This window comes from Hermetia illucens, chromosome 7, assembly GCF_905115235.1.
Source record: "Hermetia illucens chromosome 7, iHerIll2.2.curated.20191125, whole genome shotgun sequence".
NCBI classification, from domain to species: domain Eukaryota; kingdom Metazoa; phylum Arthropoda; class Insecta; order Diptera; family Stratiomyidae; genus Hermetia; species Hermetia illucens.
The window spans coordinates 7941554-8226852 of NC_051855.1; the positions used below are offsets into that span (position 1 = coordinate 7941554).

At 44.5% G+C, this 285299-nt stretch overlaps 6 protein-coding genes and 1 long non-coding RNA gene across 12 annotated transcripts; 4 read left to right on the forward strand and 3 right to left on the reverse strand.

The window, feature by feature from the left end:
• Nucleotides 1-1309: 1309 nt before the first annotated feature.
• On the reverse strand, nt 1310-4687 carry LOC119660882 (vacuolar protein sorting-associated protein 53 homolog). The gene is made up of 8 exons (XM_038069797.1): nt 4460-4687; nt 3877-4383; nt 3625-3814; nt 2951-3542; nt 2719-2891; nt 2552-2651; nt 2261-2498; nt 1310-2188 (listed from the first exon to the last, which is right to left on the reverse strand). The coding sequence occupies exons 1-8, from the start codon at nt 4541-4543 to the stop codon at nt 1430-1432; spliced, it is 2643 nt and encodes an 880-aa protein (XP_037925725.1). The 5' UTR covers nt 4544-4687; the 3' UTR covers nt 1310-1429.
• A 750-nt stretch (nt 4688-5437) lies between these two features.
• On the forward strand, nt 5438-18819 carry LOC119660990 (RUN domain-containing protein 1). The gene is made up of 3 exons (XM_038070078.1): nt 5438-6310; nt 10839-12277; nt 17560-18819. The coding sequence occupies exons 1-3, from the start codon at nt 5933-5935 to the stop codon at nt 17762-17764; spliced, it is 2022 nt and encodes a 673-aa protein (XP_037926006.1). The 5' UTR covers nt 5438-5932; the 3' UTR covers nt 17765-18819.
• An 8661-nt stretch (nt 18820-27480) lies between these two features.
• LOC119660933 (intracellular protein transport protein USO1) lies at nt 27481-101368 on the forward strand. 3 transcript variants are annotated; one of them, XM_038069924.1, is made up of 19 exons: nt 27481-27513; nt 58275-58349; nt 64805-65696; nt 65867-65971; nt 76663-76737; nt 77713-77790; nt 77862-77933; nt 81454-81546; nt 85790-85923; nt 85988-86082; nt 86529-86600; nt 86678-86852; nt 89582-89931; nt 89986-90141; nt 90200-90339; nt 91134-91655; nt 96002-96165; nt 100660-100738; nt 100805-101368. In XM_038069924.1, the coding sequence occupies exons 3-19, from the start codon at nt 64833-64835 to the stop codon at nt 100805-100807; spliced, it is 3177 nt and encodes a 1058-aa protein (XP_037925852.1). In that variant the 5' UTR covers nt 27481-27513; nt 58275-58349; nt 64805-64832; the 3' UTR covers nt 100808-101368. The 3 variants fall into 3 exon arrangements, with proteins under 3 accessions (XP_037925852.1, XP_037925850.1, XP_037925851.1); XM_038069922.1 differs by lacking the exon at nt 27481-27513 and having other exon boundaries at nt 90200-90309; XM_038069923.1 differs by lacking the exons at nt 27481-27513; nt 58275-58349 and adding an exon at nt 58794-58912.
• Nucleotides 101369-111628: 10260 nt separating this feature from the next.
• LOC119660958 (ATP-dependent RNA helicase p62-like) lies at nt 111629-132496 on the forward strand. 3 transcript variants are annotated; one of them, XM_038070000.1, is made up of 5 exons: nt 111629-111993; nt 115860-116933; nt 121736-121974; nt 126035-126213; nt 132024-132496. In XM_038070000.1, exons 1-5 carry the CDS (start codon nt 111644-111646, stop codon nt 132288-132290), a joined length of 2109 nt encoding a protein of 702 aa, XP_037925928.1. In that variant the 5' UTR covers nt 111629-111643; the 3' UTR covers nt 132291-132496. The 3 variants fall into 3 exon arrangements, with proteins under 3 accessions (XP_037925928.1, XP_037925930.1, XP_037925929.1); XM_038070002.1 differs by lacking the exon at nt 126035-126213 and having other exon boundaries at nt 132024-132166; XM_038070001.1 differs by lacking the exons at nt 126035-126213; nt 132024-132496 and adding an exon at nt 124518-126026.
• Nucleotides 111995-112637, reverse strand: LOC119660959. The gene is made up of 2 exons (XR_005250499.1): nt 112479-112637; nt 111995-112420 (listed from the first exon to the last, which is right to left on the reverse strand). It is a non-coding gene; the product is annotated as an uncharacterized LOC119660959 (long non-coding RNA).
• Nucleotides 132497-173060: 40564 nt separating the features above from the next.
• On the reverse strand, nt 173061-245584 carry LOC119660800 (follistatin-related protein 5-like). Of its 2 annotated transcripts, none has more exons than XM_038069627.1 (11): nt 244915-245584; nt 227537-227989; nt 226615-227478; nt 226218-226502; nt 200531-200743; nt 200366-200449; nt 183711-184343; nt 183389-183589; nt 183183-183329; nt 173746-173835; nt 173061-173674 (listed from the first exon to the last, which is right to left on the reverse strand). In XM_038069627.1, the coding sequence occupies exons 2-11, from the start codon at nt 227862-227864 to the stop codon at nt 173391-173393; spliced, it is 3129 nt and encodes a 1042-aa protein (XP_037925555.1). In that variant the 5' UTR covers nt 227865-227989; nt 244915-245584; the 3' UTR covers nt 173061-173390. The 2 variants fall into 2 exon arrangements, with proteins under 2 accessions (XP_037925555.1, XP_037925556.1); XM_038069628.1 differs by lacking the exon at nt 244915-245584 and adding an exon at nt 244681-244821.
• On the forward strand, nt 181598-182323 carry LOC119660801 (elongation factor 1-beta'-like). The gene is given in 2 exon segments (XM_038069630.1): nt 181598-182112; nt 182114-182323. Coding segments are annotated over 2 exon segments (651 nt in total). The 5' UTR covers nt 181598-181666; the 3' UTR covers nt 182319-182323.
• Nucleotides 245585-285299: the final 39715 nt, after the last annotated feature.

The following is a 285299-nucleotide window of genomic DNA, read 5'->3' on the forward strand; positions in this document are numbered from 1 at the left end:
ATTGTTATGTGGCCATGCCTCCTGCTTCCTCTACAATTGGGAACTGCCTGTTGCATATAATGCACTCCAGTAAATTTCCCATAGTGTCCAGTAAACAAATGGGACAATAAGACGAGGGCTCTCCAGGTGGTTTACCATTCTTTGGTAGCAGCACCAGCATTTGCCTTTTCCACTGAGTCGGGAAGGTGTCCTCTTCCAAGCAGGTATTAAATATGGAAATGGACCATTCCGGTTTTGCTTTTATCGCCCCCTTCAAAGACATGGTCAGTATTCCGTCCAGCTCGGGTGCTGTTTTAGCCCCTACCTTTTCGCAGGAAATGGTAAGTTCAACTTCTGTTATACTTGGGATATCATTTGGGGGATGCTCTCTTTCGACTGCAATAGTCCGATCCGGTTACTTTCCCATACCATGAAGATTTTTGGAACGCACGCGAAATCGTTGAAGTAACCGTGAATCAAGCCGGATTGGTCGAGAACTGCAGAACTACTGACGTAATACACGCTGCGCGGTTACTCATGGAGAAACACCGTGAGAAGCATCGCCCTCTTTACATTGCATTTCTGGATCTAGAGAAAGCGTCTGATCGTGAGCCACACGAACTCATCTGGTACGCTCTACGACAACACTTAGTGCCAGAAGAACTCGTGCCCTTGGTTCAATTGCTCTACCACGATCCGAAAAGTAAAGTTCGAAGGGTGACGGGTGTATTAAAACCGCTTCATGTCTCTGTGGAACATGGAACACGATCTCAGACTGAATCTCAATAAAACTGAATTTATAACGACCGATCCCCATGAAACAGGCACAATCACTGTCAGTGGCAGTGAACTGCCCAGAACTGAGCTATTTAAATATCTCGGGTCAACGCTACCAGCCAATGGAGAACTCTCGCCGCAGCATCAAAAATATCAGCCAGAGGGAGGACCTTCATAGCCTGCAGAAACGCCTGTCTAAACTTCATCCACGTCCAACTGCCCATCGCAGCAGGAGAACCCCGTTCGTGCATTCGCATATTTTCGTGCGATTCGACACCGTTAAAAAATCTTTGACCCAGCCATATACCGGTCCGCATTATGCCGTTAAAAGATAGTCAACCAGTTTTTACGATCGAAATTGGAGAACGGAAAGCAAGCGGTCGACTGATAAGCTAAAACCAGCGTCTTTCCCGGCTGATTTGAATGATTCAACCACGACATCGTTCAAATCGACCTCATCTGTCGTCGGGCAGACACAAGCCTGCTGGATTATTCCAAGGTGGTTTGTTGTCGCCGAATGTCTCACAATAGGACGTGACAAAATGAAACGAAATTTCGAATTAAATAAAATTAAACGAGTTTATTATTTGTGAATAATAAATAACTGAAGAGAATAAACACAATCTTGGACTACGTTGATATTTAAGATTTCATAGGCATCTTTCTTGTCTGTTTAGCTCGGAAGCCGCTTCTTAATCAGATTCTCCAGCTTCTTAATTCGTCCTCGATCCGATCCTGCATTTGAAGATTCCACATCATTATCACCACCTGTAGAACCGATGCTTTTGCGGCCATGATCCCTTGATGATCCTCCTACGCCGCCCGGAGCATTTGTCCCACCTCCTCCCCCACCGCCCCCGTCTCTACTCGGTCCGCTGGTTATAGAGGACATTGTTGCACTTTTAAATAGCTCCACTAGCTGAATTTGATCTATACGCTTCAATCCCTTCATGTCGAGGATTTTTTGATAATCAATCAGCGGAATGTCTGGTAGTAGCTTGAGAACCTGCTCAATGAATGTCATTGCCGGATTTATCGGAGCCATGACGACTTTGATGATCATTTCAGCTCTAGTCATCCCTTTGACGACAACTTTTGTATAGCTGGTGGGCGCCTTTCTATTCACTGTGGATGCAATCGAGGGCAAATCAAGGAGAACTGTTTTTAAACTGTGCGTATCGAGCAGTAATTGTTCGCAGCCTAAAATATTGTGCGTATTATCGGACGAGGCATTTGTTAGTCGACACTTGAAGAGAGTGTTAATATATTTTGGAATGAAGGAGTTGACAAACTTCAAGCAAAACTGCGTATAGTATTTTCGCGATGCGGATAGATTGTCACGGATTATAGGCACGGTGTGTTTAAAGTGTGAGATTATTGAATTTACAAAGGAGCTCTGATCGCCGACATTGTTGATGGTTTGCCATTGGATCTGGGAAAGTGAATTGAATACGATGGATCAATGTTACCCGAATTAGAACTAGGTAAACATCGGTAATCTTACCTTGTTGATCACATGAAGTGCCGGTTCACAACCATTTTCTAGGTCCTGGACTAGCAATTGAATACAATTCGAGATGATTTTGTGGAAAACATCCTTTTCCTCGGATAAATCGATTTTATCAGCAAAACTGGCATCAATTTTTTCGGCTAATTTGTCCTCTAGCTGCTGTACAGTCTCCAAGCAATATTCGGCCGAAGTAAGAATGCAGCATATTTTAATGAGCTCGTCTTTTGTGAAACTAAATAAAGGAGGCAATGAAATGTTAGATTGAGGGTTTACGCGATTACATACCGTGGGGTTTCCCCTTCTTTGAGAAAGTTGTGGATCACTTGGCCGGCTGCATTCGATAGATTTTGCAGATTTTCGCGGGTTAATAAAGACATACTGGTGCCTAGGATGGAGAGGAAACCGGGATTGTAAAATAGGATATAAAGTTAGATAACTGACGTGGGGCCTACCAATACTCGATTGCACTGTAGTTATCTTCGGTATGCTAGCCTCGAGAACTTTGACAGCATACTCCCTTAAGTACTTCTTGAATATCATGGCCAAATCGTGTAGAGGCTTCCCGTTGCTAAGCTGTGTGCACTGTACCATGCACTTCTTGTAGAAAACGAAGAGATCCGCACAGCTGTGCCAAGCAGATTGAAGTAAGCGTTAGGCAAATTCATAAAAGCTGAAATTCTATACCTTGGAAAGACGGTAGATTTGGCTTCCAGTGGATTGAATGGTTGCTTGCTAGCTTGAACAAATCTTTCAATCAACTCGGACAGATTGCGGTCTATGCTCTCCGTGTAGATATCTAAATGTGTCTTGAAGCAGACGCCAATTAGGTCCATAAAGTCAGAGCGTTTTTCCTCGCTGGTGACTCCCTCGTTTAAGCTTTGGGGCGCGGAGACATCGTCCCTTGATTCGTCCGCGCTAGCCATTTGCTTCGTTTCAAATGTGCTTCTACCACCGGAGTTTAATGTGACACCGGTAAATCGTTTGGCCAACAGCTGTTCGAATGCTTGTGTTTTGGAAATAGCAAACAAAAGCAATTTCACGTCGATCTCGTTACGTCTCCGGGCCATAATCTTGGTCAGTTCATCGCGCGTTAAAATGCAAAATTGAACAGTAACGCGCTCGGAAACTTCCCAATCGACCGGAAAGATGCGACCAAACTTCTCTTCAAAGTCCAGCAGGTGGCGTTTGAGCCAAGCGTAACGCTTGTCGATTTTATCGAGCCAGGCAATGTCCTGATTCTCATGGAACAACTGAACGTACTCCTCCAATTGTAAAGCTACGAGAGAAACATATAGCAGATGAGCGTACGCGAGGGCCAAGGGGGTCGGGAGGGGACCTAGCAAGTCGGGAGGAATTACCTATGAACCACTTAAGAAGGTCGCGGCGCACTTTGGGATCGAGTACAGACACAACCTTGCACGCATCTGTGAGTTGCGCCAACGACATTTTCGCACTTCCAGTCGAGGACGGCGAGAAGGTATTGTGGAAATCCTCGGTTATCTGCCCGGCGAGTTGTTGCTGAATTTGGTGCACCTTGTCCGAGAGATTCTGAAAGGTAAAGGGCATAGTTTTGAGCTGGCAAGGAATGGGGGAAAGGCGAGGCAATTCACTCTAATCTGGGGAATGTCGATGTATTGCTGAAAGTGCTGGTTGACTTCCGTGATTGCTTGCAACGGGTTGAGGATTTCCCCATACAAACGCTTCTCGATCAGTTTTGTGAGGCTGTCGATGCCGCCCACCAGCATGTGCAAATGATTCAGGGCCGTGATCGCGGTCGTCAGGTTCCTCTTGGCCGAGTCCAGCTGTTTGATGTCGCGGGTGATCTCCTTGACCATGTCCTCTGTTTTCTCGGCGCGGGTTTTGATTTCCGTGATTTGTGCAAAAAGTTGATTGATCACCTTCTGCGCCCCTTCCAGGGCAATTCTTCCGTCCTGGCTAGTGTTCGTCTGGCCGCGTATTACGCTACGAATATTGTCATCAATTACGCTCACTTCGCATTCCATCTTGGAGATCACGTCGTCGATATTCGACAATGACTGCTCGTTGGGGAACATCTGATTGATGTAGTCGATGGAATTGAAGTCGGAACTGTCCAGAGGATCGGTGCTTTGAAGGACCTTCCGGAATAGGTAGAAATCCCATTGAAAATTGGATCGAACATGAAAGCAACATATGTGACGAGCCCTTCCTCACCTGTTCAATTGCATTTTGCACTTCATCCGAGAATACAATTTTACCTAGTCGTGTTTCATCCGATGCCCCAAGGGGTTCTTCCATCGTGTGCGTCTGAAAAGCTCCCTTGCCGGCTACAAAACCACTTGGGAAACCTCCTCAAATTATTGATGACCACAGAAAAGGCGACAAAAACATTGAATTTACTTTTGACAGTTGTCAAAGTCGGTGTTGACGTTGGTAACGTCACTTTCCTTCGACCGCTCTCGGCTAGCCACGACCTATCTCTACGAAATGTCAGTTTGACAGTTCTCTTGTCAATTGAAGAGAGTTTTGAATGAAAATTCGCCGCCAAGTAGCTCTGGAACAGACGAAATCTTAGAAATTCATTTTGAAATCATCGCTGACCACCACGCTGTGCCCAAAACCGAATAAAACCTCAAATATCGCGATTCGCGGCTATAATATTTTACACACTAGGTCGCGTCCAGAAATTTTGTCCTGCGAATGATACGAGAATCTAATGCGGAGGGAAAAATACCAAATGTTCTCAAACTGTTAAAACGTCCTTTAGACCAAAATGTACGTTCCTTTCGGCCATATTGAATCAGGAAAAGATGTAAATTTAACGTGGATTTTCTCAGTAAACAAGAATGGTACTACTTTCGCTGTGGATTTGCAAACAATCTCCCATGCTTTCTGAACTTTATTCCCATTACTAATCGAAAAATCGTCCCTGAAAAATCAAATAAAACTAGGTTTTTCCCAACCACTTTTCGTGTCTGAGAGCATCCATTAGAGCTACTAAACTTGGGGATTTAGCTTCAGTAATACATTTAAAAAAGGAAGTACGCATTTTGGGACCTAACCAAGGGCAACAAATAGTTCCAGTCACTGCCAGAACTACCTCCATTGCCCATCGGCGACCGCGATAAACGGGGTTACTTCCGAAATCTGAGCATGCGTGGTTCTAAGCTAGAGTACAGATTGTGGAAAATCAATAAATTTTCGTCAACCATATGCCAAGGAGAAACAATAGAACAGTCGTTGATACCTAACACAGTACGTCTAACAAATACTTCATACGTCCAGCGCGAAATAACACCACACGCTCCCTTTTTCTCTCTGTCGCCGCAACCATATTATATTTTTTTGCTATATTAACTGCTTTTTTCTTGATTTTTCAATTCGTCCGTTGCTTTTCGGAATCTGGACTGGAAAACATATCTTGGATACGCTGTCCGCAGATCGATTGTTAACAACAGTCCTCATAGTTTCGCGTTGTGTTTGGGAGAAATTTGTTATTTTTGTTTTGATAACGTTTCCCGCTGTGTTGTGTCCTTCCGGTTTGCGTCCAATGGCCCTTGCGTGGCGCGTGTGAATTTCCATGAAGTTAAATACTGTGCTCCGTGTTCAACGTTTGGATAGCTTCCCACAACCATAGAACTGTTGCGATCGCCTATCCAGCTTGCGTAGTTAGTGAGTAGAAGGACCATGATCGCCAACGAGAACGATATTGAGAAATTATCCGAAGATGATGATGAAGAGGAGTTCACTCAAGGTCCTGGTGAACGATGGGACCCACTAGGAGCAGATGATGAAGAGAATGTTATTGCGGATACTCCTTCACGATTGCTGGCCGCCTACGATAATGTCGGGGATTTGCAATGTGGTGGCAGCGCAATAATGGACCCAAATCGGATACGCAGCCTTGAAGAGGAGCAAGAGATCCTTACCACTTCGTTAATGGCATTGACTTCACATTTCGCACAAGTTCAGTTCCGCTTGCGACAAATTGTTGATGCACCCATCACTCAACGGGATCAGTTGTTGAAAAATCTGGAGGAGTTTGCATTCCGTGGAATTCCGGAGGTAAGTTGGTAACTGTGGAAGTTTTTGGTGATTCAGTTATCGCGCCTTCCATTGCCAATAAAGAACCTCATCATTCCCAAGGTTAATTTGTTTGGTCCTGCTAAGTATGGAGGGCGCTTGTAGTGCCTCAATGTCTGTCCAGTCTGGTCATCTAAGGGAATTTCTCGAATCAGCCCCTCATCTCTGGTTGGGGCTTTTCCTAGGAATTTGGCCCACTTGAAAACAATATTTATTCCACTTTCATGCAGTCCTTGATGAGCCCTAGAGAACTTGGAAGGATCTTGCTCGTTTGGTGTAAAACAAAACCATATTAAAATCGATTCAGTGTCTGTCTACCTGTCTGTCAGTCACACCCGATTTACTCGAAAACAGTTGTCATGAAATTTGGTGAGAAGGGTCCGTTCTGTGAATTCGCTTTCATATAGCAAGTGGCGCCATTTGTTGTTGAATTTGAATGGGAGCTCCTCATACATGCGAACCGGTGATGGACTATTTTATCACACTGAATATGAATGAATGAAACAGCTCGATTAGCACTATTCGAAACTGATACTATCTGAAGCACAGGGGAGTGAGGACTCAAAAAATGTATGCCACAAAAAGTGAAACAGGTCTCACTCTCAGAACATATCCAATCGAAAAATCTGAGAAATAAATCAAAGCGATACATTTATACAAAATCTTGGTTTCAAAATACATCCCGTTCCCCGTTCTGCACAAATAAAGTTGGAAATTTATCCGAAAACCGCCCCCTCTTTTGGGAGTAGGGTAGGTGATTGCGTTTATGCACCGATTGTTTGACTCCCGCAACAGTACGCTGATGAACTACCAGCTAACTACCAACCTCTCTGTCATCAGAGAATTTGCCTAGGAGTCGTTTGACACATTACTTCGGGCTAGCCCTGCCGCTCTCCCTGCTTTGGGGAGCTTTCAAGTCAGGGAATCCTTTTTACTAACGGGACGGGAGGGAAGGAAGGGAGTTGTTAGTTCAGGGAACCCCTTGCCATCCGATCCCTTTCATCCGGTCCAGTTCCATTTTCATCGCAATAAGAAAACCTCGAACATAATACGGAAGCCGACTCCAGTTGCCAGTGTTCTTCAGCATCTCTCTGACAACGTCAGCGCTCCTCAGCATTTCCGCGACAATGTTGTCTGGAGACTTTATCAAAGTAGTTTTCAATGCCCGAAAAAGAAGGCGGAGAAGGAAAAGGGAAATAACTGACTACGCCGCCAGAAACCCGTCTGTTTAAAGACTGCAAAACAAAAGCAAGTAGCAGAAAAGACGAGGAAACGAAGAAGGACTTGACCGTAAGCTCTGCTTATTAAGCCGACGCAAGGCAAGACATTTGCGGAAGTCCTTAGTAAAACGGATGAAATCCGAAGACAACGGAGTAAAGGTCCATACGACAAACGAGGAGTGACGGAGTCCTCGTCGAAATGGGCCCGAAGACGACCAGCAAGAGTACATTCTGCGAAGCGGTTATTGGGGGGAAGGCTCTTGTTGCTAGCCTAGACCTCATGTGCTCGCTAGAAATCCGTAATCTTGACTGCCTTACAGAAAAGGTCGAAGTGGAGGAGGCGATATCACGCTTTATCGCCTCCAGAGTCCAGAGGTAACCAATGCCCGGATAGGTATCACCTCAGTAAATGCTCGAGGCCAAAGACTCGCTGTGGTGGACTTCCAATATGCGAGGAAACTCCTTAGCAGCGGGAGAATCAAAATTGGATGGGCAGTATGCAGGGCGTGAATGCGGATCGTCCCCACCAAATGCTACCGGTGTCTGGACTATGGACATACGTCAGCAACTTGCAAGGGATCGAACAGGAGAACAGCATGCAGGAGATGCGGTCAAGAAGGTTGCGTTCTCTGTAGGGATCGTGCCGCGTTTGGTGAGAGCGTCGTACACACTGTGGGCTAGGGACGGTGTCCAATCTTTAGGACGCAATTGGAAAGTGCTAGGATGCGAATGGCATGATCTGCATTTTACCAACCTAGCGCAGTTCGATGCGGAAGTGAATGCTGTTCTAGCGCTAATTAGCGAGCAATACCCAAACAGGGACCCGGTCTCATTGCATCTCGACTTATCGGGCACCTGCACCTGGGTTCGGGACGACGTCCGACTTCGTGTTCTTGCTGATGGCCGAGGAAATGGGTTTTCTGGATCCGGTGTTTAGGGATAACGTTTTTTAGCGTTTACCTGACGCCGAATGAGACGATGCCGGACTTTCGGCGCCGGCTTGATGTTCTGGAGGACACCGTTTCAAGCAAGGAGGGACAAATCCTGGTAGGCGGTGATTTTAATTCCAGGGCCCTTAAATTGGACATGCCTCAGTCAGACTCCAAATGGAAACGGATTCTGGGAATGGCGAAAACCGAGCTCGTAGTTTTAAACACCGGATCCACGACACCGTTTCGGCGCCCAGACTGTGAAGGAAGCATTCCTGACATCACTTTTATATCGGAATCTCTGGCATTATCGGTGGACGGGTGGCGAGTCCTGGAAGACTTCTCGGCAAGTGATAACCAGTACATCGCCTTCGAAATGGTTGACGCTACTTGCCGGCAAGCACCAACTCGAAGCTCCCCCTGCGTGTGGAATGTCGCAAGGGTGGACATCGGGAAGTTCGTTGAAGCTCTTCGAGCAAGCAGAGCCGCACTGGAGGACGCCCCGGGGGGGTGGTAGCGTCGCAGTTGACACGGTCGTAAATTCAGTGAGGAACCTGATAAGGGCGGCATGTGAGTCTTCCATGCCCCGGACGGGCCCCAGCTGCGACAAACTTTCTATGGGTTGGTGGACGGCAGAAATTGCCGGCCTACGGAGGGAATATCATAAGCTCCGCCGTTTGGCACGTTCTTTGTACACCAACGAGGAAGCATGCGCCATAAAGGCACATGAGACTCCGCAGCGTTATAAATGAAAGCAAAGCGACTGGCAGAACCTTCTCAACGAGGTGAATGAGGATCCGTGGGGACTTGGCTATAAGCTTATCACCCGAAAAATCGGGGCTTTGTGGAGGCGGTGAATACTAAGTACCGACCAGGTGGACCGCATTGTACGGGCATTGTTCCCCAGACACCCTGTACGGGTTGACGTCAATAGCGCGGAAAGTGTCGAGGATTGCTCCCTTTTCACAATGAGAGAGCTCGAAGAAGCGGTTCTCACTATGAAAAACAAGAAGGCGCTAAGTCCTGATGATGTCCCGCCGAATTTGGCTTGGGGACACTTTGTCGGGCTTTTGTTTAAGCGCGAAAGGGAGAAGCAGGAGTATTTTATGAAGAGGTACGCGGTCGTAGGCGCTGTAGTTACGTTGAGGTGGGTTGAGCTGCTTCGAAAAGAAGCTCAACGGTTACCAGATTTGGTTCACCCGTTGGTGAAGCGCAGCGCCTACCGCTGTGTCTGAGACATCGACGAACACAGCTACGTATGCATCTGACCGAGGAAATACCAACAGTCTTGCATCAACAAGTTGTTGTTTGAATCTTTGGGTTTAGGCTCAGACAAGTAAGCGCTAAGGATCGCTTGGCGATGAGCGGCTTAGGGCAAGAAACGACAGTAGAAGTTTAACATGCGCAAGAACCTTCACAGATCCTTCACCGTGGTTGGCTGGGGAAAGCGTTTTATAGCTTCAACCATGTCTGAGTCAGGTTGGATTCCGCACAACGGAGTGGATGAATCTCTGCAAAGTCTGCGCAGCGTTGCACAAGTGGGATGTCATCCTGGTGAATTTCAAGAGTCCGAAGGGTGCGCAGATAACCGTTTTCGGAATTTCTTGGGTGCGACAGGGATTTGATGATACACCTTGGTTAGATCCAAGATACGGTAAGCGAATGCGCGAAATCATGGAAGAGTGGAATAGAGTATCGGTCGGGAATTGTCTTAGCATTCAGGTGCCTGTAATCTATGCATGGCCTCCATTTGCCGTTCGGCTTAGAAACCAAATGAAGTGGAGATGACCAACAGCTATTGGAAGGTCTGTTGTTGAACTCCTTCGTTGCAACAGCAAGCTTCTGGGGTGAAAGAGGACGCACCTTTGAGAAGACTGGGAGAACCGAAACCTCTGCGCCCGTGTCGACCAGGAAGCAACGCCTGCTCAGCGAGTCGAAAATTGTAAGGCGACGTGGTACTGCGGTACTGCCGAGGCATCCAGCGAGCCTAGTCTTTTGTTGCATTAAAAGTGCATCCGGTGGTAAATTTAGGCGCTTGAGCTCCAAATGTACGGTGGTACCAGCAAATCTTCGAGCCCGATGAGGGTCCCGGGCATGCGACTACCCGAACGCTCTTTTCGGAAAGCAGACCTCGACCGTGACTGCGATTGAGAGCTACCTCCGAACACCATTTCCTGGAGGTCTTCCACCTCTCGACGTGTGTCCCCAGAGACTTTCGCGACTACGATTCGTGTGTATACCTCGTGGGCTTTATCGGTCGTGGCAAACAACACCTTCAGCCATTTCTCCCATTCGTTTCACTTGGAGTGTATCCTCGCCTTTTTCTTTCCTGGCTCCTCAAAGTAATCGTTCTTATTTCAGGTAACAGGAAACGTTAACATTCCCGAATCGGATGAAGTCATTGCGAATCTGGAACGTGCTCGTAGTCGTCAATTTGAGCTGATCGACCGTCTTAAAAAACAACTAACCGAACTAGAAAAATTCGCCTATGAATCCGGTGCACCGGTCCTACCGCAATCAATTATTGTAGAAAAACAAAAAATCATCATCGATGAACTGAAAAATAAATTGAATTTAAATGTAAATGACGTCGATCTACCCCAACTATCCTCGGAGGACATTAAATCCCAAGTGGACACGGCCATTGGGGAGTTCGTAGGTCCGCTTAAAATGAAGGAGCAACTTGTTGCACAATTAAAGACACAAATCACTGATTTGGAGCGCTTCATTGCGTTCCTTCAGCATAGTGACACCCAAGCGGTCGTTGGAGATGGGAATCCTTCCTCTGGACTCGGGAGTATAAAAGAGACAAACGCCTATAATACCTACTCAGCGAAAAAGAAGCATATACGCGTTGTGAAAGTGGACACTGAGTCAAGTCAACCGGGACTATCGAAACCTTCGTCAAACTCCAGCAGAAGTTCGGTGAAAACCATACCCGATAACTCAAATGAGACGGCTAGCTTCACCAGTAAAACGCACACGTTACTCAGCAAAGCATCAACCCTTCTGCAGATGTTTGCCGTAACGCAATTTGGATGTGGTTCATCCCAGAATGGCAACCACTTCCGAAAAAACACCCTGAAAAAATCATCTCGCGTAAACCACTGGGGTGATACCAGAGCTCAGCTTGAGGTTGATATTCAAGAGGTTGCCGCCCTTGCTATGACTCTTCAACGGGATCGGGAGAAACAAACGCAACAGGGCGCTGATACCAACATTCCAGAACAATTCGAATCGTATGTGAGTGACTCAGATGACGAAGAAGGCCGCTTTATGTGTTCTCAAAAACAAAAACCCGCTACAAGTGATCTGTACCTACAAAACTTCTCATTGACGAATGTCGAACTGACCACTGTCGTTCGGAAGAATTTGGCCGTAACGCTACAGAAGCTAATCCAGCATGGCCTACGATCGGATACCACCATTCCTGGAAGTAGTTTGGTCCCATTTATAGGTTGCTTCCAGGCATCATCCCAATTCAGGAGGAATTATTCAAGGAATATTCGTGGAACCACTGATGATGAGGATTGTCATGCAAATGTTGATGAATATAGTGGACAGATGCATGCCTGGGAGCTCATATTGCAGTACTATGCTATTAAAAATGGCGAACACTATAATGAAACACCATCTAGGAAGCTTTCGCAAAGTTTTAATCTGGATATTGTTGGAACCACTACATCCGTTTCGAATAAACAAAGCCTACTCAGTGCAATTGGGACTGTCATAGCCATCCATAAGCCATACAAAAGGAGCTACAATTCGCATTTTAAGGCATTCGTGTGCGCGGCATTGAAGTGAGTATCTTTATTGTTGTTCATTTTGACAATTTTCAGTTTTCTCTGTAAATATATATTTCGGGAGCAACTTACATCCTTCATTCAAAAATTATATTCAGTACATTTGACATTCTTAGGCGAACGACAGTAAAGTTGGTTGCAAATGCGTGTGGAATGTAGAATCGATAATATTTTAGCTGGGTTCCGTTTGGCATCCACAAGGCTCGCGAACCTCGTAAAGTGTCCCGTTTGACGTTTGTATCTAACCGTCAAGCAACACATTCAATTTATTTTTCAAAATTCAGGATTCATGCTATAGAGGGGGAAGTCAGCAAAACCCCCTCTTATCTTGTTCTTTGTAGGGAGGAATAATTAGTATGTATGACCGGCTGGAGGAAGGATACATATAGGGGACAGTGGTATTATTGGGCGATGGAATAAATGGGGCCAGGGCGGTGTCGTTCGTAGGGGCGTCATCGTCGCAATAACTGCAGTTCCGAGTAGAAAGGGTTAGGAGATCTGGAAGGAGGGGATGGTAACGGTAGGAGGGGCTCGTGCTGTCGCTGTATAGGTGGGAGTAAAACTGGATGAGGTCGTTGTCGTAGGATTGGCATTTGGTGGTGAATTGGGTTAGTGAGTTAAGGAGGAGCCGGTCTATGCGTGTGCAGTTTATCTCATCATAGACGACTTAGTTGGAGTGAGGATTGGGCTGGTGGAAGAGAGAGGCGGAAGAACCTGCTTTCACGTACCCGTAGACGTTCCATTTGGGCTGAAGAGACGTCACACCATGCGCCGAATCCATACGTGAGGACGAATAAGCTGCTTATAGCAGAAGAGTTTGACTTTGGAAAGGATGGGACTTACTTGAGGTACGGGTGATAGGCGGGTATTAAGAGTTATCCCAAGGTATCTAGTTGATTGGACGGATGGAATTGGGGATGTCCCGATTTTAATAACGACGTCTTGTGGGCAAAAGTGGCTCTACCGCGGAAGACGATGGGTTCACATTTGCTGGGGTTGAGGAGAAGTTTCTAGAAATGGAGGAATTTGTTGACGATTCCGTGGCCTACATAACGATGAAATCTATGAGCGCTGCCATGACCGTCCGGTTGTGGATAAAATCCGGCTCAACAGGTTGCGGTCTGCGGGTTACTTAATCCGTATGGATGAGGATGATCCCACCCGAAAAGTCTACAAGGGCAATATCTATGGTAGAAAAAGAAAACGAGGCAAACCCTGCCTGAGATGGGGCGATGGCGTAGGCCAGGACGCCAGACAGCGCCAGTGCAAAACCGGGGATGTCGAGAGTTTCTTATTAAGGTAGGCCTAGACCGGATACCGGTTGTTGCGCCGTTGATGATGATAATGAGGTATACTTCGGAAGAAGTCGTCAGCGTATTGAATGGTTTTGACAGCTTGGAGGAAGTAGTAGAGTGCTTGAGTAGGATATCGGCGGTATAATAAGGAAAATAGGGTCACTGACAGAACTGATCCTTGAAGGATGCATGTAGGAGGATTGTATGGGTCGGTTAGGGTTTCATGGTTGCAGACTAGAGATTGGCGATCGGAAAGATAATTCAGTCTGTATAGTTTTGGGTGAACTTTGAATGTGTGGGAGGGTTTGAAGATGAGACCTTCGTGCCAGACAACGTCAAAGGCTTTCTGGATACCAAGGAGGCAAGCGGTGGTGGGGATGTTGTCAGTCAGTTTTGTGGACTAGGACAGCGTATGAGGTGTCGTGGGAAACTGGAATGGTTCGATGTCGAATTGAGCAGGGATATAGGGCGGTAGCTGCCCGGGGAAGCTTCCAGTTGTTGCTTTTTTAGCATGGGAACGATGTGGGATTCTTTCCATGGAGTGGGAAAATGCGCGGATAGGAGGTTGAAGAGCTGGGACCGGAACATTCGAAATAAATTTCGAATGCCGCGGATCCTGCCGCGCCACATCACTCCGCCCCCAGACGAAACCTAGGGGGTTTCGGCGACCGATCCCGGAACTCCGTTCCCCGTTAATCCATAAAGCGGACACGACGCTGCTTCGGGGCGCATACGGGTTTCAGTCTGGACAAAGAGACCGCCTTTTTGTGTCCACCGATCTCGAGCTGGAAGAAATGTTCTCCCCTCTCGAGAACGCGGTACGGGCCCTCATATGGAGGCTGCAGCGGCTTCCGGACGGCATCCGTCCTGACCAGAACGTGCGTGCATGTGTCCAGTTCCTTGGGCGAACAGGCAGGTGTGGGCGAGTGTCGAGTGGGTGGTGGCGCTTTGATGCGTCGGAGATTGTCCCTCAGCAGACGCACTAACCCCGACTCTGTGAGACCCGATCTCTTGTCGAAGACCGGATCGCTTGGGAGTCTTGGGTTCTCCCCGTATACCAGCTCCGCGGGGCTGGCAGCAAATTCCTCAGGGCGGGTTGTACGTAGGCCGAGTAGGACGAGAGGCAAGACTTGCGTCCAGGACGGATCGTCGCGTGCCATAATGGCGGCTTTCAGCGTCCGATGCCAACGTTCTAGCATCCCATTGGATTGCGGGTGGTATGCAGTAGTCCGCTGGCGTTCAAAACCCAGGAGTTTGCCTAACTCCGAGAAAAGGGTGGATTCAAATTGCATTCCCTGGTCAGTGATGACCACTGCAGGGACGGCAAAGCGAGGTATCCACTCTCGGCAGAGGGCTTCGGCACAAGATTGCGCCGTAATGTCTTTCAGAGGTATTGCTTCAGGCCACCGCGTGAACCTGTCGATGATTGTGAGGCAATACTTGTAACCGTGCGAGTCTCGCAAAGGCCTTACTATGTCGAGGTGTATCGTGTAGAAACGCTTGGTCTTTCCTTACATGCCTGGAGACTTTACACTTCTGGCATGCGATGCACTCTCTGGCCCAGGAATTGATATCCTTGTTCATGGAGGGCCAGAAGTATTTTCCGGTGACTAACCGATTTGTTGTCCTGATGCCGGGATGTGCCAAGTCGTGAACTGCGTGGAACACTTCCTTGGGAAATGTGGCCGGAATGTATGGCCGAGGTCCCTTTTCCGAGTCTTCACAGCAGAGAGAGAGGTTTGAGCCGAAGATGGGAAACTCCCGAAATTTGTATTTGGGGTTGGATTTGAGGCTCTGAAGTGTTGCGTCATCCTCCTGCGCCTTGGCAATAGCCGAGAAATCGAGGGAGGCGGGGATGTTAACCTCGGAGACACGAGACAAAGCGTCAGCAACTATGTTGTCCTTGCCGGACACGTGCTGGATGTCTGACGTAAACTGGCTTATGAAGCTCAGGTGTCGAAGCTGACGAGGGGACGCTTTGTCGGGCTTTTGTTTCAAAGCATACGTGGGAGGCTTATGGTCCGTGAACACTGTGAACGCCCTGCTTTCTAGGGAGAAATGGAAGTATTTGATGCTCAAGTACGCGGCGAGCAGTTCACGATCGTAGGTACTGTAATTCCGTTGAGCGGGATTCAACTGTTTCGAGAAGAAACTCAACGGCTGCCAAACTTGATCCACCTTTTGGTGAAGGGCAGCACGTACTGCGATGTCAGAGGCATAAACAAAAACGGCTAGGGGTGCATCTTGCAGAGGAAATGTCAAAAGTGTAGCATCAGCCAGTTGCTGGCGGGATTTATCGAACGCGCGGACAGCCTCTTCAGACCGCACAATCTCTCATGTGTCTTTTGTTTTGGGGCCAGACAAGTACGCCTTCAAAACGGACTGGTGATGGGAAACGATGGTAGAAGTTTAGCATGCCCAAGAACCTCCTCAACTCCCTCACTGTCTTCGGACGCGGGAAACTTGCAATTGCTTGCACCTTGTCTGGGTCCGGCTGTATTCCTTCAGGGGAAATGGAGTGGCCGAGGAATCTCACCTGTTTTTGGAGAAATTTGCATTTCTCAACGTTTAGGACTAAACCGGCCTCAAGGAGACGTTGAAAAATGCACTCGAGATGGGCTAAGTGCTCAGACTTGGTGGAAGAAGCGACCAAAAGCGCATCCAAATATACGAAACAGAAATCGAGGTTTCGCAGGACTGAGTGAATGAACCTTTGAAAGGTTTGCGCCGCATTGCACAATCCGAAAGCCATTCGGGTGAACTCGAAGAGTCCAAAGGGTGTGCATATTGCCGTCTTTGGAATGTCTTCAGGAGTTACCGGGATTTGGTGGTAAGCCTTGGCTAAGTCCAGGGTCGAAAAGATGCCGCAATTCGCGAGGTGATGGGCAAAGTCGTGGATGAGTGGAATTGGATATCGGTCAGGAACAGTCTGTGCATTTAGCCTTCTGTAATCCCCACAGGGGCGCCATTCGCCATTAGGCTTAGGGGAAGACCAACAGCTGTTTAAGGGCCTGCAGATACCCTGTTGAACGAGTTGTTCAAACTGTTTCCGTGCAATAGCCAGTTTCTGGGGTGGTAGAGGACGCACCTTCGAGAAGATCGGGGAACCAGTAGTGTTAATGTGGTGCTGCACATTATGCTTCACTGGTCTTGAGAGACTACACTCGGAGTAATCTGGCTGAACTTTTGGAGGAGTGTCCGAACACGAGAGTCGGTGATGTCTTCCAAAAGAACAGAAAGGTTATTGTCAGCGTGAGATACCATTTGGCCCGATGAATGAAGGTTGGTCGTGGGGTCTGTAAGGGACTTATTTTGCAAGTCCACCACCGCGGATCCTGCCGCGCCACAACATCGTCATGGTCGATCAGGCCCGGGATGGTGGATAGGTCTTGGGGGGGAGGTAGGAGAGCTGGGGTGGACGAGGAGATGGTTGCTTACCAGGAATAGGTCGATGAAGGAGAGGACATTTTGCCTGTAGGAGGTGAGTTGGATGGTGGGAAAAAGGGAGAGCTGGAGAGGGTGGGAGTTCTGTGAGTGCCAGTTGGCTAACCTATTGCCATTGACGTTTATGGCGCTGTTGTATCATGTATTGTGTTTGGCATTTAGGTCACCCCTAGTATGAGGGAGAAATGTATGTATTTGGATAGCTGCTTCCTACAGGGTACTGTAATCCTGTAGCGTACCGTTACGGTCTTGAATGAAGTGCTCTAACACCCTTCAAGGCCCTGATCCAATTGGATTGGTGCGCCAATTGGGAGGGATTTGAGGTGTTTCACTAGGAGATGTCAGCAGGATTAGCGGTTTGATCGGGAAATATGATGGAGGAAGAGAAACTGTCAAGTCGTGGTGGGCTTTGCGAGGTCGCCAAACGGAATGCAGCTTATTCGATATATTCGCGAAGAATATTTAAATGTGTAATTGTTGAGTTTTTATGGATTTTATGAATATTTATTTATTATTCTCTGAAATTTTTTTTACTTTCAGCGCACGTAAACTAGTTGTTTGGCTAAATTTAATCTTTCAATGCAACGAACTAATCAACACGTATTATATGAATTGGAGCTACGTAGCACAGACTGGTTTTCGCGATGCCCTCCACTCATTGGATAGCCTAACGAAATATGAATTTGATTTACCTATCGATTTGGCCGTAAGGCAATTTCAAAATATTAAGGACGTGTTCATGTAGATGAGAGCTGAGGACAAGGATAATTTGTGGTTGTTGGATTATTTTCCATTTTAATGAAAATTTACTAATTTAATTTTGCATTTGGTTTACTGTTTTATGTTTGCAGTTCCCTCATTTAAATTTTTCCTTGAAGTCCTTGAAATTTTACCCTCAATATAAACCTAAATAAGACTTTATGAATATCACTGAGAAATGATAACGTTAAAAGGCATCTCCCACTTATTATTAAATATCTTTATATAGTTTGAATAATAATATATATAACAAACGTTATTTAAAAAAATGTATATACTTTTATCTATATTTTATTTAAATTATAGATAAAAATGTATATATTGTTCAACCAATTTAAATTATTTTTGTTATTTATATTATTTAACTCAAATAACTTCTTCCATATGAATTATCACTCCCATAATAGGGACGAAACCGAACAATTATTATATAATTACCACTTTATAAATTTACTTCTCCACGACGCAAAACAACATTCCAAAAGGTAAAAATCATCCCAAAAAAACTCAAAAATAAATATCACTCCAAACTCAGAGACAAATTACTAATTTTATCTAATTTTTTTAGTTAATTTCCTTCAAAGAAAATAAATTAAAACTAAATAAAAGTAATTAAAACAATATCAAATTGGAAAAGTAACGTCAACTTGAAACATAGTTGCATCCATGGTTGTAAGATGTTGGAAATATATCAAAAAGAATTTATTAAATATTATATAAATATGTAAATGAGTATTATATGTTGAGAGCGTATTCAAAAAAAAAAAAAAAATGTACACAAACCAAATAATGTGAAATATATAAAAAAAAAACGAAATAGTTTCACCTAAATTTCAAATATATTAAAAAAAAAAAACACTGAAAAAAAGGAAGAGTTATACACCATTGAACCTTGTCATCATTTACCTTCATAATTAGGGAGGAAGGTGGAGCTGAAACAAGATCGTGCGAGGTGCGCCACTCTTTATATATTTGTTATCTTTTATGTTATTTATTTTTATGTTACTGTGAAATAAATAATTATATTAATTTTGAAAACCATTCCACTGTGGATTTCTTCGTGGATTTAGTAAAGCCTAGGCTTCTATTACTGCCAGATATGTATAGATTCCTTTAGAGATTAGACCGGAGATGATTTTCATTTCCAACCGGGGCGCAGGGTCATACGCCGACATTCTCAGGAAAGTGAAGGCAGACCCCGAACTCACCAATTTGGGAGACAACGTCAGCCGCATTAGACGGTCCCAGAAGGGAGATCTTATGTTGGAACTTAAGAAATCTAAGGATGTAACCGCGGACAAATTCTTAAGCCAAATCGGGAAGACTTTAGGGCAGGAAGCCGACATAAGAGCTAGCAGGCCGAAGATCACTATAATCTGCAAAGATATAGATGAAATCACGACGAAGCAGGAGGTTCGCGAAGCGTTGGAGAAACAGTTCGATCTTGCCGGACTACAAGAGTCAGTGGTGAAAACGCTAAGGAAAGCCTACGGGGGAACACAAACCGCCATCATCAGCCTACCAGTGGAGAACGCACTCAAACTGTTATCAGCAGGGAGAATGAGAATAGGCTGGGTTATGTGTCGCCTTAGGGAACAGGTGGCGTTAAAACGGTGCTTTAGATGTCTTGGCTTTGGTCACATTGCGAAGTCATGCACTAACTCAAATGACAGGTCAAAGCAATGCAGGAGATGCGGAGTGGAAGGCCATATCAGCAAGGACTGCAGAGCTGACCCAAATTGTCTACTGTGCAAAGGAAAGGAGGGTGTGGACCATCGGCACATTGCAGGCAGCAGCAGGTGCCCGGAATACAGGAGAGCCCTTAGCACAAATCGCAGATGAGGTTGATACAAATCAACCTCAACCACTCCGAGGCGACGCAGGATCTACTCGCGCAAACCATCCGCGAGAAAAACATCGATGTGGCCATACTAAGTGAACCATACCGAAACCGCGGTGGTAGCGTTTGGGTCAAAGACCAAACGGGCCAAGCAGCCCTGTGGACTTGTGGAGAACAAGCCTTCCAGGATATAATGGAGCACCCGTAGGAGGGCTTCATCAAAGCGAAGGAGAAGGGCATCCACATCTACAGCTGCTATGCTCCACCCAGCGCTACACTCGTCGAGTATGAGAGGATGCTTGCTGCTCTTGTTTTGGATGCAAGAGGACGTTGGCCAATCATAATAGGAGGCGATTTCAATGCATGGGCTCTTGAATGTGGCAGCCGGATAACTAATGTCAGGGGACGTGTTCTCCTCGAAGCATTCGCGGAGCTGGACGTGATACTGGCGCATGTTGGGTCTTTGTACACTTTCCGGGGAAGGGGCCTGGGGTCTATAGTAGACCTGACATACGTGAGTGCCACTTTAGCCAGTACAATCGCTTGGCATGTCAGTGAGGACTATACTCACAGCGACCACCAGGCAATCTGCATAGAGATCAAGGGCGGATCGAGCTCGAAAAAGAGTTTTCGCAGAATGCCGGGTGGTATGCTTGGCTGGACAGTGAAAGGGGGACACGTTTTCCGCGGTGCTCAAATCGGACATATCCCTGAATGGTACGGCTGGAGAGAAAGCCACCCAGATCACTCGATGGGTGACGGAAGCATGCGATGCTACTATGCCCAGAAGCCGATTGCTCCTCAGTAGGCAACCCAACTACTGGTGGAACAACGAAATCGCAAGTTTGCGAGCCGCATGTTTTCGGGCAAGGAGGCTTTGCCAGAGGCTCAGGGGAAAACCCGGTGGCGACGGTCGAGAGGAGGCACACAAGCAATTGCGTGGCTGCCTAAAGGAAGCCATTGGGAGGAGCAAAAAGAACTGCTTCAAACAGCTGTGCGAGCATGCCGACATAAACCCCCGAGGCTTACAGAGTGGTGATGAAAAGGTTGCGGAAATCACCCCAGGTGACCTGTCCGCGCCTCCTGAAACACATTGTTACCACTCTGTTCCCTCACCACGAAAATAGGGGAAGGCAAATTTTTGTCCAGCTAAATGACGGCATAATACCGCCCGTAACTGTGGAGGAGCTGCGGGAAATATGTGGTAGGTTCGGTGACAACAAGACCCCAGGTATGGAGGGCATCCCCAACCGAGCTTTGAAACTGGCAGTGAAGACTAGGCCCGAACTTTTCGCCAACACCTTCGAGATGTGCCTAAAAGAAGGAATATTCCCTGCCCAGTGGAAAAAGCAAAAGTTGGTGTTGCTTCCGAAGCCTGGCAAGCCGCCTGGAAACCGAACGTTTTATCGTCCTATCTGCCTGTTGGATACAATGGGGAAGATGATGGAGGGAGTCATCTACAACAGACTCCTGCCCATCGTCGAAGCCAGCAATGGTTTGTCGGAACGCCAGTTTGGTTTCCGACACGCCCACTCTACGGTGGATGCAATTCGCATGGTGGTAAACCTGGCAAAAGTTGCACTGATTTCTGGCGGCTGCTGTGCCGTGGTGGCGTTGGATGTCAAAAACGCATTCAACTCGGCCAACTGGAATAGAATTAAACGGGCGTTGGCTGACATAGGTGTCCCCGGATACTTAGCGAATTTTGTGGAAAACTACCTCTCAGAGAGGACTCTCTAGTACGGGACGGATGAGGGCCCCAAAGAGTCATTGTCACAGCCGGGGTACCACAGGGATCGGTACTTGGTCCCCTGTTATGGAATATCATGTATAATGGGGTGCTTGCTCTTCCCGTCCCAGGAGGGACTACGATTGTCGGCCTTGCTGATGACCTAGCTGTGGTTGTTGCAGCAAAACACCCAGAAGATGTGGAGGTTTACGCAACAGAAACAGTGAGAGCGGTAAAGTCCTGGCTAGAAAAGGCCGGGCTGACCTTGGCGGACGCGAAAACGGAAGCGGTCTTAATAACGAAACGCAAGAAAAATAACACTGTAAAAGTGGAGGTCGGTGGACATACGGTCGTATCAAAGCCAGTGCCACCACGGCACTTGCAAAAATGTTGCCAAATATTGGTGGGCCGAAATATTGCCGGAGGTTGGTGCTAGCCGGAATGGTGCGCTCCATCCTGCTCTACTCATCGCCTGTGTGGGCAGTGGCGTTTGCAAACTCTCAGAGACGGAAGCAGATGAACTCGGTTTACCGGCGGATGGCTTTGAGGGTTTGCAGTGCTTTTAGAACCACATCAGATGAGCCAATATTGGTGGTGGCAGGCATGATCCCGGTTGACATGCTGGCCAAAGAAATGAGTGTCCTGTACAATGCAAGACATATGGAGGGGCATGCACAGCGTAGAAATGCGGCAAGGTCAGAGTCGCTTGATCTCTGGCAATGCAGATGGGACGAGTCTGCGAAAGGTCGGTGGACGCACAGGCTCATTCCCAACATTGGGGTGTGGCTTGAGCGAAAACATGGGGAGACAAACTACCACATTACCCAGTTCCTCACGGGGCACGGTGGTTGCTACAGGCAGTATCTGCACCGCTTTGGGTTGGATGATTCTCCGAACTGTCCCAGATGCGATGGCATACCGGAGGATCCAGAGCATGTGATGTTTCACTGCCCACGGTTTGCGATGGAGAGAAGGAGCTTAAACCAGGTACTGGGCAGAAGCGGGACTCCGAAGAGCTTGGTTACTCAGATGCTGGAGTCCGAGGAGAAGTGGCTTGCGGTTGGCTCCGCAATCATCCAAATGCAGGAGGAGTTGCTGAAGGAACAAAGAAGGAGGAAAGCTGCAAATAGGAGAAGGATGAGTGCCTAAGCGCAAACCTACCCCGCGCAGTAATACCACAATGGTGGTGCCGCGGGGCTGGGGCTGGAGAGACCGGGGGTGGTTTTTAGTGGGTGTGCCGTTCGGGCGGCGGAGCTCCGGCGGACGTGTCTCTCTAAGATTTTCCACCTCCGTGTATTACAAAAAAAAAAAAAGACTTAAGGAATGTTACCTCTGAGAGATAAATAAAGATATTGGGACGCATGAACTACGAGGATGCTTTGAATCTGTCCCCCACCACCACTCTCTAAGCACTTCCCCACATAGTTGGACGGTGGCGAAAATCCTAAAAAGACGTCTGGAATGGGCACCCACGAAAACTGCTCCACTTTTCTTCCGTTTACATCCCCGCGGCACCTTTGTGAAGTGTTAGTCAGCAGGCAGAATTCCGCAATGTGGGGTATGATTCCATCATAAACACCCATAATAATCTGGAGGAAGGATAAGCTGAATGGGAATCACTGGCTAGCGAAAGTAGTCAAAACATCCATCATACACATCCATCATACTCGTTCAAGACGAAGGGGAACGCAGGCAGCATTTTAGAACCAGGAGGTGGACCCATTCAGTAGAAGACCATGAGGTTTGAGAGCTTCCCCAATACCCCCAGGGAAAAAGCGGGTAAAAAGTGACGAATTCACAGACGGAAAAGGAAGCCTGGGAGAGCGATCACCAGGCAATCTTTTTTGAGTTACGTGTCGAGCCACAGGACAAAGACGGCGAAAAACCAAGAATTATTTCAGGCTAGTCTGCAAAAGCTTTGGATGAGCAGACCTTCATAGAGGTGTGGTTAGATCTTCCTAATAAAATAGGCGCCTCGTGGAAAGAGCCGTCAGTGTGACCCAATGCATCGCCAAGCTATGTGACGCGTCCATGCCTAGGTGATGCTCATTCCCCAGTAGAAGACTAAACTACTGGTGGAATGGTGAACTGGCCAGCCTTTGGTCGGCTTGCCACAGAGCCAAAAGAGCGGCTCAGAGGTTGGTAGAGTCGATCAGGGGCAAAAAGAGTGCGCCTATAAGGTAGCCCGCAAAACCCTCAAGCTCGTCGTCTAACGAAGCAAGAGGAAATGCTTTAAGGAGCTCTGCTCAGAAGCGGACTTAAACCCATGGGGTAGTGCTTATAGAATCGTGTTAGGACGATTCAGAAGCCGTTCATCTTCGCAGATCACGTGTCCTACCCTCTTTCTGAAAATCATCCAGGGGTTATTTCCGCAGCAAAAGGAGGGCACCGACACATTCCAGCCACCTCTGAATGTGACGGCAATTCCTATAGTCATCGGCTTCGATATTCCTTGGCTGCAAACGAAGACTTGACCGTTGCCGGCCGAGCCTTCTTTGCATCCATTTGAGCCGAAGAGTTGGGATCGTCAGATCCGTAATTTACTACCAGTTCGGCTGGAGGTGGTTTACCCGAAAACAGATGCTTACTCATAGGTAAGATTTTAACCTCAGCAGGTGGAGCCAATTGGAGCCCGGGATGAGGAATACTCACAGAAGGGGACTCTGCTTCGGCTCGTCCGTTAAGGACTGGGTCTCAATAGGGAATCAAGACAGAGATTCTTCATCGAAGAGCTCAGGATAGCCCCTTCGCTCAGGCTTGGATTATAATGATCAAAGTGCTGTTGATTTCTTTTGTTTTTTTCTGTTTTTAGTTACTTCATAGTTGGCTGCTATGGCCATCGTTTTACCGAACAAAATAAGTCAATCCCCGCGGGGCCTGCTTTTGCCGAAACAAGGCTAGTTGAAACTGAGGGTCGCCTGGTAACCAATGTTCACCGTTCACGGCCACATCTTAACCCCTGTGACAATTCAGCCCTCGGCACAGTAGTCACACTTTGGCTTGGGTTTTTGATTACCGCTTGGCTTCAGGTGTCATCTTCGGTTCCCGGAGGATCCTCCTTACTGAGTTCCCTCAGTACGACAAGTTAGGTAATCGTCGAGGGAGTTGGAAAAAGGAATATTGTAAGGGCAGCTTTTCGAGGATTAGGTGAATAAGAGTCAGAATTTCAGTTTTTAAACAAAACATTATTAAAATCTGTTTCTGCGCCTGTGTGTCTGTCACACGCACTTTTCTCAGAAACGGTTACACCTATAGATATGAAATTTGGTTGAAAAGTTGGAACTGTGAACCCCCAATTTCACATGCTGATCTCAGTTTCAGATTCTTTTAACCACTTTTTGTCAATAGGATGGCCGAATTTCTGTCTGTAGGATGACGGGATACATAATAGGTCTCGTCTTCACTAGTATGAACCTAATATGCGCGTTTGACATAGAGTGGTTAGTTAGTTTAGTTAACTGGGGGGAGCCGCAACTCCGAGCACTCAGGCCATTGTTAGGCCTATTGTACTATCCCCGTAAGTTGCCTATTCAATGGCTTCCCGCCTACGATGTTCGCAGGCTTTAGCGAATCTGAGAAAATTCTCCAGAGGCCGAGATTGTGCAGATTCTTCATAGAAGAAAACCTTGCCAAGGTGTCTTCGTCTAAGATCTGAGGATGCCGAGCAGCTGCATAAAAAGTGCAGGGCCGTCTCCTCCTCTTCCTCATATTGGCTACACATAGCCGAAACCACTACCCCACTACCCCAATCTTCTCCATATGGTAGTTTAAGGAGCAGTGTCCCGTTAAAAGCCCTAGTAGGGTTTTCATGTCCCACTTCTTTAGGGGCAACAAAAATGCCGCTCTAGTGGCCCTAGGCTCTTTCACAAGGATTTTCGCCTGTCGGCAAGAGTCCAAATTTCTCGACTCGGTTGCGAGAATCCTTGCAATTTCACCCTTGACAGTAGATGCTTGGATTCCAAAAACTGGTTCTGGCCCCACCTTTGTGGATCCAGTCTGTCAGCCTCCTCATTACCGGCGATGTTAGAGTGCCCCACATACTGTGGCCGCAAACTTGCTAGTAATTATAACGGCTAGGTTGTCCGCAAATGCTTGCACGAAGACTTTTTTGTCCTCCAGGAGCCACAGCAGGGTATCCATTAACAAGAGCCACAACAGCGGAGAGAGAACCCCTCCCAGTGGGCAGCCCCTAAGACATCCTGCTTCAATAGCCTTCTGGCCGACCGATATGTGGATTTTTCTCCACTCTAGCATGTGAAGGATCCAACTGATTAGCAGGGGTTCGATTCCATACTGCTTTGGCGCATCACTAATTGCTGCGAATGAGGCATAATTGAAGACACCCTCGTTCTCCTCTGTTTTGCAAAATCCGAGTTCCACCATGAAGTTTTACCCTTCTTTGGCATCTTGGCCCCGGTCCTGTCGAGAAATGGGCAAGGGTTCTTGGCGCATGGACGGCGTCAGGACGTAAGCAATTTCATCCGAACACAACGAACAAAACAAATACATGTCTGCACGCTAAATGTTGGTACCCTAACTGGAAAGACCGAGGAACTCGCAAGAGCCCTTCGGAAAAGGCGCATTGATATCTGCACTCTGCAAGAAACCCGATGGTCTGGTGTCAAAAGCTGCGACATTGAACGCGAACGCGGTAAAAATGGCTGCAAACTGCATTGCCATCTCAGAGGGTTTCCGTGATGCCATTAAAAAAGTCGAACGATTTGATGATCGGCTAACGAAGCTCACCATTATATCAGCTGATCGCACTATTCACTTCTTCACCGCGTATGCACCACAGACAGGTCGACCTGATGCCGAGAAAGATGCCTTTTGGCAACTTCTCGATGAAAAGACTTGTCACGTGCCTGCTGACGATTACATAATCATTGCCGGTGACGTTAATGGTCATGTGGGTGAAAAGGCAGACGGTGAAGTGGTGTTCCACAATTGGTGTTCTTTGTGATCGACGTATCAACGAACGTCCCAAATCTAAAATTTACCTCAATGTCGTCCATCCAGTCGATCTCTCTGGTTCTGAGTGTTGGCCGACCATAAAAGACAATGAACGGCGTCTTGCGGTAATGGAGACGAAGATGCTACGTTGGACTAGTGGCGTCACACGTTTAGATCACATTTGAAATGAGGATATCCGCGATCGTTATGGGGTTGCACCGATCGTGGAGAATTCACTTGCCAAGATTGGTCTGAACATCGAAGTCGATGGTAAACGACCAAAAGGCAGACCTAAACAACGGTGGCTTGATACGCTGGATGAGGATTTGAAAGCCTCGAGATTGCACCCAGATCAGGCATTCGATAGAGCCAAATGGCGAGCCGACTCCGCTTGTGAAGCGTGTGACCTAGGGCATCCATTCCTTCTATTACTAGACATAGAGTGATACGTTCATCCCAAAGTGAAAGGGTTTTGATGGATCTATACCTTACTCGAGGGGATGGGATAGAGGTTCCATTGGCAAGTATGGGTCTTTGGTTCTTCCATATTTCTGCAGTACCAAAACTGGTAATATTTCGGATGCAAACAAACAAACATTCAAGAGCTGGGTTAATGGAGTTCTCTATTTACTACAACCCATTAAAGCGCACAAGATGAGAATATCTAAACTTGCGGATAGTATCTTACTTCAGGCTACACTTAGCGCTCAAGTGGAGCGTGCGCTGTCCGTTCTACATACATTCGTGTTTTATATGTATCTTTTTTTTGCTACTCGTACGCATTCATATTTCAGTCAGAGATTTCAGTCGTCTTCTCAAGACATCAGTGCAACAGTACAGAGGTGTCTGCATGATTTCCAAGATTTAGTTTAAAATCGCGCGTTTAGAGTCAATTTGAAAACTTTAGGAATTAGAGAAAAAATCTTTTATTTGTATTTTGTGTTAGTTTTGGATTTTTGAATATAATTTCTTGGATTTTTTAACTGAAAAGGTTCCCAGTTCAAGTGTCAATATCAGGTGCGATTTGATTGTAACTATTTAAAAAAAAAAAAATAGATTGTGTTGGGTTTTATTTTTGATTTTTGGTTGGAGAAAGTGCGAAAAGCGAAGTGAATTTTTTTGATATATTTTTAAAATTAATTCGACCGGTATACAGTGAAAAATACTAAAGGTGACAAACAGTCAAGGATTGCAGGCATTCATATAAAAATAGGTGAGTCGATTGAATAACTTCAATTTTAATAGATATCCCACTCACTGTTCGTATCCCGTGAGTCACACTGATCTCACTCATCCTGCGATGACACATTTACCAATCCTAAATATAGGCTCACCTGTGAGTGGGCCACCACATTAGGGATAAATGAGATTTTTAATTTCCTGAAAAAAAAAAACCAAAAAATTGTAGATGCTTACACTATATCAAGTCGTATCTGGATAGTGTATTCTAGGGGTTTATATGGTTTTGGACTATCTGGATTAATGGTTACCAACTAAAGTGCTAATTATAACTATAAATTTGCGGATTGGCAGTTATGATTATGAATTTACAGGTCAGATCATCATCAACTAAGCAAAGATAGATACATGCCCTGATTTGCTCACCGGCACTGTCCGACCGGCAAATATTTTTTCGCTTCATGTAAAATTTCTTGAAATTATGCCAAAGAATTTCGGATGAAAACGAAATAATAAAGAATAAATAAAACAACCTCAAAGAAAAGCCAAATAACTGGAAAATTTATGTTTATAGTTTACTAAATCTCAGAAAATGGAAAGATATTTCTTCTATTTGGACATGTTTATAAGTTATCGTTGGTTTTCTTTCTGTTATGGCTTCGAAAACTTTAATATTTTTCAGTTTTCATTCATGCCAAACCATCTTTGATTATTTCTCAATAGAATTAAACTTATTTATTTATTTTATTTATTTATTTATTTAATTTAACGGACAACAAACAGAGAAAACTCCAATTAATTATTGTCCTCAGGAGGAGGAGAAAGCAAAAAACTTATCCTACGTTTAAAACTACTTAAAGTAGAGAAGTTCAAAGGACCAAGCTGTTTTGCGTTGTCATTTCGCCAAAACCTAGGAATCTTCTTCTTCTTTTTCTTCAGCCTTTGTCCCGTTCACAAGCGGGGTCGGCTCGTCCAGCATATCAAGCCACCGTTGTTTAGGTCTGCCTTTTGGTCGTTTACCATCGACTTCGATGTTCAGATCAATCTTGGCAAGTGAATTCTCGTTTGCACGAATTACGTGACCATACCATCGAAGACGCCTCTCTCGCAACTTTTCCACGATCGGTGCAACCCCATAACGATCGCGGATATCCTCATTTCGGATGTGATCTAAACGTGTGACGCCACTAGTCCAACGTAGCATCTTCGTCTCCATTACCGCAAGACGTCGTTCATTGTCTTTTATAGTCGGCCAACACTCAGAACCATAGAGAGCGACTGAATGGACGACATTGTGCCAAATTTTAGATTTGAGACGTTGGTTGATACGTGGATCACAAAGAACACCAGTTGTGGAACGCCACTTCATCCAGGTTGCATTAATGCTTTACTTTTCGGATCGTGGTAGAGCAATTGAATCCAGCGCACGAGTTCTTCTGGCACGAAGTGTTGTCGTAAGGTATACCAGATGAGTTCGTGTGGTACACGGTCAAACGCTTTCTCTAGATCCAGAAAGGCAATGTAAAGAGGGCGATGCTTCTCACGGTGTTTCTCCATGAGTAACCGCGCAGCGTGTATTGCATCGGTAGTTCCGCAGTTCTTGACAAATCCGGCTTGATTCATGGTTATTTCAACGATTTCGCGAATACGGTTGTCAAGAATATGTTCAAAAATCTTCATGGTATGGGAAGGTAACCGGATCGAACGGTAATTTTAACATTCTGCTGGGCTACCTTTCTTTTTCCATATTGGAACAGTGGTACTTTCTTGACAGTCAGATGGTGTTCTTCCTTCCTGAATAACCCGTGTTGGGTCCCCCCCCCCCCAGAACTCAGATGCGATGTCGTCAGGTCCTGTGGCTTTCTCCGACTTCATTCGTTTTATTGCCTCCTCAAGTTCAGTTGCCCTGACTGGTGGAACTGGTCCAAATGTCGGCAATGATTGTGGAAGTGGAGGATGAGCAAATTCTTCAGTTGAAATCTGCTCGAAGTATTCTCGCCATCTATCCGTTGCGGCTCGACGGTTGTTAAGCAAAGTACCGTTCTTTTCATTAACACAACAGAAGTGTTCGATATCCTGTGTGCGTTCATCACGGTTTTTAGCAAGTCGATACAGATCTCTCTCGCCATCCCGAGTGTCCAGTTTATCGTAAAGATTTTTGAAATGGTTCGCTGGGGTGACAGCGACCGCTTTCTTTGCTTCCCGGTTGGCATTCTTATAAATTTGCCAGTTAGCAGGCGTTTTATCGTCGAGAAATTTGTGGTAGAGGCGTTTCTTTTCACGGACCTTCATTTCAACATCATCATTCCAAAGCCAAGTATCTTGGTTGATGTACTGCTTACCCGGCTTGGTGACCCCGAGGGTTGCAGAAGCCGCTTTGTGGATCTTGTCTTTCATTTGGTTCCATGATTCTTCTACATTCGTAATGGTTGGCAATCGTATGAGTGAGACCGTTTCTTCTTTCTTCTCACCAAATCGCCACCATTTAATGCGTGGCGGGCCAGTGCGTTCCTCACACTGTTTTATCGGTGGCTTAATTGCAGGATGGCAATCAACGGCCGATGTTGAGTTGCGATGGTCTCATAAGGAACGACTTTGCAATCAGTGACAGTAATAAAATGTTGGCGTCTTATGAGAATATAGTCGATTTGCATTTTACTGTTCCCACTATGAAATGTAGGAAGATGAGACAATCGTTTAATGAACCATGTATTCATAAGTACAAGGTCATGGGTGTCCGCAAAATCGATTATACACTCACCACCCTCATTGTGCGCTCCGAACCCCTTTCCCCCATGGCACCTGTTACCGTCTGCCTTTTCACCCACATGACCATTAACGTCACCGGCAATGATTATGTAATGGTCAGCAGGCACGTGACAAGTCTTTTCATCGAGAAGTTGCCAAAAGGCATCTTTCTCGGCATCAGGTCGACCTGTCTGTGGTGCATACGCGGTGAAGAAGTGAATAGTGCGATCAGCTGATATAATGGTGAGCTTCGTCAGCCGATCATCAAATCGTTCGACTTCTTTAATAGCATCACGGAAACCCTCTGAGATGGCAATGCCAACACCATATTGAGTGTGTGGGTTACCAAAATAGAGAAGTTTGTAGCCATTTTTACCGCGTTCGCGTTGAATGTCGCAGCTTTTGGCACCAGACCATCGGGTTTCATGCAGAGCGCAGATGTCAATGCGCCTTTTCCGAAGGGCTCTTGCGAGTTCCTCGGTCTTTCCAGTTAGGGTACCAATATTTAGCGTGCAGACACGTATTTGTTTTGTTCGTTGTGTGCGGACTAACTTGCTTACGTCCTGACGCCGTCCATGCGTCAAGAACCCTTGCCCATTTCTCGACAGGACCGGGGCCCGTCCTGCCGCGTCGACTGAGGTTGACGCCCTAGCATTTCTCCAAAGCTTGTGACTCAATCCGATCATCATGTTTGTAACGACATTGTATGCATTTTCTTGGTCGACCTGTCACGGGGTCTGTCACCAGGAGAGATCAGGTAGGATTTAGCATAGTAGAATAACTCCAACTATACTCTATTTATCTTTTTGCCTGATCTCGGCATTTTATTTTTGTTTTACTGAGGATATTACAGAGTACGTTGCCTCAAACCCTTCTCCTTTACCTGGGCTTGGGACCAGCATACTATGTTAATAGCATGGCGGAGTTCGGCAAAACCTAGGAATGGGGGAATGAAAGCAAATTTCGAGCTCTGCGAAGGACACGTTGAAAATGTCTGCTCTACGTGTGTTATAAGACACAGGACGGCAGGTAATATCGTCAGCGGCGGAGTGTGCATAGATTCAGATAGGATCTACGCTGTTGTAGGAAGGGAAGGTTCAGAAAACGGAGGCGAAGGGGATAGTCTACACAAGGGAAGCTTTTCTTAAAAAAGAGGCAACGGGTGAATTTACGTTGCACATTTTCAAGGGCAAGAAAATCATAGTGACGGAAGGGAGATCACAGATCACCGAACAATACTCGAGGGTATTCCTCACGAGGGAATTGAAGAGAGCTAAGGAAGGTTGGATAGAGTCAAAATCAGAGGAGGAGCGAAGTATAAAGCCTGAAAATTTTGCAGCTCGATTGAGATTAACAGATTATGCCTCTAAGTGATAGTCCTTCTTGAGAAATTTGAAAAAAATGGTAATTTACCGTATATCTCCTCCAGAAATTCCAAATAACCTATTATTCTTATTATTCTGTTAAGGGAAAGTTGCACCGCGTCCTTGAAGAACTATTGCGCCCCTTTTACTGGTTATAGTGTACCTATTGATCATAGTATCTCAAGCAGGCTATAACTGTTAGGAACTTTAGTATGTTCCCTACTTCCAGATCTTTCAGCTTTGCATCTGGTAGTAAGTGTTCTCCCTGATGCCTCGACCTACTTTGCACAAGTGCCGGACACTGTCCCAGGACGTGTATAGAGGTTTCGTCATCCTCCTCACAAAACCTGCAGGCAGTGTCCGTAGATATCTCTAGCTTCCCTAGGTGATAGTTCAGCCGACAATGACCAGTGAGAATTCCCACTATGATTTGGAGATTCTTTTTGGGTGAGGTTTAAGAAATCCTTTGTGCGTATGGGTTCGTATCCCTCAATAAGTACCCTGGACTCCTCAACCGTTCCTCTTCATTTCTTAGATTCATAGCCATGAAACCGTTTCCGATTCCACAGAAGGGTTCTGGCCCGTGTAAAGGCGTCTATGCTCCCTTCTTGGCTAGTTCGTCCGCTGCCAAGGCATTTGGAAACTCGAGGATTGGCTAACAGAACAATGCGGGAAAAGGCGAAAGTCTACACAAAACTAGCAGCCCTCTGCATGAATGAGAACTATTTTGTCTGCAGAGACCAATACTACAAAACCACCTCAGGAACTGCAATGGGGAACCTGTTATCCCCCTTGATAAGCGAAATCATGAAAAGCATTGAAAAGCATTGAAAAATGGGGCATCATGACAAAATTTTGGGCACGTTACGTAGACGATATTTTGGTCATAATCCCAAATGAAGACATCGAGAAAACACTAGAAGCAATAAATAACATACACGGCAACATAACTTTCACAATGGAAAAGGAAGGTGACCAACGGTTAGCGTTTCTGGACCTAGCAATAATAAGAACCAACAATAAACTCGAGTTTGACATATACCGAAAGAAAACTCACACACAGCGAACTATACCAAGGACATCGAAATATAAATACGGCCAGAAAATGGCGGCTTACTACAGTTTGATACATCGGCTGCTATTGACACCATTGACAGAAGCGCGATTCAAAAAAGAAATAACTTACATAAAAGACACAGCGGTAAAAAACAGATACAGCAGGGGGGAAATAGATAGAATCTTACGTAAAAAGCAAAATAGAATAAATAGGGACCAACTTACAACACTCTACAAGCAACAAAAAAGGGATAATGCTCCTATCAGAGCGAGCATTACATTTTCATCGCTGCCTCTGCCAGTCCCCGGTTTGTTTTGCCCGGTTAAAGAGTTTTCGTGCTTCTGTTCTCATTCTGGCTAGGTTCTTGTTCCACCATGGTACATCCCTTGTCCCTTGATGTCCCTTGATGACTTGACTGTCTTAGCCGGACAGCTGGCCTCATATGCGTCAATGACGATTGTGTTGACGTTTTCCACCACCAAATAACCTAAATAATGTACTAAAATGCAACACCTTCTCCGTCGCTAGTACTGAAGTGAATAAACTGTTCCCGAAATATAGATGAATGTCGAATAAAAAATCACTACAAGCGACGAAGACGGTGTTTGGTTTTAATTTCTTAAACTTTTCGCTAGAAATACCGTAAACACACTTTGATTCTAAATAAGATATGTATGATCCCTGGGGCTACAATAGATTTTAGATTTAAATTTTAATTCTTCCACAATATCATCTCTTTTGCCAGTGAATTGTTCTTCCGGCAAAAGTATACTTCCAGATCATGAGATACCAGAGTAGAGATTAGCAAAATTAATTCAAATAATATTTATATAAAACCATAACACAACTAGTTCGTCTATCGAATTATTAACAATATATCTGTAATGATATTCATATGGTCTGAGGGTACGCTACGTTAATCACGAGTAAAAGCGCACAAAATAACAGTAAGAGTTTTCAGTGAGCACAGATACTAACTGAAAAAAGATACAAGATACAAATTTGATACGGTTCGAAGAGTTCTTTAATGTTTTTGTGGTGCTTACTTGCACACCTTCTTCTATAATAAAAATAAGGCATTTCACTACCGTTCAAATAAGCATATCTTTTTTAAAAAGAGGTAACTTAATTTTTTTCTTTTAATAGTCTTGGAAGTTTTCATTGCCTTCGTTTCCTGTTTGCAATTACTATCAATTGAATATGACCTGGATCAGTGTTTCTACTATGCGTTTTAAAGTTTCCCTCTTCAGATCAGATGGATAGATAGGTAGGTATCAGTGGCCGCTCCGAGGAGCCCAATTAGGGCTTTGGTGCGCCGTTTTGATGCCACAAACTCCTAAGACCGTGACTGTTGTTATAGGAACAGGGAAGCAGAGTCCAGCTGGCTCGGATCTTCAGAGCCAGCCCGTAGCATTCACGAAGGAAAGCAGCTCTCCGACCCTGCAGCTAGAAATCTCACTGAGGTCCCCAAAGAATGGTTTACCCAGCGTCCGCAGCCTGACTCGAGCCAGAGCTGGGCAATCGCAGAGAAAGTGCATGAGGGTTTCCCTCCCTTCTCCGCAGCTTCGGCAATGCGAGTTGTAGGGTAAGCCGAGCCTAGCGGCATGGTCCCTTATGGCCCAGTGCCCCGTGCAGACCGCCGTAATCATGAATGCATTTGCACGCGTCTGGCACAGGAGCTCTCGTGATCGGGCTATGTTATAAGCGGGCCAAATTCTCCTTGATTTGGCACATATCGTAAGCCTTCGCCATCTCAGGCCCGCGGCTGCTAGGTAGTGCGTGTAGACTCGGCCCCGACAGCTGCCAGCGGAACACCGACTGTATTCCCCGAGGGACTGCCAAGAGCAGAGCCTTGCCTGGCCAATCCGTCAGCCCGGTCATTTCCCTCTATGTTCCTATGCCCGGGAACCCAGAGGAGAGTGATCTTGAGCGTGCCGCCCAGATGTTTGAGCGTGTCTCTGCACTGCCCCACCAACCGGGAAGATGTCGTCGTTGAGTACAAGGCCTTGATGGCCGCTTGGCTGTCGGTCAGAATAGCTATGTTACGCTTGGGGCTCGAATCACGCTCCAGCCATCGACAGACTTCCAATATCGCCAGTACTTCCGCCTGGAATACACTGGTGAAACCTGGGAGACCATACGACTTGGATACACCGTGTGTATTCGAGAAAACCCCCGCGCCGACTCCATAGGCCATCTTTGATCCGTCCGTAAAGAATACCGTGTCATAGTCTTGCAACACGCCGCCGGTCTTCCACTTTGCCCTGGTTGGAAGGTCCACAGCAAAGTTTCTCGTGAAGTTCAGCTTGCGTGTGACATAGTCCGTGGGGGATGCCCAGATTTCTCGAGGTATTTCATCTAGGATGTTGCTGTGATAGTAGGCCTTCGCTGCCCAGCATCCGGACTCACGTAGTCTGACGGCACTGCACGCTGCAACATAACCCCGGTCTAGGGGGAGGAGATGCAGAAGTACATTGAGAACATCTGCCGGGCAGGACTGCAGAGCCCCCGTAGCACCTGCACACGCGGTTCGTTGAATCCTATTAAGCTTCGTTCTATTGTATTTCTTCTTCAAAGCCCTCAGTTCTATGTTCAACCCCCAATTTAGCTTAGGATCCAGGATTACACCCAGATACTTTACATTAGAGGAAAGAACCAGTCTTTTTTCATTCAGCCATGGTAGATGGAATTCAGGTATCCTTGTCTTGGTGGTGAATAGCATCAGTTGCGTTTTGGTTGGGTTTATGCTGAGTCCGCATCTTGCGGCCCACAGGCACACCTCATAATGGACAGAAACATCCATGATACTAATATCACCAAGTCGTCGGCATACGCCACCACCTTCACCCCGCTGCTGTCCAATGTACGTAAAATGTTGTCCATTACTATTAACCAGAGCACCGGTGAGATGGCACCACCCTGGGACGTGCCTCTGTTCACAGCTCTGGTCAAGTGGTTGCCTCCCAGATCGGACTGGATTATCCTGGTACTCAGCATGGATATAATCCAATGCGTGAGATACCCCTCCAATCCAATACCGGTCAAGGCTTCCTTGATGGCGTTGGTACTGACGTTGTTGAAAGTTCCTTCTATATCCAAGAAGGCAGCAAGGGTATACTGCTTGTACTGCAGCGACCGCTCAACCGTGCCAATTACCTCGTGGAGGGCGGTTTCTATGGATTTTCCTTTGAGGTAGGCATGCTGGGACTTAGAGAAAGGCGTGCTCTCCATAATCGTCCTTAAGTGAATGTCCAGGACGCGTTCTAGGGTCTTCAGCACGAAAGAGGTCAGGCTGATTGGCCGAAAGTCCTTCGCGGACTCATGACCGCGCCTGCCTGCTTTCGGTATGAAAACCACCCGTGCGCGCCTCCAGGACTGCGGTACGTATCCTAAAGTGATGCAGCTCCGGCAAATCTCAACAAACCGAAGTTCCAAAACACAGACTATGACAGTTGCGTCTTCGGATGCGTTGGTCGGCTTTCGGCTGTTCTTCTCCATTCGGCTGACGCTTTGTTTGACTCCGGAATATAATTATGAATCCATGTGGAGGGTGTACCGACGCAAAAAATCCTTCCAATCCCACGTAAACAGCTGCAAACAGCGCTCTGAATCATCAATTCGCTGTTGTTTTTACTCTACTGTGAGCAAACACGGCACCCATTTGAAACAAATTTTTTTTTAATATTCAAATTGTCATGCACAATTTTGGGCACAGTGTTCTTTGATATTTTCGGGATTTTACATATGTCCTCCAACCTCGGACATACTCCTACGATCGGACATAACGATATTTAGGCCCTTTTGGATGTTTTCGGGCACAGCCACCATAATTGGGCGACCTAGCGGAGGTAGGTGAAATGCATTTACGTACAAAGTGGTGGACTCCTATCTCAGACAGATCACAGGCCAAAACACCCCCTGTAGTGTCGAGGATTCTGACCCGGAACCGTCTGACACATTACCTCAAGCTAGGCCTATTCAATATAGGAGCAAAAGCCCGTAGATACAGGGAGCCTCAGCTACACTGACATCTCTCCTATCCATCCCCCTCTTTTCGTCTTAAGAATGCTTTGAATGTAACGTAGCACTCGGTTCCACATGCCTTCGCGCTGCAGCATGGCCCCAATTATCCAAGACACCATTCCATCGAATGCTGATGGCGATGGTGCTCCCACCTTCGGTAAAAGAAAAAGGTGTGACAGGCACCATCCATCGCGTTCTTGCAATAAAAACATTCGGGGGATCGGATCGGGATGATTTCCCGATTGTGCAGGTGAGATTAAAAATTTGTTCGGGAGCATAGGGCAGGGCTACCGATGGGCACCGAGTTTTTTGAAAACTAGCTCATACCCGAGGTCCTTTGTTTACGACGTTGGTTAACCCCTGCCTGCAGCGTACCTTCTGCCTGTTGATTTCGTGGCGGAGTTTCTTATCCCACTCTCCCACTATAACTCTGCGGTTCTAAGAGTCACCTTGTCTTGGTCTCTTGCGCGCTGAACAATCCGCCAAAGTCTGAGGAAATTCCTTCGTAGGCTTGCAATTTCAGCCATTCACTAGTACACGGATAATTTCCTGGGAGACAGTTTCCTTTTGTGGGTTGATGCATTACAAGCTGCGGTAATAAGGTTCATTGTTGAATGAACTTGCGATTCAATTGCAGTTCCCCTATCTGCGCCTGGGCCTTATCGCTGATTTACCCCTCCTGCGAGAGTTTCGACAAATTTTGCCGCATTGCGCCGTTTGTCACTTCGACGGAAATGTGCTGATGATCACTGACCGAGAAATCTTTCAGTACCTTTCATCGTCGGACCGCTGACACAATGGACTCCATAGTAAAAGTTACGTCAGGGATAGTACCCTCGAAACCAGGTCATCAGAATGTCGGAGTGCTCCTGGTATGTAGGACAATGAGCCCTGTCCTCGAAGCCATCACTTCCGCATAACGACCTCAAACAAAGCCGTCCCCTAGACCATTGGCCCGCACTCCCAAGGTAGCCGTCTCACCCAAATAGCAGAAGTGCCAGATATATCGGCATGCCACAATGGTGAGCTCCTACGCAGCATGCTGGGAAGTAACAAATCAATTCTTCTTTTTTGCAACTTCTGCCCATCAAGTCATTAGCAGTTGCACTCCTATGTATGTTCGTTCGCAGGATGTGAATCATGGTGCTTGACTATTTCTTGAAGACCCGGCAACGCCCAGAACCGGAGGTATGAGCCACAACTTCTTTTTGCCGAATCACAAGTCTTCGCTTTACCCCCGGGTCCGCCACACTTCTAATACAAAATGCTTCCGTCCTCCTATCTCAGACAGACCACAGGCCAAAACACCCCCTGGAGTCTCGAGGATTCTGACCCGGAACCGGAACTAAATGCTTCCGTCCTGCTCCTTGCAAATCCCTGCTAAATGTCCGCATGCCCAGCACTTAAATTAGCGGGTTAGAACTGCCTTTCGCCTTATTCACCAAATAATCCACCCAATCTTTATTTTCTCGCAATGGCTCGCTGTCTTCTCAGGGATAATGACAAAGGCCAATTTTTGTTCTCTAGAGTTGGCAGACATAACTCCCACTTTAAGATTGCCCACATCAAGGTAATCCCTTATTATCGCCTCCTCCATCTCTTCCCTATCAGTGAGACAATCTAGATCTTTTATTTCAAGGGCGCACTTGGGTTCTAGGCTCCTTTCGTGCGTAGAATGTTCGGGACTGTCTCGCAAAATGTACTCTTCTTTTCGGTTTTCGACCCAAGCTTTCCCGCAAAGATCGAACCCAGTCATCGATGTAATCGGTGTAGCTGGTTTAGAGACCACACAACGTAGCACCGCACCGGTACGCAAAAAAAATAAAGGACAGGAAAGTACCGGGACCTCATGGTATTCCTGGTAAAGCGACCTCAGACCAGACATAGGGATATTTCCTAAAAAATTGAACAGCAGCGTTTCGTTTTGTTGCTAAAAGGAAGCAAAGAACCTAGCGCTCCGTCGTCATATCGCCTAATATGCCTTACAAAGACAATGGGAAAGATACTGGAGGGAATAATTGCGAACAGATTGCGCGAGACAGCTGAAAACGAAAGGGCTCTTTCCAGTATGCAGTTTGGATTCAGCAAAGGTCTCTCCATCGTCGGTGACACCGCTGCCAGTGCCATAGAAAGTGAGAGATGGCGATGGTGGTCAAAAGAGTACTGCGCAGTGGTCACGTTAGAGTCGAAGAATGCTTTCAACTCAGTAAACTGGTCGATGATCAAAATGTCCCTTATCCCAATGAACACTCCACGCTACCTGAGATACATAGTCTCCAACTAGTTTACAGACAGAGAGCTAAAGTACGGGAGCGACAAAGGCACACATTACTACCGTGCCTCAGCTGAACTCCCTCAGGGGTCGGTACTGGGTCCACTCTTTTAGAACGCCATGTATGATTGAGTTTTCCACAAGTATTTACCAGAAGGGGTAAAAGTACTAGGTTTTACCGACGATATTGCTAACAAGCCGGAAGACCCTGGAATACCTCAAAACTCGAGTTGAAAGCCAGATTATAAGAAGCAAGGAGGCTTTTGCCCCCTCCTACTTAGGTGTGATGCTCAACAATAGACTCAAATTCAAAGTGCATGTTCAGTACGTCGAAAATAAGGCAGCACTCGCAAAAGCTGATTTCGATCATCCGTATGTGGGTCAATCGTCGTCACGGAACCTGTAGTTACCAGTTAACGCAGTTTCTATCTGGTACGCAGGTTTGAGCATGACGACTCGGCGGAAGGATGCACAGTTTGGAAAAAAACACTTCCGCAAAGTTTGCAGGAATATGAAAGTACTCCCGACGAGAGAAAAGTACCCTGCAAAGTCCTGCTATCTTACTTCACTCTACAAAGAACATGTCATGCCAGTTTTCTTTGGTATTAATAACATCTTTGTTTTTTTTTTGTGCGTACAGGAGGTGGAAAATCTTAGAACACGTCCGCCGCAGTTCCACCGCCCGAACGGCGGAACTACAGTGGGCGCGTGTGGGATTCACACCCGCTAAAAACCACCCCCGATCTCCCCAGCCCCAGCCCCGCGGCACCACCATTGAGGTATTACTTCGCGGGGTAGGTTTGCTCTTAGACACTCATCCTTCTCCTATTTGCAGCTTTCCTCCTTCTTTGTTCCTTCAGCAACTCCTCCTGCGTTTGGGTGATTGCGGAGCCAACCGCAAGCCACTTCTCCTCGGACTCCAGCATCTCAGTAACCAAGCTCTCTGGGGCCCGCTCATGCCCAGTACCTGGTTTAAGCTCCTTATCTCCATCGCAAACCGTGGGCAGTGAAACATCACATGCTCTGGATCTTCCGGTATGCCATCGCATCTGGGACAGTTCGGAGAATCATCCAACCCAAAGCGGCGCAGATACTGCCTGTAGCAGCCACCGCGCCCCGTGAGGAACTGGGTAATGTGGTAGTTGGTCTCCCCATGTTTTCGCTCAAGCCACACCCTAATGTTGGGAATGAGCTTGTGCGTCCACCGACCTTTCGTACACTTGTCCCACCTGCGTTGCCAGAGATCAAGCGACTCTGACCTTGCCGCATTTCTACGCTGTGCATGCCCCTCCGTACGTCTTGCATTGTACAGGAGGACACTCATTTCTTTGGCCAGAATGTCAACCGGGATCATGCCTGCCACCACCAATACTGCTTCATCTGATGTGGTTCTAAAAGCACTGCAAACCCTCAAAGTCATCCGCCGGTAAACCGAGTTCACCTGCTTCCGTCTCTGAGAGTTTGCAAGCACCTCTGCCCACACTGGCGATGAGTAGAGCAGGATGGAGCGCACCACTCCGGCTAGCACCAACCTCCGGCAATATTTCGGTCCATCAATATTTGGCAACATTTTTGCCAGTGCCGTGGTGGCACTGGCTGCCTTTTGGCATGCATACCCTAGGTGTTCCCTAAAACTCAATTTGGTGTGGTGGTGATACGACCGTATGTCCACCGACCTCCACTTTCACAGTGTTATTTTTTCTGGGGTTCGTTATTAAGACCGCTTCCGTTTTCGCGTCCGCCAAGGTCAGCCCGGCCTTTTCTAGCCAGTACTTTACCGCTCTCACTGTTTCCGTCGCGTAAACCTCCACATCTTCTGGGTGTTTGCTGCAACAACCACAGCTAGGTCATCAGCAAGGCCGACAATCGTAGTCCCTCCTGGGACGGAAAGAGCAAGCACCACATTATACATGATATTCCACAACAGAGGACCAAGTACCGATCCCTGTGGTATCCCGGCTGTGACAATGTAGGAACTTGATTTCAAGCAAGTGCGGAGTCAAACACCACAGCTAGTCAAAAAGAGTACTAATTTTTCAGTCTCTAGGTAGGTGGCACCCCATTTAGAACATAAAGTATCGATAGGCTTCCTAGACAGCGGTCATAAAGGCCTCGTTCACCATTGAGGATGATATTACGAGTAACGTCAGCTCTCTAAATCTTAAACTTTTCATCTGGTCACAGTTGATCGCAGTGATCGAGCACAATGGGCCACTGGGGTCTTGCTGCTCAGAGGCTTTACCTCTGCCCCACCTCATACACAATTGGAGTCCTTGCCACGAAGCAACTGTCAGAGTTTTCTGGTTCATGGATTATGTTTCCACTTCCATTCGAAATGATTCAAGTATGTTACCTACCCAAGAGAATTGATTTGCTGACCACCTGAGGAGGGGCCTTGAGCTCACGGAAGGTCATCCTATTAAGGACCAAATACATTTTTGTTCAATCTGCAGAACTGATGGTGATCTGGCAAAAGGTTAGTTGAGACTTAGGCTTTTCACGAACCATTCGTACAACGTTAACTAAACTGAGGACTGTTTATAGGCATTTAAGGACTATCAGAGTCTGCATTTTAGAAAATAAAAAGGCTCCTCGGAAAATGTTAAATATCTTAGTAGAAGGTCCGAACTTTCCAATAAATTTGGATATTGCATCTCCTGTGCCATATCAAGAAACAGATATAAACTCGATGAACCTAAAATTTTTCTGAAATTTTGACAAAACTGAAATCTAGAAAGTCTTTCTTTCTAACAAACAAATAGACGCACATCTTATTTTTAAAAAAACATCTAAATTTCCCCATCTTATTCACTCAATATATGCATACCATGTAAATTCCGAAGATTGCAAAATTACATTGGCCGACCAACATCACACAACCACCGATTCTTTCGCGAGGTCGGCAATTTGTGGCTTCTTTTTCTTTTTTTATCTTTATTTTTCTTACGTATCTTTAAATTTAGATATTTTATATTTTTAGACTATAGGTTATTGTTTGATGCGTTTAAGAAAACGCGCAACAGAATCAAATTCCACATTCAAACAGATTGGGTTGGAGATAGGAGATAGGAAAAGATTTTTGTATAGTTCAGATTTAAGGAAGTTTCGAAGATTCAATTGGTGTATCTTCACACACCTGACAAGTGGTGAAGTTAAAAAAGGTGCCTATTGTAGAGGAATCTGCGTGTTCTCATTAGTTTCTCAGTATCTTTTTTATAAGATTGCTCTCTCCACAAAAAATAACCTTCAGCATCATCACTACTTACTGTTACCTTGAATCTGATCTATCAAAGACACTATCTAGTATCTCAAAAAATACCTTGAGATGCACCAATCTCTGGCATTTGATTGGTCTGATTTTAGCGTGAAATGTGATTTTGAGGAAGCAAACCTGTCAAGGAGAGGTGAGGCTCTGTCCGGCCCGGGGCTCAAACTTTAATCAAAAAAATGTTATCTTATCAGGGTTAAAAATCGTTGTTTAGTGTCAGGGTATGAACCCTTTACCTAAAATCGCGGCACTGTGGATTGACACCTCGGTTTATCTGCTGGAAAATAGCGTAGAGGCTTTCAGCAGAAACTGCATTCAGTGTATGACGGATTTTGCCGCAAACTTCCTTTTTTAAAATGCGCGCCACTCAGTTAGCTGATGTCATAGCGGAGCGCTAGTGGTCTCGTTCAAGAGGGGATACTGTAAGGTTTTGTCCCGACACGACACCCGGCGCGCAAACACGCATCTGCCCTTGGACTATCCGATCGTTCTGTGAGAAGAATTCTTCGTGATGATCGTCATTTTCATCCCTATAAGATGGCGATAGTGCAGGAACTTTCAGAACGTGACTTCAATTCTCGGATGAACGCGTGTGAGCTTCTTCTTGATATCGTTCCCGAGGGTGCTATTGTTTTTTTAGCGATGAAGCCCATTTTCATTTGTGTGGGTCGGTTAACAAACAAAACATGCGCTACTGGGCTGACATCAACCCTCGAGAATTGCATCAAAAGCCTTTGCATTCACCCAAAGTCACAGTGTGGTGTGCAATTTCCTCAGCTGGAATTATTGGTCACTGGTTTTTGTGAGGAAAATGAGGTTACAGTGACAGTGAATTCGGACCGGTATGTAAAGATGCTACAGAATTTTTTTTTCCCACGGCTAGAAAATTTGGATTTGGGGGACACTTGGTTCCAACAAGACGCACACACTTCAAGAGCATCGATGGCCGTTTTGAGGGAACACTTTCCAGAGCGCCTTATCTCAGTTAGAGGCGATTTGGAATGGCTGGCACGCTCTCCCGATCTGTCCCCTTGTGATTTTTTTCTATGGGGTTTTTTGAAATCCCGTGTTTATGTGAACCGTCCAAGCACCCTACAAGATTTGAAGACCAATTTTTCACATTTTTGAGCTGGGTAGTTTCCGAAATTGAGTCCTATCTCACTTTAAATGTGCACATTTCGACTCCTTACTGACGTACTTTACAATTCACAATATCAGTTTCAGAAAGTACTATCGAGACGTTTCATTTGATACCCCACACGACTATATCCGGCGGAAACAAGATTAGGTCTGTAATGAGTCCTTTCAGATTACAGACCTAATAATCTTTACCGTCGGTGGGTCATGGAGGATGGATCGGGCGCAGGGGTGTCCTCGGAGAATCCGATTACAGAACTGGCCCGACCCCTCGGAAAAATGACGACCATATTCCAGGCGGAGATATATGCCATTTCATTGGCAGCAGAAGAATGTGAAGTGGAGGGGCCGCACCATTCGGATCTGTTCCGACAACCGTGCGGCATTATCAGCACTAAATGGCAACGACAACTCACGCCAATTGGTGTGGAGTTGTCATCAGGTGCTGTTGAAACTTGGCCGACTGAACGAAACATTCCTGATGTGGGTGCCGGGGCACTCTAACATCGCCGGTTAGGCGGGCCTGATAGACTGGCTCGCCTAGGGTCTGGATGCACAATGGTGGGGCCAGAACCAGCTCTTGGAATCCGACCATCTACTGTCAAGTCTACTCTGAAGGGTGAAATTGCAAGGATTCACGCAACCGAGTGGAAAAATTTGGACTCTTGCCGACAAGCGAAAATCCTTGTGAAGGAGCCTAGGGCCACTAGAGCGGCATTTTTGTTGTCTCTTAAGAAGTCGGATATGAAAACCCTAGTAGGGCTTTTGACGGGACACTGCTCCTTAAACTACCATATGGAAAAGATTGGGGTAGTGGTTTCGGCTCTGTGCAGCCAATGTGAGGAGGAGGAGGAGACGGCTCTGCACTTTTTATGCAGCTGCCCGGCATCCTCAGATCTCAGACGAAGACACCTTGGCAAGGTTTTCTTCAATGAAGAATCTGCACGCTCTCTGCCTCTGGAGAATGTTCTCAGATTCGCTAAAGCCTGCGAACACCGTAGGCGGGAAGCTATTGAATAGGCAACTACGGGGATTGTACAATGGGCCTAATAATGGCCTGAGTGCTCGGAGCTGCGGCTCCCCCCAGTTAACTAAACAAACTAACTAACATCCTAGACAAAGTACCTCGGGAAATCTGGGTATTCCACACGGACTATGCCACACACAAACTGAACTTCACGAGAACTTTACTGTGGACTTTTCAACGAGAGCAGGGTAGAGTCGGCGGGGGGTTCTCTCGAATACACACAGTGTATCCAAGTCGTATGGTCTTCCACGTTTTGGTAGTGCGGAAGTACTGGTGATACTAGAAGCCTGTCGATGGCTGGTTCATGATTTGAGCCCCAAGGGTAACGTAGCCATTCTAGTTTGTAGCCAAGTAGGTACTAAGGCCTAGTACTCAGCGACGGCATCCATCAGGATGGTGGGACAGTGCAGAAACGTCCTAAACAGTCTGGATATCACTCTCAAGGCCACCCTCCTCTGGGTTCCCGGTGATAGGAACATAGGGGGGAATGAGCGGGCTGGCGGATTGATCAGGCGAGGCTTTGCTTGTGATAGTCCACCGGCGGGTACAGTCGGTGTCCCACTGGCGACCTTCAGGGGCGGAAGTAATGCGAGTAATTTAGTAGCCGCAAAGGCCCACCACCTACGCCAAGTCAAGGAGGATTTGGCTCGCTTACCGAGCACAATCACGAAACCTCCTGTGCCAGGCGTGTGCAAATGCAAGCTTGGCATACCTTACAATTCACATTGCAGAAGCTGCGGAGAAGAGGGGAAAACCTTCAGGCGCTTTCTTTGATATTGGCCAGCTCTAGTTAGAGTCAGGCTACGGGCACTGGACAAACCATTATTTGGGGACCTCAAAGAGATTTCTAGCTGGAGGGTGGGAGAGCTGCTTTCCTTCGTGAATACTACGGGCTGGCATTGAAGATCTGAGCCAGCTGGATTCTGCCTCCTTGCTCTCATAACAGCAGAGGGCCAGTTTCTTTTGAAGTCTATTTACTAATTGTATTATGTTGTCCTACTTTTCCCATCTAATTTCCATCTTCAAAATACAGATGTATCTTTAACATCTATCTTTTCTGATTCACTGGCCTGTTTTACCTCCGGCCGGCTTATACTATTTTAATTTTTCTCTACTTTGAGATAAACAAAATTCAATCCAAAAGCAGAGATCTGCACACATTTTCACATCTTTTTTCTTCGCACTTGATACCGTTGGAAAAAAGCTTGCCGATACAGCTCAACAGCTCATTAAATATGTCTGCGGTGGTGTTGTAAACTTGTAATCCGAAAATAGCCCCAGCAAACATAAAGGTGCATTTCAAATTTTTCAAAATATGCGTCTCTCTGCGGACCCACGGAGCCTCTCGAAAGCCTACAGAAGCGCATATCTATTAGTAATAATAACGGAAAAAAATATATCTTTTCTTTGCATGTGAAGCCATTTGAAATGATATTGAATGTGACAACTTTTTATACACTATGGGCATGCGTGGAGGGATAAGTTGCACCTACAGCATTTAAAGGAGTCTAATTGAAAAATACTTCCCCTTGTCAGCCGGGGGGAGGGGTGGACGTAATCGTAGTAGTATCTGCCGGAATGAAATGGAATGTAGGTCAACACATCATTTTTGAATCGCTATTTATAGATTTAGATTAGATTTTAGGTATGAGTGAAAGGAATTCAGATTGCATTATTTTCAATTAATTCATTGTGTGTAACGAAATATTGTTATGGGTTTATGCTAATAAAATTAGATTAGAACATGGACCAAGGAGGAAGTAATCAAAATATTCTGGGGGATCATGGAAGCTAAACGATCTATATTTACCTTTTACTTCGCACAATTAAATTTTGGATTAAGCCAGGAAGTATTGCAGAAATTAATTGAGGAAATTGTGCATCAATAGTGCGTTCCCCTTACCTACCGATAACTTCACAAACTGACTTCTGGGATTATCTAGCTTCCAGCGATATTGGGACTTAGGATCTCTCTGGGAGTAGGGTAGGTGAATGCGTTTACGCACAGAGTGTTGGACTCCCGCAACAGCACGCTGGCGGACTACCAACTAAACACCTCCCTGTCATCAGAGAACTAGCCTGGAACCGTTTGACACATTACTTCGGGCTAGCTCTCCCGCCTTTGGGAGCCTTCAAGTCAGGAAATTCCTTTCACCAACGGGAGGGGAGGGGAGGAAGTTGTTAGTTCAGGGAACCCCTTACCGTCCGATCCCTCTGCCGGTCGAGTTCAATCTTCTTCGTAGTAAGAAGAGCCCGAACATAATGCGCAATACGATTCCAGCTGCCAGCGCTCTTCAGCATCTCTCTGACAATGTTGTCTGGAGAGAGCTCCCCTGTGTCTGCTTAAAGCTGCTGGCGGAGGCCGTCCCACCTCTCGCAAGAGAAAAAGGTGTGTTCAGCGTCATCCGCCACTCTATTGCAGAACACACAATCAGGAGATCGCGCCTTCCCAACCCTGTGCAGGTAAGACTGAAAACCTCCATGCCCACTTAGAAGTTGGGTAAGGAAGTAATCAATCTCACCGTGCTTTCTGTTCAACCACGGGTCTAATTTGTCGATGAGCCGCGCAGTCCACTTGCCCCTTGGCTCATTTTGCCAAGAAAGTTGCCACTCGTTAAGGGTGCGTTGACGTTCTTCACGGGCAACCACTTCTCTTAAGTTTTCGCCCTTACGGCGATAGATAGCTTTGCGCTCCTTGGTAAGGAGGGCAACGGGGATCACTCTCGCAATCACCATCACAGCCGGTTCGGAGACGGTGCGATAAGCAGACGCCACTCGCAAAGCTCCCCGCCTCTGCACTTGAGCGAGGCGTTTACGATGCACCTCCTTGTCAAGGGCATCAGCCCATACCTCCGCACCATAGAGAAGGACGGACTGCGTTGCTCCCATGAGGAGACGTCTCCTAGTTGATATAGGGCCGCCGACATTCGCCATTAGCCGGCTCAAGGCTGCGACTTCTGCTGCAGCCCTATCCACGGCTCCTTTGATTTGCTCTAAGAAGCTCATCTTCGAGTGGAGCATTAAACCAAGGTATTTAATCGCTGGTTTTGACTCTATAGTCAACTCGCCGATCGATATGGGACGCAAGGTCGGGATTCTCCTTCTGGTCAGGATGGCTACTTCGGTTTTTTTCGTCGCATCAATATGCCAAGTCTGCTTTGCGCCTGTTCAACAGTGCGTCCGGCAACAAGTGCCCAAACGTCGTCTGCATAACCGACCAGGCGCGACTCTTCGGGCATATCGAGTCTCAGCAGACTATTGTAGGAAGCGTTCCAGAGGTCCGGTCCTAGGATGGATCCCTGCGCTACTCCCGAAGTGATTTCCATCCTCCTCTGGCCCTCTAGCGTCTCATAGAGCAGGGAGCGATCTTTCAGATAATCCCTCAATATCCGCAAGAGATAGCTTCGCATGGAGCTCTAGAGTACCAACAAAATTTGAACCCTAACCTATCGAAAAGAGCAAAGACAATTCATACTCTACAGAAAGTGCTATGGAATCTACTAATTTCGGCATAGTGGAACTAAAGCTAACGACAAGTTGAACGGACGATCTATCATCATCAACAGCGTAACAACCGGTATCCGGGTCTAGGCTTGCCTTAATAAGGACCTCCGGCCATCCCAGTTTTGCGCCGAGGTCCACCAATTCGATATCCCTAAAAGCTGTCTGGCGTCCTGATCTACGCCATCGCTCCATCTCAGGCAGGGTCTGCCTCGTCCTCTTTTCTAACATAGATATTGCCCTCCTTTCATCTATACGGATTAAGTGATCTGCCACTGCAACCTATTGAGTCGAATTTTATCTACAACCAGACGGTTATAGTATCGCTCATAGATTTGATCATTATATATGCTACGGAATTGTCCATCTCATGTAGAGGGCCAAAAATTCTTCGGAGGATTCTTCTCTCGAACGCGGCCAAGAGTTCGCAATTATTCTTGCTAAGAACCCAGGTCTCCGAGGAGTACATGAGGACTGGCAAGGTCATTGTCTTGTACAGTAAGAACTTTGACCATATGGTTGACGTTTCGAGCGGAACAGCTTTTTAAGCTGAAGTAAGCTCTGTTGGCGCGGATTTCATCCTCGTAGCTTTTATCGCTTGTGGTTTTCAACCCTAGATAGAAGAAATTATCAACGGTCTCAAAGTTGTAGTCTCCTATCTTTATTGTTCTCGTTTGACCAGTGCGATTTGATGTTGTTGGATTGCTGGTTTTTGGTGCTGATGTTGCCACCAAATATTGGGTTGGGGAAAAGGAAATGTCGTATTTTGTCAATAGATGGCGACACTTAAACACAGCATTGTCGTACTTATCGCATCGGGTCATTCTATACGGCAATTTGAAGACGACAATCTGTGCTACAAGTGCCTGTTTGACAGTGTTGTGATCGTACGTTTCAGTCTCAAGTTATAGCGCGTCGAAGATAGAGTCCACCAAGCAAGAAATTCATCATATTATACGTTTTTACTACCTGAGAGGTAAAACTGCAACAAAGGCGGCCGAAAAAATTTGTGAAGTTTATGGGCTACTGTAACGATTCGCACAGCATAGCGTTGGTTCGATCTATTTCGATGTGGTGTAGTGGATGTCAAAGATACACCAGGTACTGGTAGGCCAATCGTTGTAGAAACCGATAAAATCGTCGAAATTATTCAAGTAGACCGGCATGTGAGCATTTGCTCGATTAGCCAGGAACTGGGTATAGACCATAAAACTATTTGGAACCATTTGCAGCAGATTGGATTCCAAAAAAGCTGGATGTTTGGGTGCCACATGAGTTGACGCAAAAAAAAATCTCTTGGACCGAATCAACGCTTACAATGCACTGCTGAAATGGAACGAATTCGGCCCATTTTTGAAGCGGATGGTGACTGGTGATGAAAAGTGTATCACGTACGAAAACCTCAAGCGAAAAAAATCGTGATCGAAGCACGGCGAGTCGGCCCGAACCATCGGCAAGTCCGGATTGATGGCCAGGAAGGTTTTGCTGAGTTTTTGGTGTGATTAGAAGGGAATGATCCACTATGAGCTACTCAACTATGGCCAGACCCTCAATTCGGTCCTCTACTGTGAGCACGGCTGAAACAGGCGATTGACCAGAAGTGGCCAGAATTGATCAATAGGAATGATGTTGTGTTCCACAAGGACAACGCTTGACTTCACACATTTTTGATGACCCGCCAGAAGCTACGGGATCTCGGATGGGATGTCCTATTGCACCCACCGTATAGTTCGGACCTGGCACCAAGTGATTACCATCTCTTCCGGTCCATGCAAAATGCTCTTGGTGCTACTAAGTTGGCCTCAAAAGAGGCTTGTGAAAACTGGCTGTCTGAGTTTTTTACAAATAAGGAGGGGGGTTTTATAAGGGGGGGAGGGGATAGTGCCTTCTCAATGGCAACAAGTTTATGAACAAAACGGCGCATATTTGACTTAAATCGAATAATTCTAAGTATGTTAAATAAAGCCTCAAATTTCGATCACAAATATCAGTTCTCAGTCCTCTGTCCTCTGTCCTCTGTCCCCTGTCCTCTGTCCTCTGTCCTCTGTCCTCTGTCCTCTGTCCTCTGTCCTCTGTCCTCTGTCCTCTGTCCTCTGTCCTCTGTCCTCTGTCATCTGTCCTCTGTCCTCTGTCATCTGCCCTCTGTCCTCCCTGTTTGTCTCTGTCTCCCTCTGACATTTCTCTTTCCTCAACCCAATATTTCGTCTTGCTTTCATTGATGTGCAGACCAAGATTTCGCGCCGTCTGCTCGATCTGGATGAAGAACGATCTATATCCAACTTTAACGCTGTAGGCAATGAAACTAAAAGCGAACTGAAATTGGATGATAGAGGTCAGAGAAACCAATGGGCAGAGAGCACAATTCAGGAACTGTTGAAAAGCCCACGGGATGAAAACGTTCCCGAGGTAACAACTGGTGAGTTACTGTCGCTCTGGCAAATTCATGTCATCCATATTTACTAAATGTGAAATTGAAATAATACTACTAATCAATTTTTCCTTCAAGAGGACAACAAAAGGGAACGTGCGAGACCACCTAGTGGCGTCTGCTCAACAGGAATATAGACTCTTCGCTTCTTTAAATGTCTTTAAAAGTCAGACACCAATAGTATTTTTCCTCTCCAACTAGCTCCGGAATTGTCCTCACTTTTTCCGGTAAGTTGTCGACTTCTTGCCAATTTAGATCCTGGAAGATCAGTTCCCCCATACCTAAACCTAATGATAACTCTGTGGGTAGAGGAGTTACGGGAAGCAGTTGTCTTAATTGTACTTGTAGAGAACAGAGGAGGGGAGGATTCGAGAGGGGGAGGAGCAGAAGAAGAGAGAATGAGAGCGCACCACTGATTGGTACAAGGATCTTTTTTGAGGATTATATTACAATTGATTCTCCCAAATTCGATGTTTTTGTTCACTCCTTTGTGGAGTGCATTGTTATTTTCTGGCTGTTTGATTTTTAATAAAACAGTACAAGCGATAATCCCAAAGCAACGAGGCAAACATAAAGACAAACCGCAACCAGCGCAATGAGATTGAGAGGCTGGGGCTATACCTTTTCATCCATCGCGGTGTCCACCGATTAATTCTTTTTAAGGTTTTGTGTAAAAGAAACCTTATAAAAATCGATTCACTCTCTGTCTGCCTTTCTGTCACACACACTTTTTTTCAACACGGCTGAACCGATCCGAACGAAATTTGGTGGACATATGGGAACTATGAAACCCCACGCATACTGTGAGTGACATAAATTGAGGTGAAGTTTAAAGGGAGGCTCCCCATACATACAAAGGGGGCTTTACAAATTGTTTCCGCCGGATATAGTTTAGTTTAATTTACTGGGGGCAACCGCAGCTCCGAGCACTCAGGCCATTGTTAAGCCATTGTACTATCCCCGTAAATTGCCAATTCAATGGCTTCCCGCCTACGGTGTTCGCAGGCTTTAGCGAATCTGAGAACATTCTCCAGAGGCAGAGAGTGTGCAGATTCTTCATTGAAGAAAACCTTGCCAAGGTGTCTTCATCTGAGATCTGAGGATGCCAGGCAGCTGCATAAAAAGTGCAGGGCCGTCTCCTCCTCCTCCTCACATTGGCTGCTCGGTTGCGTGAATCCTTGCAATTTCACCCTTCAGAGTAGACTTGACAGTAGATGGTCGGATTCCAAGAGCTGGTTCTGGCCCCACAATTGTGGATGCAGACTCTCGGCGAGCTAGTCTGTCAGCCTCCTCATTGCCGGCGATGTTAGAGTGCCCCAACACCCACATCAGGAATGTTTCGTTCAGTCGGCCAAGTTTCAGCAGCACCTGATGACAACTCCACACCAACTGGTTTGATATGTTGTTGCCATTTAGTGCTGATAATGCCGCCCGACTGTCGGAACAGATTCGAATGGTGCGACCCCTCCATTTTTGTCGCAGACATTCTTCTGCTGCCAATGAAATGGCATATATCTCCGCCTGGAATATGGTCGTCATTTTTCCGAGGGGTCGGGCCAGTTCTATAATCGAATTCTCCGAGAACACCCCTGCGCCCGATCCATCCTCCATGACTGACCCGTCGGTGAAGATTATTAGGTCTGTAATATGAAAAGACTCATAGCCACTTGTCGACCATTCGTCTAGGATGTTACTATAACCGTAGGGCTTCGCTGCCCAGCATCCGGACCACGTAATCTGACAGCATGGCACACTATATCGTATTTAATGTAGAGGTCCAGACGGAAGAGATGCAGTAGTACATTGAGAGCGGCATTTGCATACGCAGTTCTTTGAATCCTATTAAGCTTCGTTCTATTGTACTTTTTACTAAAAATCTGTCTCGTGCAATAGAGCTGTACGTTAGGATGGGGTGCACCGCAGCTGTGTACATCCAGAAAATCATCATCGGCCGGAGACCCCGTTTCTTTGCAAAGCTTCTCTTGCAGGCGTAGGAGGTTATATAGGCCTCCTTAACCCTCAGTTCTATGTTAAATATCCGATTTAGCTCTGGATCTTGGTACATCTAGGAAAGAACCAATCTTTATTCATTCAGCCGCGGTAAGTAGAATCCAGGCACCCTTGGCTTGGTGGTGAATAGCATCATTTCCGTTTTGGTTGGGTTTATACCGAGTCCACATCTTGCTCATAATGGGGGGAACACTAATATCATCAAGTCGTCGGCATACGCGACCAAATTTCATCCATCACTATTAACCAGAGCACCGGAAAGTTGACGCTACCCTGGGACGTGTCTCAGGTGATAGGTCTGGTCAAGTGGTTGCCTCCCAGATCCGGTTGGAATATCCTGATTCTTACCATGGATATTATCCAATGCGTAAGATACCCCTCCAATCAATCCAATACTAGGCAAGGCTTCCGTGATGGCGTTGGTACCAACCTTGTTGAATGCTCCCTCTATATCCAAGAAGGTAGCTAGAGTACCTGCTTGTACTGCAGTGACCGCTCAACCGTGCCAATTACCTCGTGAAGAGCGGTTTCTGTGGATTGCCTTTGAGGTAGACGTGCTGGGACTAAGTGAAAGGCATTCTCTCCATAGTTGTCCTTACGCGGAAGCCCAGGGAGCGCTGCAGGGTCTTCACCCCGAAAGAGGTGATGCTGCCGCTTTCGTTATAAAAACCACTCGTCTTCTTTTTTTTCTTCAGTCTTTGTCCCGTTCACAAGCGGGGTCGGCTCGTCGTGATCGGTTTCGCCATTTGGCTCTATCGAATGCCTGATCTGGGTGCAATCTCGAGGCTTTCAAATCCCCATCCAGCGTATCAAGCCACCGTTGTTTAGGTCTGCATTTTGGTCGTTTACCATCGACTTCGATGTTCAGACTAATCTTGGCAAGTGAATTCTCGTTTGCACGAATTGCGTGACCATACCATCGAAGACGCCTCTCTCGCAACTTTTCCACGATCGGTGCAACCCCATAACGGTCGCGGATATCCTCATTTCGGATGTGATCTAAACGTGTGACGCCACTAGTCCAACGTAGAATCTTCATCTCCATTACCGCAAGACGCTGTTCATTGTCTTTTATGGTCGGCCAAGACTCAGAACCATAGAGAGCGACTGGACGGACGACATTGGGGTAAATTTTAGATTTGAGACGTTCGTTGATACGTCGATCACAAAGGACACCAGTGCGCGTCTCAAACACTGTGGTACGTATCCCAAAGAGATACAGCTCGACAAGTCACGGCCATGCTGCTTCTGTGGCATGACCGGCATTACGCTATCTTCACCTGAAGATTTAGTATATACGGCGAAGCTGTTTATACTACAGCCGATTTTATCCTCGGTAACTACCGATTTGATAGTCTTGGGTGGGTTGGGGTGGCTGCAAACCCTCGAAGCAAGGCTCTGACTCACAGTCTTCCTCGGTGGCGGGAAAGTGTGTCTGAACTAACAGCTCCAAGGTTTCACCAGAGCCTTGCGACTCTTTAAGAAAGAATGGGCTCCTATGTTCCTTGGACAAAATCTTACTGAACCATGCTGATTTGCTGGTGTTTTCAATGTTTTGACAATAGTCCAATCAAGGCAGTGCTTGAATGGCTGTCAATATTTATGTTTGTAGCAGATGTTGAAGATCTCCCTGGTCAGCTTCCTGAGACTGGAGAGATATTCATTCCAACACGGTGGCAGTGTCTTCTTGCTATGTTTAGCAAGACACAAGACTTTAAAGCCGGCATCGAATGCCTTTTCGAGACCCTCGACCTTTGACTCCAGTTCATCTGTCGTGAAATCTTGCCAATGATCAAACTTTCTCCAGTCGATCCTCCTGAAGGGTTTGGAGACCTCTGTGCCGAGATCTAGACTGAAAAGTATCCAACTGTAATCTGGGAAGGATCTCTGGTCAGACACTCTCCAGTTCTCCAACCTAATTATTCCATTGTCGGTAAGTAGATTGATATCAAGGACTTCCTCCTAACCGTCACAGTTCTCCGAGCTTGGAAGATGGAAGGTTGGTGTGCAGCCTCGGTTTTTGGCTTCGCTTTCTGCTCGTCTGCCAGCTGTTTACAACTATATTCCTCAACAATCGCTTGGTATTTAGCAAGGTCTTTGTCATCCCGCTCGTCGACAGTACCAGCTTCCTTATTCTTACCAATCTTGCTGAGGATATGCATGGCCTTCTGGTACTGGCTCTTGAGCAGGACTCCACTTCTTAATCGGCTTTCGGTGACCGACGCTCTTGTCGGTCTTTACTTTTGAGGGATCCTCGATATTGACGATTGCGGGTTAGGAGTACTTGGAGATCTTTAACCGAACTTCGAGTCGGACGGACCTGTTATACGGACTTTTATCGCGAATATTCTGCAGTTTGCGTTGTGTCAATACCTCGCTCAAGTGAAATGACTAATTTTCGCGTTTCTTGTGTGTCTTAATTTTTCATTCTCAGACTTACAACTTTGTTCCGGCAACAATATTTTTCATGCAACTTTGTAATTACTACGCCTGCTTGTACTCTGGCGGCGACTGCAGTCATCAACGACTAATTCTCCGTCTATATCTGCCACGCTACGCCGACCTAAAAATCGCCCTCTATCAGAGGAACATGTTCCCTACACAGCATCGGCTGTGCGCCACTGCACGCTTCCTCCTGTGCATCATCGACGCCCGCCACCGCGGTATTGCAGTCCTTTCCGATCTCATGTCATCCGAGCCGCCCCCAGCAGAACATCGATTCGCTGCCGAAACAACTGTTTGTGTCGAGGCTAACGTACTCCACCACTTCCGACGAAATTCTGGCCTATATCAGAAGCAAAGACAACTCAACTTTGTCTTCTCTCTATTTGTCAAGCTGACGAAGGATAGCTTTCGTAACCGAGTGATAGCGTCCTTCAAAGTGACGTATCCCCACGACTTCGATGTTACCGTCCAATCTTCCTTTCGGCCACAGGCGGTCGTGAAAATTTCCAGCTTAGCCTTTCTAGAAACGCACTCTTGATCTTGTCCTATTCCTGTGCGTTGCCTTTCCCAATCCCCTCATGCCCCTTTTACGTTGCCCCTGACACCCATCGTCTCGCTCTCGAGATGCTCAGATATCCCGACTCCACTCTCCTGTCGCATGCAAGCCTACCAAGTTAAACTTTCGTAAGGCGAACTTCCAAGGTCTAAACTCAACCCTGACGGCAATCAACTTTATTCCCCTCCTCTCCCGATTAACATGTAACCAAGCACTCAACACCTCCTACGATCTTCTGATCTCCTTTCCTGTTACGTCCCCTCCTCTTCTAAGTGCTTGCGCTCTTCCTCTGCCTGGATCACCACTGAAGTCCACAAAAACGCACTGCGAGGAAGAAGTTCCTGTCTTTTAGTACCCATACTTTTTTTTCAAAACTCTGCGTTCCTCGGTTAAATCCTTAATACTTAAGTCCAGAAACGAATTTTTGACTAGTGTTGAAGACTTACTTAAGCGCGGAAACTTCAAACCTTTCTGGTCCCACATTCGCAATTCCCGCTGTCCTGCCTAGCTATACCCTTCGTCCATTAAATTCTCTGGCTCCTCAGCTAACTCCCCCCAACAGGCCGGCCCTACACATTCTTGGTCCATCCGAAGACAATTTCGAGCGGCCGCGAGGAGGCCGAATTATGCCACTTTAACCTGAAGCATAATCAGACCAGGCCACCTCTTGGAGTGTAGAATTTTCAAGCAGTAAAACTTCAGGTTACTACCTTTCTCTCAAGGGATTCCCTGCCTAAATAGTACGTCCCAGGGCGGACTTAGTTTTAGCTATATAAGCCGCTTCTCGAATCACAATCACTGCACATTATTTGGTAAATGCCCCTTTTCGTCCAGGGGAAAGTGCCAACAGGTGGACCCTGTTGGCACTTTCGCTCACGCTGCTCCTAGGGCAGAGGTGAGGCAGCGTCTGATGAGTTGCCTCTGCCCTGGACGAAACCGTCAGTCAAATTTTTGATTTTTTCGATTCTTAATGCTTGGGGTGCTACGCTCCAAACTAGGGATCCATGGACTAAAAAACGAGGGAGTAAGTTGCTCCTCATTTAGTCCGGTCTACCATCCCGCAGATCCTAAACATCAAATGCCCCTTCTTTCTGCACTCCTAAAGGATCATTGACGCTTCGCAGTAAATTCTGTAGGGGTGGACGATTGAACATAAACCTACAACTTCCAGTTCAAACTTTTTTATCCAATTCCTGATGTTATTGAATAGTTGGAAAGCCGAATATCGTAGTGACTTCCATAAGCTCCAAAAATAGTGTTATCTGGGCAAGCCTATTGCTTGATTTTCCTTATGGTTAGCTTCTCAAAATCTTGAGGATTATACCCGTTCATAATAGCGGTGTCAATAATGTGCTGTCGTTCCTTATTGAAACCGTATTCCGAAAGAGGGTATGTAAATCATGCAAGTATAGGACGCCATTTTTGGGGAAGTGGGGTTCGAAGTTGCTTTTATCGTTCTCTGCGTTGCTGTTGACTTACGGTATATTTCGAACTCAATCTTCTCGCCCCGATATTCAAGTCTAGGAATGGTAGAGTACCATCCTTTTTTACCTCTAGTGTAAACTCAATTTCTTCTTCGATTGACGCTATGAACCTTTCAGTGAGTAACGATGAGTAAGGGTTCCCCATCGCCACTCCCGAAGTGGTTTTGTAGAATCTCTCCCGAAACACAAAATAGTTTTCATTCATGCAGAGCCTGGCAGGTTTGCATAAATTCGAACTCTTCTTTTTCATTATGGGTCAGACCCAAACTGACTCAACCACCTCTCGAGTCCGAAAATTGACTCTTTTACTGGGGTGTTGGGAAACAATGCCTTCACGTCGAACGATACCGATCAGCTCGTCTTCACCCATCCTCTCAATGCGCTGCAGCTTTTGGATTAGTTCGTCCGAGTTAGCCCCCCCCCCGTCCTAAGGGCCTGGCACTCATTGATCAACCACTTGGCGATACTGTACGTCGGTGAGTTCAACTCGGCAATGATTTCTTGCATCTCGTCCCTTTCGTTGTCGATTTTCGGTTGACATCTGATTCTTGGAAGCGCCGGGTTTGGCATTCCGATTCACCCAATGGTAGAGAATACAACACTAGCTTCCTTCAACGCTCGATCCGATCCTTTTCATAGATTCGGGTAGCGGGTTGTTTCACAATTCGAAGAAGTTTCCATTCTCCAGTTACCGAACGACAGCCTGGTCATATTTGGCTCTGTCCATAACGACGACATTATTCCCCTTCTCCTCATCATCAGCATCATCAACGGCGCAACAACCGGTATCCGGTCTAGGCCTGCCTTAATAAGGAACTCCAGACATCTCGGTTTTGCGCCGAGGTCCACCAATTCGATATCCCTAAAAGTTGTCTGGCGTCCTGACCTACGCCATCGCCCCATCTTAGGCAGGGTCTGCCTCGTCTTCTTTTTCTATCATAGATGTTGCCCTTATAGACTTTCCGGGTGGGATCATCCTCATCCATACGGATTAAGTGACCCGCCCACAGTAACCTATTGAGTCGGATTTTATCCACAACCGGACGGTCATGGTATCGCTCATAGATTTCGTCATTGTGTAGGCTACCCCTTCTTCGCCTTGAGAAAATATAGCGGTTTATCACGAAGTTTCCGTATTGTAACAGGCGGCTGCGAGGGGAGGAAAAATGAGGAGGGTCGTTCTGGATACGGAAGTATCCACACAGTTTCAGTTTTCAGTGAAAATGTTTCAGTTTCTTTATCATCACACTCAACGCTGTGAAAGTGATAAGCCTACAACTACGGGAAGTCACAAAACCAAACACGAACATCCATGACAGCCGGGATTCGAACCGGGGGTATCGAGATTGCGTGGCTGATACTCAATCAACTTGAAAACAGCATTCGTCAAAACTAAATGAGCAAAAAAATACCAAAAAAATATATTTATTTGTGGATTTTTTTACAATAACTAATCATTTCTATTTATCTTTTAGATTATACACCGGAGGAAAATATCTTACATCAAAAAGAGCAGGAGGAATATCTGAATTCCAATGGCTTGGAGGCGTGTAAGTAGAAAATCTTAATTTCAGCTTTAGAAAAGAGAATGCACACAATCTTATCTATTATATGAGCTCTTAATTCAATGGAAAGAAATCAAAAATGATCCTTTTTTCTCTAATTGTAAAATATTCATCTTGAATTACGCTTAAACCTGAAACTTCAGCAACAGCCATCTTCGGAAATCATGGAAACCGGCAAATCATCATCGATTCTAAATAACTCTAGTTCAACAACCACAAAACAGATGACAACCACAACTACAACAACCAAAAAATCAACAATTCAACAATCATCAAAAGTAACATCATCAATGCGTACTTCATCAATTAGTACATCATTCGATGAATCCAATGCCATGATATCTACGACTAATAATCAAAAAATTGATATCACCAATGGATCAAGTAATATAAATGGTGATCAACAAATTAAAATGGAGGATAATGATATCTCAACAACAAAAAAATCTAAAAAGAAATTATCTGATGGTACCACGTCCACATCGACCGGAAAAAAGAAATCGAAAAAATCCAAAAAATTGGATGCTGAAAAAGAAAATATTTCGGTGGTGAGTGTGTGTATACGAAAGGGTTAATTATGTGTTGTTGTTGTTGATCGTTTGCGTTTGATATTGTGTTAATCCACCGAAAGAATGAAACCGAAAATTTGTGATGTACTAAAAAAGGATACCAGTAAAAGTCGGCTCATTAGATCTGAATTTATCAGATTGAAACTAGCATCATTGCAAGCGATCTGGTAACGCTCTGCCTTTGCACAAGCGGGGTCGGCTCGTTGTAATCGATTCCACCATTTTGTTTTATCAAAAGTCTGATCCGGATGCAATCGCAAAGCTATCAAATCCCCATCTAGCGTATCAAGCCACCGTTGTTTCGGCCGTCCTTTCAGTCGCTTACCACTGACTTCGATGTTCAATTATCGTTTGTGCGAATTACGTGAATATCCCACCGAAAACGTCTCTCTCGCACGAATATTTTCATTTCGGATTCTCATCTAAAGCATGTCACGCCACTAGTCTGACGTAACATCTTCGTCTCCATCACCGCAAGACGGCGTTCATTGTCTTTTATAGTCGGCCGACATTCAGAACCGTAGATGGCGTTCGTTGATATGTCAATCACAAAGAACACCAGTTTTGGAACGCCACCCCATCTAGCTTACACTAGGAAAACATCATGTGCATAAGGCAGTGTACAGGGCGCTGGGCGATGTGACAGTGTCTACAACAAGGACAAAAGGGAGTGCACAGATGTTGTTGGCTGCCGGAAGGGTTCGGATTGGATGGGTTGTCTGCCGTTTAAGGGAGCAAACTTCACTAAAGAGGTGCTTTAAATGCCTTATGTTTGGGCACTTCGCGAAGGCATGCACCAGGAGCATTGATCAATCCGATCGATGCAGAAGGTGTGGGGAGAAAGGCCATATTGCCAGAGAGTGCAATAGGGACCCCAAATGCCTAAAAGAGGGACAGGATAACCGGCATATTCCCGGAAGTGGTAAATGTCCGGAATTTAGGAAGGCGCTCACTGCAATCAGAAAATGAGGTTTATCCAAATAAACCTCAATCATTGCAGGGTCGCTCGGGATTTACTTGAGCAGGCCACGTTCAAATCTGAGATGGAAATCGCCATCATAAGCGAACCGTATAGACACCGTCACGGTGGCATATGGGTCAAAGATTCGACTGGTGGAACTGCGATATGGGCTTGCGGTCGACAGGCCATACAATGTACTGCAAGTAAGGCAGGCAGTGGCTTCGTGTGGGCGAAAATAAGTTGTGTATATGTATACAGCTGCTACGCTCCACCAAGTTTGACACTGTCTGAATTCGAGCAAATGCTTGATAATCTTGTTCTCGACGCGAGGGGACGTAGTCCAAAGGTGATTGCTGGTGATTTCAATGCTTGGGCCCTAGAGTGGGGTAGTAGGGAATCAAATGCTAGGGGGCGCAGTTTATTAGAAGCTTTTGCGCAGATGGACATAGTTTTGGCTAATGAAGGTGCTGTAAACACTTTCCAGAAAGGGGGGTCAGGCGCGGTTCTAGACCTGACCTTTGTCAGCCCTTCGCTGGCGCGTGGTATGTCCTGGTGCGTCAGTGAACGCTACACCCACAGCGATCACCAGGCAATCTTCTTTGAGACATGTGTAGAGCCACAGGCCAAAAAGCTATCATGCGCGAAACCGAGAAAGATTTCAGGCTGGTCTGCAAAATCTTTGGATGAGGAGACCTTCATACAGGTGTGGTTAGATCAACCTGATAAAGCAAGCACCTCTACGGAAAGAGCCGTCCATCTGGCTCAATGCATTGCCAAAGCGTGTGACGCGTCCATGCCTAGAAGGTGTTCATTCCTCAGTAGAAGACCTAACTACTGGTGGAATGATGAACTGACCGGCCTTCGATCAGCCTGCCACCGAGCCAGAAGAGTGGCTCAGAGGGCGGTAGGTAGAGTCGAACAGGGGCAAAAAGAGCGCGCCTATAAGGCAGCCCGCAAAACCTCAAGCTCGCCATCCAGCGAAGCAAGAGGGAGTGCTTTAAGGGGCTCTGCTCAGAAGCGAACATAAACCCGTGGGGGAATGCCTACAGAATCCTGATGGGACGATTCAGAGGCCGTTCATCTCCGCAGATCACGTGCCCCACCCTCTTGCTAAAAATCATTCAGGGGTTATTCCCCCAGCAAGAGGAGAACACCGACATATCCCAACCACCTCTGAATGTGGCGGCAATTCCGCCAGTCACCAGAGACGAGCTGTTGGATATCTGCTGTAGAATAGGAGACAATAAAGCGCCGGGCCTGGACGGAGTACCGAATAAGGCCCTTAAGCTTGCCGTGAAATCCAGACCGGACATGTTCGCTGAGTTGTTCGAGGCGTGCATGTCCGAGGGGATATTTCCAGTGGCATGGAAGCGGCAGAAGTTGGTACTTCTGCCTAAACCAGGTAAACCTCCAGGTGAACCATCCTCATATCGACCCATATGTCTACTGGACACGGTGGGGAAAATGCTAGAGCGGGTAATCTATAATAGATTACTCCCGGTTATTGAGAACCAAGGCGGCCTTTCAGATAGGCAGTACGGGTTCCGTAAAGCCAGATCAACCGTTGATGCCATCAAATTGGTTACTGGCTTGGCCGAAGATGCAATTCACGGAAAGGGTAGTGCCAGCAAATATTGCGTGGTAGTAACCCTGGATGTGAAAAATGCATTCAATTCGGCCAATTGGAATCTAATACGGAAATCTTTAGCGAAGGTTGTTATTCCCGCCTATCTCACCGCTATCGTCGATAGTTATTTAACTGAAAGGAGGCTCTGGTATGACATCGATGGCGGACCCCAAGAGTACGTTGTTTCCGCAGGTGTCCCGCAGGGCTCCGTATTGGGCACGCTGCTGTGGAACATCATGTACAATAATGTATTTAATCTTCCCCTTCCGGGGGAAGCCACAGTGGTGGGTTACGCTGACGACATAGCGCTGGTTGTTGTCGCAAAGCATCTCGAAGATGCTGAGTTATACTCAAGTGAGGCAATCGGTGCAGTTAAAAGTTGGCTAAAGAGCTCTGGTCTGACACTTGCGGAGGAAAAAACGGAAGCGGTCCTCATCACCAAGCGCCGGAAGAGAAATTACGCCATATCATATCATCACTTCCAAGCCGACCATCAAATACTTGGGAGTGGTGATAGACAAGAAGCTTAGCTATAGGCAACATGTGCGGTATGTTTGCGACAAATCATCCACTGCAAGTAAGGCCCTGGCAAGGATGATGCCGAACGTTGGAGGGCCACGGCATTCCTCTAGGTTGCTTATAGCCAGGGTGGTGACCTCAATCATGCTCTATCCAACCCTAGTTTGGAGGGAGGCGTTGTGGATGTCAGGGAACGCTACCAAATTGAGTTCAGTCTACAGGAGGACAGCCCTGAGGGTATGCTCTGCCTTCAGGACTGTCTCAGATGATGCAACATTCGTCATCTCTGGAATGATGCCGATTAACATCTTGGCAGATGAGATGGTGAACATATACATTGCAAAGCCAACCTCTTCCTCATCGCGGACGAAGAAGACTGAAAGGGAGAGATCCATAAATAGATGGCAAGAACTTTGGGAACGCGCGGGAAAGGGCCGGTGGACGCACAGGCTCATTCCTGTCATCAAGGAGTGGTTGGAGAGACGACACGGTGAGATTAATTATAATCTCACCCAGTTTCTCACGGGGCACGGAGGATATCTCCAATACCTTCACAGGTTTAAATTGGAGACCTCAGCCGATTGTCCAAATTGCAATGGAGTTCCAGAGGACCCAGAGCATGTATTCGCATGCCTCCTTTTTGGAGTGTAAGCGTTGTGCCAAACGGTCCAGCTTATGACACTCCCTCCGTAGGCAAGCAATTTCTCGGAAGCCTAACACGCGGTCGTGATCACATTCTTCACTGAGTTTACGACAGTGTCAGCTGCAACGCTACCACCGCCCCCCCCCCCCCCCGAAGCACCCTCCAACGCGACTCTGCTTGTTCCAAGAGCTTCGACGAATTTGCCGATGTTCATCCTCGCGAAATTCCACACGCAGATAGAACGCTGGGTTGGTGCACGCAAGCAAGTAGCGTCAACCACTTCGAACGTGATATACTGGCGATCACTTCCCGAGAAGCCCTCCAGGACTCGGATATGGTGTTCAAAACTACGAGCCCATTTCTCGATGTCATTTCCAGAATCCGTCTTGTCTTGAGGCTAGCTGAGGCATGCCCCATTTAAGGGCTCTAGCTTTAAAATCACCGCCTGCCAAGATTCACCTCTCTATGCTCGAAACGAGGTCCTCCAGATCATGAAGACGGCGCCGAAAGGCCGGCATCGTCTCATTCAGCATCAGATCAACGTTAAAAAACATTATCCCTAATCGACGAATCCAGACAAACCCATCTCCCTCGATTTTGGACAAGAACACGAAATGGAACGAAATGGTGAGCGGTTGCACTCCGGTAGAATGCGGATCATGTGTGTCCATAGTCTAGGCCTCTGTAGCATTTGATGGGGATTATCCGCATTCGTACCCTGCATATTAGCCATCCGATTTTGATTTTCCCGCTGCTAAGGGGTTTCCTCGCATATTGCTCTGGGACTACAGCGAGTTTTTGGCCCCTCGAGCATTTACAGAGGTGATACCTATCCGGGCGTTGGTTACCTCAGAACTTCAACCTTTTCTGTGAGACAGTCAAGATCTCGGATTTCTAGAGAGTATATAGGCTTTAGACTAGGAACGAGAGCTTTCTCCCCCCAGTAACCCTTTGACCGCTTCGCAGAACTGATTCTTGCTCGTCTTTCGACCTAGTTCGACTCCGCCATCTTTCGTTTCCCATATAGATCCGGTAGCGGAATTCACTAAGAACTTCTGCAAATGGCTTAATGAGCAGAGAATAGTCCTTCTTCGTTTCTTTGTCCTTTCTATTACTGGCTTTTGATTTGTAACCTCCTTGTCTTTGGATAGACGGGTCTCTAGCGGCGTAGCCAGTTGTTTCCTTTCATCCTTCCTTCCTTTTTTTGGGCACGTCGTCCAATTTTCATGTTTTCCCCAGTTCGCTTTGCAGTGGGCTATCTGCGATTCGTTTGGCACTAGCAGTGTTCTCAGCAGGAAATTGGGCTGTTTCTGCCTTCGAAGCATCTTCCCCTACTCTCCACGTTCGCCTGTAGAAAGAGATGCAGTCCGGTAATTCCTATAATTCCATCAGCCCGTTTTTGACACCTTTGCTGACGTTCCTCTGGAGGAAAGTTGCCGACCGCATATGTTTCACCACTGCCGTGCACTTCCTGATGAGCCTTTCCTCTTCGGCTCTAACTGGGACGGTCGACTGCACGTCTACTCGGTTCGGGTTCGAATCCACCTACTCAGGACTAGCGATTCTGACTGGGGTTTCTCCAGAACAGGGATACAACAAAGTATTGGAGTTGCATTCCAGCACTGTCAGTCACGCCACTTGGTTAGACTTCCTCTCTATTTGGGCGTCCTGGTGTCACATCGGGTTTTTTAGCCCTCGCTGCCTCTTTCGCTGATAGCTGTGGGGAGCGACGCATTTTTGCGCTGCAGAGCTTGGTCGACGGAGAGCTGTCAAGCAGCATTCTGTCTAGCTGTCTAACAGGCATTCTATAATAGCTTGTTTCTTTTCTAATTTCTGACTTAAATGCATGGTTTGTGAGAGTTGCATCGTTGCCATTACTAGGAAACTCACTTTCACCAATAAGTGGTATAAAGCAAATTAGGTCTGGAATCAACCAAATCGTCTGGTAAGTATTTTCGAGTTAGGATATAGGCTTTTCACCTGTGTAGTTTGGTTAGGTAAGACTAGGCTCAAAAAGAGTCTTATTATATGTGTGTATTCAAATTCTATTTTCAAAATCACACGAAATAGTCCATGTTGTTACTAACTCATCATAATATTTTAACTTTATCCAACCCACAGTGAGTTGAAAGTTTTATCGGGGCAAACAATGAAATTCAACAATACTAACACTAACAACACCAACAAAGTTAATCTAGGAACAAATCGAATCAATAATTTGTCGAATTTAACATCTAAAATGGTTCTAAACAATAACATTGAGAACACAACAATACCAACAAACAGTCCTCCCACGGCTGCTTCGATCATCAAAAAAACAATGAATCATCAACAAAAATACACAATAAAAAATCAAACAATTGTACTTTGCGAAAATGAATTAAGCGAGAAGAATTCCAGTATAATTCGAGATAGTCCTTTCACACATCAACAAGAGCAGACTCAAGAAAAAAATCCCCAAGAAGAAATTTCATTTCAACAACATCATGAAAGGGATGAAAATTTCCTAACAGATTTTAGCAGTAGTATGGCATCAATGACCCATATAAACCGTATAAGTGCGAGTGAGAAAACCGATGATGCTAAAAATCTCATCAACGATTGGAGAAACTTCACTAATGTGAGGAAACAAAACAATATTGGAGTCATTTCTAAAAAGTTTCTATCAACCAGTAACAATGTTTTCACGTCAAGTGAATTTTCAAATGGCGATTGTGTTGGTGTTAATGAAACCGTTCAACAACAGCAGTTACATCAATACAATGTAAATCGTAATGTTCGATTCTCATTAAATATTCAGGAAGAAAAGTGCAATTTTGTTATTATAAAAACAAACGATACTCCCAAACATAACAATATTGACAAACCCCACGAATTGTTGAAACCCAAAGCGGGACAACAACGGGAACATGAAGTCCTGATTGGTAGTAACAATAGAAGTAGATATAGTACTTTTGGAAGCAGCAGAGAAAATATTGGAGATGGTGAATTACTTATAGATGTTAAAAAATTGGTGAGTAAAATTAGTTTGGTACCAATTGGTTGTCTTGCTGAGAATTAATCCTTAGAGATCTGAAGACGTCTATGCAATAGTTCAGACTTTAAAGTAAAATCAACAGGCAGACAACTGTAATAATATTCTGACTTCCATTAACGCAACTAATCCTTTCCTAACTTATATAGAGGAAGCTATACCAGGATAACCAGCAAATAAGCGAGCAGAAATATTCGCTAAGCGTGTATCGAAATCCTGTTCGAATATCACGGGAAGTAAGCGTCAAAACGTTGGTAAGCTACTCTTTTTACTTCAGTGCTCCAAATACACAGATCCTTTCCTTTTCTATGCGCGGCACGGACCAATTTCGTTGTGGTGGCACCACAGCCCGACGTCGGTCCCTGGCCGCCTGGATCGTTGTCCTCCAACTGTCTCGGTTCCTTGTCGTCCATATCGTGCTCTCGGTCTTCTTCGTAGTCTAGCTCCGTCAATAGGTCGTCCATTCATAACCTTTTTTTTGGGGTAAGGTAGGGGAATCTCTCCTGACTGAGTGATGGCTTCCTTCAAAGTGACATATCCCCATGACTTCGATGCTATCGTCCAATCCACCTTTTGGCCACAGGGGGTCTTCGTTAAGCCTTATCAGAGGTCTAAGATTCGTGAAAATTTCCGGCCCGCCCGCCTGCCTCGCTGAACTTGAATGATTCCAATAACTATAGGCTATTTTATCAAAATGTAAGGGGTCTAAGGACCAAGCTGTCGGATTTCAAACTGTTTGCCTTAGCATTCCAACATCATGTCATCTGCATTTCTGAAACCTGGCTGGATGACAGGATTTTAGATTCTGAGTTCCTCGAAGGTTACTCTGTGTTTCGTTGTGACAGAGACTGCGTTGCGCTTGGCAAGACAACCGGCGGAGGTGCCCTAATAGCTGTTAAGTCCCCTCTCCGTGCCGAAATCATCTTTTCTTCCTCCTCCTACGATTCTGTTACTATACGTGTCCTTCCGCCAAACGTATGTCCCTTTATCATATCGTGTGTATATTTTCCCTGCCTAACCCCCCCTTCTCTGTACGAGGATTTCTTCGACAGATTATCAGAGGCCCTAACCGTTTTGTTTCCCTCACTTCCTTTCATCCTCTGTGGTGACTTTAATCTTCCTATGCTCTCCTGGCCCGTTACACCTGGCCTTCCCTCCTTCCCTAATAACTCGACCCACCCTTCCCTTCCTCTATCCACTTTCATGTACACCTGTGGGGCCCTCCAATTTAACCTTTCTAGAAACCACTTAGATCGCACTCTTGACGTTGTCCTCTCTAATCTTCCTTTACGTTATCTTTCCCAATCTCTTCATGCTCCGTCTCACGTTGCTCCTGACGCCCATCATCCTGCTCTCGAGTTCAATGTTCAGATATCCCGACTCCACTCTCCTGTCGCTCGCAAGCCTATCAAGTTCAACTTTCGTAAGGCGAACTTCGAAGGTCTGAACTCAGCCCTGGCGTCAATCAACTGGGTCCCCCTGCTCTCTCCATTTACATGTGACCAAGCACTCAACACGTTCTATACCATTTTATCTGATCTTCTTCCTTGTTACGTTCCCTCCTCTCCTAAGTGCTTACGCTCTTACCCCGTCTGGTTCACCACTGAAATTCACAAAAAACTACGTCAAAAACGTTGCTGACTTAGTTTTTTTCAAATCCCTTCGTTCCTCGGTCAAATCTTTAATACGTAAGACCAGACACGAATATTTGTCCAGCGTGGAAGACTCACTAAAGCGCGGGAATCTGAAACCTTTCTGGTCCCACATTCGCAACTCTCTGGCTCCCCCCAACGATCTTGTGATTTACTCTGCCGCTACTTTTCGTCAGCCTATGTTCCTCCTCCTTCCTCCGAATCCCTCCCGATAGTAGATGTAGCCTGCTCCGCATCGCCTACCATTCCCCTTCTTACTCCTATCCTTGTCGAATACCTCATTGGCGAACTTGATGCCAAGGTCGGACCTGCTACGATGGTCTTCCAAACCTCTTTTTGATCAAAACTGGTAAGTCCATCTCCCTTCCCCTATCTCTAATTTTCAACAAAAGCCTTGAGGAGAATCATTTTCCCAGCTTGTGGAAAGAGGCTCTCATTATCCCCATTCACAAAAGTGGCAATCGTTCGCTTGCCGAGAATTACCGTCCCATTTCTCTCCTCTCCTCCTGTTCCAAAATCCTGGAAAGATATGTCAGCGACTGGTTGTCCGCCCACTTTGGCCAACACATAGTGAAAGAACAACACGGCTTCGTTAAACGTAGGTCCACTGCCTCCAACCTGCTTGACTTTACTAACTTTGTCGCCAAATGTCTAAATTCACGGCAAGAAGTGCATACCATTTACACTGACTTCGCGAAAGCCTTCGACACTGTAAATCACAAGACACTTCTATCCAAACTCTCGTCCGTAAACGTTCCCATACCAGTTGTTTTATGGCTTGCCTCTTACCTTTCCAACCGATCCTGCCGCGTCTCTTTTGACGGCTGTACTTCCAGCTCCTTCTCCCCCTCTTCTGGCGTCCCACAGGGATCTATTCTGGGTCCTTTGCTATTTTTATTTTTTATTAACGACCTTCCTCCCCTCCTTACTTGTCCCTGTTTGCTCTATGCAGACGACCTTAAGCTGTTTTCCGCTATATCGTCGCCTACGGACTGTGTTTCCCTTCAGAATAACCTGGACACTCTGGTTCGTTGGTGCTCGACTAATGGTTTAGCGCTAAACGTCAGAAAGTGTCACTCTATGTGCTACTCCTTAAAATCCTCACCCACTTCTTTCTCCTACTCGCTTAACGGACATTCCTTATCCTGCTTAAATTCCACTCAAGACCTCGGAGTCACTTTCGACAATAAGCTCCGCTTTGACACCCATTGCCTCGATGTCATCAATCGAGCAGCAAAATTGTCAGGCTTTATTCTTCGCTCCTCCTCTGATTTTGACTCCATCCAACCCTCCTTAGCTCTCTTCAATTCCCTTGTGAGGAATACCCTCGAGTATTGCTCCGTGATCTGGTCACCCTCCCGTAACTGTGATTGTCTTGCCCTTGAAAATGTGTAACGTAAATTCACCCGTTATCTCTTCTTTAAGAAAAGCCTCCCTCGTGTGTCCTATCTGGATCTATGCACATTCTTTAAATTTTCCTCGGGCCTTTGCTTTCTCCTCCTCCTGAGGACAATAATTAATTGGAATTCTCTCTGTTTGTTGTCCGTTAATTATTATAAATAAATAAATCCATTCTCGCACAGAGAGTTGGACTCCCAGAATGGGACGTCGTCGGACTACCAACTAAACACTTCCCCATTGTCAGAGAGCTGGCCTGGAAACGTTTGTCACATCACTTCGAGCTAGTCCCCGAACTCTCCGGCCTTGCGGAGTCTACAAATCAGGGAATTGCTTTCACCAATGGGAGGGAACTGTTAGTTCAAGGAAACCCTGCCATCCGGCTCCTCCACCAACTAAACCCGAACGTAATGCACAAAACCGCTCCACCTTTTAGCGCCCTTCAGCGTCTCCTTGACAATGTTGTCTGAACAAGGATCCCTTGTGTTTAAATAGAGCTGCTGACGGATCCCATCCTACCTTCCATAAGGCGCCAACCGACCAGGCGCGACTCTTCTGCCATATAGAGTTTAAATATACTATCATAGGTCCGACCCCCCAATGTGACCTCCATCCTCCTCTGATTCTCTTGCGATTCGCCTTCGCTCGACGAACGGAATCCACGACTTGCATAACAGCATCAAATGTGGATCTCCCTGCTTTAAAACTGAACTGCCTTAAGGATAAGTCTACGGCAACTCAGGGTCGCCTTTCCCTTTGCTGATAAGCGCAAGCCTCGCCACCTTCCAACGAGAAGAGAAAATGTTCTCTTTCAGGGAAGTGACCTCCTACCAGAAGCGAGCTTTGCTCCTGTTTATTGCGCTGCGGAGTCTACTTTTGGCTGATCTGTACTCTGTGATTATGTTAGATGTCTCTTTCTGGTCGCGTTGTGTCTAGCGGCTGAGTCTGTGACATTCCATCCCGAACTCTGCAATTTTCGCTGTGCACCAATACGTAGAAGGCTTACCACGCCTCGATGCCCTCCTGGGCATGAAAGCTCAGCAGGCCGTCGTTATTAGGTTGATACCTGAATTTACGACAGTGTCCCCCCCACGACCCCCAGGAGTGCCCTCCAGCACGTCCCCACCTGTTGCAAGAGTTTCGACAAACCTGCCGGTGTCCACCCGGATTCGTATCCTATACACTACCCAACCAATTCCTTCCCTTCCACCACGGCGAGTTTTTGGCCTCGGGAGTTCGCAGTGGTGACACCAATCCGGACATTCGCGTTTGAGGGTCCCTTCTACCTCGTTCTTTTTTGTGAGGAAGTCAAGGTCTCTGATTTCCACAGAGCATGTGGGTTCCAGGCTAGAAACCAAAGCTTTCTCTCTCAAAAGCCCCTTGACTGTTTCACAGAGCCTCCACCACCCTCCATTTTACGAATGGAAGACACTTCTGCTCCACTATCTTCGGGCTTGATCTTTTAACGAATTTCCCTGAGGACTTCCGCAAAGGTCTTGCCTTCTGTCGGCTTAATAGGCAGAACTGGTGGTCTAGGCCTCCTTCGTCTCGTCACCATTTCTTTTGGTGCTCCATCCTTCGTGTCCGATTTAGTTTTAAGCAGAAGGTTTTCTGATGGTGCGGCGTGTTGTTGCCTCTTTGCCGTCTTCTTTTGAGCCTTGGAGAGTACTTAAGGGAAGTCTTCTTCAGATGTCCCTTCCTCCTTTCATTTTTCCCCAGTTCACTCAGCAACGGGCTGTCTGCGAACCGTTTAACGCTCGCGATATTCTCATCAGGAGGCGTGGTTGTTTCTGCTTTTCGTGGAATTTCTATTACTCTCCATGTCCGCCTGTTGTATGAAATTCTGTCCAATTCTGTCCTCCAGCTCTATCAGCCTGTTTTCACCCCTTTGCTGACGTTTTCCTGGAGGATCGTCGCAGATCGCATGCGTTTCACAACTGCCCCGCGTTTCTTAATAAGCCTTTTCTCTTCAGCTTCCGCCAGAGTAGTCGACAGCGCAGCATTGTGAAGACTATCCAGAAGTTCTTCTGCGTCGATGAGTTTTCAGGACATGATGTTGATGTCTCATCTAGGTACGCTAACAATTGTTTCGACTCAATGAGTAGCGTCCTGCTGGTGTTGGTATCTAGCGTATTCGGGTGCTAGATTGAAGAGCGTCGGCGCCAGTCCCTTATCCTGTTTCAAACCAGTACGTGTTTCAAAGGGATCAATAAACCTCTTCTGGATCCTGACTCCTGAGATGGGTTTGGTCATAGCCATCTTGGTCAGTCATTTAGGTGGTATACCAGATTGCAGTATTATAATGCACAGTACTCGACGGTCACACGATCGTATGCCTGCTTGAAGTCCACAAAGATTTGGTACACGTCAACGTTATATTCCCAGCACTTGACAGTTTAATGGTAAAAAGCTGGTCGATTGTGGTGCGACCCGGCCTGAAACCGCCTTAGTGCTCGCCAATGAGTCGTTCGGCGTAGGGCCTTATTCTATCTCCAGAATTTTCGCTAGTATTTTCTAGGACGTACAGGCTAGTGAAATGCCTCTGCAGTTCTCCCTTTTTGTGGATGGGACAGATGATGCTCTTGCGCCAGTTGTCTGGGATCTCCTCGTCCTCCCAGATTCACAGCAGTAGTTGGTATATCGCATTTAGTAGACCTGTTCCACCGGATTATAACAGCTCGGCTGGAATCTCGTCCCCGCCCGGCGCTTTGTTTGATTTCGGTGACCGTACGGTGAAATCAACTTCTGTCGGAGGATGTGTAGTGGGGCCGCCGTTGGGAATGAGTTCTGAGAAGCAAGCAGAGTACACCCGCCTCCCTATTCTCGCTAAATGTTCCATCCTCCTTCTTTAAACTGAATGAAACAGAATGAAGATATTGCCCCGTCTTTGGCTATAGCTTTGTATAGCTTGGTTGCTTCTGTAATTTGTTTGATCCCTTCACAGAATCCGCTGAAGCTGCTATACGCAGTCAGTGCATTTTCGTACCTCGACCAGTCCCAGGTTTTTTTCGCCTAGTTGAAGAGTTTTAGTACCTCTGTTCTCATTCTGGCCAGGCTCCTGTTCCACCATGGCACATCCCTTGATGACTTAACTGTCTTAGCCGGACAGCTGGCCTCATAGTGTCAATGACGACTGTGTTGAGGTTTTCCATCACTATTTCTAGTTCCAGTTCGTTCCTGATGTCAGTGTCCCCTTGAAGGTGTGCCATGTTGTTTCTAAGGTGCGTTGCATAGGATTTCCAATCCGTTCTCCTGGGATTCCTTATTATTCTTATTATTTCGGGATTACCCTCAATGTTGTATCTGACTATTCTATATCCGACACCCTTCAATTCCTGACCAGCCCGTTCAGAGTATTTCCTAGAGTTATGTCTAGTACCTCCTGTCTAGCGCTCTTCTCCACTGTGGGAGTATCGCCCTCCTTCTCCGACATGGCGCTTTCCTGCGCGTCGCTATCCACCCGGTCCACTTCTAGGGCTTCCTAGCTTCTACTCTCCACTGGGCAGCAGGTCTATTTCTCTGGTTGATCTAGTCCTTTTGCCTTCTACCTTGCCTCTGAAGAATCTCCGTAATCGCGTATGGAGATCCTCATTCTGAGCGATTGAAAGGTCCATTAGGTCTTCCGTCTCTATTGTCGCGGATTTTGGGAGAAAAACTGCCAATTTAGGAACTATAGTCCTAAACCACTCTGCAGTGTCTTCCGTCACGCAGTCCACCAGTATATGACTTGGTCAAAAGTGTATCCCAGTGAACAAAAGTTTCGCAGTCCATCCCTGGCACATCTGCCTGACGACAAGGTTTTCGATGGTTTCCTGCTCCTTACAAATGAGTATGTGCTCAGGAAACATTTTTAGCAGTATGGCCAGTCGAATGCCCTTGACCACACTAGCATAGCTAATGGCAAGCTTCCTGATTCCTGCCTTCACCCTTGACTTGCCCAAGTTTTCTCCCCCCTTGGGTTCAGGTTTTGATTTGTTGGGAGCATTCCCTTTATGTCTGGATAGCTGAGTGGTTAGAGCGCAAAGCTGTCGTACGGAAGGTCACGGTTCAATTCTCACTGTTGGCCGGGGAATTTGTATCGTGATTTAACGTCGGATACCAGTCGACTCAGCTGTGAATGAGTACCTGAGTTAAATCAGGGTAATAATCTCGGACGAGGCTAATGCTGACCACATTGACTCCTACAGTATACTGTAGTGTCCCGTTACGGTCTTGAATTAAGTCCTCTAACACACTTCAAGGCCCTGATCAAATATGGATTGTTGCGCCAACGATTATTATTATTATTATTATTCCCTTTTTGCAGACTAATCTCTACTGCTCCCCGCATTCTTGGCTCCGATAAAGATGGCATAAGTCTATCGTAAGCCTCCTTAAGGGCCTCTTATGGTTTCAGGCCTTCCTTCAGGTGGCGCAGACCACTGAGACCTTCTTCCTGACGTCTGATATATTTATGTCAAACCTGCTTTTGCTAGTTCCTGCTTTTTGAGCAGTGGTTTTTGTTGATTGTTGTCCTCGCAGTATACCAGTGTTGATCTTGTACCCACTTCTTGACATCCCAACTTCTCCCTTCTCGAGTGTAATCACCTGGCTCTCAGTATTTCTGAGATATGCCTCCGCCTGGTTAACCAGTTTATGTGCAGTACGAGGCCCCGCTTTATTGGCTGTATTTTTTTTTTTATTTTATTATGGTTACTCATTTGATTCCTACGAGTATGGGGGTTAGAAGGTCCGCCGTTCCATAGCTCCCCGCAGCACGGTAAGGTGTAACTTATTCACCGAGGCAACCAGGTATTAGTGAGGCTCCGTTCGAGTGCAGTCAGTTATCTCCGACTGCAAACCACCCAATGGACACTACTACCCCAAGACCGTGTTCCCTCATCACGTGTCCGAATAAGGTGTTGTCAGATTCCACTTTGGTCTTCAGAATTGTACAATTATGATGCTCCTTAACCTGGACCAGAATCTTGCAGTTAGAAGTTTGTCAGAAACGGGCTTCTAGGTCAAAAGACCGCACCTTGCGGTACAAGTCAGAAGCAATCCAACACTGCATTCGCGTCTGCTACCACTCCACTTTCTAGAGTAAAACAGCACATTGCGTTTAGTGTAGCAAGAAGGAGAGGAGTATTCTTCAGAGTCTCACCACCTTACTTCGATTTTGCCCAGAATATCCAGTTCTTATCGCCGGAATTCCCGGTCAAGTTGAAGAAAGCAGGCATTCTGAGGACCCACGCTACTGTTATCGATCAGCGTGCCTATTCCAGAAACCAATCATAGTCCGCTTTCAGTCAGTTCCTGTCTAAAGCACTAGAGTTTGTGTGTATCCTTAAGCCCCAACTCACAGTGCGCAATGCAATGCAAAGAGGGCGGTGCTTCTGACGGTATTTCGTCATGACCAGTCGCACAGTCTGTAGTTGCTTCAGTAATTTTACAGTTCTTGACCAGCCTTCTTTCTTTAACTGAGGATAGTATAAAGTACGTTGTCTCAAACCCTCTTTGTTTCCCTGGGCTTAGGACCATCATGCTATGTAAAAAACATGGCGAAGTTGATCTCCAGCTAGTAGGTAGATAGCCAAGAAAACTTGAAATAAACCCTTGAAATCTCCTTCTTTTCCAGGCCACTTGATAGTGTTGACAAAGAGGAACTAATTTCCAATGAAGAAGTCGGGGAAAATCCCATTCGTTATTGACCTGCATAAAAGTCACACTGTGCTTAGCTGAACCCTGCCTAACTAGCTCGTCAGCTGGCTGATTAGGTCTATTGCACTTAACTGGATGCTTTTTGTCTAGTGTCTGCCGCATCTAGGTACCCGGTCGTAAAAACAGAGGAGTGCATGGACCAGAAAAGTGAGAGGCAGTTCCTCTCCAACTGGTCCGATTCGCCATCAAGTGGATGGCGGATTCAGCGCTCCGTCAATTCCAAACACATCAACTTCGCCGGCTTCTGGCCAGAAATGCTAGGCGGTTTTTCCCCTGGATATAATTCGCACCCATGACGTGTTGGCGGTCAACGGGTAGCATAGGTCCCAGTGCGAACGCCGAAAGATGACTTTCGGAAAAGTCCGCTCCCAGTGAAATGTATGATGCCCATATTTTTAGATTAAGTGGGGACCTCGTAGACCGAATTAGCTCAGTTAGGCGATAACATAATATCTCTGAATCGTCTGGGACGACTTTAACAATACACGAGAGGGCAATTCCAAAAACCTCGCCGTCATGAGACAAGAGAGGAGCTAACATCGGCCTCGAAAGGGATCACCACTTACGTTCGCTTACATGTTGCGTTAGGAGAAACTAATAGCTATTATCAGAGGGATATATGATGTCGCAAAATGTCACGTGCTTTACCAAGGTAAAACCTCAGCGGATTTTGAGGTGGAAAGCGGATTTAGCCATGGTTGCATCCTGCCACTTATATTTTATTGCTCTCAACGACGTTCTTCATGGTAGTTTGTACGGACGACGTTGAGGAATTTAATGGAAGATAACAGCTTTCCTCAAACACCTCGACTATGCAGATGACATCCCCTTGCTCTCTCACTGGGTGATTGATCTTGGCCAAATGGCTCTGGATTTAGATAGAGAGGCAATTAAAGTTGGAGTGAAAATAAATACCAACAAAACCTCAGTCCGACGGGTCATCGCAATCTCCCCATTGGCATTAATGGGCAGAGCATCGAAGACCTCCATCAATTTGTATATCTAGGTGACGTAGTTCTGCTGACGGTGGCACCGAACTAGATATTGTGCTTTCCCCGCCTTGTCTAAAATCTGAAAATACAGTTATCTCAACACCAAGATCAACTTGAGACTGTTCTGAGCTAGTGTAATTTCTGCGTTCCTATATGGTAGTAGCATATGGAAAGTGAACCCCACTGTTACCCAATAACTCCGCTATCTCAGCTTAGGAAGCCTTCAAGTCAGGGAATCCCTTTCACCAAAGGGATGGAAGAGGAGGAAATGTGTTGTTAGAAAGAGATAGAACCTTCCAAGATGGATCCAAACAGAACGTTAAACACGAATCCATCTGAAAGCACCCCTCAGTAGCTCTCTGACAATGTTGCGTGGAGAGAGCTCCTCTGCGTCTGCACAAAGCTGCTGAAGAAGGCTATTACACAACAGGAAGAAAAGGGTGTTCAGCATCATACCTTTCCAACCTTGTGCAGTTAAAACAGAAAACCTGCCCTTGCCCCCCTAAAAGTGGGGTAAGGAAATAATCAATCTCACCATGTTTTCGGTTCAGCCACAGATCTAAATTGCTGTTGAGCGGTAGAATACGCATCCGAAATGACGTCCTCCAGAGCATCGAGCCTGTGGCCAAAGTCCGCAAAAAAACGGTATTCCTAAACACGGAATCCAGACGAAGCCATTCGCTCGGCAGAGTTGAATGTCGTTTTACGACTCCCCAGTCTAGATCCGTAGTGTTTTGTTAATAGTATGGTCACCTCGTACAGGGGGTGGCTATCACCACTCACTAACGGTCTTGGTAGACGAGAGGCTTGGATGTTTCGCTAACTTGGCTCCCATCATGTGTAATAATGCAGAACCTTTCTTGATGTCTTTAGAGTCATTTAACTTTGGTAATAGTTTTATGGACTGCTCTACCTTTACTGACATGTATTACCTAACAGAATGCGTCTTATGATATAGGAAGTTTAAACATCTTTTAGGTGTCATTGACGGAGCATGAAATTCGCACATACAATTCTGAACCCAGACATGTCTGTGCTATATGGTTCTGCTCCTTGGTATTTTTAAATCTTTTTCTGATACTAATTTTATCCATAAAATATGTTGGTTACTTTCTTCCCACCTTTGAGGGTAATATTTAATCGGATTATTCTGTTTATTGTGATCATTAAAATAAGTAAATTAATATCGTCCCAACAAAACAGTGTCGTAGTTTCGGGGATTTAACGAATTTGGCAAGTGACAATTGTAAAAAGCAAGACAGCGTGAATGATCTCAAGGTAAGTGAATTTTTTAGCTATTAATTTGAATAAAAGGCAATAGATTATTTATTTATTTATTATAGTATTTTTTATTATTGTATTTATTGTTGAATCTCTTAATATATAACTTAATTTAATTATTATTTTATGTAGTTGTTTTTATATATATTTCTTTGTTTGTTTTATATCTTCTTCTTTAACATTTTTTTTTTATTTTTTGCAGTTTTGTTTATTACTTTATATGCCACTTATTTTTAATTATTCATTTCATTTTATATCCTTGTTCATCGTTTTTATTTATTATTTTCTACGTTACTTACTTTTATTTATTTATTTATTACTTCATATCTCATCATTATATTCTTCTTATATTTTGTATTAGTTTGTAATTTTAGCACTTTCTGACTATCTATATATTATTTTATTGTTTCTTTATATCGCTTGTTACATTGGAAAAACGTATGGAATACATTTTTTGCCTTTCAAATAGCACTTTAATTAGAGGGAAAAAATAATATATATTCTCCCAATTATCATGTGATATTAAATTCTGGGAATTCTCTTTAAGTATGAATTATGGAATAAATATAGAAAAACTTTCATTTGTCACTAACGTAGTATTATTCTGATATTTTCAACATTATTTTCCAAACTACTTTAAATATCATTTAAATTCCCTAAAAAGTGTAGAAGATATTTTTTGGGAGTGCTAATTGAAATTAGTTTATATTTAGCACTTGCATAAATGTTCTTTGCTTTTTATTTAACTTATTATAGTAACTAAAATATATATATTTATATTTATATTGTATTATGTTTCCCTTTCTTCCCTTATTCCACTTTTTTTTTTATATTTTTTTTTCATTTTTCTCATGTATTTTTTCAATTAAAATAATTTTTAATACAGGCTTCCTATGTAATTTCAAATAGTTTTGCCTCACCTACCATTATCAAATTACTAATTATAAAAACAACTAACATTTTAAACTCCAGCGTGCTAAATCTGTTAGTGATATACTTGAAAAGGATCAAGCCCGTATAATATCAACTGGTATATCAGTAAAGGCTTTGGTAAGTAGTATTGTTTTTTCTACTGTGTTATTTGTTGGAAGAATTGTATTGTCTCTTACCGTGCTATGTAGCGGGATAGTTATTGCAGTTTAGTTGGAGTGGGAACACAGGAGAGTAGCATTCGTAGTTATAGTGGTTTCAAGGTAAATACCTTCTTTATTTTTCGTATTTATTTAATTGATATTATGCTTTCAGTGAAGTGAAATTCAAAATAAAATATTCAGTTGGCATATATATATATTGTAGTTTCAAATTTGATGTTACTTTAACCTTTTTATTTATTTTTTATGTATTGCATGACTAAATTAATCCTTTATCTTGTAAAGGTGAAGAGATTTTGGTGTTTTATTATTTTATTTTATTTTATTTTATTTTATTTTATTTTATTTTATTTTATTTTATTTTATTTTATTTTATTTTATTTTATTTTATTTTATTTTATTTATTATTTAATTAAGAATAAATAAATAACAAAAGGGTATAACACGAAGGGTGTTTCAAAACTGTCAAGTTGTACAGCAGGTGATACTTTTTTATTTTATTTCCCAACTTTTTAGTTGCCAAAGGCATTTCAATTTCTAAAAAAAATCGACACCTTTATAACACTATAATCCTAATAGCTCAAAAATTACGATTGCTGGAGTATCGTAATAAGCGTCGAATTCTACCGAAGATTTTTAAACCAACTCTTTCTAAAGGCATTGGGGTGTCCTTACAAATCATTTCTTCAAACACTTAGTGTTGTGAAGTGGTTTAGTGGATTCAAATCGGACAATCTTGCAGGGCCCAGTTTAGTTCCCTCAACCGTTCCTCTTCATTTCTTAGATTCATAGCCATGAAACCATTTCCGATTCAACAGAAAGGTTCTGGCCCATGTAAAGGCGTCCCTGCTCCCTTCTTGGCTAGTTCGTCCGCTGCCTCGTTGCCTTCCAACCCAGCATGGCCTGGAACCCAAAATATTCACACCTTGTTGGACGAGCCGAGTGTATTCAGTCTTTCAAGGCATTCCCATACCAGTTTAGAGTTCACCTGGTTGGATCTAAGTGCCTTGATCGCTGCTTGGCTATCGGTGAGAATAGCTATGTTCTGCCCCCCCTATAGTTCCTTTACAGATTAAAGGAGGCACATTTGTCTATGGCGTATATTTCCGCCTGGAATATGCTAGCGTACCTGCCCATTGGCTCAAAGTACATTTTCCTTGGACCAATGACACCGGCACCCGCTCATTGCCCCATTGATACACACGCAAGCCAGCCTTTGGAGCTTATGTGACGCTGGCTTGTGTGCTGGGTTCGATTCTTTCTGCCCAGATTACCGCTCCATAGGTAATTATTGGCCTTACTATTGCAGTATATATCGAAAGTAGTATCTTCGGGCTGCAACTATTGTGGTTTTGGCTGGGTTGATCCGCAGTCCCACCTTCCTGCACCAGGCACTAGTAACCCTTAATCCAGTTTGGATTCTATCACATAGGGTATCTTCATAATTGCCCCTACAGATTAGAACAATGCCGTCCGCGTAGTCCTGGACTTGTATTCCAGTATTAGTTAACACGTCCAGGAGTTCATCCACTACCATACTCCACATCAGTGGCGATAGTACTCCACCCTGTGGACAGCCTTGAGTGGTGTTCATGATAATAGAATTTGTACCTGTCGGTACCTTTATTGGCCTGCTTTCTAGCATTTTGCCCATCCAGAGTGCCAGGGTGTTTCCACTCCTTTGCGGCTCAGGGCATCCTGTATCTCTGTGTGCGATGTGTTGTCGAATGCTCCTTCGATATCCCAAAAACTTTCTTTTGTTTCTATGGCATCCCGTAGTACCTCTGTCAGCTGATACAGAGCAGTTTCAGTTGACCGTCCTGCCCGGTAAGCGTGCTGACAGTGATGTAGGGGATTACGCTTTATAACGTTAGTTCTAATATAGTTGTCGATGACCTTCTCCACCGTTTTGAGTACGAACCATGTTAGGCAGATTAGTCTGAAAGATTTAGGATGAAAAGGATCCTTTTTACCCGCTTTCGGAATAAAGACCACTTTTGCCCGTCTCCATGCCCTTGGTATGTAACCCAGTGCTATGCTCCCCCTTACCACCCTCAGGGGAGACTCTAAGATAATTCCTAGTCCTCTCTGGATAAGTGCTGGGAAAATGTCATTTACTCCGGGAGATTTCAGGTGGTTTAAAAGTTCCCACTGTCCATCTTAGCCTAGCTTCTGAACATTCCTCTTTTGCTAGTTTCCAGTTCTCCTTCCCATCCCACCCCATCTTCCTTTTTCAAGCAAGACAGAGGATATTCCCCCGTCTTTGGTTACAGCCTTGTACAGCCTGGTTGCTTCTTTGATCTGTTCGGTCCCTTCACAGAATTCCCTGAAGCTGTTCCGTTTCGCTTCCCTGATCGCGTTGCTATACGCAGTCAGTGCATTTTTATACCTCTGCCAGTCCCCGATTTGTTTTGCCCGGTTGAAGAGTTTTCGTGCCTCTGTTCCCATTCTGACCAGGAACTTGTTCCACCATGGTACATGCCTTGATGACTTGACTGTCTTAGCCGGACAGCTGGCCTCATATGCGTCAATGACGATTGTGTTCCAGTTCGCTCCTGATGTCACCGCCCCCTTGATGGTAGGCAATGTTGTTGCTCAAGTGCATTGCGTAGGATTCCCAATCCGTTCTCCTGGGATTCCTTATTATTCTTTCTATTTCGGAGTTACCCTCAATGTCGAATCTGATTATCCTGTGATCAGACATTAAAGGTTCATCCGACACCCTCCAATTCCTGACCATTCCGTTCATTAGGGTATTTCCTACAGTTATATCTAGTATCTCCTGTCTGGTGCTGGTCACAAATGTTGTAGTGTTCCCTACGTAGTATATTTCTAACTTATTGCTAAGAATAAATTCAAGAAGGTACTCACCTCTACGATTGGTGTCGCTGCTTCCCCAGACTGCTTGGTGGGCGTTGACATCGCAACCGAGGAGACGTGGTAACGCTCTCTTCTCGCACTACTTCGTCAGTTTTGCGACTTGTTCCGGTGGAGCCCGGATTTCGTCTCCTGGAAAGTATCCCGATGCCACAACTGTCTCTCGAGTGCTTCTCCCGGCTTCCAATGAGACTTGGATAGCCACAAGTTCCCCGGTTAAGAACTCTGAAAGAAATATGTATTTTAAATAAAGTTTGGGAATTATGCAAGCTCTCGGTTTTTCACAAGAGGAGTCCTAAATTACTTGCATGGTTCCTCCTTGCAGACCACGAATTTGCCCCCGGTACACACAGGGCTCCTGAGCTAGCACTATTCCAATCTTCTCCTTGGAACTTGCCCATGCAATCACTGCAGATGCAGCTCTCGCATGGTGGAGGTTCATCTGGGCTATCTTAGTGCTGGCCATTGGCTCCGTTATTGTTTGGAGCTCTTCTCCACTGACGGAGTTGCACCCTCCTCCTGCGACATGGCGCTTTCCTGTGCATCGTTGTCCAACCTGAGCTCTAGGAGTCCTAGGTCTAGATCGTCCAGCTTCTGCTCTTCACTGGGCAGCAGGTCTCTTTTTGTTATATTTTTGTTGTTGTTTTGAGCTATTAGAATTTTAGTGTTGTGAATTAACAAACTTTATATGATTAATAAATCTTAAATCTTTTCCTATCTTTTATTCTCATTTCTTACCCTACAGAAATCAAGCTTCAGTAAATTTGATGCATTGCAAAAAAAGAACATCTTACATGTGAGATCAAGTGATGCTGGGCGAGCGCAGGAGAAATTCAATGTAAGTGAAAATGTATATCCTTGATTTAAGTTAAAGAGCCTTCTTTCTTTCAGCAATTATAAGTTACAGTCCAGTTGATAATTCTATCCAATTATTCAGGTCCTAAGTCTATCTCTCTTTCTTCTTTTAACTTTTGGTCGCACTTCATGTAGCTTGCGTCATACCACTATTGTTTGGGATATGAGGGATCCTAAGTCCACATCCACATGATGTTGGACCGGACCAAACAGAGAGCAATTTACTCCCACGTTTTTTGGCCCACGGATCCCTCGTTTGGGGCATAGCCCCCAAGCATTCAAAAACAAGCGTTTTTCCACCTGTTGCCACTTTCGGTCATCCTACTCCAAGGGCAGAGGTGAGGCAGCGTCTGATGAGTTGTTGTCATTGTTCATTGTTATACCACCACAGTTTACTCTCAAAGGATTTCCGAACAACATACAAAAAGACATGCTTCATTAACTTAAGGCGGTCTTCTACCGTCAAGCGTAAATTTCAGGCCTATTTTTGGGAGTTAACGAGATTGTCGTGCGGAAGGTCGTGGTTCAAATCTCCATGGTGGCAATCTCTTCAAGGCCCTAATCCAATATGGATTGTTGCGCCAACGATTATTATTATTATGGTATAAAACATGATTGCAGAAACTTACGAATCAATCTGCAATACCAGGGCCGTAGAGTACTCCTTGAGTCTCGGCCTCACGCCATTTGATAAGCGGAGTGCCCGTGTTTCACTAAGCACTCCAAAAAACCGCAGGTGTTCACATCCCCCCTTCCAAATCATCATCATCAACGGCGCAACAACGGGTATCCGGTCAAGGCCTGCCTTAATAAGGAACTCCAAACACCCCGGTTTTGCGCGAGGTCCACCAATTCGATATCCCTTAAAGCTGTCTGGCGTCCTGACTTACGCCATCGCTCCATCTCAGGCAGGAGCTGCCTCGTCTTCTTTTTCACCACAGATATTGCCCTTATAGACTTTCCGGGCTGAATTATCCTCACCGGGTCACCTATCCCATACGGGTTACGTCCAGCAGTTTGATATTCCTAAAAACGGCCCACCGCAACCTGTTGAGCCGGATTTTATCCACAACAAGACGGTCGTGGTATCGCTCATAGATCTCGTCATTATGTAGGCTACGGAATCGTCCATCCTCATGTAGGGGACGAAAAATTCTTCGGAGGATTCTTCTGTCGAACGCGGCCAAGGGTTCGTAATTTTTTTTGCTAAGAATCCAGGTTTCCGAAGAATACATGAGGACTGGCAAGTCTTGTACAGTAAGAGCTTTGATCCGATGGTGAGACGTTTCGAGCGAAACAGTTATCATCAACGTAGGCCAGTAGTTCGGTGAACTTGGAGATGCAGGAGCCTCTCGCATTTATGTCTGCATCGCGGACCACTTTCTTGAGGGCCACGTTAAAGAGGACGCATGATGGGGCATACCCTTGTCGTAGACCGTTGTTGATGTCAAATGATCTCCAGAGTAATCCTGATGCTTTTATCTGGTCTCGCATAATTGGTCAGGGTCAGCATAGTCAGTCTTATTAATTTTGTCGGGATACCGAATTCTCTCATGGCCGTGTAGAGTTTTACCCTGGTAATGCCTGACCTTAAAGTCGCCTAATAGTCATATTCCAACAATTTTTCCATCGTTTGCCGCAGAGAGAAAATCTGATCTGTTGCTGATTTGCCTGAAGTGAAGCCTCTTTGGTATGGGACAATGATGTCCTGGACGTATGGGGCTATCCGCCCTAGCAAGATGGCAGAGAATATCTTATAGATGGTACAGAGGAATTTTCGGGAACCACTTGTTCCCTTCATCTGTGCTAACAAGTCTGCTCTTCATTGGGGAGAATAGCAGTTACCTAGATCTGAATGCAATCTAGTGTCTACCGCTTTCATAGGTGTTCAGCTAATTAATTTTCTTTTCCTGTTTTAACACTTTCAGATAGTCAGTGCTTATTTTATGGCCGCATTCCACCATATGCTTATCCTCCATAGATTTTGTGGGATTTCGGGAATGCTCGATAGCCAACTCCGCCTCCTTCGTATGCTTCCTTAATCTAGTGGTTACCAGCCTTTTCATTTGTCTGATATATACCTTCGGACAATCTGAGCGATTTTATTTTATCTCCTCTATCGTTTTTCGGTCCTTTCCTCTAGCAAACTGAGATTTTAGCTGGTAGATATAACTTGATCCTACCAGTTGTATGTCGAACCGTCCGTTATCCAACATATTGTTGATAATTTTTTCTGGGACCACTGCTAAAATGTCATCCACGTACATCAACCATATATTTGGCAGTAATCCATCCTGTTCCATTTTCTCCTCCAGTGATGCCATAAAGATTTCACTTACGAATGGGGAAAGTCCTGGGGGGTTTAACGTGAGTACCTGCAATGAAGGCTTAATCCCACGGTCCTCTTCGGACACGGATTGATTTTGGGACTACAATCAGAGCCCTGCCATGCAAGCACAGCAGTCCTGGTTTATACTGAGTGCAGGCTCAGCATTCATACCAGTGGATGCGAGGCCTATCTAACACCTCTGCCGGAACCAAGGGGTACGGCACCCGAGTTGTACAGCGCAACTCCACGCTTGAACTCCGAGAAGCTCTGCCCACGATGTAGGCATAACCACAACCACCATGAAACTTCCACTAGGGGCCGAGAGCACATCCTCCAGGATTTCTCCTGGAGCATATGCTCTCAGAGGGCCATCCCGGTTCCCATGGTACCAGATAACCTCCGGTGAGGCTTCGTGGCAGAGCCACTTCAGATGAGTTCCTTGCAGACTCGGGTCTGATGGTCCTTCTCGAGTACGTGGGGACGGAACACTTACAAATGGGGAGTGAGAATTGCCCATCGCTATACCTGAAGTTGTCTTGAAGTATTTTCACCTGAATGTGAAGTAATTTTCATTCATGCAGAGGGAAGCCAACCTCGCATATTATTTTGCCTTTCTTCTCCATTCTGGTGTCGAATCAAGCCGTAGTAACTCTCCAAATTTTATTATTGCCTCTTTTATAGGTGTGCTCCTTACCTTAATCGCAAAGAAAAAATTAGGCACTGTCTGAAAAGTTGCGAGCAAGGCCATAGAGAGAAAATTCAAGCTAGGGTGAAAATTATGTGGACATTGAAATCTCTATTCCTGGTCCTCCAGGACCACACAGTCCAGCCGAAAACCACCTATTCCACTGTTCTTCTGTCAGGTCTGGTCCCTTGTGGTTTGAAGCGCTATATGAGATCTCTCCCAACAATGGGTGGATGAATATGAGGGGATGATTTTCAAGATCTCTTGAGTGCGATAATTGGAGAAGTATTTGCCTGTTCCTTGTCATCACAAAAATAATAGTTAAAAATATCTTAGCGCGCATAAAAAAAAAACACTTCAAAAGCTTGCTAGACAAAAAACAGGCTGGTTTGAAATCTGGATTTCCCGGCACTCACGACATCAACACCTTTCGGATCGTGTTGGATGATTAATTCGTTTATTTTGGTAACGTTCTTTCGACCGACGCATTAACAGCTCTAAATCAGCTAAAATTCAAAAGGTTTCGTTAACACTTGTCTCCGACATACAATCGGTGTTTTCTAGCCTGACACAATCTCAAACGACGTATGGGCCCTGTGCTAGTAGATGTGTCGATTAGAGGGTGAAAGTCGCAATGAACCTGGCCTATACCATTTCTCCATCTGAATCTTCTCTTCTACCATAGGTTGACCTTAGACGATCAGTATTTCATCAGTCCTGCGTCAGTCAAAATGTCAAAGTCAAAGTCAAAATGACAATATTGTGGCAAACTGATTGCCTAGTGTCTTTTTATGGCAATGACTGATGGACCGGTAAAAATTTAAATTTTTAAATAAAATCTGTCAGACTAGGTTGGTAGGTTGAGTGTAATGCAGCTGTCATTGTGTTGTTAATCAAAGCATGACTTCCGAATGGTTAAAATCTTTAAATACATGCAATGAAAGGGTTTTTTTTGGGGTTTTTTTTGTCGTCTTGTTTATACTAAACACGTCAGCCCATCAGTCATTTCATCAGCCTATTTTTAATGGATTGACTTATCGTAGACTGATGAAATACTGATCTTACTAGGTCAGCCATAGATACCAGTTTCACCCATACGAATTGCAGCGTATTGAGGTGGTTTTTATATGATTACCAAACAGAAAAATTCATAATACCATAATTCCAATTAGATAACTTTATTTTGTTCTCCTATTTTCGAATTAATTTCAGGATGCTGCCCCGGAATTGGAGAAAAAATGTCGTGCATGCGGAAAAATTGTATACAAAATGGAGGAGATGAAAGCCGAACGGAATACATGGCACAAAAATTGTTTTCGTTGTAATGAATGCGGCAAACAACTGAAGTAGGTTTTTTGTTTTCTGCTTGGCAGGCAGAGAGTATTTAAACTTGATATTTGACCATTGCAGTGTGGATAGTTACCAGAGTCATGAGAGTGTTTTGTATTGCAAACCACATTTTCGTTCATTGTTTGCACCAAAAGCAGTCGAGGATAATGAACCTGGTAAGAAATTCAGCGATATGGGGTCTAAAGGCTTTACGTTTTCTTTTTTGGAATAGCTAGCCTATACATAATCAGCCCCCCCCCCTATCTAATTCCCCCAGGCAGGCTAAATCAGTACCACCGAACTACTGACATGTCTCTCTAACTCTAACTCCTCCTACTTTGCACCACCAAACCGCATCTCCTCTGTGATTTGTATGAGCCACTTTGCAAAGGTCTAGGTAACGTTGGAAAACGGACATTAAACAACTAGATCGGAATAAATATTTCACAGATATCACTCAGATGGATTGATTGAGGAACTCACATAAGAAAGCTTGTTTGATAGTAGCCTGCCCAAGGGAATTAAATGGGGATGGGGATGGGCATTACTTCAAAGAATAACTCCCAACATACGCTTACCTTATTAAACCTTACCTTACCTTATTTTAAAAAAAATTCCACAGTACGACCGCGGAAACCTGAACTAATTATCCGAGAAAATGAACCGGCCGAATTACCGCCAGATGTTATACGTGGTATGTTATTTGAAACCAAAAAGACCCTTAAAGTTTTACAATTTTCATGACTTTTCTTCAACTACTAACACAAATAGCATCAGACAAACCTGATTTAGGTTTGGATGAACTTCAGCAGCTGAATGTACGAGAACGTTTTCAAGTTTTTGAACACTATAAGGACCGGACAAAGGAGGAAGAGGATTCAAAAACTCGTGACCGTTCCCCAACTGGTGTCAAACGAAGCACATCTATTTTGTCCAAATTAGCAAAGTAAGTACCATTTGTGTCTTTTGTCTTTGTTATTTGGTCAATGACATTTTCGTCACCTTCAAAACACAGGCTATACACTTGCTCTCAGACGCTGATACCCTGAGATCTCAAGATCACAAATCAGGTTCCCTTTCATTATTTTGTAAGTACTAAATGAGAAATTAACGTTTAAATCCTCGAAAAGGGATTTTTCAGCTTTTCTCCCATTTTCGTCACCTTCAAAACAGAGGCTATACACTTGCCCTCAGACGCTGATACCCTAAGATCTCAAAATCAGATCAGTAACTTTTAGCATTTTCGATAGGACTTATCAGGTCTCGCGACTTTGTTGATGCAGATTTTAGAACTTCTTGGTGCTCATCTCCATAGAATGACTGCGACAGTAATTCGTTGCCCTCAACTGAAGCGCCAGGTTGCAGCAGTGTGTGGGATTCGCACACACTCAAACCACCGCCACTCTTCCGCCCCTCCCCGCGGGACCACCGTGATGTATTATTATACTTCGCGGGGGAGGCTCTGGTTCGCTATACCAGCTCGTCCATGACACTTCTCCGTCGCGCCGCCTTCCGAGCTCGATCTAACTCCAGGAGTTTTGTCTGCACCACGGCTACTGCCTCATTTACCGCCATCCAGTTTTCATTAAATAAATAAATAAATAAATAAATAACGTGCTCCGGGTTCTCGGGTGTAGCACCGCATTCAAGACAGTTGGGAGACTCGTCCAACTCGAAGCGATGCAAGTACTTCCTATAGCCACCGTGTCCCGTAAGGAACTGTGTCAGGTGGTAATTCAATTCTCCGTGCTTTCAGTTGACCCATTTCTCCCATTTCCACCTGCCCTTGTCGGAGTTATCCCATCGTTGTTGCCACTTGCCACACAACTCTCTCCTGGAGGCTTTTCGAAAATCCGCAGTCACCTCGGCTGGATTTGCTTTCCATTTTTCGTAGAGCCAGTGTGCCTCGCTCGCTAGAAGATCTATGAGGATCATTCCTGCGATAACACACACTGCCTCCGTCGACGCCGTCCTAAATGCGCTGCACATCCTTAGCGCAATTGGCCGGTATGCCGAACTTATCTTCCTCCGGTTGACAGCGTGGTTCAACGCTCCCGCCCAGACAGGGGACGCGTATAGCAGGATCGACCTCATCACTCCCGCGATGAGTAACCTGTGACTATACTTCGGCCCTCCCACGTTAGGCATCATCCTTGCAAGGGATGAGCTGGCATTTGCTGCTTTCTCTCGCGCATAATCCAAGTGTCCCTTGAAACTCAGCTTGGCATCGATCATCACTCCCAGGTATTTGACAACCGATTTTGAGACGACCTCACGATTACCAACCCGGATGGTAACCGTGTTGTTCTTCCTACGGTTGGTAATGAGGACCGCCTCCGTCTTTTCGTCCGCCAGGTCCAGCTTGGCCATTCGTAACCATGACTTGATGGTATGAATGGCTTCATTTGCATAAAGCTCCATGTCCTCGGAATGGTTTGCAATTGCGACTACCGCCAGGTCGTCCGCAAAACCAATCAGCATTGTCTCCTCCGGCACGCGAAGGCCAAGCACTCCGTCATACACTATGTTCCACAGCAGCGGTCCCAATACAGAACCTTGAGGCACACCTGCTGTCACAATGTACTCCTTCGGCCCGTCGTCCGTCTCATACCAGAGAAGTCTGTCCGAAAGGTAACTCTCGATGAGCCGAGTCAAGTAGCTAGGAACACCCAGTTTGGCCAAAGCGCCCTTAATCCAGCCCCAGTTGGCTGAGTTAAAAGCATTTTTGATGTCCAGCGTCACCAGAGCACAGAATTCACCCATGGCCATTGCATTTCGAGCCAATTCCACGACCTTTGCTACTGCATCAACCGTAGAACGGGCTCGCCGAAACCCATATTGCCGCTCTGAAAGACCACCCGCAAGCTCGATGAACGGGAGCAGCCTGTTGTATATCACCCTCTCCAACATCTTCCCCATGGTGTCTAAGAGACAAATAGGGCGATATGAAGAGGGCACGCCGAGTGGTTTTCGGGGCTTCGGTAGCAATACCAGCTTCTGCCTCTTCCACTGGGTGGGAAACACTCCTTCCGCCATGCACGATTCGAATGTGTTTGCGAACCACCTTGGTCTGGCCTTGACCGCCACCTTCAGAGCCCTGTTCGGAATTCCGTCCAATCCCGGAGCATTGCTGTCCCCAATACGTCTGCAGATTTCCCGAAGTTCCTCTTCGGTAACATCAGGGATCGAGAAGACGTCCTGCTGATGCTACCTATGATAGTATAGAAAAAGAAGCCTCAGATGGATCGATAGTGTAGGCTAGGCAGCTTCCAGTGATATCGAATGGCACTCGCTGGTAGTTCCGTACTAAGGTAGAACTAGACTGAACATTGGTTATTACAGGGTTGATGATGATAATTATATTTTCCATTGTAGCATCACGGTTCGGGTAGCTCAGTGGTTGTGGGATAGCAGTTGACTCAGTTGTGAATGAGTACCTGAGTCAAATCAGGGTAATAATCAGGGGCGAACATTGTAACCATGCCAAGTCCCCTTCTGCATTGGTTATGCGTCCCCTAATCTGCTGCTTTCCTATTGGAATTGCTTACAATAATGATATCGCCGGCGACTGAGAATTTTGGAATGTTCCTATGTTGTCACTTGGTGTTAGGTTCGATCAACCTCAGTGTCTGTCTCTCTCCTCAACATAACCCAACTCTTATTAACCCGTTATAGGTTCCACGCCAAAGGAATGAATACCGGTCTAAACGACGAATCCCTATCTGGTGTTCCTTATGAAGATTCAAGTGACGAAGAGGACTACAATAATGAAGAGGATGACATTGATGATGACAACGAAGATGCTGATTTAATCCGGGCCAAACGAGCCCAACGGGAACGTCCCATAAGCTTCCGAAATATGAGTGATATCAAATCGAAATTTGAAAATGGTCACATGATGAGTCGCGAGGAGCGCCGCGAGGAACGAAAACAAGAAATCCAAAACATACGTTCTCGTTTATTCATGGGAAAGCAGGCTCGTATAAAGGAGATGTACCAACAAGCTGTCGCAGATAGCGAGCAAGGTGAGTACTAAATTCAAACCCTTTCGAATAAAATTGGCCTAACGTCTTGCATAGCTATTACATCGTCGGGCAAAAAACCTGAAATCGACATTGGTGACAAAGCTCGAACCCTTAAGGAAAAATTCGAAACAGGTGAGGTCTTCAAACAGGGTAAAGAAGGTAGTGGAGAACATAGACTTCAGGATGATGAAATGGAAGTATTCGAGCAAGGTATTAAGGCAAAGGAAACAAACCAGAAAAGCTTGTCCTAACATTCTTGCCTTTGTAGGGATCAGCAAACAGTCACGATCGATTTTCCAGAATTTGGATGCATCACAGCAACAAGCCCCTCTACCAAATCAAGGCCCTAGAACGCCCGATACGAAAAAACAACAACAAGTAAGAAAATTACAGCCGGACAAGTCCAAGGTATATTACAAAGCTCATCTGTCCTGTACGTAGATCATAGAGAGTATGTCAAACATGGAGTGGCTTCACACGCATAAGTGCAGCTGGCGCATTCTTACGCTCTCTCATTTTTCCCATTTACTAAGCAAATCGTGCTATTTCCGAAAGGAGAGTAGCTTTTTGTCATTTTTTTAAATTACAGGAAAAATATAAGTCTTCCTTTTGGAGCGTGCTGCCGAATCTAACCTGGTCTTTAAACTAAAGCGGCAACTGACAGGTAAATTAAGGGGTAGTATTCCTCTGAGAGTAATGTACGTCTATAGCCTGGATCTCTTCTTGGAGCCTTACCAAATCTTTATAAGAGTATGAGATTCCTAGTATTGGGGATGCCTTTTCTTAAAAAATAACAGGCTTTGAGGCATTTCTGCATGGTTTACCGACTCAGAATCATCCTAGTTCGCCTGGTTAGGTCGCAGTTTCATCAGAAGTAGGTGGTAAGCTTCTTCTATATACTTATTTGGTAAACCTCTTTGGTAGACATCTTCAGTATACTTATCTGTCTGCGGACCTAACTGGTAATACCTGGCAAGTATTGCCTACGGTGGTATACCTACCTGTCACCTCTGTTGCGCTCAGGACCAAGTATACGCTCTACGCAAAATCTCTTCAAAATCCAAGCTCATGGCTTGCTGAATGCTTTCTTTTGATTTGCAGTTTACCAAAAAAAAATGGGCTCTGTAATGCGTTGCTTTATTCCGCTTGAAATTGACAAATAAAGTTTCAGACGTCGCTATAACTATTTTTCCTTGCACTAGCCATTCTTAGGTACTGGAGAAATCGTAAGAAGCACAGATAAATCGGACGACATCAAAATTGAAACATCCGAGGTATCATCGAAATTCCGATTTTTCGAACAGTATCGTCCAACTGAAACGGAACGAAAACCCTTCCGTATTACACCACCACGTGAGGGTGTGGTCAAAACAGCCGATTCACCTGAACCTGAAATCTATGTTGATCCTGATGTAGTTCGGTCAGAAGGACGAACAGATGATTCAACGGTAGCAGCGAAAACTCATACCGCTACGAAAATGCTGTCAATATTTCGTCAAATGGAAGAATCTAAAAATAAACGTAGCGAGTTTGACGAAGTACCGAAGCCATTGAAACGATTTACTCCACCTCCAGATGGTAACCGACGAGTATATAATGATGAAGATAGTGATGAAGATGAAGAGGATGATGATGAAGAGGAGGAGGAAGAAGAGGAGGAAGAAGAGGAGGAAAGTGAAGAGGAGACTAAACATAATCGATATGATGATGAATTCCTGCGGCAGGTGAGTATAATATTGTATTAGGTCCATCATGCACGTTGCGGTATACATACCGTTGAATAGAAGGAAAGACCGGCTTTAACGTCTACATGATTTTTTGTGTGTTTCCTATACTAACACCACAGTAAACGCAAAAAATTTTGCAAGCATAAGTGATTGCACCACGTTGAATAAGTGCAATGCTTTCTTTCCACTACCCAAATGCAAGCACTGCGCCGTGAGACGAATCTCCTGTATGTAATGTACTCTCGAGATTGATAGAGCTATGTTGCCTAGCCGTCATTGCTCAAGCATACGTGCTTGCATAGACAATACGCTGCGTCGATGGTCTCACGCGACTCGTTGACTTAGTTCGAGTAGATCGCCCCCCCCCCCCGGCTTCCGCGCGCTAAGCTAAGCTTTTTATTCACGAAAGTTATCTGTTGATTTCGGTGAGACGGAATTCATGCATAACGTTGCACAGATTGGTAAGGAACTCGTGGAGGCCCGTTGATTCGTTGCTGGGAGCGAGGAATTCTCATGGGAGCGACAGGGTAATCCCGTAAAGCATTTGCGCGCACGAAGAGTTCAGGCCCTCCTTTTTTTTTGGGGTAGGGTAGGAGAATGGATTTACGCACACTGTGTTGGACTCCCGATTCGTACGTGGTCGGACTACCAACTAAACACCTCCCCATCGTCAGAGAGCTAGCCTGGAACCGTCTGTCACATTATTTCGGGCCAGCCCCCAAACTCTCCCGCCTCGCGGAGCCTTCAAATCAGGGAATTCCTTTCACCAACGGGAGGGGAGAGGAGAAAGGGAACTGTCAGTTCAAGGAGCCCCCTGCTATCCGGCTCCTCCACCGGTCGAGTTCTATCTTCTTAGCAACGAGAAGGACCCGAACGTAATGGGCAACACGGTTCCACCTGTCAGCAGTCCTCAGCATCTCTTCCACAATGTTGTCTGGAGAGAGATCCCTTGTGTTTAAATAGAGCTGTTGACGAACCCCATCCGACCTTCCACAAGAAAAAAAAGTGTAGTGGGCATCGTCCACAACTCCATTGCAAAACACACAATCCGGAGAACGCGTCTTTCCAATCTTGTGCAGGTAAGACTGAAAATTTCCATGCCCACTTAAAAATTGGGTGAGGAAATAGTCAGTCTCACCATGCTTCCGATTCAGCCACGCACCTAAGTTGCCGATGAGCCGCGCAGTCCATCTGCCTCTAGTTTCATTTTGCCAAGAGAGCTGCCACTCGTCTAGAGTGAGGCCCTCCTTACAGCTAGTACAAAGTCCCAATGGAATGGTGGGCAGTACGTCTGGGCAGGCTGGTTTTGCCCGTGGCACACAACTTTGGCCTTAAGTGTGCGATGTAAACATTCGACAATTCCGTTTGACGCGGAGTGATAAGGCCACGTCCTGGTCCTAGAGCATCCGATGAAGTTGGCTAGCGACTTGAACAAAGTCGACTCGAATTGAGTACCCTGGTCCGTTGTATCGTACGAGGCGTTCCGTCCGCATGCAACCTAGTTGTTCTAGAAGGCCTTTGCCACGAAGTCAGCAGTCTGGTCAATTTTTGCAATCGCCTCAGGCCATCTGGAGAACCGGTCGATTACAGTGAAGCAATACCTGAGACCTTATGAAAAAGTCAAGGGACCGACGCTTTTTAGATAGACGCGTTGAAAATGCTCATCGGGTACCGGAAAAGGAGCGGGAGACCTTCTGAAAAAGTCAAGGGACCGACGCTTTTTAGGTAGACGCGTTGAAAATGCTCATCGGGTACCGAAAACGGAGCGGGTTCCTTTGGTGGCGAGATATCTTCCAGCGCTGACATGGTATACAAGTGCGAGCCCAAATATCATAAAGGCGTCCCTTTTCATTCCAGTCAACACGAACGTCTTAGCGATGGTTTGGCACGTGGAACGGCGTTTGGATGTGCCAAACATCCAAGAGACAGATTACAGACGATCCCCTTGGCTGAACCGCAGCGTTTCCGTATCAGTTTGAGTGATGTGGTGTTATCATGAAGCAGGTTCCGTAGTTCCGTATCCAGGGATGGCTCATCTTCGCTGATGAAGGCAGGCAGTTCGATGGTTTCGATACGGGAGACTGCATCTGCTACTTCGTTGCTTAAGGCACGAACGGAACGAAAGTCCGTTGTAAATTGGAGTATGTAGCTGAGGCGTCGCTGTTGTCAGCTGACTGAGCAAACGCGTATGTCAGCGGCTTTTAACACAAAGAACTCGGAACCCTCTAGACAGCGACGGATGTGACGGACGCTGCTGTAAATTTCCAAAAGTACGCGCTGTATTTCGCTTCCACGGCTGAGATTTTCTTTTGATAAAAAGCTAGCGGACGTTTCCGTAGCCTACACAATGACGAAATCTATGAGCGATACCATGACCGTCCGGTTGTGGATAAAATCCGGCTCAATAGGTTACGGTGGGCGGGTCACTTAATCCGTATGGATGAAGATGATCCCACCCGGAGAGTCTATAAGGGCAATATCTAAGGTAGAAAAAGAAGACGAGGCAGACCCTGCCTAAGATGGAGCGATGACGTGGGCCAGGACGCCAGACAGCTTTCAGGGATATCGAATTGGTGGACCTCGGCGCAAAACCGGGATGTCTGGAGTTCCTTATTAAGGCAGGCCTAGACCGGATACCGGTTGTTGCGCCGTTGATGATGATGATGAAAAAGCTAGCGGGAGCCACTGTTTGTTTTGTTGTTGCTCCACGACTGCGACATTGGAAGCGTCAGTAGTAAGCATCAAGGGGGCGTTGGCCTGGAAATGCGCGAGTAGTTCGGCGTCGACTAGGCAATTTCTGTATCCTTCGAAGGCATCCTCGGCTTCTGGCACCCACGTGCTGACGGTCTTGTCTCTCTTCTTGGTCCTTGCGCAGTATTTGTTGAACGGGACTTGCAGCGTAGCAGCGTTGCGGACGAAACGTCGATAAAAGTCAATGGTCCCAAGGAATTGTCGGAGATCCTTGACGGTGGACGTTTTCTTGAATTTGCGGATTGTATCCACCCGAAACGTAGGTGGGGAGGAACGTTTTTCGCTAATAACATGCGTGAGATACTCCAACTCGTTCACGCCGAAAACACATTTGGAAACGTTGGTGACAATGCCAAACTTCGTGAGACGTTCGACAATCAGGCGCAAGTGCTCTATGTCCTCTTGGTTCAACTCTGATGTAACCAGTATGTCGTCCATATAGCAAAAGCAACAGTCCAGTCCTTGCAAAACCTCGTCCATAAAACGTTGAAAGGTTTGCGAGGCGTTATGGAGACCGAACGTCTTCGTCATAAACTCGAACAGACCGAACGGTGTAGTGATCGCCGTTTTGGGGACATCGCTTTCGACGACGAGTATTTGATGGAAGGCCTTCAACAAGTCGTTTGCTACCAAGGTCCATGGTGACATTCTCGATGTATAGCATCGGGTATTTATCCGGGGCGGTCACATCGTTGAGGCGGTGGTAGTCTCCGCACGGGCATCAGGAACCGTCTTTCTTTGGCACGAGATGTAGGGGGCTTGCCCCGGGACTTTTGAAAGGTCGACAGTAACCGTTGCTTAACAGGAACTGGAACTCCTTTTTCGCAACTTTCAACTTTTCTGGGTCAAGCCTGCGAGGGCGGACTGATACCGGTGGGTCGACGGTCGTGATGCAGTCTCGTGTGCCGTGAGTAGGGGCATTTGTACTTAACGCAGGGCTTGTAAGCCCTGGGAAATTCTTTAATAACGCCGAGAACGGGGAGTTCCTGGTGACAGTTGATATAGTCTGATGGACATGTTAACTTTCTTTACCGAATGCGGAGGCGTGTGTGTCAGGGCCCAAGAGTTTCCAGTTTTTTATGCCGACGAGCAGTCCAAAATGCTTGAGAAAATCGGCGCCTAGGACAGGCCGCGACACTTTGGCGATGCAAAACTGTCAGTGGAACGGACGCGTGAGGCCTAGCGAAAGGGTGAAAAATTTGGTATCATAAGTGCTGATGGGGGTTCCCTTGGTTGCAACCAACTTCTACAAGGACGCCTCCTGGGCATTACGTGCAAAGGACACATCTACCCCCGTATCCACTAGGAACTTTAGCCACGACGTTGGGTCATAGACCTCCAGGCAATTCCTCAAGGAACCACTAGTTATCGTCTGCTCTGCTAGTGGTTCGATGCGGTTTCTGACAGTAAATGTTTACAATGGTTTCTCCACTCAGTCATCGAGTGACTCAGGACCTCTTCAGCCTTTAAACAACACGGTTATAGGGTTTTACCATCTTAGTTCGTTTTCTAAATGATCTTAGACCTTATCTAATGATTCTCTGCATGTCAAGCCCCTTTAAAACTCCTTAAAAATCTACTCTCATTCTCAGGCACAGTCAGCTGCAAGAGCGAAACAACTTCGAGCGAAATTTGAAAAATGGGAAGCCAATGAAATACGACGCGAGATGAACAACAGCAATAATAACAGTGCAGTGAATTTATACGAGCAACACTACGATGATAACGAGGAAGGACAAGTTGAAAGCGCCAAATCGTAAGTTAATGATCTTTTTTTAAGGCTTCCTTTTATAAGATTTTTGACTGACCTTAAAAATAAAGATTTATTAGGTTTACAACCCTGAGCTAAACTTTTATGGCTCTACTTCTTCAAAAGCTGCTATTACCATTGGAAAAATTGCCGGGCACTTGTACTGTGCCAGTACGTGTAAAGAGGTTTCATCACACTCCGCGCAGAACCTGGCAGGCATTGTCCGTAGATACCCCTAGCTTCCTTAAATGATTGTTTAGCCGACAGTGACCAACAAGAATTCCTACTATGATTCGGGGGTTCTTTTTGGTGAGGTTTAAGCAATTCTTTGTGTCCTTGGGTTCGCATCCCCTAATAAACACCTTGGAGTGCTCCATTCCTGGTTCCCTCAACCATTCCTCTTCATTTTTTATGGCCATAGCCATGAACCTGATTCCGATTCCACAGAAAGGTTCCGGCCCGTTTACAGTCGTTGCTGCTCCCTTTTCGGCTAGTTCGATCGCTGCCCCATTGCCTTCCAATCCAACATAACCTGGAACCAAGAGTATCCACACCTTGGTGAACGAGCAGAACAGTCTCTTAAGACATTCCCACATCAGTTCAGAGTTCACCTGGTTGGACCTAAGTGCCTTAATCGCTGCTTGGCTGGTGGTGAGAATAGCAATGTTCTGCCCCCTGTAGTTCCTTTGGAGATTAAAGGAGGCACATCTGTATTTTGCGTATATTTCCGACTGGAATATGCTAGTGTGCTTACCATTGGCTCAAAATACTTTTCCTTGGATCAATGACACCGGCACCGGCTCCCTCTGCTGTGAGGGATCCGTCAGTGTTTCAAAGTAATCAGTTGTTGGTTTAAGTCGCCTTGTTACTCCAACGTGTTTCAAACTTCTTATCGAAGACTCCTTATCAGTGTTGTCTTGCACAGTCGACTTCCTACAGGCGTGTGGGCCTGCATATTTGACACATCTGGGGTTGTATTCGCAACTTGAAGAAAGGTAGCCAAATTGTCGACAGTTAAACTACTGAATGACATCCCCTCTCCTGGCTTTCTCCCACCTGATCCGCTGGTGTAATAGTGTTTTTCGTTTAGAGAGACTATGGTGGCATCTACCTCGGAATTGAGAGTGACGCGAAAGAGGCTTAAGTTGGTATCGTTGTCCCGGGGTGTAGAGCCTTGAGACACCAATCGGCGTAAGCTGTGCCAATTCTTTGATTTCCTTTGTCACGTCGTCAGAAGAGTATTTGTGAGAGAAGATTCCTCTGAGAATAAAAGTTGGCTTTCTCTCCCCCTTAATGGTGAAGGAATGACCTTCTAATTTGAAGACCTTGGTTAATTGGAAGAGTTTATTGTGTGTATTGGGAAGATGGTAACGGTTTTTGTTTGCTAGAGCCTCGGTGTCCAAGATACCCGGAGCCCTTTGGTAGACAGACTTATCTGAGGCAAGTTTGAATTCGTCTTGAAATCCGTGAATGTAATTGATCGAGGAATTGACTTCGCCGTTCCGAGGGTTCTGCTCGTCCCCAGGAAGGAAGCTCTGGTCGCCGTCAGTGATTATGGGTGGGCAGTCTTCGTGAATTATGTCTTAGGCCGTAACGACCCAGCGTTACCTACTTTTTAATCACGCCTGCGCTTCCAAGTATCTTCTTATTTTTTCCTTTGTCTCACTGGTGGCAGTGAGATTTTTATCGTGATTTGACGTCGGATACCAGTCGACAGGAATGAGTACCTGAGTCATATCAGCGCAATAATCTCGGGCGAGCGCAATGCTGACCACATTGCCTGCTACAGTGTACTGTAGTGTACCGTTTCGGTTTTGAATGAAGTGCTCTCTCTTGTTGTGCAAACGATTATTATTATTATTTTGGTCGATGTACAGACCAATCTTAACAAGTGAATTCTCGCTATCGCGAATTACGTGACCATACCATCAAAGACGCCTCTCCCGCAATTTTTCCTTCCGTGCAACTCCATATCGATTGCTTGGATATCCTTATTTCGGATGTGATCAAAACGTATCACGCCACTCGTCCAACGCAACATTTTCGTCTCCATTACCGCGAGACGCCGTTCATTGTCTTTTATAGTCGGCCAACACTCAGAACCATAGAGAGTGACAGGACGGACGACATTGCGGTAAATTTTAGATGTGAGGCGTTCGTTGATACGTCGATCACAAAGAACACTAGTTTTGGAACGCCACTTCATTCAGGTGGTGTTAATCCGTGAAACAATTTCATAACGCGATTCTCTATTGTCTGATAGCGTTGACCCGAGGTATTTAAATTGTTCAGTTCTGAAGAATTCACTGAGCCACAGTGTTGGGTCCCAGCTCTTCGCTTTCCAGAGCTCAGATGCGATGTCAAGTGTATATGTATCATAGTTAAAAAAGCCCACGGACCCTCTTCCCGCCCAATCGGACCTAGGGGCGACCAACCTAAGGATGGGCTGAAGGCAACATCCAAAGGCCCGCATCACAGCGATGATGCGTTTTAACGCAAAGTGTGTGGCGACCATGCGAAAATGTATTACTACATCCCGATTGTCGCAAACACTTTAGCCAATGACGCGGAGGTTCTACACTACAGAGACATGGATCTTATATCGAAGACAGTGCGGATAAAGACTGAAACCCATTAAGTCAGATTGCTACCGGACAGGACTCTTCGGACTATAGCACAGGTTGCAAGGATAACCGCTTTTTGCATCTCCGGTAATTGGTTGGTATAAAACTGTATCTCGTTTTCTGTCTGTGATCGGAATTGACGTCCATTGCGCTGCACTGAATAATTGTTGGTAGTGTGACCTTATTTGGGGGTGCTCGGGCGTCCTGGTGATCGTATTTAGAGACTTACCATCCAGCAGCCTCTGGGCGGCCTCCTTAAAATTTTTCCTGAGGCGCCGTTTGCGTCTCCTTATATTCCCACGCTCTTCGACACCGTCCGGATGACGGTGGTTGGACGGTGTTGGGATTTTCATGTCGCCTATTTACGCCATTCCGGGGGTTGATTACGTCACGATGCTTTCCGTATTTTCCAAGGACAGCTGCTGTCCAGTCCTCGAAATTTGGTGTTACTTCTTCGGGGGGTGACGTCGTTAGTGCTTGACAAATGTTGGCTACGAAATCCGGCGGATCGAGCGTTTTCAGCGCTTTATGTAAGTTCTGCGGGACTAATCTCGTCGCTGAAATTACTACTGGGACTACTTCGATCTTTTGTAGTCTCCAAGTCTGCTTCGTATCGTCTGCCAAGGGGCCGTAGTTCGGGATTTTTTCGTGCTGTTTTTCAACAGTGTTCCGGTCCAACGGTACGGCTACATAGATTATAAAGCACACTCGTTCTTCCTTCAGAAGCAGGACTAGATCGGGTCTGCTATGATTAACAATATGGTCGGTGGCAATAGTGTGATCCCACAATAGTTTGACCCAATCATTTTCCAAGATTCTCTGCGGAGTATACTTATAGTAAGGATGATAGGTTGCCACCAAGTTATACTTCAACGCAAGGTTTTGATGGAGAATCTTGCAGAGGGAGTTATGACGATTGGTGTACTCGGTACCGCTCAACATCCTGCAGATGCAGATGTTATGTGCTGGATGGTCTCCTCTTCACAGTTGCATAACCTACAACTGGAGTTGGTGATTGAGGAGTCGTGAAGAATGTACCGTTTATAATTTTTTGTTGGGAGCGAAGCATCCTGAATTGAAGTTAGGAATGCTTCGGTCTCATAGAAAAGTACACCATTTCATCATCATCATCAACGGCGCAACACCCGGCATCCGGTCTAGGCCTGCCTTAATAAGGAACTCTAGACATCCCGGTTTTGCGCCGAGGTCCACCAATTCGATATCCCTAAAAGCTGTATGGCGTCCTGACCTACGCCATCGCTCCATCTTAGGCAGGGTCTGCCTCGTCTTCTTTTTCTACCTTAGATATTGCCCTTATACACTTTCCGGGTGGGATCATCCTCATCCATACGGATTAAGTGACCCGCCCACCGTAACCTATTGAGCCGGATTTTATCCACAACCGGACGGTCATGGTATCGCTCATAGATTTCGTCATTGTGTAGGCTACGGAATAGTCCATCCTCATGTAGGGAGCCAAAAATTCTTCGGAGGATTCTTCTCTCGAACGCGGCCAAGAGTTCGCATTTTTTCTTGCTAAGAACCCAAGTTTTCGTTAAGAAAGAGCTCCCACCGGTCACCACGTGGAGGTGGAGATAGGGTTTGGTAGTAGAGCTGTTGGTGTTGGTTCAGCAGGCATTTCCCAGGTTTTATGCTCCATCGTGGGTACCAATCCACATTTCGCCCTGGGACCTTTACTACCCTTTGACCACCACCATTTGTCAACCCCATTTGTTGGAAGCTTCGATGTCAATGCCTGACAACAACAAATTTTTTATATGACCTCTGTGAATGGGTTTCTCTTTCCATATATATATATTTTATATCCTAATTAATTTGTGCTACACAATATTTTGGTTTTTTAAACACGCTTCAGGTTACGTGCAAAATTCGAATCATTGCGAGAGACCGCGAATACTCCAACAAGGCCTCGGGTCCAAGTTAATCGGTTTGTGGTGGGTATCTTTTAAAATATAAGAAAAGCAAGAAAAGCATGAAAATGATATTGTCTTTATTTTCAGTAAACAGTTTGGCTAAAAAATGGCGGAGAAAACGCATGATAACAATAATTTCACTTGAAAATCAGCCTCTGCCGTTAGTCGTTACTAAGGTTTTGTGTAAAACAAAACCTTTCTTAATATATCTTCAAAACGAAGGATTTTAATGTTTAATTAATTCTCGTAATATTAGTTGAATAAAGTGCAATTTTTTAGTAAGAGAGGAATTATTCAAAAATTTAAAAGAATATCCAGAGAAATAATATAATAAATTGCATTTTATTTTAATACTAAAATTTGTTTAAATAAAACAAAAATTACCAAAATAATTTTATTCAAAATCTATTCAAATGTTGAAATCATTCTTACATTTTTTTAAAATATATAATTCAAAATTAAACGGAAAATAACAATTCATATTTATATATTAATTATAACAAAAGTTATTTCATCTTTTATATCTCTACATATATTCGTTATTTATTTGTATTTATAATATTTGAAATATGATTATGTTGTTTCAATTTTTTTTATCAAGAAAAGAAAAAAAATTAAAAGATAAATAAATCACAAAAGTGTCAAACACGATTCAGATTAGATTTACTGCCCCTTTTTGGTATAAGGAAACCATAACTTCCACTTAAAAAGAAAATTAAAAAAGATTTATCCAAAAATGTTATCCCAATTCCCAAATTTGAAAAGCCCTTATCTCCGTAATTATTGAGAATTTTAAGAAAATGGTCGCTTGTCTAGAGGATTAAAATGCTAGACCATCGAGAGGAAAAGAAAAAGTAGGATTGTCCTCAGCCTGGAACACTTTCGGGGTTCGGATAGAGGAAATTAAAAAAAAAAAGTAGTTCAATCATGCAATTTGGGGGAGGGCGCCATATGCATAACGCCCGCCTGCCTCGCCGAACTTGAATGATTCCAATAACTATACACTATTTTAGGGGTCTAAGGACCAAGCTGTCAGAGCTGTCAAAATGTCTGCCTTAGCTTTCCAACATCATGTCATCTGCATTTCTGAAACCTGGCTGGATGACAGGATTTTAGATTCTGAGCTCCTCGAAGGTTACTCCGTCTTTCGTTGTGACAGAGACTGCGTTGCGCTTGGCAAGACAACTGGCGGAGGTGCCCTAATAGCTGTTAGTCCCCTCTCCGTGCCGAAATCATCTTTTCCTCCTCCTACGATTCTGTTACCATACGTGTCCTTCCGCCAAATGTATGTCCCTTTATCATATCGTGTGTATATTTTCCCTGCCTAAACCCGCCTTCTCTGTACGAGGATTTCTTCGACAGATTATCAGAGGCCCTAACCGTTTTGTTTCCCTCACTTCCTTTCATCCTCTGTGGTGACTTTAATCTTCCTATGCTCTCCTGGCCCGTTACTCCTGGCCTTCCCTCTCTCCCTAATAAATCGACCCACCCTTCCCTTCCTCTATCCACTTTCATGTACACCTGTGGGGCCCTCCAATTTAACCTTTCCAGAAACCACTTAGATCGCACTCTTGATCTTGTCCTCTCTAACCTTCCTGTACGTTATCTTTCCCAATCCCTTCATGCTACGTCTTACGTTGCCCCTGACGCCCATCATCCTGCTCTCGAGTTCGATGTTCAGATATCCCGACTCCACTCTCCTGTCGCTCGCAAGTCTACCAAGTTCAACTTTCGTAAGGCGAACTTCGAAGGTCTGAACTCAGCCCTGGCGTCAATCAACTGGGTCCCCCTGCTCTCTCCATTTACATGTGACCAAGCACTCAACACTTTTTATACCATTTTATCTGATCTTCTTCCTTGTTACGTTCCCTCCTCTCCTAAGTGCTTACGCTCTTACCCCGTCTGGTTCACCACTGAAATTCACAAAAAACTACGTCAAAAACAAACTGCGAGAAAGAAGTTCCTGTCTTCTAGAAACGTTGCTGACTTAGTTTTTTTCAAATCCCTTCGTTCCTCGGTCAAATCCATAATACGTAAGTCCAGACACGAATATTTGTCCAGCGTGAAAGACACACTAAAGCGCGGAAATCTGAAACCTTTCTGGTCCCACAATCGCAACTCCCGCTGCCCTGCCCAGTTATCCCCTCCGTCCATTAAATTCTCTGGCTTCTCAGCTAACTCCCCTCAACTATCTTGTGATTTACTCTGCCGCTACTTTTCGTCAGTCTATATTCCTCCTCCTTCCTCCGAATCCCTCCCGATAGTAGATGTAGCTTGCCCCGTATCGTCTACCATTCCCCTTCTTACCCCTATCCTTGTCGAATACCTCATTGGCGAACTTGATGCCAAGGTCGGACCTAGCTACGATGGTCTTCCAAACCTCTTTTTGATCAAAACTGGTAAGTCCATCTCCCTTCCCCTATCTCTTATTTTCAACAAAAGCCTTGAAGAGAATCATTTTCCCAGCTTGTGGAAAGAGGCTCTCATTATCCCCATTCACAAAAGTGGCGATCGTTCGCTTGCCGAGAATTACCGTCCCATTTCCCTCCTCTCCTCCTGTTCCAAAATCCTGGAAAGATATGTCAGCGACTGGTTGTCCGTCCACTTTGGCCAACACATAGTGAAAGAACAACACGGCTTCGTTAAACGTAGGTCCACTGCCTCCAACCTGCTTGACTTTACTAACTTTGTCGCCAAATGTCTAAATTCACGGCAAGAAGTGCATACCATTTACACTGACTTCGCGAAAGCCTTCGACACTGTAAATCACAAGATACTTCCAAACTCTCGTCCCTAAACGTTCCCAAACAGTAGTGTGTTTTATGGCTTGCCTCTTACCTTTCCAACCGATCGTGCCGCGTCTCTTTTGACGGCTGCACTTCCCGCTCCTTCTCCCCCTCTTCTGGCGTCCCACAGGGGTCTGTTCTAGGTCCTTTGCTATTTTTGTTTTTTATTAACGACCTTCCTCCTCTCCTTACTTGTCCCTGTTTGCTCTATGCAGACGACCTTAAGCTGTTTTCCGCTATATTGTCGCCTATGGACTGTGTTTTTCTTCAGAATAACCTGGACACTCTGGTTCGTTGGTGCTCGACTAATACAGGAGGCAAGAGGAGTGAAGGCATCGGGCGATAAAGTAAGCCAAGCAACACTAGTAACACCCAGTAAAAACTCGGGAGAGGAGAAACCGGGGAAGAATCACCACGCCATGATTCCGGGGAGAGGTTGTCAAAACCCCAAGAAGGATGTGGAAGCCTGGCCAAAGATGGCACCTCCCAAAAAGAGAGCTGGGAGGAGGATGCGACGTCAGATGCTGATAATATCACCAAGTGTGGCGAAAAGACGAGGAAACGAAGAAGGACTAGACCGTCGGCTCTGCTCATTAAGCCGACGGAAGACAAGACATTTGCGGAAGTCCTTAGTGAAATCCGCTACAGGATGAAACCCGAAGACAACGGAGCAGAGGTGGCTTCTATACAGAAAACGAGGAGTGGCGGAGTCCTCCTCGAACTGGGCCCGAAGACGACTAGCAAGAGTACGTTCTGCGAAGCGGTCAAGGAGATATTGGGGGAGAAGGCTCTTGTTTCTAGCCTAGAGCCCATATGCTCTCTAGGGTACGAATGTGGATAATCGCCACCAAGTGCTGCAGGTGTCTGGACTATGGAAACACGTCAGCAGCTTGCAAGGGACCGGACAGGAGGACAACATGGAAAGGACTAGGGTGCGAATGGCATGATCCGCATTTTACAAATTAACACCCACCGGAATGCAACCGCTTACCAGTTGCTAGCACAGTTCGCTGCCCAAGTAAATGCTGATCTAGTGCTAATTAGCGAGCAATACCGAAACAGGGACCACGACTTATCAGGCACCGCTGCTATCTGGGCTCGGGCTGACCTTCGATTTCTTGTTCATGCTGAAGGCCGAGGGAATCCCAAGATACGTCGGAATTTCGGAGATTTTTCCGGCACCCAGACCTTCCAACCTCTACACCATTTACGCCACCCCTACAGCCCCCCTTGAAGCTCAGACCCTCTACCAAATGTGGTGATCACAAATTAAGCTCCTTTTTGCGAAATTCTCACTATTAACGGAGATATAAGCGTTTAAAGTTTTTCCCAAGATTCGTCGAAATTTCGGAAATTTTTCCGGCACCCAGACCCCCGGACTACCATACCATTTGGAAGCTCAGACTCTACTAGATATGGTGATCATAAATTAAGCTTTTGGTGAATCGGACGGGAAATTACCTTTTCCTGAATTCAGAATTGCTCTATTTTTTGTCCAAATGGTTCGTATTTACAAAACTGATGCTAATATTGTCTGCTGGTGGAGCTGTTATCGGACCAAAGATAATCCATCCGATCTTTGTTTTTTGTGCCGTTGGGGTTCCGTGAGTAATTCTGTCCAATAGAATGTCTCTGTATATATCCGCGCCTAGGATTACATCAATTCTACCCTTAGTCCTGTAATCTGAGTCAGCTAGGTCTGCGCGGGTCAGCCCAATGTCACCATCCTTACGTATCGCCGTACAAGGAAGAGGCTTCGTGATTGTATCAATGATTAATGCAATGATACCGATTTCACCATTTGACCACTTTTCCTTCATGGTTATGGATACTTGTCCTCTACATTTGCTGATTACGCTTCCAATTCCCGTTATGGCCACTGAGGCACGTTCTCATTTCAACCCCAATAAATTCGCCGGGTATTCCGTAATGAAAGTCCTGGGGGTTTAACGTGAGTACCTGCCATTAAGGCTTAATCCCACGGTCCTCTTCGAACGCGGATTGATTTTGTGACGACAATCAGAGCCCCGCCATGCAAGCATAGCGGTCCTGGTTTATACTGAGTGCAGGCTCAGCATTCATACCTATCTAACATCTCTGCCGCAACTAAGGGGTACGGCGCCCGAGTTGTACAGCGCAGCTCCACACTTGAGCTCCGAGGAGCTCTGCCGCGATGTAGGCATAACCACGCCCACCATGAAACTCCCACTAGGGGGCCAACCGCAAATAACTGGGCCGAGAGCACATCCTCCAGGAATTCTCCTGGAGCATATGCTCTCAGAGGGCCATCCCGGTTCCCATGGTACCAGATAACCTCCGGTGAGGCTTCGTGGCAGAGCCACTTCAGATGAGTTCCTTGCAGACTCGGGTCTGATCACCCTCCTCGAGTACGTGGGGAGGGGGTATTCCGTAATGAGGGAATTCTGAGAGCCTTGTTCTATTAGCGCGGGCAGTTTGATGAAGTCGCCGTTGGTATTGCGTGGCTAAATTATTGCGGTTGCCAATAGCACCGTCCATCTGTTTTCCTGATTCACGAGGTTGCTCTTGAACTAGTCAGAATGGTTCATGTTTGACTTATTTGGAGCTTCAGACTTGTCAATAGTCGTAGGATGCAGAATAGAATGGTGTTTATTTCCGCAAGTTTTACACGCTGCCTTCAATGTGCATTCATACATTCGATGCGCACGCATGTGATTGAAGCGCAAGTTGCTTGTTTTAATAAATTCTCTCCACTTGTCTAGGGTGTACCCTTGGAACGTCGGGCACTTGTATCGCCTGTGGCCTAATTTACACAATCTGCACTTTTCGTGTTCGTTATGGGTAACATTATGTGTCCCAATTTTACTGGATTTTTTAGAGGAGGAACACTTGTTCACTTCTTCAATGACATGGTACTGAGTTCCCAGAAATTCAAAGAACGCCTCTAACTTAGGCACAAGTTGCTCTGCAGAATGAACATCATGACTGCCTCGAATGGGTCAACTTCCAAGTTTTGGAAATTCGTGATCCAGCTCGTTGGTCGTATCAATCATTTTTTTGATGCCTTCGGCGTTTACCACAGTTTTCATGTTCCAAAACTGGGCCAAAAGTGACTGGGCAATAATGCGATTGTTGTCGTATCTCTTCGTCAAGAGATCCCAAGCTGCGAAATAGTTGTCATCTGACATATTAAGATGCTTAATTTGCTACGACGCGTCTCCCTTCACAGATACCCTCTCTTATCTCTTCTCTCTCCTCACTCCTCTCTCCACTCTCCTCTCTCCTCTCTCCTCTCTCCTCTCCTCCCTCCTCCCTCCTCCCTCCTCCCTCCTCCCTCCTCCCTCCTCCCTCCTCCCTCCTCCCTCCTCCCTCCTCCCTCCTCCCTCCTCCCTCCTCCCTCCTCCCTCCTCCCTCCTCCCTCCTCCCTCCTCCCTCCTCCCTCCTCCCTCCTCCCTCCTCCCTCCTCCCTCCTCCCTCCTCCCTCCTCCCTCCTCCCTCCTCCCTCCTCCCTCCTCCCTCCTCCCTCCTCCCTCCTCCCTCCTCCCTCCTCCCTCCTCCCTCCTCCCTCCTCCCTCCTCCCTCCTCCCTCCTCCCTCCTCCCTCCTCCCTCCTCCCTCCTCCCTCCTCCCTCCTCCCTCCTCCCTCCTCCCTCCTCCCTCCTCCCTCCTCCCTCCTCCCTGCTCCCTGCTCCCTGCTCCCTGCTCCCTGCTCCCTGCTCCCTGCTCCCTGCTCCCTGCTCCCTGCTCCCTGCTCCCTGCTCCCTGCTCCCTGCTCCCTGCTCCCTGCTCCCTGCTCCCTGCTCCCTGCTCCCTGCTCCCTGCTCCCTGCTCCCTGCTCCCTGCTCCCTGCTCCCTGCTCCCTGCTCCCTGCTCCCTGCTCCCTGCTCCCTGCTCCCTGCTCCCTCCTCCCTCCTCCCTCCTCCCTCCTCCCTCCTCCCTCCTTCCTTCTCACTCCTCTCTCCTCTCACCTCTCTTCCCTCTCCTCACTCCCCTCCCCTCACTCCCCTCTCCTCTCTCCTCTCTACTGGAGCTTCTGTATCTCGGAGAGTCTTCCGTTGACGTGGAGAAGAGGTCTCTGAATGAAATCCAATCTGAGCAAGTTCCCTCGAACGTTGGGACCTTAATCCGATTTAGTCTGACCGTATCTGGTTCTGCTGCTTGTAAAGTTCCATCTGCTGAATCGTTAGCGTGTCCCGTTCACTTCTTGAACTCCAACAATCTTTCCGCAAATTTGATGCTATGCACGTCGTATTCAGCCTCGGCTTATTCGTATTCCGTTATATACTGCTGCAAAAGTTCCTTAGTTTGAGCCAAGTTCTGTTTGGCTGAAAGATGGTTGTCCTCGAAAGTCTTCCATTTTCGACTGAGTACTTCCAGTTTTGCTTGAATGTAAAGCTCACTGTGTCGAGTCTTAGCATCCTTCTTGAAGTTCGATATGACCTTGAGGAACTCCTCCAGATTGCGCTTCTGGAGGATGTTGATGGCCGAATCCGTTCCGCTGCTGGTTGGCTCTCAGAATGACGTATTGTATTGAAACCTCTAAGCGCGTAGTTAGAACTTTGGTTCGATATGCTGCAGAAGTTCCTGCTTAACAAAATGCTGCTATTAAGTTCGAGCTAGTTGCAAGGGTGTCAACGAAGTGGTGTGTTGTAAAACCCTAAGTCATTTTTAGGATTTGCTTCGAAGCTCCGATGATCCACTCAAAATGGGTCGATTCTAATGCAGATATTCACAATGAAGCGTAAAAATTCTATTTCTCCAAATGCCGTATCCAGCTCGACGGACCAAAAAATGTGTTGGGTATCGGAGTATAGCAAAAATCCTTAGGATATTTGCCAGCCATTCCGACTTTTCTTGAGGCTGGGGTCAAGTATGTTTGTGGCCGTATTTATGATAACGTTCTTCAGGTGATTGTGAAGATCATTTGTTGATGCTTCATTTCCAGGATCTCTGTTGACTTCGGTTATTGCGGCATCCATTTCCCTCTTATAGGTGTCGCGGAGGGATGTATTGTGAATGGCTTCGGTGTTCACTCTTACCTGATTGTCAGAGGGGATTCTAGGTGGTGTTGTAATTCGAGCTCAGAGCAACGAGATAGTGGTCCGAGTCTATATTGGCCACCCTATATGTTCTGGCATTCATCAAAGTGGCGGGGTTTATACAGCACATGGTCAGTTTGGTTGAAGTTGGTCCCGTCTGGAGAGGCCCATGTATGCTTGTGGACCGCTTTCCCCCCAAACCAGGTACTTCGAACAACCATTTCGTGCGATACTGCTAACTGAATAATCCGCAGTCCATTATCATTGGTATCCCTATGTAAGCTATGGGAACCAACGTATCGCCTGAATACGGGCTCCGTCCCTACTTCACTGTTGAAATCTCCAAGTATGATTTTGATATCATACTTGGGACAGACTTCGAGGGTTCGCTTAACTGCCTCGTAAAAGGTATCCTTCTCCAACTCTACATTCTCCTCTGTAGGGGCGTCAACATCTATGAGGCTTATATTTCTAAACTTGCCTCGCAAACGCAGAGTGCATAGCCATGTACCATGAGAAAGTGCCCAAATCGTTCCATTCTTACACTCACCTAAAATCGTTACTTTATTTTCTAATGAAATTCGTTTCCGTTTAGTACTGATATTTTTTTTTTTTTTGTTGGGAGTAGGGTAGGTGAATGCGTTTACGTACAGATTGCTAGACTCCCGCAACAGCACGCTGGCGGACTACCAACTAAACACCTCCCTGTCATCAGGGAACTAGCCTGGAACCGTTTGACACATTACTTCGGGCTAGACCTCCCGTTCTCCCGGCTTTGGGAGCCTTCAAGTCAAGGAATTTCTTTCACCAACGAACGGGGAGGGGAGGAAGGAAGTTGTTGTTAGTTCAGGGAACCCCTTACCGTCCGATCCCTCCGTCGGTCGAGTTCAATCTTCTTCGTAATAAAAAGAGCCCGAAGATAATGCGCAATATGATTCCAGCTGCTAGCGCTCTTCATAATCTCTCTGACAATGTTATCTGGAGAGAGCTCCTCCGCGTCTGCATAAAGCTGCTGGCGGAGGCCGTCCCCCATCTCGCAAGAGAAAAAGATGTGTTCAGCATCGTCCGCCACTCTATTGCAGAACACACAACGAGGAGATCGCGCCTTCCCAACCCTGTGCAGGTAAGACTGACACGGATTGATTTTGTGACCACAATCAAAGCCCCGCTGAGACAAGCAACAACGGTACCAGTCTATACCAAGTGCATGGCTTAGCATTCATACTGGTGGATGCAAGAATTACCTAAATCTCTACCGAACTATGTAGTACGGCACCCGTGTTGATACGCAACACCACGTCGAGGCCCGAAGGTCTCTTCTCGCTTGAGTACAACCACAAGCACCATGAAACTCCCACTAGGGGGGCCAACCGCAAATAATCGAGCTGTACTCACATACAACAGGAGTTCACCCGAAGTATGTGAGTCCAGGGGCTTTCCCGGTTCCCATGGTACCAGTATACCCCTGGTAAGGTTTCGTGACCAACATGCCACTTCAGATGACTCCCCGTGCAGACTCGGGTCTGATCGCCCTGATTAGGTCTTTGGAGCATTCGCCTACTGAATCACGGCCGACAAACCAAAGTGATTACAGCGTCTCCCGGTGCCACCACTATGGAGGTTCTCCTCGCCCACTTGGTTTTTGGTTTGGCCGATAGGGTTGCCGCCCCATCTCCCTCGCCGCCACCTCTGAGCACCGGGTAAGGAAGTAATCAATCTCACCGTGCGTTCTGTTCAACCATGGGTATAATTTGTCGATGAGCCGCACAGTCCATCTGCCTCTTGGCACATTTTGCCAAGAAAGTTGCCACTCGGTAAGGGTGCGTTGACGTTCTTCCCGGGCAACCGCCTCTCTTAAGTTTTCGCCCTTACGGCGGTAGATAGCTTTGCGCTACTTGGCAAGGAAAGCAACGGAGATCATTCCCGCGATCACCATCACAGCCGGTTCGGAAACATTGCGATAAGCAGACGCCACTCGCAAAGCTCCTCGCCTCTGCACTTGAGCAAGGCGTTTACGACATACCTCCTTGTCAAGGGCATCAGCCCATACCTCCGCGCCATAGAGAAGAACCGGCTGCGTTGCTCCCATAAGGAGACGTCTCCTGGTTGATATAGGGCCCTCTGTCTGCTGCTGCTTTGATTTGCTTGAAAAAGCTCATCTTCGAATCGAGCATTAAACCAAGGTATTTAATCGCCGATCGATATGGGACGCATGGTCGAGATTCTCCTTCTGGTCAGGATGACTACTTCGGTTTTTTTCCAGCGCAAGGTTGAAACCGTGAGCATTCATCAATCCGCTTACCCGTCGCATCAATATGCCAAGTCTGCTTTGCGCCTGTTCAACAATTTGAAACATAATTTCACGATGTTCGTTAAATTGAATGACAAACAGAAGCGGGCATTCGTTATATAGAAGTGTCAATGAACAAAATTCGTTACATTGGACGTCTACTGTATCTGGATTGCAAAATAAAGAAAATTACCTCTGGGGACCGGCAAATTTGTACGAATCAGCTGGAAATACGAATAATCGATGTACGAATTATCGGGAATCCACTATATAATGTTCAGAGATCCATGCTGCGAATGAGAACTAAAAAATTTCCCTTTCAACCGTTATAATTTCCCATGTCCGCCATTTTCATGAAACTACCCGAATTTCCTGAATCTCATAGGGCAATACACGCAGCCACATTTGTTTCCACCATATTGTTAGTAAATTTATTTTTCGTGTTGCCGAATCGAGGTCTCTTCTGAGCATTTCGGAAAACATCGATATCATTTTGTGTCCCGTTCCGGTCGTGTTAGGTAAGAAGTTTAGTCTTCTTAGTGATTCTTTTCTTTTCCTATTGAGTCATATGTAGTGTGGCACATTGTTGAAATTGTTACAATAACGCTAGCATATTTTCTTTTCTTTTGTTTGAAATTAAATGGAAATCAGTGAAATTGAAAATAAATATAAATTAAATTATGTGTGAAAATTATGGGAAAAATCAATAATAAATTTTAAATAAAAAATAAATAATTTTTTTAAGGTTTTCCTCTGTTGTAACTCAATGAATCCTCGTGCGTGTTTTTATTTCTATTTTTTTCTTTAAAGTAGTTTGGGAATAAAGGGCATCCATGGCTCGTTTAATATCAGTGCTTAGTCCACCATTTTTAAAGAAATTGCCTTGTGTTTGCAGCAGCGCGAGCTCTAAGACCGCTTCTTTTCGACCTAACAGTAACAGCAGTAGCGTGGTTTTGACCGGTATCAGCTTAAGGAATCAAACTCCAGCATCCTTACCAACTTATAATAAAGGGCAACCTATTAACAGTTTCATCGGGCATTTTCCAAGTTTTATAAAACGATTTGATATACTAAGAAATATTGTCCTGGTAAACTCGACACGACAGTTACATAGCTGGAATAGTAACAGCAGACAAGATAGCTTATTTGACTCCGAAGAGCTTGATATAAAAGAAAAGGAAATGTAAGTATTCATAATTAATTTTTTTTAATAATTTCTAAGCATTTAGTTTTATTAGTTTCGAGTGCAGTATCCTTGAAAAGTATTTAACGGCTGCCTTTTTTTTTAAATTAATTTCCATTTTATTCGGTGTTTTATTCACTTAAAAAGTGAAATAATCATCAATTAATTCCAGTAACCCTATTACAAACTATTGCGACATTACAGTTGTACACGTGCCGGCCTTTCCAGGTTAATTATGACGCACACTCGTTTAAGTTGAGAAAAACTGACGTCATTTTGTAATATAATTGAGAATAAGCGAGAGAGAAACCAGTCCTACCGCATATACAACCATATTTCCGCATAGGTGTTCACGTGTAGACCTCGTGTCTGTTAAGTCTGCCAGTTACGTTCCAACCCTAGACGTGGAAAACCTTGAGATAAGAATCTGAGATATTTTTGCGCGTGAGCTATTTATCTAAAGTGTTCGCCAGCGATAAAGATACCTATGAAATTCCACCCTTCCTGCCTAAACAGACGTGTCTGGCCGAATTATTTTCCATGCCCGAACAGTCAAAACTTACAGAGCAACTGCATCCCATCCACGTTATGGCCGCCGATCGAATGCGGGGACTCTTCACGCGTAATTGGCCAAACTGAACCTAAATGTCGGGCTTGCTAAGCTGAGCAGATGGTACTACCTAAAATGTTTTTTCTACAATTTCCGCTCTGACTGACTCCTTTGTTTAAGGGAGGGAAGGGATTTATTTTAAGAAAGCCTCGCTACCATCAAATTATTTACTTTGCCAGCTTGTCTTATAATAAGAAAGGAAAATTTGGATAATTATTGATTTTTTCATTAATGGCGTCTTTTAAATGTGTCTTTGAAGAATTTCGAGCGCAGTAAGAGAACAGTCAAATGAAGTTCATTATACGGTCTTGTCTGATGCAATATAACAACCATCCGCAGTGGATGCATGCAAAAAAGTCCTGAAAATCCAACTTTTGCGTTGCGTGCCAGACAATAGTTTTTTGACAGTTCATGTCATTTGCAATATGGCGGCGCTTTTCATTTTCGACAGTTATCGTTGAATTGTATTTATTTTGACTGAATTCGTTTGGAGAACTACGGAAGGCACAATTTAGGAATTATTGTTCATTATACGGTCTTGTCTGATGCAATATAACAACCATCCGCAGTGGTGCATGCAAAAAAGTCCTGAAAATCCAACTTTTGCGTTGCATGACAGACAATAGTTTGTTGACAGTTCATGTCATTTGCAATATGGCGGCGGCGCTTTTCGTTTTCAACAGTTAATTGTTGAATTGTATATTTATTTTGACTGAATTCGTTTGGAGAACTACGGAAGGCACAATTTGCATTGCAAGTGGTAATTATTAATGTCACTTGCATTAGTTTCGTCGCTTCCATTCGTAAAAAAAGTAAATTTAAGCCCGGGGTATGTGTACTCTTAGTGGCATTTAATTGTATGTACTTTCATAACATAAAATGTAGGAAGATGCATACACTAATTGTAGAAACTTGAAAATTGTGTGCAATACCGTGATTTTATGCGCGGACAATCGCCTTGCATGCATAAAATATGTTATGAAAATCATACACAATTAAATGCCACTAAGAGTGCACATACCTCCGTCTTAAATTCAATTTTCATGAATGGAAACGGACGGGACTAATGCAAGTGACATTAATAATTAGCACTTGCAATGCAAATAGTGCCTTTCGTAGTTCTCGGAACGAATTCATTCAAATTAATTACATTCAAAGTAACAGCTGAAAACGAAAAGCATCGCCAGATTGCAAATGGCGTAATCTGTCATCAGAACAAACTTTGGCGACCTAAAATCTTCATTGTACATTGAAACTGCTCGCGGTCTGCAGCTTCACATGCATCGTAGTTGTGTTTCCCGCTTATCTTCAGAATTTTCATTTAGGTCCACCTGAGAGGTTCTCAATAAGATTGAGATCTGAGGATTGACTTGGCAACTTAAGGACGTTCACATTATGTCCGTGGAGCAATTTCTTTTACCAATTGCAATTAGTCTTTTTCGATCGTTGTCCTGTTGAAATGTCCAAATAAGTCACATATTATCCTTGGAATAAGGTAGTATTATCGTCGTCAACAAATCCTTGGGCGTACAGCTTGCTATGAAAAACAACCCTATACCATTATACTACCACCTCCGTGCTTTAATGTTTTTTTTGGTCAACCTCCTATGAAATTTTTTGCCTTCCGGTCGATGGACATTTCTCGCTGCATCGTTACCAGACAAATTTATGTTTGTTTAGTCGCTCCAAAGGATAACTCGCCATTTTTTCGCACCCGCTGATCTACACCCAAGTTTTACGATTCAGTACAAAGTCTTTCCTCATCTTCATATTTGCAGTTTTAAGCAAAGGAACTTGCTGAGCAATCCTATCAGGCTTCGTGGTTACTAATCGTAGTCGAATAGATCGTAATGAAACAACATTGCCAATTTCACTTGTATTCGTCCTGGATGATTTGAAGAGGTCGCATTTAGCCAATGTAGCAATATGACGCGGTAATCTGGGCAGAAAGAACCCAACTCAGCACACAAGCCAGGGAATTACATAAGCTCCAAAGGCTGGCTTGCGTGTGTATCAGTGGGGCAATGAGGACATGCTCAACGGCATCCCTGGAGGTCCTTCTGGGATTAACCCCTCCCCATCTGCACATAAAGATGCAGGCAAGGAGATCAATATTCAGGATGGCCGGTAGTACGAGTGAGGCGGGGAGCTGCCTAAATCGAAGGAAGATTGATATCCTTTCTAGGCGGTATCCCGAATTACTGATACCGAGGGACAACATGACAACGAGGTTTCACTTCGATAAGAAGTTTGAAACACGTTGGAGTAACAAGGCAAACTGGGAGAACGTGGCTGCGACAAACGGCTTAAACCAGCAAGTGATTACTTGGTACACTGACGGATCCCTCACAGCAGAGGGAGCAGGTGCCGGTGTCATTGGTCCAAGGAAAATGTACTTTGAGCCAATGGGCAGGTACACTAGCATATTCCAGCCGGAAATTTACGCCATAGACAAATGTGCCTCCTTTAATCTGCAAAGGAATTACAGGGGGCAGAACATAGCTATTCTCACCGATAGCCAAGCAGCGATCAAGGCACTTAGGTTCAACCAGGTGAACTCTAAACTGGTATGGGAATGCCTTGAGAGACTGAATACACTCGGCTCGTCCAACAAGGTCTGGATACTTTGGGTTCCAGGCAGCGGATGAACTAGCCAAGAAGGGAGCAGGGATGCCTTTACACGGGCCAGAACCCTTCTGTGGAATCGGAAACCGTTCCATGGCTATGAATCTAAGAAACGAAGAGAAACGGTTGAGGGAACTATATTGGGCGGGCCTACCAAGGATGGAGCAGTCCAGAGTGCTTATTGGGGGATGCGAACCCACGCGTACAAAGGATTGCTTAAACCTCCGAATCATAGTGGGAATTCTCACTGGTCGTTGTCGGCTGAACTACCACCTAGGGAAGCTAGGGATATCTACGGACACTGCCTGCAGGTTTTGTGAGGAGGAGGACGAAACCTCTATGCACGTCCTGGGACAGTGTCCGGCACTTGTGCAAAGTAGGTCGATACATCTGGGAGAACACTTAATACCAGATACAAAGCTGAAACTTCTGGAAGTGGGGAACATACTAAAGTTCCTAACGGTTAGAGGCCTGCTTGAGATTCTATGATCAACAGGTACACTGTAACCAGTAAAAGGAGCACAATAGTTCTTCAAGGACGCGGTGCGACTTTCCCTTAACAGAATAATAATAATAATAATCCCATTCTATAACCTATCCAATACTACAATAATTTTTTTTTTCTTTACAGGGCACCACATGACCAATATTCCCGAGATCATCATAGCCGTTCTGGTGGCGCAGCAGGTCGCAACTTTGGACACGTGCCTAGCGGTTCACGGGGTGGTGGCGGAGGTGATCGTGGTGGTGTAAGAAATGGTCGTATACAGAAACCACGTATGTTTGATAAAGGTGGAAAAGCTGGCGGTATGGGCAGAGGAAACGGTGACAACGGCGACGTCAATCTGTATGATATAGATTGGTCGACCGTCGAATTGCAACCATTTAAAAAGGACTTCTACAAACAGCATCCTACTGTTAAGAATCGTTCGCCGTACGATGTTGAAAAGTACCGCGAAGAAAATGAGATAACAGTACGTGGACCAGCCCCGAATCCGATACAGCAGTTTGATGAGGCTTACTTCCCAGATTACTGCATGAATGAGATTCGAAGACAGCGCTATGAGAATCCAACACCAATCCAAGCGCAAGGTTGGCCAATTGCTATGAGTGGTCTTAATATGGTTGGCATTGCTAAGACGGGATCAGGGAAGACGCTTGGTTATATCCTTCCCGCGATTGTGCATATCAACAATCAGCCACCGCTACAAAGGGGTGATGGTCCAATTGCCCTAGTTCTCGCTCCAACCCGTGAACTTGCTCAGCAAATTCAGCAGGTTGCTACCGACTTCGGTTCATCCTCATACGTTCGCAATACCTGCGTATTCGGTGGAGCTTCGAGAGGGGGACAGGCACGTGACTTAACTCGAGGTTGTGAGATAGTTATCGCAACACCAGGACGTTTGATTGATTTTCTATCATCCGGAACGACAAATCTTAAACGCTGTACATATTTAGTATTAGACGAAGCTGATCGTATGCTTGATATGGGCTTCGAACCACAAATTCGAAAAATCCTAGGACAAATACGTCCTGATCGTCAAACACTAATGTGGAGTGCAACATGGCCAAAGGAAGTTCAACAGCTTGCTGAGGACTTCTTGGGTGATTATATACAAATCAATATTGGCTCATTGGAATTGTCAGCAAATCATAACATTCAACAAATTATTGATATTTGCCGGGAGACAGAAAAAGAAGAAAAGTAAGTAGACATTTTTATATCCTTGGTATGTTTGCAAATATCAGAAAATTTGAAGGAAGCCGAGCTTTATTATGATTTCTATTTATGAGAAATAATGCAAGGTGACTTTCGTTAGTATATTATTTTTTTTCATCACACATTCATGTTATAAAGACAAAATTTCAATAAAATTACTTTGGGTAAGGGGTGGGGGGAGGTATTCTATCGCCAGGGACTACCAAAATAGATAGTTTGGAACAAACCCGAAGCCATTTTAGATGCTAAATTCGGCTTTTGCATGTCTCCGGCTGGTTGAGTGACTCCCAAAGATTCTGCGAGCTCTTCTTGTGTTTGGCAATAATTTTCATCGAGTAATGCTTCCAATTCTTCATCTTCAAACTTTTTTGGCTGCCCAGGACGTTGTTCGTCTTCCAACTCAAAATCACCCACTTTTAAATCGTGCAAACCACTGGTTCGCTCAGCTAGGACATGTTCACCATAAACTTCCACCAAAATACTACTTTCGGCAGCAGTTTTCTTCATATTAAAGTAATGAAGAGAACTCCCCGAAAAAACATTTTTCCAGGCATAAAGTTCGACATATTTGAGTGAAGAAAATGATTGTTGTTTACACTTCAAATAAATGACATATACTGAAAAAAAGACGCATAGCTTTCCGGGGTCTTGCAACGATGGAATAATAATAATTACGTCATCTCTCAGTAAACGGCATGATGGAATAATAATCGCGATTAGCCGCTGATATATCGTAATTATTTCCAGCTGCACTTAGCTGTTAATTGAGGTTTTTATTTTGGTCAAGACTTAATCTTCGTCAAATCGTATTGGTAAGAGAGGGACGAAAAGACCATGTCAGCCATATTTAAATGAGAAAATATGTGTCAAGGCATATGTCAGATTTTCATATTTTTCTACTTTGAATCAGAAAAGAGACATTTCTAAATGAAAAAAAAGCATTTGAAAAGCATTCGTCTTGCGTAGCCTTTCTTGCCGTAAAGCTTGAATTGAATGGCTGAAATGCATAGGGCAGGGAGATCGACAATTGATGCTGCCATGCAGGTGGCGAACGCCGTTCGACGAGCAGAGGCACATAGCCGCCGAACTCGACGGGTGGTGCTCCTCGTAACGCTTGACGTCAGAAGCGCCTTCGATTCCGTAAGATGGAAAGACATTCTACGCACACTAGACAATACCTTCAACGTGCCGAACTATCTCTTACGGATTTTGAGGGACTATCTGAGGAACCGCTCCCTGCTCTATGAAACACTGGAGGGTCAAAGGTGGATGGAGGTCACGTCGGGGGTAGCACAGGGATCCATCTTAGGGCCGGACCTCTGGAACGCTACCTATGACAGTCTGCTTAAACTCGACATGCCAGAAGAGTCGCGCCAGGTCGGCTACGCAGATGATGTCGCAGCGCTTGTTGCTGGACGCACTGTCGAACAGGCGCAAAGCAGCAGGATGGATGACTACTCATGGTTTCAACCTTGCACTGGAAAAAACCGAAGTAGTCATCCTGACTAAAAAGAGAATTCCGACCCTGCATCCCATATCGTTCGGCGAGTCGATAATCGAGTCAAAATCAGGGGTAAAGTACCTCGGATTGACTCTTGACTCAAAGATGAGCTTTTCTGAGCAAATCCAAGCAGCAGCGAACAAAGCTGCGGCTGGAGTTTCGGCGTTAAGTAGGCTAATGGCAAACATTGGGGGTCCTACGTCTAGTAGGCGACGTCTCCTGATGAGCTCAACGCAGTCTGTCCTGCTCTACGGCGCAGAGGTATGGGCTGGCGCTCTTAACAAGGAGGTAGACGCCTCGCGCAAGTACAGAGACGGGGAGCTTTACGGGTGGCGTCTGCGTACCGCACTGTCTCTGAACCGGCCGTGATGGTGATCGCGGGAGTTATCCCCGTTGCCCTTCTTGCTAGGGAGCGTCAGGCCATATACAAGCGCAAGGGAGGTGGTTGCTCGCGAAGAACGGCAACACATTCTAGACGAGTGGCAGCTCTCTTGGCAAAATGAAACTAGAGGCAGATGGACTGCGCGGCTCATTGGCAACTTAGGTGCGTGGCTGAATCGGAAGCATGGTGAGACTGACTATCCTTACCCAATTTTTAAGTGGGCATGGAAGTTTTCAGTCTTACCTGCACAAGATTGGAAAGACGCGTTCTCCGGATTGTGTGTTTTGCAATGGAGTTGTGGACGATGCCCACCACACTTTTTTTTTCTTGTGGAAGGTGGGATGGGGTTCGTCAGCACAGGGGATCTCTCTCCAGACAACATTGTGGAAGAGATGCTGAGGACTGCTGACAGGTGGAATCGTGTTGCCTATTACGTTCAGGCCCTTCTCGTTGCTAAGAAGACAGAACTCGACCGGTGGAGGAGCACACCATGCGACGAATCCGTACGTGATTAAGGGACGGATTAGCTGCTTATAGCAGTAGAGTTTTACTTTGGGAAGGATGGCGGAGTCTTTCTTAAGGATGGGCCATAGGGTTTTTAGGCCTGTTAGGGTCTTTGAAAGGATGGAATTTGCCTGGGGCACGGGTGACAGACGAGAGTTCATGGTTATTCCCAGGTATTTAGTTGATTGGACGGAGGGAATGGTGGATGTTCCGATTTTGATCGTGAGGTTGCGGGTGTCGGCTAGCATCTTGCGGATAAAGCTGGCTCTACCGCGGAAGATTTGCTGCTTCGCATTTGCTGGGGTTGAGGAGGAGTTTCCAGTATTGGAGGAATTTGTTGAGGGTTAAGATTGTGGTGTTGATGCGGTTTTGGGCGGATTGTATGTTTCGGGACGAGGTGTAAAGGATCAAATCGTCCGCGTATTGAATGGTTTTGACCGTTTGTGGAGAGTTGGTGGGGTGTTGGAGCGGTATATCGGCGATGTATAAGGAGACTAGGGTGGCTAACAGAACTGAGCCTTGGGGGATGCCTGCAGAAGGACTGTACAGGTCGGATAGGGTTTCGTGGATACGGACTAGAGATTGGCGATCGGATAGGTAATTTAGGACAAGTTTGCATATCTGAGGGTGGAATTTGAAGGTATGAGAGAGTTTGTAGGTGAGGCCTTCGTGCCAGACCGCGTCGAAGGCTTTCTGGATGTCGAGAAGGCAAGCGGTGGTTGGGATGTTCTTGTTTAACTGGGAGAGGATCTCAGCCTTGAGGACTAGGAGAGCATGTGAGGTGCCGTGGCCACGTTTGTTGGCAAACTGGAATGTGGGAATAATGGCGTGATCAGTGATGTGCTGGAGCATGATATCGTGGATGACGTGCTCGAAAATTTTCAATGTCACGTTGAGAAGGGAAATGGGGCCGTAGCTGCCCGGGGAAGCTGAAGGTTGGTCCTTTTTTAGTATTGGGACGATGTGGGATTCTTTCCATGGAATGGGAAAGTGTGCAGATAGGAGGCATAGATTGAACAGTTGAGCGAGGAAAGGGGTTAGGATTTTGGCGCATTTTTTTAGGATGATGATTGGGATGTGATCAGGGCCGGTTGATTTTTTATTATTTCGGGAGAGGATGATGGATTCAACTGCAGAGGAAGGAGAGGAGTGCGAGTCTCTTCTCCATTGGGGAGGAAAGGGAGTTGTATGTGGAGAGGAATGAGGTGAGTTGAGAGGCTAGTTGGTTGGTGGAGGTGTTAAAGAGCGAGTGGATCTCGGAGTCGAGGTCAAATGCAGGTGTTGGGCGCGAGGCAGTTGCGGCATTGGGTGATTTCGTGTAACTGGACCGCCTCGAACTTGACGATGCAGTGAAACATCGCCCTGACTTTCGTATGGGATGATTGTTGGAATTTTGGGGCAAAGGTCACAAGGAAGAGGTGGAGGGGTTTCGCGTTTCGTCGGGAGGAGCTAGTTTCATATTGACGAACGCTGATGGCTTCGGACATGCCGAGGCGGTGTAACTCCTTGAGTATTTCTTCGGGGGAGTAAGTAAAATCTAGTCCCCGGAGGACTAGGTTGACAGGTTTCATGTGGGGTGGGGTATATGTGAAGAAGGAGTGGTTACCTTCTTTCATTCTGTGTTTGACAGATTCGTAATCTGCCTGGGAAGTGGCGAGAACGTGGGTGGAGTAAATTGATGTCTTTTTTAGGGCTATGTTGTTAGGGATCGTGAAGAGGATTTTGGTGGTAATGTTCTTTGTGGTTGTGGGGTCAGCGCGTATGATTAAAGGCGGAAATTTTTCCTGGCTTACCTCTTGTGTCTTAGGTTTGGCTGCTTGAACGGCTCGTGGTGTGGTTGAGGTGGTTGTTATCGGTGTGTGGGTGGATGGCTGTTGTAGCTGTCGGGCTGGACCTTCGGCGACATTGATTGGTATGGTAGTTGGATGAGGTGTGGTTGTAGTTTCTATTGCTGCGGCTGGAATTTGTTGTATCGTCGGATTTTTCACTTCTGCCATGGACCGTTCTCCTCGGTTCTCATGACATGATGTGGTTGGTGTGATATTTTGGTGAGTTGGGTTGGTGAGGGCTAAGGTGCTTTTGGTCAATGATCAACTGAACAGTGCGGCGAGCCGGTCGTACCCACTCGTCATTTCCTTGAGGGAGGTCCTCAGTTCTTGGACCTTGGACCTCATAAACTGTTTGGGCAATGGCTTAGGGTCGCTGTGATATTCGTAGCTGACCCGATGAGTCATGCGATCATGCTTAACCCATGACACACACATGGTCGCATGTAGCACTATGTTTGCAATTTAGGGGGATTAACCTGGTCGTCATATAAATGTTTCCCTATATTTTTCACATTGCTTCCAAACCATTGGCTATGTTTTAATATTATCTTTTTTCCATCTATCTTTTCAGACTCAAAGATTTACTATCAAAAATCTACGATAATCCCGATAAACCTGGAAAAATTATCATTTTCACGGAAACAAAACGTCGTGTTGATCACATATCGCGTTATATTCGTAGTTTTGGTGTCCGTTGTGGCGCTATTCATGGCGATAAGTCACAATCAGAACGTGATTATGTATTACGTGAATTCCGTACGGGTAAATCAAACATTTTAGTAGCAACTGATGTTGCTGCTCGTGGTTTAGGTAAGTGGGCTTTTTTTCATATTTTCTTATATATTTTTTTTTATCTTGATATAAAATTTCAAAATTTTATTTATTTTTTTGTGCATTATTTTCTTCGATTAAAATTAAGTGAGAGGTCTAAAAAATGTCTAGGAGAAATTTAGAGAAGTATAAATTTTGGAAAGGAAACGTAGTAGTGAAATTTATCGACACTTTCAATTTAGAGCCAGCAAAATCATAGAAAAAAAAATGGAGACTGAACGTTTTTGAATTATTTTTATTCATTGTTTTTTCGAGAGGCGATCTTAAATCTGTACTAAATTACTTTAAAAAGGAATGTCCGCTCGATTAAATCCAAGTCAGAATAAACGCCTGCAGTTGGTCAAACAAGTGCATTTAGATTATCAAATGAAATCTGCACTGAGATGGGGAAATAACTGGTTCCCCAAATGCGGAGTATGCGAAAACCATTCAATTTTTTCATATGCAATCTTGGAATGTAGCTTAAGGGGGTCATCCCGTGTGAAGGCCGTTTTTTTTTTGCTTTTTTTTCAAAAATTATTTTGAAGGACTGGATAAAGATAGAAACGTGATTTTTTCACCATATGTTTACTGATATCTCTGGTATATGTGCACCGTAGAAATATGTACTAAAAAATCCGTGAAAATTTCAAAGAATTTGGTTGGATAGATTTTGAGCTACGCATTTAACGACTCATTGTTATTCTGGGTCTCTGCTCGTAAACATCTGTTCAAGAGATCATCTCGTGCAAATCTTCGTAGATTGGTTTGATGACTGTTTGAACTTCTTCAGTCAAAAGTGCCGTCTCGTGGTGAAAACTATCCAGTTTTCCTTTACCTTCCGCTTTGTGCCATTTGCACCAACTGTCCTCGTCTGCTGGACAATTTTAATGCTGAGGATTTTCGTCTGTAGAACATTTATGGAAGAAAGTTTCCTAAATTTCATGAATTTCGTAAGACAACTGCTTGAAAGTGTATGTGCGTCTTCCACGAAGCTTCCGTTTAATATATGCCCACACATTTTCAATAGGGTTTGCATCGGGCGACTGTGACGGCCAATCCAATGTAACGATGCCAGATTGAGTCTTCCACTGAGTACAGACCTTGCTGCGGTGTTTAGGATCGTTGTCCTCCTGCAGAATCCAATCTTCATTTCTTGTGATGAACCATCGTTTGGCAGATGGCAGTAAAGCCTTTTTGTAGATTTTTATAATTTTCTCAGCATTTAGATTGCCAGTAAAGAGGTGCAAAGTGCCGAATCCCTGCTTTGAGAAGCAGCCCCAAAGATGCACCTTTATTCCATGTTTTACGGTCCGCTGAACAAGCCGATTGGTGGAACTTGACCAGGCTCGCGTGAGGACAGAACGTGCCCATATAGAACATTCATCAGTAAAAATGACATTTTCAAAATCTCTGTCAATATTCTCATGCGCCCAAGCGAGTCGCTTTGTCACATGTTTTTCAGTCAACAGAGGCTTCGCCATTGTGTTGCGCCATTTCAGATTATGAGTACAAAGATGGGTTCGGATAGTTTCGTAGGATACATCTAAACCTTTTGCCATTAATTTTGCTTGTCCTTGTCGCAGTGTTAAAGCAGGATTCCGCGAAAACAGATTCACTATTCTTTTTTCATCTTTTTTGTTCACTTTTCCTGTCGAGCCACGTTCTGGTAAATCATCGACATTTTTAGTCACTTTATATCGCTGTATCCACTTCTGTACAAATGCCTTTGACTTTCTTATATATTTAGCAGCCGCTGATTGCGACACTTTGGGATCTTTCGGGTGGATGCAAAGGAACACAGCCTCGTAGCGCGACGCGTACTTAGCACTCATGGCGTTTAACGTGATTCTCTTTCACAAGATCAATGACAACTGAATCTTTGTTGACAATGCATCAAGAACAAAGCTTCCCTCTATCGGCTCGCGAAGGAATTAGAGCGAAATCTTCCATTATCTGTCGGTGAAGTTGACCATGCTCTTACTTGACAGACTGTAGATACAATTCATGTAAAAAAAAATCGATTTCTCCAACCCGACACGGCAATTTGGCCGCGCTTTTCGCTTTCGGATGTCTATGAATTCGTTTTTAGAAATGAGGAAGGTATCGTTTAGTGGGAGTTGATGTCACTTGCTTTAGTTTCGTCGCACGGGATGACCCCCTTAACAAACTCTGCTCCAAATGAAAACTGCAGTTTCCGACTTGGATGTTAATTGAACGATCTTCCAATTTGAATATTTAAATTTAAATATTACTTTTAACAAAATTTTTAATGGATTTAGTACAGACATTCAATTTTATGATGACCCAAGTTTTTTCAAAGGCCAAACTCACTTCAGAGAGTGAAGAATTTTTCGGATTTTTTCAACCTTTGGAAGGTTTACTTATCAAAATTTTTTGTCAAATTATCTACGCCCAATTTATATTTTTTTCTTTCAATTTTCCTCGTCTTATATATACTTAATTTTTAGTATGTTCAAAAGTTTTGGCATAACTAATCAGTCTCGAATTTCTCGTTCTTTGTTTTCCGTTTGTTTTTTCAGAGGCCGATTTGCATATGGTGGGGATAAACGTCTGACCACTTAAACTTTTAAAATAAAATCCAAAAAGAAAAAAATTCTTTTTTGAGTGGAAACAATTATATTAAAAAAAAAAAAAAAAAACAGGCGGTTATCTTGCTGATGGTTATTCGTCACAAACTGCCCGTTCCGTGAAAGTAGTTGCATGCTGACGCTCCGACAGACAGACAACACCGTGAAAAACTTGAAAAGAGAAGGCGGAAAAACTAGTGGCGCGCACCTCTTCCGGAAGGTGTTGTGTTATGTTCCTCTATCGTAAATGGTGGAAATTTTTCCGAAAATGCTCCTCATTGAATGGAGGGGTAGATTCAGCCAATAGCGCCCCCGACATACCTGAATTGGATCCGATACTGTGAAAGAAGGATTTCTCTTGCGGATGACGATTGACTCTGAGACTCCTGAGAAGGTGTTGCAAAGATCAGCCGTGTGAAAGTGAAGGTCGTCGCTTAGCAGTATGAATCCTGAAGATAAATCCAACCGTCTTTTTTCATTCTACCTGTTTCATCGTCCTCTTCACAAAGGAAAATGATACAAGTACTCTAAAACTGATGAATTCACTTTATCATACCGACCTCGTGAACTTTCCGCATACACGAGGGGCGGATGAAACAGTGACAAAAGGACGAAAGTCGGTTGAAAGTAGAAACAAAGATACAAAAAAAAAATGCATCACGTGTGTTGTACTTCCCAGGCGGCACGAATGGAGGTGTCCAGCATGCTCTATCGCGATCAAATCATGTACAAACCATTATCCCCAATCGTCAAAGTGGCCTCTGATATATAAAACCATAAGCAAACCTATAATTTCTTCTTCGTCGTGAATTGGTCAATCTTTGGTTCGCTGTTTCATCTGTGACAGAACAAAATATGTAACTAACAATCTACTATGCATTTACCATTGGAAAGATATTTATATATATATATATATATGCATACTATATATATATATATGTCTAAGAAATCATCACAGACTAAATTGGGAACCGAATTATGATTGCGCAACGATGAAGGCTATCTTTCTTACATATGAAAGGATGAGGAGTGGAGCGGGGGGGAGGCGGAGAAAAAAAGGATCACAACAAGGCTTTCCCTCTCCCTTCGATCTCTTCTCTCCTTCTCATGAACTTAAAAACAGAAAAGTATAAAAAAACACGAGGATTTTGTTGGCTTCTTCATTCTACGACTTCCGGATGATATTTCGATTAAATTTCTTCAGTTCGCGTCTATCATGCACCCGCTAATATATAAACACCCCGTATACCAAAAGATGTGTATGAAATATAAAATAAATTGAAGACAACTCAATTAAATTTTGAAATACTTTTGAAAAACAAAAAAACAAAAAAAAATACATGAAACCATTCAACCTAATCAACCTAATTTCAACAAAATTTCTCCTCCTTCCAAACAACAAAAAAAAAAACAAACAATTCGAAATCATTCGCTTTTTTTCTGGAAAAACCAAAAAAAAATTACAACAGACGTTGATGGTATCAAGTATGTCATCAATTTCGACTATCCACAATCATCAGAAGATTATATCCATCGTATTGGACGAACTGGACGATCCGATACAACGGGAACTTCATACACATTCTTCACCAACAATAATGCTAAGCAATCAAAGGCTTTATTACAAGTACTACGAGAGGCTAACCAGGTAAGTTCCATCTTTTTAAACTCACTTATATGGTTCAAAATTAATATATTTATTTAGTTTCAATAAACCCCTAAGCTGTACATGCATGCCAAACTTACGCGCCTATCGATTCCTTCAACTAATTCTACGATTTTCCGAGAAGTTTAGAATCTTCTCCCTTTGTTCTGCACTTCCCGTTCGCGCTCCATCCTGGGGTAGTGGGTTTCAATATATGGCATAGTCCTCAGTGGCACTGTTGCCCATTCTCAATATAATTAGCAAAGATTCACTTCCACTAAAACCACCCCCACTCTTCCGCCGCTCTCCGCGGGGCCACCGTGAAGTATTACTTCGCGGGGGAGGCTCTGGTTCGCTATACCAGCTCGTCCACTACACTGACTTCGCGAAAGCCTTCGACACTGTAAATCACAAGATACTTCCAAACTCTCGTCCCTAAACGTTCCCATACCACTTGTTTTATGGCTTGCCTCTTACCTTTCCAACCGATCCTGCCGCGCCTGCTTTTACGGCTGTACTTCCCGCTCCTTCTCCTCCTCTTCTGGCGTCCCACAGGGTTCTATTCTGGGTCCTTTGCTATTTTTATTTTTTTATTAACGACCTTCCTCCCCTCCTTACTTGTCTCTGTTTGCTCTATGCAGACGACCTTAAGCTGTTTTCCGCTATATCGTGGCCTATGGACTGTGTTTCCCTTCAGAATAACCTGGACACTCTGGTTCGTTGGTGCTCGTCTAATGGTTTAGCGCTAAATGTCAGAAAGTGTCACTCTATGTGCTACTCCCTAAAATCCTCACCCATTTCTTTCTCCTACTCGCTTAACGGACATTCCTTATCCTGCTTAAATTCCACTCAAGACCTCGGAGTCACTTTCGACAATAAGCTCCGCTTTGACACCCATTGCCTCGATGTCATCAATCGAGCAGCAAAATTGTCAGGCTTTATTCTTCGCTCCTCCTCTGATTTTGACTCCATCCAAGCCTCCTTAGCTCTCTTCAATTCCCTTGTTAGGAATACCGTCGAGTATTGCTCCGTGATCTGGTCACCCACTCGTAACTGTGATTGTCTTGCCCTTGAAAATGTGCAACGTAAATTCACCCGTTCTCTCTTCTTTAAGAAAAGTTTCCCTCGTGTGGATTACCCCTCCCGCCTCCGCTCTCTAAATCTTCCCTTCCTACAACAGCGTAGATCCTATCTGGATCTATGCACAGTCTTTAAAGTTTCCTCGGGTCTGATGGACTGCTCCGCCACTGACGAGATCACCTGCCGTCCTACGTCTTATAACACACGTAACGCAGATATTTTCAACGTGCCCTTCGCGGAGCTCGAAGTCCATTTTCATTCCCCGATTCCCAGGCTTTGCCGAAATTATAATGCAAAACAGCTTGGTCCTTTTAACTTCCCTACTTTAAGTAGTTTTAAACGTAGGATAAGTTTTTTGCTTTCTCCTCCTCCTCCTGAGGACAATAATTAATTGGAATTCTCTCTGTTTGTTGTCCGTTAATTAAATAAATAAATCAAAAAATATACTTGGGCCCTCCCACGTTAGATATCATCCTTGCAAGGGATGAGCTGGCATTTGCTGCCTTCTCTCGCGCATAATCCAAGTGTCCCTTGAAACTCAGCTTGGCATCGATCATCACCTCCAGGTATTTGACAATCTATTTTGAGACGACCTCACGATTACCAACCTGGATGGTAACCGTGTTGTTCTTCCTACGGTTGGTAATGAGGACCGCCTCCGTCTTTTCGTCCGCCAGGTCCAGCTTGACCATTCGTAACCATGACTTGATGGTATGAATGGCTTCATTTGCATAAAGCTCCACGTCCACAAAACCAATCAGCGTTGTCTCCTCCGGCACGCGAAGGCCAAGCACTCCATCGTACATTATATTCCACAGCAGCGGTCCCAATACAGAACCTTGAGGCACACCTGCTGTCACAATGTACTCCTTCGGCCCGTCGTCCGTCTCGTACCAGAGAAGTCTGTCCGAAAGGTAACTCTCGATGAGCCGAGTCAAGTAGCTAGGAACACCCAGATTGGCCAAAGCGCCCTTAATCCAGCCCCAGTTGGCTGAGTTAAAAGCATTTTTGACGTCCAGCTTCACTAGAGCACAGAATTTGCCCATGGCCATTGCATTTCGAGCCAATTCCACGACCTTTGCTACTGCATCAACCGTAGAACGGGCTCGCCGAAACCCATATTGCCGCTCTGAAAGACCACCCGCAAGCTCGATGAACGGGAGCAGCCTGTTGTATATCACCCTCTCCAACATCTTCCCCATGGTGTCTAAGAGACAAATAGGGCGATATGAAGAGGGCACGCCGGGTGGTTTTCGGGGCTTCGGTAGCAACAACAGCTTCTGCCTCTTCCACTGGGCGGGAAACACTCCTTCCGCCATGTACGATTCGAATGTGCTTGCGAACCACCTTGGTCTGGCCTTGACCGCCACCTTCAGAGCCCTGTTCGGAATTGCGTCCAATCCCGGAAGTTTACTGTCCCCAATACGTCTTCGGTAACATCAGGGATCGAGAAGACGTCCTGCTGAGCTGCCAGTTGGAGTTCTCTTTCGTCCTGCTCCTGCTGCGGGAAAAGAGTTGTAATTATTTGCAATAAGAGGCGTGGGCATGTCACCTGAGGTGATTTTCGCCCGCGGATCTTCTTCATTACAACTTGGTAGGCTGTACCCCACGGATTCGTATTAGCCTCCATGCAGAGCTTCTGGTAGCATTTCCGCTTGCTTCTCCGAATGGCCTTGTTAAGATTGCTTCGCAGATCCCTGTATTCCTCCTCACGCTCCTAGTGCGGGTGTGGGAAAGTCGCTCGGAGACAAGAGGATCTCAAGGCAGCGACCTCCGTGTTCCACCAGTAGTTTGGCCTCTTGCCGTGGTGCGAACGTCGTCGTGGCATCGTAGCGTCGCATGCTTCGGTTACACGCTGAGACAGCTGTGTGACCCTTTCTACCGCTGTTCCATCCGGATCATGGGCTCCCTCCAATGCGGCCAGGAATGTCTCCTCGTCGAAAGCTCCGCTAGACCAGCCAACCGTCTTAGCCTTTCCACCTCCAGAGCGTCGTTGACTGCTTCACCGGTTCCCAATGCGGAGGAAGATGGCCTGGTGGTCACTGTGGGTGTAGTGCTTACTCACTTGCCAAGCCATATCCCTCACCGGTGAAGTGCTAACAAATGTCGGGTCAACGATCGAACCCGACCCTCTTCCTCGAAAGGTGGGCACGCATCCAACGTTGGCCAGCACGATGTCCAGTTCGGCAAATGACTTCGACAGAATTTGACCTCTGGTTTTCGTCAATCGGCTTCCCCACTCCAGGGCCCACGCGTTGAAATTGCCCGCAATGATTTTAGGGCTGCGGTCTCTAGCGTCCAACACCAGACTGTCTAACATCTCCTCATATTGTGCTAAGGTTGCACTAGGAGGAACGTATCAGCTGTAAATATGGACACCGTTGACCTTCGTCCTTATAAAACCGGCTGCCGGGTAGGGCATGACTTCCTGAATGGCCTGTATTCCGCACGCCCAGGTAGATTCCGGCTCCAGAACCCTCTTCTGTTTTTGAGCCATCGGTATAGAAGACTTCCGTATATCCCGCCACGCATTCCTCTGGGTCTTCCTAGTCCTCTCTACGCTTCAGGGTAACTACATATCTTCTACCAAACAGATGTATGGGGACATGAGAATCGGAAGGCATTGTAAGAACTGGATTTAGTCCTCCCAGTAACTCTTCCAATGCTCTGTGCCCCCATAGATCTAATCGAATTAGCTTATGAGCTGCTCTCATTGCAGTGCTTTAAGTAAATATATCCAGGGGCTGCAAATTGAGTAGTGCATTCAGAGCTGCGCCGGATGTCGTGCTCATGGCACCAGTGATACCCAGACAAACAGTTCTTTGCAGTGCATCTAGTTTACGGTGAAAACCGTTTTGTCTCACCTTAACCCACCACACTATGGATGCATATACGAACATCGGCATAATGATGGCAGCGTATATCCACATTACCACATGAGGCCTGAGTCCCCATGTCGAGGCAAAGGTCCGTCTGCACAGCCCATAAGCTGTAAGAGCTCGTTTCATCTTTACCTCTACATGTTTGTTCCAAAGAAGTTTTTTTATCTCGAGTGACTCCCAGATATTTCACTTCTTCGGAGAGTTGAAGGGTAGTACCCCTCATCTCAGGGAGACAAAGTCCATCCAGTTTTCTCCTTTTTGTGAATAAAACCATTGTGGTTTTATTTGGATTAACTGACAAACCATGTCTAAGGCCACCAGCTGTCTATCAAATCAACCGCACGCTGTATATTCCTACACACCGTTCCAAGATCCCGATCAACAGCAAGTACAGCCACGTCATCAGCATAAGCTTGAGCGTGTATTGGCAAATTTTGCAGTTCGCATAGCAGTGAGTCGATAAGCATACTCCACAGAAGCGGCGAAAGCACACCTCCTTGGGGGCAGCCCTTCGTTGCTTCCGTAGTCAGGTAGCGATCGACCCCTACCTCAGCGCACAACAATCTTTGCGTTAGCATAGCATGGATCCACTTAATTAAAGCATCATCAAGACCATGCGCTCCGGCGGCATCACAAAGTTTTTGAAAAGGCGGACAGTCAAAAGCCCCTTCAATGTCCACGAACACCCCCATCGCGTACTCACCATTCAAAGTTGCATTCCTCTATCTTTGTGACCAAAGAATGAAGAGCAGACTCACAGGACTTGCCAAGTTGGTAAGCATGTTGGTTTTCACTAAGTGGGTGTGACCTAAGTGCGTTTCCACGAATGTGACGCTCCACCAGTCTCTCCAAACCTTTCAGCAAGAATGAAGTCAAGCTGATCTGTCTAAAGTTCTTTGGACTAGAATAGTCATCTTTCCCAGGTTTCGGTATGAAAACTACCTTAACCTGTTGCCAAGAAGAAGGCACGTAGCCCAGAGCAAGACATCCTCGAAAAATATTTCTTAGAGGTCGCTCTAAACGCTCCATACCCTCATTTAGCATTGCCGGATAGATGCCATCCATGCCAGGTGCTTTGAAATGTTCAAAGGACAGTATGGCAGCTTTCACCTTTTCATGGGTAACAACCGCTTTCGCAGTGTTCCAGTTCCCCTTGCAACACTTGCGTGTTGAAGGGGTTGCAAGAACCGTCAATTCTCCCCCTACCACTTCTCTCATCCGTTCTGCCGGGTGGTGTACTTCCATAAGGGTCTGTACTGAGGCCAGTCTGGAGCTCGTGAAAGTACCGTCGGGTTTTCTAAGAGAATCCAACTTGGCCGACTCATCCCTTTTAAGGACTCTGCACAGCTTTGAAGTCTCCCTTTCGCCTTCCAGTTCCTCACAGTACGCTCTAAAGGAGTCTCGTTTCGAGCACGTCACGAGCCTCTTATATTCACGTTATGAGTTCCTGAAATTTAACCAGTCTTCGTCCTTGTTACTTTTGCAACCACGATTTAGAAGTCGCCCGGTTGATTTACTGAGTTTTTGCAGTTCTCGATTCCACCAAGGAACCGTTTTACCGCTTTGGCCTCGGGAAATAGGACAAGCCTCTTCATAGCACTCTAAAAGTGTGCCGTTCAGAGTTTTCAGTTCATCTTCCAGCACCAAAGGAGTCCTTAGTCGCCTAGGGAACTGTACTTTATTGCCAAGAAGTTCATTGAACTTTGCCCAATCCGTTTTCCTAGGGTTCAACCATCAAATATCGAGATGTGCTGTTCTTTGATAATTTTTTTCTTTAATTTGAATTAATTATTTCTTTATTTAAAAATCATTAATTATTCCAAAATAATTAATAAAATTTCTCTCATTTAGGAAATTAACCCAGCACTAGAAGATATGGCACGTTCCGTGCGTGGTAATGGCGATGGTGGTTTCCGTCGCTATGGAACTGGTACATTCCGAAAGAACACAATCAATTCAGGACGATTTGGAAAAGATGGTGGCAACCGCTATGGAAATGGCGGTGGTGGCAGATCATTTGGTGGACGAGATCGTAACGGTGGCGGTTATGGAAACAATCAATCATACAACCAGAATAACAATAGAAATGGCGAGGCTAAACATATAAAATTCGATTAAATTGAAAATAAAACACACAAATAAAAGGAAGATCTTCTTAGTTTTTAGCGGAATTTCTACACAAAATAAACTGCTCTTATGCTCCGTGAATGTCTCGTATTATAGGAATTATAATGTAATAGTGTTAAGGTTGATTTGAATTGATTTTACTATGTACAATCAAGGAACGTGAGAAAAATATTAAACACAAGGAAATTTGATGGAAACTTATGTGGTTTAATTCTATCTATTCATCTTCTCTCCATTGGAACGTAAAGCTACAAGAGCTCAAGTACTTTTTCGGGAATTCGAAAGCTTTGGATCGTATTAACTGCGGCTGTCATTCAAGCCACCGCTGACTGTAAATATGGGACTTTTCCGATTGTTTTCGCAAGCTGTACACCTTCTGATGTTATCGTAAATGGGTTGCAAGTAAGGTCATACTCCGGCTGAAAATGGCGCGCATCCTTCCCCGAAATTGGTCAATTAGTTTGGTTAAGGGGGTTGTAGTGACCGCGGCTTCGCGACGGAGGCGGAATCTCATTCTCCTCTTTCTGAATTAATTTGCTCAAATAATGTATTTCATAATGTGCAATTACCCTAATGTTCGCCGCAGATTGCACATTATTGAATGCATTCGGGCGAATTCATCTTGACAGCGCATGCGCGTGTTGCCGCAACATGAACGGAACAGAGTTCAAGGCAACGAAACGGCGAGGGAAGCGGTTCTGGGTTGGAAGAGGCGAGAGGTCGAAGGCCTGATTTTTGGCGGGCGGATTGACAGCGGGAATCGTCACGAGGAATCAATTAAGTTAAGTTAAAGACAGTCTGAGTCGCAGAGAGATAAAATAGTGAAAGAATCCCAAACTTGTTAAAGATAAAGGAGATTGTCAAATGTGTTTGTTTGGTTGAGTTTTTCATTCAAAGTTTTTCCAATGTCTAGCGAAGAAGCAAGGAGTTGCCAGATCTCCCATCAGGCGCGACCCCAGGTGGCGGATAGGGGCATACCTATTCATGTGTAAATATGTGTTCATGCACTTTTCTTTTCTGACTGTGTATGGGCTAGTGTTTGCTCATCTCTGGTGCGTGGACCAAAATGGCTATGGGAAGGATACCCAGAACATAAAACCACCATGGAAGACGAGAGAAGGAGTAAAATTACGGTGCAGGGGCTCGGAACCCCAGTACCGACGGCTTTTGGGAGTGAGCAAGCGGGCTCCCGGCCGTCGATATCCCTCAACCGCAGTGCCTCGGTGGTGGGCAACTTGGCCACCGTGGCATCTAATGCTACAAGTGTTTTAGATTTGGAAAAGGATGTGTTCAAGCGAAGTACCACTCTACCAAGGACACCAGTAACAAAACCGAAGAAGGGTGAATTGAAAGCAGATCGTTGGACAACAAAAACAGCAACAACATCGACCGCACATATTCAAAAGGAGCAGCAACAGCAGGTACTCCAGGACCAGGAAAAGGCCCCATTCAGAAGAAGTTCGTCAACTTTGAGATCTCCGCCAATGCCAAACATCAAAAAAGATAAAACGGAGGGAAGGTCAATGAATGCCAAATGTGAAGGAGTATTTAAAAGTAGTAATCTGATTAAGAATCATCATGGAGAGCAGGGCCCTGAAGCAGAGGAATTACCCTTCACACAGCTTGTTGCAAAAATCGTGGAGCTGTCTGAGTTCATCAAGGACAAGCACAACGTCCACCAAGCCATAAAAAATATGGTGAGAGCAATTAGAGTGCTCTACAACAAACCGCAGCAGGAGGAAGAAAACTCCAAGGGCAAGTCGAAATCTGTTGCCCCAACAGTGTCACAAGCGACCCATTTTCGTCATCAAAAAATCAAAGGCTATACACTTGCTTTCTGACGCTGATACCCTAAAATCTCAAAATCGCAAATCGCATTTTTTTTTCATTATTTGGAAAGTACTAAACGAGAAATTAACATCTAAATCCTCGAAAAATGATTTTTCAGCTTTTAGCCCATTTTCGTCATCAAAAAATCAAAGGCTATACACTTGCTTTCTCACGCTGATACCCTAAAATCTCAAAATCGCAAATCGCATTTTTTTTTCATTATTTGGAAAGTACTAAACGAGAAATTAACATCTAAATCCTCGAAAAATGATTTTTCAGCTTTTAGCCCATTTTCGTCATCAAAAAATCAAAGGCTATACACTTGCTTTCTCACGCTGATACCCTAAAATCTCAAAATCGCAAATCGCATTTTTTTTTCATTATTTGGAAAGTACTAAACGAGAAATTAACAGTCTAAATCCTCGAAAAATGATTTTTCAGCTTTTAGCCCATTTTCGTCATCAAAAAATCAAAGGCTATACACTTGCTTTCTCACGCTGATACCCTAAAATCTCAAAATCGCAAATCGCATTTTTTTTTCATTATTTGGAAAGTACTAAACGAGAAATTAACATCTAAATCCTCGAAAAATGATTTTTCAGCTTTTAGCCCATTTTCGTCATCAAAAAATCAAAGGCTATACACTTGCTTTCTGACGCTGATACCCTAAAATCTCAAAATCGCAAATCGCATTTTTTTTTCATTATTTGGAAAGTACTAAACGAGAAATTAACATCTAAATCCTCGAAAAATGATTTTTCAGCTTTTAGCCCATTTTCGTCATCAAAAAATCAAAGGCTATACACTTGCTTTCTCACGCTGATACCCTAAAATCTCAAAATCGCAAATCGCATTTTTTTTTTCATTATTTGGAAAGTACTAAACGAGAAATTAACATCTAAATCCTCGAAAAATGATTTTTCAGCTTTTAGCCCATTTTCGTCATCAAAAAATCAAAGGCTATACACTTGCTTTCTGACGCTGATACCCTAAAATCTCAAAATCGCAAATCGCATTTTTTTTTCATTATTTGGAAAGTACTAAACGAGAAATTAACATCTAAATCCTCGAAAAATGATTTTTCAGCTTTTAGCCCATTTTCGTCATCAAAAAATCAAAGGCTATACACTTGCTTTCTGACGCTGATACCCTAAAATCTCAAAATCGCAAATCGCATTTTTTTTTCATTATTTGGAAAGTACTAAACGAGAAATTAACATCTAAATCCTCGAAAAATGATTTTTCAGCTTTTAGCCCATTTTCGTCATCAAAAAATCAAAGGCTATACACTTGCTTTCTGACGCTGATACCCTAAAATCTCAAAATCGCAAATCGCATTTTTTTTTTCATTATTTGGAAAGTACTAAACGAGAAATTAACATCTAAATCCTCGAAAAATGATTTTTCAGCTTTTAGCCCATTTTCGTCATCAAAAAATCAAAGGCTATACACTTGCTTTCTGACGCTGATACCCTAAAATCTCAAAATCGCAAATCGCATTTTTTTTTCATTATTTGGAAAGTACTAAACGAGAAATTAACATCTAAATCCTCGAAAAATGATTTTTCAGCTTTTAGCCCATTTTCGTCATCAAAAAATCAAAGGCTATACACTTGCTTTCTCACGCTGATACCCTAAAATCTCAAAATCGCAAATCGCATTTTTTTTTTCATTATTTGGAAAGTACTAAACGAGAAATTAACATCTAAATCCTCGAAAAATGATTTTTCAGCTTTTAGCCCATTTTCGTCATCAAAAAATCAAAGGCTATACACTTGCTTTCTGACGCTGATACCCTAAAATCTCAAAATCGCAAATCGCATTTTTTTTTCATTATTTGGAAAGTACTAAACGAGAAATTAACATCTAAATCCTCGAAAAATGATTTTTCAGCTTTTAGCCCATTTTCGTCATCAAAAAATCAAAGGCTATACACTTGCTTTCTGACGCTGATACCCTAAAATCTCAAAATCGCAAATCGCATTCTTTTTTCATTATTTGGAAAGTACTAAACGAGAAATTAACATCTAAATCCTCGAAAAATGATTTTTCAGCTTTTAGCCCATTTTCGTCATCAAAAAATCAAAGGCTATACACTTGCTTTCTGACGCTGATACCCTAAAATCTCAAAATCGCAAATCGCATTTTTTTTTTCATTATTTGGAAAGTACTAAACGAGAAATTAACATCTAAATCCTCGAAAAATGATTTTTCAGCTTTTAGCCCATTTTCGTCATCAAAAAATCAAAGGCTATACACTTGCTTTCTGACGCTGATACCCTAAAATCTCAAAATCGCAAATCGCATTTTTTTTTTCATTATTTGGAAAGTACTAAACGAGAAATTAACATCTAAATCCTCGAAAAATGATTTTTCAGCTTTTAGCCCATTTTCGTCATCAAAAAATCAAAGGCTATACACTTGCTTTCTGACGCTGATACCCTAAAATCTCAAAATCGCAAATCGCATTTTTTTTTTCATTATTTGGAAGGTACTAAACGAGAAATTAACATCTAAATCCTCGAAAAATGATTTTTCAGCTTTTAGCCCATTTTCGTCATCAAAAAATCAAAGGCTATACACTTGCTTTCTGACGCTGATACCCTAAAATCTCAAAATCGCAAATCGCATTTTTTTTTCATTATTTGGAAAGTACTAAACGAGAAATTAACATCTAAATCCTCGAAAAATGATTTTTCAGCTTTTAGCCCATTTTCGTCATCAAAAAATCAAAGGCTATACACTTGCTTTCTGACGCTGATACCCTAAAATCTCAAAATCGCAAATCGCATTTTTTTTTCATTATTTGGAAAGTACTAAACGAGAAATTAACATCTAAATCCTCGAAAAATGATTTTTCAGCTTTTAGCCCATTTTCGTCATCAAAAAATCAAAGGCTATACACTTGCTTTCTGACGCTGATACCCTAAAATCTCAAAATCGCAAATCGCATTTTTTTTTCATTATTTGGAAAGTACTAAACGAGAAATTAACATCTGAATCCTCGAAAAATGATTTTTCAGCTTTTAGCCCATTTTCGTCATCAAAAAATCAAAGGCTATACACTTGCTTTCTGACGCTGATACCCTAAAATCTCAAAATCGCAAATCGCATTTTTTTTTTCATTATTTGGAAAGTACTAAACGAGAAATTAACATCTAAATCCTCGAAAAATGATTTTTCAGCTTTTAGCCCATTTTCGTCATCAAAAAATCAAAGGCTATACACTTGCTTTCTGACGCTGATACCCTAAAATCTCAAAATCGCAAATCGCATTTTTTTTTTCATTATTTGGAAAGTACTAAACGAGAAATTAACATCTAAATCCTCGAAAAATGATTTTTCAGCTTTTAGCCCATTTTCGTCATCAAAAAATCAAAGGCTATACACTTGCTTTCTGACGCTGATACCCTAAAATCTCAAAATCGCAAATCGCATTTTTTTTTCATTATTTGGAAAGTACTAAACGAGAAATTAACATCTAAATCCTCGAAAAATGATTTTTCAGCTTTTAGCCCATTTTCGTCATCAAAAAATCAAAGGCTATACACTTGCTTTCTCACGCTGATACCCTAAAATCTCAAAATCGCAAATCGCATTTTTTTTTTCATTATTTGGAAAGTACTAAACGAGAAATTAACATCTAAATCCTCGAAAAATGATTTTTCAGCTTTTAGCCCATTGTCGTCATCAAAAAATCAAAGGCTATACACTTGCTTTCTGACGCTGATACCCTAAAATCTCAAAATCGCAAATCGCATTTTTTTTTCATTATTTGGAAAGTACTAAACGAGAAATTAACATCTAAATCCTCGAAAAATGATTTTTCAGCTTTTAGCCCATTTTCGTCATCAAAAAATCAAAGGCTATACACTTGCTTTCTCACGCTGATACCCTAAAATCTCAAAATCGCAAATCGCATTTTTTTTTCATTATTTGGAAAGTACTAAACGAGAAATTAACATCTAAATCCTCGAAAAATGATTTTTCAGCTTTTAGCCCATTTTCGTCATCAAAAAATCAAAGGCTATACACTTGCTTTCTCACGCTGATACCCTAAAATCTCAAAATCGCAAATCGCATTTTTTTTTCATTATTTGGAAAGTACTAAACGAGAAATTAACATCTAAATCCTCGAAAAATGATTTTTCAGCTTTTAGCCCATTTTCGTCATCAAAAAATCAAAGGCTATACACTTGCTTTCTGACGCTGATACCCTAAAATCTCAAAATCGCAAATCGCATTTTTTTTTCATTATTTGGAAAGTACTAAACGAGAAATTAACATCTAAATCCTCGAAAAATGATTTTTCAGCTTTTAGCCCATTTTCGTCATCAAAAAATCAAAGGCTATACACTTGCTTTCTGACGCTGATACCCTAAAATCTCAAAATCGCAAATCGCATTTTTTTTTTCATTATTTGGAAAGTACTAAACGAGAAATTAACATCTAAATCCTCGAAAAATGATTTTTCAGCTTTTAGCCCATTTTCGTCATCAAAAAATCAAAGGCTATACACTTGCTTTCTGACGCTGATACCCTAAAATCTCAAAATCGCAAATCGCATTTTTTTTTCATTATTTGGAAAGTACTAAACGAGAAATTAACATCTAAATCCTCGAAAAATGATTTTTCAGCTTTTAGCCCATTTTCGTCATCAAAAAATCAAAGGCTATACACTTGCTTTCTCACGCTGATACCCTAAAATCTCAAAATCGCAAATCGCATTTTTTTTTTCATTATTTGGAAAGTACTAAACGAGAAGTTAACATCTAAATCCTCGAAAAATGATTTTTCAGCTTTTAGCCCATTTTCGTCATCAAAAAATCAAAGGCTATACACTTGCTTTCTGACGCTGATACCCTAAAATCTCAAAATCGCAAATCGCATTTTTTTTTTCATTATTTGGAAAGTACTAAACGAGAAATTAACATCTAAATCCTCGAAAAATGATTTTTCAGCTTTTAGCCCATTTTCGTCATCAAAAAATCAAAGGCTATACACTTGCTTTCTGACGCTGATACCCTAAAATCTCAAAATCGCAAATCGCATTTTTTTTTCATTATTTGGAAAGTACTAAACGAGAAATTAACATCTAAATCCTCGAAAAATGATTTTTCAGCTTTTAGCCCATTTTCGTCATCAAAAAATCAAAGGCTATACACTTGCTTTCTGACGCTGATACCCTAAAATCTCAAAATCGCAAATCGCATTTTTTTTTCATTATTTGGAAAGTACTAAACGAGAAATTAACATCTAAATCCTCGAAAAATGATTTTTCAGCTTTTAGCCCATTTTCGTCATCAAAAAATCAAAGGCTATACACTTGCTTTCTGACGCTGATACCCTAAAATCTCAAAATCGCAAATCGCACTTTTTTTTCATTATTTGGAAAGTACTAAACGATAAATTAACATCTAAATCCTCGAAAAATGATTTTTCAGCTTTTAGCCCATTTTCGTCATCAAAAAATCAAAGGCTATACACTTGCTTTCTGACGCTGATACCCTAAAATCTCAAAATCGCAAATCGCATTTTTTTTTCATTATTTGGAAAGTACTAAACGAGAAATTAACATCTAAATCCTCGAAAAATGATTTTTCAGCTTTTAGCCCATTTTCGTCATCAAAAAATCAAAGGCTATACACTTGCTTTCTGACGCTGATACCCTAAAATCTCAAAATCGCAAATCGCATTTTTTTTTTCATTATTTGGAAAGTACTAAACGAGAAATTAACATCTAAATCCTCGAAAAATGATTTTTCAGCTTTTAGCCCATTTTCGTCATCAAAAAATCAAAGGCTATACACTTGCTTTCTGACGCTGATACCCTAAAATCTCAAAATCGCAAATCGCATTTTTTTTTTCATTATTTGGAAAGTACTAAACGAGAAATTAACATCTAAATCCTCGAAAAATGATTTTTCAGCTTTTAGCCCATTTTCGTCATCAAAAAATCAAAGGCTATACACTTGCTTTCTCACGCTGATACCCTAAAATCTCAAAATCGCAAATCGCATTTTTTTTTTCATTATTTGGAAAGTACTAAACGAGAAATTAACATCTAAATCCTCGAAAAATGATTTTTCAGCTTTTAGCCCATTTTCGTCATCAAAAAATCAAAGGCTATACACTTGCTTTCTGACGCTGATACCCTAAAATCTCAAAATCGCAAATCGCATTTTTTTTTTCATTATTTGGAAAGTACTAAACGAGAAATTAACATCTAAATCCTCGAAAAATGATTTTTCAGCTTTTAGCCCATTTTCGTCATCAAAAAATCAAAGGCTATACACTTGCTTTCTGACGCTGATACCCTAAAATCTCAAAATCGCAAATCGCATTTTTTTTTTCATTATTTGGAAAGTACTAAACGAGAAATTAACATCTAAATCCTCGAAAAATGATTTTTCAGCTTTTAGCCCATTTTCGTCATCAAAAAATCAAAGGCTATACACTTGCTTTCTGACGCTGATACCCTAAAATCTCAAAATCGCAAATCGCATTTTTTTTTTCATTATTTGGAAAGTACTAAACGAGAAATTAACATCTAAATCCTCGAAAAATGATTTTTCAGCTTTTAGCCCATTTTCGTCATCAAAAAATCAAAGGCTATACACTTGCTTTCTGACGCTGATACCCTAAAATCTCAAAATCGCAAATCGCATTTTTTTTTTCATTATTTGGAAAGTACTAAACGAGAAATTAACATCTAAATCCTCGAAAAATGATTTTTCAGCTTTTAGCCCATTTTCGTCATCAAAAAATCAAAGGCTATACACTTGCTTTCTGACGCTGATACCCTAAAATCTCAAAATCGCAAATCGCATTTTTTTTTCATTATTTGGAAAGTACTAAACGAGAAATTAACATCTAAATCCTCGAAAAATGATTTTTCAGCTTTTAGCCCATTTTCGTCATCAAAAAATCAAAGGCTATACACTTGCTTTCTGACGCTGATACCCTAAAATCTCAAAATCGCAAATCGCATTTTTTTTTCATTATTTGGAAAGTACTAAACGAGAAATTAACATCTAAATCCTCGAAAAATGATTTTTCAGCTTTTAGCCCATTTTCGTCATCAAAAAATCAAAGGCTATACACTTGCTTTCTGACGCTGATACCCTAAAATCTCAAAATCGCAAATCGCATTTTTTTTTCATTATTTGGAAAGTACTAAACGAGAAATTAACATCTAAATCCTCGAAAAATGATTTTTCAGCTTTTAGCCCATTTTCGTCATCAAAAAATCAAAGGCTATACACTTGCTTTCTGACGCTGATACCCTAAAATCTCAAAATCGCAAATCGCATTTTTTTTTCATTATTTGGAAAGTACTAAACGAGAAATTAACATCTAAATCCTCGAAAAATGATTTTTCAGCTTTTAGCCCATTTTCGTCATCAAAAAATCAAAGGCTATACACTTGCTTTCTGACGCTGATACCCTAAAATCTCAAAATCGCAAATCGCATTTTTTTTTCATTATTTGGAAAGTACTAAACGAGAAATTAACATCTAAATCCTCGAAAAATGATTTTTCAGCTTTTAGCCCATTTTCGTCATCAAAAAATCAAAGGCTATACACTTGCTTTCTGACGCTGATACCCTAAAATCTCAAAATCGCAAATCGCATTTTTTTTTCATTATTTGGAAAGTACTAAACGAGAAATTAACATCTAAATCCTCGAAAAATGATTTTTCAGCTTTTAGCCCATTTTCGTCATCAAAAAATCAAAGGCTATACACTTGCTTTCTCACGCTGATACCCTAAAATCTCAAAATCGCAAATCGCATTTTTTTTTCATTATTTGGAAAGTACTAAACGAGAAATTAACATCTAAATCCTCGAAAAATGATTTTTCAGCTTTTAGCCCATTTTCGTCATCAAAAAATCAAAGGCTATACACTTGCTTTCTGACGCTGATACCCTAAAATCTCAAAATCGCAAATCGCATTTTTTTTTCATTATTTGGAAAGTACTAAACGAGAAATTAACATCTAAATCCTCGAAAAATGATTTTTCAGCTTTTAGCCCATTTTCGTCATCAAAAAATCAAAGGCTATACACTTGCTTTCTGACGCTGATACCCTAAAATCTCAAAATCGCAAATCGCATTTTTTTTTCATTATTTGGAAAGTACTAAACGAGAAATTAACATCTAAATCCTCGAAAAATGATTTTTCAGCTTTTAGCCCATTTTCGTCATCAAAAAATCAAAGGCTATACACTTGCTTTCTCACGCTGATACCCTAAAATCTCAAAATCGCAAATCGCATTTTTTTTTCATTATTTGGAAAGTACTAAACGAGAAATTAACATCTAAATCCTCGAAAAATGATTTTTCAGCTTTTAGCCCATTTTCGTCATCAAAAAATCAAAGGCTATACACTTGCTTTCTGACGCTGATACCCTAAAATCTCAAAATCGCAAATCGCATTTTTTTTTCATTATTTGGAAAGTACTAAACGAGAAATTAACATCTAAATCCTCGAAAAATGATTTTTCAGCTTTTAGCCCATTTTCGTCATCAAAAAATCAAAGGCTATACACTTGCTTTCTCACGCTGATACCCTAAAATCTCAAAATCGCAAATCGCATTTTTTTTTTCATTATTTGGAAAGTACTAAACGAGAAATTAACATCTAAATCCTCGAAAAATGATTTTTCAGCTTTTAGCCCATTTTCGTCATCAAAAAATCAAAGGCTATACACTTGCTTTCTGACGCTGATACCCTAAAATCTCAAAATCGCAAATCGCATTTTTTTTTTCATTATTTGGAAAGTACTAAACGAGAAATTAACATCTAAATCCTCGAAAAATGATTTTTCAGCTTTTAGCCCATTTTCGTCATCAAAAAATCAAAGGCTATACACTTGCTTTCTGACGCTGATACCCTAAAATCTCAAAATCGCAAATCGCATTTTTTTTTCATTATTTGGAAAGTACTAAACGAGAAATTAACATCTAAATCCTCGAAAAATGATTTTTCAGCTTTTAGCCCATTTTCGTCATCAAAAAATCAAAGGCTATACACTTGCTTTCTGACGCTGATACCCTAAAATCTCAAAATCGCAAATCGCATTTTTTTTTCATTATTTGGAAAGTACTAAACGAGAAATTAACATCTAAATCCTCGAAAAATGATTTTTCAGCTTTTAGCCCATTTTCGTCATCAAAAAATCAAAGGCTATACACTTGCTTTCTCACGCTGATACCCTAAAATCTCAAAATCGCAAATCGCATTTTTTTTTCATTATTTGGAAAGTACTAAACGAGAAATTAACATCTAAATCCTCGAAAAATGATTTTTCAGCTTTTAGCCCATTTTCGTCATCAAAAAATCAAAGGCTATACACTTGCTTTCTGACGCTGATACCCTAAAATCTCAAAATCGCAAATCGCATTTTTTTTTCATTATTTGGAAAGTACTAAACGAGAAATTAACATCTAAATCCTCGAAAAATGATTTTTCAGCTTTTAGCCCATTTTCGTCATCAAAAAATCAAAGGCTATACACTTGCTTTCTCACGCTGATACCCTAAAATCTCAAAATCGCAAATCGCATTTTTTTTTCATTATTTGGAAAGTACTAAACGAGAAATTAACATCTAAATCCTCGAAAAATGATTTTTCAGCTTTTAGCCCATTTTCGTCATCAAAAAATCAAAGGCTATACACTTGCTTTCTGACGCTGATACCCTAAAATCTCAAAATCGCAAATCGCATTTTTTTTTCATTATTTGGAAAGTACTAAACGAGAAATTAACATCTAAATCCTCGAAAAATGATTTTTCAGCTTTTAGCCCATTTTCGTCATCAAAAAATCAAAGGCTATACACTTGCTTTCTGACGCTGATACCCTAAAATCTCAAAATCGCAAATCGCATTTTTTTTTCATTATTTGGAAAGTACTAAACGAGAAATTAACATCTAAATCCTCGAAAAATGATTTTTCAGCTTTTAGCCCATTTTCGTCATCAAAAAATCAAAGGCTATACACTTGCTTTCTGACGCTGATACCCTAAAATCTCAAAATCGCAAATCGCATTTTTTTTTCATTATTTGGAAAGTACTAAACGAGAAATTAACATCTAAATCCTCGAAAAATGATTTTTCAGCTTTTAGCCCATTTTCGTCATCAAAAAATCAAAGGCTATACACTTGCTTTCTGACGCTGATACCCTAAAATCTCAAAATCGCAAATCGCATTTTTTTTTCATTATTTGGAAAGTACTAAACGAGAAATTAACATCTAAATCCTCGAAAAATGATTTTTCAGCTTTTAGCCCATTTTCGTCATCAAAAAATCAAAGGCTATACACTTGCTTTCTGACGCTGATACCCTAAAATCTCAAAATCGCAAATCGCATTTTTTTTTCATTATTTGGAAAGTACTAAACGAGAAATTAACATCTAAATCCTCGAAAAATGATTTTTCAGCTTTTAGCCCATTTTCGTCATCAAAAAATCAAAGGCTATACACTTGCTTTCTGCACGCTGATACCCTAAAATCTCAAAATCGCAAATCGCATTTTTTTTTCATTATTTGGAAAGTACTAAACGAGAAATTAACATCTAAATCCTCGAAAAATGATTTTTCAGCTTTTAGCCCATTTTCGTCATCAAAAAATCAAAGGCTATACACTTGCTTTCTGACGCTGATACCCTAAAATCTCAAAATCGCAAATCGCATTTTTTTTTCATTATTTGGAAAGTACTAAACGAGAAATTAACATCTAAATCCTCGAAAAATGATTTTTCAGCTTTTAGCCCATTTTCGTCATCAAAAAATCAAAGGCTATACACTTGCTTTCTGACGCTGATACCCTAAAATCTCAAAATCGCAAATCGCATTTTTTTTTCATTATTTGGAAAGTACTAAACGAGAAATTAACATCTAAATCCTCGAAAAATGATTTTTCAGCTTTTAGCCCATTTTCGTCATCAAAAAATCAAAGGCTATACACTTGCTTTCTCGACGCTGATACCCTAAAATCTCAAAATCGCAAATCGCATTTTTTTTTCATTATTTGGAAAGTACTAAACGAGAAATTAACATCTAAATCCTCGAAAAATGATTTTTCAGCTTTTAGCCCATTTTCGTCATCAAAAAATCAAAGGCTATACACTTGCTTTCTGACGCTGATACCCTAAAATCTCAAAATCGCAAATCGCATTTTTTTTTCATTATTTGGAAAGTACTAAACGAGAAATTAACATCTAAATCCTCGAAAAATGATTTTTCAGCTTTTAGCCCATTTTCGTCATCAAAAAATCAAAGGCTATACACTTGCTTTCTGACGCTGATACCCTAAAATCTCAAAATCGCAAATCGCATTTTTTTTTCATTATTTGGAAAGTACTAAACGAGAAATTAACATCTAAATCCTCGAAAAATGATTTTTCAGCTTTTAGCCCATTTTCGTCATCAAAAAATCAAAGGCTATACACTTGCTTTCTGACGCTGATACCCTAAAATCTCAAAATCGCAAATCGCATTTTTTTTTCATTATTTGGAAAGTACTAAACGAGAAATTAACATCTAAATCCTCGAAAAATGATTTTTCAGCTTTTAGCCCATTTTCGTCATCAAAAAATCAAAGGCTATACACTTGCTTTCTGACGCTGATACCCTAAAATCTCAAAATCGCAAATCGCATTTTTTTTTCATTATTTGGAAAGTACTAAACGAGAAATTAACATCTAAATCCTCGAAAAATGATTTTTCAGCTTTTAGCCCATTTTCGTCATCAAAAAATCAAAGGCTATACACTTGCTTTCTGACGCTGATACCCTAAAATCTCAAAATCGCAAATCGCATTTTTTTTTCATTATTTGGAAAGTACTAAACGAGAAATTAACATCTAAATCCTCGAAAAATGATTTTTCAGCTTTTAGCCCATTTTCGTCATCAAAAAATCAAAGGCTATACACTTGCTTTCTGACGCTGATACCCTAAAATCTCAAAATCGCAAATCGCATTTTTTTTTCATTATTTGGAAAGTACTAAACGAGAAATTAACATCTAAATCCTCGAAAAATGATTTTTCAGCTTTTAGCCCATTTTCGTCATCAAAAAATCAAAGGCTATACACTTGCTTTCTGACGCTGATACCCTAAAATCTCAAAATCGCAAATCGCATTTTTTTTTCATTATTTGGAAAGTACTAAACGAGAAATTAACATCTAAATCCTCGAAAAATGATTTTTCAGCTTTTAGCCCATTTTCGTCATCAAAAAATCAAAGGCTATACACTTGCTTTCTGACGCTGATACCCTAAAATCTCAAAATCGCAAATCGCATTTTTTTTTCATTATTTGGAAAGTACTAAACGAGAAATTAACATCTAAATCCTCGAAAAATGATTTTTCAGCTTTTAGCCCATTTTCGTCATCAAAAAATCAAAGGCTATACACTTGCTTTCTGACGCTGATACCCTAAAATCTCAAAATCGCAAATCGCATTTTTTTTTCATTATTTGGAAAGTACTAAACGAGAAATTAACATCTAAATCCTCGAAAAATGATTTTTCAGCTTTTAGCCCATTTTCGTCATCAAAAAATCAAAGGCTATACACTTGCTTTCTGACGCTGATACCCTAAAATCTCAAAATCGCAAATCGCATTTTTTTTTCATTATTTGGAAAGTACTAAACGAGAAATTAACATCTAAATCCTCGAAAAATGATTTTTCAGCTTTTAGCCCATTTTCGTCATCAAAAAATCAAAGGCTATACACTTGCTTTCTGACGCTGATACCCTAAAATCTCAAAATCGCAAATCGCATTTTTTTTTCATTATTTGGAAAGTACTAAACGAGAAATTAACATCTAAATCCTCGAAAAATGATTTTTCAGCTTTTAGCCCATTTTCGTCATCAAAAAATCAAAGGCTATACACTTGCTTTCTGACGCTGATACCCTAAAATCTCAAAATCGCAAATCGCATTTTTTTTTCATTATTTGGAAAGTACTAAACGAGAAATTAACATCTAAATCCTCGAAAAATGATTTTTCAGCTTTTAGCCCATTTTCGTCATCAAAAAATCAAAGGCTATACACTTGCTTTCTGACGCTGATACCCTAAAATCTCAAAATCGCAAATCGCATTTTTTTTTCATTATTTGGAAAGTACTAAACGAGAAATTAACATCTAAATCCTCGAAAAATGATTTTTCAGCTTTTAGCCCATTTTCGTCATCAAAAAATCAAAGGCTATACACTTGCTTTCTGACGCTGATACCCTAAAATCTCAAAATCGCAAATCGCATTTTTTTTTCATTATTTGGAAAGTACTAAACGAGAAATTAACATCTAAATCCTCGAAAAATGATTTTTCAGCTTTTAGCCCATTTTCGTCATCAAAAAATCAAAGGCTATACACTTGCTTTCTGACGCTGATACCCTAAAATCTCAAAATCGCAAATCGCATTTTTTTTTCATTATTTGGAAAGTACTAAACGAGAAATTAACATCTAAATCCTCGAAAAATGATTTTTCAGCTTTTAGCCCATTTTCGTCATCAAAAAATCAAAGGCTATACACTTGCTTTCTGACGCTGATACCCTAAAATCTCAAAATCGCAAATCGCATTTTTTTTTCATTATTTGGAAAGTACTAAACGAGAAATTAACATCTAAATCCTCGAAAAATGATTTTTCAGCTTTTAGCCCATTTTCGTCATCAAAAAATCAAAGGCTATACACTTGCTTTCTGACGCTGATACCCTAAAATCTCAAAATCGCAAATCGCATTTTTTTTTCATTATTTGGAAAGTACTAAACGAGAAATTAACATCTAAATCCTCGAAAAATGATTTTTCAGCTTTTAGCCCATTTTCGTCATCAAAAAATCAAAGGCTATACACTTGCTTTCTGACGCTGATACCCTAAAATCTCAAAATCGCAAATCGCATTTTTTTTTCATTATTTGGAAAGTACTAAACGAGAAATTAACATCTAAATCCTCGAAAAATGATTTTTCAGCTTTTAGCCCATTTTCGTCATCAAAAAATCAAAGGCTATACACTTGCTTTCTGACGCTGATACCCTAAAATCTCAAAATCGCAAATCGCATTTTTTTTTCATTATTTGGAAAGTACTAAACGAGAAATTAACATCTAAATCCTCGAAAAATGATTTTTCAGCTTTTAGCCCATTTTCGTCATCAAAAAATCAAAGGCTATACACTTGCTTTCTGACGCTGATACCCTAAAATCTCAAAATCGCAAATCGCATTTTTTTTTCATTATTTGGAAAGTACTAAACGAGAAATTAACATCTAAATCCTCGAAAAATGATTTTTCAGCTTTTAGCCCATTTTCGTCATCAAAAAATCAAAGGCTATACACTTGCTTTCTCGACGCTGATACCCTAAAATCTCAAAATCGCAAATCGCATTTTTTTTTCATTATTTGGAAAGTACTAAACGAGAAATTAACATCTAAATCCTCGAAAAATGATTTTTCAGCTTTTAGCCCATTTTCGTCATCAAAAAATCAAAGGCTATACACTTGCTTTCTGACGCTGATACCCTAAAATCTCAAAATCGCAAATCGCATTTTTTTTTCATTATTTGGAAAGTACTAAACGAGAAATTAACATCTAAATCCTCGAAAAATGATTTTTCAGCTTTTAGCCCATTTTCGTCATCAAAAAATCAAAGGCTATACACTTGCTTTCTCACGCTGATACCCTAAAATCTCAAAATCGCAAATCGCATTTTTTTTTCATTATTTGGAAAGTACTAAACGAGAAATTAACATCTAAATCCTCGAAAAATGATTTTTCAGCTTTTAGCCCATTTTCGTCATCAAAAAATCAAAGGCTATACACTTGCTTTCTGACGCTGATACCCTAAAATCTCAAAATCGCAAATCGCATTTTTTTTTCATTATTTGGAAAGTACTAAACGAGAAATTAACATCTAAATCCTCGAAAAATGATTTTTCAGCTTTTAGCCCATTTTCGTCATCAAAAAATCAAAGGCTATACACTTGCTTTCTGACGCTGATACCCTAAAATCTCAAAATCGCAAATCGCATTTTTTTTTCATTATTTGGAAAGTACTAAACGAGAAATTAACATCTAAATCCTCGAAAAATGATTTTTCAGCTTTTAGCCCATTTTCGTCATCAAAAAATCAAAGGCTATACACTTGCTTTCTGACGCTGATACCCTAAAATCTCAAAATCGCAAATCGCATTTTTTTTTCATTATTTGGAAAGTACTAAACGAGAAATTAACATCTAAATCCTCGAAAAATGATTTTTCAGCTTTTAGCCCATTTTCGTCATCAAAAAATCAAAGGCTATACACTTGCTTTCTGCACGCTGATACCCTAAAATCTCAAAATCGCAAATCGCATTTTTTTTTTCATTATTTGGAAAGTACTAAACGAGAAATTAACATCTAAATCCTCGAAAAATGATTTTTCAGCTTTTAGCCCATTTTCGTCATCAAAAAATCAAAGGCTATACACTTGCTTTCTGACGCTGATACCCTAAAATCTCAAAATCGCAAATCGCATTTTTTTTTCATTATTTGGAAAGTACTAAACGAGAAATTAACATCTAAATCCTCGAAAAATGATTTTTCAGCTTTTAGCCCATTTTCGTCATCAAAAAATCAAAGGCTATACACTTGCTTTCTCGACGCTGATACCCTAAAATCTCAAAATCGCAAATCGCATTTTTTTTTCATTATTTGGAAAGTACTAAACGAGAAATTAACATCTAAATCCTCGAAAAATGATTTTTCAGCTTTTAGCCCATTTTCGTCATCAAAAAATCAAAGGCTATACACTTGCTTTCTCGACGCTGATACCCTAAAATCTCAAAATCGCAAATCGCATTTTTTTTTCATTATTTGGAAAGTACTAAACGAGAAATTAACATCTAAATCCTCGAAAAATGATTTTTCAGCTTTTAGCCCATTTTCGTCATCAAAAAATCAAAGGCTATACACTTGCTTTCTGACGCTGATACCCTAAAATCTCAAAATCGCAAATCGCATTTTTTTTTCATTATTTGGAAAGTACTAAACGAGAAATTAACATCTAAATCCTCGAAAAATGATTTTTCAGCTTTTAGCCCATTTTCGTCATCAAAAAATCAAAGGCTATACACTTGCTTTCTGACGCTGATACCCTAAAATCTCAAAATCGCAAATCGCATTTTTTTTTCATTATTTGGAAAGTACTAAACGAGAAATTAACATCTAAATCCTCGAAAAATGATTTTTCAGCTTTTAGCCCATTTTCGTCATCAAAAAATCAAAGGCTATACACTTGCTTTCTGACGCTGATACCCTAAAATCTCAAAATCGCAAATCGCATTTTTTTTTCATTATTTGGAAAGTACTAAACGAGAAATTAACATCTAAATCCTCGAAAAATGATTTTTCAGCTTTTAGCCCATTTTCGTCATCAAAAAATCAAAGGCTATACACTTGCTTTCTCGACGCTGATACCCTAAAATCTCAAAATCGCAAATCGCATTTTTTTTTCATTATTTGGAAAGTACTAAACGAGAAATTAACATCTAAATCCTCGAAAAATGATTTTTCAGCTTTTAGCCCATTTTCGTCATCAAAAAATCAAAGGCTATACACTTGCTTTCTCGACGCTGATACCCTAAAATCTCAAAATCGCAAATCGCATTTTTTTTTCATTATTTGGAAAGTACTAAACGAGAAATTAACATCTAAATCCTCGAAAAATGATTTTTCAGCTTTTAGCCCATTTTCGTCATCAAAAAATCAAAGGCTATACACTTGCTTTCTGCACGCTGATACCCTAAAATCTCAAAATCGCAAATCGCATTTTTTTTTTCATTATTTGGAAAGTACTAAACGAGAAATTAACATCTAAATCCTCGAAAAATGATTTTTCAGCTTTTAGCCCATTTTCGTCATCAAAAAATCAAAGGCTATACACTTGCTTTCTGACGCTGATACCCTAAAATCTCAAAATCGCAAATCGCATTTTTTTTTCATTATTTGGAAAGTACTAAACGAGAAATTAACATCTAAATCCTCGAAAAATGATTTTTCAGCTTTTAGCCCATTTTCGTCATCAAAAAATCAAAGGCTATACACTTGCTTTCTGACGCTGATACCCTAAAATCTCAAAATCGCAAATCGCATTTTTTTTTCATTATTTGGAAAGTACTAAACGAGAAATTAACATCTAAATCCTCGAAAAATGATTTTTCAGCTTTTAGCCCATTTTCGTCATCAAAAAATCAAAGGCTATACACTTGCTTTCTGACGCTGATACCCTAAAATCTCAAAATCGCAAATCGCATTTTTTTTTTCATTATTTGGAAAGTACTAAACGAGAAATTAACATCTAAATCCTCGAAAAATGATTTTTCAGCTTTTAGCCCATTTTCGTCATCAAAAAATCAAAGGCTATACACTTGCTTTCTGACGCTGATACCCTAAAATCTCAAAATCGCAAATCGCATTTTTTTTTCATTATTTGGAAAGTACTAAACGAGAAATTAACATCTAAATCCTCGAAAAATGATTTTTCAGCTTTTAGCCCATTTTCGTCATCAAAAAATCAAAGGCTATACACTTGCTTTCTGACGCTGATACCCTAAAATCTCAAAATCGCAAATCGCATTTTTTTTTTCATTATTTGGAAAGTACTAAACGAGAAATTAACATCTAAATCCTCGAAAAATGATTTTTCAGCTTTTAGCCCATTTTCGTCATCAAAAAATCAAAGGCTATACACTTGCTTTCTGACGCTGATACCCTAAAATCTCAAAATCGCAAATCGCATTTTTTTTTCATTATTTGGAAAGTACTAAACGAGAAATTAACATCTAAATCCTCGAAAAATGATTTTTCAGCTTTTAGCCCATTTTCGTCATCAAAAAATCAAAGGCTATACACTTGCTTTCTGACGCTGATACCCTAAAATCTCAAAATCGCAAATCGCATTTTTTTTTCATTATTTGGAAAGTACTAAACGAGAAATTAACATCTAAATCCTCGAAAAATGATTTTTCAGCTTTTAGCCCATTTTCGTCATCAAAAAATCAAAGGCTATACACTTGCTTTCTGCACGCTGATACCCTAAAATCTCAAAATCGCAAATCGCATTTTTTTTTTCATTATTTGGAAAGTACTAAACGAGAAATTAACATCTAAATCCTCGAAAAATGATTTTTCAGCTTTTAGCCCATTTTCGTCATCAAAAAATCAAAGGCTATACACTTGCTTTCTGACGCTGATACCCTAAAATCTCAAAATCGCAAATCGCATTTTTTTTTCATTATTTGGAAAGTACTAAACGAGAAATTAACATCTAAATCCTCGAAAAATGATTTTTCAGCTTTTAGCCCATTTTCGTCATCAAAAAATCAAAGGCTATACACTTGCTTTCTGACGCTGATACCCTAAAATCTCAAAATCGCAAATCGCATTTTTTTTTCATTATTTGGAAAGTACTAAACGAGAAATTAACATCTAAATCCTCGAAAAATGATTTTTCAGCTTTTAGCCCATTTTCGTCATCAAAAAATCAAAGGCTATACACTTGCTTTCTGACGCTGATACCCTAAAATCTCAAAATCGCAAATCGCATTTTTTTTTCATTATTTGGAAAGTACTAAACGAGAAATTAACATCTAAATCCTCGAAAAATGATTTTTCAGCTTTTAGCCCATTTTCGTCATCAAAAAATCAAAGGCTATACACTTGCTTTCTGACGCTGATACCCTAAAATCTCAAAATCGCAAATCGCATTTTTTTTTCATTATTTGGAAAGTACTAAACGAGAAATTAACATCTAAATCCTCGAAAAATGATTTTTCAGCTTTTAGCCCATTTTCGTCATCAAAAAATCAAAGGCTATACACTTGCTTTCTGACGCTGATACCCTAAAATCTCAAAATCGCAAATCGCATTTTTTTTTCATTATTTGGAAAGTACTAAACGAGAAATTAACATCTAAATCCTCGAAAAATGATTTTTCAGCTTTTAGCCCATTTTCGTCATCAAAAAATCAAAGGCTATACACTTGCTTTCTGACGCTGATACCCTAAAATCTCAAAATCGCAAATCGCATTTTTTTTTTCATTATTTGGAAAGTACTAAACGAGAAATTAACATCTAAATCCTCGAAAAATGATTTTTCAGCTTTTAGCCCATTTTCGTCATCAAAAAATCAAAGGCTATACACTTGCTTTCTGACGCTGATACCCTAAAATCTCAAAATCGCAAATCGCATTTTTTTTTCATTATTTGGAAAGTACTAAACGAGAAATTAACATCTAAATCCTCGAAAAATGATTTTTCAGCTTTTAGCCCATTTTCGTCATCAAAAAATCAAAGGCTATACACTTGCTTTCTCACGCTGATACCCTAAAATCTCAAAATCGCAAATCGCATTTTTTTTTCATTATTTGGAAAGTACTAAACGAGAAATTAACATCTAAATCCTCGAAAAATGATTTTTCAGCTTTTAGCCCATTTTCGTCATCAAAAAATCAAAGGCTATACACTTGCTTTCTCACGCTGATACCCTAAAATCTCAAAATCGCAAATCGCATTTTTTTTTCATTATTTGGAAAGTACTAAACGAGAAATTAACATCTAAATCCTCGAAAAATGATTTTTCAGCTTTTAGCCCATTTTCGTCATCAAAAAATCAAAGGCTATACACTTGCTTTCTGACGCTGATACCCTAAAATCTCAAAATCGCAAATCGCATTTTTTTTCATTATTTGGAAAGTACTAAACGAGAAATTAACATCTAAATCCTCGAAAAATGATTTTTCAGCTTTTAGCCCATTTTCGTCATCAAAAAATCAAAGGCTATACACTTGCTTTCTCACGCTGATACCCTAAAATCTCAAAATCGCAAATCGCATTTTTTTTTCATTATTTGGAAAGTACTAAACGAGAAATTAACATCTAAATCCTCGAAAAATGATTTTTCAGCTTTTAGCCCATTTTCGTCATCAAAAAATCAAAGGCTATACACTTGCTTTCTCACGCTGATACCCTAAAATCTCAAAATCGCAAATCGCATTTTTTTTTCATTATTTGGAAAGTACTAAACGAGAAATTAACATCTAAATCCTCGAAAAATGATTTTTCAGCTTTTAGCCCATTTTCGTCATCAAAAAATCAAAGGCTATACACTTGCTTTCTGACGCTGATACCCTAAAATCTCAAAATCGCAAATCGCATTTTTTTTTCATTATTTGGAAAGTACTAAACGAGAAATTAACATCTAAATCCTCGAAAAATGATTTTTCAGCTTTTAGCCCATTTTCGTCATCAAAAAATCAAAGGCTATACACTTGCTTTCTGACGCTGATACCCTAAAATCTCAAAATCGCAAATCGCATTTTTTTTTCATTATTTGGAAAGTACTAAACGAGAAATTAACATCTAAATCCTCGAAAAATGATTTTTCAGCTTTTAGCCCATTTTCGTCATCAAAAAATCAAAGGCTATACACTTGCTTTCTGACGCTGATACCCTAAAATCTCAAAATCGCAAATCGCATTTTTTTTTCATTATTTGGAAAGTACTAAACGAGAAATTAACATCTAAATCCTCGAAAAATGATTTTTCAGCTTTTAGCCCATTTTCGTCATCAAAAAATCAAAGGCTATACACTTGCTTTCTCACGCTGATACCCTAAAATCTCAAAATCGCAAATCGCATTTTTTTTTCATTATTTGGAAAGTACTAAACGAGAAATTAACATCTAAATCCTCGAAAAATGATTTTTCAGCTTTTAGCCCATTTTCGTCATCAAAAAATCAAAGGCTATACACTTGCTTTCTGACGCTGATACCCTAAAATCTCAAAATCGCAAATCGCATTTTTTTTTCATTATTTGGAAAGTACTAAACGAGAAATTAACATCTAAATCCTCGAAAAATGATTTTTCAGCTTTTAGCCCATTTTCGTCATCAAAAAATCAAAGGCTATACACTTGCTTTCTCACGCTGATACCCTAAAATCTCAAAATCGCAAATCGCATTTTTTTTTCATTATTTGGAAAGTACTAAACGAGAAATTAACATCTAAATCCTCGAAAAATGATTTTTCAGCTTTTAGCCCATTTTCGTCATCAAAAAATCAAAGGCTATACACTTGCTTTCTGACGCTGATACCCTAAAATCTCAAAATCGCAAATCGCATTTTTTTTTCATTATTTGGAAAGTACTAAACGAGAAATTAACATCTAAATCCTCGAAAAATGATTTTTCAGCTTTTAGCCCATTTTCGTCATCAAAAAATCAAAGGCTATACACTTGCTTTCTGACGCTGATACCCTAAAATCTCAAAATCGCAAATCGCATTTTTTTTTCATTATTTGGAAAGTACTAAACTGAGAAATTAACATCTAAATCCTCGAAAAATGATTTTTCAGCTTTTAGCCCATTTTCGTCATCAAAAAATCAAAGGCTATACACTTGCTTTCTGACGCTGATACCCTAAAATCTCAAAATCGCAAATCGCATTTTTTTTTCATTATTTGGAAAGTACTAAACGAGAAATTAACATCTAAATCCTCGAAAAATGATTTTTCAGCTTTTAGCCCATTTTCGTCATCAAAAAATCAAAGGCTATACACTTGCTTTCTGACGCTGATACCCTAAAATCTCAAAATCGCAAATCGCATTTTTTTTTCATTATTTGGAAAGTACTAAACGAGAAATTAACATCTAAATCCTCGAAAAATGATTTTTCAGCTTTTAGCCCATTTTCGTCATCAAAAAATCAAAGGCTATACACTTGCTTTCTGACGCTGATACCCTAAAATCTCAAAATCGCAAATCGCATTTTTTTTCATTATTTGGAAAGTACTAAACGAGAAATTAACATCTAAATCCTCGAAAAATGATTTTTCAGCTTTTAGCCCATTTTCGTCATCAAAAAATCAAAGGCTATACACTTGCTTTCTCACGCTGATACCCTAAAATCTCAAAATCGCAAATCGCATTTTTTTTTCATTATTTGGAAAGTACTAAACGAGAAATTAACATCTAAATCCTCGAAAAATGATTTTTCAGCTTTTAGCCCATTTTCGTCATCAAAAAATCAAAGGCTATACACTTGCTTTCTGACGCTGATACCCTAAAATCTCAAAATCGCAAATCGCATTTTTTTTTCATTATTTGGAAAGTACTAAACGAGAAATTAACATCTAAATCCTCGAAAAATGATTTTTCAGCTTTTAGCCCATTTTCGTCATCAAAAAATCAAAGGCTATACACTTGCTTTCTCACGCTGATACCCTAAAATCTCAAAATCGCAAATCGCATTTTTTTTCATTATTTGGAAAGTACTAAACGAGAAATTAACATCTAAATCCTCGAAAAATGATTTTTCAGCTTTTAGCCCATTTTCGTCATCAAAAAATCAAAGGCTATACACTTGCTTTCTGACGCTGATACCCTAAAATCTCAAAATCGCAAATCGCATTTTTTTTTCATTATTTGGAAAGTACTAAACGAGAAATTAACATCTAAATCCTCGAAAAATGATTTTTCAGCTTTTAGCCCATTTTCGTCATCAAAAAATCAAAGGCTATACACTTGCTTTCTCACGCTGATACCCTAAAATCTCAAAATCGCAAATCGCATTTTTTTTTCATTATTTGGAAAGTACTAAACGAGAAATTAACATCTAAATCCTCGAAAAATGATTTTTCAGCTTTTAGCCCATTTTCGTCATCAAAAAATCAAAGGCTATACACTTGCTTTCTCACGCTGATACCCTAAAATCTCAAAATCGCAAATCGCATTTTTTTTTCATTATTTGGAAAGTACTAAACGAGAAATTAACATCTAAATCCTCGAAAAATGATTTTTCAGCTTTTAGCCCATTTTCGTCATCAAAAAATCAAAGGCTATACACTTGCTTTCTGACGCTGATACCCTAAAATCTCAAAATCGCAAATCGCATTTTTTTTTCATTATTTGGAAAGTACTAAACGAGAAATTAACATCTAAATCCTCGAAAAATGATTTTTCAGCTTTTAGCCCATTTTCGTCATCAAAAAATCAAAGGCTATACACTTGCTTTCTCACGCTGATACCCTAAAATCTCAAAATCGCAAATCGCATTTTTTTTTCATTATTTGGAAAGTACTAAACGAGAAATTAACATCTAAATCCTCGAAAAATGATTTTTCAGCTTTTAGCCCATTTTCGTCATCAAAAAATCAAAGGCTATACACTTGCTTTCTGACGCTGATACCCTAAAATCTCAAAATCGCAAATCGCATTTTTTTTTCATTATTTGGAAAGTACTAAACGAGAAATTAACATCTAAATCCTCGAAAAATGATTTTTCAGCTTTTAGCCCATTTTCGTCATCAAAAAATCAAAGGCTATACACTTGCTTTCTGACGCTGATACCCTAAAATCTCAAAATCGCAAATCGCATTTTTTTTTCATTATTTGGAAAGTACTAAATGAGAAATTAACATCTAAATCCTCGAAAAATGATTTTTCAGCTTTTAGCCCATTTTCGTCATCAAAAAATCAAAGGCTATACACTTGCTTTCTCACGCTGATACCCTAAAATCTCAAAATCGCAAATCGCATTTTTTTTCATTATTTGGAAAGTACTAAACGAGAAATTAACATCTAAATCCTCGAAAAATGATTTTTCAGCTTTTAGCCCATTTTCGTCATCAAAAAATCAAAGGCTATACACTTGCTTTCTGACGCTGATACCCTAAAATCTCAAAATCGCAAATCGCATTTTTTTTTTCATTATTTGGAAAGTACTAAACTGAGAAATTAACATCTAAATCCTCGAAAAATGATTTTTCAGCTTTTAGCCCATTTTCGTCATCAAAAAATCAAAGGCTATACACTTGCTTTCTGACGCTGATACCCTAAAATCTCAAAATCGCAAATCGCATTTTTTTTTCATTATTTGGAAAGTACTAAACGAGAAATTAACATCTAAATCCTCGAAAAATGATTTTTCAGCTTTTAGCCCATTTTCGTCATCAAAAAATCAAAGGCTATACACTTGCTTTCTCACGCTGATACCCTAAAATCTCAAAATCGCAAATCGCATTTTTTTTTCATTATTTGGAAAGTACTAAACGAGAAATTAACATCTAAATCCTCGAAAAATGATTTTTCAGCTTTTAGCCCATTTTCGTCATCAAAAAATCAAAGGCTATACACTTGCTTTCTGACGCTGATACCCTAAAATCTCAAAATCGCAAATCGCATTTTTTTTTCATTATTTGGAAAGTACTAAACGAGAAATTAACATCTAAATCCTCGAAAAATGATTTTTCAGCTTTTAGCCCATTTTCGTCATCAAAAAATCAAAGGCTATACACTTGCTTTCTGACGCTGATACCATAAAATCTCAAAATCGCAAATCGCATTTTTTTTTCATTATTTGGAAAGTACTAAACGAGAAATTAACATCTAAATCCTCGAAAAATGATTTTTCAGCTTTTAGCCCATTTTCGTCATCAAAAAATCAAAGGCTATACACTTGCTTTCTGACGCTGATACCCTAAAATCTCAAAATCGCAAATCGCATTTTTTTTTCATTATTTGGAAAGTACTAAACGAGAAATTAACATCTAAATCCTCGAAAAATGATTTTTCAGCTTTTAGCCCATTTTCGTCATCAAAAAATCAAAGGCTATACACTTGCTTTCTGACGCTGATACCCTAAAATCTCAAAATCGCAAATCGCATTTTTTTTTCATTATTTGGAAAGTACTAAACGAGAAATTAACATCTAAATCCTAGAAAAATGATTTTTCAGCTTTTAGGCCATTTTCGTCATCAAAAAATCAAAGGCTATACACTTGCTTTCTGACGCTGATACCCTAAAATCTCAAAATCGCAAATCGCATTTTTTTTTCATTATTTGGAAAGTACTAAACGAGAAATTAACATCTAAATCCTCGAAAAATGATTTTTCAGCTTTTAGCCCATTTTCGTCATCAAAAAATCAAAGGCTATACACTTGCTTTCTGACGCTGATACCATAAAATCTCAAAATCGCAAATCGCATTTTTTTTTCATTATTTGGAAAGTACTAAACGAGAAATTAACATCTAAATCCTCGAAAAATGATTTTTCAGCTTTTAGCCCATTTTCGTCATCAAAAAATCAAAGGCTATACACTTGCTTTCTGACGCTGATACCCTAAAATCTCAAAATCGCAAATCGCATTTTTTTTTCATTATTTGGAAAGTACTAAACGAGAAATTAACATCTAAATCCTAGAAAAATGATTTTTCAGCTTTTAGGCCATTTTCGTCATCAAAAAATCAAAGGCTATACACTTGCTTTCTGACGCTGATACCATAAAATCTCAAAATCGCAAATCGCATTTTTTTTTCATTATTTGGAAAGTACTAAACGAGAAATTAACATCTAAATCCTCGAAAAATGATTTTTCAGCTTTTAGCCCATTTTCGTCATCAAAAAATCAAAGGCTATACACTTGCTTTCTGACGCTGATACCATAAAATCTCAAAATCGCAAATCGCATTTTTTTTTCATTATTTGGAAAGTACTAAACGAGAAATTAACATCTAAATCCTCGAAAAATGATTTTTCAGCTTTTAGCCCATTTTCGTCATCAAAAAATCAAAGGCTATACACTTGCTTTCTGACGCTGATACCCTAAAATCTCAAAATCGCAAATCGCATTTTTTTTTCATTATTTGGAAAGTACTAAACGAGAAATTAACATCTAAATCCTCGAAAAATGATTTTTCAGCTTTTAGCCCATTTTCGTCATCAAAAAATCAAAGGCTATACACTTGCTTTCTGACGCTGATACCCTAAAATCTCAAAATCGCAAATCGCATTTTTTTTTCATTATTTGGAAAGTACTAAACGAGAAATTAACATCTAAATCCTCGAAAAATGATTTTTCAGCTTTTAGCCCATTTTCGTCATCAAAAAATCAAAGGCTATACACTTGCTTTCTGACGCTGATACCATAAAATCTCAAAATCGCAAATCGCATTTTTTTTTCATTATTTGGAAAGTACTAAACGAGAAATTAACATCTAAATCCTCGAAAAATGATTTTTCAGCTTTTAGCCCATTTTCGTCATCAAAAAATCAAAGGCTATACACTTGCTTTCTGACGCTGATACCCTAAAATCTCAAAATCGCAAATCGCATTTTTTTTTCATTATTTGGAAAGTACTAAACGAGAAATTAACATCTAAATCCTCGAAAAATGATTTTTCAGCTTTTAGCCCATTTTCGTCATCAAAAAATCAAAGGCTATACACTTGCTTTCTGACGCTGATACCCTAAAATCTCAAAATCGCAAATCGCATTTTTTTTTCATTATTTGGAAAGTACTAAACGAGAAATTAACATCTAAATCCTAGAAAAATGATTTTTCAGCTTTTAGGCCATTTTCGTCATCAAAAAATCAAAGGCTATACACTTGCTTTCTGACGCTGATACCATAAAATCTCAAAATCGCAAATCGCATTTTTTTTTCATTATTTGGAAAGTACTAAACGAGAAATTAACATCTAAATCCTCGAAAAATGATTTTTCAGCTTTTAGCCCATTTTCGTCATCAAAAAATCAAAGGCTATACACTTGCTTTCTGACGCTGATACCCTAAAATCTCAAAATCGCAAATCGCATTTTTTTTTCATTATTTGGAAAGTACTAAACGAGAAATTAACATCTAAATCCTCGAAAAATGATTTTTCAGCTTTTAGCCCATTTTCGTCATCAAAAAATCAAAGGCTATACACTTGCTTTCTGACGCTGATACCCTAAAATCTCAAAATCGCAAATCGCATTTTTTTTTTCATTATTTGGAAAGTACTAAACGAGAAATTAACATCTAAATCCTCGAAAAATGATTTTTCAGCTTTTAGCCCATTTTCGTCATCAAAAAATCAAAGGCTATACACTTGCTTTCTGACGCTGATACCCTAAAATCTCAAAATCGCAAATCGCATTTTTTTTTCATTATTTGGAAAGTACTAAACGAGAAATTAACATCTAAATCCTCGAAAAATGATTTTTCAGCTTTTAGCCCATTTTCGTCATCAAAAAATCAAAGGCTATACACTTGCTTTCTGACGCTGATACCCTAAAATCTCAAAATCGCAAATCGCATTTTTTTTTCATTATTTGGAAAGTACTAAACGAGAAATTAACATCTAAATCCTCGAAAAATGATTTTTCAGCTTTTAGCCCATTTTCGTCATCAAAAAATCAAAGGCTATACACTTGCTTTCTGACGCTGATACCCTAAAATCTCAAAATCGCAAATCGCATTTTTTTTTCATTATTTGGAAAGTACTAAACGAGAAATTAACATCTAAATCCTCGAAAAATGATTTTTCAGCTTTTAGCCCATTTTCGTCATCAAAAAATCAAAGGCTATACACTTGCTTTCTGACGCTGATACCCTAAAATCTCAAAATCGCAAATCGCATTTTTTTTTCATTATTTGGAAAGTACTAAACGAGAAATTAACATCTAAATCCTAGAAAAATGATTTTTCAGCTTTTAGGCCATTTTCGTCATCAAAAAATCAAAGGCTATACACTTGCTTTCTGACGCTGATACCATAAAATCTCAAAATCGCAAATCGCATTTTTTTTTCATTATTTGGAAAGTACTAAACGAGAAATTAACATCTAAATCCTCGAAAAATGATTTTTCAGCTTTTAGGCCATTTTCGTCATCAAAAAATCAAAGGCTATACACTTGCTTTCTGACGCTGATACCCTAAAATCTCAAAATCGCAAATCGCATTTTTTTTTCATTATTTGGAAAGTACTAAACGAGAAATTAACATCTAAATCCTCGAAAAATGATTTTTCAGCTTTTAGCCCATTTTCGTCATCAGAAAACCAAAGGCTATACACTTGCTTTCTGACGCTGATACCCCTTGGGAGTGAGCAAGCGGGCTCCCGGCCGTCGATATCCCTCAACCGCAGTGCCTCGGTGGTGGACAACTTGGCCACCGTGGCATCTAATGCTACAAGTGTTTTAGATTTGGAAAAGGATGTGTTCAAGCGAAGTACCACTCTACCAAGGACACCAGTAACAAAACCGAAGAAGGGTGAATTGAAAGAGGATCGTTGGACAAGAAAAACAGCAACAACATCGACCGCACATATTCAAAAGGAGCAGCAAAAGGAGGTACTCCAGGACCAGGAAAAGGACCCATTCAGAAGAAGTTCTTCAACTTTGAGATCTCCGCCAATGCCAAACATCAAAAAAGATAAAACGGAGGGAAGGTCAATGAATGCCAAATGTGAAGGAGTATTTAAAAGTAGTAATCTGGTTAGGAATCATCATGGAGAGCAGAGCCCTGAAGCAGAGGAATTACCCTTCACACAGCTTGTTGCAAAAATAGTAGAGCTGTCTGAGTTCATCAAGGACAAGCACAACGTCCACCAAGCCATAAAAAATATGATGAGAGCAATTAGAGTGCTCTACAACAAATCGCAGCAGGAGGAAGAAAATTCCAAGGGCAAGTCGAAATCTGTTGCCCCAACAGTGTCACAAGCGACCCAAGTGACACCTAATCGTGTTGCAATCGGCCTGCCACCAAACAAGAGAGTACGGGAAGGAGATGTGGATCCTCTGGGAAGTCAACAGGCGCCTAAGAGGAAAAAAGCCATGCAAACAGTTCCAAAAAACGGAACTAAAGGCACCGAAGAGAGAAAGCAGGTCCCCCAAGTGCGAGCTCCGGCAATCGACTCGACGAAATCCAAGGGGAATGAAAAAGGTGGTTGGACCAAAGTAGTTAGGAAAAAGGCGAAGAAAAAGGCAAAAGCGCGGATTCGCCCAGAAGCGATTGTAATCTTGATACCCTCAGATCTCAAGATCACAAATCCGGTTCCTTTTCATTATTTTGTAAGTACTAAACGAGAAATTAACGTCTAAATGCTCGAAAAGGGATTTTTCAGCTTTTCCCCCATTTTCCTCACCTTCAAAATACAGGCTATACACTTGCCCTCAGACGCTGACCCAGTTGATTGACGCCAGGGCTGAGTCCAGACCTTCGAAGTTCGTCTTACGAAAGTTGAACTTGGTAGGCTTGTGAGCGATCGGAGAGTGGAGTCGGGATATCTGAACATCGAAGTCGAGAGGAGGATGATGGGTTATTAAGGAGGGAGGGAAGGCCAGGTGTAATGGGCCAGTAGAGCATAGGAAGATTAAAGTCGCCAGAGAGGATGAAAGAAGTGAGGGAAACAAAACGGTTAGGACCTCTGATAATCTATTGAAGAAATCTTCGTACAGAGAAGGCGGGCTTAGGCAGGGAAAATATACACACGATATGATAAGGGGACATATGTTTGGCGGAAAGACACGTATGGAGACAGAATCGTAAGAGGAGGAGGGGGAGGAAAAGATGATTTCGGCACGGAAAGGGGGCTTAACAGCTATTAGGGCTCCTCCGCCACTTGTCTTGCCAAGCGCAGCGCAGTCTCTGTCACAACGAAAGACAGAGTAACCTTCGAAGAGCTCAGAATCTAAAATGCTGTCATCCAGCCAGGTTTCAAAAAAGCAGATGACATGATGTTTGAATGCTAAGGCAGACAGTTTGAAATCCGACAGCTTGGTCCTTAGACCTCTTACATTTCGGTAAAAGAGTGTATAGTTATCGGAATCATTCAAGTTTCGCGGAAATTTTCACGAAGCTTAGTCCTCTGATAAGGTTTGACGAAGACCCCCTGTGGTCAAAAGGAAGATTGGACGATGGCACCGAAGTCGTGGGCATATGTCACTTTGAAGGAAGCTATCACTCGGTCAGGAGATCCCATCCTTCGTCAGCTTCACACAGGAAGAGGTGACAAAGTTGAGTTGGTTTTGCTTCTGATATAGGCCAGAATTTCGTCGGACGTAGTGGAGTACGCTAGCCTTGACACGAACAGCTGTTTTGGCGGCGAGGCGACGTTCAATTGGAGGCCGCTCGGGCGACATGAGGTCGGGAAGGCCTGCGGTTCAGCGGTAGCGGGCGTCGATGATACACAGTAGGAAGCGTGTGGTGATGCAAATGCAGCGACTGTAGGAAAATCGCCAGAAGTGGGTAGCGCATCCGATGCTAAGTTGGGAACTTCTCCCTCGGATGGAGGACGATTTTTCAGTTGGCTAGCGGACGTCGTCGGGTTGATACAATCCTTTATAGACGCACTGGAATAGTGCGTGGCAGATAGAGGCACAGAATTAGTCGACCGGGGCGACTTCTATATGGCGCCAGTATTGTTGGCTGCAGTCGTCGGCAAGGTATAAGCGTTGGGGGTTGGGTGATGTATGAATAGCTTTGGGTTTGAAGAGCGTTGCTTTATGTTGATTTGAGGAGGGTTTGGAGTCTCATTCATTACTTGAGATTTTCGTTTCAGGATCACTCATAGGAACACCGGCTTTCGTCAACCGTAATAATGAATTCATAACAAATCGACTGTTTCCCTCAGTTTCGGCAAGTCATGTGCGTGAAAAACTCGCTTTAGTAAAGATTAAGGCGGAGTTGTAAAGCAAAGTCTTCAAAAATCGGGTCTACTTTCCACTGAAAACTCAAATAAACATTATTAACATAAATACATAATTTTGGTTCCGTCCAGAACTAGTGATATGTAGAATAATGTGTAAAATTTACAGCCCGAGCATTCCAGTTGTGTTTCCCACAACAATATGGTTCCGAGAACAACGTGTTTAAAGGTTTCTTTTTGTAGGATGTTTTTTTCGATGTAACTCGCTAAATATTTATATTTTCGGTCTAAAATTTGTTCAGTATACTCCCAACATATCCTATTTCCAAAATATATACGAAGGGGGACCCATAAGTTCCGGGAATTACGCTGTGGTGGCGAGAGAGGGTGGGGGAACGTATTGTTTGACCACATGTCCGTTAGTGTTACGTCACCTGCGTCAGTGTGCGAAGTTGTGTTTTTAGTAAAACAACTTTTTACATTTCGGCGAAAACGTAATGGCAGATTGTCGAGAACCACGCGCGGCTGTGAAATTCCTGTTGGGGAAATCGACCGCAGAAACTATTGTAATGCGTAAGACTTATGGGGATACTGCTTTAAGTAAAACTAGAGTTTACGATTGGTTTTCACGTCTTAAAAATGAAGAAATGTCTATTGAAGACCAACTTCGTTCAGGATGCCCCTCAACGTCAAGAACTGATGAAAACGTCAACTAAATCAATGCCCTCGTACGTGAAGACCGTCGCCGAAACATTGAACAACTCTGTGAGATGTCGGGAATGTCATGGAGTTCAATTCAGAGAATTTTATCCGAAGATTTGCACATGAGAAGGATTGCAGCCAGATTCGTCCCGCGCCTTCTCACAGACGAGCAAAGGGAGCGTCGACTTCAGGCATGTTTTGAGCTTCAACATCAGCTCGAAGAGGTACCTGAATTTTTTTCCAAGGTGATTACTGGTGATACTCCGAAACAAAGCAGCAATCAAGCTAGTGGAAGACAACTGGCTCTCCCCGTCCCAAAAAAGCTCGCCAAGTGAAGTCAAACATCAAGACAATGCTCATTTATTTCTTCGATTGCAGAAGTGTTGTGCACGCGGAGTTCGTTCCCCGGTTCAAACTGTCAACCAGAAGTTCTACTTGGAGGTTTTGAAAACTGGTTCTTCCATCATGACAACGCGCCGGCCCACACCGCCCTTTCCGTGAAGCAATTTTTAACCAAAAACGTCATGACACCGATTGTGACCCATACTCGCCGGATCTAGCCCTCTGTGACTTCTTTTTGTTCCCCAGACTCCAAAGGAATATGAAAGGAAAGCGTTTTGCCACTGTGGAGGAGGTGAAACAAAAATCACTGCCAGGCTCAAAGGACATCCCGATGAGTGAATTTAGTTTAGTTTAGTTAACTGAGGGGAGCCGCAGCTCCGAGCACTCAGGCCATTATTAGGCCCATTGTACTATCCCCGTAGTTGCCTATTCAATGGCTACCCGCCTACGGTGTTCGCAGGCTTTAGCGAATCTGAGAACATTCTCCAGAGGCAGAGAGTGTGCAGATTCTTCATTGAAGAAAACCTTGCCAAGGTGTCTTCGTCTGAGATCTGAGGATGCCGGGCAGCTGCATAAAAAGTGCAGGGCCGTCTCCTCCTCCTCCTCACATTGGCTGCACACAGCCGAAACCACTACCCCCATCTTTTCCATATGGTAGTTTAAGGAGCAGTGTCCCGTCAAAAGCCCTACTAGGGTTTTCATGTCCGACTTCTTAAGAGACAACAAAAATGCCGCTCTAGTGGCCCTAGGCTCCTTCACAGGGATTTTCGCTTGCCGGCAAGAGTCCAAATTTTTCCACTCGGTTGCGTGAATCCTTGCACCCTCCTTCACCCTTCAGAGTAGACTTGACAGTAGATGGTCGGATTCCAAGAGCTGGTTCTGGGCCCACCATTGTGGATCCAGACCCTCGGCGAGCCAGTCTATCAGCCCCTCATTACCGGTGATGTTAGAGTGCCCCGGCACCCACATCAGGAATGTTTCGTTCAATCGGCCAAGTTTCAGCAGCACCTGATGACAACTCCACACCAACTGGCTTGATATGTTGTTGCCATTTAGTGCTGATAATGCCGCTCGACTGTCGGAACAGATTCGAATGGTGCGACCCCTCCATTTTTGTCGCAGACATTCTTCTGCTGCCAATGAAATGGCATATATCTCCGCCTGGAATATGGTCGTCATTTTTCCGAGGGGTCGGGCCAGTTCTATAATCGGATTCTCCGAGAACACCCCTGTACCCGATCCATCCTCCATGACTGACCCGTCGGTGAAAATTATTAGCTCTGTAATCTGAAAAGACTCATGGCCACTTGTCGACCATTCTTCTCTTTCGGTGATTACGACAGTGTATGTCTTTTCAAAGACGAATCTGGAAACCATATGATCGGTCGGCATCAGGGTTACCGGATGTTTTTCAAGGAGTTTCCAGATAGACGCATGGCCGTTGGATTGGCCGCCTTTCCACGCCCCAATGGTATCGAGCCTATATGCGTCGTTGGCCGCTTTCCGTTTCACCTCCAAGTGAATGGGGGGTAAATTTAGGATAGCTTCAAGTGCCGCAGTCGGCGTAGTACTCATTGCTCCAGTAATACTTAGGCAACCAAGTCTCTGAATCTGCGTTAGCAGCTTCCTGCTGTTAGCAAAGTTCAGTCTTGGCCACCAGACGATGCATGCATACATCAAAATGGGTTTTATTATGGATGTATACATCCAGTATATCCGTTTAGGTGAAAGTCCCCAGGTCTTACCCATCGCATTCCTACAGCACCAGAGCAATCTGCAGGATTTCTGATATTGTTGCTGGATATGATGTTTCCACGTTAACTTGGAGTCGAAATGTACTCCTAAGTACTTGACTGTTTGTGCCAGCTGGATTTCCGCCCCTGCTAAGGTGGGTAGCGTATAGCTACCCCACCTGACGTTCCTAGTGAACATAACTAGTCCAGTCTTCCTAGCGTTCACCGTGAGTCCATTGCGGAGGCACCAGCTGTGGATTACATGCAGAGTTGCATTCAAGCGGTCACATACTGTGTCCGCAAACTTGCCGGTAATTATTACGGCTAGGTCGTCCGCAAATGCTTGCGCGAAGACTTTTTTGTCCTCCAGGAGCCATAGCAGGGTATCCATCACCAAGAGCCATAAGAGTGGAGAGAGAACTCCTCCTTGTGGGCAGCTCCTGAGACATCCTGCTTCAATAGACTTCTGGCCGACCGATATGTGGATTTTTCTCCACTCTAGCATGTGAAGGATCCAACTGATTAGCAGCGGTTCGATTCCATGCTGTCTTGCCGCAAATGAGGCATAATTGAAGGCACCTTCGATGTCCATGAATGCGCCTAAGACGCATTCTTTTGCGGACATTGCCTTTTCAATTTTTGCCGTAAGCTCATGGAGTGCTGTCTCCGTGGATTTGCCTTTCTGGTAGGCGTGTTGCCTATGGTGAAGTGGCCATTTAGGAATGTGTGTATCCCTTATGAACCGATCTACTAGTCTTTCTAGTCCTTTTAGCAGAAAGGACGTTAGGCTGATCGGTCGAAAGCTTTTTGCGTCTGTGTAGGTGGGTTTTCCTGGTTTGGGAATGAACAACACCTTCACATCCCGCCATTTAATTGGAATATAAGCGTGTGCTAGGCATGCGCGATATATATTCCGAATATGTAGACCCATGGCATCCATTCCTTCTATTACTAGCGCAGGGATGATGCCATCCGGACCTGCAGACTTGTATCTATGGAACGAGTGAAATGGGCATTTACATTTCACTCGCTCCAGTGATACTACTTTGCATGCCAGATTCCAGTCTCTCGGTTGAGGGCTGTATGCACCTGTTGGCCGCGAGATTCGATTTTGGATGCTGCCTGGGAAGTGTACTTCAAGCAAATGATTTGCCGTTTCTTTATCGCTTTCTGTGTACTTCCCATTCTGTAAACGTAAATAACCCAGTTTCTGACTACGTTCTTTGACCAGAATCCGCTTCAGCTTTGAGGTTGCCTCAAGAGAGTTAGTCTCTTCGTAAAAGCGTCTCCAAGATGATCGTTTGGCCGATCTTATGCTCTTCTTTAGAGCCTTCTATGCTTCTTTATAGCGATTCCAGCTAGTGCTTGATTCACCCTTCGGAGCACGATTGAGGAGCATCCTTGTCGTTCTCCTCTGTTTTGCCAAATCCGAGTTCCACCATGGTGTTTTACCCTTCTTTGGCATCTTGAGTGGACAGCTTTCTTCGAAAGCTTCTTTCATGCTAGTTGTGATCATCTGGGTTGTCTTTTCAATTCCAGTAATGGATTTGATGCGCTTCCCAGGGATCGTGACTCGGGCGCTCAATTCTGTTTGATACATTATCCAATCTGTCTTCCTCGGATTCCGAAATGGAGTGGGTGGAGGTGGATCCATGCCCATAACGAAATCAATGCCTCTGTGATCCGAGAGTGTGATATCGTTTGATACTCTCCGATCAGAGCCACGATGTCAGGAGATGCCACCGTGATGTCGATGACCTCTCGCCTGACCACGTTGAAGAAAGTGGGTTCATTACCCACATTTAGGATCTGCAAATCGGTTCCTACTAGATACTCCAGTAGTCTCGATCCTCTTGCATTGATGTTCGAACTTCCCCAGCATATGTGGTGAGCGTTGACATCACATCCTGCTATTACCCCCATGCCTCTACTTTTGGCATATTGGATAGCTCTGATGAATGTTTGACTGGGAACGTCTTCTGCGTCGCAGGGGAAATATGCAGAGCACCATAGTATCTCTTTGTCTCCCTGTTTACTTTTTACGATTAGCTTAGCTGATGTGGTGTCGCCATCACATAGGTCGTTAACCAGGTTAGCGTGAAAGTCTTTGGAGACTACCATGCAGGTGCGGGGTCGATCGCTTCCATTGGCATACAATAGGTCAGCATGTTGGAAGTTTAGGCTCCTGACTGCCCCACCAACAACCCACGGTTCTTGTATGAGATATATAAATGTCTTGCAGCTATTGATCCGACGACTGATAAGTGCAGTCGCCGCTTTACAATGCTGCAAATTTACTTGGGAAATGTGGCACCTCATCTGCGTTTCAGGTGTAGATGCCGGGGGCTGCATGTCCCCTTCAATGGTTTTAGGAGCCGACACTTGTAAAGTGACGGTCCCCAGCCCATAGTAGAGCCGGCAACCCGATAGTGAGAAAAGTTCTCGGCCCATCGGTGCTCTCTCCTGTTTTGCTGCCTAGCAGCAACCAGGTGGAAGTGTTAAGGTTGTTCTGTACACCAAGTTGTTCCAGAATCCCAACGCCATTTCGCTCTTCTTCTGGAAGCCAGAGAAAGCACTTTTTGATCCATGGAAGCTCAGAGACCCTTTTCAAGGTTAGTCGCGCACCCTCCCACACATCGTTAAGGGAGGAGCAGTACTGCCTGAGCCACTCGTTCGTGTCTTCGTCGGCAAAGTTCAGCCGTAACATTTTACGGTATACACCTACCGACTCGAAGCAAAGCTTAATGCCTTGCGCGGACGCAGTCCTTACAGCACAGCTAGGAGGAGTTTCCTCCTAAGCTGTTCGCACTGCTCAGTATCGTAGCCGGATGGATTAGAGTCGTCATACAGGACCCATCCATCGGCTTCGATAGCCTTGACTGCAAATGAAGGTCTAGCCGTTGCCGGCCGAGCCCTCTTTGCTGCCTTTTGTGTCGAAGAGTTAGGATCGTCCGAGGACCGCTGCCGCTTCGGTTTCCCCTTAGCCGCAGGTGCCCCGAACGCTCCTTTCCCCTCAACCTTGGCACAGCTCTTTGGTTGTGCGTTGCCCGGAGGCGGTTTGCCCGAAGGCGTTTTGCCCGAAGGCGGTTTGCCCGAAGGCGGTTTGCCCGGAGGCAGTTTGCTGTCCGTGGACAAGTGCTTACCCATGGGCAAGACTTTAGCCTCAGCAGGTGGCGCCGATTGGAGCCTGGGGTCAAGAGTACTGACAGAAGGGGCCTGCTTCGGCTCCTCCGTTAAGGACTGGGTCCCAATTGAATTGGTTCCCACTTGAATAAGTGAGGAATCTGAGTCTAGACTCAGGTTCTCCATCGATGAGCTCAGGGTGGCCCCTTCACTCGGGGTTGGATCGTCGCGATCGAAGTTTAATAGTGTTTGCTTTATAGGTTTATGTTTTTGTTTTTTTTTTATTTTTTCATAGTTGGCTGCCATGGCCTCAATTTTTTCGGGGAAAGTAAGTCGATCTCAGCAGAGCCCCTTTTTGCCGAGACACGGCTAGTTGAAACTGGGGGTCGCCTGGTACCCAGAGTTCACGGTTTACGGCCACATCTTAACCCCTGTGACCATTCAGCCCTCGGCACGGTAGTCACACCTTGGCTTGGGGTTTTGATTACCACTTGGCTTCAGGTGTCACCTCCCGTTTCCTGCAGGATCTTCCTTACTGAGCTCCCTCACCACGACAAGGTAGGTAATCGTTGAGGGAGTGAGTGAATTTAAAAAATGTTTTGAACAATGGAAGAATCGTTTGGAGAAGTGCGTTGTAGTCAAAAGCGAATACTTTGAAGGTGATCAAAATTTGGTGTAAAAATATTGAGAAAGAAAGAAGTTATGACGAAATTCCCGTTTTTTTTTTTGGGTCCCCACTCGCATTAAAGAAAAATCGTTTTCTGGAAATCGTCAAATAGGAAAAGCCACTTAAAGCAAAATACTCGTATATTCGGAACAGGTTGTAACATTGGTGTTATTTACCATGAAATTGTGACCATGTTGATACTACCACGCACGCTGCTACTAAATATTAGTGAAAAGTTGCCATTTTATGAAGGCAGGATTTTTTTTTTTTTTTTTGGGGGAGTAGGGTAGGTGAATGCGTTTACGCACAGAGTGTTGGACTCCCGCAACAGCACGCTGGCGGACTACCAACTAAACACCTCCCTGCCATCAGAGAACTAGCCTGGAACCGTTTGACACATTACTTCGGGCTAGCCCTCCCGCTCTCCCGGCTTTGGGAGCCTTCAAGTCAGGGAATTCCTTTCACCAACGGGATGGGAGGGGAGGAAGGGGGTTGTCGTTAGTTCAGGGAACCCCTTACCGTCCGATCCCTCTGCCGGTCGAGTTCAATCTTCTTCGTAGTAAGAAGAACCCGAACATAATGCGCAATACGATTCCAGCTGCCAGCGCTCCTCAGCATCTCTCTGACAATGTTGTCTGGAGAGAGCTCCCCTGTGTCTGCATAAACCTGCTGGCGAAGGCCGTCCCACCTCTCGCAAGAAAAAAAGGTGTGTTCAGCGTCATCCGTCACTCTATTGCAGAACACACAATCAGGAAATCGCGCCTTCCCAACCCTGTGCAGGTAAGACTGAAAACCTCCATGCCCACTTAGAAGTTGGGTAAGGAAGTAATCAATCTCACCGTGCTTTCTGTTCAACCATGGGTCTAATTTGTCGATGAGCCACGCAGTCCACTTGCCCCTTGGCTCATTTTGCCAAGAAAGTTGCCACTCGCTAAGGGTGCGTTGACGTTCTTCACGGGCAACCACTTCTCTTAAGTTTTCGCCCTTACGGCGATAGATAGCTTTGCGCTCCTTGGTAAGGAGGGCAACGGGGATCACTCTCGCAATCACCATCACAGCCGGTTTGGAGACGGTGCGATAAGCAGACGCCACTCGCAAAGCTCCCCGCCTCTGCACTTGAGCGAGGCGTTTACGATGCACCTCCTTGTCAAGGGCATCAGCCCATACCTCCGCACCATAGAGAAGGACGGACTGCGTTGCTCCCATGAGGAGACGTCTCCTAGTTGATATAGGGTCGCCGACATTCGCCATTAGCCGACTCAAGGCCGCGACTCCTGCTGCAGCCCTGTCCGCGGCTGCTTTCATTTGCTCGAAGAAGCTCATCTTCAAGTCGAGCATTAAACCAAGGTATTTAATCGCTGGTTTTGACTCTATAGTCAACTCGCCGATCGATATGGGACGCAAGGTCGGGATTCTCCTTCTGGTCAGGATGACTACTTCTGTTTTTTCCAGCGCAAGGTTGAAACCGTGAGCAGTCATCCATCCGCTTACCCGTCGCATCAATATGCCAAGTCTTTGCGCCTGTTCAACAGTGCGCCCAGCAACAAGTGCCGCAACGTCGTCTGCATAACCGACCAGGCGCGACTCTTCGGTAATATCGACTCTCAGCAGACTATCGTAGGAAGCGTTCCAGGGGTCCGGCCCTAGGATGGATCCCTGCGCTACTCCCGACGTGATTTCCATCCTCCTCTGGCCCTCTAGCGTCTCATAGAGAAGACAGGGTTAGTAGTACCGATTTTGTACCTAAATTCTTAGAACCTATGAGACACACTGCACATATAGGTCTGGGACTAGGGTTCGGAATCATTTGTTGGGAAGTCAGCAATTTGAAATTTAGGCTCTTCTTTTTCTTCTTCTGAAGATGTGCTCAGCTGGCGACAAATGCAGTAAACGTGGAACTCCAGATTGTACACATAATATCCATTTATTGTATTTGGTTTTCATCCACATTTGCTCCTGATTCACTTTTGTCTTACTTTTTGCTTACGCTTCTATTTTTTTGTTGCTTTCCCATGCGTCTAATTTGTAGATTTAATATCAGATTATGCTTTTTAAGGTTCTGTTAATTTACTTTCAGGTTTTTACATCATTTACCTTAACCTACAGCGGGTGGAGGGCGAGATGATGGAGGAGGGACTAGGATCGGGTTGGTGAAACATTACTCTAACCTACATACATATTAGAAATATATATTTTTATATCTATATGTTTCTCCATTAGCCAATCTAACTATTTACTAATGCTGGCAGTGTCCTGATCCAACCTTTTTCCTCTGTTCACCGTAGAGTTTTCGTTAGTTCTGTTGTTGTCGCCACGGCCGTTGGAACGGGTGCCTGCCACGGCCCCATTCGTGCCGCTTCCATTCGATGATGAATAGATGGTAGGGCTATGGATCCAGATCACAGCCACTGGATGGTCGATTCCTCCAATTTCACAGTTCACCATTTTAGATTTGCCGTTAATGACAAATAATGCATTCTTTGCAGGGGTAACCATGAATTGGCCGAAAAGTCCTAAAGTAGGAGGAAAAAAAAAATAAAAGATAAGTCTATAGTGGACGGCTAAAGGACAAAAAAATATTTACCGGACGATCTGATTGGACGTGTGGGGTTGCCCCATTTGGTGAGAGCTGCTGGCATTGACGGACCAACTCCCGTGATCATTTCAACTTTGCCTGCAAATGTAATTGTATAAAACAAAAGTTGATTAAAATCGGTTCACTGTTTTCTTTTTTGTCCGTCACATGCGATTTTCTCTGAAAATCATTGCAACTATCAACACGAAAATTCGACAGAATATTTATCTTGATTTAAGGGAGCCTTCCGTATACGCAAAAAGATGTAATTTTTTTACCATGTGCAAAATGAAAGGTCCCAGTTAATACTTTTCCAAGGATATTTTTGCTTTTGACCTCTTGTTAAAAGCAATGAGGTCAAAAAGGGCACAATTAGATCAAGGACCTATTTCTAGAAGCTTCCGAAGCCTACATAATGACGAAATCTATGACCGATACCATGACCGTCAGGTTGTGGATAAAATCCGGCTCAATTTTTTTTTTTTTTTTTTGGGGTAGGGTAGGTGAATGCATTTGCGCACACAGTGTTGGACTACAAACTAAACACCTTGCCATCGTCAGAGTGCTAGCCTGGAACCGCTTGTCACATTACTTCGGGTTAGTCCCCGAACTCTCCCGCCTTGGGAAGCCTCCAAATCAGGGAATTCCTTTCACCAACGGGAGGAGAGAGGAGGAAGGGAACTGCCAGTTCAAGGAACCCCCTGCAATCCGGCTCCTCCACCGGTCGAGTTCTATCTTCTCAGCAACGAGAAGGGCCCGAACGTAATGGGTAACACGGTTCCACCTGTCAGTAGTCATAGTCAGTCTCACCATCCTCCCGATTCACCCACGCACCTAAGTTGCCGATGAGCCGCGCATTCCATCTGCCTCTAGTTTCATTTTGCCAAGAGAGCTGCCACTCGTCTAGAGTGTGTTGCCGTTCTTCGCGAGCAACCACCTCCCTTGCGCTTGTATATGGCCTGACGCTCCCTAGTAAGAAGGGCAACGGGGACCACTCCCGCGATCAGCATCACGGCCGGTTCAGAGACAGTGCGCTACGCAGACGCCACCCGTAAAGCTCCCCGTCTCAGTACTTGCGCGAGCCGTTTACGATATACCTCCTTGTTAAGAGAGCCAGACCATACCTCTGCGCCGTAGAGCAGGACAGACTGCGTTGAACTCATCAGGAGACGTCGTCTACTAGACGTAGGACACCCAATGTTTGCCATTAGTCTACTTAACGCCGAAACTCCAGCCGCAGCCTTGTTCACTGCTGCTTGGATTTGCTCAGAAAAGCTCATCTTTGAGTCAAGAGTCAACCCGAGGTACTTTACCGCTGATTTTGAGTCGATTATCGACTCGCCGAAGGATATGGGATGCAGGGTCGGAATTCTCTTTTTAGTCAGGATGACTACTTCGGTTTTTTCGAGTGCAAGGTTGAAACCATGAGTAGCCATCCATCCGCTTACCCGTCGCATCAATATGCCGAGTCTGCTTTGCGCCTGTTCGACAGTGCGTCCAACAACAAGCGCTGCGACATCATCTGCATAGCCGACCAGGCGCGACTCTTCTGGCATGTCAAATTTAAGCAGATTGTCATAGGTAGCGTTCCAGAGGTCCGGCCCTAGGATGGATCCCTGTGATACCCCCGACGTGACCTCCATCCTCCTTTGACCCTCTAGTGTTTCATAGAGCAGGGAGCGGTTCCTCAGATAGTCCCTTAAAATCCGTAAGAGATAGTTCGGCACGTTGCAAGTATTGTCTACTGTGCCTAGAATGTCTTTCCATCTTACGGAATTAAAGGCGTTTCTGACGTCAAGTATTACGAGGAGCACCACCCGTCGAGTTCGGCGGCTATGTGGCTCTGCTCGTCGAACGGCGTCCACGACCTGCCTGACAGCATCAATTGTCGATCTCCCTGCTCTAAAACCAAACTGCCGGAGAGATAAAACTCCGGCAGCACGCATCGCTTCAGCGAGTCTACTTCTGATGAGCTTTTCGAGCACTTTCCCAGCAGTGTCAAGCATACATAGTGGGCGGTATGAAGACGGCAATTCAGGGTCGCCTTTCCCTTTATGGATCAGCGCAAGCCTCGCAACTTTCCAACGAGCAGGGAAAGTGCCCTCTTTCAGGCAAGCGTTGAATGCGCCCAGCAGTAGGTCTGGCCGGCGTTGGAATACCAGTTTGTATACCTCTGCTGGAATACCATCGAGTCCTGGCGCCTTCTTGTTTTTCATAGAGAGGACTGCCTGTTCCAACTCTTTTATAGAGAAGAGTGGACAGTCCTCTGCGCTCTCCACGCCGACGTCACCATCCCATACGGGGTGCGCAGGGAAGAGTGCCCTTACAATGCGGTCCATCTGCTCGGTCTTGAGTGAACAGGGTTTCCGCGGAGCCCCGATTTTTCGGGTTACCAGTTTGTAACCGAGTCCCCACGGATCCCCATTCACCTCGTCAACCAGATCTTGCCAGCAGCGAGTTTTGCTCTTGTTTATTGCGCTGCGGAGTCTCCTTTTGGCTGATTTGTACTCCATCATTATGGTACATGCCTCCTCCCGGTCGACTAGTCATTGTGTTAAGCAGCGGAGCCTGTGACACTTCTTCCGGAGCTCTGCGATTTCCACTGTCCACCAATACATGGGAGGTTTGCCGCGCCTCGATAACTTCCTGGGCATGGAGGCTCCGCAGACCGTCGTTATTAGGTTCATAACTGAATTTACGACAGTGTAAGCTGCGGCGCCACCGCCCCAGGAGTATCCTCCAGCGTGGTCCCACCTGTTCCCAGAGTTTCGACAAACTTCCCGGTGTTCACTTTCGCGACGTTTCATACACAGAAAGATCGCTGGGGTGGTGCACGCCGAGAATTTGTGTCCACCACTTCGAAAGCGATGTATTGGTGGTCACTTGCCGAGAAGTCTTCCAGAACTCGCCACCCGTCCACCAGCGACACCAGTGATTCCGACGCGAAGGTTACGTCTGGAATGCTTCCTTGGCAGCCTGGGTGCCGGAACGTTGGGGTGGATTAGGGTGTTTAGAACTACCAGTCCTGTTCTCGCCGCCATTTCCAGAATTCGTTTCCCTCTGGAATCTGTGTGAGGCATGCTCCATTCAAGTGCCCTAGCATTGAAGTCCCCCCCGACTAGGATCCGCCCATCCGTGCTTAAGATAGCGTCCTCCAAAGCATCAAGCCTCCGACGAAAGTCCGGCATCGTCTCATTCAGCGTAAGATAGACACTAAAAAACGTTATCCCTGAACACCGAATCGAGACAAAGTCGTCCCCACGGCCTTGGGCAAGAACCCTAAGGAGGGTGCCGTCCCGAACCCAGTTGGCATCGGCACCTGATACGTCAGGGTGCCATGAAACTGGGCCCTTGTTTCAGTATTGCTCACTGATGAGTACTAAATCAGCTTTGGTCTCCGCAGCGAACTGCGCTAGCAACTCGTGAGCGGTTGCACTCCGGTGCATATTGATTTGTAAGATGCGAATCATGTTGACCGTGTCTTAGCTCCTTCCAGTTTTGCTCTGAAAACTGGACACCGCCCCGATCCCGCAGTGTGCGCAACGCTCTCATCAGTCGCGACACGGTCCCTGCATAGGACGCAGCTTTCCTTTTCATTTCAGGTGTTCGCTTTATGGCCTGCCTGACCGCATTTACGGCATGTTGCCCTTCTGTCAGGTTCCCCACAGTTTGCAGATGTGTGCCCGTAATCCAAACATCTGTAACATTTGGTTGGGGCGGCCCGAATTCGCATCCTAGACACTACCCAACCAATTCCTATTTTCCCGCTGTTTAGAAGCTTCCTCGCGTATTGCTCGGTAACTTCCACCACAGCGAGTTTTTGGCCTCGGGAGTTCGCGGAGATGATACCAATCCGTGGACATTGGTTACCTCCGGGCATTCGCGTTTGATGGCCTCTTCTACCTCGTTCTTTTCCATGAGACAGTCAAGGTCTCGGATTTCCAAAGCACACGTGGGTTCCAGGCTGGAAACCAAAGTTTTTTCTCCCAGAAGCCCCTTGACTGCTTCACAGAACATGACTTTATTTATAGTCTTCGGGCCTAGTTCGACTAAGACTCCACCACCCTTCGTTTTACGTATGGGAGACACTTCTGTTCTGTTGTCTTCGGGTTTAATTTTGTAACGGATTTCGCTGAGGACTTCTGCAAAAGTCTTGCCTTCTGTCGGCTTAATAAACAAAGCTGGCGGTCTAGTCCTCCTTCGTCTCCCCACGTTTTCTTTTGGTACTCCGTCCTTCGTGTCCGCCTTAGTTTTTCTGATGGCGCGACGTGTTTTTGTCTTTTCTTCCTCTTCGCCCTGGAGAGTACCTGAGGTGAAGTCCCCTTCAGAAGTCCCTTCCTCCTTTCGTTTTTTACCAAGTTCGCTTTGCAATGGGCTGTCAGCGATCCGTTTGGTACTCGTGGTGTTCTCCTCGGAAACCGCGGTTTTTCCTGCTCCCTGCGGATTTTGTCTTACTTTCCATGTTTGCCTATAGTATGAAATCCTGTCCAGGAGCTCTTCCAGTTCCATTAGTCCGTTTTGCACCCGCTTGCCGACGTTTTTGTGGAGGAACGTCGCAGATCGCATGTGCTTCACAACTGCCATGCACTTCTTAATAAGCCTTTCCTCTTCAGCTTGTGCCAGAGTAGTCGACAGTCCTCTCATTCGGCTTATATTCGAAACCATTTGATTAGTTTCGGCAGTTTCCACTGTGCCTCTTTCCCTAATTATAACACTGTGTGGTATGGTCTGGGTTCCTATCCGCTTTGCAGGTGCCGCATCACTTTGCGAGTCTTTCCCTCCGTTTGCGCGTCCCGATGTCTCGTCGGATATTCCAGCCCTTGTTGCGTCCTTCGCTGGGCGCTGGGGCAAACGGCGCATTTCCGTGCTGCGAATAAACGACAAGGAGTTGTCGACGGCTCCGGGGACTCCCAGTGTCTCCCGGCATGTATCGGTCATTAGCAGTTCGTTCTTCACCGAGAAACTTTCTCGAGGCTACTACCTAGGACGCAAGTATTATGCCAGCTAGGGGGTCAGAACTACTTGCTCGGGCGTCTCGGGGACGCCACTCCCCGTATCGTAAACGACCCGTGAAGGATCGTTGACGATCCCTGAGGGATTTTGGTTAACACTTCAATCCTCAGTTTACAATTTTGTTCCTGTTTTTCTTTCGGTCTGAATCGATTTAATTTTCATTATAACACGACTCACGACTGTTACCCACAACGGTTGGAGACACAAGAGACCGGCTTATTTCCATGCGGTCTTTTCTGACCCAACCAACGGCACTTTCTCACCGCTAATCCTCCACTCCCGTGGCGAGTTCTAAATGAGTGGCGAGTTCTAAATGAGTGGCGAGTTCTAAAATGAGTGAGTGGAGAGTTCCGCGCCATCTACCCGTCCGCATCGGCAATATTTGAAATAAAGTTCGAATGCTGCGGATCCTGCCGCGCCACATCACTCCGCCTCCAGACGAAACCTAGGGGGTTTCGGCGAACGAGTCTTGGGAGTCTTGGGTTCTCCCCGTATATCAGCTCCGCGGGGCTGGCAGCAAATTCCTCTCGGCGGGTTGTACGTAGGCCGAGTAGGACGAGAGGCAAGACTTGAGTCCAGGACGGGTCGTCGCGTGCCATAATGGCGGCTTTCAGCGTCCGGTGCCAACGTTCTAGCATCCCATTGGATTGCGGATGGTATGTAGTAGTCCGCTGGCGTTTAAAACCCAGGAGTTTGCCTAACTCCGAGAAAAGAGTGGATTCAAATTGCATTCCCTGGTCAGTGGTGACCACTGCAGGGACGCCAAAGCGAGGTATCCACTCTCGGCAGAGGGCTTCGGCACAAGATTGCGCCGTAATGTCTTTCAGAGGTATTGCCTCAGGCCACCGCGTAAACCTATCGATGATTGTGAGACAATACCTATAACCGTGCGAGTCTCGCAAAGGCCCTATTATGTCGAGGTGTATCGTGTGGAAACGCTTGGTAGTGCGGGGGAATGGGCCCACTTCTTTCCTTACATGGCTGGAGACTTTACACTTTTGGCATGCGATGCACTCTCTAGCCCAGGAATTGATATCCTTGTTCATGGAGGGCCAGAAGTATTTTCCGGTGACTAACCGGTTTGTTGTCCTGATGTCGGGATGCGCCAAGTCGTGAACTGCGTGAAACACTTCCTTGCGAAAGGTGGCCGGAATGTATGGCCGAGGTCCCTTTTCCGAGCCTTCGCAGCAGAGAGAGAGGTTTGAGCCGAAGATGGGCAGCTCCCGAAATTTGTATTTGGGGTTGGATTTGAGGCTCTGAAGTGCTGCGTCATCCTCCTGTGCTTTGGCAATAGCCGAGAAATTGAGTGAGGCGGGGATGTTAACCTCGGAGACACAAGACAAAGCGTCAGCAACTATGTTGTCCTTGCCGGACACGTGCTGGATGTCTGAAGTAAACTGGCTTATGAAGCTCAGGTGTCGAAGCTGACGAGGGGACGCTTTGTCGGGCTTTTGTTTCAAAGCATACGTGAGAGGCTTATGGTCCGTGAACACTGTGAACGGCCTGCCTTCTAGGGAGAAACGGAAGTATTTGATGCTCAAGTACGCGGCGAGCAGTTCGCGATCGTAGGTACTGTAATTCCGTTGAGCGGGATTCAACTGTTTTGAGAAGGAGCTCAACGGCTGCCAAACTTGATCCACCTTTTGGTGAAGGGCAGCACCTACTGTGATGTCAGAGGCATCAACAAAAACGGCTAGGGGTGCATCTTGCAGAGGAAATGCCAAGAGTGTAGCATCAGCCAGTTGCTGTCGGGATTTATCGAACGCGCGGACAGCCTCTTCAGACCACACAATCTCTCGTGTGTCTTTTGTTTTGGGGCCAGACAAGTACGCGTTCAAAATGGACTGGTGATGGGCGGCCTTGGGCAGAAAACGACGGTAGAAGTTTAGCATGCCCAAGAACCTCCTCAACTCCCTCACTGTCTTCGGACGCGAGAAGCTTGCAATTGCTTGCACCTTGTCTGGGTCGGGCTGTATTCCTTCAGGGGAAATGGAGTGGCCTAGGAATCTCACCTGTTTTTGAAAGAATTTGCATTTCTCAACGTTTAGGACTAAACCGGCCTCAAGGAGACGTTGAAAAATGCACTCGAGATGGGCTAAGTGCTCAGACTCAGTGGAAGAAGCGACCAAAAACATCATCCAAGTATACGAAACAGCAATCGAGGTTTCGCAGGACTGAGTGAATGAACCTTTGAAAGGTTTGCGCCGCATTGCACAATCCGAAAGTCATTCGGGTGAACTCAAAGAGTCCAAAGGGTGTGCATATTGCCCTCTTTGGAATGTCTTCAGGAGCTACTGGGATTTGGTGGTATGCCTTGGCTAAGTCCAAGGTCGAAAAGATGCGGCAATTCGCGAGGTGATGCGCAAAGTCGTGGATGAGTAGAATTGGATATCGGTCAGGAACAGTCTGTGCATTTAGCCTTCTGTAATTTCCACAGGGGCGCCATTCGCCATTAGGCTTAGGTACCATATGTAATGGGGAAGACCAACAGCTGTTTGAGGGCCTGCAGATACCCTGTTGAACAAGTTGTTCAAATTCTTTCCGCGCAATAGCCAGTTTCTGGGGTGGTAGAGGACGCACCTTCGAGAAAATCGGGGAACCAGTAGTATTAATGTGGTGCTGCACATTGTGCTTCACTGGTTTCGAGAGACTACACTCGGTAGTAATCTGGTTGAACTTTTGGAGGAGTGTCCGAACACGAGAGTCGGTGATGTCTTCCAAAAGAACGGAAAGGTTATTGTCAGCGTGAGATACCATTTGGCCCGACGAATTAAGGTTGGTCGTGGGGTCTATAAGGGACTTATTTTGCAAGTCCACCAGCAACCCATAGTGACACCAGCAACCCGGTTGTCAACCTTTTGACGTGTTGTCATATTTTGCCAAGCCGTTGAGAAAATTTCTTGAATAATCCATCAAAATGCAATTCGGCGACCTGAAAACAGAAAAGGCCATTCAAAAATTGAATAAATACCTTCTCAACAACAGTTATATCAGCGGGTACACTCCATCTCAAGCTGATTTGACTGTATTCGCCGAACTTGGCAAACCACCTCTACCCAAATTCCCAAATGTACAGAGATGGTACTGTCATATTGCCTCATTCAGTGACGGCGAGAAGAAGGCATGGGGCGGCGAGGTCGCGAAAACTGCTTCTCCAGCAAAGGCAGCGCCGGCTCCAGCCACCAAGGATGACGATGATGATGTCGATCTCTTCGGTTCAGAGGATGAAGAGGAGAACGCAGAAGCCGCTCGCATCCGCGAAGAACGTCTCGCTGAATACAACGCCAAGAAATCAAAGAAACCTGCCCTCATTGCCAAGTCATCAGTTATCCTGGACGTGAAGCCTTGGGACGATGAAACAGATGGAGACGAAGGTGCGTTCAATCGAAATGGACGGTCTGCTGTGGGGTGCCTCGAAGCTTGTGCCCGTCGGCTATGGCATCAACAAACTGCAAATCTGCTGCGTTATTGAGGATGACAAAGTGTCGATTGACTTGTTGTCCGACACTATCCAAGAGGACGAGGATCACGTGCAATCCGTCGATATTGCTGCCTTCAATAAAATCTAAAGTGTTCCAGACAATGACGACAGGATGTCGGTTTTGTTAAATGAAATTTGTCGTGAGCGAAGTGTTCTGTTTACTCACTATTATTTTTTACTCTAGAATAAAACAAGAAAAGAAAGAAAAAAAAAATTGGATTGTACTGCGCGTTTAAAGTACACGAATTGATTCTAGTTTCGGATTGGCGACTCACGACTGTTACCCACAACGGTTGGAGACAGAAGAGACCGGCTTACTTCCATGCGGTCTTTTCTGTCCCTAACAACGGCACTTTCTCACCGCTAATCCTCCACTCCCGTGGCGAGGTCTAAATGAGTGAGTGGAGAGTTCCGCGCCATCTACCCGTCCGCATCGGCAACATTTGAAATAAATTTCGAATGCTGCGGATCCTGCCGTGCCACAGGATCATCATTTTTTTGCCATCCAACAATTAGATCAAGGACCTATTTCTAGAAGCTTCGGTAGCCTACATAATGACCGTCAGGTTGTGGATAAAATCCGGCTCAATAAGTTACGATGGGCGGGTCACTTAATCCGTATGGATGAGGATGATCCAGCCTCGAAAGTCTATAAGGGCAATATCCGTGGTAGAAAAAGAAGACGAGGCAGACCCTGGCTAAGATGGAGCGATAGCGTGGTCAGGGTGCCAGACAGCTTTTAGGGATATCGAATTGGTGGACCTCGAGGCAAAACCGGGATGTCTGGAGTTCCTTATTAAGGCAGGCCTAGACCGTATACCGGTTGTTGCGCCGTTGATGATGATGATGATGATGGTTTCTAGAAGCTACCCAACCGAAAAATCCCAAAAGTACTTTCCAAGCCGAGAGTTGCAACAACAACTAAGATAGAAACAGGATATCGGGAACTTACCTGTGAATAGATTCAAATAAAGTATATCCTCTTTATCACTGGTGCTTGCGAACACATCATATCCATGCATATTTTCACTTTCAAAAAAAGTTATGTCACTTATATTGAGTGACGTTTTCACGTCGAAAAGGAATTCCAACCCATTAGCTGCGAAAGATATAAAATGCAAAGTAACAGTTTGATGTGAAAAAAGACTGGATACCTACGTGTAACTTTCTGAACAACGATGATGACCCCGTTTGGATTATATTCGACAGTGATTAGATGCCGGGAATCAGGAGATATCTGGGACACGCCATTCAGCTCGGGTTTGGTTGAAAGCACAGTATCAGAAACATAGTCCAGGACAATCTGTCCTTGGGCACGATTTGTAATTGGTTCGCGACAGGAGACTATGACAAAGCCATCTGGAGTTTAAAGGGAAAGAGATAGAGAAATCGAGGTTAGTCAGTGGAGAATTCCGGAATACACCTACTCTGAAAGTATATTAAGGAGGTATTTGATGAGCGAGCTCGAAAAGATACTTACATAACGCCGAGAACTCCACATTCTCTGGGACACAATTGTATAGAGTTAAATCGACCGACTTCGTATAGCGCAGATTCAACAGGTCTAGTTTATACATCCCTCGTTGATTATTATGCGTAACGTAGCCATATTTGTAGTTGTAATGCGTCTGCTCTAGTCGATTGGATGGAACAAACAGGTCCTTGACCAAGTCGAATTGTCCGTCAATGGGCTCCGGGTGAACGGTATGATGTTTACGTCTCTGACTTGCATCCCTTATAACTTGAATGGTTTTGGCGCCCTTGTTTTCGGTGTAGCGCCAATTCAGCACCCATACCTGATCCAGTTGCGGAACATAATGCAATTCGACAGGGTACTTATCGGTTGCAACTACGTCAACAACGACCATTTGAATGGTAGAAATAACAAGCACTCGATCGCGCTCTGGTTGGCTTACATATATATATCTGGTACCGACATTTGTGGCTTTGCCCCATGAGCAGGGTATATCCTTCTTACCGCAAACGTACTCTTGGGTTCCAGGTATAATATCAGTTCCTTGGATTTGATGATGGAGACGACAATTCGCTGGCTCGTAGACAGCAACCCCGAAATCGTAGAAGGTGAAAAATTTACGTTCTTCGAATAGGGTGGCTGTATGGAGAGTAAAAGCTTGGTCAGTTGATATTATTTATTGTTTTCAGTGAAAGATTACGAGAGAGTGGTCTCAAGGACATGGTAGCCTGTAACATCTTAGAGAGTGAGGGATGAAGATAAACACAAAGGCAAGCTGCTCACGATCAAGGTTGATGACCGATGGTTGAAAGAAATTAAGGGGAATATTTGTCACATATGTTACATATTCCGCTGCATTCCAGTGCACGTACTCAAGGAGAAACCGAAGAGGGAGGTCTCTGGAAAAACAACGGACAAAAGCTCGGTAGGATACCCAGAAAGAAAACCAAATCTGGAGAAGACGAATAGGAAAGTTACAGTTCAAGGGTTTGGAAGCAAGCGGAATACCGCCCGTCGATTAAAGGTGGGTACCTGATAGCAAATCTGTGTAATATTAGAGAAGTGATGCCACCTTGAAGCATGAAATCACATTACCACCTTGTGCGATGCGAACATTACTAAATACTAACATTATCACATCACCATGTTTCGTATTGTACATGCCCATATGATATCACACTTGAAAACATAATATTTTTTCGTAATACAAGTGGCTACGGTGGGAATTTTAACGTTAACACAAGATAATTGAGACTATTAGAATATGTGGTAGTATCCGAACTGCAGATCCTTGGCTTAAGTAATGAACACACTTTCTTCAATACAATCAGGCGAGAGGCCATCGACATCACAGTGGCATCGCCTCACGTAGCGGCTTTGCGCGAAGAGCGTACCGATCGACCGATAACACGCTTTCAGATGGATTCCACATGGATCCACCTCAAAAGGCTTCATTTCGGAATCCGCAGAAGATAGATTGGGCGTCGACAAGAAAGTAAGACAGGTGAGAAGGGCGAATAAGATTAGCTAAACCCAAATAGCCGCAATATCTGAGTAAATGGCCCAAGAAGGAAGCTACGAAATCATGGAGAAAGGTGAAATGAAGTATCGCCTTCCTTCCTGTATGTCGGATACCAGTCGACTCAGCTGTGAATGAGAGTACCTGAGTCAAATCAGGGTAATAATCTCGGGCGAGCGCAATGTTAAAAAAGAATACACATCGAAGGAGGTTCTGCATAGTTGAAGGTAAGGTAGAAACACGAAAAGCAAACAAAAATAAATGATGAAACTAGTAGTCAACCCAGAATGAATCCTTGTGAAACAGGGGAAGAGGAACGGGATATGCATAGAAAGAAACTCTGCAAGATTAGTGAAAAATGTAGTAAACGAGACATGTAATGAGTGATAGGTCACTGTAAAATGAGGGGAATTTAGATTAAAAGAGCCTTTGATTATTCAGTTAGCAGTATCCCACGAAATGGTTGTCGGAAGTATCTGGTTTGCGCGGAAAGCGGTCCACAAACACACGTGGGCTTCTCCAGACGGGACCACTTTCAACCAAATTGACCACGTGCTGTAGCGACATGGTAATGACATGACAGCACCAACATGGCAACGCCTTTCAACAGCTGATATGCTCAACAAAGTAACGTTACTATATGGATCGGCAAGGATATAAATTCGACGCCATCCGACTTTTTTACACACTCTTTCTCTCGACCTTCTCGGTGCTTGTTGAATAAATGGGTAGAACCTTAAAAACATACTTTTTCATGTTTCTACATTGGTGACCCCGACGTGATCAGTTAAAATAGAAAGTGCAGTGATCTTAAATTTTCATACGTTTAATCGACACCAAGCGCGAGTTCCAAAATGGCCACTGAAGCCAAATCGCCAGAGACGCCGAAAACATCTCTTCATAGTGATTTCCTGCCGCCGATAGCTAATCGACCAGCAGGTGTATTCGTGGAAGCGGCACGCATACAAAAATTTCCGTCATTTTATCGACCCGACCCGGCATTTTGGTTTGAGCAGGTAGAGGCTGCGTTCCACACTAATCACATCACGTCGGACGAAACAAGATTTAAGTACGTGATACAATTTGCCGAGCCGGAAATCCTTCCGCAAGTGATCTCGATAGCACGCAATCCTCCGGCAACAAATAAGTACGAAGCCGTGAAGGAGAGGATATTGGCAGCATTTGCAGAGTCCGCCGAATCCAAGCTGCGACGACTTTTCCTAGGGAAGAATTTGGAAGGAAAGAGACCATCGCATTACCTGCAGGACTTGCGAAACACTGGCAGGGAGCAGGTAACTGACGCCATGCTAAGATCATTGCTACTTGAGCAATTGCCCGAAAATATTCGAATGGTGTTAGCAATTTCTAACGAGGCAGACGTCGATAAATTGGCGAAAATGGCGGATTTAATGATCGAGATGCAACAACTGCCTTGCATTTCCACCGTTCAGAAGGCACCCACGGAAAATGATGTCTTGGAGCAAATATTGAGCCGAATTGACCGACTGGAAATCACGACACGCAACCCCGGCAATGTGTGATCAATTACGGCAGATGTTATCGCAGGCGCATTCTACACCAACTGGATTTCACGATTTGGAGCACCTACTATATTAACATCGGACCAAGGATCCCAGTTCGAATCCTTGATCTTCCAGTCGCTGACGCACCTAGTGGGTTGCAAAAAGATTCGAACCACTGCATACCATTCTGCTTCTAACGGATTTATTGAGCGATGGCACCGATCGATGAAAGCAGCTATTATGTGCCACAACAACCGTGAATGGGTCGAAGTGTTGCCAACGGTTTTGTTCGGTCTTCGTAGAAGCGTTAAGGAGGATATTGGCGCAACAGCTGCTGAGCTAGTCTATGGGACAACGATTCGCATTCATGGAGAGTTCTTTCTTGACGAGGAAATGCGTCCCGATCCGAAATTTTTCGTTGAGAAATTTCGTCACCATATGACGCAAGTTCGTGCAACGCCAATCTCTCGACATGATAGAAGGAAGGGGTTCGCCCACAAGGATCTTTCTACATGCTCACACGTGTTCGTGCGGATTGATCGAGTGATGAAGCCGCTAGAGCATCCGTACGAAGGACCATATAAGGTGTTAGAAAGACTTTCCGACAACGTTTTTAAAATGGAAATTCAGGGCAAAGCAACAAATATCAGCGTCGAGCGACTAAAACCTGCCTATTTCGAAGTAACATCTGATCCAATGGAAGCAGCCCAACGACCTATAAGTTTGGCTCCCAAAACGTATGCAGGACCAAGAGCGAAACCAGCGACTGAGAGGCGAGTAATATTCGATACGTAGTTTTCCAGCCGTTAACCGTCAAAATTACTCAGGAGGGAGCCACCAACATGGCAACGCCTTTCAACAGTTGATATGCTCAACAAAGTAACGTCACTATATGGATCGGCAAGGATATAAATTCGACGCCATCCGACTCTTTTACACACTCTTTCTCTCGACCTTCTCGGTGCTTGTTGAATAAATGGGTAGAACCTTAAAAACATACTTTTTCATGTTTCTACAGTGCTGATCGAACACCGCCACCTCTCGGCCTCGACGAATGTAAGAACATACATGGGGGCCAATATTGCTCCGAGCTCGAATTACGACACCATCTACAATCCCTTCTGACAATCAGACCTATAAAGGGGGAAATAGATGCCACAATAAACGCAGCTAAGAGATGTTCTGGAGATAAAGCATCAACAAATAATCTTCTCAACCACCTGAAGAACGCTGCAAGAAAAGTCGGAACGGCTGGTTTGACGATGAAGCGAACGGAATGCCGCATCCCGAGTAATGTTCTATTCTCAAAGAACACGGGCACGCGCAGAGACTTATAACGAACTCTGTCGAGCGGAGAAGCGACTTCACAGATGGAAAAAGGAAGCCTGGAAGAACCAATAGGTTTGTGAACTAGAAGAGAACAGGGAGCAACTGCAAGAAGTCAGCAGAATGAAGCCTTATACACCTCGATGCTCATTCTGCCCTGACAAAGAGGACAATCTGATTTCTGACAGAATGCGCATATTGGTGCGATGGGTTGAGTATTTTGATGAACTGCTCAACAACCAAAATACCGGTGAGCTGGAGGTCCCGCCAACTGAAGACGACGGACAAATACTACCACCGCCAAGCATAGAAGAAACAGTCCGTGCAATTTATCGGCTTAAAAACCACAAGTCGCCAGGAGCGGATGGAATTACAGCCGAATTGGTTAAATATGGAGGCGACCAATTTTACACCAAGTGGTTCATTAACTGATGCTCAAAATATGGGACAACGAATCAATGCCTGATGACTGGCAATGGGAAATTGTCTGTCCCATACCTAAAAGGGGGATAGCATGCATTGCAGCAAATGCGATCTATAAGATATTCTCAGCCATCTTGCTAGGACAGATAGCCCCATACGCCCAGAACATCATTACCCAAACCAAACCGGCTTCACTCCAACAGATCAGATTTTCTCTCTGCGGCAAGCGATGGAAAAACCATTGGAATATGAACACCAGTTGCTCCATCTTTTCATAGACTTTGAAGCCGCCTGTGATAGCATAGTCAGGGTAAAACTGTACACGCCCATGAAAGAATTCCCCGACGAAATTGATAAGACTGACTAAGCTGAGCCTGACCGATGTGCTGGGCCAGCTAAAAGCAGCAAAATCACTATCGAGACCATTCAACATCAACAACGGCCTAAGACAAGGAAATGTCCTATCATGCGCCCTCTTCAACCTGACCCTGATGATTCGCAAAGCAGACGTACATGGAGTTCATCTAGATTGAGCAGGTTCAAATTCCCGTTAGACCTGAATTCAGACTTTTGAAGTTGAAAATAGCGAGTATGTGCACAACATGGAAATTGACACTAATGCTCTGAGTGTTAAATTTAGAGAGGAGAGGACGAAACAATGCACAACAATGTACAGGCAGGTTCGAGAGGACGAGATGAAGAATGCGGTTTATGTAAAGGTTACTAATGAGGTTGTACTTAAGGATGGCATAGATGTTTCGACGGTGCATACAAAAAGAGAAGAGTGGAGTGAATTATTGAGGAGTTATTAAGTTAGAGTTATTTAAGTCACAATAACAATACAGAGGAGGTAGTTTTTTTTTTGTTGGTAAGGTAGGTGAATGCGTTTACGCACAGAGTGTTGGACTCCAGCAACAGCACGCTGGCGGACTACCAACTAAACACCTCCCTGTCATCAGAGAACTATCCTGGAACCGTTTGACACATTACTTCGGGCTAACCCTCCCGCTCTCCCGGCTTTGGGAGACTTCAAGTCAGGGAATTCCTTTCACCAACGGGAGGGGAGGGGAGAAAGGGAGTTGTTAGTTCAGGGAACCCCTTACCGTCCGATCCCTCTGCCGGTCGAGTTCAATCTTCTTCGTAGTAAGAAGAACCCGAACATAATGCGCAATACGATTCCAGCTGCCAACGCTCTTCAGCATCTCTCTGACAATGTTGTCTGGAGAGAGCTCCCCTGTGTCTGCATAAAGCTGCTGGCGAAGGACGTCCCACCTCTCGCAAGAGAAAAAGATGTGTTCAGCGTCATCCGCCACTCTATTGCAGAGCACACAATCAGGAGGTCGCGTCTTCCCAACCCTGTGCAGGTAAGACTGAAAACCTCCATGCCCACTTAGAAGTTGGGTAAGGAAGTAATCAATCTCACCGTGCTTTCTGTTCAACCACGGGTCTAATTTGTCGATGAGCCGCGCAGTCCACTTGCCCCTTGGCTCATTTTGCCAAGAAAGTTGCCACTCGTTAAGGGTGCGTTGACGTTCTTCACGGGCAACCACTTCTCTTAAGTTTTCGCCCTTACGGCGATAGATAGCTTTGCGCTCCTTGGTAAGGAGGGGAACGGGGATCACTCTCGCAATCACCATCACAGCCGGTTCGGAGACGGTGCGATAAGCAGACGCCACTCGCAAAGCTCCCCGCCTCTGCACTTGAGCGAGGCGTTTACGATGTACCTCCTTGTCAAGGGCATCAGCCCATACCTCCGCACCATAGAGAAGGACGGACTGCGTTGCTCCCATGAGGAGACGTCTCCTAGTTGGTATAGGGCCGCCGACATTCGCCATTAGCCGACTCAAGGCCGCGACTCCTGCTGCAGCCCTGTCCGCGGCTGCTTTCATTTGCTCGAAGAAGCTCATCCTCGAGTCGAGCATTAAACCAAGGTATTTAATCGCTGGTTTTGACTCTATAGTCAACTCGCCGATCGATATGGGACTCCAGGTCGGGATTCTCCTTCTGGTCAGGATGACTACTTCGGTTTTTTCCAGCGCAAGGTTGAAACCGTGAGCAGTCATCCATCCGCTTACCCGTCGCATCAATATGCCGACGTGATTTCCATCCTCCTCTGGCCCTCTAGCGTCTCATAGAACAGGGAGCGGTCTTCCAGATAATCCCTCAATATCCGCAAGAGATAGCTTGGCACGTGAAAGGAGTTCTCTAATGTGCCTAGCATATCTGTCCATCTTACGAAATTGAAGGCATTTCTGACATCAAGCGTTATGAGGAGCACTATCTGTCGAGATCGGCGGCTGTGTGCCTCGGCTCGATTAAACGCATTTACGACCTCAATAACAGCATCCACTGTAGATTTCCCTGTTCTAAACCCGAACTGCCTTGCGGATAAGTCCCCGGCAGCACGGATCGTTTCAGCGAGTCTACCCCTGATGAGCTTCTCGAGCACTTTTCCGGCCGTGTCAAGCATACACAGCGGTCGGTATGCAGACGGGAGCTCCGGGTTTCCTTTACCCTTACTGATCAACGCGAGTCTGGCCACTTTCCAGCGACAAGGAAAAATGCCCTCCTTCAAGCACGCGTTCAACGCTTCGAGCAGCAATTCTGGCCGTTGGCGGAACACCAGTTTGTAAACTTCCGCCGGGATGCCATCAGGGCCTGGCGCCTTCCTGTTTTTCATAGTGAGAACCGCTTCTTCGAGTTCTCCCACTGTGAAAAAGGGGCAATCCACGACGCTTTCCGCGCTGCTTACATCAACCCGTACAGGGTGCCTGGGGAACAATGCCCGCACAATGCGGTCCATCTGGTCAGTGCTCAATATGCAGGGCTTCCGCAGAGCCTCGATTTTCCGAGTGACAAGCTTATAGTCAAGTCCCCACGGGTCATCATTCACCTCGTTAACAAGATTTTGCCAGCCGCGAGCTTTGCTTTTATTTATAGCGCTGCGGAGTCTCCTTTTTGCTGATCTATATTGTGCCTTTATGGCAGATGTCTCCTCGTTGGCGTACAAACGTTGTGCCAAACGGCGGAGCTTATTACACTCCTTCCGTAGGTTGGCAATTTCCGCCGTCCACCAGTACATAGAAGGCTTGTCGCGCCTGGGGCCTCTCCGTGGCATGGAAGCCTCACACGCCGTCGTTATCAGATTCATCACTGAATTTACGACGGTGTCAGCTGCGACACCACCACCCCCCGGAGAGCCCCCCATCGCGGCCCTACCTGCTCCAAGAGCTTCGACGAACCTTCCGATGTTCACCTTCGCGACATTCCACACGCAGGGGGAACGTCGTGTTGGTACTCGCCGGCAAAGAGCGTCAAACACTTCGAACGCAATGTACTGATGATCACTTGCAGAGAAGTCTTCTAGGACTCGTCACCCATCCACCGATGATGCCAGAGATTCCGACGCAAAAGTGATGTCGGGAATGCTTCATTCACAACCTGGGCGCCGAAACGTTGGCGTGGATCCGGTGTTTAAAATTACGAGCCCGGTTCTCGCCGCCATTTCCAGAATCCGTTTCCCTCTGGAGTCTGATTGAGGCATGCCCCATTCAAGAGCCCTGGCATTAAAATCACCGCCAACCAGGATTCGTCCCTCCGTGCTCGAAACGGCGTCCTCCAGAGCATCAAGCCGGCGCTGAAAGTCCGGAATCGACTCATTCGGCGTCAGGTAAACGCTAAAAAACGTTATCCCTAAACACCGGATCCAGACAAATCCGTCCCCCCGGCCTTCGGCAAGAACACGAAGTCGAACGTCGTCCCGAACCCAGATGGCAGCGGTGCCCGATAAGTCGAGATACCATGAGGACGGGTCCTTGTTTCGGTATTGCTCGCTAATCAGCACTAGATCAGCATTTACTTCCGCAGCGAACTGTGCTAGCAACTGGTGAGCGGTTGCACTCCGGTGCATGTTAATTTGCAAAATGCGGATCATGGCGTTCGCACCCTAGCCCTCTCCAATTCCGCCCTGAAGATCGGACACCGTCCCGAGCCCGCAGTGTGTGCGACGCTTTCGCCAGACGCGCCACGATCCCTGCAGAGAACACAACTCCGCTTTCCTTGCAAGTCTTCGCTTGATGACCCGCTTGGCCGCATCTCCGGCATGCTGTCCTCCTGTCTGGACCCTTGCAAGCTGCTGACGTGTGTCCATAGTCCAGACACCTGTAGAACTTGGTGGAGACTATCCGCATTCGTAACCTGCATACTACCCATCCGATTTTCATTCTCCCGTTGTTAAGGAGTTTCCTCGCATATTGCTCGGGGACATCCACCACGGCAAGTTTTTGGCCTCGAACATTTACAGAGGTAATACCTACCCGGGCATTGGGTACCTCTGGACATTCACGCTTTAGCGCTTCCTCTACTTCGACCTTTTCTGTGAGGCAGTCAAGATCCCGTATTTCTAGAGAGCACATGGGTTCTAGGCTGGAAACAAGAGCCTTCTCCCCCAATAGCCCCTTGACCGCTTCGCAGAACGTGCTCTTGCTGGTCGTCTTTGGGCCCAGTTCGACGAGAACTCCGTCACTCCTCGTTTTCCGTATCGAAGACACCTCTGAGCCGTTCTGCTCGGGTTTCATCCTGTAGCGGATTTCACTAAGGACTTCCACAAATGTCTTGCCTTCCGTCGGCTTAACGAGCAGAGCCGACGGTCTAGTCCTTCTTCGTTTCCTCGTTTTTTCCGCTACTGGCTTTGGGTTGGCAGCCTCCTTGTTTTTGGACAGACGTGTCTCTGGCGACGGAGTCCGTTGTTTCTTTTTATCCTTTTTCGCCTTCTTTTTTTGGGCCATGGAGACTACTTCGATAAAGTCTCCTTCAGGCACGTCGTCTTCTTTCCGCTTTTTCCCCTGTTCGCTTTGCAGAGGGCTATCTGCGGTCCGTTTGACGCAAGCAGCATTCTCAGCGGGGAGTGCGACTGTTTCTGCTCTACAATCGTCTTCCGCTGCTATCCACGTGCGTCTATAAAAGGAAATGCGGTCCAGTAGTTCCTCCAGTTCCATCAGCCCTTTTTTGACGCCTTTGCTGACCTTTCTCTGAAGGAACGTTGCCGACCGCATACGTTTCACCACTGCTGCGCACTTTCTGATGAGCCTTTCCTCTTCAGCTCTAGCGAGGACGGTCGAATGCACTTCCACTCGATTTGTGTCCAAATCCATCTGCTCAGGACTAGCGTTTCTCACTGAGCTTACTTCCAAAACAGGGGCACTGCAAGGTAATGGAGTTGCCATCTCCGCACGGTCAGTCGCGACACTTGATGAGGCTTCCTCTTTATTTGGGCGCCCCGGTGCCTCATCGGGTATATCAGCCCTCGTTGCCTCTTTCACTGATCGCTGCGGTGAACGACGCATTTTTGTGCTCCGCCCAAACGCACCCAGCTCTTCCCCCTTGTCTGATGTTTCGTCGTTTTTTTTTTATAATTTTCAGAATATTCTCCAAGAAAAAGGTACCAGCGCATCGTGTGCAAGGGAGCGGGCCGCAATAGTCAAGAACGGGTATACCCTCGGGGACACTGCCCCTACCCCAGTTCCCTGAGGCCTGACCTACGCTTAGCTGATCCCGGAATTCACGGACGGATCAGCACTCGCTCGGGGAAACGCGGTCTACTAATACCGGTTCAATGCACACTTCCCGACCAGGGTCCCGAAGGGGCTGGCTCCTGATACACGTCGCAACTACCACCTTGGCAGAGCTACGCTCACATCACCCCGTTGACGCCGACAGAGAGTTGTCGACGGCTCCGGAGACTCCCAGTGTGTCCCGACGTGTACCGGTCATTCGCGGTTCGCTCTTCACCGAGAAGCTTTTTCGAGGACGCAGGTATGCTGCCAGCTAGGGGGCAGACCTACTTACTCGGGCACCTCGGGGACGGAGGGGGTAGTAGGCAAAACTACCGTTCCGATAATCTGTCGAAGAATTCCTTGTACAGAATTCTAAATCTTATCAGCCCGCTAGGTTTGAAAAGTGCATATGATCTGATGCTGGAAAGGCGTATTTGCATATCGAAGCAAAAAGAGACTTAAAACCTACATGGTTGAGAGTAAATTTTGTCTTCATAACATCTTACAGCTTTCAGTACATCTTTTATCCTCCTGTGTGGAGTTGCCAAATCTCCCATCAGGCGCGTCCCTTCGTGCGGATAAGGGAATGCTCGGCGAATGTTTCATGGCCATGCACATGCACGCATCCGGAGCTAGACGTGGTACTGGCGAATGTTGGGTCTTCGTGCACTTTCCGGGGAAGGGGCCTGGGGTCTATAGTGGATCTGACATACGTGAGTGCCACTTTAGCCAGTAGAATCGCTTGGCATGTCAGTGAGGACTATACTCACAGCGACCACCAGGCAATCTGCATAGAGATCAAGGGCGGATCGAGCTCGAAAAAGAGTTCTCGCAGAATGCTGGGTGGTATGCTCGGCTGGACAGCGACAGCTTTCGAGGGGGACACGTTTTCCGCGGTGCTCAAATCCGACATATCCCTGAATGGTATGGCTAGAGAAAAAGCCACCCAAATCACCCGATAGGTGATGGAAGCATGCGATGCTACTATGCCCAGAAGGCGATTGCTCCCCAGTAGGGAACCTAACTACTGATAGAACAACGGAATCGCAAGTTTGCGAGCCGCATGTTTTCGAGTAAGGAGGCTTTGCCAGAGGCTCAGGGGAAGTATGTGGTAGGTTCGGTGACAACAAGGCCCCAGGTTTGGATGGCATCCCTAACCGAGCTTTGAAACTGGCAGTGAAGACTAGGCCCGACCTTTTCACCAACACCTTCGAGGCGTGCCTAAATGGAGGAATATTCCCTGCCCAGTGGAAAAAGCAAAAGTTGGTGTTGCTTCCGAAGCCTGGCAAGCAACCTGGAAACCCAGCGTCGTATCGTCCTATCTGCCTGTTGGATACAATGGGGAAGATGATGGAGAGAGTCATCTACAACAGATTCCTGTCCATCGTCGAAGCCAGCAATGGTTTGTCGGAACGCCAGTTTGGTTTCCGACGCGCCCACTCTACGGTGGACGGAATTAACATGGTGGTAAACCTGGCAAAAGGTGCTCTGATTTCTGAAGGCTGCTGTGCCGTGGTGGCGTTGGATGTGAAAGACGCATTCAACTCGGCCAACTGGAATAGAATTAAAGGGGCGTTCGCTGACATAGGTGTCCCCGTATATTTAGCGAATTTGGTGGAAAACTACCTCTCAGAGAGGACTCTCTGGTACGGGACGGATGAGGGCCCCAAAGAGTACATTGTCGCAGCCGGGGTACCACAGGGATCGGTACTTGGTCCCCTGTTGTGGAATATCATGTATAATGGGGTGCTTGCTCTTCCCGTCCCAGAGGGGACTACGATTGTCGGCTTTGCTGATGACCTAGTTGTGGTTGTTGCAGCAAAACACCCAGAAGATGTGGAGGTTTACGCAACGGAAACAGTGAGAGCGGTAAAGTCCTGGCTAGAAAAGGCCAGGCTGACCTTGGCGGACGCGAAAACGGAAGCAGTCTTAATAACGAACCCTAGAAAAAATAACACTGTGAAAGTGGAGGTCGGTGAACATACGGTCGTATCAAAGCCGGCTATTAAATACCTGGGGGTAGTAATTGACACCAAATTGAGTTTTAGGGAACACCAAGAGTATGCATGCCAAAAGGCAGCCTGTGCCACCACGGTATTTGCAAAAATGTTGCCAAATATTGGTGGGCCGAAACGTTGCCGGGGGTTGGTGCTAGCCGGTGTGGTGCGCTCCATCCTGCTCCACTCGTCGCCTGTGTGGGCAGAGGCGCTTGCAAACTCTCAGAGACGGAAGCAGGTGAACTCGGTTTACCGGCGGATGGCTTTGAGGGTTTGCAGTGCTTTTAGAACCACATCAGATGAGGCAGTATTGGTGGTGGCAGGCATGATCCCGGTTGACATTCTGGCCAAAGAAATGAGTGTCCTGTACAATGCAAGCCGTATGGAGGGGCATGCACAGCGTAGAAATGCGGCAAGGTCAGAGTCGCTTGATCTCTGGCAACGCAGATGGGACGAGTCTACGAAAGGTCGGTGGACGCACAGGCTCATTCCCAACATTAGGGTATGGCTTGAGCGAAAACATGGGGAAACCAACTACCACATTACCCAGTTCTTCACGGGACACGGTGGTTGCTACAGGCAGTATCTGTACCGCTTTGGGTTGGGTGATTCTCCGAACTGTCCCAGATGCGATGGCATACCGGAGGATACAGAGTATGTGATGTTTCACTGCCCACGATTTGCGATGGAGAGAAGGAGCTTAAACCAGGTGCTGGGCAGGAGCGGGACCCCGGAGAGCTTGGTTACTGAGATGCTGGAGTCCGAGGAGAAGTGGTTGGCTCCGCAATCATCCAAATGCTGCAGGAGTTGCTGAAGGAACAGAGAAGGAGGAAAGCTGCAAATAGGAGAAGGATGAGTGTCTAAGAGCAGTGTATTTATATCTTTCGGGGGCAACTTACCCCTTCATCAGTACAAAGCTACTGAAAACAATTGCGATTATACGGTTCTATTTATACTTAAACACTTACTTTTTTAACAAAAGAAAAACATGAAATTATTAACCAAATTATCTGTTAATTACCGCGGCGAGTCTTATTAATTTTGAGGGGCAATTACCGGAATCTGTGTTTAATAACCGCGTCGCGTCTTGCCTCAAAATTTCTAGATTTTCCCAAGGGTCCAAGATTGTTGTTCGGTTTGTATGACGTAAGAGTTCAAGATTTTCGCGTTGAATGGAATGGGCTTCCTCGACTATGTGCGCTGCCACTGATGATCTCATGCACGACTACTTACCGTTTCCTTGATATGTTCATTGAATTTAGTCATTATCAGGCGTTTAGTCTGTCCTATCTATATTTCATTACAGTCGCTTCACGTTATTCGGTACATCCCACTTTTTTCTTCCGTTGCCAAAGGATCCTTGACGCTTCCCAGTAAATTCCGCAAGGTGGACGATCGACTTGAACCTACGACTTCCAGTTGGTACTTTTTTACCCAATTCCTGATGTTGTTAAATAGGTAGGAATACGGGATACTTATTCGTCAAAAAAGCAAAGTAATTTAGGTAATTAGTGTTTAAGTATAAATAGAAACGTATAATCGCGATTGTTTTCAATTGCCTCATACCAAGTTTCTTTTTAAAACATCAACTTCAAGGTGACAATTGGGAAACCTATCGCGACAATTCTTCTTCTTCTTCTTTTTCTTCAGCCTTTGTCCCGTTCACAAGCGGGGTCGGCTCGTCGTGATCGGCTTCGTCATTTGGCTCTATCGAATGCCTGATCTGGGTGCAATCTCGAGGCTTTCAAATCCCCATCCAGCGTATCAAGCCACCGTTGCTTAGGTCTGCCTTTTGGTCGTTTACCATCGACTTCGATGTTCAGACCAATCTTGGCAAGTGAATTCTCGTTTGCACGAATTGCGTGACCATACCATCGAAGACGCCTCTCTCGCAACTTTTCCACGATCGGTGCAACCCCATAACGGATATCCTCATTTCGGAACGTGTGACGCCACTAGTCCAACGTAGCATCTTCGTCTCCATTACCGCAGGACGACGTTCATTGCCTTTTATGATCGGCCAACACTCAGAACCATAGAGAGCGACTGGACGGACGACATTGCGGTAGATTTTAGATTTGAGACGTTCGTTGATACGTTGATCACAAAGGACACCAGTTGTGGAGCGCCACTTCATCCAGGTTGCGTTAATGCGTGAAGCAATTTCATAACGCAGCTCTCCATTGGCTGATAGCGTTGACCCGAGGTATTTAAATCGCTCAGTTCTGGGCAGATCACTGCCGCTGACAGTGGTCGTGTCTGTTTCATGGGGATCGGTCGTGAAAAATTCAGTTTTGTTTAAATTCAATCTGAGACTGTGTTGCATGAGGCGATCATTCCATTTTTGAACAAGTTGCTCGAGATAATTTTTGCTATCAGATGCTAGGAAAACATCATCTGCATAAAGCAGTGTGTAGAGCGCTGGACGTTGGATATCCCGTGTGACGGTGTTCATAACAAGGACAAAGAGGAGTGGCGAGAGGGCACTTCCTTGATGAACACCAACAGAGACACGAAGCGGTTTTGATACACCCGCCATACTTCGAACTTTACTTTTCGGATCGTGGTAGAGCAATTGAACCCAGCGCACGAGTTCTTCTGGCACGAAGCGTTGTCGTAAAGCATACTAGATGAGTTCGTGTGGTACACGGTCAAACGCTTTTTCTAGATCCAGAAAGGCAATGTTAAAGAGGGCGATGCTTCTTACGGTGTTTCTCCATGAGTAACCGCGCAGCGTGTATTGCGTCAGTAGTTCCGCAGTTCTTGACAAATCCGGCTTGATTCACGGTTATTTCAACGATTTGGCGAATACGGTTGTCAAGAATGCGTTCAAAAATCTTCATGGTATGGGAAAGTAACCGGATCGGACGGTAATTTGAACATTCTGCTGGGCTACCTTTCTTTTTCCATATTGGAACAGTGGTACTTTCTTGCCAGTCAGATGGTGTTCTTCCTTCCTGAATAACCCGGTTAAAGAATTCACTGAGCCACAGCGTTGGGTCCCAGCTCTTCGCTTTCCAGAGCTCAGATGCGATGTCGTCAGGTCCTGTTGCTTTACCCGACTTCATTTGTTTTATTGCCTCCTTGACTTCAGTTGCGCTGACTGGTGGAACTGCTCCAAATGTCGGCGATGATTGTGGAAGTGGAGGATGAGCAAAATCTTCAGTTGAAATCTGCAGGAAGTATTCTCGCCATCTATCCGTTGCGGCTCGACGGTTGGTAAGCACAGTACCGTTCTTGTCATTAACACAACAGAAGTGTTCGATATCCCGTGTGCGTTCATCACGGCTTTTAGCAAGTCGATACAGATCTCTCTCGGCATCCCGAGTGCCCAGTTTATCGTAAAAATTTTTGAAATGGTTCGCTCGTGTTTTATCGGTGGCTTAATTCGCAGGACGGCAATCAACGGCCGATGTTGAGGTGCGATGGTCTCATCGGGAACGACTCTGCAATCAGTGACAGTGGTAAAATGTTGGCGTCTTATGAGAATGTAGTCGATTTGCGTTTTATTGTTCCCACTATAAAATGTGGGAAGATGAGACAATCGTTTGATGAACCATGTATTCATAAGTACAAGGTCATGGGTGTCCGCAAAATCGATTATACGCTCGCCACCTTCATTGCGCGCTCCGAACCCCTTTCCCCCATGGCACCTGTTACCGTCTGCCTTTTAACTCACATGACCATTAAGGTCGCCGGCAATGATTATGTAATCGTCAACAGGCACGTGACAAGTCTTTTCATCGAGAAGTTGCCAGAAGGCATCTTTCTCGGCATCAGGTCCACCTGTCTGTGGTGCATACGCGGTGAAGAAGTGAATAGTGCGATCAGCTGATATAATGGTGAGCTTCATCAGCCGATCATCAAATCGTTCGACTTCTTTAATGGCATCACGGAAACCCTCTGAGATGGCAATGCCAACACCATATTGAGTGTGTGGGTTACCAAAATAGAGAAGTTTGTAGTCATTTTTACCGCGTTCGCGTTGAATGTCGCAGCTTTTGGCACCAGACCATCGGGTTTCTTGCAGAGCGCAGATGTCAATGCACCTTTTCCGAAGGGCTCTTGCGAGTTCCTCCGCCTTTCCAATTAAGGTACCAACATTTAGCGTGCAGATACGTATTTGTTTTGTTCGTTGTGTACGGACTAACTTGCTTACGTTCTGACGCCGTCCATGCGTCAAGAACCCTTGCCATTTCTCGACAGGACCGGGGCCCGTCCTGCCGCGTTGACTGAGGTGGACGCCCTAGCATTTCTCCCCATCGCGACAATTGTAAGTGAAAAATGAAATTGAAGTTGTTTCAGTCAATATACTCACTTGGTGTTGGTTCTTCTTGAACAATGAGCGAGCTTATATCTCGTACTTCACCACCGATATTGGTTGCTTGACACATATATGCACCTGGAGAGGAAGAAAAATAAAAAAAAGAATAACAGGACATATTAGGTTCTCCTTATATATACTTTGGCATTAACAACTCACCCGTATCAGAATATGCAATATTTCTGATTTTCAAAGCTGTCCCGTTGCCAATTACTTGATATTTGTTGGCTTTACCGACTAGCTCAATGCGCTCATCATTCTTAAGCCATTCAACTTTAGGGAAGGGGTCGCCAATCACGTGACAATACATCTCAGCGCTTTCACCTGGACGTTTGGATTGGATACGAGGCATGACTCGAACCTCAGGCATCGCTGGAGGTCAAAGAGAAAAAAATACCAATGAATTATAGCATATCCGAAACAGGTACATAACGTTTCGACGCGAACCGTTTCGACGTTGCTCGTTTTGACGCGGCTCGTTTTGACGCGGCTCGTTTTGACGCGGTTCGTTTCGATTCCGAATGCTTCGACGCAATTTTTCACTAACATTTTTTTTTCAAAATGCATTTGTTATCTAAGTTCAGTTTGGGGATGCACACTTTGACCGAAGAATGGTCTTGTGGTAGAAGGTAATAATAAGGTAAGGTTCGGCGTTGAAAGGTGCTCGCGTCGAAACGACCTGCTTCAATCCCAAGGATTGCACTCTGTAGAATTATGAAAAAAGTTTGGAAATGGAAGATGGCTCGGGACTCTGGAGTGTACCTGAAGTGTTTAAAGTTTTCAAGGTTTTAGACGAATTTTTTAACTTTATAAATTTTATAACTAGTATTGGTTTTGCTAATATACCTAATTAGTTTTGTGCTTAAATAGTAAAGTTGTCTGAAAGTGGCAGAAGGCGAACAAGGGGGAATGAATCCCCGGATGAAAATCTTCGAAGTAAACTGAGAGTTCTGCGAAGACCACCACCATTACCATCTGAAATGGCGGGCGCATCCAACCGGTTTAGCATTTTACAAGTAGATGAAAATGAAATGGCAGTCGATAGCGATACAGTTAATGTGGTCACCGCCACTCATAAGAAGGTAAAAATTCCACCTATTGTCTTTCCGAAACTACAGAAAGCTGAAATTGACGAGGCGATGGAAAAACTCAATTTCGGATTTCATGGTACTAGGATAAACGTAAGGGGGGTTTCTAACCAATTACAAAAAATTGTAGTAATATACTATTATTAACTTTATTTAAACAGACATCGGCATGGAAGGTATTTCGGAGCCCAGATACCATATAGTGGCAGCCTCCTGATTTTTTTCAGATTTTTCGGTTTGGTAGTTTCTGAGAATGGCCCCCTTAAAGAAGTGATCAATTTCAACCCTCCACGCTCCCCACCCCTCCAACAAATGACAAAACTAAGACCGGCTTTGAAAAGTACTAATCGAGACCTTTAATTTGATATCCCACATGACTATATTTGATGAAAAAAAATTTTACACCCCCCTTTTGCATGTATGGGGACACCCCCTTAAATTCGACGTAAAAGGATGTAATTCACTGTATGCGTGAGCGTTCACAGTTCCCACCTTTCTTCCAAATTTGATGTCAATCGCTATAACCGTCTCCGAGAAAAATGCGTGTGACGGACAGACAGACAGACAGACAGACAGACAGACAGACGGACAGACCTGTGAGGAGTGGCCAGATCTCCCATCAGGCGCGACCCCAGCTGGCGGATAGGGGCATACCTATTGATGTGTAAATATGTGTTCATGCACTTTTCTTTTCTGACTGTGTATGGGCTAGTGTTTGCTCATCTCTGGTGCGCGGACCAAAATGGCTATGGGAAGGATACCCAGAAAATAAAACCACCATGGAAGACGAGAGAAGGAGGAAACTTACGGTGCAGGGGCTCGGAACCCCAGTACCGGCGGCTTTTGGGAGTGAGCAAGCGGGCTCCCGGTCGTCGATATCCCTCGACCGCAGTGCCTCGGTGGTGGACAACTTGGCCACCTTGGCATATAATGCTACAAGTGATTTGGATCTGGAGAAGGAAGTATTCAAGCGAAGTACGACTTTACCGAGAACACCAATAACAAGACCAAACAAAGACGAACTAAAAGCAGCTTTTTGGACAACAAAAACCGTGACAACACCCACCGCACATGTTCAAGATGCTCGACAGCAGGAGGTGCTCCAGGAACAAGGAAGAGATCCATTCAAAAGAAGCTCATCAACTTTGAGATCTCCACCAATGCCAAAGACGATGAAGGATAAAGTACAGGCCAAAAGTGAAGGACCATGTAAAAGGAGTAACCCTGCCGGGACTTATAGGGAGCAGAGTCCCGATCCGGAGGAATTACCCTTCACCCAGCTTGGGGCAAAAATAGTTGAGCTGTCCGAGTTTATCAAGGACAAGCACAACGTGCACCAAGCCATAAAGAATATGGTGAGGGCTATTAGAGTTCTCTATAATAGATCACAGATGGAGGAAAAGAATAATAAGAACACGCCGAACCCCGCTGTGCCAACAGTATCACAAGCGACCCAAGTGACGCCTAACCGTACTACCATCGAATCCCAGCGAAATAAGCGAGTACGTTAAAAAGAGGGGGATCCTTTAAGTAATCAGCAGGCGCCTAAGAGAAAAAAAGGCGGACAGGACATCCGGAAAACCAACACCAACAGGTCAGAAGGAGGAAACCGTACCGAGAATCTAGGAAACTCGACCAGCGTTGCGAAGCCTAAGACCAGCGAAAACGATGAATGGACTAAAGTTACCAACAAAAAAGCGGAACGAAAGGCAAAAGTGCGAACTCGTCCAGATGTAATTGTTATCTCCAGTAAGGGCAATCTGTCCTACGCGGAGATACTCAAAAAGGTCAAAGCGGATCCCGACCTAAAAGATCTGAGCGGAAATGTAAACCGAATCCGAAGAACCCAGAAAGGGGATCTCATGTTCGAGCTGAAAAGATCCAGCGAGGCCAAAACTGATGACTTTCGCACTCAAGTGAAAAACTCACTTGGGGAGAATGCCGCAGTGCGTGCCCAAAAACATGAGATCTACATATCTACAATGTAAGGATCTCGATGAAGTGACATCGAAATGAGAAATTTGTACTGCTCTGAAGGAGCAATTCAAGTGGAGTCTGTTGTGAGCCTACAAAAAGGCTATGGTGGCACTCAAACTGCTACAATACGAGTACCAGCGGAGGCAATGAAGATGTTATTAGCTTCCGGAAGTGTTCGGAATGGATGGGTTGTCTTCCGTTGAGGTGCTTTAAATGCCTCATGTTTGGACACTTCGCGAAGGCATGCACCAGCAGCATTGATCGATCCGATCGATGCAGAAGGTGTGGGGAGAAAGGCCATATTGCCAGAGAGTGCAATAGGGACCCCAAGTGCCTATTGTGCGAAGTAAAAGAGGGACAGGATAACCGGCATATTGCCGGGAGTGGTAAATGTCCAGAATTTAGGAAGGCGCTCACTGCAATGAGAAAATGAGGTTTATTCAAATAAACCTGAATCATTGCAGGGTCGCTCAGGATTTACTTGAGCAGACCACGTTCGAATCTGAGATGGAAATCGCCATCATAAGCGAACCGTATAGACACCGTCACGGTGGCATATGGGTCAAAGATTCGACTGGTGGAGCGGCGATATGGGCTTGCGGTCGACAAGCCATACAATGTACTGCAAGTCGAGCAAATGCTTGATAATCTTGTTCTCGACGCGAAGGGACGAAGTCCAAAGGTGATTGCTGGTGATTTCAATGCTTGGGCCCTAGAGTGGGGTAGTAGGGAATCAAATGCTAGGGGGCGCAGTTTATTAGAAGCTTTTGCGCAGATTGACATAGTTTTGGCTAACGAAGGTGCTGCAAACACCTTCCAGAAAGGGGGATCAGGCTCGGTTGTAGACCTGACCTTTGTCAGCCCTTCGCTGGCGCGTGGTATGTCCTGGTGCGTCAGCGAACGCTACACCCACAGCGATCACCAGGCAGTTTTCTTTGAGACATGTATCGAACCTCAAGGCAAAGAGCTATCATGCCCGAAACCGAAAAAGATTTCAGGCTGGTCTGCAAAATCTTTGGATGAGCAGAGCTTCTTAGAGGTGTGGTTGGATCAACCTGATATAGCAGGCGCCTCTACGGAAAGAGCTGTCCATCTGGCTCAATGCATCGCCAAAGCATGTGACGCGTCCATGCCTAGGAGGTGCGCATTCCCCCGTAGAAGACCAAACTACTGGTGGAATGATGAACTGACCGGCTTTCGATCGGCCTGCCACCGAGCAAGAAGAGCGGCTCAGAGGGCGGTAGGTAGAGTCGATCAAGGGCAGAAAGAGTGCGCCTACAAAGCAGCCCGCAAAACCCTCAAGCTGGCCATCCAGCGAAGCAAGAGGAAATGCTTTAGGGAGCTCTGCTCAGAAGCGGACGTAAATCCGTGGGGGAGAGCTTATGGAATCGTGATGGGACGATTTAGAGGCCGTTCGTCTCCGCAGATCACGTGCCCCGCCCTCTTGTTGAAAATCATCCAGGGGTTATTCCCCCAGCAAGAGGAGAACACCGACACATTCCAACCACCTCTGAATGTGATGGCAATCTCGCCAGTCACCAGAGACGAGCTCCTGGAGATCTGCGGCAGAATAGGAGACAACAAAGCACCGGGTCTGGACGGAATACCGAATAAGGCCCTTAAGCTTGCCGTCAAATCCAGGCCGGACATGTTTGCTGGGTTGTTCGAAGCGTGCATGTCCGAGGGAATATTTCCAGCGGTATGGAAGCGGCAGAAGTTGGTGCTTCTGCCCAAGCCTGGTAAAGCACCAGGTGAACCATCCTCATACCGACCCATATGTCTTTTGGACACGGTGGGGAAAATGTTAGAGCGGGTAATCTATAATAGATTACTCCCGGTAGTTGAGAGCCAAGGCGGCCTTTCAGATCGGCAGTATGGATTCCGTAAAGCCAGATCAACCATTGATGCCATCAAATTGGTTACTGGCTTGGCCGAAGATGCAATCCACGGAAAGGGTAGTACCAGCAAATATTGCGTGGTAGTAACCCTGGACGTGAAAAATGCATTCAATTCGGCCAATTGGAATCTAATCCGGAAATCCCTAGCGAAGGTTGGTATTCCCGCCTACCTCGCCGCAATTGTCGATAGTTATTTAACTGAAAGGAGGCTCTGGTACGACACTGATGACGGACCGCAGGAGTACGTCGTTTCCGCGGGTGTCCCGCAGGGCTCCGTATTGGGCCCACTACTGTGGAACATCATGTACAACGATGTACTTAATCTTCCCCTTCCGGAGGAAGCCACAGTGATGGGTTACGCTGACGACATTGCACTGGTTGTTGTCGCAAAGCATCTCGAAGATGCTGAGTTATACTCAAGCGAGGCAATCGGTGCTGTCAAATGCTGGTTGGAGAGCTCTGGTCTGACGCTTGCGGAGGAAAAAACGGAAGCGGTCCTCATCACGAAGCGCCGGAAGAGAAATTACGCCTGTGTTAGAGTCGGGAATCATATCATCACTTCCAAGCCGGCCATCAAATACTTGGGGGTGGTGATAGACAGGAAGCTCAGCTATAAGCAACACGTACAGTATGTTTGTGATAAATCATCCACTGCCAGTATGGCCCTGGCCAGGATGATGCCGAACGTGGGAGGGCCACGGCATACCTCTAGGTTGCTTATAGCCAGGGTGGTGACCTCAATCATGCTCTATGCGACCCCAGTTTGGAGCGAGGCGTTGCGGATGTCAGTTAATACTAGGAAACTGAATGCAGTCTACAGGAGGACAGCTCTGAGGGTATGCTCTGCCTTCAGGACTGTCTCAGATGATGCAGCATTCGTCATCTCTGGAATGATGCCGATTGACATCTTGGCAGATGAGATGGCGAATATATACCATGCGAAGCCAATCTCTCCCTTATTGCAGACGAAGAAGGCTGAGAGGGAGAGATCCATAAATAGATGGCAAGAGCGGTGGGAACGCTCGGGAAAGGGTCGGTGGACTCACAGGCTCATTCCTGCCATCAAGGAGTGGTTGGAGAGACGACACGGTGAGGTTAATTATAATCTCACCCAGTTTCTCACGGGACATGGAGGATATCTCCAATACCTTCACAGGTTTAAATTGGAGACCTCACCCGACTGTCCAAATTGCGATGGAGTCCCAGAGGACCCAGAGCATGTATTCTTCCACTGTCCGAGATTTGTGGAAGAAAGGAGGAACCTAGAGGAGACTCTAGGAGAGGTGCTGGTACCAGAAAATCTGGTGCCGAAAATGCTAGCACATCAAGAGAATTGGGATGCGGTCAACTCCATGATCGCATCAATTCAAGATAAATTGCGAAAGGCAGAGGAAAAGAGAAAAACGCGGTCACGTGCGCCGCGTATAGAAGAAATGGGATTAAGCTAGAGTGAGCTGACTCCGCCCCGTGATGTAATACCTTATGGTGGTTCCGCGGGGCAGGGAGGGAGTCGGGGGTGGTTTTAGTGGGTAAAAATCCCACACGCTGGTGTGTCCAGACCAGTGTCTTTTGAAGATTTCCACCTCCTCAAAAAAAAAAAAAAAAAAAAAGACAGACGGACAGACAGACAGACAGACAGACAGACAGACAGACAGACAGACGGTAAACCGATTTTAATAAGGTTTTGTGTTTACACAAAACCTTAAAAAGTTCGAACCATCGAAATCCCGCTACACCGAGCAAACGTCAATCACTTTAACAATGAAAGCTTTCCTCCTTTAAAGTTACATGGTAATTCGAATTTTCAGCAGAGTGCTTCGAAGTCGAACTTTGAACCCTCACGAATATCGTTTAGTCATGCAGTCAGGAACGGACTGCCTACGACCAATAGTAGTAATACAATTAACAATGCGAGTAACCTGTTTTCTCCAGAGCAAATGATAGAACTGTCAGCCGAGCTTATCACAAATCTTTCAGACTGCAAGTCTAGAACAGACCAATTTAATGTCATTGTAAACTTAGCTGTTAAGTTCCTTTACGGTCCATAAACTTAAAGTAGTTCTATGGAACGCACAAAGCGTTAAAAATAACTCCGATATCCTGAGCAAGCCGATTTATTTCCAAACCAAGTCATTGATGAGGGAACCAAATTCCTAATTTCTTCAAGAAACTACCTACGGCGTCAATGGCAGAAAACTCGAAGCAGAAGCACAAAAACAGTGGTTAATAAGCTTACTAAAGCCATTCAAAGTCGAATCTTCGGTGCTAAAAACAAGCGATGGGGTAGAATGCTTCAAGAAATTCCTAAAAACGGTGATAAATTATGGAAATTAAATAAATTATTAAAGAAGAAGAAAATTATTCCGCCCATGCGGAACGCCGGTGATATTATTTACGATGTTGAGTCTAAAGCGGAACTTCTGGCAAATCAGTTCCAAAAAGCCCATTTTGCGTCAGACCATTTAGGATCGGTTTTGTTCAACAAAACCGTTCAGGAGAGGGTGGAAAAACTGCGTACTTCTCTCTGTGATTTCGATGCTCGTGAACTTTGTTCCCCTAGAGAAATCAAGGCAATCATAAAGCACTTAAAGGTAAAAAAGGCTCCAGGTCCAGATCGGGTAACGAACTCAATGGTTAAGAACTTTCCTAGAAAGGCGATTGTATACTATAATTTCATCGTGAACAGCTGCTTAAAGCTCTCTTATTTTCCAAAAGCTTGGAAGGAGGCTACGGTAGTACCCATCGTTAAACCAGGTAAAGATCCAAAACTGGCGGACAGTTACAGGCCTGTTAGTTTAATTTCTAGTCTCAGCAAAATTTTTGAGAGGGGTATTCTAGCTCGTGTTAATAAGATTCTAAATCAAACCGGAAGAGAAAGGCCTGGCAGAAGGGAACTTCGGCCACTAAGGAGGGGGGACTACAGGCTGAATCCTGCCTGTCAGAACCTTCTCCGCCATCCTTACTGGGAAGAGCGGAAGAACGGGAAGCTGGTGACGTGGACGCTACTGGTTCAACGCCAGTATGTGGAAATGGATCCAAGCGGTCCGAACACCGTGAACCTGGAAAGGCCCTAAGCCGACGGCAGAAGAGAGCACTGCGAAGGAAGATGAAGCACCTTGGGAATGAGGACATGGACGTGGCTGTACCACTAGGCGCGGTAACGCCCAGAGAAATCGGACGCAAGGTAGCGGAATCTCCGGCGGAAGGTGGGGATAAACTGGAAACCCCGGTAAGATCCACACTGGACGCACCAGACTCTTCAGTCAGCGGTAATGCGCGCAAGAAGCGTAAGACCAACACATCTGCTGTGGCCGACGCTTTATTGTGCTCCGCACCAGGGCTTACATCCACGCGTCTCGCGGGGATTAGGACCGGTGTGCCGGGAGGTGATCAAATCAGAGAGAGAGATCTCAATGAAGCTGGTCCCTCCCACAGGAATACGAACACGAAGGCGGGAAGGAAGAGGACGTATGCGCAAGCTGCGGCCTCTGTTCTGACTGCTGCCGTGGGAGTTTCCTCCAAGGATGGCAAAATGTCAGAGGGACAATTTACCATCCTCCAGGAATGCCTGTGGAAGAAAATGATGGAGCCTGGAACGAAGTCACGATTTAACGATCAAGGTTTTCGTGATGGGCTTCTACATTTGGAGTGCGCTGACGAGGCTGCCTTAAAGTGGCTCCAGCAGGTAATCCCAACTTTGAGTTCCGGCGGTCGGCCCAAGTTCACTATTGTGAACACTGAGCTACGCAGGACAGAACATGTCGGATGTTGGCTACCGGGCCCTCGAAGGAAGGCAGAGGACATCATCCGCTTGCTGGGTGAACAGAACCCGGGCACTGGAGGGTAAAGTTCATGAATGCCAGGAAGGACCAATCTACAAACGTGGAGGGCTTCAACTTGGTATTCGAACTGGACCAACAGAGTCTGAATGTGCTCAGGGGAAGTCACCATATGGTGCTCCACTTTTTCCTATATAGACTGAAATTCAGTCATATCAGGAGACTGTAGGGCATCATCTCCATTTTGAGAGCGAAGAACAATGATGGTCTTCGACTTACACAATATAGAGCAAATTGCAGCATCTTCGGTGCGCTCTCCCACAATGGAGACGTGCGCGGAGGATAGTGCATACAGGGGCGGAACCCCCGTATGGGGGCTCGCACTGGGGAAGGGACTACAGAGTGAATCCTACCTGCTAGTAACTTCTCCTACACCTTCCAAGGAATAGGCGGAAGGAAGGGAAGCCAGAGACGTGAACGAAACTGACTTGATGCCAGTTCGAGTGATCGAATCTGTGCAACCCGGACACCGCAAACCAAGTAAGGTGCAAAGTAGAAAACAGACGAATGCTCTGCGGGATGAGGTGAGATCTTTCGTGGATGAGAACATGGGAATTGCGGTACTCCCAAGTACGGCTTTTCTCAGAGAAATCAATCACGAGGGGATCGAGTCTCTGGCGGTACGGTGTGGGGGAAACCCCGTCATACGCGGACTGCCGCATACGCTTCTAACTGTTTTCTATAAGACAATAGACTAAGTTTATGTCGAAAAACATAAAGATTGGTCAAATCAACCTGCAGCATGCCAAAGCTCCCTCCTACCTGTTGGCAGCGAGAATGACAAAGCTACAGGATTTCCCCTATATCTTTCTGGTGCAAGAACCGTGGGTTCGATTTAACAGAATCTGTGGTATTGGATCAGTAAAGGGGGCTAGGATCTTCTACGACGAAAGATCCATAAGACCGAGAGCTTGCGTCCTGATGTCAAGACGGTTAGAGGCAACTATGCTGAGACAATATTGTTCCCAGGACTTAGCTACGGTCATCATACAATACCAGATAAATGGCGAGAGGAAAAACATCATAGTTGCCTCCGCTTATTTACCCTATGATTCTTTGTATCCTCCACCGACGCAAGAACTTAGGGATCTGGTGGCGTATGCAGAATCAAGTGGTCTCGAACTCTTAATAGGTTGCGATGCGAATGCTCAACATATTTGTTGGGGCGGTAGCAAATGCAATCCAAGAGGAGAGAAGCTATTTGATTTCATCACTTCAGCTGGTCTTATGACTGCAAACGTGGGGTGCGCCCCTACGTTCGTGGGACCGAGAAGAAGCGAAGTAATTGACCTAACAATCTGTACCCCAAAATTGTTAGAGTTGATTACACACTGGCGAGTGCTAGACGAGGTCTCACTGTCAGATCACCGATATCTAGAATTCAATCTGACTATTGCGGGCGAACAGTCTGCAGTACAAAGACGGAACCCTAGGAAAACGGATTGGGCAAAGTTCAATGAACTTCTTGGCAATAAAGTACACTTCCCTAGGCGACTAAGGACTCCTTTGGTGCTGGAAGATGAATTGAAAACTCTGAACTACACACTTTTAGAGTGTTATGAAGAGGCTTGTTCTATTTCCCGAGGCCAAAGCGGTAAAACCGTTCCTTGGTGAAACCGAGAACTGCAAAAACTCAGGAAATCAACCAGGCGACTTCTAAATCGTGCTTGCAAAAGTAACAAGAACGAAGACTGGTTAAATTTCAGGAACTCACAACGTGAATATAAGAGGCTCGTGAGGTGCTCGAAACGAGACTCCTTTAGAGCGTACTGTGAGGAACTGGAAGGCGAAAGGGAGACTTCAAGGCTGTGCAGAGTCCTCAAAAGGGATGAGTCGGCCAAGTTGGATTCTCTTAGAAAACCCGATGGTACTTTCACGAACTCCAGACTGGACTCAGTACAGACCCTCCTGGAAGTACACCACCCGGGGGAACGGGTGAGAGAAGTGGTAGGGGGAGAGTTGACGGTTCTTGCAACCCCTTCAACACGCAAGTGTTGCAAGAGGAACTGGAACACTGCGAAAGCGGTTGTTACCCTTGAAAAGGTGAGAGCTGCGATACTGTCCTTTGAACACTTCAAAGCACCTGGCATGGATGGCATCTATCCGGCAATGCTAAAGGAGGATATGGAGCATTTAGAGCGACCTCTAACAAATATTTTTCGAGGATGTCTTGCTCTGGGCTACGTGCCTTCTTCTTGGCAACAGGTTAAAGTAGTTTTCATACCGAAACCTGGGAAAGATGACTATTCTAATCCAAAGAACTTCAGACAGATCAGCTTGACTTCATTCTTGCTGGAAGGTTTGGAGAGACTGGTGGAGCGTCACATTCGTGGAAAGGCACTTAGGTCACACCCACTTAGTGAAAACCAACATGCTTACCAACGTGGAAAGTCCTGTGAGTCTGCTCTTCATTCTTTGGTCACAAAGATAGAGGATGCAACTTTGAATGGTGAGTACGCGATGGGGGTGTTTGTGGACATTGAAGGGGCTTTTGACTGTGCGCCTTTTCAAAAACTTTGTGATGCCGCCAGAGCGCATGGTGTTGATGATGCTTTAATTAAGTGGATCCATGCTATGCTAACGCAAAGATTGCTGTGCGCTGAGGTAGGGGTCGATCGCTACCTGACTACGGAGGCAACGAAGGGCTGCCCCCAAGGAGGTGTGCTTTCGCCGCTTCTGTGGAGTATGCTGATCGACTCACTGCTATGCGAACTGCAAAATTTGCCAATACACGCTCAAGCTTATGCTGATGACGTGGCTGTACTTGCTGTTGATCGGGATCTTGGAACGGTGTGTAGGAATATACAGCGTGCCGTTGATTTGATAGACAGCTGGTGCCTTAGACATGGTTTGTCAGTTAATCCAAATAAAACCACAATGGTTTTATTCACAAAAAGGAGAAAACTGAATGGACTTTGTCTCCCTGAGATGAGGGGTACTACCCTTCAACTCTCCGAAGAAGTGAAATATCTGGGAGTCACTCGAGATAAAAAACTTCTTTGGAACAAACATGTAGAGGTAAAGATGAAACGAGCTTTTACAGCTTATGGGCTGTGCAGACGGACCTTTGCCTCGACATGGGGACTCAGGCCTCATGTGGTAATGTGGATATACGTTGCCATCATTAGGCCGATGTTCGTATATGCATCCGTAGTGTGGTGGGTTAAAGTGAGACAAAAAGGTTTTCACCGTAAACTAGCTGCACTGCAAAGAACTGTTTGTCTGGGTATCACTGGTGCCATGAGCACGACATCCGGCGCAGCTCTGAATGCACTACTCAATTTGCAGCCCCTGGATATATTTATTCAAAGCACTGCAATGAGAGCAGCTCATAAGCTAATTCGATTAGATCTATGGGAAAACAACGGATGTGGGGGGCACAGAGCATTGGAAGAGTTACTGGGAGGACTGAATTCAGTTGTTACAATGCCTTCCGATTCTCGTGTCCCCATACATCTGTTTGGTAGAAGATATGTGGTTACCCTGAAGCGTAGAGAGGACTGGGAAGACCCAGAGGAATGCGTGGAGGGATATATGGAAGTCTTCTACACGGATGGCTCAAAAACAGAAGAGGGTTCTGGAGCCGGAGTCTACCTCTCGAATAAAAACGAGAAGTGGGCTTTTCCTTTGGGACAATATGCAACGGTTTTTCAAGCCGAAGTTTATGCGATCCTAAGGGTGGCAAACTGGGTGATTGACGAGCGGTTGAAGGGCAGGCGCATCGCAATCTGCAGTGACAGTCAAGCTGCACTGAGGGCATTGAGCAGTCCTTTGATCACCTCGAAAATCGTTCAGGAATGCAGAAACCGTTTGAATTCTATGTCTAGATTCAATACGGTGGAACTACTCTGGGTACCTGGTCACTGTGGCATAGAAGGAAATGAAATCTCGGACGCTTTAGCGAAAGAGGGGTCAATCTCCCCTATGCCGGGACCGGAGCCAGCAATTGGGGTATCAGTAGCATTGGCTAAATCTGTTTTCAAAAACTGGGAACAAGTTTCCCATAATGACAGGTGGCAGAGCCTTAATGCTGCTCGACACACCAAACTTTTCCTGCCAGAACCCAACATACGTACCGCAAAGTTTATCCTGTCGAAAAGCAGGAGGACTTGCAGGTGTATTGTGGGCATTCTGACAGGTCATAATTCACTAGCTGGGCATATGTTCAGAATAGGAATTACCGAAGATGATACGTGTCCCTCCTGTAATGAGGAAGCGGAATCCACGGAGCATTTCCTATGTGAATGCCCCGCCTATGGACGCATCAGGCATCAAATCTTTGGTGCCGATGTTCTCCAATTACGACGGGTAGCATCACATCCACTAACGGAAATCCTGCGATACGTTAACGAATCCGGAATATTCCGTTAGACGGGGGACGCGAGTACAATGGGCCAACACGGCCTGAGTGCTCAGAAGCTGTAGCTTCTCCCCACCACACATACACACACACACACACATGGGTTGGTATACAAGCTATTACTGTTCAGGTTTCCAATAAATCTGGTCAAGCTTTTACTATCATTTTTAACTGGAAGAAGGTTTACAGTAAAAGTTGGTAGCAAACAATCCTCAGATCGATCGATTCCAGCGGGGATTCCTCAAGGTTCTCCACTAAGCCCTATACTGTTTAATATCTACACCTCGGACATTCCAACTGCCCCAGGGTGTAAACTAGCTGCATTTGCCGATGATGTTGGCATTATTTCTTCCTCTGACGATCCTTCAATAATTATGTCATCTCTTGAGAACCAGCTGGATTCTCTGTATCAGTTTTATTTTAGGTGGAAGATTAAAGTGAACCCTTCTAAAACACAAGCTGTGTTCTTTACGAAAAAGAGATGCAAAGCTAAGCTGCCAAGCAGAGACATAAATTTTCTTGGGGAGAGTATTAAGTGGTGTAATAGCTTAACATATTTAGGAGTCGTTTTGGATAAAAAACTTACATTTAAAGATCTAAATATCTAAATATATCTAAATCATTTTGCTCGCTTTACTCGCTGCTACACAGAAATTCTAAATTATCGGTAGACAATAAATTGATTATGTTTAGAATGGTTATCCAACCAATTATTTCATACTGTGCTCCGGTTTGGTCTCAATGTGCAAGAACACATAAACTGAAAGTTCAGCGTGCGCAAAATAAAATCCTCAAAGTAATTTTAAACAAATCATTTGACTTTTCAACTGAAAAACTGCACAATGAGGCAAAAGTCAAATATGTTGAAGACTTATGCTTATCGAACTCCGTCAGATTTATGAACAACTGCAGAACTGTTGGCAACCCTCTAATAAATATCCTATGCGCGAGTCATAGTCGACGAAGCAGATGCCAAAAATCTGCAATTCAATAGATAACAATGTCTGTAGTCCTTCCTGGAATAACATCCCATTAGATAAATAATTCCCCGACCTTCCAGGAACATTATTACCATGGGTAATAAAAGTCTGAACCCATATAGTAATTAAGATCACAGGTCATAGGGAAACATGTTTTGTATAGTTTCCCTGTGTTAAAGATAAGAACCATGGGTCACAAGGAAATATGTGTTGTATATTTCCCTGTCGACTCATTAGTAAATAAGACGTAGTATTTAAGGAGGTGTAGAAAACGGAGATCAGCAGTTCCTCGAGTACTACCAGAGCGTAAGCACTCTGGCCCTCGTGAACGAATAAAAAAGTATAAAACAAATATCGTTTCATTTGTTAACCCATTTGTCAACCGTTATTTGTTAACTGGCGCCCAACAAAGGATTTGAACCTATCCTATTCCTTGATTAATTTTTTCACGGCAAAGTTATAGTCGGTATAAGAGAGAGTGTATAGTACACGTAATAATCGCGTCGAGTTGCACGGTGTTATAGCAGTGATAAGTGGCATTCTGGCGAGCAATTAGAGACAGTTAAGTGGTAGTTAAATGTCACTGAGCGCAGATGCCATTACTGACCTTATAACCCGAATCACTACGGAGATTGTATCTAAAATGCAATTCGAAGTGCAAGGGCAAATCAATGCATTAGCCATTGAAAGTCAAAAGATTTCAGCGGAAGCAGATGCCGCCTTAGAAACGCGACTTCAGTATGCACTCCAATCGCAAAAAAATGAATTATCTTCCCAATTTCATTCTGCTATTCCTTCTAAAGAAGTAAAAAAGTACGAAGATGTACAAATTAATGACGCTATTCCATGTGAAATTTCGCTGGACGTTGTAAAAACCGTGCCAGAATTTTCAGGAATAACTGAGAAATACCCCTCTTGGCGACAATCGGCCAAAGCGGCTATTAAGCCTTATGAGAGATACGTTGGATCAAATCGATATTATCAAGCGATTGCAATTCTTCGTAATAAAATTACAGGAGCAGCCGACACTGTCTTGTCTTCCTTTGGCACTCCTTTGAATTTTGAAGCTATTCTAGTTAGACTTGACCATACGTATTGTGATAAAAGACCATTGCATCTCTTAGAGCAGGAACTTTCAACTCTTCGGCAGGGTAAATTATCTATAGTAAAGTATTACGATACCGTGGAAAAACAGCTCACTCTAATAACAAACAAAGCGTTAATGCAATATTCCGAAAACCAGGAAGCATTGCAATTGCTGAATGAAAAATACAGGAGCGACGCGCTGCGTGTATTTGTATCTGGATTGAATCGCCCATTAAGCGATATACTGTTTTCCAGCAGACCCGTAGATCTTCCTAGTGCTTTAGCGTTGGCTCAAGAATTGGAAATGAACCAAGAAAGATCAGCTTTTGCTAGTGCATTCGCTGAACGAAAAACTTTCAATCCAATGCCTCGCAAACATTTTCCACAGTACAAGGTAGAGTCCCAAACAAAGAAACAGATTTTACCTACTCCCGAGCCTATGGATATAGATCCATCATTTTCGAGATTCAATAATGTATCAAGTTCTAAAAGAACTCAGAACAGGTATTCGACGACTCACCGACCAAATTTTAATACAAGTGGACCAAATAGAGTGTTCCACCAAAACCAAGTGACAAATTTTTCCCGACAAGGCAAACCTAAGAATAATGAATCCGGTAAAGACCATAAAAGATCACAACGTGCCAATTATATTAGTGCACAGAAATACGGATCAAAGTCAGCTCAGAATTATCTTAATGTTTCAGATGCTGAACAACATTCAAATGTTACTGACCAACTTCATTCATTGAACACTAGCTCTCGACTACCTTTTATTGTGAAAACAGCAACTAATGGAAAAAAGTTGAAGGTACTTATTGATACTGGAGCTGCAAAGAATTACATCAAAGAACTTTCATTTTTGAAATCTATTAGACCGGTACAGAATCCATTTTATGTTTCATCAATTAATGGGTCAACCAAAATTTCAAAAAAATGCACCATTCACATTCTAGGACAGGAATCCGAATTTTTCATTCTACCGAACCTAGTTGACTTTGACGGAATATTGGGTTATGACTTCCTTAAGGAAATCAGCGCTACTGTTGATACAGGTTCAAGCTGTATCAGACACCAAAATGGCGTGGAACCTCTTTCCTTTATGGAGTGTGCTCAGGTAAATACCTTGAAGATGGATTATAGTAAAATTCCTGAAGAGGTTCGTTCGGAATTCAGATCAATCTTGAGATGTAATTCTAACGTTTTTGCTGATCCAAACGAAGCTCTACCATACAATACGGCAGTAGTGGCTACCATTAGAACTACGATTAGTGAACCCATTTATTCTCGAACATACCCATATCAAATGTCCGCAAAACAATTTGTTGAGAACGAAATTGACTCCATGTTACAAGCTGGTATCATACGCAAAAGCCGATCACCCTATAACAGCCCTGTATGGGTAGTGAATAAAAAAAGTCTCGACGAATCAGGAAATCAGAAACAACGGTTAGTTATCGACTTTCGTAAGCTGAACGATAAAACTATTTCCGATCGATACCCAATACCAGATATTTCAGTAATTCTAGCTAACCTTGGAAAGGCTAAATATTTCACTACTGTAGATTTGAAATCTGGATTTCATCAAATACTCTTAGCAGAGAAAGATCGTGAGAAAACAGCTTTTTCAGTCAACAATGGGAAGTATGAATTTTGCCGACTTCCATTTGGATTGAAAAATGCTCCTGCAATATTCCAAAGAGCAATTGATGATATATTACGTGGTGAAATAGGTGTACGTTGTCACGTTTATATCGATGATGTTATAATCTTCTCAGAAAATGCGGAAAAACACATTGAAGATATTGACATTATTTTAAAAAAATTGCTTAACGCTAATATGAAAATCGCAGTGGAAAAATCAACATTCTTTAAAAGCAGTATAGATTATCTTGGTTTCACAGTATGTCAGGACGGACTGAAAACATCTGTTGATAAAGTTCAAGCAATTCTTCAGTATGAGGAGCCAACCACTTTGCGTTCCCTAAGATCGTTTTTAGGCCTGTCCGGCTACTATAGACGATTTATAAAAAACTACGCTTCAATTGCCAAACCGTTAACGGAAATATTACGAGGCGATAATGGAAATATTGGCACCAACCAATCCAAAAATAGAAAAATAGCGTTGTCCTCAACGGCTAGAGAAGCTTTCAATAAATTAAAAAAAATCCTGGTATCTGAAGATGTAACCCTCCTTTTCCCGGATTTTAGAAAGCCATTCGAACTGACTACTGACGCATCTTCAGTAGCTATAGGCGCAGTTCTTTCACAGAACGGAAAACCAATTACTTTCATATCTCGCACCCTTAGTACTACTGAAGAAAATTATGCAACTAATGAACGGGAAATGTTGGCTATAGTATGGGCACTTCAAACGTTACGGAACTACTTATATGGCGTTAGTGATCTCACAATATTTACCGATCACCAACCGCTTACATTCTCCATTTCCGACCGTAATCCAAACACAAAACTTAAACGTTGGAGAAGTTTCATTGAGGAATTTTCACCAAAAATTTTTTACAAACCTGGCAATAGTAATGTCGTAGCAGACGCTCTATCTCGTCAGTACATTCAACATCTCAGCAACGATAATTCCACTGTGAGAACTTGCACAAACAGTGAAGTATCTTTTACTCAGTACATACGGACCGTGTATGAACCGATAAATATTTTCAGAAACCAAATATTTTTATCACCGGCAGAATCAACCGAAATAAAAACGACAGCACCGTTCGCCGGCTATCTCCGACACGATATTCAATTTAAGGATTTTCATTCATTATATATGGTTCTTAAAAATGTAATTAACTATAATATTGTAAACGGAATTTATTGTCCGCTTGATGTGCTCGGAAAAATCCAAAACGAATTAGTGGAACTATTTCCATCAGTTCGATTTAGGCACACTACTAAATTCGTTATTGATCTTCTCAATAGTAACGATCAAGTGGAAACCATAGCTATAGAGCATGAAAGAGCACACCGTTCAGCAAAGGAGAACTACCAGCAAATTTTAGATAGCTATTTCTTTCCCAAGCTTAGGCAGAAAATTAAGGCTTTCGTGGGAAAATGTGCTATTTGTGCGCAAGGAAAGTATGCAAGACATCCGAAGAAAGAGATGTTGACTCCTACTCCAATCCCCAACTACCCTGGTGAGATCTTGCACGTGGATATTTTTAACACAAATGGTCTTTACTTTATCACATGTATCGACAAGTTCTCTAAGTTTGCCATTGTAGAACGTATATCCTCTCGATGCATAGTCGATACAAAGAATGTTCTACTCAAGATTATTGGATTTTTTAGGAAACCAAGAATACTGGTTACTGACAATGAACCTTCATTCTGTTCTCAAACTATCGAATCTCTGATTAAAAACAAGTTCAACTTATCTCACTATACCGTACCTGCAATGCATAGCGTAAGTAATGGTCAAATAGAGAGATTCCATTCAACACTTGCTGAAATTTCGAAAACTTTGAATATGGAGAACCACACCGATGACACTGAGGAAATAATATTAACAGCCGCCATCAAATATAATGGTTCAATTCACTCCGTAACTAAAAGAAGACCTGTAGACGCCTTATTTTCCCTACCTGAAAAGGAAATTAAGGAAGTAAGATATCTCCTCCAGAAAGCTCAAGAGAAACAATGTCAAATCCAGAATAAGAAACGGGTATCCCGTGAATTCCACGCCGGTCAAGAAATATTTGTTAGAATAGACAAACGGCGAGGAACAAAACTGACTAGGAGATACGTAAAGAAGATTGTTCAAGAAGATTTAGGGACAACTGTATTAGTTGATGGCAAAAAGATTCACAAAGATAATATTCGATAAAAATCTTTTCGGATTACTAGTCTTCACCACCACCAACGCACGACTATTGGACTTCTCAACGGCTATGTATATACCTTTCCGGAAGGGTAACGTCGCGATTTACCAAGAATTTATTTATTTAATACACACCGTGAACCTAACCGAATTCGAAGTAATCGCAGAAAATATTCAGAACTTTGAAAAGCTATTTGAAATTAAAGAAGAAAAAGCATCTCTTGAAGCTGATTTTAACGAAATTACGAAACTACTAAACTCCTTGCGATTCCACAAACAAAAAAGATCAATTGATTTCATAGGCTCTGCATTGAAATTTATTACTGGCACTCCTGATCATAGTGACTGGACAATACTTCAAGAAAAACAATCTAGATTGCTTATAGCGGAAAGTCAACAAATTGAGACCAATACAGAACTCACTGCAAAAATTAACGAATTAACCACTCAAATTAATACCATTCAACGTAATTCCATTAGGGTGGAAAATTCTGCAAGATCCAGCCTATTTCAACTAATCTCAATAAGAAATGAAAGAGCAATAGGTCTATTAGATAATGTCGTCTACTCGGTTACTTTTGCACGCTTAAACATTGTAAATCCTATTATTTTAGCAAATTATGAAATAAGAGATTTGATTAATTCAAACGTTACTATTAGTCTAAATGATTTAATGACAGCCTCACAAGTTAAAGTCTATGCCGACGAAAGCATATTAAAATATTTAATTAAAATTCCAAAAATTGAGGAAATCTGTCCATTAGTAAAAGTTTCTCCCGTAGTTCATAATAATACTATTCTAAATCTGCTTCATCAGCATATCTCTACGTGTGAGTCAGGAAACCAAGCATTAAGAAATTGCAAAGAAGCCTTAAGTTTATCTATCTGGCAGAAGTATCCCTTCGACCACTGTTTAATGCAGATTTTCAGTAACGCCACAGCCACATGCAACACCACGACAGCCCACCACATTTCATTGTACAAATCGACGAGAATACAATACTCATCAACGACAACAATGCAAGGATCATCGAGAACGATAGCGAGATGGCTACTAACGGAACTTTCCTCCTTATTCACTCGAATGACGTACACATAAATGGCACGCTATATCCAGTAACATCCAGGAAGCCGACAATGGAACCACAGACACCGAGCGTTTTCAACCTAAAGAATTTGCAAAAGATCGATCAAATGACAGACCAGTTTGAAGCAAAAAAACAAGTAACTGGCTTGCAGCTGCTATTTTCGGATTTACAATGTTGACAATGACGGGATCAGTGTGCTACTGCAGGTACAAGCGCCGCGAGAATCATGAGGTCATCATACCCCCAGTCCAATTCAACAACGACGAGAGAATGCAGCTCATCCTGAAAACCATCAATAGCAACTTGCAACAGATTCGGGACGAATCTGCTTAAGAGGGGGAGTAGTCATAGTCGACGAAGCAGATGCCAAAAATCTGCAATTCAATAGATAACAATGTCTGTAGTCCTTCCTGGAATAACATCCCATTAGATAAATAAATCCCCGACCTTCCTGGAATAATATCCCATTAGATAAATAATTCCCCGACCTTCCAGGAACATTATCACCATGGGTAATAAAAGTCTGAACCCATATAGTAATTAAGATCACAGGTCATAGGGAAACATGTTTTGTATAGTTTCCCTGTGTTAAAGATAAGAACCATGGGTCACAAGGAAATATGTGTTGTATATTTCCCTGTCGACTCATTAGTAAATAAGACGTAGTATTTAAGGAGGTGTAGAAAACGGAGATCAGCAGCAGTTCAAGACTCAAGATCAGTCAAGACTCAACGCCCGACCGAGACGGACGTGTGGATTTGTCAGTCGACGTGTTTACGAGTATCTGAAGTAAAAGTGAGTGCGAAACCGCTAGGTGAGCGGCAATTGTGATAGTGGACATCGTGAGTGCAGACATAATAAACAAAAACAATTGAAGTGCAAAAAACATTGAAACAATTGAAGTGCAAAAAAAACATTGAAATTCAGTTAAACTTAAAAACAATCAAAAAGTGAAGTTATTTAAAAAACAATGAGTGCGCCGGAAATTGACGGGTTCACGAAGGTGACCCGCAAGAAGCGCAGAAAAACTACGGACAGCCCTACGGGCGGCAAGTCCGAAGATAATGACGACGGAGGCGAAACGGCTTCCGAAGTGACTTTGTCGAGCGACTGCGAGACTGAGTCGCAATCTGACTCCGACGGGACGGTGAAAAGCTCCGTGTCCGTGGGAACAATTCAAGATTCTGTTGCTCTGCGCAAGCAGAACAAACAGCTTTTCCGGGAACTTCGCGAAGCCCGCGCGAACAATAGGCACCTGCTGTCAGTCATCAAGTCGCTAGAAGCGACCATCGCCCGGACCTTCGGGAAGACAACCGCTCCGCCAACTCCAATCACGCCTGCAGCAACAACCGAGGTGATGGACACCACTGTCCACACCGAGGAAACAACACCGGCACCACTTGCCCTACCAGCCGGGTCCAACCCGGAGGCCTTCCCGACTCTTGGAGAGGCGAAGAAGCGGCAGCCAGCCAGCGCAATGAGGCAGCCAACACCGAGACAACAGCAGCCGAGACCATCTGCTGCAGTGCCGTCAAAAAAGGAGGTAAGTCGGAAGATTCCTCCATTAGTTGTTGTTGAGCCTCTAACCGCGTTCAAAACTATTAAAGAGTCCATTGCCCGTGCCCTACCCAATAGTTACCTGATTAAAAAATCAGGTAACTCCCATCAAATACTCACCCAAACGCCGGAAGACTACTCGGTAGCGAAAAAAATCCTGGTGGAGAACAAGAACAAGTTCTTCACCTACACCCTTCCCTCCGAAAAAACCACAAGCCTCATCCTTAGAGGCCTGGACGCTTCTTTCTCGCCTGCCGAGATTCTAGATGAACTGAAGGCGCAAGGAGCCTCCAGTGCCATGAGTGTCAAACCTTTCGTCACAACTTGGGCGAAAACCATGAATGTACAGCTAGATCTGTGGCTGGTCACATTCGACTCCTCTTTCTCGGAGCAACAGATCTCCAGCATCAGGGCGATTCAACATACCCTGGTGCGCTTCGAGCAAATTAACAACAAGCAGGTCTTGCAATGCAAGAACTGCCAAAGAGTGGGTCATGCAGCAACAAACTGCCACCTCACGTACCGCTGCGTGAAATGTGACGCCGTTCATGGTCCGGGCGAGTGCTCAAAAACACCTGAGCAAGCACCAAAATGTGTGAACTGCGGGGGCAATGACCACCCCGCCAACTACAGAAACTGCCCGATGTTCGTCCGAGTTGTGGCGAGGAGGAATGCTCAAAAACGAGCACCACCCACCCGTCCTATTCCTACTCCTAGGAAAATTGAGAACCCTGCTTTCACGCGGCCATCTGTGTCCTTCGCAGACACCGTGCGGAGCAGAAACCCGTCCACTCCAACAAACCATCTCCCAAATCCCTCGAACATTTCCAACCCCGATTTCCTCGAGTTCGCCAGGAAATCGCAGGAATTCCTGCAAATGTTCAACGCGATGGTCGGCATTTTAACGTCCAATAATGGATGTTAAGATCATCGAGTTGAACATTAACTCGATCATCGGCCGTGCCCGCAGGCACGAGCTTGAGCTATTTCTTGGCGAGCATAAGCCCAACATAGTTCTCCTGTGTGAAACCAGGCTGAACTATAGACATAGACCCATTTTCCCAAATTTCAACCTGTACAGAACCGACCGTCCACAGTCCAATCCGCTAGGCCGAGACACCTGCGGCGGAACGGCCATCCTTATTTCAGATTCCTTTCCAAACAACTGTTCCCACCGCCCAATAGCTTCAAATCTATTGAGGTCACCCTTATTTCCTTCGAAACCCAATCATCCCTGGTCTTCGTAGCTGCTGTCTACTGTCCCAACCAATCCCTTGATATCCATGACATCCGTTCGATCCTATCCTACTGTGCCGCTCAACCGAGAGCAAACAAATCCTGGTACGTAATTATAGGGGGAGACCTCAACGCCAGGCACCCGTCTTGGTTCGATGTACAGTCGAACCAGAACGGGGAAAAGCTCCACCGTTTCCTAACCACCTCTAATCCCAATATTAACCTCGCCCACTTCAGCCCTGCCCTCCCTTCATTTAACAAAGGGTACTACCATTCCTACCTTGACCACTTCCTAATCAGCAGCAACCTCACCATCAAACCCAATCCCAATACCTATCCCTTCCTGGAAACAGCCCCCGGTATCAGTGACCATGATGCCGTCGTCTTAGAAATTTCACTCCCCGACAGAGCCACCAGGCCCTCACCCACTTTAGTCCCTGACTTCCAGAAGGCGAACCGGAAACTCATCAACCGAACCCTTAAATCCAGACTTGAGCCCCTCCTCCTCCCTACCAACGCAACAGTTTCCAACGACACCATAGATTGGACAGTTCGTCAGTACACTGAAGCAATTCAGCAAGTATGTGACGAACTGATACCTTCTCGGTCCCTCAACTACCGTAACCTCATTTCTCTCCCAGACGATATCCTCGCGGATATAAAATATAAGCGTACCCTAAGGCGGAGGCTATTTAGAAATAGATACTCTCCGCAATCCTCTCCTCTCCGTGACGAAATCCTTTCCCTTGACAGGTCAATCCGCGACAGAATTTTAACTCTATATACCAACCACCTCCACAAACGCCTCTCCAACATCGAGCTGAACCCTGATACCTTCAGGGAGCTCAAAAAAACTTGTCCTCGTCTGGGCAAGCCCTCCCAGCAAACCACCATCCTCCCACAGAATATCCCAACTCCCGAAAAGGTGAACATCCTAGCCAACCACTTCCTTCAAGCGCACCATTGCACCCTCCACATTCGCGATCAACACTTTGAAAGTGTTGTGAGCGAATACATAGACAAACTTCAATCCACACCAACTTTCCACCAACCCAGCCCCAACCTAAACCTATTCACCCAACCCCTTACCCATCCCGATGGACATGATAATGTTTCTCCCATCCACTTTGTCAGCCCAAGTTCAGTGGAAGCTGCAATTGCAGCCTCCAAGAACAAAAAATCAGTGGGTCTTGACAAAATCCCGTCCATAGTTCTAAAAAAGTGCGCCCCCAATATTTCCACCACACTCTCCTCGATCATAAACCACTGTATCCTCAACGCTCACTTCCCTACAGAATGGAAAAATGCTCGCATAGTTCCCGTCCCAAAAAAGAACCTCAATCCACTCAATCCCGATAGCTACAGGCCTATCTCTATCCTTTCTTCCACCACCAAAATCTTCGAGCGGATTATCAAATCCGTCATAGACGAGCATTGCACCTCCAACAATACTCTACCAGAGTTCCAATTCGCCAACCGAACTAAACACTCGGTTGAGCACGCGCTACTTGTCCTCAAGACTGATATCCTCCTGGGTATCAATCGAAGGACACCCACCATAGCCTGTCTCCTTGATCTAAGGAAAGCTTTCGACTCCGTATGGCAATACGGACTCACGTACAAGCTTTCCGAAATCCTCAATTTCCATCCGCACCTCTGCAAGCTAATACTTAGCTTTCTAGATGGGCGGAAATCCTTAGTGAGCATCCAGCAGCACCTTTCCGCGTCCTATACCTGCCCAGCCGGCATTCCCCAGGGTTCAGCCCTGTCTGCAACCCTTTTCTCGCTGTTCACCGCAGACATCCCCAAACCACCTCCACACTCGTGTCCCATCCAAATCCTACAATACGCGGATGACCTCATCATTTACACAGCCACCAAAGACATCTCCCGTGGTGAAGCACGTCTGAATGCTTATTTGGACGAACTTTACCACTATTTCACCCGTTGGAAACTTTCCCTGAATCCCGACAAGTGTGAGACCATCGTCTTCCATGGAGACATGAAAATGACTCCGAAGATGTGGAGTGATGCCAGATCACTAGCACTTTCAATCCACGACCAGCCCATTCCCACTGTTAAAGAAGTCACCTACCTTGGGGTGACAATGACCTCCCGCCTCTCCCACGTACCTCACATCACGAAAGCACTAGGCCGTGCAACTGGTGCCCTCCGGTCCCTTTATCCTATCCTTAAATACAACGTCCCGACTCCAAGAAAGGTTAAGCTGTTTTGCTATAAACAGCTTATCCGCCCACTCCTCATCTTCGGCTTCATTTTCTGGTCCGATTGCTCCCCATCCCAAATGGAGCGACTCCGCCTAAGAGAACGCAGGATCTTTCGCCACTGCGCCAACATCTTCAAGAACGAGGACCGCTCCAAATACATTTCCAACCAGATCCTCTATGAATCCTGCCAAACCCCACGCATTGACGCCTTCCTTGCCCGTCTTGCCCTCAACTTCCAACTGTTATTTGTTAACTCGCGTCATAAATTTTAGGTTAAGGTAGTTCAAGTTAAGTTAAGTAGGTTAAGTAGATTTAGTAATTTTGAACAAGGTTTTTTGCACTTTTCCTTGGATAATTCATACCATAGAACGAATTTATTTATTTCCCATGCACATTTTAATTTTGTAGAGTAAAGATGAGTCTGGTATCTACAGCCATAAGTTCTGCTATTGTATAGAAGGTTAAGATCATGAATAAAGCCGAACCGAAGATGGCTCGGTATTTCAGAGTTACGATCAACGAATCAGATTTTTATCTATTGGTTCAATTTTCATTGCGACTGTGATTTTTTGAAAGCCAGCTGATTCGCATTCTAGCTCGATGACTGAAAAGGAAGTCTCTTCCAAAAACGAGCCATTAGATTTACTATGGAACAAGCGACAACTACTCACTGTATACGCTCAACATATGCGTCTGCACGATATCTTTATTTCGCTGAGCATGGCATGTATAGTTGCCGGCATGTAACAATTGAATCCTTGTCAAGTATAGGCTCCCATCGCTGAAAATGCGAATTTCATCTTCATTAAGGGTGGACAGGTCGACTCCATTACGATGCCAAATAATCTGTGGTGATGGCGAACCTGTGACGTCGCATTTGATCTCAACATTATCATCAACACGTGCGGAGAGATGGTTAGTTTCCAATGCTTTATCCAGCGAAACCACAGATACACCTGAAAGGAAGGATACCAGCAGTTCAGTAAGCGAATAGATGTCTCCAAAGTACCAAAGGCAGCAAATATGCTTGTTTTGAAAGTAAACGCCACAAGAGCTCCACATACTTACTGTAAAGTTTCGAGAATGCTTGATAGAACTCATTAATGCTGAGTCTACCGTCATGATTTGTGTCATCGAAGTTCAGCATATCGTCCAATACGCAGCCATTGCTCAACTCGTCCAAATGTTCATTAATGGACACTTGGCTCAGCTCCTCAATTTCCAAATGTCCGTTATTATTTCGGTCATAATGGGAGAACATAATCGAAACTAGGAAGTCCCTACTATGGTTATTATCCTGCGACATCAGACGAGCGTGACTGTACAAAAGCAAGTTGTCCTTCATAATTTCATACTCCTGCGATGAGCAGTACTCTTTGTGGCCTGCGTCATCCACCGACTTGATATCGTTTATTGTCGATCTTTGTGGCCCCACGCTCGATTCATTCCAATTGATTAGTCTCTGGGGAAGTGGTGATACCAATGCGATGGAACCTGTTTTTTCCGTGAAAGTTGAAAGAAAAGAATTAGCAAGTACGCTGACTGGAGAATAGGTAACTCCTGGTTGAGTCAAAGGCGTGATGGTCGTAGTTTGTCGATTTGATATGCTCTCAGTGCTAAGATTTTTAGGATGTCTTAAGCTCCTTGGTTGAGGGGTGGTCGAGGTAGGAATAGCTTTTATTGTTGTTGAATAGCTGCTGGACCAGATTGCCTTTGGTGGACATTTATCGAATCGTTGGTAGGTAATTTGTCGTTCTTGCAGGCAAGCAGCTCTGTGAAGCTCACAGTGATTCTCGTAGATCAGTCCATCTGAACCGCAAATTGGGCGTTTTCGATGGGAACAGTATCGCTGACAAATACAGATCGGCCGATTGGAAGTGGATTCGATCGTACACTCACGCCCCTTCGGACAATAGTGCACCAAGCAAGGATCTGAAAGGACGAGGATTTCAACAAATTATATTAGCCCTCTCTGGTTCAACTTGCTTACTATTAGTAGTTAACTGATCGAGTATTTCCCTGCTGAAGGCCGAAGGTAGTTCAATATCTTTCGTCTTTTCGTCTTGAGCACTGCCCTGCAAGGATGGTAACAGGGCCAATGTTGCACTATCTGGGCTTAAACTTTTATTCCTCTCACTACCACTTTCTAAGCTATTTGTGTTCTTGTCTACGTCGATATTTCTTATGTTCAAGCCCAACACAGAGTTCCTAATTGATGGGAATGCTGCCAAGTGAATTAGGAAAACCAGTGTCCATATAGGACATGTATATTGCAGAGAAGTCGGTCGTCTTCGAATACGAAACATTTTGCCTGACATGTTCTTGCTAGGGTTGGTGGTGCTGTCGCAGATTCAATCCAGTTCACCCACTTCCGATTTCCATTTGGGCCAAGGTGTTCCTATGAAGTAAGGCGTGGTAGATCTCTAAGATTGAAGAATTTCAGCTGAAAAAAGAAAGTAAATGCGGAAGTATTAAATATTGGATGGGGGGTTGGTTGGTTGGCAGTTTGATCGTACCTAAGAAAATTCAAAAATTTGAGATAATAATTGCCAAAAATGTTTCCTTTGTATAAGCATATGTGGGGTTAAGCAATGCACTGCAGGATAGACTGATGCGGAACATAGCTCCCTGAGGCGAACCTATCTCTCTAAGGATGAGTTGTCTCTCCTCTGGGACGGTGTGTGCCTTTTCAGGGGCCAAGCCTCTCGTCTACCAAGACCGTTAGTGAGTGGTAATAGCCACACCCTGTACGAGGTGACCCTACTATTAACAAAACGCTACGGATCTAGACTGGGGAGTCGAAAAACACCTCCTCCAATCCAGGGTGTCATGCGAACCGTGCCCATTGGATAGTTTGCAGTCGGGGGTAACTGACTGTAGTCGAACGGAGCCTCACTGATACCTGGTCGCCTCAGTGAGTAAGTTAGACCTAACCGTGCTACGGGGGGCTATGGTACGGTGGACCTCTTAACCCCCATACTCGTGGGAATCAAATGAGTACAAAACTAGAAAAGAAAACAAAAACCAAAAAAGCAGGGCCCGGTACCGCACCAAAACTGGTTAATCAGGCGGAGGCACGTCTCCGAATTACTGAGAGCCAGGTGACTACACCCAAGAAGGGAGAAGTTAGGACGTCAAGCAGTGGATCCAAGGTGAGCTCAAAGAGCAGGGACCAGCAAAAGCACGTCTGAGATAAATATAACAGACGTCAGGAAGGAGACAGGTCTCAGTGGCGCCGGAGGTAAATGGTACCTGCGCTATCTGAAGGAAGGCCTGAAACCAGAAGAGGCCCTTAAGAAGGCTCAGGACAGACCTAAGCCATCTCTACTGGAGCCGAGAAAGCGGCGAGCAGCAGAGATCAGCCCGCATGAAGGGAATGCTCCAAAAAAATTCAGACCTGAACCTACGGGAGGAGAAAACCCGGGCAGGTCAGGGGTGAAGGCAGGACCCAGGAAGCCCGGCATTAGCTATGCTAGTGCGGTCAAGGGCATTCGACTGGCCATACTGCTAAAAAGCGAGGAACAGGAAATCATTGAGGACCTTGTCGTCAAGCAGACGGTCGGGTTGGACGTCGAAACTGGTGTTCACCGGGATACGCTTTTAACCAGGCCTTATAGTGGTGGACTGCGCGACGGAAGGCACCGCAGAATGGGTTAGAACCATAGTTCCTAGATTGCCAGGCTGGGAAGGGGTGGAACTGTCAACATGTGCTGGTGATGATATACCAGGAGCACACATGGTGACAGTTTTTCTGCCAAAGGCCGCGGCAATAGAAACGGAAGACCTTACGAGACTCCTAATTGCTCAGACTAAAGATCTCCATACTCGACTATGGAGAGTCTTCAAAAGCAAGGTGGAGGGCAAGGGTAAACTCCTCACGATCGGGGTAGATGACCGATCCCTGGAGGCAATTAAACGTCGGAGTTGTCATATCAACTACCGATTTGGCAACATACCCGTGCATGTGCACAGGGAAAAGCCGAGGAAAGAGACCTTGGAGGAGGCATCGGGTGAAAAACTTATCGAGATCCATGAAGAAGTCGCGGAAGCCATAGAGGCGGAAAGAACTGGATCAACCAGGGAAATAGACCTCCTGCTCAGTGAAGAGCAGAAGCTGGGACTCTTAGGACTCAGGGTGAACAGCGACGCGCAGGAAAGCGCCATGTCGGAGGAGGAGGGTGACACTCCGACAGTGGAGAAGAGCTCCAAACAATAACGGAGTCAATGGCCAGCACTAAGATAGCCCAGATAAACCTCCACCATGCGAGAGCTGCATCTGCAGTAATTGCCAGGGCAAATTCCAAGGAGAACATTGGAATAGTGCTGGCTCAGGAGGCCTGGGTGTACCGGGGGCAGATTCGCGGTCTGCAAGGAGGAGGCATGCAGATAATTTGGGACTCCTCTTGTGAAAAACCAAGAGCTTGCATAATTCTTAAACGTAATCTAAAATACATATATCTTTCAGACTTCTTAACCGGGGATCTTGTGGCTATCCAAGTCTCATTGGAAGCCGGGAGGAGCACTCGAGAGGAAGTTGTGGCATCGGGATACTTCCCAGGAGGCGAAATCCGGGCTCCACCGGAACAAGTCGCAAAACTGACGAAGTATTGCGAGAAGAGGGCGTTACCACTTCTTCTCGGCTGCGATGCCAAGGCCCACCACGAAGTCTGGAGAAGCAGCGACACCAATCGTAGAGGTGAGTACCTTCTTGAATTTATTCTTAGCAATAACTTAGAAATATATAACTTAGGGAACACTCCAACATTTGTGACCCGCACTAGACAGAAGGTACTAGACATAACTCTAGGAAACACTCTAATTTACGGAATGGTCAGGAATTGGAGGGTGTCGGATGAACCCTCTATGTCTGATCATAGAATAATCAGATTCGACATTGAGGGTAACTCCGAAATAGAAAGAATAATAGGGAATCCCAGGATAACGGATTGGGAATCCTACGCAACGCACTTGAGCAACAACATTGCCCACCTTCAAGGGGGCGGTGACATCAAGAGCGAACTGGAACTAGAAACAGTGGTGAAAAACCTCAACAGTCGTCATTGACGCATATGAGGCCAGCTGTCCGGCTAAGACAGTTAAGTCAATTAAGGGATGTACCATGGTGGAACAAGAACCTGGCCAGAATGAGAGCAGAGGCACGAAAACTCTTCAACCGGGCAAAACCAACCGGGGACTGGCTGCAGGGAATTCTATGAAGGGATCGAAAAAATCACAGAAGCAACCAGGCTGTACAAAGCTGTAGCCAAAGACGGGGGAATATCCTCTGTCTGCTTGAAAAAGGAAGATGGGACATTTACCGAGAATGAGGAGGACAGGGTACACTTGCTTCTCAGAACTCATCCCCCGGGGTCCGACAACATTTTGCCTGACACCCCAACAACGAATAGAAGGGACAGGAAGGAGAGCTGGAAACTAGCAAAAGAGGTATGCTCAGAATCTAGGCTAAGATGGGCAGTGGGAATTTTTAAACCAGTGAAATCTCCCGGAGTAGATGCCATTTTCCCAGCACTTATCCAGAGAGGCCTAGGAATTATCTTGGAGTCTCTTCTGAGGGTGGTAAGGGGGAGCATAGCACTGGGATACATACCAAATGCATAGAGACGGACAAAAGTGGTCTTTATTCCGAAAGCGGGTAAAAAGGTTCCTTTTCAGCCTAAATCTTTCAGACCAATTTGCCTAACATCGTTCGTACTCAAAACGGTGGAGAAGGTCGTAGACAACTATATTAGAACTAACGTTCTAGAGCGTAATTCCGTACATCACTGTCAATACCCTTACCGGGCAGGATGATCAACCTGCTCTGTATCAGCTGACAGAGGTATTACGGGATGCCATAGAAACAAAAGAAATAGCACTGTGCGCGTTTTTGGATATCGAAGGAGCATACAGAGATATAAGATGCCCTGAACCGCAAGGGAGTGGGAAACACCCTGCCATTCTGGATGGACAAAATACTAGAAAGCAGGCAAATAGAAGTACCGACAAGTACAAATTCTATTGTCATGAACACCACTCAAGGCTGTCCACATGGTGGGGTACTATCGCCGCTGATGTGAAGTATGGTAGTGGATGAACTCCTGGACGTATTAACAAATACTGGAATACAAGTCTATGGTTACGCGGACGACATTGTTTTAATCTGTAGGGGCAAATATGTGATAGAATCCAAACTGGACTAAGGGTTGCTAGTGCCTGGTGCAGGAAGGTGGGACTGCGGATCAACCTAGCCAAAAGCACCATAGTACCATTCACTAGGAGGCGTAAGCTTGATCACCTGAGAGCCATAACATTACATGATATGGAGGTGAAACGAAAAACAGAGGTCAAATATTTGGGAATTACGAGACCAAAACTTACTCTGGAAACACATGTCGGAAAGCCGCGAGGGCTCTGATGATTTGTAGATCCATAGCAGGAAAAAAATGGGGTTGCAGCCCGAAGATACTACTTTGGATATATACTGGAATAGTAAGGCCAGGGAATTACATAAGCTCCAAAGGCTGGCTTGCGTGTGTATCAATGGGGCAATGAGGACATGCCCACCGGTATCCCTGGAGGTCCTTCTGGGATTCACCCCTCTCCATCTGCACATACAGATGCAGGCGAGGAGGGCAATATTCAGGGTGACCGGTAGTATGAGTGAGGCAGGCAGCTGCCTGAATCGGAGGAAGATTGATATTCTTTCTAGGCGGTACCCCGAATTACTGATACCAAGGGATTACATGACAACGAGGTTTCATTTCCATAAGAAGTTGGAGACACGGTGGAGTAACAAGGCAAACTGGGAGAGCGTGGCTGCGACATACGGCTTAAATCAGCAACTGATTACTTGGTACACTGATGATCCCTCACAGCAGAGGGAGCGGGTGCCGGTGTCATTTGCCCAAAGAAAATGTTCTTTGAGCCAATGGGCAGGTACACTAGCATATTCCAGGCAGAAATATACGCCATAGACAAATGTGCCCCCTTTGATTTGTAAAGGAACTACAAGGGGCAGAACATAGCTATTCTCATCGATAGCCAAGCAGCGATCAAGGCACCTAGGTCCAACCAGGTGAACTCTAAACTGGGAGTGCCTTGAGAGACTGAATAGACTCGGTTCGTCCAACAAGGTCTGGATACTTTGGGTTCCAGGCCATGCTGGGTTGGAAGGCAACGAGGCAGTGGATGAGCTAGCCAAGAAGGGAGCAGGGACGCCTTTACACAGCCCGGAAGCCTTCTGTGGAATCGGAAACGGTTTCATGGCCATGAATCTAAGAAATGAAGAGGAACCTTTGAGGGAACTATACTGGGCGGGCCCACCAGGGATGGAGCAGACCAGGGTGCTTATTGGGGGATACGAACCCATACGTACAAAGGATTGCTTAAACCTCACCAAAAAGAATCTCCAAGTCATAGTGGCAATTCTCACTGGTCATTGTCGGCTGAACTATCACCTAGGAAAGCTAGGGATATCTACGGACACTGCCTGCAGGTTTTGTGAGGAGTATGACGAAACCTCTATACACGTCCTGGGACAGTGTCCGGCACTTGTGCAAAGTAGGTCGAGGCATCTGGGAGAACACTTAATACCAGATGCAAAGCTGAAAGATCTGGAAGTGGGAAACATACTAAAGTTCTGACGGTTATGGGCCTGCTTGAGATACTATGATAAATGGGTACACTATAACCAGTAAAAGGGGCACAATCGATTTTTAAGGACGCGGTGCGGCTTTCCCTTAACAGAATAATAATAATTAGATTAGTGATAATGATGCAGTAAATTGAAGTTGTTTTTGCTGTAGCCTCTGTTGGAAAGTGTCAGTGACAACATTTTGGTTGGGGTCGACCGCCGCAGGTCAAGAGGACGATCGAAATAAAAGGTTCAAAGACTCCCTACAAATACCAAACACGTAATCGTGAATGGACAATTCACGTTTTTTATGAAGGTGTCAAGTGTATGAGTTTAGGATTCGTGATTGCTCCACGAACTTGTCTATTGTCTTTCAATTTAGTAAAAATGGAACTTGCATCTGAATGAATCGAATTTTAGGCTTCCTTTGCTAAATGAAAACCACAGATGCTTTGTTGTCCCCTTGTTTGCCGGTAAAATGAATCCCGACCCGAACATTTTGATATTCAACTCTTCAAAACATTGGAATCGAGTGCGGAGCTCACTTGAATATGTCAAGTTCGTCTGCCTGCTATTGAGAATGAATAGCGTAAGCATGTCCTTCCTCAGTCACTCGTAGCTGACATGAAGACCAATGACTATTACAACAATTCCAGAGCCATCCTCTGAAGCCCTGCATACGTATAATATCAACATTATTCAGCGAGTGACCCAGTTAATTGCATCGGACATCAATTCCCCCCAAGGAGGGTATAGATAGGATCAGATTGTTTAAAAATGGACGAAATGACGCTACCAGGATTATCCTGAAGGGAAGCATATGAAGCACGCTCGATGAATGTTAAGATATGAATCGACGGACATTCAAGTGGGTACCTGTAAGAGAAGGATATGTCCCATATCATGTCACCTGTTTTTGATATGTATGGCAACCGGAATTTATTAATTTCATGTCGCTGGCGATGGTTTCACATTGAACATAGTCACCCTCTATGAAATGGTATCCTTTTTTTATCCTATGTACTTATATAGCCTTCATTATGCTTGAATTTTCATGTCAAAATTCCAGACGTTCATGATTTTAAAATAATTAGTCACAAATAGCAACAGTACCTGTTTTTCGAACATAAAAAAAAGTTTGAAGTTTGTAGAAAAAAAATAAATACATTATTAAGGACATTTTGAACTCCGCCCTATACCGTCCTAGGCCCGTTTGAGAAAAGTGAAGGAAAGAGTTACAATATTCTGAATGACCGCGTAAAGTCGAGGAGCTTCACTGAATGCATAGTCTGTGCTAGTGGAACCAACTATCAAGACGGGTCAGCAGATAACCTGCTGAGACAGTAACCTCCCCTTTGACTTGGCAATGAGGGATTCACTGAAAATGTTTCCCACATGTAAAAAGTGACAAAAGAAGAATAAATTTGTAGGCTAGCAACAAATGAATTATGAAAATTATGAAATTAATTATGCTAATGAGATGTTATCCGTGTCCAGGATAAGGACGGATCTCTTGACGATAACTTTTCGCCGTCATTTAAGATTGACTTTTGGAATACCCACATGCGTCCGTTAACGATATCTAGGCTTCTCATAACAATCACTACCTCTTATTTGTGTGAGAGTTTCAACGATATAGGCGATATCATCCCCAGGTGATGATTCGGAGGTTCCTTTTGGTGAGATTTAAGCAATCCTTTGCGTGTTTGGGTTTGTATCCCCCAATAAACACCCTGGGCTGGTTCATTCCTAGTGGGCCCGCCTATTATAGCTCCCTCAACCGTTCCTCTTCATTTTTTAATCTCATACTCATGAACCGGTTTCCTATTCCAAAGAGGGGTTCTGACCCGTGTAAAGGCGCCTCTGCCCCCTTATTGGCTAGTTCGTCCCTGCTCCCTTCTTGGCTAGTTCGTCCGCTGCCTCAAGTACATTTTCCTTGGACCAATGACCCCCGGTACCCGCTTCCTCTGCTGTGAGGGATCCGTCAATGTACCAAGTAATCAATTGCCAGTTTAAGCTGTATTTACTTTCCCAGTATGCCTTGTTACTCCAACGTGTTATCTAAGTGAGACCTGGTTGTTATATTATCCCTTGGTATCAATAATTTGGGATATCGCCTAGAAAGGATATCAATCTTCCTTCAATTTATGCAGCTTCCCGCCTCACTGATACTCCCGACCATCCTGAATATTGTCCTCCTTACCTGCATCTCTATCTGCAGATGGAGAGGAGTTAATTCCAGAAGGACCTTCAGGGATGCCGTTGGGCATGTCCTCATTGCCTCATTGAAACAGACGCAAGCCAGTCTTTGGTGTAAATCCCTGGTTTGTGTGCAGTTCTTTCTGTTCAGGTTACCACCCCATAGGTAATGATTGGCCTTATTATTGCAGTGTATATCCAAAGTAGTATCTTCGGTCAGCAATAATTTTGTGGGAAACAAAATCTTACTAAAATCTATTAAATCTCTGTCTGTCACACCAGATTCACTCGAAGACGGCTGAACCGATTGTCAAGGAATTCGGCGGGAAAGTGGCTTGGCTCTTTGATATGCGTGTGTGTGTTTCTGGTGGGCGAGAAGCTATAGCCTGTGAGCACTCAGACCGTGTACTAGACTCGTAGGATTTCCATTAGGGGATGTGATGCTGTCCGTTGCAGGCGGAGCATATCAGCACCGAAGATCTGATGTCTGATTCGTCCATGTATCATCTTGTATAATTCCTATTCTAAATATATGTCCAGCTAGTGAATTCTGGCCTGTCAGAATGCCTACAATATTCCTGCAAGTCTTCTGCAGGATAAACTTTCCGGTATACATGTCAGGTTGTCGCAGGAAAAGTTTGATGTGTCCAGAAGCATCTAGGCTTTTCCACCTGTCGTTATCGCAAGCCTATTCCTAATTTATGAAGACAGCCTTACACAATGCTACTGATACTCCAATTGTTGACTCCTGCCGCGTTGACAGAATTTATATATACGTATTTACGTTGATAGAATTTTGGATGACCGTTTGGCTAGCGAGATTATTGCTACAAAGGTTCACAGTCTGATCTACGTTGCAGCTGCCACGGTTATTCGTCTCCATAATCAACATCTTAGAGCGAATAACAGAGGTATGTGCAGGAGGACTTTCTGGGTATTTCGACTCAACAAGAGAGTCGAAAAGTTGAGAAAGGAAATTGGTCGTGTCACGCAAGTACTTCTTGGAAATCCATCACCAAGGGTGCACAGATACGTTGCAAACATCATTGGAAACTACCATCTGTCCAATGATATGACAATCGAAGGAATCCTCGAGGTGCTGAAGCAGAAACTTGCGGTATGTTTCAATCGTATCCATAGGTACCAAAAAAGCTTTCAGCGAAGGGCAGACAACACCTTGTTCATCCAGAAGGATTCTACAAAAATTTCACCAGCTCAGGTAGGGAAAGTAACCTCGATCTGAATCAAAACTTCTGGAGAAGTGTTTGGAGCGAATCTAGCCGTTGAAATTTAGAAGCAGAGTGGCTCCCACATCTTATGCGTTCATGCAAGGCCCTCCCTGACGTAATTAAAGTCGACGTAGAACCAGCCCTTGACAAGGCAGGTAACTGGAAGGCGTCGGGAGTTGACAAGATTCACAACTTCTGGCTGACGCGGTTGAAGAGCACTCACAGAATATTAGCAAATCAATTTTATCAGATGATTGCCAATCCTGATTTAGTTCCAGAATTTTTCACCAAGGGGATAGCTTTCCTCATCCCCAAGGAACAGGATGCCTCTTGCCCTTCAAAATGTCGACCAATTACTTGTCTTCCTACCATCTACAAGGTCTTTACTTCAGTCCTGTGTGCAAACATCTCAAAACATCTTGATGTTAATAGATTGATAGCTGAGGAGCAAAAAGGATGCGCAAAAGACCATCTTGGCCTGTGCGGACTCCGGATCGTTGGAGGTCTTAGCAATTACTGCTGATAAAATCCAAGAGCTACACGTGCGCCCCGTGGTCAATGAAGTGTCGTGGGAAGCCACCTGCCAAATTGTTGAGCTGCAGCAGACGGTGGCAACCCTCGCGGCTACCGTCTCCAAACTACCGACAACACTTGGAGCTTTACGTTCGGGTTGTAGGTCCCCAACTCGTTTGCGGACCGCCTACCGAAATAGGCGATCGGGTAGTCGGGCGTTGGGGTCTTCAACGAGTCCTGCAATTTTCTGGTACCACCGTATCTGCGTGGACAAAGCAAAGAGTTGTGTCAGCCCGTGTTCGTTCACGACTTCAAAAAACTAAACTCGTTGGAAGCGCCGGTGGCGGCTACCCAGAACGCAGCTCCACGCCGCTTAGCAATTGACCTTCGAGTAAAAGCTATTAACTGTTCGACACAGGCGCAGACGTGTCACTTCTCCCGGTATAGTGGAATCACAAACTGATTCTCCAACAACTGAAACTAGCGGCGGCAAATTCGTCGTCCAGATATACTTACAGCTACAGGCAAATGGACGTAAGTCTGGGACTTCGACGAACGTTCTTATGGCGTTTCGTAGTCGCGGACATCAGTAGTCCCATATTAAGCGCAGACTTTCTAGGCCACTATAGGTTGCTAGTGGATATGCAGAATAGGTCTCTTATAGATTCCGTAACTTCGCTCGGGTCTTCAAGAAAACTTGCCATCCGTTCTACGGTTAATCTTTCGATCATTTCTGAAGAGGATGCTGACTTTTGCATTCGTACGCTTCTGCAAAAATACAGCAACATAACTAACGAAAGTAGTCTCTCGCAGCCGGCAAAGTATGATGTACGGCACCACCTCCGCACAACTCGCTCTCATATTTTCATGCCACCCCAGAAGCTCACTGTTGCTAAGAAAGAATTCGACCTACTTTTAAAGCAGGGTATTTGCAGATTGTCAAACAGCTGCTGGTCTTCTCCACTACACCTAGTTCCAAAGTCCAATGACAATTGACAACCATGTGGCGATTACAGACGTCCGCATGCTCAAACCATTCCAGACCACTATCATATACCACTCATCTACAGCTTTGTGCATAACCTCGTGAACTGCCGTGTTTTCACGACCTTGGACCTAGCCAAGGCGTACCATCAAATCCCTGTAGCTCCGGAAGGTATTCCGAAAACGGAAATATGCACACCCTTCGGACTCTTCGAGGTCACACGGCTGCATTTTGGTCTGTGCAACGCAACTTTGCAACTTTTCAGAGGTTCATCCACTCTGTCCTGAGAAACCTTAACTTTTGTCTCGTGTACTTGGATGATGTTTTGGCCGCCTCTTCTTCTGAGTCTGATCATTTGGAGCATCTCTAATGCATTGTTCAGCATCTCCTAGAGGTCGGTCTTGTAATCAACGTTGAAAAGTGCAAATTCCTTCAACAGCAGGTGAAGTTTTTAGGCCACATAATTTCCCTTTAGGGAATCCAACCGGATCCAGACTAGGCTCAGACCACCATCGACTTCTCACAACCTAAGACAGTTAAGGATCTGTGAAGATTTTGGGCATGTTAAACTTCTATCGCCGTTTCTTGCCCAAAGCCGCACAACATCAAGCGATCCTCAATGCCTACTTGTCTGGATCCAAGACTAAAGGCTCACGCGTGCGTGCGTGGTCTACAGAGGTCATCCAGGCTTTTGAGCTAGCCGAACGCCAGCTGGCTAACGCTACACTCCTGTCATTTCCTGAAACAGATCCACCCCTAGCCGTATTCGTCGATGCCTCAGACATCGTGGTATGCGCTACCCTTCATCAAAAGGTGAACCAAATCTGGCAGCCGTCGAGATTCTTTTCTAACAAATTGAATACAACTCAACAGAACTACAGCACCTATGATCGTGAGCTATTAGCCGCCTACATGGCAATATAGTACTTTCGATGCTCCCTAGAAGGCACGACGTTCACAGTGTTTACGGACCACAAGCTTCTTACCTTCGCGTTTAAGTAGAAACCCGGCAAAGCGTCTCCTCGCCAACTCCGGCGCTTGAGTTTCATAAGCCAGATTACTTCGGACATCCAACATCCGGAGGTTAAAATCCCAGCCACCGTCAATTTTTCGGCAATCGTCGAGGCACAGAAGGATGACGCAGTGCTTCAGAGCCTCAGGGACAACTATAGATACAAATTTCGAGAGCTTCCTATTTTCTACTCAACTTCCGAAATAGTCTGCGAGACCTCCGAAAAGGGATCTAGACCATATATTCTGGCCGCTTTTCGCAAGGAAGTATTCCATGCAATACACGATCTTGTGCATTCGGACAATGAATCGGCCTGTCACTAGTAGATATTTCTGGCCACCAATGAATAAGGATGTTAACTCCTGGGCCAGACAGTGCATCGCGTGCCAAAAGTGTAAAGTCACCAAGCACGTACAGAAAGAGGTAGGTCCATAGTCTGCAAAGTGTTTTCATGGGATCCACATCGACACTATGGCTTTAAGTATTGCTTAACAATCATCGATACGTTCACGCCGTGGCTTGAGGCAATACCTCTGGCCGACATATCCGCGCCGAGGCTCTTTGTCGTGAATGGATCCTACGCTTGAATTCCGGCCGAAGTCATTACTAACCAGAGAATGCAGTTCGAGTCTACCCTGCTCTCAGAGTTGGGCAAACTCCTGGGCGTCAAACGCCATCGGATGACTGCGTACCACCCGCAATCCAATGGGTTGTTGGGATATTGGCATAGGACACTGAAGGTCGCTAAAATGGCACACGATGACTCCTCGTGATCGCAAGTCCTGCCTTTCGTTTCACTTGGCCTATGTGCAGCCCATTGCGAGGAGTTTCCCGCCAGTTCCGCCGAGTTAGTATACGGGGAGAATTTGAGACTCCCCAGCGATCCTGTGTTCGATATCAGTTCGGCCCTTTTCACTACTGGGTTTTTGCGTTTGCTGGAGAGACCTGGAGATTTGCACACACGTCTTGATTCGAGTGGATGCTCATCGGCAGCCTATGCAGCCACCATATGAGGGCCCATATGAAGTGCAGAACAGAGGGAAGCACTTCTTAAGGGTTGGGGTAGTGTGGAGGCACATGCTAATTAACAAGGATTCGTCCGGGTTCCGCACGGGAACAATGTAATTCACCACGAAGTGAAACTCACCCGCCTGAGTGGATCGCCTACCTGTGGGTAGCGAGGTGAGAGTCACGAGGCTGGCGAAGCAATCGAGAAGTGATGTAAAAAATAAAAGAAATCTCAGTCAAGTTTTCCTTTTCTGTACTTACTAACTCGTCCCCACGTACTCGAGGAGGGCGATCAGACCCGAGTCTGCAAGGGACTCATCTGAAGTGGTGAAGGTTCTCTGGTACCATGGGAACCGGGACGACCCTCTGAGAGCATATGCTCCAGGAGAATTCCTGGAGGATGTGTTCTCGGCCCGGTTATTTGCGGTAGGCCCCATAGTGGGAGTTTCATGATGGTTGTGGTTATGCCTACATTACGGACAGAGCTCCTCGGAGCTCAAGCGTGGAGTTGCGCTGTACAACTCGGGTGCCGTACCCCTTAGTTGCAGCAGAGGTGTTAGATAGGCCTCGCATCCACTGGTATGAATGCTGAGCCTGCACTCAGTATAAACCAGGACCGCTGTGCTTGCATGGCGGGGCTTTGATTGTGATCCCAAAATCAATCCGTGTCCGAAGAGGACCGTGGGATTATGCCTTCACGGCAGGTACTCACGTTAAACCCCCAGGACTTTCATGTACTTACTAACTCATCCGTAATTTATACATTAATTAGATATTTGTATAATCAAAATGTCATTGCTTTATAATTATGTTTTATGTATAATAAATGATCTCAATTACTGGGCAAAAGTAACCAAAAATTATTTGTGAGTCCCACACCTAGACTATGCATTTACGCACACAGTGTTCGACTCCCGATTCGGTACGTCGTCGGACTACCAACTAAACACCTCCCCGCCTGGAACCGTTTGTCACATTACTTCGGGCTAGTCCCCGAACTCTCCCGCCTTGCGGAGCCTTCAAATCAGGGAATTCCTTTCACCAACGGAAGGGGAGAGGAGGAAGGGAACTGTCAGTTCAAGGAACCCCCTGCAATCCGGCTGCTCCACCGGTCGAGTTCTATCTTCTTAGCAACGAGAAGGGCCCGAACGTAATGGGCAACACAATGTTGTCTGGAGAGAGATCCCCTGTGTTTAAATAGAGCTGCTGACGAACCCCATCCCACCTTCCACAAGAAAAAAAGTGTGGTGGGCGTCGTCCACAACTCCATTGCAAAACACACAATCCGGAGAACGCGCTTTTCCAATCTTGTGCAGGTAAGACTGAAAACCTCCATGCCCACTTAAAAATTGGGTAAGGAAATAGTCAGTCTCACCATGTTTCCGATTCAGCCACGCACCTAAGTTGCCGATGAGCCGCGCAGTCCATCTGCCTCTAGTTTCATTTTGCCACGAGAGCTGCCACTCGCCTAGAGTGTGTTGCCGTTCTTCGCGAGCAACCACCTTCCTTGGCTCATCTCCCTTGCGCTTGTATATGGCCTCACGCTCCCTAGCAAGAAGGGCAACCGGGATCACTCCCGCGATCACCATCACGACCGGCCCCGTCTCTGTACTTGCGCGAGGCGTTTACGATATACCTCCTTTTTAAGAGCGCCAGCCCATATCTCTGCGCCGTAGAGCAGGACAGACTGCGTTGAGCTCATCAGGAGACGTCGCCTACTAGACGTAGAACCCCCAATGTTTGCCATTAGCCTATTTAACGCCGAAACTCAGAAAAGCTCATCTTTGAGTCAAGAGTTAACCCGAGGTACTTTACCGCTGATTTTGACTCGATTAACGACTCGCCGAACGATATGGGATGCAGGGTCGGAATTCTCTTTTTAGTCAGGATGACTACTTCGGTTTTTTCGAGTGCAAGGTTGAAACCATGAGTAGTCATTCATCCGCTTACCCGCCACATCAATATGCCGAGTCTGCTATGCGCCTGGTCGACAGTGCGTCCACCAACAAGCGCTGCGACATCATCTGCATAGCCGACCAGGCGCGACTCTTCTGGCATGTCGAGTTTAAGCAGACTGTCATAGGTAGCGTTCCAGAGGTCCGGCCCTAGGATGGATCCCGACGTGACCTCCATCCACCTTTGACCCTCTAGTGTTTCATAGAGCACCTCGACTATGCTTGGCGGTTGCATGTACAATATATTGCCAATTTCAAACTCTGTATTGGTTTACTTACAAAACTGAACAGCTGCTAGATTATAGAAATGAATACCAAAAGTATAAGATTTTCTCAGTTATTTTTGGAGATGAACTACGGGTGACTATGAAATTTTGGTACACATATCTGCCTGTGCTTTAAATGTGAACCTGTTTGCCCATGAACGTCGGAACATCTGATTTTAATATGGTGTCGAAGTCCGTTTGAAAACTTTTATGAGAATTGCGAGTGGCGTCACGTCCTTTCCGAACTGCAGCTTCCGCAGTCTGACTTTATGTCCTATTTCATGTGTTATTTTATACCTTTTATAATGTGGTGGTTTGGGACAGCGAATCAATGCCTGACGATTGGCAACGAGGCATTATCTGTCTCGTACATAAAACGGGAGATACCACACAGTGCAGCAATTATAGAGGTATCACGTTGCTGAGTACCATTTAGAAGATATTCTCCGCTATCTTGCTAGGCCGGATAGCCCCATACGACCAGAACATCATTGGCCCATACCAAAGAGGCTTCACTCCAGGCAAATCAGCAACAGATCAGATTTTCTGTCTGCGGCAAGCGATGGAAAAACTGTTGGAATATGGACAACAGTTGCACCATCGGTTCATCGACTTTAAAGCCGCCTATGATAGCATAGCCAGGGTAAAACAGTACACGGTCATGAGAGAATTCTGTATCCCGACGAAACTTATAAGACTGACTAGGCAGATCCTGACCAATGTGCGAGGTCAGATAAAAGCAGCGGTATACGACAAGGGGATGCCCTATCATGCGTCCTCTTTAATCTGGCCTTCGAAAAAGTGATCCGTGATGCTGAGGTAGATGCAAGAGATACGATCCTCTTTAAGTCCACCCAACTACTGGCCTACGCTGACGATATCGACATCATGCGAAGAACGACCCGAGACGTACAAACTGCCTTCATCCAGATCGAGCAGGCGGCGCAAGGTCTTGGGCTGCATATCAAAGAAGGCAAGACAAAGTATATGGGGGCAACGTCAGCACCGAAAACCAGCCAATAAACAACATCGAACCGCACTGGTCAAACAGGAAGAATAAGGAGAGGAGAATACAACTTTGAGACCATTGATAATTTTTCCTATCTAAGGTCGAAAATCACAACCGATAACAGCTACGATGATGAAATCCGCGCACGGTTGTTGTCAGTCAACAGAGCCTATTTCAACTGTTCCGCTCGAAACGTCCCACCATAGGGTCAAAGCTCATACTGTACAAGATAATAATCTTGCCAGTCCTCATGTATTCCTCGGAGACTTGGGTTCTTAGCAAGAAGAATTGCGAACTCTTGGCCGCGTTCAAGAAGAATCCTCCGAAGAATTTTTGACCCCCTACATGTGGATGGACGATTCCGTAGCCTACCAAACGACGAAATCTATGAGCGATACCATGATCGTCCGGTTGTGGATAAAACCCGGCTCAATAGGTTACGGTGGGCGGGTCACTTAATCCGTATGGATGAGGATGATCCGGTCCGGAAAGTCTATAAGGGCAATATCTATAGTACAAAAAAGAAGACGAGGCAAACCCTGCCTGAGATTGAGCGATGACGTAGGTTAGGACGCCGGACAGCTTTTAGGGATATCGAATTGGTAGACCTAAGCGCAAAATCGGGATGTCTGGAGTTCCTTATTAAGGCAGGCCTATACCCGATACCGGTTGTTGCGCCGTTGATGATGTTGTGGACTGCATTCACCGAAACCCTACTTTGTTTTTACGATTTTATGAGAACGACTTACTTCATGAAATGACAGTAGGCAACGTAACGTTAAAAGTCCAATTTTTTGTTCACTTTGTTATTAAGGAAAACGTGATATTGCCGAATATTAACTTCGTTTTGGTTTCTGTTGAAAAGTACCTATTTATTTGGTACTAAAAGATAACACTGGGTGCAAGGGACACGGGAATTTCGATTGAAAAAATTGATAGCAAACATTAGGACATTCGGGTACCCGGCTATTAGCACTAGGGTTATAATAATATAATAATAAAGAACCCTACTGACTGGTTAGAACCCTTCCTCATCCATACTCAGCTGCTTGAAGATTATATTCTGACACTGAAATAATGCGATGTACTCCATTTGGTATATTCCCGCTTTCTTAAGAAGAATCGGGGATGTACGAAAATTTCGTGAACAACAAAAACATCATAGGAACCATGTCAAATTTTCCGTCACGACGATTGATTGATCGATATCTCGAACAGTATCACACTACCACAGTTGATATTGAGAACATCTGACGGTTATGAATCATTATTTGGGACGAGGATAATCCCAGCCTGGAAACTTAAAACGGAAATTAATGACTCACGCCGGATCGGTCGATGAAACGTGTCTGGGATCCCTATACAAACGGACCCATTGAAGCTCTGGTTTGACCACAATAAATGCACTCCGGCAAGGTACACACACCATACACACCCCTACAACACGGTTGCCTGCACCGACTTCGGTTGAGCCACGGTTCTTCAGTGAAGGATATATTCTAGCTCCTTCTGTAATTCCACAAAACTCAAGAATAATCTACTCGAGCTCTTATAATTACCTTTAATGTGATTCCGCGGTGATTTCGCTCTCAGATAGTAGCGGGAAGACTATGTCATGCTTCCGTTCGCAGGACGATGCTGGCGGAAGGCAAAACAAAGTTAACTTTTCCTTGTTCGTTCAACACACGACTCGGTTCGTCACTGTACGTCCAAGCAACCTGTTTCCCGTAGGTTCGGGTTCCTCCGGGTTTTATCCTTCTTGCGGGCACTCTCAACGGCCTGACACCTTCACTTGCTGGTGATGGTGCTCACGACCCTAGTCTTCTCTACTTTATTACACACGCCCGCTGTTCACAATAATAACAACAGGAAAAAAATCTTCCTGCGAGCGTTCAGAAATTGCTCGGGAAACCAAACTACAAAGCGTACGTTGCCGAAGGCAGATGAACGCAATTAAGGATAACAGCAAACGCACAGTTGGAAGAGGCGAATGTAGCAGTAACAACAAAAACACAAACGCTTCGTGTCTACCGAACTTCCAGGACGATTTTCAACTTTTACATAGTTCGGTTCCGCACGGTTCAGCTATTTGTTGGCCCTTCCTGCAAACTAACTGCGTTACGGCAATCAAGCCAAAATACATTACGGACATGCGTGCATGTCCACGAGAAATGTTTCAACTTGTACGCAGTTTCAATATAGAATAAAGATTGCAGGTCGGCGAAGTTCGCTTCACATCGGGGAAGTTCGCTTCACGTCGGGGAAGTTCGCTTCACGTCGGGGAAGTTCGCTTCACATCGGCGAAGTTCGCTTCACGTCGGCAAGGTTCGTTCTGTTGGCAAATTACGTCATTCGCAATTTGGGGGCGCTTTTCGACTTTCGATAGTTACTTTTGGAAGGCAATATTTGGTGTCACTTGCATTAGTTCCGTCCTTTCCATTCATAAAAATCGAATTTAAGCAGGATGGACATTCACTCTTAGCAGCATTTAATTGTATGATCTTCAAAAATTAAGAATGGACATTCCTCCGACTAAAATTCAATTTTTTTGAATGCAACTCAACTTGCAACTCAAATAGTGACTTCCGCAGTTTTCAAAGTGAATTCATTAAAATTAATTACATTTAAAAGTAACTGCCAAAACGAAACCCACCTCCAAATTGCAAATGACGTGAAGTATGAACAAACTGTCATCCACCTCGCATCGCAAAAGTTCAATTTTCTGAAATTTTCTGCGTAACTCATAGCGAGTCGGACTCATTGTGTATTGCTTCGTACAAGTCCGTGCAATGAACTTCATTTGACATCTCTCTTACCGCGCACGCATGCCTATAATCTACCTTTGCTAATAAGCTCACCCCCATTAAATTATGTGGACATCACGTTAAATTGGAATCAGCTGTGTACGGGGAAACCACCCCCACACTCTCTCTAGTAGCGTCTCATCAATTTGACGCGTGGCATGGGCCAATCATGCCCTGCTAACAGTCGCGCTGCCTGGTGTTCGTGCTCTAACACTTCAAACCTCGGATAAGATCGTCACTCATGAATGCCGGGACGCATCCTGCCCGCCGCCTCCCTATTCATTGCTTCCCAGGAAAGTTACGACGGGTGTTTGGCCTCCCTCCTTGCCTGAAAAACGGGGAACTATGGAAATCGAAGCGCACAATCCCTAACACGGTAAGCGCGCATGACAGGCGAGAGCAGGGGATATACGGCGAATTATAATACAAGAAAATCAAGAAGTTTCCGAAACACACGGACAACGGAAAACCAACCCGAGAGAGGGTGTCGTTTTATTTGAACTGTGCAATGACGATTTGGTTCCTGAAAAGGCAGGGTTCTGATCCGTTATTGACTTATGAAATTATTTGATAGAAGGTATCCGTTTTCGTTCGTTTTCGACAGGATTAGGGGAGGAAAACGGAAAATTAGACACAAGAATAATCGTCGGCTCACAAACTGTATGTAGGATCAAAGATTAAGGAGCGGCGGGTGCCGGAATTGGGAACCACATGCACAGAAGAAAGTGATTATATAAAATCATAAAAAGTCGTCTATGTTTTATATGATTTTCAGTCATAACTCGAATATCCTTAATAGCGCGAATTTATAACCCTCGACTTCATAGAACTGAAATTTCAATAATTCAATTCAAAGAATTTTCATAATAAAAACTCCGCCGAAGCCGGTCCCAAGCCCGGTTGTGAAAGGAGGAGGGATGGATAGCTTCAGTCTGAATGGCTGTACGCCACCGCAGCGTCTCAGGGGGTAGGTGAGGAAAGTGCAGGAACTTTTTTTTTTTTTTTTTTTTTTTTTTTATGGATGCAGGTGGAAATCTTAGAAAGACGCTGCTGCGCCAGGTTGCAGCAGTGTGTGGGATCCACACCCACTAAAACCACCCCCACTCTTCCGCCCCTCCCCGCGGAACCACCGTGAAGTATTACTTTGCGGGGGAGGCTCTGGTTCGCTATACCAGCTCGTCCATGTTACGTCTCCGTCGCGCCGCCTTCCGAGCTCGATCCAACTCCAGGAGTTTTGCCTGCACCACGGCTACTGCCTCATTTACCGCCATCCAGTTTTCCTCCGACTTCAACATCTCTTCCACCAGGTTGGTGGGCTCGATGTCCGCCCCTAAGATGCTGTTCAACCTCCTCTTCTGCTGCAGAAATCTGGGACAATAGAACATAACGTGCTCCGGGTCCTCGAGTGTAGCACCGCATTCAGGACAGTTGGGAGACTCGTCCAACTCGAAGCGATGCAAGTACTTCCTATAGCCACCGTGTCCCGTAAGGAACTGTGTCAGGTGGTAATTCAATTCTCCGTGCTTTCGGTTGACCCATTTCTCGATGCACGGGATCAATGTATGAGTCCACCTGCCCTTGTCGGAGTTATCCCATCGTTGTTGCCACTTGTCACACAACTCTCTCCTGATGGCTTTTCGGAAATCCGCATTCACCTCGGCTGGATTTGCCTTCCGTTTTTCGTAGAGCCAGTGTGCCTCGCTCGCTAGAAGATCATTCCTGCGATAACACACACTGCCTCCGTCGACGCCGTCCTAAATGCGCTGCACACCCTTAGCGCAATTGGCCGGTATGCCGAACATATCTTCCTCCGGTTGACAGCGTGGTTCAACGCTCCCGCCCAGACAGGGGCCGCGTATAGCAGGATCGACCTCACCACTCCCGCGATGAGTAGCCTGCGACTATACTTCGGCCCTCCCACGTTAGGCATCATCCTTGCAAGGGATGAGCTGGCATTTGCTGCCTTTTCTCGCGCATAATCCAAGTGTCCCTTGAAACTCAGCTTGGCATCGATCATCACCCCCAGGTATTTGACAACCGATTTTGAGACGACCTCACGATTACCAACCCGGATGGTAACCGTGTTGTTCTTCCTACGGTTGGTAATGAGGACCGCCTCCGTCTTTTCGTCCGCCAGGTCCAGCTTGACCATTCGTAACCATGACTTGATGGTATGAATGGCTTCATTTGCATAAAGCTCCACGTCCTCGGGATGCTTTGCAATTGCAACTACCGCCAAGTCGTCCGCAAAACCAATCAGCGTTGTCTCCTCCGGCACGCAAAGGCCAAGCACTCCGTCGTACATTATGTTCCACAGCAGCGGTCCCAATACAAAACCTTGAGGCACACCTGCTGTCACAATGTACTCCTTCGGCCCGTCGTCCGTCTCGTACCAGAGAAGTCTATCCGAAAAGTAACTTTCGATGAGCCGAGCCAAGTAGCTAGGAACAGCCAGTTTGGCCAAAACGCCCTTAATCCAGCCCCAGTTGGCTGAGTTAAAAGCATTTTTGACGTCCAGCGTCACCAGAGCACAGCATTTGCCCATGGCCATCGCATTTCGAGCCAATTCCACGACCTTTGCTACTGCATCGACCGTAGAACGGGCTCGCCGAAACCCATATTGCCGCTCTGAAAGACCACCCGCAAGCTCGATGAACGGGAGCAGCCTGTTGTATATCACCCTCTCCAACATCTTCCGCCGGGTGGTTTTCGAGGCTTCGGTAGCAAGACCAGTTTCTGCCTCTTCCACTGGGCGGGAAACACTCCTTCCGCCATGCACGATTCGAATGTGCTTGCGAACCACCTTGGTCTGGCCTTGACCGCCACCTTCAGAGCCCTGTTCGGAATTCCGTCCAATCCCGGAGCCTTGCTGTCCCCAATACGTCTGCAGATTTCCCAAAGTTCCTCTTCGGTAACATCAGGGATCGAGAAGACGTCCTGCTGAGCTGCCAGTTGGGGTTCTCTTTCGTCCTGCTCCTGCTGCGGGAAAAGAGTTGCAATTATTTGCAACAAGAGCCGTGGGCATGCCACCTGAGGTGATTTTCGCCCGCGGATCTTCTTCATTACAACTTGGTAGGCTGTACCCCACGGATTCGTATTAGCCTCCATGCAGAGCTTCTGGTAGCATTCCCGCTTGCTTCTCCGAATGGCCTTCTTAAGGTTGCTTCGCATATCCCTGTATTCCTCCTCACGCTCCTGGTGCTCTGGCCTTCCTCTTGTCCTGTGGGAAAGTCTCCTCGCTCGGAGACAAGAGGATCTCAGGGCAGCGATCTCCGGGTTCCACCAGTAGTTTGGCCTCTTGCCGTGGTGCAAACGTTGTCGTGGCATCGTAGCGTCGCATGCTTCGGTTACACGCTGAGACAGCTGTGTGACCCTTTCCACCGCTGTTCCATCCGGATCATGGGCTCCCTCCAATGCGGCCAGGAATGTCTCCTCGTCGAAAGCTCCGATAGACCAGCCAACCGCCTTAGCCTTTCCACCTCCAGAGCGTCGTTGACTGCTTCCCCGGTTCCCAATGTGGAGGAAGATGGCCTGGTGGTCACTGTGGGTGTAGTGCTCACTCATTTGCCAAGCCATCCCCCTCACCAGTGAAGTGCTAACAAATGTCAGATCAACGATCGAACCCGACCCTCTTCCTCGAAAGGTGGGCACGCATCCAACGTTGGCCAGCACGATGTCCAGCTCCGCAAATGACTCCAACAGAATTTGACCTCTGGTGTTCGTCGATCGGCTTCCCCACTCCAGGGCCCACGCGTTGAAATCGCCCGCAATGATTTTAGGGCTGCGGTCTCTAGCATCCAACACCAGACTGTCTAACATCTCCTCATATTGTGCTAAGGTTGCACTAGGAGGAGCGTAGCAGCTGTAAATATGGACACCGTTGACCTTCGTCCTTATAAAACCGGCTGCCGGGGGGGCCATGACTTCCTGAATGGCCTGTCTTCCGCACGCCCAGATTGCCGCGTTACCAGACGCATCCACCGCCCAAGTCGCACCGCCGTAGTTTCTGTACGGTTCGCAAATAACCGCGACATCGACATTCGACTCTCGAATGGTTTGCGAGAGCAGGTCCTGAGCTGCCTCACAGTGATTGAGATTGATTTGTATCAATCTCATTTTCCTGTGCGGTTCAGCTCCCTCCTATATACCGGACATCTGCTGCTTCCCGTAATATGCCGGCCGTCCACGCCCTCTTTCCCACTACATAACATACACCGTGGATCTCGGGTGCAATCTTTGATGAGATGGCCCTCTTCCCCATACTTCCTGCAACTCCTCGACCTATCATGCTGGCTAGTGCATGCCGCCGCAAAATGGCCAAAATCGAGACATCTGAAGCATCTCTTTAGAGAGATTTGTTCCCTGAGCCTGCACACGACCCAACCTACTCTTACCTTGCCCGCGGTAATCAACTTAATAGCTGATTCCGCCGGCAAACCAATAATAGCGGTCTGTGTGCCACCATATGCCTTCTTCATCCTTTTTATGGCACTCTGGTCTATATCGCCAAGGTTGAACTGCTGCTTTAGCGCAGCACAGATGTCCTCCCGTGAGGTGACTTCATCTAGGTCCTTGCACTCAACCACTATCTCCTGTTTCCGAGCTCTTACCTCAGCTTCCTCTCCAAGTACACTTTCCACCTTCCCGCGGAAGTTATCGGCCGACTTGTCGGCGGATTTATTTAACTCCAGCATCAGATCCCCTTTCTGTGTTCGCCTAATACGGCTCACATTATCCCCCAAATCCTTCAATTGCGGGTCTGACTTCACCTTTCGGAGGATGTCGGCATAGGACATATTTCCCTTCTTGGAAATAATTATTATTTCCGGGCGGAGCTTCTTTCTGTCCCTTTGCCTCTTATTGCTCACCTTAGTCCATTGTTCGGGCCTCCGGGCGTTGGTTTTTTCCACTTTTGTAGGTGTTGTGGCTGCAATCGTGAGATTACCGACTTTCGCGGGTACTCTCGCCGACTCCGCCTTCTTTGGTGAAGAGGCTTTTTTCTTCTTCGGGACTTGCTGTGGTCCAAGAGGCTCGCTGGTACCGTCTCTAGCCCGTTTTCCTGTCTTCCCGCCTGCTTTATCACGGGGAGGCGTCACCTGCGTTTCCCTTGACCTTGCCAACTGACGCTTGGGAATTCTTTTCTTCGAGTACCCTGATATAAGACAATTTAATGCCTCTTATCAAGGCTCGAATATTTTGGTGGATATTCCGCCTCCCCTTGATGAACTCGCACAGTTCATTTATTCTTTCCCCAAGTGTAACGAACGCCATTCCGGTATGTTCCCGTTTGCTTTCGCGACTTGCGCCACAAGGAATGATCTCGATTAAGGGACTATTCGTATTTCTTTCAGAGTCCCGCGACGAATCTCGACTACCAAAAAGAACCATTGTTCTAGGTGGTGATCTCCCAAGCTTCGAACTCCTCCTAAAGGGATCCGGTGTGGACCTAATTTCCACTCCACCATTATCTCTTGTAGCATTAGATGCCACAGTAGCCAAGTTTCCCACTACTGAGGCACTGCGGTCGTTGGATATCGACGGCCGGGAGCCCGCTTGCTCACTCCCAAAAACCGCCGGCACTGGGTTTCCGAAGCCCTGCACCGTAAATAAACTACTTTTCTCCTCTTCCATATTTGGTTTAATTTCTGGGTGTCCTTCCCATAGCCAATTTTTATCCACGGGTGGGCGTTTACTTCCCACCTACCCGGCCTGCGCATAAGCATGCCCATACACGCACATCTCCGGATGCGTGCATGTGCATGCCCATGACACATTCGCCGAGCATTCCCTTATCCGCACGAAGGGACGCGCCTGATGGGAGATTTGGCAACTCCACACAGGAAGTGCAGGAACTTTGCAGTCTTGCAGATTACTCACTAAGGAAGCTATCTCAACACCTGGCAGCTAGGGATAAAATGCACCACCAAAAATGAGAAGAAGGAGAAATATAACGTCCGGTACGGAAAACCGGCGGGAGTCGTCTGACTTGGTGACTGGGTCGGGCTCTCGTAATGGACAGCACGGTGTCGAAACCGCTAGTCGTGGGGCGGTTCGACGTCTAGGCGCCACGACGACCAGGAGCACAGCACGGCCTGCTGCAGCTGTTTCGCCGCAATCTGTGGCGACCACTTCAGCAGGTTCGCGTAGGAAGCGGATGAAATGGACTGAAGAAATGAACCTCTTCATCATCCGCTCCTACTACGAAATAACGGCGGGGGCAGGTACAACATCTTACCGCCCCTTGTTGCACCAGAGATTCGTCGAGCGTTTCCCGCAATTCGCGCACGTGGCTGTGCAGCGAGTCGCAGACCAGTACCGCTTTATTACTCGCAGCGACACAATCCCGGCCACCATCAGGGAACGTGTTCGACTTGAAGTCATCGGGGAAACTGGTGACCGAGAGTCGATGGGGGCAGAGGCGGCGGCATCAACAACACCACGCCGCACTGCAGGCAACAGGTTCAGTACTCGCCGAAGCACTCTTCTCCACCGTCCAGCTGAGGTTTCCGCTGAGGTTCGGGACGAATTCCAAAGAGCGTGTATGGAAGTCTCGGATATGGATCCTTTGCATAGACCAGGTATTCCCAGGCTCTATGCATCTCCAGCAACTCCGGGAATTCTATCTCAAATCAATGATGAGATTGCATCTCGACTGTGTGCTGATATGTCGCTGCTGCAACTACAATCACTTGTGTATTGTGGTGCAGTTGCGGCTATCAGATTGCACGGTCAGAAGATTCGCGTTATTGGTTTGAGTGACCAAAGAGATCCACCATGGAAAATTCGTCTGGAACGTCGGCGGGACTCACCAAGGCAGGACATTGCTAGACTGATTCAGATCAGCACTGGCGATGCCAGTCGACGGGTGAGAAATAAAGTACAGAGGGTTTACCGGAACTATGCCATCCCCTGTGAGACACCCGTTGTTGAAATTCTGGACACATTAGAACAGAAACACTCTCTCATATGCAGTCGGTTACGACGGTATGGCGAAAGTTATTCCAGACGTGTCCAGAATGCAACATACGCGAGGAACCAGCGGAGTTTTTCAGATCTCTCAACGAATCCCAACAGAGCGCCCAGGCAATTCAGTTCTCGGTGACGGAAGCGAAAGAGTATTGGGGTGGACTTTGGGGGTTACCGAGTGGATCACCGCCGAAGGCACCCGCCATGCCAATACACCTGGCATGAATTTCGCGGATGTTACCGAAGAGGAAGTTCGACGAGCCATAAACATCTCGAAGAATTGGAGGGGCCCAGGTCTGGATCGGGTGCAGAATTTTTAGTATGAGAAATTTACCAGCGAACACAGTCGGTTGGCAGGCAGTATAATTGAGGTCATGAGTCGGCCGAAGAAATTTCCACCTTTCCTCACTGCGGGGATTACCTACCTTATCCCTAAGAAGGACACGGTGCAGGACCCCGCAGGGACAAGACCGATCACTTGCTTACCAACCCTTTACAAATTCATCACGTCCATTATTAGTGGAAGGATCAATGCGCACCTCGAGACCAACACCATTCTGTCCGAGGAGTAGAAGGGCTGCCGAGTTGGGTCAAGGGGTTGCAAAGAGCAACTCATTATCGACTCGGTAGTTGTAGGACAAGCAACTAGAGGCGAAAGAAACCTCTTCAGTTGCTATATCGATTATGCCAAGGTTTTTGATAGCGTTCCGGATACCTGGCTAATCGACATCTTACATCTGTATCGCATTGATCCGAAACTAATAAAGTTTTTGGCAACAGTCATGGAAGGGTGGCATACCACCTTATCGGTGCTTACATCTGAGGGTGCTTATACCTGAGAACCCATCCGTATACGGAGGGGCATCTTCCAGGGGGATTCATTAAGTCCTCTTTCGTTTTGTATGGCACTGAACGCCTTTTCATGGCTACTGAATGATGCTAGACCGCATGGTTTTGCAATAAAGTATGGCCTACGTGCTAAGTGCGAACTGACACACTTGATGTACTTAGATGACATCAAGCTGTATGCTGGTACTGACAACCATCTTAGAAGTCTGTTGCGAATAATAGACATGTTCAGCCGTGATATTCGGATGGAGTTTGGATTAGACAAGTGTCGAATCCAAGCCATCCGCAAAGGTCATCACGAGCCGCATGCCGGATTGGTGACCTCCACATCGAAGCTATGACCGAGACAGACTTCTACAAGTAGCTAGGAATTCTGCAAGGAACCCATGCTCAAGTTGGTGATCTGAAGGAAGCTTTGCTGTCCGAATTCCTAGGACGTGTAAAGCTGGTGCTGAAATCGCATCTTTCGGGGAAGAATAAAATGAGCGCGTTGAATGTATTCGCTATCCCTTCACTGGCTTATGCATTCGGAATATTGCCGTGGACGAAGACCGATCTGGAAAACGTCCAGCGGCGGATACGGACAACTATGTCCAAATTCCGAATGCATCATCCAAAGTCTGGCGTGGAGCGTATGAACCTGCCTCGTGACATCGGAGGTAGGGGCGTGGTTGACGTGGCGGCACAAGATCATCGCCAAGTCGACTCGCTGCGCGCTTATTTTTACAGCGAAGAGCAGGCGAGTCCCTTGCATGCGGCTGTCTGTAGGGCAGACTGTGGACTGACTTCATTTAACTTGAAGGATCGATCTTTCAATCCTCTAAGTGGGGTGAAGTCGGACCAAGAGCGGATCGATGAATGGAAGTCGAAAGCAGTGAATTGTCTTTGGCAGCCATTTGTCGATTTGCAATTGTCGAACAGATGGCTGTGTTCTGAGGAGCTCTTTGCTGAGACGGAGGGGTTCATGTGTGCCATTCAGGACGGGGTAGTCGCCACCCGAGCTTATAAAAAGTTCATCATGAAAGAACGGGTGGAGAACGACCAGTGCAGAATGTGTGGTTCGGCGTTAGAGACGTAGGACCATCTCATTTCTGGCAGTACTGTTATGGCACCGGTGCAATACATCACCAGGCATAATGCTGTATGTAAGGCTATCCATCAAAACCTTGCATATAAGTATGGGCTGATCACGGGAACATGTCCGGTTTACCGATATGAGCCGCAAGCAGTACTTGATAGTTGGGACCGGCAAGTTCTGACTGATCGCCACACTCCACGCAACAAGCCTGACGTACTGTTAGTTGACAAGACGGGTCGCTCCGCGTATATTATTGATGTTGCTATCCCCCATAATAGCAACATTGAACGGAAATACGTGGAGAAGAAGGTGAACTATGAGCCATTGGCTCGAGAAATCAAAGAAATTTGGCGTCTCGAGCGAGTGGTTGTAGTTCCCATAATATTGTCACCTACAGGTATTGTACCTAAATCCCTCACGGTTGCTATTGATGTCCTGGGACTTTCGCACAGTCTGGTTCAAACTATGCAGAAGTACACCATTCTGCATACGTGCTCGATGTTGCGGGGAGTACTCGACGGATTCTCCCACTGACCTATCACTGGCCACCACCACCAGTGCCCCTTTAGTTTTTAAGTAGGTAGGATCGTCCGAGCCTAAATGCTTGGCACTTAGTGCTAGTATTAGGTAAAATCCGGCATCTGCCGAGATTGTGATAACTCGAAAACTAGGTAGCTTTCTCCTACTACAATATATTTTAATAGTTAGTAAATACGTATTTCGAGAGCTACTTACTCTCTTCCTCAGTACTTAAGCTACCCCATGTTATGGAATTTATGGAATCTTTGTCGTGAATTGGAATGGCAATAACGTATTTAGTGAGGTCGCACTGCATTCTTACTGCATAGCAGTTTCCATTAAGTGGTGGTCAAAGGGTAGTATAGGTCCCAAGGCGAAACGTGGATTGGTACCCACGGTGGAGCATAAAACCTGGGAAATGCCTGCTGAACCAGCACCAACAGCTCTACTACCTATCTCCACCTCCAGCTGGGAGCTCTTTCGTAACGAAAAGTTGCAGATGAAGTAGACTGAAGGCGAGTCTCCCGTGCCTAAAAACGGGACAAACTGTACCAACTGGCCCTCCAGGTTGGGTGTTGGGTAGGGCTGACAACCCTACATGGAAAACAACTTGTTACGAAGCCACAACAGGAGCCTCGGACAGGACGGACTTTAAAACGACGGACCCGGCAACGACAACGGATCAACGATCTGCGCATTTTCTCATGGAACGTAAGCTCCCTGTACAGAGATGAAGCTGATGAGCTAGCCGATACCCTGTCCCAATATAGGGCTGATATAACAGCGTTACAACAGATGCGATGGGCAGCGACCGGATTCCTGGAGAAGAGCCGCTACACCATATATTATAGCGGTCATCCGGGAAACCATGCGAGTCAGCCAAAAATGAAACCTGCTCTTATCGGCTTGGAAAAGCGAACGGCTATGCACTCTGCGCTTGCGAGGTAAATTTAGAAATATAAGCCTCATTAACGTTCACGCCCCTACAGAGGATAGTGCAGAGTCGGAGAAGGATACCTTCTACGAGGCAGTAGAACGAACCCTCGAAGCCTGTCCCAGATACGATATTAAAATCATACTTGGGGATTTTGACAGCCAAGTAGGGAAGGAGCCCCTCTTCAGGCGATACGTTGGCTCCCACAGCTTACACGAAAAAACAAATGATAACGGACTGCGGATTATTCAATTAGCAGGGTCACAGGAAATGGTTTTTGGAAGTACCTGGTTTGCGCGGAAAGCGGTCCACAAATATACGTGGACGTCTCCAGAGGGGACCACTTTCAACCAAATTGACCACGTGCTGATTGAACGCCGCCACTTCTCAGCCTTGCTGAATGTCAGAACATATAGCGGGGCCAATATAGACTCGGATCACTATCTCGTTGGCATGGTGCTACGAGCCCGAATAACAATACCACCTAGAAACCCCTCTGACAATCAGGTGAAAGTGAACACTGAAGCCGTCCACAACACAACCCTCGGTGACACCTATAAGAGGGAAATGGATGCCGCAATAACCGCAGTCAACAGAAGATCTGGAGATGAAGTACGGACAAATGATCTTCACAATCACCTGAAGAACGTTATCATTGATACGGCCACAAACATACTTGGCCCTAGACGCAAAAAGAGTCGGAACGGCTGGTTTGACGATGAATGTAAGCTAGGAACGGAACGGAAGAATCCCGCATACCGAGTAATGTTGCATTCTCAAAGAACGCGGGCACGCGCAGAGACTTCTAACGAACTCCGTCGAGCGAAGAAGCGACTTCACAGACGGAAAAAGGAAGCCTGGGAGAACCAACAAGTCTCTGAACTAGAAAAGTACAGGGAGCAACCGCACCAGGAGCGGAAGTTTTACCAACAAGTCAGCAGGATGAAGCCTTATACACCTCTATGTTCATCCTGCCGAGACAAAGAGGGAAATCTGATTTCCGACAGAATGGGCATATTAGAGCGATGGGTTGAGTACTTTGATGAGCTACTGAACAACCAGAACATCGGCGAGTTGGAGGTACCGCCAACTGAAGACTACGGACAAATACTGCCACCACCAAGTTTAGAAGAAACAGTCCGGGCAATTCATCGGGTAAAAAATCATAAGTCGCCAGGAGCCGATGGAATTACAGCCGAATTGGTTAAATATGGAGGCGACCAGTTACACCAAGTGGTTCATCAACTTATGCTGAAGGTATGGGACAGCGAATCAACGCCTGGCGATTGGCAACGAGGCATTGTCTGTCTCATACATAAAAAGGGAGATATCACACAGTGCAGCAATTATAGCGGTATCTCGTTGCTGAGTACCATCTATAAGATATTCTCCGCTATCTTGCTAAGCCGGATAGCCCCATACGCCCAGAACATCATTGGCCCATACCAAAGACGCTTCACTCCAGGCAAATCAGCAACAGATCAGATTTTCTCTCTGCGGTAAGCGATGGAAAAACTGTTGGAATATGGACAACAGATGCACCATCTTTTCATCGACTTTAAAGCCGCCTATGATAGCATAGCCAGGGTAAAACTGTACACGGCCATGAGAGAATTCGGTATGCCTACGAAATTAATAAGACTGACTAGGCTGGCTGACCGTGACCAATGTGCGAGGCCAGATAAAAGAACAGAATCACTCTGAAGACCATTCGACATCAATAACGGTCTACGACAAGGGGATCCCCTATCATGCGTTCTCCTTAACCTGGCCCTGGAGAAAGTGATCCGTGATGCTGAGGTAAATGCAAGCGATACGATCCTCTTTAAGTTCACCCAACTACTAGCCCATGCTGACCATATCGACATCATGGGGGGAACCACCCGAGACGTACAAACTGCCTTCTACCAGATCGAGCAGGCAGCTATCTGGATGAGATTTTGGACTGCACATCAATGAAGGCAAGACAAAATATATGGTGGCAACGTCATCAGCACCGAAGACGAATCAACCAACAACATCAAACCGCGGTGGTCAAACAGGAAGAAGAAGAATAGGAGAATACCACTTTGAGACCGTTGACAATTTCTCCTATCTAGGGTCGAAAATCACAACCGATAACAACTACGATGATGAAATCCGCGCACGGTTGTTGTCAGCCAACAGAGCCTATTTCAGCTCACAAAGACTGTTTTGCTCGAAACGTCTCACCTTAGGGTCAAAGCTCTTACTGTACAAGACTGTGATCTAGCCAGTCCTCATGTATTCCTCGGAAACTTGGGTTCTTAGCAAAAAAAATTGCGAACTCTTGGCCGCGTTCGAGAGAAGAATCCTCCGAAGAATTTTGGTTCCCTACATGAGAATGGACGATTCCGTAGCCTACACAATGACGAAATCTATGAGCGATACCATGACCGTCCGGTTGTGGATAAAATCGGGCTGAATAGGTTACGATGGACGGATCCCTGCCTAAGATGGAGCAATGGTGTAGGTCAGGACGCCAGAGAGCTTGTAGGGATATCGAATTGGTAGACCTCGGCGCAAAACCAGTATGTCTGGAGTTCCTTATTAAGGCAGGCCTAGACCGGATACCGGTTGTTGCGTTGTTGATGATGGTGATGAAAAAAAATACCAAATTGTTATAGATTACCCGAGATTAAATGAAGTGACATTGGAAAATAAATATCCATTGTCAAATATTGACTCCATCCTCTGTAAGTTAGAAAGAGCGCATTATTTTACTACTATAGATCTGGCGAAAGGTTACCATCAGATCCTCGTCAAAGAGGAAGATAAGAAAAAAAACTGTCTCTCCATCCCCCTTTGTTTATACGAATTTGTTAGGACGTCATTCGGTCTGAAGGACACCGCTGCGAAGGGTGACTTATGAACGAGATCCTTAGTGATTTTATTAACAAAACTTGCATTGTTCTTTCAATAATATACCTGTAAAATATAATATTTCCACTTACCTAATGCATTGTTGTCCTTAAAACTTTTATTCGTTTCACTCCTTTCACTGGCTTAGAACAATCAAAAATTTTCGAAAAAGTTCATACGCGAAAACAGAAACAAAGAAATAAGAATGTATATGTGCCTGTACTTCCACCAAGCTTCTTATAGAGCATCATTCGCTCAAAGATTCTATTAAGCTCAATTGCCATAAATTCTATATAAATCTTTAGCGAAGCTCTGCCTTTGGTCCCTGCTGGGCTATGGAAGCGGCAAACGTGGTAATACTAATCACATACGTTCGAGCAAGTTGTCAAGTAGATTGTTGGTTGCAGGGAGATTGCACGTTTGTCGGCAAGTTGCAGTTGCAGCAAGATTGCATGGCTGTGGACAAGTTGCGGTTGGGCGATCAGGTTCTGGCAACTGCAACTACACACGTGCAATCTTGTGCTAACCAGCAACGATGTTGATACGCAAAATCAAGGTAAATATTTGTTGAAGGTTTGGAGTTTGCGACGAGATGGCAGAAAGCTCTCCATCGACCAGCCAAAATATCGACGGCGGATAATTGAACAAGTACTTTTCAAACGGAATATTTCCACTACCATATTGTTCATCATTTTCTTTCGGCCCGTCCTCATAAAATATTTAGACAAGTACAGTGACTCAAAGTCAAAATGATCCACCCGGTATAAAGCAGTTAAAATGTGTTGTACTGATTGAAAATAAGTAAATCATGAACTACTATAAATAAAAAAATGTTGCTTAAGATGAACTCGTTTACTTTTAAGTTTGTGAAAAATAAAAAATTTATTTCATTTATAAATATAATAACATAAACATAAAAATGCATAATTCCTAGTCAAAGTGAAAATGATCCATTAAAATAAAAAAGGCAAAAACAAAGTAAATTCAAATTTTTTTTTTAGCTAATTAATATTTAGTATGAAGCCCTTTAGTCACCCTAACAACTGACAGTCTTCTTGGCATTGACTCAACAAGTTTTTTTGTGAATTCTGATGGAATTTTTGCCCATTCCTCCAAAATAACCTGCTTTAAGTGACTTCGGCTAGATATTCTATGTTGCCTGATTCGATCGTCTAGAAAGTACCACAAATGCTCGATAACATTCAGATCTGGTGATTGTGGTGGAGTTTCGATAACCTTAGGACAATTGTAGAGCATCCATTCGCGAATGAGAAACGATTTGTGTTTGGGGTCGTTATCTTGGTAAAACTGGAAATTCCCTTCAAGACCCAAATTTCTGGCACTGGCATGTAAATTGCCCTTTAGAATTTGAAGGTACATAAATTTGTCCATATTGCCGTCTATGACATAAATATTCCCGACCCCATTGGCTGCCATGCAACCCCAAACCATTACTGAACCGCCCCCATGTTTTACGCTCGCTTGTAAATTTTTCAAATTTAACTCTTCATTCTTCTTTTTCCATACTCGAACTTTTCTGTCGGATCCAAAAACATTAAATTTGCTCTCATCTGCAAAGATAACGTTGTTCCAGAATTCTGGACCGTGTGAATAGTAACGATTTGCAAATCCTAGCCGGCGTTGCTTATTTTTTGGACTAATTAACGGCTTTATTCGAGGGGCTCTGTTGTTAAATCCATGATTTCTCAAAACGATTCGGATTGTTTCGTCGCAGACCTTGATACCTAAATGCTTTTCAACTTCTACACGTATTTTTGGTGCACTTATTTTAGGATCGTCTCGAACCAAACCACGCTGGGAAAAAGCCTTTTTAGGACTTATACGAACTTTATTACCGATGCGATTTTCTCTAAATCGCTCAATTATATGTTGTACAGTTGAAGGACTTTTATTAACAATATTCGCTATCGCTCTTTTACTTTTTCCAAGCATAAAATGATGGATCACTACCTCCCGCTCTTCGTACGTCGTGTGTCGACCCATTTCACTAGAAAAACTTGCCGAAATAGAAATGTAACTGATGACTGCACTCAGCGAAGGGCTATAGTCAACTGCACAGTTGCACAGCTACGCATTTTAACAGTACATCACGAAAGTTTAGTACCAAGTTCATTGGAATAAGTTGCCTGGATCATTTTCACTTTGACCCCATATTCGGACCAATGACAAATATTAACAAGTAACTGCAAAGAAAATACACTAATTTCAAATATATCTTGAGTATTTATTACTAACATATCAAGAATTATTATTACGTTGAAATAAATTCATTTGTGTTAACTATACTTTAATCTAACTCGACTAAAGTCATTTTCAATGGGTGGATCATTTTCACTTTGAGTGACTGTAGATAGGTAATTTTGGTGTTGTTATTCATTTCTATCTTTTACTACTTTTCATAACTTATGACTGGAACCAAAGAAATACTTACCGCCACTCTTCGTTCTTATGACAATTGTAAATGGTATACTTAAAACTTTACTTCGTGAAAGCAACGCCAGCTATACAAACACCATCGTCTTTAGCAGCAGAAACACGCTCAACACAGCTAGTTCAGCAATTGTTAAGCCAAATCGCGGAGCTGCAAGTGGAGATACCCGCAGTTAAACAGCATTAGAACTTTTAATTACCTTTATCTTCTACCAAAGTGATCTACTCCCTAGAAGTTAACTTATTCCTACAGGGTTAAGTAGAGCAGTCACTCGGCAGAAGCGACAGTCTGCTCACAACTTTCACATTGTGAGCACCACAATGAAGAGCAGGATCGATATTGAATTTAAATAAAAAAAAAAATCAAATTTAAAAAACGGCTTTCATTCAACTTCTGCTATCAACCGAACCTGACAATCCCCCCCCCCCCCCACTGCCTTCCCACGATTAGTAAGGAAACAGAGAGCCTTGTAATAGAGCTCCAATGTTACCATGCCCCAAGGCTACCCCCAAAGGTGGGGAAAGTATTTGAAGAGGAACTGCTGAAATACAGTGTAACGTCACTGCAATTCATCCGGGTTCTTCACCTCGGATTAAGGATTTTTATGTAGGTTGGCTGACCAAAAAGCGAGTTCAGGGAAGGAACACACACACACACGAATAGAAACGTCATGTTGGTCCACGGCTACTTATTTATAGCATTAACCTGCGTAGCTGGCCCAGTGGACCCTGCCATTATCAGTAATCCATGACACACGCATATTCGCATGCAGATATTATCCACCACGGATTAAAGTCGCTCAACAACACCAGAGCCGCCCTTCGCCCTCTTGCCTTCAATAAACAGGAATGGAAGACCTAGGCGTATACGACGCCTAGGTCCCCCTAGGTGGACAAATCAACTAAACGAATTTACACTATTACGGATTTGGAACGGAATCCATCAGGGTATAGGAAACGACCCTGTGACGCGTTCATAACCCGTTTTCCGGAACTAAGTCATTTTCCGTACCAGAACTTTACCAATCAATCTGGTGATAGTGAAAAATAATCGAGTTGCCCCAGCAACTAGATAACAAATTCTCCACGAAATTTCACTTGAGCTCGGTGTGGAGTCGTCAATTTATCGAGCTGATCAAAGGAGCAACTCGAATACTCCACCTATAAGGCACTCCATGAGCTCAGTAATCAGGAGAAACTTAGGAACTGGGCAGAATGTCCGGATATCTGAGTGGTTAGAGCACAACGCTATCATACGGTAGGTCGCAGTTCAAATCTCAGTGGTAGCAGCAGCATTTGTATCTTGACTTGACGTTGGATACTAGCCAACTCAGCTGTGGATGAGTACCTGAGTCAAATCAGGGTAATAATCTCGGGCGAGCGCAATGCTGACCACATTGCCTCCTACAGGGTACTGTTATTTTGTAGTGCACTGTTACGGTCTTGAATGAAGTGCTCTAACACATGTCAAAGGGGCCGAGACAGAAAGCATAGTCTTTAACTGATTTACAAGAATTGTTTATTTCACGTTTTTAAACACGGAACATATTGTGGTCCATATCGGTCGGCGTCTCGAACTCGACTCCCTGCTATCCATCGTTGTGGTCGCGATTGCTCGTTTGTGACATTTCGGCCACTCCTGACAAATCGGACTCCTGGCCGGGCACGTTCCCCGGGTCTTCTTCGTTGTCGCTCCCATCGATATCGTTGTCGAGGAAAGGTGCAGCTGTGCACCACGATTTAAGATGTTCGGCGTGGAACACCGAATTAAAGCGCCTTTGTCGACGTTGGAGACCTTCGATATCTTCAACGACGTATCGGTCGAACCTTAAGACTTTCGAAATTACATACGGCCCTCGATATCGCGGCTCCAGCTTTCGAGAAAACCCCGTCGAAGGAGCAACGTTGGTAATCACGACCAGATCACCCTCCTGATATTGAGAAGGCCTCTTGCGCTGCCTATCGAATCGCTGCTTCCATTTTGCCTGCTCGGCTTCAATCGCTTTAGTTGCCCTTTCCCGTCGGATATCGATACTTTCTTGTGAATCGTTCGCTTCATCGTGGATGGCTTGTACGAGACGGTTATGAACAACGTCCCGCAATCGAAAATTGAATATGAGATCGTTCGGACTATATTTGGTCCTTGCATTTGTATTGCTGTTCAAAGTCCACTGGATGTCGCGGATAGCTGAGTCCCAATCTGAATGGCTTACACAGCTGGCTCGAAGACATTTGCAAACCGTTTGATTAATTCTTTCAATTGAGCCGTTGGCTCGAGGTGTTCGAACAGCTGTTTGAATGTGTTGGATCCCGTTTAATTTACAGTATTCGGCAAAGTTGTGAGAAGTGAAAGCCGTGCCTCGATCGGTGACGACAATAGCTGGTAGCCCAAAATACGAAGTCGTATTACTGGCTGGGTGTTTACGCTACGGACGGCTTTTAAGACTGTAAATTTAGTAAAAGGATCGGTGATTCCCAGGATATATTGATTTCCTCGTGACGTCTTCGGCAGTGGTCCTACATGATCCAGGTGCAATCGCATGAAGGGAATAGGTTTCACAGTGTCGATGTATAGCTGCCCTTCGGCCTTCCCTGTCACCGTCTTATTGTACACGCATTCCATGCATGCTGATATATATGATTTGACATATTTTCTCATTTTCGGGAACCAAAAATCTTTCCTCAATCGATCTAAAGTTTTCTCCGCACCAAAATGTCCTATGTCATCGTGGTACGTACGCACTACTCTCCATCGCATTGTCGTCGGTACAACGAATCTCAACTGATCGTCAACTTTGCGGTACAAACGGTTATTTTTGTAAACGTATTCGCGTCGAATCTGTGTCGCTTGTTCAGAGCTCATTCCTTGAAGAACTTTGACAATATTTGCTAACTTCATATCCTGCAGCTGGATGGTCGTCAAGAAATCGTGTTCATCGAGTTCCACCTTAAGGACGAGGTCGGCGACTGTCTTGGTTGGGTTTGGAGGCTCTACGGATGCTCTGCTCAGAGCGTCTACATGTCGCATGCGGTCAGCACTTCGATGGATGTATTCACAATCGAATTCCTGAAGACGTAGCCACCATCTAGCAATGTGAGGATGTATTTTTCGTAGATGTTATTGCAGCACAATCAGTAATGACACGAAACCTCTTTCCGATCAAAAACATTCTGAACCGTTCCAGGCTGTCAACTATGGCTAGAACCTCTAGCTCATAACTGTGATATTTCGCTTCGGTCTCCGAGCACTTCCGACTGAAGTACATGACAGGTTTTAACCCGTTGTCGCTCTCTTGAAGTAACACTCCAGCAATTCCATTCGAACTCGCGTCCGTGTGGACTTCGTACTGTCGCTTGACGTCGTAGATCTCTAAAATCTGTGGATGATAAAGAGCTCTTCGTAAGGTATCGAATGCTTCCTGTTCAAGAAATGTCCATGTAAATGGTTCCGCATCCTTCGTTTTCAGCAATCGAGTTAACGGTAAAGCTATCTGAGCATATCCTTGAACGAATCGTCGAAAGAAACTAGTTAGTCCAAGAAACCGTCGAACCTCGGTTCGATTACTAGGTGTTGGGAATTTCTGGATTGCATCGGTTTTCACTTCACCGGGTAGAAGACCTTCCTTAGTGATTCGATGTCCCAAAAAGGATACTTCGGTCGCTAAAAATGTACATTTCTTTATATTTAATGTCATACCGATTTCCGCTAATATTCCTAAGAACTCATCCAACGCTTCCAAGCCTTCTTTGATATTTTTGCTCGGTATGATGATTTCGTCAACATAAGATACTACTCGTCGTTTCATTCTCGATGTGATTTTCCGGATTTCTCTTTGGAATTTGAATGGAGCGTTGGTCAATCCAAATGGAGCTACGTTGAATTCATATTGGCCTATATGAGTGGCGAAAGCCGTATACTTTTTCGATGATTCGGCAATCGGGATTTGGTAATATCCTGAAATGAAATCCAGCGTAGTAAAGAAGGAATTTCCGGCCAATTGTGCCACTTGCTCTTCCACACTGGGAACTGGGAATGGTTCCTTCACTGTAATCGCGTTTAATGCTCGATAATCGATACAAAGTCGGTCTGTACCATCTGATTTCGCGACCAGTATGACCGGAGATGAATATTTCGACTCACTCGGTCGAATTATTCCAGCTTTCAGTAGCTCGTCGATCATTTCTTCCACTTTCAATCGCTTCGGGAACGGAACCTTGTAAGGCTGTCGACTGACTGGTTTGCTGGTTGTAACACGGATTTCCATTTCGGTGGAATTTGAACCGCTTCACTAAATCCGGTTTTCGCCCGGCCGATCTCAACTCCCGGTCGCGCAGCAACTTCCGTAATACCAGGCACGTTAAATCTGCGATTGCGAATTTTTGTCGCGGCATTTTGCATTCACCGAAACCGAAAAGGAAGATCCCACTTCTGATCTGTCAAAGGGGCCGAGACAGAAAGCAAAGTCTTTAACTGATTTACAAGAATTGTTTATTTCAGGTTTTTAAACACGGAACATATTGTGGTCCATATCGGTCGGCGTCTCGAACTCGACTCCCTGCTACCCATCGTTGTGGTCGCGATTGCTCGTTTGTGACACACACTTCAAGGCCCTGATTCAATATGGATTGTTGCGCAAACGATGATTATTATTATTCACAGACTCTCCCAGACGCTAGGCCAATGATCCCAAAATTAAAGTTTCCTTCGTCAACTACCAACATCTTTAATGCCGTTGACAGAATTTTACCTGAAGGTTTGGCTAGCGAGATTATTGTGACAAAGGTTCATAGTCTTGTCTACAGTTGCCATAGTTATTCGTGTCAATAATCAAAATTTCGGAGCGATTAACAGAAGTACGGGCAGGACCGTTTACCGTTCGATTAAAAAAAAAGAGTGGAAAAGTTGAGAGAGGAGTTACCTGTGTCACGCAATCACTCTTTAAAATCAATCACCAAGAGTGCCTAGATGCTTTGAGAATATCATTGGAAACTGTCATCTCTCCAACTGTCATCTCTCCTCAATTGAAAAAATCCTCGAGGTGCTGAAGCAGAAATTTGCGGTATGCTCCAAACGTATCCCTTCCTTCCCGAACCAAAGGGAATTTTATAAAAATCTCAACAAAACAGGTCGGGCAAGTAATCTGGATCGGGCAAGAAATTTTTGGAGCAGTCCTTGAAAAGGCAGGTAATTGGAAGACGTCAGCACTTGATTGATTCAGAACTTCTGGCTGAAGCGGTTCAAGAGAATTCACAGGGTACTGGCGAATCATTTTAACCAGATGATTCTCGATGCGAAACTAGTTCAACAAAGTTAATCCTTCCCTTTTAATTGTAGATCAATCACTTGTCTGCCTACCATCTACAAGGTTCTTACTTCAGTCCTTTGCGCAAACTTTTCAAAATATCTTGATGTTCACAAATTGATTGTGGAAGAGAAAAAATGATGCGCACAATGCTCGCGGGGCTATAAAGAACAATTTATAATCCATTCGGTAGCTGTAAAGCAGGCTGTCCACCGAAAACGAAATATCTCGACAGCCTGCATTGATTATAAATCAGCCTTTAACTTCATTTCACATTCGTGGTCACTACAGGTGTTACGCTTATACAAAATCAACCCGAATGTGGTTCTTCTCCTGAGAACAGTCATGAAGAATTGGAGCATGAGGTTATCGGTATCCTTACATGTTCAGAAGAGCTACCATTTAGGCGTGGAATCTTCGAAAGCAATTCTTTAAGACCGTTGTGGTTTTGTTTCGCTTTGAATTCGTTATCCCATCTTTTGCATGAAAACAAATACGGGTTCCAAGTCAAACATGGCAAATGTATATTTATACTGACGACGAAAACGAAGACAATTGTTCGGGGAAAATACACACCGACAACGAAGGATACAGCCAAAATAACATCCGAATTGAGGGCATGGATGCGGCCGACGTCTACAAATACCTCGGCATATTGCAAGCAACAACACCTGCTGTGGCAATAATCAAATCTAAGTTGCTGGGGGAATTTGAATGGCGTCTGGATCCTGTCCTAAAAACAAAGCTGTTCGAGGAAAATAAAATCATGGCAATCAGCACCTTCCCCATTTCCGTCCTTCTATAAGGTCTACAAATAAGTCCTGTCGGTTTTCACAATAGATGGCGTAGCTTGTTTTTTAATCCATTGATCCACATTTTCAAACGTTCATCGGAAAGCTACTGTCAATAGGCACAAACGTCAGTATAAATTATTTAATTGAAGTGTAAACAACAATACTTTTTTCATTAACGAAAATGGCCAATTTTGTACCAAATAATGTGTTTTTGCGGGGTAGTCCAACTTCATTATTTCAATATGAAGAAAAAAGCAACCGAAAGTCATCGCATTTTGGTGGAAGTTTATCGTGACCATGCTCTATCTGAACGAACGTGTCAGAGGTGGTTTGGACGGTTTAAAAGTGGCAATTTTGACTTGGAAGACGAAGAGCGCGCCTGACGGCCAACAATTTTTGAAGATGAAGAATTAGAGACATTGCTCGGCCAAGATCCATCGCAAACGCAAGAAGAACTTGGAAAAACACTTGAAGTCACTCAGCAAGCCATTTCCCACCGTTTAAAAGCAATGGGAATGATTGGAAAGGTCGGAAATTGGGTTCCGTATGAACTGAACCCAAGAGACATCGAACGCCGTTTTTTCACGTGCGAACAACTGCTCCAACAACAAGAAAGGAAGGGTTTTCTGCATCGAATGGTTACTGGCGATGAAAAGTGGATCCATTACGATAATCCCAAGCGTCGGGCAACGTGGGGATACCGTCAAATGATGCGTTTGAGCCGCGAACTCAAGAAAAAACGGCCGCAATACCAGCAAAGGCATGATCAAGTTATTTTGCAAGATGACAATGCTCGTCCACATGTTGTACAGCCCAACATATCTAGAAACGTTGAAATGGGAAGTCCTACCCCACCCGCTGTACTCTCCAGACATTGCTCCTTCTGATTACCATTTGTTCCTGTCGATGCAGCATGGCCTGGCTGACCAGCACTTCTCCAATTTCGACGAACTCAAAAAATGCCTCGATGTGTGGATAGCGGCCAAGCAGGCCAATTTTTGGCGTGATGGTATCTATGAATTGTCTGAAAGATGGAAGAAAGTTGTGGCTAGCGACGGGCAATACTTTAAACAATGAATGTATAACCAATTTTTCACAATAAAGCTTCAAATTTAAAGAAAAAACCGACAGAACTTATTTGTAGGCCTTATATATATTTTCGATGGGATCCAGTGGAGTAATACCGATTTACAATCTGTCAATAGGAGAGTAAGGGTGGTTCTTGCAAACAGCAACATTTACAATCGAGCTGCCAAAAAATTGATAATCTCTATTCCAAGTCATCAGGGAGGAAATAGGGTACGTGATTTAAAAACATTGCATTACAGTCAAGTGAAAAAAAAACTACTCTTCAGCCAATTACATCAGGCTACTGTCATGGCAGATAATAAATTGTCTCTGTTGGGGCAGGCATTGACATCGAAGTCTCTAACAAATGGTTGACTAACGAGGTACTATTCTATGCGATTGACTTTTCTAACTTCAATTCAGTATGCTTTAGTCCCTACAAAAAATTATAAACGGTACATTCTTCTCAATCAACAACTCCAGTTGTAGGTTATGCAACTGTGAAGAGGAACCCATCGAGCACCTTACTTCTGCGTGCAGGATGTTAAGAAGTACCGAGTACACCACACCGTCTGTAAAATTATCCATCAAAACCTTGCGTTGAACGGTGACAGTGAGTCCTTGAAGGTTTTGAGGGCACCTGTCTGGACGACTTAATTCCATGGTCTTCTTAAGACACGGGTTGATTTTGTGACCGCAGTCAGAGCCCCGCTGGGACAAACAACAACGGTACCAGTCTATACCAAGTGTATGGCATAGCATTCATACTGGTGGATGCAAGACCTACTTAAATCTCTACCGAACTAAGGAGTACGGCACCCGTGTTGAAACGCAACACCACGCCGAAATCCGAAGGTCTTTTCTCACTTGAGCATAACCAACAAACCCCATGCAGCTCCCACTAGGGGGCCAACCGTAAATAATCGAGCTGTACTCACATACAACGGGAGTTCACCCGAAGTATGAAAGTCCAGGGGCTATCTCGGTTCCTATGGTACCAGTATACCTCTGGTGAGGTTTCGTGACCAATTTGCCACTTCAGATGAGTCCCCGTGCGGACTCGGGTCTGATCGCCCTAATTAAGCCTTTGGAGCATTCGCCTACTGCATCACGGCCGGCAAACCAAAGTGAGTACAGCGTCTCCCGGTGCCATCACTATGGAGGTTCTCCTCGGCCACTTGGTTTTGGTTTGGCCGACAGGGTTGCCCCGTCTTCCTCACCGCCACCTCTGAGCACCAACTTAGGGTGACATATAATCTTTGCTATCAGTATACACCGCAGAGAATTTTGGAAAATGATCAGGTCAAACTACTGTGGGAACACACTATTGCCACTTGCCGGACGATATAAAGCAGACTTGGAGACTACAACGATCGAAATAGTCCCAGGGATAATTTAAGCGAGGGGATTACTCCTGCAAATTTTACATAAAGCGCTGAAAACGTTTGATCTTAGGGCTGGCTATACATGGAGATGTAAAAAGCGGTCATCCTTGCCACTTGTGCTATAGTCCGAAGAGTCCTGTCTGATAAAAGACTGGCAGTGGATTCCAATCTTCTTCTTTTTCTTTAGCCTTTGTCCCGTTCACAAGCGGGGTCGGCTCGTCGTGATCGGCTTCGCCATTTGGCTCTATCGAATGCCTGATCTGGGTGCAATCTCGAGGCTTTCAAATCCCCATCCAGCGTATCAAACCACCGTTGCTTAGGTCTGCCTTTTGGTCGTTTACGATCGACTTCGATGTTCAGACCAATCTTGGCAAGTGAATTCTCGTTTGCACGAATTGCGTGACCATACCATCGAAGACGCCTTTCTCGCAACTTTTCCATGATCGGTGCAACCCCATAACGATCGCGGATATCCTCATTTCGGATGTGATCTAAACGTGTGACGCCACTAGTCCAACGTAGCATCTTCGTCTCCATTACCGCAAGACGCGTTCATTATCTTTTATGGTCGGCCAACACTCAGAACCATAGAGAGCGACTGGACGGACGACATTGCGGTAAATTTTAGATTTGAGACGTTCGTTGATACGTCGATCACAAAGGACACCAGTTGTGTAACGCCACTTCATCCAGGTTGCGTTAATGCGTGAAGCAATTTCATAACGCAGTTCTCCATTGGCTGATAGCGTTGACCCGAGATATTTAAATCGCTCAGTTCTGGGCAGATCACTGCCGCTGACAGTGATTGTGCCTGTTTCATGGGGATCGGTCGTCAAAAATTCAGTTTTGTTTAAATTCAATCTGAGACCGTGTTGCATGAGGCGATCATTCCATTTTTGAACAAGTTGCTTGATATCATTTTTCCTATCAGATGCTAGGAAAACATCATCTGCATAAAGCAGTGTGTAGGGCGCTGGACGTTGGATATCCCGTGTGACGGTGTCCATAACAAGAACAAAGAGGAGTAAAGCATACCAGATGAGTTCGTGTGGTACACGGTCAAACGCTTTCTCTAGATCCAGAAAGGCAATGTAAAGAGGGCGATGCTTCTCACGGTGTTTCTCCATGAGTAACCGTGCAGCGTGTATTGCGTCAGTAGTTCCGCAGTTCTTGACAAATCCGGCTTGATTCACGGTTATTTCAACGATTTCGCGAATACGGTTGTCAAGAATGCGTTCAAAAATCTTCATGGTATGGGAAAGTAACCGAATCGGACGGTAATTTGAACATTCTGCTGGGCTACCTTTCTTTTCCATATTGGAACAGTGGTACTTTCTTGCCAGTCAGATGGTGTTCTTCCTTCCTGAATAACCCGGATAAAGAATTCACTGAGCCACAGTGTTGGTCCCAACTCTTCGCTTTCCAGAGCTCAGATGCGATGTCGTCAGGTCCTGTTGCTTTCCCTGATTTTATTTGTTTTATTGCCTCTTCGGCTTCAGTTGCGCTGACTGGTGGAACTGGTCCAAATGTCGGCAATGATTGTGGAAGTGGAGGATGAGCAAATTCATCAGTTGAACTCTGCTTGAAGTATTCTCGCCATCTATCCGTCGCGGCTCGACGGTTGGTAAGCAAAGTACCGTTCTTGTCATTAACACAAGAGAAGTGTTCGATATCCTGTGTGGGTTCATCACGGTTAGCAAGTCGATACATATCTCTCTCGCCATCCCGAGTGTTCAGTTTATCGTAAAGATTTTTGAAATGGTTCGCTCGGGTGACAGCGACCGCTTTCTTTGCTTCCCGGTTGGCATTCTTATAAATTTGCCAATTAGCAGGCGTTTTATTGTCGAGAAATTTGTGGTAGAGGCGTTTCTTTTTACGGACCTTCATTTCAACATCATCATTCCAAAGCCAAGTATCTCGGTTGATGTACCGCTTACCCGGCTTGGTGACCCCGAGGGTTGCAGAGGCCGCTTTGTGGATCGTGTCTTTCATTTGGTTCCATGATTCTTCCACATTCGTAATGGTTGGCAATGGTATGAGTGAGACCGTTTCTTCTTTCTTCTCACCAAATCGCCACCATTTAATGCGCGGCGGGCCAGTGCGTTCCTCACGCTGTTTTATCGGTGGCTTAATTCGCAGGACGGCAATCAACGGCCGATGTTGAGGTGCGATGGTCTCATAGGGAACGACTTTGCAATCAGTGACGGTGGTAAAATGTTGGCGTTTTATGAGAATATAGTCGATTTGCGTTTTATTGTTCCCACTATAAAATGTGGGCAGATGAGACAATCGTTTGATGAACCATGTATTCATAAGTACAAGGTCATGGGTGTCCGCAAAATCGATTATACGCTCGCCACCTTCATTGCGCGCTCCGAACCCTGTCCCCCATGCAGTGGATTCCAATCTTGATTCGTGCTATTGCGGATTAACGCCAACATGTCTCTGTAGAACCCCCGCTTCTTTCCTTGAAGCGTTTGCGACAACCGGGGTGAAGCAATAATTTGCGTTAAAACGCATAATCGGTGTGATGCGGGCCTTTGAATGTTGCCTTTAGCCTATCCTTACGTCAGATGGATTTAGACCGAGTCCATTTAAGTAGCAATCGAAATCAGTCGTCAATTCTTTTTCACTGGAAAGGAGAACCTAAATTACAAAACACAAAGAAAAATACCAAAAATTGATCGATTGTAGAGTATTTAATTTTTTTGAGAGCAAAGAGGGAAAAAAGTGAAAAAAGAGGAAGAAATGAAAAAGTGCCAAACGATGAAGGAAAAATAATGGAAATTTAGTTGGAAGACGTGCGAAATAATAGATAATTAGTAGTTTGCTCCTGTTAAATTTAATAATTAATCGTTTTTGTTTAATTTATCAACGAAGCCGATTTAAAATAGTTTAGTTAACTTTATGGAAAATAAAATTCAGCATAAATAAACATTGACAGCAAGGAAAAAAGTATATAATAAAGTAGAATTTTAATATAAAGTTGTCATAATTTTGGATGAATTTTTAATATTTCAGATTAAAAGTTGAAGTTCATATTTGATTTTGGTATTGTATTGGATAAAAATGTTGTTATTGTTACCAAAAAAGACAAGACAAAAGTCCTAGGTTTTTTTTGTCTATAACAGCGGCAATGAATGTAATGAATTATGTAAGATTTCATATATACAATTTGATTGAAGTTTGCTTTGTCATTTATTACATTTCATAAACAGTATTAATTTGATATCAATTTATTTATTTTCTCTAAATTTCGGAATTTTTCCTGCGGTTTTTAATTTAATTTTTTTTTTTTACCTGTTATTTATTTTTCTAGTCTTACTAGGATTTTCGGTATATAAATGTTAATATGGAAAATATGTACATCAGAATTTTATAATTGAATTTTTGACGAAAGTCTTTCAAAATTTGCTTTTTTGCTTCTTTTTTCTAGTCTTTCTATTTTCCTGCCGATTTTGTTTGAATTTTAGTTTAATTACTTTACGTTTTGGATAAAGAAAACCTTTTGGTCTGGGTTACGTCCGGAAATGATATATTGTTGAATATTTCAATTTTCTTTAATGGAAATTACTTGATTTTTGTGGATTCCGTTAAAACAGTATTGAAGTGTAGTTATTTAGATTTTTTTCTAAATTGAAATGATTTTTTTTCCTATAGAATTTTAACTTTTTTTTTTAAATAAAAATTACTCTGAAATTAAGGCGTGAATTTTTAGATAACGGAACGGTAAGACTTGTAGTTTGACATATACTAACTTTACTCAGTCGTTGCAAAGCAGCGAAAATGGTTGGGTTCGGGAATACGATATCTGTTAAATTTAAAAAAAAAAATGCTGATACTCCTCTAATTTTTTTTTAACCTATGATTACCGACTAAATCACTGCATAACACATCGTTCAATAAGTCCCAGGACTAGCGTAGAAATGGCGCTAATAATGCCATTTATATACCAAGGTTCAGAAGTACCAACTTTCAGATAAGATGTGTCAAAATTTAATGTAATTCGAAACATAACCAAGAAAGCTGTAGTGGTTAAACTGACGCTACCTTTGCAATCGTGAAAAAATGGACCAAAACGAGTTTCGTGTGTTGATAAAACATTGTTTTCTAATGGGGAAAAAACATTGTTCAAGCTCAGCAATGGCTTGAAAAACGTTATCCGGACTCTATTCCGTCGAAAACAACCATTTGTCGGTGGTCTTCGACGTGAAAAGCGGGCGTGCTGATACAAATGATGCGGAACGTTCGGGTCGGCCAAATGAGGGAGTAACTTCGGAAAACACCAAACAAGTATTGAAAATCGTGATGGGTGACCGCAAAATGAAAGTGCGCGAGATAGCTAAGATGGTGAACATATCAACTGGTAGTGCATTTACTATTTTGCACTAAAAATTGGCTATGAAAAAGGTTTTTTCCAAATGGCTGCTGCGTTTGCTCACAATGGAACAAAAGCAACAACGTATCAATGATTCGGAGAGCTGTTTGGCACTGTTTACTCGCAATAAACAGGATTTTTTGCGTCGATATGTGACAGTGAACGAAACATGGATTCACCATTTCACTCCGGAGTCAAGTCGGCAGTCAGCTGAATGGCGTACGACCGGTAAAAGCCGCCCGAAACGTCAAAAAACACAACAGTCGGCCGGCAAGGTGATGGTGTCCGTATTCTGGGATGCGAATGGTATAATTTTCATTGACTACCTCGAAAAAGGAAAAACCATCAATAGCGACTACTACATGGTGTTATTGGATCGTTTGAAGGCCGAAATAGCGAAAAAACGCCCACACATGAAGAAGAAGAAAGTCATATTTCATCAAGACAACGCATCGTGCCACAAGTCAATCAAAACGATGACCAAATTCAACGAATTAGGCTTCCAACTGCTTCCTCATCCTCCGTACCCGCCGGATCTGGCCCCCAGCGACTGCTGGCTCTTTGCGGATCTCAAAAAGATGCTCCAGGCAAAAAGATTTCGCTCAAATGAGGAGGTGATCGCTGCTACTGAGGCTCATTTTGAGTTAAAAGACAAATCGTTCGACAAACATGGCATTGAAAAGTTAGAGAAGCGTTGGAATGATTGTATAATCCTTGAAGGAGATTATGTTGATGAATAATAAAGAATTTTGCCGATAAAATGTTGTTTTCATAGTTAGTCCCGGGACTTATTAAACGATGTGTTATATCAACAAAAACAGTTATCATTTAAGGCAATCTAAGAACGCAAGCCAGCCACAACACAGGCCTCCGCAACACTTATAAGAGGGAAATGGATGCTGCAATAACCGCAATCAACAGAGATCCCGGATATGAAGCACCAACAAATGATCTACACAATCACCTGAAGAACGTTATCATAAATACGGCCACAAACATACTTGGTCCCAGCCGCAAAAAGAGTCGTAATGGCTGGTTCGACGCTGAATGTAAGCAAGCAACGGAACGGAAAAATGCTGCATTCTCAAAGAACGCGGGCACGCGCCCAGACTTATCACGAATTCCGGCGAGCGGAGAAACGACTTCACAGACGGAAAAAGAAAGCCTGGGAGAAGCAATAGGTCTGTGAACTCGAAAAGTGCAGGGAGAAATCGCACCAGGCGCGGAAATTTTACCAACAAATCAGCAGGATGAATCCTTACACACATCGACGTTCATCCTGCCGAGACAAAGATGGAAATCTGATTTCCGACGCAATGAGCATATTGGAGCGATGGGTTGAGTAATTTGATGAACTACTAAACAACGAGAACATCGGCGAGTTGGAGGTCCCGCCAACTGAAGACGACGGACAAATACTGCCACCACCAAGTATAGAAGAAACAGTCCGTGAAATTCATCGGCTTAAAAATCATAAATCGCCAGGAGCCGATGGAATTACAGCTGAATTAGTGAAATATAGAGGTGACCAGTTACACCAAGTGGTTCATCAACTTGTGCTCAAGGTATGGGACAGCGAATCAATGCCTGACGATTGGCAACGAGGCGTTATCTGTCTCATACATAAAAAGGGAGATATCACACAGTGCAGCAATTATAGCGGTATCACGTTGCTGAGTACCATCTATAAGATATTCTCCTCTATCTTGCTAGACCGGATAGCGCCATACGCTCAGAACATCATTGGCCTATACCAAAGAGGCTTCACTCCAAGCAAATCAGCAACAGATCAGATTTTCGCTCTGCGGCAAGCGGTAGAAAAACTGTTGGAATATGGACAACAGTTGGACCATCTACTCATCGACTTTAAAGCCGCCAGGGTAAAACTATACACGGCCATGAGAGAATTCGGTATCCCGACAAAATTGATAAGACTGACTAGGCTGACCCTGATCAATGTGCGATGCCAGATAAAAGCAACAGAATCACTCTAAAGACCATTCGACATCAACAACGGTGTACGAAAAGGGGATGCCCTATCATGCGTCCTCTTTAACCTGGCCCTGGAGAAAGTGATCCGTGATGCTGAGGTAAATGCAAGCGGTACGATCCTCTTTAAGTCCACCCAACTACTGGGATATGCTGACGATATCGACATCATGGGAACAACCACCCAAGGCGTACAAACTGCCTTCATCCAGATCGGCCAGGCGGCGCGAGATCTTGGGCTGCACATCACTGAAGGCAAGACAAAGTATATGGTGTCAACCTCAGCACCAAAAACCAACCAAGCAACAATACCGCATTGGTCATTGGATTTCTCCTATCTAGGGTCGAAAATCACAGCCGTTGATGAAATCCACACACGGTTGTTGGCAGCCAACAGAGCCTATTTCAGCTTACAAAAACTGTTTCGCTTGAAACGTCTCACGGCAGAATCAAAGCTCTTACTGTACAAGACAATGATCTTGCCAGTCCTCATGTATTCCTCAGAGACTTGGGTTCTTATCAAGAAGAATTGCGAACTCTTGGCGGCGTTCGAGAATCCTCCGAAAAATGTTTGGCCCCCTACATGAAGGTGGACGATTCCGTAGCCTACAGAACGACGAAATCTATGAGCGGTACCATGATGGTCAAGTTGTGGATAAAATTCTTCTCAATAGATTACGGTGGGAGGGTTATTTAATCCGTATGGATGAGGATGATCCAGCCCGGAAAGTCTGTAATGGCAATATCTATGGTAGAAAAAGAAGATGAGGCAGACCCTGCCTGAGATGGAATGGTGGCGTAGGTCAGGACGCCAGACAGCTTTTAGGGATATCGAATTGGTGGACCTCGGCGCAAAACCGGGATGTCTGGAGTTTCTTATTAAGGCAGGGCTAGATCGGATACCGGCTATTGTGCCGTTGATGATGACGTATGTTTCCGATCATTATCCTGGTAAAGCTGGAACGAGTCTAAGATGCCAAGTTTCTTAGCACTCTGGCGCAGATTTTCTTGTAAATTTTGATGTAGTCTTTGGCAGTCATCGCTCCTTCAATAAACTGCAATGCGTCTACCCCCGACGCCGCGAAACAACCCCAAACCATGACATTTCCGCCACCATCTTTAATTTTCACATTCACATTTTTCTTATTAAATTCGGTGTTTGATTTTCGCCAGACTTTATCTTCCCGGACTCGTTACAGAAGATAACCTTTCTCCAAAAAGTTTCGTCCTTCGAGATATACTTTTCTGCAAACTCGAGGTGCTTTTTCTTATTCACTGAGGAGATGTACGGGTTTTCAACAGGTTTCTAATCGTTTGACCCGAAATTTGTTTACAATACGTTCCGGTGAACTGTCAACTAAATTGTTCAGCACTTACTTTAGGGTTACACTAAACTTTTCGAAGGATAACTCGCTTGTCTTGCAACGACAGTTTTTCAAGTCGACCGGAGCGCGGTTGCTTGTCAATCCTATCCTTGTTTGTAGTGTAGAACTTAATGTTTCCAAATATGGCTTCACTTCCTCAATATGGGGTCGAGCATTATTGTGTCGCAAAATCACTTTATCTTATCTCTCGTTATACGCTCCTATGCTTCAATTCTATTCAATCCAAATCACTTGTAGTTGTTTCTTTTCAAATGGGCGAATAACCAGCGGCCCTGAAACTGCAAAGGTAATTCAATTTGGGTGAAGTTCCTATTTCATGAAAATTCGTGCCCTAGAAGGACTTCCTCTACTCCCTTTATTCCCACCTTTCAAACGCTTTTCAAGTAGTCGTTCGGAAGCAATCAAAGGCGGTTCGACATCTTCTGTTTTCAATTCCTACGGCATTCCACTTTCTCGCTTCTGAATTATTTCCATAGCTTTTCGTTATGAAGGTCTGCGTAAGTTCATTATCTAAAATCGATGCCAGCATTCGATAAGCCACAACCTTAGATTCCCTCCCTATTGGAGTAGTACATTAAAATTTTCCAAATGGTTAAGATTTAGCTAGTAAGCTAAAATTTCCCATCGAAAACGTCTCCATAATAGCCGCGTTTCCCTTCACGCTCGCATTAACCTCGATCACGACCGCGGTGAATGCCGTTCCCAACAAGACCCTACACAGGAGATTCAACTTCCAGCGCATTCTTTTTTTATGGAGACGGAAAAGTCTTGCACACATTTGACCGCGACGGGAGTTGTACGAGCATGCGATGCAGTGCCGTGTATGCGATGCAGTGCAATAGCGGGCGCCCACGTAGTTGTGAGCATCTGTCATAACAATACACAGATATTACACAGCTGTTTATGGCTTCACGCATTCCAGCGGCAACCAGAGGTAGAGCTTCCTTAAAGATTCATTTCGGATTAATGGTAATGGATCTTAATGGAATCATTAAGCGAATGATGCTTCAAAATTCCTCTGTGGGAAGCTTGATGGAAGGAAACATGCAAAACATTCTCGCCAATAGATTCATGTTTGCTGTTCTAGAAAGTGAGCAGTAAATGAGTAAATGCATTCATTTCCTGGTGGGATAAAATGAAGAAACACACACAATAAAACCATCTAGGCGACATCGACACACCAACACCACTTAACAGCCTCGTCTGAGAATGAGATTCCGTGACCATATACCGCTGAAGTTGCTCCTCCTGTTCATAGTCTTCTTAGTCATTCCGATTGCTGGTGAGCTTTTTGAATCACATTTCAAGTCGACGGGTTTATTGACGTTGCGGGCGTTTAATTGTCATGACAACTAGGTAACAAATTCTCCACGAAGTTTCACTTGAGCTCGGTGTGAAGCCGTCAATTTACCGAAGTGATCAAAGGAACAACTCGAATACTTCACTCAGTAATCAGGAGAAGCTTAGCAACTGGTGCTGTCGACCCAATTCACGATGAGGCCTTGACCGCATTTCAGGTAGCATTCACAGAATATGCTGAGATTCTCATAGACGCTAGGCAAATTATCCCAAAATAAAAGTTTACTTCGGCAACTACCAACATCATTAATGCCGTTGTCAGAATTTTACCTGAACGTTTGGCTAGCGAGATTATTGCGACAGAGGTTAGAAGCCTGGTCTACATTGCAGATGTCAAAGTTATTCGCCTTCGTTGCGGGCGTTTGTCATGACATATTCATGTTTTAGCGAACTCAATTAATTGAACAACATGAATGCTTTGGACTAACACTACCAAATAATTGAAACTTTCAGGGGAGTCTTATCATCATGTTCATTGTTGCTCGATAATGTATTAGAGGAGGTAGATAGGCTCAAAATAATGTCAGTTAAATGTTATGGCTTTCCAGTTTCAATATGAATTGTTAGGAAATTATTTACGTTCAGCAGGAAAGGGTTATTCAAAAAAACTGAAAAACTGTGATAACGCTCATCCGGCCTATCAGGATTTCCTTCCTGCTCATAACAGTGTTCTCATCACGCATTATAGGAGTTTCTCTCTTGCTCGGAAAACAAGGCGGCAGTGGTGATGAAACAGGGGGTCTCATCGGAGAAATGGTCACCGGACGAAGGTCTGGTCTGGCGATCAAGATCCATTATCCGTCCTAAGTGCCCTTCGGAATCTAGTGAATCAGTTCCTAGGGATACAGTACGGCAAACAGAAACTTCGCCATCCGAAAACTACAACACCGGGGAGGGGGGTACGTAGTGGGTTGGGTCTTCCTTAAAATTTTCTTTCAATGGTCTAGAAAGGTAGATGCTCGAAGGGTTACATTTCTGAAAACATGGCTATCGATCGTTTTTGTTCCCTTGCCCCACATATTCCTTCTATCCAGATCCTTAAAGTGTAAGATTTGTCATGGGCACCATGGGACGATATTTCATATCTGCATCTTTGCGTGAAGCTACTCAGGAAGTACGTCCCATGGCGCAGAGACTTCCTGCACTAGTTCATTCGAGAATTATGCAACTTACGGCGGTGATCAATGTGAAGGCAAAGAACAGGCAAACGGTAAATCTTCCCTGCTTTATGGATCAGGGAAGTCAGAGCAGTTATATAAAATGAGGATTTGGTTCAGAAACTACGCTTGACCAAATAGAGAGCAAATGTAGAGGTTTCAGTGGGGACTGGAATCTCCACAGGAAAAGCTTTTTCCTTTGTCGGGCTGACTCTTGAACTAGAGGATGGTTCAAGGGTGGAGACGAAAGCCCATGCCGTAGAACGGGTAACAAAAGGCGATGTCCCTCGACCCCTGCAAAGGATAATTTCTTTGTTCCCAGGTAGGGTGGCCGACACGCCCACGACGTGTGCATCCCACGTTCCGATTCTTATAGGGTCTAGAGTCTATTGTCATTCGCATTAGTAAATTAGACTAGGACTTTCCCGAAAAATTGTACCGTCAAATTTTGTTGAAACCACGAGATTATATTGCGACTAAGAGCCGTGTTGCTCCATTGAAAACTCGGCGAAATCAGGACTCAGGAAGTTGTACTATTCTTGAGTTAGAGTTAAAAAGTGTGGCCTTACTAATAGAACTTTCTAGGAATGTAACAAGAGGTATTGAAGACATCCCTTATAATTCATTGCATATACTGACTCCGAAATAGCTCTCTTTTGCATTCGGTCCCAAAAGGAGATTGAGAACAAAATTGTGAAACGTAAAATCATGGTCTTCCTCAAGATTCTCTCTCCTCTTCCTCACGGCAGTTAAGTTGAGTTCATTTCAAAGAGATGGGCAAAGGAACAAAAGAAGTGCTGGGTAGTCCTACGGAAAATGAAGGCTGCTACTATCGTCCAGCATTTTCGGTCGAAGATCGATTAGAAAATTATGTTCAGCGAGTCAGTCTAAAGCATTCTGGGCACGAAAGCAATAGTTTCCAAAAAATCATAAGCATCCTTAAAATAAGGGATCCCGATTGATTCACGATCACGATAGAGGTGGAGGAAGCAATAAAAAGAGATTGTCCAGATGTGAGTAACCTTAAAGTGGGAGTTGCATCTGTTAACTCTAGAGGAAAAAAATTGTCATTGTCGTTGCCCCTGAGAAGGCAGGTCCTCAGTTACAGAAAATGAGAAGCTAAGGACCATAATCCACACCCTTCCAGCAAAGATGCCCACAATTGCAACTACTGACGACCTGATGGTGCAGGAAATATGACGCCCTGGTTGCCAGAGCACTATTTCTGACGTGTCCGCAGTGTAACGATGCAAGGTACTGGAAAATACACGGCCAATGATCATTATTACATTTCGTTCGAAGTGGCAAACAGGGCCCCCCCTCCTCCATGTTCTAACGTCTGGCAAACACCCGCCGGGTCGAACATCGGGAAAATCGATGTTGGAAAATTTTCCGAAGCTCTCTCAAGCGGCACAATTGAGCTACAAGATCCAGGCGCGGGCAAAGGAACTACGACTAGTAGATTCAACAATGAGCCTTATCACCACGGCAGTAATACATTGACGCTCAAAAGGAAACGGAGTCACGACAAGCTTCTGTATCGATGGACGGTTCAAATTGCAAATTTATGAAGGACCTGCCTCAGATTTCGCCCGATTGTCCAGTGTGTAACGAGCCAAGATAAGGTAACCCTCAGTTTCGTAGAATACAAGAAAGGGAAAAAGGAACTCCGTCACAAAATCAACAACCAAAAAGCACGCTGGAACAAATCAGCTACGTTTGCAGGGAGCTATAGGGCCTTGGTTACAAGCTGGTTACAAAAAGACGAAGAACATCGAACAGGGAGAAGGGAGGAAGAAATCGTGCAGGCTCGTTTTCGTCTTCACGCACTTCAAGCACTGCTTTCATGGAACAGGGAACATGGAGAAGGGAGGAAGAAATCGTGCAGGCTCCTTTTCGTCTTCAACCCATTCGAGCTGACGCTGTCGATGACAGGGTAAGGACTGAGGAGTACTCATTCTTTATTGTAAAGGACTAGAGAAGGCGGTCCTATTCATGAAGGATAAAAAAGCACCATAGCCGGATGGTATTTTCCTCAAAGTACTGAAACTTACATGGAAGTATGCGGCTAAAAAGGATCCTTTTCCCCCTAAATATTTCAGACCAATCTCCTTGACATCGTACTGAAAATGGTGGAGAAGATCATTGACAACTATATTAGAACTGACTTTCTAATGTACACCGGGTAGGGTGGTTAACCGAAACTGTCCTGTATCAGCTGACGAATGTAGTACTGGATGCCATAAAAGCAAAGGCAATAGCACTGAGTGTGTTTTTGGATATCGAAGGAGCGTTCGCACATAGAGATACGAGATACCCTGATTCGCAAGGGAGTGGGAAGCACTCTGGCCTTTTGGATGGGCAGGATGCTAGAGAGTAGGCAAATAGGAAAATTCTATTATCATAAACACTCCTAAAGGTTGTCCACAAGGTGGGGTTAATGTAGAGTATAGTAGTTGATGAACTCCTGGTAGAACTAACAAATATTGAAATACAGGTACTGGGTTACGCTGATGACATTGTTTTAATCTGTAGGAGCAAGTATTAGAATACCCTATGTGGTAGAATCCAAAGTCGGTTACGAATCACTAGTAACTTGTGCAGGAAGGCGGGACTGCGCATAAATCCAGCCGAGACCGACATTGTACGCATTGTACCTGAAAGCCATTGGATTACATGGCTTGTAGGTGAAACGACTACTCATTTCACCTCCAGGTCTTCTTCTTCTTCGCAAGACGCCGTTCATTGTCTTTTATGGTCGGCCAACACTCAGAACCATAGAGAGCAACTGGACGGACGACATTGCGGTAAATTTTAGATTTGAGACGTTCGTTGATACGTCGATCACAAAGGACACCAGTTGTGGAACGCCACTTCATCCAGATTGCGTTAATGCGTGAAGCAATTTCATAACGCAGCTCTCCATTGGCTGATAGCGTTGACCCGAGGTATTTAAATCGCTCAGTTCTGGGCAGATCACTGCCGCTGACAGTGATTGTGCCTGTTTCATGGGGATCGGTCGTCAAAAATTCATTTCACCTCCAGGTCAAATATAAATATAAAACATGGAGAAAATGTGTCAAACGGTTCCAGGTTAGAGTCCTATACGCGCAATAGAGTGTTTTAGCCCGTAGTCTCTCTGAAGCAAGAGTCTAGCACTTAGCGCATAAGTGGATTTCATCTACCTACCCACGACATTCACACGGGAGAAATATTATATTCTCGCACGGCGACAGCGCGGAAAAAAATGGATTCGGGGTTGCACATTATATATCTGAATGAAAGCACAGGCGCTAGTTTCTAGAATTCTTCCTGTGGGACGAGTATCGGCATCTTTGGAGTTCCAGAGTGGAAGAACAGCCCTATGTGGTCCCTTCAAAATAAAAGGAGGCCGGCAGCGCAATTACAACCCCACCAAGGTATATGTAATCATTTTCGTATGCATGGCTACAAAGGGACTCCATCTACAGATTTGCTCTGAGCTCAGTACCAATGTTTACCTAGCTGCATTCCACAAATCCGACCCGATCATGGTACGAGCTTGATTGGGCGTCCAAGACTTTTTGATTCACCATGAGTCTCGGACTGGATGGATAACACAACGATGAACCCGGCAACGAAAAAGGAATAAAGATTTGCGATTTTCTCATGGAACGTGCGCTCCCTGTACAGAGATGAGGCTTATGAGTAGCTAGCCGATACCCTGTCCCAATATAGGGAACGGAAGAATGCTGCATACCGAGTAATGCTGTATTATCAAAGAACGCGGGCACGGCCGGAGACTTATCACGAACTCCGGCGAGCAGAGATGCAACTTCATAGACTGGAAAAGGAAGCCTGGGAGTACCAACAAGTCTGTGAACTCGAAAAGTACAGGGAGCAACCGCACCACGCGCGGAAGTTTTACCAACAAGTCAGCAGGACGAAGCCTTACACACCTCGATGTTCATCCTGCCGAAAGGAGAAAGAGGGAAACGTGATTTCCGATGGAATGGGCATATTGGAGCGATGGGTTGAGTACTTTGATGAACTACTGAACAACGAGAACATCGGCGAATTGGAGGAACTGATGACGACGGACAAATACTGCCACCATGCAGTCCGTGCAATCCATCGGTTTGAAATGCATAAGTCGCCAGGAGCCGATGGAATTATAGCCGAATTGGTTAAATATGGAGGCGACCAATTACATTAAGTCGTTCCTCAACTTGTGCTCAGGGTTTGGGACAGCTAATCAATGCCTGACAACTGGCAAAAAGACAATATCTGTCTCATTCATAAAAAGGGAGATATCACCCAGTGCAGCAATTATAGAGGTATCACACCACTGAGTACCATCTATAAGATATTCTCCGCTATCTAGGTCGGATAGCCCATATGCCCAGAACATCATTGGCCCATACCAAAGAGGCTTCACTCCAGGCAAATCAGCAACAGATCTGATTTTCTCTCTGCGGCAGGCGATGGAAAAACCGTTGGAATATGGACACCAGTTGCACCATTTATTTATTGACTTTAAAGCCGCCTGTGATAGCATAGCCAGGGCACAAGGCCATGAGAGAATTCGGTATCCCGACGAAATTGATAAGACTAACTAAGCTGACCCTGACCAATTTGCGAGGCCAGATAAAAGCAACAACACTCT

Coding starts and splice junctions, on each gene's coding strand:
- LOC119660800 (XM_038069627.1), bottom strand. CDS start 227,864: ATGTCAGGCAAAATGTTTCGTATTCGAAGACGACCGACTTCTCTGCAA. Junction 200,450..200,530: donor TATTGCATATTCTGATACGG/GTGAGTTGTTAA, acceptor CTTCCTCTCCAG/GTGCATATATGTGTCAAGCA. Junction 183,590..183,710: donor TGTGGAGTTCTCGGCGTTAT/GTAAGTATCTTT, acceptor TTTAAACTCCAG/ATGGCTTTGTCATAGTCTCC.
- LOC119660933 (XM_038069923.1), top strand. CDS start 58,830: ATGGTACCACGTCCACATCGACCGGAAAAAAGAAATCGAAAAAATCCA. Junction 77,791..77,861: donor GTATATCAGTAAAGGCTTTG/GTAAGTAGTATT, acceptor CGTGCTATGTAG/CGGGATAGTTATTGCAGTTT. Junction 86,083..86,528: donor AGTCGAGGATAATGAACCTG/GTAAGAAATTCA, acceptor AAAATTCCACAG/TACGACCGCGGAAACCTGAA.
- LOC119660990 (XM_038070078.1), top strand. CDS start 5,933: ATGATCGCCAACGAGAACGATATTGAGAAATTATCCGAAGATGATGAT. Junction 6,311..10,838: donor CATTCCGTGGAATTCCGGAG/GTAAGTTGGTAA, acceptor TTCTTATTTCAG/GTAACAGGAAACGTTAACAT. Junction 12,278..17,559: donor TTCGTGTGCGCGGCATTGAA/GTGAGTATCTTT, acceptor TTTTACTTTCAG/CGCACGTAAACTAGTTGTTT.
- LOC119660882 (XM_038069797.1), bottom strand. CDS start 4,543: ATGGAAGAACCCCTTGGGGCATCGGATGAAACACGACTAGGTAAAATT. Junction 3,815..3,876: donor TCGACATTCCCCAGATTAGA/GTGAATTGCCTC, acceptor TTTACCTTTCAG/AATCTCTCGGACAAGGTGCA. Junction 3,543..3,624: donor CCTTCTTAAGTGGTTCATAG/GTAATTCCTCCC, acceptor TTTCTCTCGTAG/CTTTACAATTGGAGGAGTAC.
- LOC119660958 (XM_038070000.1), top strand. CDS start 111,644: ATGGCTCGTTTAATATCAGTGCTTAGTCCACCATTTTTAAAGAAATTG. Junction 111,994..115,859: donor GATATAAAAGAAAAGGAAAT/GTAAGTATTCAT, acceptor TTTTCTTTACAG/GGCACCACATGACCAATATT. Junction 121,975..126,034: donor TGTTGCTGCTCGTGGTTTAG/GTAAGTGGGCTT, acceptor AAATTACAACAG/ACGTTGATGGTATCAAGTAT.